At 43.9% G+C, this 276,326-nt stretch overlaps 6 protein-coding genes, 1 non-coding gene and 1 pseudogene across 29 annotated transcripts; 3 read left to right on the top strand and 5 right to left on the bottom strand.

Moving 5' to 3' along the window:
- Positions 1 to 25,866: 25,866 nt before the first annotated feature.
- Positions 25,867 to 31,567, bottom strand: FGF8 (fibroblast growth factor 8). Of its 4 annotated transcripts, none has more exons than XM_067708874.1 (6): positions 31,434 to 31,567; positions 31,303 to 31,339; positions 30,689 to 30,775; positions 30,284 to 30,464; positions 27,005 to 27,111; positions 25,867 to 26,161 (listed from the first exon to the last, which is right to left on the bottom strand). In XM_067708874.1, the coding sequence occupies exons 1-6, from the start codon at positions 31,463 to 31,465 to the stop codon at positions 25,871 to 25,873; spliced, it is 735 nt and encodes a 244-aa protein (XP_067564975.1). In that variant the 5' UTR covers positions 31,466 to 31,567; the 3' UTR covers positions 25,867 to 25,870. The 4 variants fall into 4 exon arrangements, with proteins under 4 accessions (XP_067564975.1, XP_067564976.1, XP_067564977.1 ...); XM_067708875.1 differs by having other exon boundaries at positions 30,284 to 30,431; XM_067708876.1 differs by lacking the exon at positions 30,689 to 30,775.
- A 5,280-nt stretch (positions 31,568 to 36,847) lies between these two features.
- NPM3 (nucleophosmin/nucleoplasmin 3) lies at positions 36,848 to 38,867 on the bottom strand. Its single transcript, XM_067709634.1, has 6 exons — positions 38,708 to 38,867; positions 38,333 to 38,418; positions 37,973 to 38,092; positions 37,782 to 37,875; positions 37,302 to 37,423; positions 36,848 to 37,206 (listed from the first exon to the last, which is right to left on the bottom strand). Exons 1-5 carry the CDS (start codon positions 38,823 to 38,825, stop codon positions 37,311 to 37,313), a joined length of 531 nt encoding a protein of 176 aa, XP_067565735.1. The 5' UTR covers positions 38,826 to 38,867; the 3' UTR covers positions 36,848 to 37,206; positions 37,302 to 37,310.
- A 1,005-nt stretch (positions 38,868 to 39,872) lies between these two features.
- Positions 39,873 to 65,985, bottom strand: OGA (O-GlcNAcase). The gene is made up of 16 exons (XM_067709633.1): positions 65,135 to 65,985; positions 61,727 to 61,778; positions 61,171 to 61,268; positions 59,491 to 59,621; positions 57,704 to 57,875; positions 56,420 to 56,518; positions 54,434 to 54,718; positions 52,621 to 52,779; positions 51,167 to 51,780; positions 50,602 to 50,776; positions 47,125 to 47,210; positions 46,076 to 46,180; positions 45,295 to 45,380; positions 44,821 to 45,013; positions 43,447 to 43,606; positions 39,873 to 42,006 (listed from the first exon to the last, which is right to left on the bottom strand). Exons 1-16 carry the CDS (start codon positions 65,331 to 65,333, stop codon positions 41,870 to 41,872), a joined length of 2,751 nt encoding a protein of 916 aa, XP_067565734.1. The 5' UTR covers positions 65,334 to 65,985; the 3' UTR covers positions 39,873 to 41,869.
- A 3,855-nt stretch (positions 65,986 to 69,840) lies between these two features.
- On the bottom strand, positions 69,841 to 89,227 carry KCNIP2 (potassium voltage-gated channel interacting protein 2). 12 transcript variants are annotated; one of them, XM_067709620.1, is made up of 11 exons: positions 87,247 to 89,227; positions 74,645 to 74,740; positions 73,707 to 73,760; positions 72,943 to 73,067; positions 72,693 to 72,719; positions 72,472 to 72,541; positions 72,233 to 72,303; positions 72,004 to 72,111; positions 71,714 to 71,818; positions 71,517 to 71,579; positions 69,841 to 71,222 (listed from the first exon to the last, which is right to left on the bottom strand). In XM_067709620.1, exons 1-11 carry the CDS (start codon positions 87,317 to 87,319, stop codon positions 71,175 to 71,177), a joined length of 840 nt encoding a protein of 279 aa, XP_067565721.1. In that variant the 5' UTR covers positions 87,320 to 89,227; the 3' UTR covers positions 69,841 to 71,174. The 12 variants fall into 12 exon arrangements, with proteins under 12 accessions (XP_067565721.1, XP_067565724.1, XP_067565732.1 ...); XM_067709623.1 differs by lacking the exon at positions 73,707 to 73,760 and having other exon boundaries at positions 72,943 to 73,063; positions 74,641 to 74,740; XM_067709631.1 differs by lacking the exon at positions 72,693 to 72,719 and having other exon boundaries at positions 73,707 to 73,805.
- Positions 89,228 to 89,365: 138 nt separating this feature from the next.
- ARMH3 (armadillo like helical domain containing 3) lies at positions 89,366 to 262,966 on the bottom strand. 9 transcript variants are annotated; one of them, XM_067709611.1, is made up of 27 exons: positions 246,341 to 246,404; positions 241,143 to 241,193; positions 240,549 to 240,661; positions 237,970 to 238,026; positions 237,714 to 237,860; positions 235,256 to 235,363; positions 231,140 to 231,232; positions 230,342 to 230,416; positions 230,171 to 230,257; positions 225,587 to 225,643; positions 223,632 to 223,675; positions 222,497 to 222,557; positions 220,598 to 220,644; positions 220,003 to 220,078; positions 218,225 to 218,318; positions 212,364 to 212,465; positions 207,838 to 207,896; positions 206,172 to 206,237; positions 204,603 to 204,672; positions 203,512 to 203,572; positions 198,436 to 198,524; positions 176,735 to 176,817; positions 176,076 to 176,202; positions 164,869 to 164,944; positions 119,717 to 119,795; positions 93,182 to 93,298; positions 89,366 to 90,972 (listed from the first exon to the last, which is right to left on the bottom strand). In XM_067709611.1, exons 2-27 carry the CDS (start codon positions 241,177 to 241,179, stop codon positions 90,880 to 90,882), a joined length of 2,118 nt encoding a protein of 705 aa, XP_067565712.1. In that variant the 5' UTR covers positions 241,180 to 241,193; positions 246,341 to 246,404; the 3' UTR covers positions 89,366 to 90,879. The 9 variants fall into 9 exon arrangements, with proteins under 9 accessions (XP_067565712.1, XP_067565715.1, XP_067565714.1 ...); XM_067709614.1 differs by lacking the exons at positions 241,143 to 241,193; positions 246,341 to 246,404 and adding an exon at positions 262,750 to 262,902; XM_067709613.1 differs by lacking the exons at positions 241,143 to 241,193; positions 246,341 to 246,404 and adding an exon at positions 258,264 to 258,404.
- TRNAR-CCU (transfer RNA arginine (anticodon CCU)) lies at positions 256,386 to 256,458 on the top strand. Its single transcript has one exon. It is a non-coding gene; the product is annotated as a tRNA-Arg (tRNA).
- On the top strand, positions 262,960 to 265,706 carry HPS6 (HPS6 biogenesis of lysosomal organelles complex 2 subunit 3). Its single transcript, XM_067709619.1, has one exon. The coding sequence runs from the start codon at positions 263,139 to 263,141 to the stop codon at positions 265,548 to 265,550; it is 2,412 nt and encodes an 803-aa protein (XP_067565720.1). The 5' UTR covers positions 262,960 to 263,138; the 3' UTR covers positions 265,551 to 265,706.
- A 6,924-nt stretch (positions 265,707 to 272,630) lies between these two features.
- Positions 272,631 to 273,080, top strand: LOC137209501 (large ribosomal subunit protein eL32-like; annotated as a pseudogene).
- The last annotated feature ends 3,246 nt before the right edge of the window (positions 273,081 to 276,326 follow it).

Below are 276,326 nucleotides of genomic sequence, written 5' to 3'. Positions count from 1 at the left end.
TGATTTACCCCATAGAAGGTGTCAGAAGAAGAACCTGGAGTCCTGAAGACATTTCAGACAGATCTCTGCTCTTACCTGCTCCCTAAACAAGGGCCTGTGGGGGCTAAACCAGCTCTGGTCCAAACCCTTAATCCAGATCAAAACTTTGCCCCCTGCCAGGGGGCAGCGGACAGGCCATGAGCTCAGGAATCAGTCAATGGGAGTGTGAACATTGTTCCTCCTTCTTACTAGCCATGTAATCTTGAGTACAACTTTGAACTTGGGTTCAACTTTTCTGAACCTCAGCTTCTTCATCTGTAAAAGGGAAATGTCTATCATATCCCTCTGAAGGGATTATTGTGCAGATTCAATGAGATAATAATATATGTAAGAGTTCCAACAGAGCACCTGGCACATGACAGAGGCTTACTCTTAGTGACTGTTACATTTTTGCAGAAAAGCAAAGAGCAAGATGGAAATATCACAGCTTCCAGCACCAGATAAGCCTAGGTTCGAATCCTAACACTGGCTTTGGGCAAATCATTTCACCCACCTTGTAGAGTTATTGTGAGGACTGATTGAAACAGTGTCTATAAATTGCCTGGCATCTAGCCCATGCCCTATAGAAGGTCATTGTTATTATTATTGAACATTTGCAGCTGTGGCTACAGGGTCATTAATTTCCAGGGAGCACCCCTCATCCTCAGGATCAGCCCATTTGTGGTCCAGCCCTTAGCATCCCTGGAAACAGGTGAGGATGGCTGGCTCTCAGTCAGTCCTGATAGGACCTTTCCAAAGGAGTTAACCCAGTCTTCACTTGACATTTCCCGTCTCCTAAATGTCCACCAACCGGGGATGTTGCGCAGAGGCCATAAGATAATAGGAGAGTTAATGTCTCCCAAGACAGAGGGAGCATAGTCACTGCGTGTAAAAACCACCCGGTACAGAAGAGAAGCTGTACAAGAGCTCAGGATTCAAACTCAGATTCAAATCCTGGCTCTACCACGTATTTGCTAACAGCAAGGTCTAGGACAAATGACTCAGCCTTTGTAAAGCCAGTGTCTCATTTGTTATTGGGAATAATGATAATACCAGTATTAAACATAAAGAGCATTTAAAATAGCGTACATAGAAAATATTGATAAATTTCACCTATTGGGCTTCCCTGGTGGCGCAGTGGTTGGGAATCTGCCTGGCAATGCAGGGGACACAGGTTCGAGCCCTGGTCCGGGAGGATCCCACATGCCGCAGAGCAACTGGGCCCGTGCGCCGCAGCTGCTGGGCCTGTGGTCTAGAGCCCACGAGCCACAACTACTGAGCCCACGTGCCACAACTGCTGAAGCCCGCGTGCCTGGAGCCCGTGCTCTACAACAAGAGAAGCCACCGCCTGCGCACTGCAATGAAGAGTAGCCCCCGCTAGCTGCAACTAGAGAAAGCCCGCGCACAGCAACAAAGACCCAACACAGCCAAAAATAAATTAATTCATTAATTAATTAAAAAAAAATTTCACCTATTATCATCACTACCTTCTATTATTGTTACAGCGGCGTTCCAGTATTTTTAAAACAACACAATATGTAGCTCATATTCCCACCTAGACCTTAGGATCACGGAGGGGCAGCACGGTTTTGGAAGAAATTTCCTGTTTTCACTTTACGTACTTTCAGAAGTTTCTTTAGCAAGTACTAACGACTAAGATAACATGGAAAACTTAGCAAAGAGGAGGAGAAATTTTAAAGCTCAAGCTGAGCCCAGCCCCATCAGAAAGTACTAGTCCCGAGCCTCAGAGGACTAGACCATGTGACTGTGGTGCACTTGCACACTAGGATAGTGGAACTAGGAAATCCCGTCTGAGAGAACCAACCAATCAGAAGGCACTCGGGTGAGACCGGTTGTTCTGCCGCTGAGACCACTCTGGGCCCTGAGGAGCCGCATGCCCTGCTTAAAGTCACGCAGAGCCCCTGGTGCCTGCACAGTAAGGCTCTTCCTTGAAGAGGGGCCCAGAAAAGAGTTGAGAAAGTGGGAGGAGAAGGGGGGAGTAGCAGTAGCAGAGCTGTAGAAAGGTTGGGAGGAGAGCAAAGACGGGGAGACGGTGTCAGGGCGGGCCCCAGAAGTAGAATGCCTGTGGGGTGGGCGTGGGGCAAAATGAGAGGGTGTGAAGAAAAGATTGCACAGGTGACTGGTAGTTCTGGAACCTGTGCAGGAGGGTCTCCTACTCTCTCCTCCAGTGTGGGCTTGAAAAGGATCAGGCGTGATTATTGAGAGCTCACTGAATGCTACTTTATATACCTTTAATCCTATGAGGGAGGTTGAGTAATTTGCTCATAATTCCACAGTTATTAATTGATGCAGCCAAATTTCAACCTCAGATCTGACTCCTAGATCCCTGGCTGTCTTCTGCGAGATGAGCCGAAGGGCCTTCCCAGCTCCACATCTGTACATGGGACGCACTGAGAGAAAAGACAAGGGAAGAGGAAAAGGATGGCAGTGGGGGGAGATGAGGGAAGAAGGGAGTAATCAAGATACGGAAAAGAAGGGAAGAGTTTGAGAACAGGAGGGAGATAGGAAAAGCGAAGAAGAGATTGGAAAAGGATAGAGTGTGAGGAGGAAGGGGAAGCGTCAAGGGGGAGCAATAGGAAAGGAGGAATCAGGAGAGGAGAAAAGATGGAAGCATGGTGGAACAGGGGGTTAAGCCAGAGGAAGAGGAAGAGGGATTGGGGGTGGGGTCTTAGAGGAGTCAGAATCACCTGGAGTATAAGCCTCGGAGCTGAAGGAACAAGGGTTGGAGTTTAGTAGGGATTTGTGGTTTGTTTTTTTCTTGCTGCGAAAGTATGGAGTGTGGAGCTGTCAACAGGCTAGTCAGCTCAGCCAGAGTGTCTGATGGAGGGAAGTTGGAACCGAGGTCAGACGCCTTATGGCCTGTACTGTGGTGTCTCTTAGCTGAGGCTGGGTTGCCATGTTCAGCTTACTGGTGTAACAAATGTGTGTGTGCACGTAGCACCCTCTTCTAGAGTCCTCAGCAGTTTGAGCTGAAGTTCTTCTTTTTATTTTTTTTAATATTTATTTCTCTCTTTATTTATTTTGGCTGTGCCGGGTCTTAGTTGCAGCACACAGGATCTTTGTTTTGGCATGAGGGATCTTTAGTTGCAGCATGCGAACTCTTAGTTATGACATGCATGCAGTATCTAGTTCCCTGACCAGGGATCGAACCGGGGCCCCCTGCATTGGAAGCGTGGAGTCCTACCCACTGGACCACCAGGGAAGTCCCTGAGCTGAAGTTCTCTTCCCTTTGTGGGAAACCAAGCTGTGGTTTTTCAGTTTAAAAAAAAAAAAAAAAGTATTTTGTTACTAATGTAATGATTTCACAATGTCTTTATTTTCATTTTTTCTCTAAAGATCTGGACAGATCCTGTGTTTGATCTTAAACACTGTAGACTAGGAAGGGCAGATTTTTCTTTTCCTTCTCGGGTTTTTGCTGAGGCCCTGGGCTTCAGTCTGTAAAAGCAAAGTTATTGGAAGAAGAGGGCATACCAGAAAGGAAAGAGCAATGGAATATAATTCAACAACAAAAAGGAATGAAAGAACTGTTACATGTTATGACATGGATGAACCTTGCAAACACTATGCTAAGTGAAAGAAGCCAGGGACAAAAGACCATATACTGTATGATTCCATTTCTATGAAATGTCAAGCATAGGCAAATTCATAGAGACAAAAAATAGATTAGTGGCTGCCTAGAGGTAGGGGAGGATGTGGGGAATGAGGGAGACTGCTAAAAGGAATGGAATTTCTTTCTGGGGTGATGAAAATGTTCTAAAATTGATTGTGGTGATGGTGCACAACTCCATTTAATTTTAATATATTAAAAACATTGAACTGTACACTTTAAATGGATGGATTGTATGGAATGTGAATTATATCTGAATAAAGCTGTTACCAAAAAGAAAAAGAAAGGAAAGGAAAAGAAAAAGGAGAGAGCAAGGAAATAGAGGTGGAAAGTATTCTATATCTATTGTAGGGGGCATAGAATGGATCAGTCTGGCTGGCATTTAAGGAAGCAGTTAGGAATAAAACTGAGGCCCAATAACAAAGGGCCTAGAACTTCATGTCAAAGAGTTTGCACTTGGTCTTATAGCCCTGAGCTGTCCAATATAGTAGCTACTAGCCATATGTGACTACCGAGCACTTAAAATGCAGCTGTTGCAAATGGAGGTGTGCTGTAGGTATAAAATGCACACCAGATTTTGAAGACTTAGTATGAATGAAAGAATGTAAAGCCTCGTTAGTAATTTTAAATTGATTACATGTTGTAATAATATTTTTGAAATATTGGGTTAAATAAAATACATTATTAATCTTACTTTTTAGAATCATGTTTATTTTACTTTTTAACATGGCTACTAGAAAATTTCAAATTACATATGTGGCTCACATTACATTTCGATCAGACAGCGCTGTTATAGAGAGTGGGAAGCCACTGAGGGTTCTTGAGTCAGAGCAAGGGTTGGCAAATGTTTTCTGTAAGGGGCCAGATGGTAAATATGTTAGGACTTGAGGGCCGTACAGTCTCTGTCACAACTACTCAGTGCTGCCATTGAAGTATAAAAGCAGCTACAGACGATGCGTAAGCAAATGAGCGTAGTTGCATCCCAATACAACTTTATTTATGGATGCTGAAATTTGAATCTCATATAATTTTCACAGGTCATGAAATATTATTCTTATTTTGATTTTTTCCCCAATCATTTAAAAATGTAAAAGCCATTCTTAGCTTGTGGGCCGTACTAAAAACAGGCAGTGAAAGGGATTTGGCCCATGGACGATAGTTTACCCACCTCCGAGTTAGAGTTAAGCTGAAGTCTCTGAAAATCTCTTGCACCCACTGACACCATTGGTGCTCTCCCCACACACAAGCACAGAGTGCTTGGAAAATTCCTTCTCCTTTGCAAGCAGCATGGATTCACATAACATTTGATCTGGAAGGGACGGTAGGGATCATGTCCTCCCACTTTCTCATATTACTTTTGAGGAAACTGAGTCTCAAAGAGGTAAACTCACATAAACAAGGTCACATTGCAGTGAAGAGGTTCCAAATAATGGGAGCTATTGCAAGACTATTAGGCAGCAGCTGGCAAAAAAAGGGAGGGTCTAAGGCCAGAGTGAGTACCTAGGTCCCATTCAGGGACTCTGCATTCTAGCTCATCCATCTATCCACTCATCAATTCTTTCATTCATCACTTATTTCTTGAGACAGTCTGGGTGCCAGGCCCTATGTGAGGCTCTGGGGAACCAGACACAAATTAATTTGGTCACTAACCTTGAGGAACTCATAGTATAGAAAAAAGATATTTTAAGACATATATCCTGGAAGGGTAAGGGTGAGGACCTCTGAGGAGTTATGGCCCAAGCAATGATCAGAAGGCCAAGCGGGACCTAGCCAAGTGAAGGAGAAGGTGGGAAGAGTGTTCTAGGAAAAAGGAACAGCATATGCAAAGACGTGGAGATAACAGTGCACAAAATATTCAGGCAACTGTAAGTAGATCACAGGCGTGGAGCATTAAGTAGGAGATGAAAGTGGGAGGGGTGAGCCTGGAGGTCAGTAGGACCCAGAACATGGAGATCCTCTGTATGAAGTTAAGAAACTTCGTCTTGATCACATTAGGTGGTGAGGAAACACAGAGAAGTTTTAAACAATGAAGTAACACAGTCAGACTGAGTTTTAGAAAAATCACATTGGCAGTTTGCCAGGCAGAGAGGAGAGAAAAATATTCCATGTGGAGGGAACAGCCTGTGCAGGGACTGGAAGAATGCAAGGACCAGTAACATGAGTGATCTGGTGTGACTCAAGCATGCAGTGCATGACAAGGAGTGAGAAGAGATAAGCCTAGGAAAGAAATTGTACAGATGGTGGAAGGTCTTCAGATTCAGGCTGGGGAGTTTGGATCTGATTCTTCAGGTACCAGGAAGAGGTAAGTCTGTCATGGGAATAAGTGGGAAGGTAGAACATGGACTTAAGGTCAAGTTTTCCTAGCTCTGCCATTTATGACTTAAGCCTCAGAGGTATAGCAGAGATAATAAAGCGATGAGCGTTACACAAAATAACGTATAAAAAGTACGTATCACTTTTTAAGAGCCTGACACACAATAAGCACTCAAAATATTAACTCTAAAACCTATATGGGACAGGTCACATCAAAGGGCTCTCAGTTCCCATGTGAAGGAGGAGGCTCTGGAGTGGGATACCCCTGACCTCCTATTTTTTAACTCTGGCTAACTTTCCATTTTTTATGTGGAAAAATCATTGTGGGACCACAAGTACACATCTTAGGAGAGTTCTCTTTAAGAAGCTCAGAGGAATTCATACACCTGCCTCTGGCATTATGCATAGATTTCTCTAAAGCAGAGCACAGAAAGCCAGCAGCTGAATTTGAGAGTGCTGGGCAGTCTCTCCAGGACCTGGTGTCAAACTTTGGGTTTGTATAGTCCTCCCAACCCCGAGTTTCTGTGAATTTCACATTCATTTTAACATCGTCTGTATGTGCAGAATAGTTTATATATCAAACGTGAGAAAGGAAAAATATTTTATGTATATATTTATAAATGCATACAAAAGCTCATCAGATCCCAGTAACTGGTCTTCTCCAGGATAGGTTATGGTGTGCATAGAAACAGAGGTTGGGGGACTTCCCTGGTGGCACAGTGGTGAAGAATCTGCCTGCCAATGCAGGGAACACGGGCTCGAGCCCTGGTCCAGGAAGATCCCACATGCCACAGAGCAACTAATCCCGTGAGCCACAACTACTGAAGCCCGCATGCCTAGAGCTTGTGCTCCACAACAAGAGAAGCCACCGCAATGAGAAGCCCATGCACCGCAACGAAGAGTAGCCCCTGCTCGCTGCAACTAGAGAAAGCCCTCAGGCAGCAACAAAGACCCAACACAGCCAAAAATAAATAAATAATAATAAAATAAATTGGATATTATAATAACGCCCATCCTCTAACAGTGTTCCTATGATGATTTAAATGCAATAATGTTTGTTTAGGAAAAAAAAAAGAAAAGAAAAGAAACAGAGGTTGGAGGGACACTTACTTCCTACTCTTTTGAAATTTTTGAAGAACCATGGATGTGTATTAGCTATTTAAACAAATTAAAATTTAAAAATATAAAAGTATTTCTGCTTTCCTATAACAGAGGTATACCAGATACACTGTTTGTTTAACCTCCAGTTTTACTTTCCAGTGCCTTGTTTAGTCCGAAGTCAGAGCAGTGAATGAGGTGACAGTCTTGGTTTCTATCCCTCACTGCAGGGCTTAGAACATTTCTGTGACCCAGGCCTCCCAGCTGGGGAATGGGGAGAGTGGCACTCGCCACATTTCCCACAGGGGTAGCATTGAGAACTGGCTATCTACTGGTAAAGGATTTCAGGATCTGGGAATGAAAGAGAATAGATTAACACAAAATACTCTTGCTTTTTAACCCCACATAGTTCTAGGGAAATCTAATATAAAGGCTTCAGATCCATTTACACTTGCTGCACTGAAGACGAATGTTAGTGACATTGACAATTGTCATTTTCTTTGTAAACCTACTTGGTGACTGGGAGCTACAGGAATCTTGCTATATGAGCCTGCTCTCTTTGAACAACAAAGTCTCAGTCTGACCTACCTGAAACAGACAGGAAACCTGCCCACCTGAATTACAGGTCTCAGCTGAGAAGCAAGGTTTGGTATCCACACAGTCTACCTGGATAGCATTTGCCTAACTGGGTCCAGTGACTGTGGCTTATCTTTCAATGAGGTTCTCCCTTCCTACCCTCTGTAGTGCCCTCATCCAGGGTGGGATGCACAGAAGGCATTTAACAAAGGATGGCTGAACTAATGGCTGGCTGGCTGCTTGGCTGACTTGGGAGTGCCCTCACTTTACAGACAGGGAAACAGAGGCACACAGAAAGGCACTGCCGTGAATGAGTTCCATTATATAAGGAATCACTGGTTGAGGCAGGAGTCCCAGTTCATCTCTTCTACTCTCTGAACAGAGAATGCTTGGGAAACTCCTGCATTTCCATCTTCAAAGTCAAGGAAATAAGAGAAGCAGTTGTAAAACAAGACCTGAATCTAGACAATCCAAGTAAACGACTCAGCCCCCATTCTTCCCCAGATCTGTTTCCCCATCTGTAAAATAAAATAACGGTATAGGTAGGGTGATCGCTCAGGTGTTCCCTCTACCCTGTACACACAGCCCTATGTACACCAACCACCTTGGACTATCTCTTCCTCCAAGTAGTATTCTTTAGTTCCTTGAGTTTCTCAAGAGTTTCAAGGGGGCGCTGTGAATCTGGTTACCGGGCAGCCAGCAGGCTCTCCCTTCCTCGGAGCTGCCCAGCTGCTCCATCTCCCTGCTGGTAACCAAGCCCTTGTCTGCCTTTCGAGCCACCCAGCCCTTTCTTATTGTTGCTGTCTGTTTCCATTTGCTCCTTTTATTCTCCAGGTTTTCCTTGACTCTGATGTTTTTCCCCCTGCTGCACAACAAGCCCTTCTGATCTCTGTGAAAGGCAAACCCGTGTCATTCTTCCAAATCATCATTGTATGACATGTTTTTATATCAGCCGGACAAAGGAGCTATTTGATCAGGGGGTATGGTGTGTGATTGTAAGAAATTCAGCTAGTCGGTGGCAACCATTGTTCCCCAAGCGGCTCCCTGACCCCATTCTGTTCCAGGAAAAACTCCCTGAGAGTGGCCTCTATTCATGGAGTCACACCAGTCCCCAGCCGCGCTCCAGGAGCGCGCTCAGTTCCTAGCGCTGTCACCGATAGCTGCCCGGGCCACCCTTTAACTCTTTCATCAGCATTAGGTTTCCAACCCCACAGCTGTTATCACGGCCGTGAGCTCAGGGGGTTAGAGATATAGGCATGCTCTCTGCTCTCCCTCTTATCTGGGAGAAATTCAACCTTCCTTTGAAATGGTCATTTGGAAATTACCCGTCTGCTGCTTTCAGCACAGCAGGCCTGGCTAGCACGCCCGGCCCTCCTCGGTTTTCCCCCAAGGACAGCCTCCCCAGGTCTGCCAACTCACAGGCCCTGCTGCTCCGCTCTGGGCCTCCTGGTTTGGAGTCTGGTGGTACCCCATGACTGTTTCTGATGGCCTGAGGTGGGGCCCCCGAGTCTTTGGCAGATTGTTAATTAGCCCCCTAAAGATGAGGAAATACTTCCACACACTAACAAGTATTACTTGCTTGGTCTTCCCTTCCCTCCAGTACACGTGGGGCCCCTATGTGTGTAAGGCTTTGTATTGGGTAGTGTAGGAGAGATAGAACTATATAAAAACTGGCGCTGAGAACTCAACGCATCAGGGAAAACGAGACAAGTAGTCGTGTATCTGCAGAAACATCCATAATATTTTCTCATTATTAACGCTGTGCCATTAAAACAGTGTGAGATATACCCAAACTATCCTGGCCTAACTGGTTGGCACACAGGCTACCCAACTTGTTGGAGTGCTCAAAACCATATACAGTTGGGAGCTATGTACCTTTCAAAAGATCCACACACTTAGCTCCCTAAGTGTGTGGATCTTAGCATTACACATCTGCAGAACAGCACAGAGAACACTGGAAGATTCTGTGAAGCATCTTAAAACCTAATAGCTTTGGGATTTTCCTTATTAGCACTATACAGAGACTAGACATGCAGGAACTCACGCAAAACCAGTGGCTGAGCAAACACTCAAACCTAGAGCCTGTGGTTCATTTCTCCCCTGGTTCATTTTTTTAATTCATTAAGTTCTGCTTTTCTCCAAGAAGCTGGCAGTAGATCAGACTGTTGCCAGTTCTCTCTAACTTCCATCAGGGTGTCACGGAGCTCAAAGCCAATAAATGTGCCAACTCAAGAGTCTAGAATGCTAGTTATAAAGCAGAAACTAACACACCAATGTAAAGCAATCATACTCCAATAAAGATGTTCAAAAATTAATTAATTAATTTTTTTAAAAAGAGTCTAGAATCCTAAATGAGACTCCTTCTCAGCCACATCCCCCATCAGTGTTTCTGTGCCTTGAGCCAATAGAATGGCCTTTCCAGTAAGAGAATCTTAGTCTGGCTCCTCCATTTCAATTCCCCTTTGGCCCCAAGGCAACACCCACAATGTAATAGCTACAATATTAACAGCTATCCGTAGTGACCAAATAATTTGTTTTCCAAAGTACTAATTCAGGTTACAACATAGATGAACCTTGAAAACATTATGCTAAGTGAAAGAAGCCTGACCCAAAAGGCCACATATTATATGAATCCAGATATATGAAATGTCAAGAATAGGTAAATCTCTAGGGATAGAAAGTAGATTAGCAGTTTCCAGGGGCTGGGAGGAGGGAGGGAATGGAGAGTGACCGCTGATGGGTACAAGGTTTCTTTTTAGGGTGATGAAGATGCTCTGGAATTAGATAGTGGTGATAACTGCACGACTTTGCCAATATACTAAAAACCATGGAGTTAAATAGTGGTGATAATTGCACAACTTTGTCAATATACAAAAAAAACACGGAATTGTATGCTTTAAAGGGGGTAAATTTTGTGGCATGTGAATTATACCTCGACAAAAAAGAAAAAAGATGGGGGGAGGGTAATACCACCTAAAAAAGAGAGTTTGTCATCCAAACCAGGATCAAGACACTCTGAGGTATTAATAATTACTCTAGGAAAATATGCATAAGCCAGGATGTATGGTCAGTCCATCTAGAGAAAATGAACTTGATCCCTGTGTGCCACCTCCCTTTACATCTTCCCCAAGGGGCCTAAGAATGGCCTAGAGTCAACTCAGTCCAGGATTCCCGGGCCACAATGGCCCCAAGGACTATGTGAATTCATGTTCTCATTCTTCTTAGCTTTTCTGCTCCTGAATCCCCCAAGCCATTTGAGATTCTGTTTCTTCTTTTATTTATTTATTTATTTATTTATTTATTTATTTATTTATTTATTTTTGACTGCGCTGGGTCTTCGTTCTGTGCGCGGGCTTTCTCTGGTTGTGGTGAGCCGGGGCTACTCTTCGTTGCGGTGCGCGAGCTTCTCATTGTAGTGACTTCTCTTGTTGTGGAGCACGGGCTCTAGGCACACAGGCTTCAGTAATTGTAGCACATGGGCTCAGTAGTTGTGGCTTGCGGGCTCTAGAGTGCAGGCTCAGTAGTTGTGGCGCACGGGCTTAGTTGCTCCGTGGCATGTGGGATCTTCCCGGACCAGGGCTCGAACCCATGTCCCTGCCAATCCCCTGCATTGGCAGGCGATTCTTAACCACTGCGCCATCCGGGAAGCTCTCTGTTTCTTCTTGAATGTCCCTCCTCTTTTGTAATAAGCTTTAAAGGTTTTCTCTACTGTGACATTGGACCTCTTCCTACTCACCCAAGATTCATCCACTCATCAATTCATTCAGTTATCAGACAATTAGATGGTACCCCCTGTGCCAGGTAGTCAGTATAGGGGCCGAGGAACATAGATTAAAAAGTCAAGTTTCCTTCCTTCCAGGAGTTCACTTTCTACTGAGAAGGTTGACATTAAAGTGAAAGGAAGTAGAACCACTTTTGAGATAGAAGAGTGTATCGGGTACAGGGAGGCCCAAAGGAGCGGAGAGTTAACTCTTCCTGAAGCTGGGGGTGTCTAAATGCCCACCACTTGATTCCCCAGAGGGACTAGGAATGGGCCTACTTGTGGCATCCCACACGGGGAAAGCAGCTTTTTCTGCCCTTGGTTTCCTCTCCCGTTTCCCCACTCCCTCGTGGTGCCTGCTCCTCGATGGGCCCTCAGCCCCTGCAGCACACTGGGACACTACCTTCTGCAGCTCTGGAGCCTCTTTCCTGGGAATGACCTAAACTCCAACTCAGATTCCCATTCTCTGGATGTCATCTGGATCTTTCCTAAGTGTACTGTGTTCTTGCCCACTTTTCTGCCCACTCACAAAGGCTTATAAGGTTAAGCCTCTTGACCAAGGTCACACAGCTGGTTAGTAACAAAAGCCAGGCTAGAACCCAGGTTTAGTCCTCGAAGTGAAGTCCTTCTGAGCTTCCAATGAGGGGTTTTATTTTCCTAACAAAGTGCCTGTAACCTGAAGAGAAACCCCAGTCAATCTTAAGTCAGTTTTTTGTTTTGTTTTGTTTTCTATGTTTTTGCTTTAGCCGTCAGCCTAGGCCATTCCAGGGGTGGTCATTAAGTAAGTGATTAGCGACACCCCCCGCTCAGGGGGGCATGTCAAGGTCTCAGCACAAACATCAAGCTGGAACTTCTGATCGCTCACAGCCTGCCTGTGTAACCCCAGTCCCTGTGCCATGCAGCTCAGAACCCACATGCCAATGGTGCTTCTAACTAGGCAGAAAGAGCAATGGGATTTGTTCCCAATTAATACAGAAGAAAAGGTTCACACTGGGAGGAGTCTGAGGCAGAAAATCTGGGAAGTTAAGAGCTTGGGTTTTAAATGCCAACAGATATGGGTTTAAAGTGAAGGAATGCATTCCTTCACTTTTCTGAACCTCAGTTTCTCCAGTTGTAAAATGGGGATAACAACTTATTTAGGGAATAAGATCTTCATGGGGATAACCACTACTGCAGAGTAGTGTTGTGAGGATGAAATGAGGTGAGTCGTGTAAAGAAAGGGCTTACTTAGTACAGTCCCTGGTAGATAGTAAGCACTTAATAAATGGTAGCTATTATTATTATTTTCTAAAACTACTTCTAATCTTCAAAGAATCCAAAACCCTGGAGATTGTTGGTCAAGTCTCCTCAGATGTTTGCAGCCCCCTAATTTGCCTCATAATGGCAAGGTCAAACACTAAGGCATCCAGATTGGACTTCATTCGTGTATTTACCAAAATTTATGAAGCACCTACTATATTCCAAGACTACTGGAGGAATTATAGTTATCAATAAGTGTTCTCAACAGAATAACACGTGAGCCCACAGAGGATTGCCTGGGAGATATCATGGGGAGGGGGCAATTTCAGGTTTTGAAGGGCACATAGGGGTTCATCCAGGTAGTGAGAACAGCACGTGAGAAGACAAATGCATGGGAGAGCATGGAGTACCTGGGAACTGGTCAAAAGATCTGTATCACTAGACTCTCCCACAGAAGTACAAAGAGATAAGTTTGGAAAGTTGTAGGCAGACTTGAATTTTATCCTGTGGGCAAGTGGAAACAGGGAAGATTTTTGAGCACACAGGTGACTTGAAACAATCTTTGGCTTTGTTTAGAAATTTTTGTTTTGGCTGCTCTGTAGTAGGAAGATTGCAGAATGAGCCCCAACATTTTGGGGGCTGGGGAGGGGTCCTGGCCTGCCTCTGCTCTGGCACCCAGGAGAGGGAGAAGTGGGTTTCCTCTCCACTTTTTGCATGTGCTTTCAGCTCATCCAAATGTCACACAGGTTCTGAGGGACTTTCAAAGACTTCAGAATTTTATCTTTAACAAAACAGGGCTGAGGTGAATTCCTCTCAAAGTACTTATTGTCGGTAGTATTCAAAACTGGTATTGATCTTGGAATTCAGACTCCTGAATTTTTTTTTTTAATCCACACTTTAATTAATTAATTTATTTTTGGCTGCGTTGTGTCTTCATTGCGGTGCGCAGGCTTCTCATCGCGGTGGCTTCTCTTGTTGCAGAGTACCAGCTCCAGGCGTGTGGGCTTCAGTAGTTGTGGCACGTGGCCTCAATAGCTGTGGCTTGAGGGCTCAGTAGTTGTGGCTCATGGGCTTTGTTGCTCCATGGCGTGTGGGATCTTCCTGGACCAGGGTTCGAACCCATTTCCTCTGCATTGGCAGGTGGATTCTTAACCACTGCGCCACCAGGGAAGCCCCAGACTCCTGAATTTTACCTGACTCCTGGTTAATCAGCTGTATGACCTTGGGCAAGTTAAGTTTCTATTCCTTAATGCCTCTTCCTTTCAACCAGGGGGGAACTCTTCCCTCCCAGAAATTCCCTAGCACCATGTTGGTACCTGTCTTAGGTAACTTTTTCCATTACATTCTGCTCTGCATTGTTAGTCATTGGCGTGCTTTGCAGATTGGAAAGACTAGAGTCAACAGATCTGGCTTTAAATCCTGGGTCAGCCACTGACCAGCTGTGTGGCTTGGAGACATTATTTAACCTTGCTCAAGTCTAATTTCCTCCTCTGTAAATTTGAAATATTGATACCTAGCACATTGAATCATTAGAAGGTCAGTAGAAAGAATAATTGAAATAAAGTATGTAAACACTGCCTGAAACATTAGGCACTCACTAAAGAATATTTATGTGAACACACTACACACACACACACACACACACACACACACAACAGTGCACTGTGGTCCTGGTATCTAAGCACTTTGCTTAAAACATTTATGAATATAGACTCAATAACAATATCGATATTGCATTCATGCCTCGATTTTCTTATTTTTAAAAGGTAATACTATCTGACTCATCCTCACAGAACAGTTGGAATAAAATTGAAAAGCACACCCATTTTTAATCACCTATTTGATATCTGACCATCATTTGTATATGCAGTTTCTCCTACTAGACTGTAAACTCCCCAGAAACAGGAACAAAATAATTGCTTTCCCTGTGGATGAGAGGTGGAGTTGAGCCTAGGGCCTGGTGCCTGGCAGTGGAAAGAATCCTTTTTAAGCCCCACATTTCACATGGAGCCTGTCCCCATGTTGGGAGGTGCCCCCCTGCCCAGCTCACTACCCATTCTCAGTTGTCACCTTTGCTGACCACACAGGCTCAACGTAGGCATCACAAACGTTGACTTCAAGTTTGTCCTTGAACATGATATCCTTAGTTTCTTAGTCCAAGCCCCAGTCACTAATGGCAGCCAGCAGCCAGACCTTCAGATGCCCAGATGTTGGGGAAGCGAGCAGGGACCAGCGGGGTCTGTCTACCCACGGGGCAGGACCAGTACTTGGTGCTGACCCCAAAGGATAGTCATCTTGGAAGTCCGATCTAGAGAGGCCGCAGGTGAAGGGCAAGGCCACAGCCTCTGACTAAGCTCCTGGCCTTCAACACAGCAAAATGACTCCTCCTCAGAGCCCAAAGCTGCCTGCCACTCGGCAGTACCACACGACGACAGCCCAGCCCCCGGGACCCAGCCCACCACCTTACCTTTTCCCCTTTCCAGGTCGGATCAACTTCAAGGCTCCTCTGAAACGAAACATTCTGCTGGGTTGGGATTCGCTGTCTGCCTTCAGAGCCACACCAGAGCAGCCTAGTAGCTCAGCTAAGAGCCAATCTCAGCCACTTGGAGGCCTGGAGCTGTTCTGGAGGTGGAAGAAAAGATTCCCTGTTGGCTCCCAGAATACTCAAAGTCCTTGGCCCTCTGAAGTTCCTTCTAATCTACGTTTGAACCCTTAGAGGCAGGCAGGGTGGGGGTTGAGCTTGGGATAATCCACTTGGCCCGCTGAGGGCTTCTTCTTCAGGGCTCTGGGCTCCTGGACAGAAGGGGGAGGAATCATTCTAACAACAAGACTAGCATTTATTGAGTGCTTCCTCTGCCCAGCACTGCTCCGAGTACTTTATCTGTGCTACCGTTTTGGGCCTCCACCTGTAAGTAGGCATTATCATGAATCCCATTTTACAAATGAGGAGACTGAGCCCCAGAGCAGTAAAATCACTTTCACAAGGTCACCAGGATCCAAACTGGAGAAATGACCACTCACAGCATTTGCATGGTCACACACGATGGCTTGAGGGGGAAAAAAGAGTTTATTTGGACATTAACTGGGGTTCTCGGGCTCTAATAAGGGATTTGAAGACTTTAGAGCCTGGCAAAGCAGAAGGTGCTTCAGCACTTCAGAGTCCAAAGGCCCCAGGGACATCCTAGGTTAACCACTAACTAGCTCTACCACTTGGGGTAAATTGCTTAACTCCTCTTAGCCTTAGTTTCCCCAACGGTAAAATGGCACTGGTCATACTGACCTTACTGGGCTATTGTGAGGATGAGAAATAACACAGCTCCCTGGCACCTGATGCGTTCTCAGTAAACGGTAACTGAGGTTCTTACTTTTCCCTCCCCTCCCTTGGGTGTCCTGGCAGGCCTGCCACTGACCGACCCAGCGGCCCCTGGAGTAAGTGGAAGCAGCTGGGAGCGGGGCGGGGAGGAGGGGAGGGGGCCGCTTAAGGAACTGCAGACCAGCCCTGAGGGCCTCACAGGGGATATTGGCCCTAGCCACAGGTGCACCAATTACTCTCCCCCTGGAAAGCCTGGGGGTGCACTTCCCCCTCGTTTTCCCACTCGGCTCCGCTGACCCCTGGGTCTGCAGCAGGCGGTGGCAGCTTCCCGGCACCATTGGTCTTCAGGTTTCACAGCCTCCCTGAGGCTCCCGGTGCTTTGCAAGTTTTCCCTCCCTTTCCCGGCCGCTTCCCAGTTAACCTGGGAGCCTCTCTGTGGCAGCTCAGGTTTCATTCCTGGGAGCTTTGTTCCAAATGGAAGTTTCTGGTTGGGATAATCCCTGGGTGTGAGTGGTCATTGCAGGAAGAGATGGGAGCCTCTCTGAGAGGCTGTGGGAACAGGCCTGCTTGTCCAGGTGCTGAGGAGGGAGAGAGCTCGGCACCTTCCCAGCGGGGCCGAGGCGGTGGCCTGAGCCCACCCAGCCCTTCCTCTCTAGAGTCTCCTTGCCACCATCTTGCCCTGGAGGCACAGAGGACCCTGCCGGGCTCAGGCCCCCATCTCCCTCACCACCTGCCCGAGTGGGGATGTTGGGCACGAAGGGTGAACCTGAGGGGGTCCCGACCCCTGAACCACCCACAGCAGGTATCGTTTACATCTGTTCTATGACATACCCCCCTATATATACAGGTTTTCCTCAGGAAATAAGGTTCTGCCGCTAAAAATTTTTTGAAAACAAATAATCTAGGTCAAACCTTTCACCTCCTAGATGACGACACTAAGGTTCAGGAAAGACAAATTACCCTGAGGATTCCACAGCTACTCATTCTCAGCTCCCATCTTCTCTGTGAGGGCTTTTACGATTCAGCCAGTGGAGCACCTGGTGCTAACCCACTGTTGTCCACGCCCCACGGTACGGCGACCACAGGTTTACGCGTCTGCGAACCCCTGTACCTGGGGGTGGCCTGAAGGAGGGGCCGTGCCTTGTCCTCTCGAGCCCCAGCGACTCAATACTCTGTGCACGGGACTGAGCTGGGGCTGAGAGGAGTCAAGCTGAGCTCCATCTGGAGGTTCTCCCACCCAACGGCCTCAGAGCCAGCATGGCCTCAACCCCAAGCCATCTGCCCTCCTCCCCGGACCCCTTTCCTCGCCCAACCCTTGCTCTTCCTCCGTCTCGGCCTTTCCCATACCTCATCAGAGTTGACTGTCTAAAGGCGGCCACCGGCGCTGGAAGGGAAGCTTCGGGAGTCAGGGGTCCATCTCACGTGCTCACGGTTGCCTCCCAACACTTGCTTTAATGCCTGGCTTAGAGGAAGTGCCCAGTGGGTTGGTCATATATCCATGTGAGGCCCTGGGGAAGGGAAGAGGCCGGAGCACAGATAAGAAGTCTTGAGTGTTGATGCTCTGTGTTCTCCGTGTGCCTCTCTCCTTGAATTCTTCCCAACTCCAGACATCTCGGACTTGATTCTCCCCCCAGCTTTCTGCTTTGGGGGTTGGGAGAGGGAGGCAAGGCTGGGTCCGAGGAGCAGGGCGGGAAGGACCTGCACGAGGGCCTCAGGGGTGAGCAGGAAGCCTTGCAGAACAACAGCGTCTCTGCGCCCTCGCTTCTCCCAGGTCTCCGGGGCCCAGGCCTTTGGCTGGCACACCTGCTCCGGTGAGTGGAAGGGAGAGCGAGGTCAGATTTATGTGCTTGAAGGACATGCCCTTTATCTTACTCAGCTTCCTGGCTACCTCGGGCCCAGGAACACAGCCCCCTGAAGATTCGCCCGCCCTCCGGGCTCCTCATGGTGCTGCTTGGATATCATCATGGTACACACCTGGGCTCCCAGAGCCTTAGCTCAACTGGCCCGACCCCTCCCCCAGAGCCCATCCCCACAGCAGACACCATGTATGAGGAACCCTTGCTAGGACACACTGCAGGACCCCTTACACACTCTTTGTGACAACTCTGTAGGGTGGAGCATATTCCCCATTTTGCAGGTAAGGAAATTGAGGCCTGGAGAGGTTCACACAGTCAGGGAGTAGCAGGGCCAGGATTTAACTTACTTCCGTCTGATTCCAAAGCCACAGCTGATTTCTGGCTGCTCCCAGCGCCATTTCTCTGAATTCCTTCTCTGACTTTACTGAGGCCTCGGCGGTGGGGTTGAGGGGTGCCTCATTAGTGTCAGTGGTCAGTGCACGCTCCAGGGGTGTGGGGGGAGTGAGAGGCAGCTCCCTTCCCTTCCTCTCCCTTCCCTTCCCTCTGTCTGCTTTTGATGAAACTGCCCCCACCCGGAGGCCTGCTTCCTGGGCAGGCTCCTGGAGAGCGTCCTCCACCCACACAGGACCCTCCCCTCCCTCACACACCTGTGCACACTTCCGCCTTACCGGGCTCCCCGAGGCAAAAATAACCATTCCAGACACTGCACGCTTAGGCCCTGACTCTCCTCACTCAGCACAAACCTTTAGCCTTTCGGTCACGGCTCACCTTGTCTCCAGCTTTTATCCAGAGCCCCAGCTACCTGTCATGCCTGGCTTAGGAGTGCCCCCAGGAGCCACCTTTCCCTCCCCAGACTGCTAGCACCTCCTCTCAGGAAGCCCCTCTTCTACTCTACCCAGGACCCTCCACCCCGCCAGGGAGGATTGGGCCTGGCTTAATGGAAGTCACTGGAACTTGAACCCAAGGCACAGAAGTCAGCCCCAGCCCTCAGAAGCCTAAGACCCAGCAATACTGACCTGGCTCCCCTATCAGAACTGCGATCAGGCAGACCCTACATGGTGTATTACCCACCATGAATGTTTTATGAGTTTGCTCTTCATTACTGAGGGCTGCAGGAGGCAGGGAGGGGGAGGTGATACAAAAAAGCCCAGGGAGAGGCTGGGCAGGGAGACAAGGTGGGAGGGCATGAAATGGCCCGGTGTAGGTTGTGATGGGACAGGGGGATTTCCCTATGAAGAAAGATTTAGCAAGAGTTGGTCACGTCTGTCCAATTGACATGATTAAATGTCGGTGGCTGGAAACAAGGAGGAGTCCAAGAAGGTAGAGGTTTGAGCCTGGGTGTTTGGGAGCTGTGTGCCTGTGGGCAGACAGAGGGACAGCTGGAATTTGGTGTTGGCCCTGGTTACTCTCACCCTTGAAAGTCACTGGCTGGTTCTCCAGGCAGTTGGCTTGGGTATCAGGGCCCAGTGCCCCAGCTCCTTGGGGGCTCACCATTCTGCTGCTCCCAGGCTCAAGGCCCAGGCGTTTTCTGGTCCTCTGAGCTCAAGGTAGGAGGAGGCTGCAAACAGTGCTGAGTTCTGTGCAGGCTTCTTCTTACTCCCTCAAATCAGTGTCCAGGCCAAACCCTTGTTTGAGCACCTTCAGCCAGGCCCAAGCTACAGCCCATCTGATCCTTCATGACTGGGGGTCTGGCCTTAATCCCCAAGTGCCAAAGCTTGGGACCTCGCTTGGCATAGGTTCATGCCCTGACTCTCCTCCCACCATGTCCTCCTCGACCATACGCAGCCAAGGAAGGGAGGGAAAAGGAACGCAGATCCCCAAACCGATCCAGTGGCCGCAACTTGTTTCACTAACATCTGCCATCTGCATTGTTTCATCTAGCATCTGCCAGCCGGGAGGAGGGAGGAGTACATGAGGGTGAGCCCTAGGGCCTGCGCAGATGGACAGTTAGTCCTTCAGGGTCAGCAAGAGACCCAGATGGGGAAGGGGGGCAATCAGAGGGACCTTACTGGCACAACCTCCTGCAGTAACATGGGACTTGGGGATCCCTCGGAGTTCTTGCCAGCTCCCCATCTGTCTTGCTACCACTTACTCCTCCTCTCTCCAGCTCCTAAGTCCCCTTCACTCTCTCCTGTTAAATCCTCTGGTTGCTATGGAAACCCAGCGGTGGGGAAGGAAGCAGAATTTTGGGAGGTTCTGAGTCGTCCATCCCAACAGGCTCTCTTAGATGCTCCTTTGTCCAGTTTAGGAGACACTTATTACGGCTTGAGAAAAAGGAGGTGAGCTTGTGCCAGATAGCCTTGGACCCTCTTTTAGTAAGACTGTGATGTCCAGGTGGGCTTAGAGGGTCACCCATCCCAGGACCATCCTCAAGTCTCCCTGACCTTCAGACATTTCCTAAATCTTGACCCAAGTCCTGGATGCAGAGAACCCCCAATGCACCTTCTCCATTCAACAGCCTCCACATCTACTCTCATTTTACTAGTTGATTACCAATGTTTACTGAACACCTACGATGTGCCAGGCACTGTTCTGGTCACTGGATATTCATCATAAGCCAAGTCAAAGTCCTTGCTCTCTTGGGAGGAATAGGCCAACCAAAAATGGGTAGATAAATAAAAAACAAGATAATGTCAGATATTAATAAGTGTAAAAAAGAAAAGAGAGCAGAGAATGACAGCAGAGACCTACAAAATGAGCAGTTAGCCCTCCAGCAACCTAAAGGAAAAGCATGTCAAGCAGAGAGAACAGCAGTGCAAAGGCTCTGAAGCATATGGGAGCCCAGCTTGTTTGAGAAGCTGGAAGGAGGTGTGGCCGGGGTGCAGTGGATGAAAGGGAGAGAGGTTAAGCCATACAGTTAGATAGGCAGACAGGGCCCGAGCATGGAGGAGACCTTTCAGGCCATGGAAAAGGAGTTGAATTTAATTCTAGATATGGCAGAAGTAACAAGATCAGATTTATGTTTTGGAAATTCTGGCTACTGAGTGCAGAAAGGATTGTAGAGGGATATGAGAGGAAGAGCAGTTAGGGGGCTGTTGCCATAAGCCAGACAAGAGCTGATGATGCCTTGGAGCAGGGAGGTGGCAGTAGATAAACAGAAGAGTAGATGGACTAGATTTGAGTAGTGTTCCAGAGGTAAAGGCGGCAGGATGAGAGGCAGGGGGAGGCTGAAAGAAGAGTCAAGGAGACCCCCAGGTGAAATCAACAACCCCCTTGTTTGCTGGCTGCATCCTCTTGGCCCTGAGATTGGTCGGGGATAGGAGGGAAGGGAGACAGTTGATGACAGTAAAACTCTACCCAAAGCCCACTTAAAGCTTTGGGCTCAGAAACTGGTGTATTTTTCCTATATCATCAGGACACACATCCTCTTGGTTTTCCTCCTACCTACCTCATGGGCCACAATATTTGCTGGTTCCCCCCCTTCACCCTGACCTCTAATTGTTTGGAGGATACCAAGGCTCAGGCTTGGCTCTCTCCTCTTCTTTGGCTACGCTCACTCCCTAGGAAATCCATTCCATCCCCTGGCTTTAAAAGTTGTGAGTTGAATACTCCCAAATTTATATCTTCACATGAGACCTCTCCCTTGAATTCCAGACTCACATACAACTGCCTACTCAACATCTCCACTTGAATATTTATTTAGTCAGCTCAGACTTAACATGTCCAAAACAAAACTCCTACTCTTCCCCTCAAAATCTGCCCCTTCTAGAATCTTCTCCATCTCAATAAAGGGCCTCTCCATCCTTTCAGTCACTCAGGCTAGAAACTTTGGAAACCCCTAGACTCTTCTTTTTCTCTCACAAACCACACCCAAACCATCAGCACATCCATACTTGCAAAAAATGTCCCAAATTCCAATCTCTTCTCACCACCTCCAATGCCCTATCATTCCTCGCCAAGATTACTGCAAAAACTTCGTAACTAGTCTCCCTTACCCCACTGCTGTCTATTCTCAACAGAGCAGCCAAAGCAATCTTGTTATTAACAAAACTTAATTCAGATCATGTCACTCTAGTGCTTAAAACCCCACAATGGTTTGCTGTCTCATTCAGGCTCAAGGCTAAAGTCTTTTCAATGGCTCTACATGATCTGTCCTCATCACCACTACTTATATGCCTCATCTCAGCTTCCATCATTCTCCCCACCCCACTACACTCATACTACACACACTACACCTGTATCCTGCCTTCACTCTGCTCTAACCACACTGGCCTCCCTCCTCTTCCCCTGATGCTGTAAGCTTGTACTCGCTGGTCCCTCTACCTGGATGGCTCCTCCCCCAGATAGGTGCATGCCTTACCGCCATCAGGTGTCTGCTCCAGCATTAAGTTTTCAGTGAGGCCTTCTATGACCACCCTACTTAAAATCGCTACTACCTTACCCCACCTTCCACACTCATTCCCTCTATTTTTCTCTGTAGTGGTTGCCAGGGTCTGATAAACTATACACTGTTTGTTCTCACCCCACCCACAGCCTCCTGCTACAATTTGAGCTCCATAATGACAGAGTTTTTGTCACTTATTTCCTGCTTTGTCCCCTCTACCCAGAACAGAGCCTGGCACATAATAGGCACTCAATAAATATTGACTGAATAAATGAATTAGAGTAAGACCTGCAGTCCTCAAGAGGCAGCCTGGGTCTGGGAGTTAAGACCTGATCTTTCAAACTAGCTTTCATGCTGGCTGTGGGACTTCTGGGCCTCGGGTTGTCTATCTGTAGATGGTGGAGAACTCCTGGGGTCCTTTGCTACAGCAGCTTTCTAGAAAGATGCTTGGCCATAGCTTCACCTGTTGCCATTCAGCTGAGGGTAGCAGGTAGGGATGGACAGGACCTGGTGGAGTGAGAGGAGAGACCTCTAGTGCATCCTTTCTAGTCAAGGCTTGGGTGGAGTCATCACTGGCTTTGAAATTAAAGGCGAGGTTCTGGCTTGGATTTGGCTGGGCTCTGGCAGCCCTGGGAGAGGGAGGAATGGGTGAAGAGGTCCAGGGCCCCTGCTGAGTGGGGACTAGTAGAGGCCTGGCCACTAGGCCTGGGCTCCTCCCCATGGAGAGTTGTCCCTGTGAGGGCCTCACGGGGACCACTACTGTAAGAAGAGAAGGAGAGGGGACGTGGGGAATCAGGGTGAGGTCAGAACTGGGGAGAAGGGAGGACTGGAGAGGGCCTTCTGCGTGGATCACCTGAGCCCGCACACAGATCCTCAGATCCTCTGGGAGGCCAGGCCTCCACGGACACCTCAGCCGGCCCCCAGGATCCTCACAGCCAGCACCCACTCCTAGACAGAGTGGCAGGCCTTTTGGCTGAGGAAAGCCCTGTCCTCCTCCCTTTTCTGGGCCTTGCAACAGCTCCCTGCTTGTTTTCCCCGAAATAAATGGGCTGAGCATATTGGGCCGGCAATAACCCCTTGAAATCAGTTGTTATCACAGTTAACAACCAGTTTGGCTTCAGTTCAGGCTGTTAACTATCAAACCGCTAAGTGCCGGTAATGATTGATTCTTGGCCAGTTGCAGCTTGAGTGGGCTGTAAAACCCCATTAGCGAGGGCTCTGTGGAGGCAGCAACGCAAAGATAAACAAGGTAGTGGGTGCTCCGGCCCAGCGCAGCCCCACTGCTCTGGGCTCAGCTCCCCAGGGTGCCTGGCTGGGGGTCCTGCTGGGAGTCAACCCCTTCCCAAAGCCTCAGGTCACCTCAAGGACAAGACCACCACCCTCCTGTCCACCTCTACTCCCCCATCAGTCATCTCTCCCTTCTCCATGAGGCAGGTCCGGCTCTCTGGACAACCCACCTCTTCTCTGTCGTCGCAACCGTTGCACAGTTCCACCCCACCACCCTGGAGTACTCAGGCATCCCCAGCCTGTGGGCTTCAGGGTAGCTTTGGCCTAGCCAGTGACCACCCTGGCCCAGCCTGGCCCCACTTTGTGGCCAGGATCACAGGCAGGGAGAGTCTGACATTCCATCCACCCCCCAGACTCCCTCCTACCCTGTGGTTTCCCCTAGGAATTGCTCTCAAACAAATGAAATGTGGGTAATTACTGGGCTGGGGGCTGGACAGGCGGCCGTGCAGATGAAAGCGTTTCCTGGACGGTCTCTTCATTTGCATGGCATCAGAAGCTGCTCAGAAGGTGTGACTTTTCCCACAGTGAGACCCCAGCTCCTTGCACAATAAAGCCAGGCTGCTCACCCAGAATTAATTAAAGGGGGAGGGGAGGGGATGGAGCAGAAGAGGAGGCACTAAGAGCTGGGGGAGCTGGAAGAGAGATGTCTAGAGCCCCCTCCCCACATCCTCCGTATCTATGCACCAGGAGAAACCTATTCTGTCCAGAGCCCTTCACCCCCATAGCAGGCCAGAAGAGGCCCCATGGTACCCCAACCTCTCCAAGGCTTCCCACTGGGCCCTAGGATTCCTGATCCATCTGGATGGCCTGAGCCTGGGATTTGTGGCTGCAACTCTTGGAGGCCCACGTGGTTAGGAAGCCTTGGGTTGCCCTCCACCCAAAGGACCAGAGGCCCAGAAGGAAGAGGTTTCTGGATTCGTCCAGTAACTGTGCTATGGGACCAGCCCAAAGAAGGCAGTGGAAGCAACCAGAATGAGAGCTCAGGTATGATGACTGGGCCAGCTCTGACCTCAGGAGACCTGCTGCCTCTGGGCTTGGGCTCTCTTCCGGGTGGTGTGATGCCAATCTCACCAGTCCACCTCCAAGAACCCACCCCTCCACCCACCACAGGCCAGTCCTCTTGCCCACGCCATGAATGACCTGCTCTACCATTGTCATAGCATGACCTGGTCTTCCTTCATCCATAGCAGTCCTTCTTCACAGGCTATTCCTTCTGACTTACCACCTGCTGCTTCCCCCCCTGGCCAGAGATGAGTTCTGCTCTAGGCCTGTGAGCTTCCCTTCCCGGCCAATGCCAGTTCCACTCCCTCTAGGCTTGGTCTCTCCAAGGTTGGCAGCTTCTCCCTGGACCACAGTCCCCTGGGGTCTTTTGCAGCGCCTGAGCTCAGCACCTTCTGCTCATAGCTTTCTAACCAGATATCCCAAAGTTAACACTTGTTTCATGTCACGACTGTCAACACCAGCCTTGGCAGCCCCCCTCCAACATACCTCCACCTTGGACCCCGGCAGCTGCTCTCTTCTTTCATTTTCTGGAGCCTGGTACTCAGAAAGAACTAGCTCTGGCATCTCTGATCTGTCTCCCACACAGACCGAGGCATACACAGAAAGGCACTTTTTAAAGGACCCACTGAATCCATGATTACAACTCCAGTCCTAGCAAAGTCATCATTTCTGGCCCAGGGGTGGCCTGGGGAAGTGTTAACAATGACTCCTATTAAAAGCCCATGTCTGAGAGGTCCCAGGACCAGCTAAGAGCCTCTTCTTGCTCCTTTCCCTGCTTCTGTCCTCCCAAGAAAACCCCTCCAGCAACAATGATAGGGACGGCCAACAGGTGTGGATCCTTAGGTAGAAGGGAGGCTGCAGTCAGAGCTGCTGCCTGATTTGCTGCATCTCTCAGCCGCCTGCCAGCTGGGGCAGCGCGGGGGGAGGGCGCTGACCCCAGGAGGACTCACTCTCCAACACACATTTTTAATACGTCAGTTAAATAAATATTTCAGTCATTTAATAGCAACTAATACCCAACCACCCTCCACTGACACCCGCCCTTGAAAGATCTGACCTAAAGTTCAGGCTCTTTCCTCTCTGCCCCCACCTGGGGGTGCAATGGAGCCCCTGGCGGCCTAGCAGTCTTACCCTGCAGCTGCTGGGGTCTCAGGAGCGCCTCTGCGGGACTAGAAAAAGCCCCCCACCCCCAAGAAACCCCCGCTGGAATCCCAGTCTAGGCCACTCACTTGGCCTTCCTGAGAGTTAAAAAGTCAGACGCCACAGCCAAGTGGAATACAAAAATAGAGCCTCTCTTTTGTTTAAAAAAACAACAAAAAACCCAACAGCAAACAATTATCAACAACTAGGGCCCAGGGCTCCCCCAGCTCCTCCCCAGCCTTCAGTAGCGCAGACCTCATCCTGCACCAGAGGAAACCTCCGGCGCTGGGAGCGGCGGGGAGGGGCCGGGCAGGGCCTATCGGGGCTCGGGGGCCCAAGTCCTCTGGCTGCCGCGCAGACTGCGCGTGAAGGGCGGGTAGTTGAGGAACTCGAAGCGCAGGCTCTGCTCTGTGGTGTGATGGCCGCGGGGCAGTCGCTTCATGAAGTGGACCTCGCGCTGGTGCTGCCGAGTCTTGGAGCCCTTACGGGGCCGACCCTTGCGCGTGAAGGCCATGTACCAGCCCTCGTACTTGGCGTTCTGCAGGGCCGTGTAGTTGTTCTCCAGCACGATCTCCGTGAACACACAATCCTTGCCTTTGCCGTTGCTCTGCAGGTAGGGGGGGCCAGACACGGTGTCACCGGGCTCTGTTCAGAACCCGCCCCCATCAGAGGCAGAGGGGAGGCGGCCCCAGACAGCAGGTGGGCACCCCAGCAGATGGCAGGGTGGGCAGCCCCACCCCCTGCCCGGGCACCCGCTCTCTAATCCCTGACAACTCACAGCCCACCCGGCAACTTCCTGTCCTCCTGGGTAGCAGTGACACATGGCTGTCTACCGAGGGGCTGGGCCCCAACACAGAGAGGCAGAGAGGGGGCCCAGCCCCTGCCTACCCTGGCCTCCTGCCCACCAGTCTGGCCCAAGCTGCTAGCACCCGTTTCCCCACCTGCCCCCCTCAGCCCCTCAGGATGCCGGCCTGCAGCCCCAGGGCTGCCACCCTATGGGGGAAGGAAGGCCGGTGAGGAGATGCTGAGCCCCAAGCCCCAGAAGCCCAGGAAGCGGGGAGCTCGAGGCTGTAGAGGAGCCGTGACTAATGGGGCCATTTCAGAGCTCCGCCGAGGGGCTGGGCCTGCGGCTTACTGAACATTCCAAATGCTGGTACCATGTAATTGGACATAATAGCAAAGCAATTTGGCGATTTGTTAAAAAGATATATGGAATTTACCAACCACCCCCCCCCCCGCCCCTTCCCTAGCCTGCCTTCTTCCTCCTTTGCTTTTATAGCTTTTCATCTCTCAGCTTCCTCCTCCCTCACCTCCCCCACCATCCAATCATTAGGTAAGCCCAAGGTGGCCCTCTGTCTCTGCCCACCTTGTTGGGATCCTGGAGGAGCTCGGCCAGCCCAGCCTGCTCCCCAGGCCCCAGCCGCCCCCTCCCTTCCTTCTAAGACCTCACCTTGGCAATCAGCTTCCCCTTCTTGTTCATGCAGATGTAGAGGCCTGTCTCAGCTCCTCGGACTCGAACCCGGCTCCCAAAGGTGTCCGTCTCCACAATGAGCTTTGCTGTCAGGGAATGTGGGGGGAGAGTGGTTATGAGCAGCTCCCTGACCCCCAGTTCTCCATGTCCCCATCCCACCTGGCCCTTCCCAGAAGCAACTGCTCCAAGAGCCAGGTACCCAAGGCGTGGGCTCCAGCCACTAACATGCTGTGCAACCCTGGGAAAGTCAAGTCTCCTTTCTGGGCTTCAGACCGTCCCCTTACCTGGGTTTACAGAAGGGGGGTGAATGAGATCATGGCATATGAACTGATTTCTGCAGAGGGGTCTTGGAGCCATCAAACTGAAAAGACCCTCTTTTAAAACCAGACTAATAACTTTTATGTCGAGGCTTCAAGTAAATTTTAATTTGACTAGAATTCTGCTTCTAATCAAAGATCTCTGAGGATTCTTCCAACTCAGAATATTATATGCACATGCCTCACAGATCATTACAAATGTCTGGGGTGCAGTGGTGACCTCCACTCCTGAGGTCAAACATAAAAGCACTCTCTCTTGTTTCTGGTGCCTCGGATTCTAACCCACAGCCTTGGCCACACCACCCTACCCCTGCTCTGCTGAGAAGCTGATAGGGATGAGACAGCTCTCCCTACACCCACAGCCCATGGCCAGCTGCTTTCCCAGAACCAGCTGGGAGGATGCTATCTCTTCCCCACGCTTCCCAGTCACCCCAGTCCCCAGCCCCAGTGTTCAGAAATCAACAACTCAATAATCTTTTCTCTCACCCTCCAGCAGCACTGGGCTTCTCACCCCAGTGACCAAACACTTTCTGTAGGTGAGGAGGAGAGAAAATCAGGTGTGCTTGCCTCTCACTGAGAGCCAGGAGACAGGGAGCTGAATTCTGTGCCTTCTTCCCACTCCCCTCTCCCCTTAGACAGCCAGCTTGCCACAGAAGCCCTGGTCCCTGTCCACTCTCTGCACAACTCCTCCCTTTGAGGCTGTCACCAAGAAGGGAGTGGGGACCGACTTAGCTGTTTGGGATGGGACAGAAGGGGCTGGGTCTCCTGCCCTCCCTACTGCAGCCTTTTCTCTCCTTGAGAAAGAAGTTTGGGTACTCCCAGGTCTGCCTCCCAGCCTGTACTGACAAGGTGGCACCTTCTCTGTCCCTGAAACTAATGGGAGGTGATGGGCACAGGTCAGCAAGGCAGCCCTCACAGCCCAGCCTGTGACTACCTGCCCCCCTTCACAGAAGCACAGAGCTGGGACCCAGTAGCCAAGTCCCCAGTCTGGCTCCAAGTCAGCCAGGGAAATGCAGCTGTCACCTCCCCTCCCACCCACCTCCTCTTGGACCCAGCCAGTCTGCTCATCCCTCTCCTGGTCTGCCTTCCAGGGCAAGGGGCAACTATTTTTAAGGGCCAGGAAGGACACCGACTGGAGAAGATGGGAGGGGATTCCATTCTGAAATTCTGGCCAAACAGGGCAGATAGGGATGGAGCCCTCTGTCCCTTCCTGGGGCCCATAAGGAAGCAACTGGGACTTCTCTGCTGTTCTCCCCCAGATTCTTCCTGTCCTGGCTATACACCCTAAGCCTTTGCTCTTGGGCCCTCCAGCTCCTGCTCACCAGGCAGGGACCAGGGAAACTGGGAAGCCTCCTATAATTGTAAGGAGAGAAGTGGGCATCAGACCTCTGATGTCTGAAGAGGAATTCCCCCATGAGCAGCTTAGCCTCTTCTTCCCTCCCCAAAACCCAAGGATGCTGGACCATTTGTTCCAATGGGAGTAAACCCAGGAGGAGCCAGGCATTCATTCCCTTTCCTTGGAAGCTAAGAAGGGCAGCAAGTAGCCAGTTTGGAGGGACAAAGGGACGGTAGGCTGGCCCTGCCAGCCCAGCGGGGGAGCTCGGCCACCAGGCAGGCCACCCCCAGCCCCACCCCACCGCAGAAAGCCCCCACTCTCCTTCCTGGATGGATCTGGGGAGCTGGGGCTGAACTTTACGGCAGCTTTCCCAACTGGGCTTTTGGAAAGCTTAACATTTTCAAACCTATTCTTCCACCCCAGTGACAGATTTATCCCAGGAAAATTATGTCTCCTTCTCCAGCTTTGAAGGGAAGTCAGCTACGTCGATGCAGAAAAAATGCAGCGAGACATACTCGATCCCCCAAACTGGCTCGAGAAGAGGAGAAAGTATTCAGGAAATGTTAAAAAAGGTGAAAGTAAGAAGAGTTTTAATCGCTCTGCCAGACGCGGGGGTCTCTCCAGAGATTCATAGAGAACAATCTTGAACCTCTTTTTTAACATTTACAGACTTGCAACTCCTTTCAAACTCCACATCTGAAAAAAAGCCTCGTTCTTTTTCTGTTTTATATCATTCTTCATTTTTCTTCTTAGCTCTTAAAACGCCTCACCTTTTTATTACATTTTAATAGAGTCTTCCCCTCTCCTTTCATGCTTGTTTAACTTGGTCGTTATTTAAAGGTTTTTAAACTCACAATAATCGCTCTCTAAAAACAACACCAGCAGCCCAGAGGGCTTGCTTTTCTCTTGGTACATCCAGGACTCTGGAAATTGGCCTTGTTTCAAGGAAGGAATATTGAATGCTTTAGAAATCAATCAGTCCTCAGCCTCTCTACCTCGCAGTAGCTCCCTGTACTCACCACCCCACCGGCAGCCAGGAGCCCCACTCTGACTGACCGCCTGGGTTCCTGGACAAGTGCAGAGGGGAGGGCCCTTTTCCTAGCCTAGTCCCCATGTGTAACTGACCCTTCTGATCAAAGTATTTAAAGGTTCACAGCAACACCCCCCCAAGCTGGGAGAGCTGAAGGGATTTCTCTCCCTTCTCTTTCCCACTCTCCTTTTGTGGGCCCTGGCGACATATCCTCTTTCAAGAACTTCCCTTAAACCTGGGCCCCCTCCCCCTGAACCCTCTGCCTCCACCTGCAGTGGGGAGGGGTATGAAAGGGGGAGGTGGAAAGGGAGATTCCTGGATTCATTCATCTGCTGGGCAGGGAAGGGGCACCTGTGGGCCGAGTACTCCCCGAGGTCCCTTCCCCAACCCTCTCTTCTCCAGCTGACCCCCAAGATACTTTTTCGCCTTAACTCCTTCCCTTCTGAGCTGGGGAGTGTGCAGGCCTCTGGCCAGCGCAGATGTGACTGGTAGGTCCAGTCATAGCAGGGCAGCCTGGGGAAGAGGGGCCCGTTCCACAGGCTACCTTTACCCCACTGCAGCGCAGCTCGCCTTACCAAAGGGGTCCCCGTCTTCTGCCATGGCGTTGATGCGCTTGTTGGCCAGGACCTGCACGTGCTTCCCGCTGGTGCGGCTGTAGAGTTGGTAGGTCCGGATGAGACGGCGGCTGAGCTGATCCGTCACCAGGCTCTGCTCCCTCACATGCTGTGTAAAATTAGGTGAGGACTGAACAGTTACCTTTAGGAAATTGAAAAATACACAACACGCCATTATAATGCTACTCTGCCCAGGGGCCCAAGTGGCCCCCATCACCCGGCACCTCCCTCCACTGCCCCAGGCAGCCGGCTGGGGTCCCCCCAACATACCAGCTCAGGCCACCCGCCCCCCACCCCCACCCAGGAAAGTCGGACAGACCAGTCCTAGCATGGATGAGCCCGGGATGGAGAAGGATCTGGACCCACCTGTTGGGAAACACCCTGGGACTCCCGGCCAGCTCGGAACAGGGAAGCGAGCTCCCTGCCCAGCGCAGGCCCCCCTCCCGGGCCTTCCTAGAAGAGCAGGGCGCTTTTAAGTCGGGAGGCAGCGCTGCCCGACCCCTGACATTTATAAAGACAAATTCACGGAGCAAATGTTGAGACCGCAGAGGACCTAGGCACCTGATCCTTCGGCCAGTCCCGCCGCAAGCCTCCCCAGAGAGCCGCGGAGAGGGTCCCTGAGACAGTCACCGTACCTCTGACAACGAACGCCCCCGGGCCCCGAATGCCTCCATCCTCGGCGGCCGGGTGTGGCTGCCCGCAGAGTTCCCCATCCACCCCCACCTGGCTGGGAGGCGTGGGAGACAGAGCTGGACTCCGAGACCTCGGTTCTAGCCTCGCCACTCGCTGGCTGTGTGACCTTAGGCAGGCGCTACCTCTCTGTTCCTTAGTTCCCTCCTCGGGGTAGTTAGGGGTTGCATTTCTAAGGTGCCTTCCAGCCCGCCGCGCGGCCGCAGGGTCGGTCCTCTTGCCCCTGCCCGACCTTGCCCCCCGGCGTCCCCCGCCGGCTCCGGCCCCCGCCTCCGCGCAGCGCGCCTTACCTGGGCTTGGAGGCAGAGAACCAGCAAGTGCAACAGCCTGTGGGAGACAAAAGCGGGCGGGGAGAGAGGGGCGCAGGGTGAGCGGCGGGCGGGCGGGAGCGCGGCCGGGGGCGCGGGGCGGCGGTACTCACAGGCAGCTCAGCGCCGATCGGGGGCTGCCCATGGCGCGCGGCCGGGGAGCACGCACAGCCCCGGCGGGATCACGCCGGTGCGCGGGAGGCCGCGGACAGACGAGCCGAGGGCGGCGGCGGCGGCGGCGGAGGAAGGCTCGAGGGCGGGAGCCCGGGCGATCCCGACGCGGCTCCTTAGGTCCCAGGGAATGTCGAGCTCGCCGCGCCGCGCCGAGTGCCTCTGCGCCGCAGCCGGAGCCGGTGGCCGCTGGCTGCTGAGGAGCCGGAGCGGGAGGGAGGGTAACGGGCCGGCAGGGGGGGGTGGGTAAGTGGGAAGGGAGGGGGAGGGGAGGGGAGGGTGGCGGCGGGGGGCGCCGCACCGGGCGTGAGGGGGGAGCGCGGGGCGGGCGGCCGGAGCCCGCAGCCCCCGGCTGGGAGCGGGGGCCGGGACCCAGCCCGGGGCGGGGGCGGGGCGGGCCGGGGCGGGGCGGCCGGCGGGTATGGGATTGGGGGTCTGGGCGAGGGGAGGGGTCTGGGGACCGTCTGGGGGGGGCGGCCGGTGTGGGCGCCTCCCCCCAACCCCAGCCTGTCCCCTGGCGCGCTCTTGGGGTCCAGGCGGGCGGGGATGGGGGGCACCTCGGGCTTCCCACCCCGTGGAGTCCCGAGACCCTCGGCTGGAGCTTCCTGGACCGCCGGTGAGCCCGAGTGGGAAGGTGCCCGGTCTCCACCGTGGGACCCTGTCCACTTACGCCTCAGGCTATACGGCGGTTCTCTGAGCCGCCTACTGTGTGCTTCGCTTGGGCCCGCCGCCTGCAAGTGGCTGCTAACACTGGAGTGAACTGCTGTGCGCTCCTCTCTGTCAGTGCATGCTTGCGTCGGGGACCCGACACCCACTCCCATCTTTCGGCTGAGTACCCTGCCTTGCCGGTCTCCCCTGTCTCGCTCAGTCTCCAAGAAGGCCCTGAGATGGAGAAACATCTTCTCCTCCCCTTCCTGCCCCCATTATCACCATCACCCCTGCCCCGTACCCCCCCCCGCCCCCATACACACTAGCCTGAAGCTTGAGAGGAACCACAGCCAACTATGGGAGAGCCCAGAGGTCCCTGGTAAGACGCAGAGTCACTGCCACCACCCTCAACCCCCCCACCAAAGAAGCAGGCAGAGGGCGCAAAAATAACTGCTCTCAGCTGCTTTTCCTGGGGAAGGGACTTAGATCCAGGTTGCCCAGCTTTTTCTCTCAGAGTCCCAATATTTGTGCATTGAACATTTACACACCTACTGTGTACTAGACATGAACTGCTGGCTTTGTGTCAACTGTGGGGGAGGGGGAGTATCAAGAAGGTAAGGAGTCGTCTAAGCCTTTCCCAGCCGCTCGTTTCTTCCCTCCAGGGGCTTTGAGAAACCCTGACCCATGGTGCTTCTTTGAGAGCAGCCTGGGTGGGCAGAGGTGCCCTGGGACAGATACTTCTGAGGAGCAGGTGGAGTCACTGATGCTTTGCCCAGCTGCTGGCCTCACCCAAGACCTCCCCTGCCCTACTGCCCCGGCCATGTCCTTGGGGATTGGGCTGGAGGGGTTGGGGTGGTCCCAGGAAGCCGTTAGGCCAGAGGCAGTAGGCAGCACAGCAAAGTTCTGCCTACCTCCCCTTTCTCTGTGGCCTACCTTTCCTACTCCCAGCCATAACGCTAACACTGAGTGAGGTCTAGATGGGAAAACAGAGTCAGAAGACTTGTCCCAAGATCTCATCCCTCCCCAGAGAAGTAGACTTCCTGAGCCCACCTGTTACCCACCTCCAGGAGTCTGTTCCCTCAACTGGTCCTTGCCTGGCAAGGACCATGTCTTACTAGCTCAGAAGCTGCAGCTCATGGCAGAGAGCTGGGCAGGGGTTGTTCTGCAACTAGTATTCGATGAATGAATAATGGGGAAACTGGCTGAGCATTTAGACCTCAGTGCATGTGGGTCCTCTACGGGGAGGCTTGCTTTCACCACCCTCCCAACAGATAATAATCATAAGCACCACCATTTACTGAGCACTTGTATTTGCTAAGGGCTGGGTTTGCACCATCTTCTCTCAACCCCACTGGGAGGTGGGCCCACTGGGGGAAGACAGGTGCCGTGGGCTCCGGTGCCCACAGCCCAGACCAGCACATTTCCTTCATTTGAGCTCCTCTGTCTTAGAGGTTGCCAGCCACTTGTTGGGTGTCTAACTCCCCAGCTGCACTGCTTCAAGCAGGCAAGATGTTCACCATCTTAACCTCATGCCCTGCACATAGTAGGCCCTTGAAAATGTTTATTTGTATGCATTAAACAATGAGTGGAGAGATGGGGAGCAGAGCATGAGAAGGGCCTTCTCCTCACCAGGGACCCAGCCCTCTGAAAATAGTCTGATGAGAACAGCAGGGAGCAGGACCCAGACAGAGGTCAGGGCATCCAGCCCATCCTTAGTGTGCATAGTCCTGGAGTCACAACCTGAGTCACTCTGGGCACCTGTCCTTCCCCAGACTGGGGTGGAGACAGTCCAACCTGTCTCCACCAACCCTGGTTTGGAGCCCCAGAATGTTTTGAAGGAGCTGGGCTGAACCTCAATGATCTTAATCTACCCTCCTCCCTCTCCCCCAGAGGTGAGCAATCCAGGGCCTAAAAGTGTGGAGGTCAGAGTTTGAGTCCTACACCTTAACCTCCATCAAGGGGCCTGCACAAACCAGAATTCCTTTATATTTGGAGAATCTCCCCCAACTGGACCTTCGTCGATTTTGGGGGATTCTTCTCACCTCCCCAAAAGTCCCTGTCTCTAGAAGGAGGGGGGCAGCAATAAGGACACCTCCGCATCAGGCACCGGGTACTGCCAGGGCACACCCCCGTGAGTGACAGATGCAAATATTCCATCGGGGCCCCAGCAGGCCGCTCTCTCCTCCCTTGCTCTCTTACTCACCTCCCGGCCAGCTCGCTCCTTCCTTTATCTTATCAAAGCCCCGTAATTACAATTGCTATTTTGTTTCCTCGAATCTGCAATCAGAGCTCCCTGGCCCTGATGAGGGAGCGCCTGTCAACCTGATCGCTGAGTGACAGCCGGCCACCTTTCCCGGCTGCCTCCACACTCCGCAAACACAAATACACACACACACACACACAAACACACACACACAGTGTCCATCGCCTCCTGCAAGCACAAACACACACCTCTCGCCAACACAAATAGACCCTCTAAACACACACCTTCAGCCTCTTTCCAAGTGCATCGGTCGCCCCCGCAGCACAACCCCAGGCCCCTCAAATCCACACCAACCGGCCGGGGCCGCCTGGATCGCCGCTCGCTCAAACGCGCGCCTCCTGCGCCCGGCGTTCAAAGCGCCGCAGACCCTCCGCCGACCGTTCAAATGTAAATCGCGGAGGCTGTGTTAAGCACTTTAGGCCCGGGTCTGGGAGTCGTCCCACTTCACCCCCCAAATACAGTCCTGCCCCTCCTCCAAGAGTCTGCAGACCCTGGCGTAAGCCTTCATCCCTCAGCTCTCAGGGGCCAAAGTGAATTGGCAACTCTCCTACTGTGCGCTGAGAGGGCAGAAAGGGGGATCGAGGAGAGGCGGGGGCGGGGAAGGAGAAAAAACAATTCCCAGCTCTGTCCGCCGGGCGCCCCGTCGGGCCGGGAAACTCCTGGACGAAGCAGATGTGGATTGGGCCCCCACCGCGGGCAGGAGAGCGCTCGGCGCCGGCCGGGGCCGCGGGAAAGACCCACCAAGAAACCAGCAAAGGCGTACAATGAGAGATCAGCCGCGTCGCGGGGGGTAAATATTTGGGCGGGGCCACGCACAGGGGGTAGATATGTCTGCTGGGGAGGCTTCCCACGAGGGATGACTCTTCGCTGCACTCAGCCAGGCTACTGCGCCTTCAACCATGCACGTGCCAAGGACTTTGGAGGCTATAGACGAGAGGAAGAAGGGAAGGGTTCTAACAGAAGCCCTTCCAATGCGTGAATGAACGAACGAATGAAGTCGGCCTTAGTCGCCCAGACCACTGGCGGGGCACGTAGGACCCTGCACCGCGGCGTACCCCTAAGAGCCCCTAGAGAGGCGGCGCGGGAAGCCGCACGGCCACAGGCGGTTTCAACCTCGCCCACCAGAGGGCGCCAGCTCCACCTTCCCCTCTACCTCCTGACCCCGTGCCGCGGGTAGGTGAATGGTTCCATTCTGGCTGCCCCCTCCACCCCGGTTCCTGGTGGAAGCACTTCAAGAAAGTCCTGGAGAAGAGAAAGGGGCCTGCGACCCTGATCACCGCAACAGAGAGAGGGATCATCTTCCTTTATCCTCAACTTGAGGAAAAAGCCAGGTTAAAAATCAGACCTGTTTGGTCCTCACCACGGGGAGAAGGGAAACTCCCCCAGGGATGTGTTGAGGAGGGAGTGCTTTTCAGTGTTGTGGGAAACACTCTCCAAAGTTTACCACACCTGCCCCAATACCAGCCTCTTCGGGTTATCTAGGGACCCCTCCCACTTGTTCACTCCTTTGCCCAGAGGCCAGTGTGGGAGAGAGTGGAGGGAGTGGGCCGGGTCCCACCAGGCACTGTTCTCTGTCCCTCCTCAGCATGTCTGGCCCCAGGCTGTCTCATGAGGTAACCCTTTGTTTGTTTGTTTGTTTATGGGGCACGGAGACCACCCCTCCCACCACCCCCCAACCGACACAGCTGCTGAACTGCTGACCTCAGACTTGGTCATATACACACTCATGCTCACACCAGGTACATCCCTTTCTCTTCCTGGCACAGCAGCAGCCAAGCCCTAGAACCACCTTATTTCAGGCACCAGAGACCGCCCCCCCCACACACACACAGACCAGGCAGAGGGCTGGAGGGCAGGAACCCCTTAGCCCAGGAGGCTGAATCCCAGGGGCTCCTCTCTACCCCCATATGCCAGGCCACCCAGGTTCTGGTTTCCCTGTCACCCAATCTGGCCAGCCCCCTCCATCTGGCCCCTGGAATCAGGTTTCTAAGGGCCCAGGCTGGCTCAGAGATGGCCTGCATGCCTGCAAGGAGGAGCAAAGACTGGCCTCTACCCTACCCCTCACAGGCCCTCTCAGGGCTTGAGCCCCCTCATGGGGCTAGGGATGCACATTCCTCGTGCTGCTTAAGCCCCCTTATCTGTCCCCCTGCCCATCAGCCTGAGTGCTGACAGAGGCCCAGACCCCTTGTTTTGATGCTGATAACCTCCTGGGATGGCCCTCCCCCACCTTTAAGGACTGGGAACGAGCTTGGTGTTGGGAGGTCCTCTTCTAGGAAGGCATTTGGGGCCCAGGCCTGGGCTAGTCCCAGGGCCCTGGGAAGAGCAGGATCCCACATTTCCTCACCCTCCCCCAGGCCCAGGGCCACCCTTTGTGCTGCCACAGTGCCACCTGGTGGTCCCTAGGGGAATGCCACCCCAGCAGGGAAAGAAGCCACACAAATGAGCTGCAGAAAAAACTCCACACTTTATTTCAACCTTTATCCAAAAATGTAAAAAAATGTTAAAAATGTGTAGTCCTGAGCTTCAGATGCTGACCTCCAACCTCACAGGCAAGTGGGGAGAGAGGGTCAGGATGGAAGTTCAGAGTTCCTCCCACTCCTGAAGAAAAGGGAAGCTCTGGATGTGGTACAGGATTAGAACACCAGGGCACTATGGAGAATGGGACCCCCTCTCTCCTAGCACCAGACCAAACCCCACCCACCCCACCCCACCACTACCCATCCTCTTCAATGGAAAAGACACAAAATTCTTGAAACTTGTACAGGAACCTGGTGCATGGTGCATGTGGCAGGCAGCTAGCTGACCTGAAGAGAGCAAACAAGGGGTCAGCATCTAGGTCCAAATCTGCTCCTCCTGTCCCCTCCCAGGCCCTGGTGGGCATGCCTCCCACCCAACTCACCAGGGAGGGTTAGAACCTGCCCCCCTGCTTCTTGGCAGGCAGGATGGGGCACAACTCAGCTTCCTCCTCCTCACTGCCCTCTTCTTCGCTCTCTTCCTCAGAAACATCATTGCTTATAGTAACTGGTAGACACACAAGCAGTAAAGGGAGGAAGAGAAGTTAAAGCCATACCCCCTTCATACTACAGGTCATTTATTCATGCCCTGTGGCTCTAAGCTTGTAGGGACCCTGACCTCCCAGAACTTATGGTCTAGGTGGGAAAAACCTCAGATACTAAACTAGATAACAAAGAGCCAAAGGAGTCCACACCACTGGAGCTAAAAAAGCCGAGACAGGTTCCATGAAGAACGGCTTGAGTAGGACAGTAAGTGGAGGGCACAGCATACAGAGTCTGTATAGGAACCGCACTGGGAGATAAGGCTGGGGTGGGGTAGGAGTCCTGATGGACAGTCTACTGGAGGCAAAGGAGAAGACTCTCACCAATCTGGTGCCGCCCAGTGATCCGCACAGGGCCAGAACCTGACTTCAGGCGGAAGGTTACAGGTGGTTGGAGCTGGAAGTCATCCAAACTGAGCTGGGAAGAAGACAAGGATGAAGGTCTGGCCCACCCCATCTTGTGAGAAATCCTGAAGTCCTCAATTCCTATCTCCCAATCCCCCAAGGGAACTCACCATGGGTTGGCAGGACAACTTGAGGTTGGCCACAGGGACTGCGATCTCCTGGTGGTCATGATTCCGGGCCACGACTTCTACCACATTACACTCATCTTTGGCCCCCTCAGTGAGGCAGAGCTGGGAAGGGTACACAGGGCCTCAGAGTCTCCCCAGTGAGGGTGGAGACCACAAACGGAGGCATCTACCCTACGACTTGCCCAGCCTCAGGGGTCCCTGGATCACCTGGCCAGGGGACCCCCATGTGGGGGTTAAGCAGAGGAGGTGACTCCCAGTAAAGCGGGGGAGGGGAAGAGACACGCGGGTAGAGGCCCGCTCAGGTCAACCTATTCCCCGCCACTCCCCTTACCCGCCCCTTACCATGGTCAAAGCCAGCACGTGCTCCGCATCATCCTCTTCCTCTACCTTGAAGGTGAAAGAGCGGGTATGGCCTGAGAGCTCACAGCCTGGAAGAGAGAACAGGGTGAGTGTGCGGGGGCGTTTCTCCGAATCCCGTTCACGTGCAGCCATGGGCTGACCGGCCATTCACACGCCCGCTCCTCAGGAAAACCTGGAGCGCTCGGCCCGGACCCCGCCCAGCACGACTAGGGCAGGGGCCTGGCTACCCCCTTCCGCTCCAACTGCCGCGTGTGAGGCCCCCTCCGCCCCCACCCACGTCCTGCACCCATCTGCTTTCCTGTTCTTCAGCCCTGCCTCTGCCCCCGCACCACCCTCAGCTCCTCCTTTCCTCAATACCGAAGAAAAAACTGTCCATAGTGACCGGGGCAGGGACTCGCAGACCACCGAACCCCCCGGCCCGGGCTCGGCTCTCCTGACTCAGAAAGGCTAAGGCGGCGGCAGCGCCGGCGGCCATGCTGCAAGGGCCGTCTGCGGCTCCGCCCCCGACACGTACAAAGCCGGGGACTCGTTGGGGTTCCGGCCCCGCCTATTAAAGGAGACGCTCGCGAGGCGCCCCCGGTCAGGGGCTCCATCAGCCCAGTCTTGTTCAGGAGCCTCAGACCTGTTGCGTCTGTGAGACCGCAAAGAGAGCAAGTAGCATCACAAAAGCATCAACTTGGGACTAGCGTTAACGTCCTTGCTCACTTCAAGACTTTCTGAGGGCGGTTCCTGCCTCCATTTTCTCTAGTTCTGCACTCTGTCTAGTGTCCCCTCTCCCAATCCAGGGTAAGCTTTCGTTAAAGAAGTATCTGAGAATGGAAACCTTTCCAATTCCCCCAGCAAAGGCGAGATACAGTGCAGCGTTTTTCCTATAAAAGCGAATACGCTCAGATTTGCCTTCCCTTCAAGGGAACCGAGGAGCCTGAAGGAAGACTTTCAGCTCCGGGTACTTTGTATCCCCACCACTCCATCCTCTCCTGGATGTACTCCCTGCTCTTAACAACCCTTCAGCTCACTATCCAGATGGTGGCGTATCTTCACTGAACTTCAGATGCTGGCTGGATGCTGGTGCTTGCTAGCACAGGACGTTAGCTCAAGCGTGGGACTAATTGCTTATCCTGACAGAGGCTGGCTAGTCCAGGAACATCTTTCTTAGACTCCCGCCTCATAATTTGGGCTACGCCCCCAACTTTCACCTTCTGACCAAATTATCAGGCAACTGTGTTCCTTATTCTATTAGGTGGCAGGAACTCACTCAAACTAGCTGCCCTAATTTACCCCCAGGTTATAATTGTGGCAAGAGGGTGGCTTAGCCAAAGCCAGTCTTTTGTTTTGCCTTGAAGAAAACATGGAAAGCAATCTTTTAGTGGAGATGGAAGTGGGAGAGAACTGCCTTCAAGATCCAGTCCCTAACTTGGAACAGCTGTGGAAAGGAGGAACACTTGCTCGGGAATGCAAGGGCAGGAGAAAAGGTAAGAGGCAGAAACAGGAAGGAGGTTTACACAGTACACGACCACACACATTCACTTCAAGTTTTATTTTGCCTCTTGTATGGTCTTCAGATGGTTTTACAGTTCGTTTTCTACAGGAACTGAGCTGTGATCTAAACAATCAATGGAATACCACCCAACCGTAATAAATAGTCGTAACAACAGAAGATAGATAGCATAGCACTGAACAATCCTAGCGGCGTGGACATGTTTCATAGTTAGCTCTGTGACCAGAACACCAGCCAAACTTATTAAAAGCCAAGATAAAGCTGCAGCAAACTTGCTAAAAATCCTGATTCCACAGGATGACGACCATGGAATGAATCCTCCAGATAAAATGCTAGAACTGTCCACTAGTGTACAAAATGTACTTAAAAACCAAATGACATTAAGCCGTTTTAAACAGTATCTTGTAGCGATCTTCCCTTCATCTCAGCCCTTGAAAACGCAAACTTGGTTCCCCTCGTCCAACATACCTTACATATCCTGCTATCAATTGCAGGTTTCTAACCCTGAATGTGAAGAGGCCTCCTTTGTTCATCTCACCCATTCACACTCACAGGCTTTGGTTGAAAGTCACTAAGTACAATGCTTTACAAGACTCTCTTTTCAAAGCCCACACTGATGGAAATCTATGAAAGAAAATATGTTTTAAATTTCCTTCTCCTTGACCCTCCCCGCTCTCAGCTCAAAGTTAAACTGCTGATACAAAACTGCAGGGAAGCAAGATAACAAAATACTGTTAACCATCTATGGAGAAGCCAGCCAGCCATGATTAAAAAAATGAATCCTGCAGAGATTACCTGCTAGCCTCATGCTCAGAACCCTTAAACACACCAAATCTAAATTAAAATACTTGAAAGCTTTCAGAACCTGTGGTTAAAGGAAAGAGAAAAGGGTAACCGTAAGTCATTGGTTAAAGTGTGCTCATTCTTTTAAATTTGATATAAACATGCAAGAACTAAAGACTCTGATTTAATAAAACCAGTAGTAACAGGTCTTGAAATTAAAGGACAACTGACCTGTGCGCAAATGGGATCAATCAGTCCCTGAACCCTACTTGCCAGAAGTCAAAACTAACATTTCACATGCTGACCTGAATTGAGGTTAATTTCCAGAAGTGACGGCACTTTGCAACAGACTGAGTCCCATGAAGTTAGACTCTGGTACCCAAAGTGGTCATGGCCTAGCCCTAGGTGGGAGGCACTTCGAAAATAATAAAACTTCTAAAAAAACAAAGACAAAAGTAAAGAAAATACACTTTCCACTGATTTACATATTCAAAGTGCCATCTTGAATCACACCCTTTCATTTTCAAAAGGAAAATTACAAAAACAGTAAACACAAAGGATAGTCAGGTTACAGCTAGTTTAGTTTATATACAAAATAATTTACAAGTTTGTCACTTTTAGGCTTTTGCCACAAACAACTGCACATTTGTCCCTACAAAGCACAATATGCCTGAACCAATAATGGTCACGAGACAACTGGCCAAGGCTTTACAAAAAGCAGAAAAACCGCCCAAATTGAAATCATTTATTCAGCTTAAACTATGCCATAACCATTCCACTCAGACTCTCCACCCTGAAGCCTCTGAAACCAAATCTTTCTCATCTTTGCCATGTCCCCAAAGAATGAGGTACATTTCATTTAATAAGCCAAGGAGGATGACAAATGATTTTGATTACTCTTAGGTAAGAAATGCAACCACACTGGATGCAGAAAACAGTGCTGACTACATTTATTGAAGACCCCCTCCCTATAAGCCCACGTAAGAGGTCTCAGCACCTAACACAAGACCCAATAAGGAGGCCCACATCTTTCATACAGGATTTACAGCAATACTATCTTTTTCCAACCAGCGAGTAGTCTCTAAGCATGATGAGTGAGTTTTACATAGTCCTCTTTGTTTCCAATCTGAATTAGCCGATCTGTTGCCGCTCCAGAGGCTGAGCTGTATGAAGACCCCAACCACCACCCACCAGGTGAAGTGAAGAGACTTCCCAACAGTTCATAGTGCCAACAAACGTCACAGGCTCCGACCAAGTATAACCACATCCTTTGGAAATCCTTCCATTTTTGCAATTTCAAAACAGCCTAACTTGCTGTAAAATTCCAAAATTCTTTTATCATCAGGTCTCACTTCACAGAAAGCCCCTCGAGAGCCTAGGGGGGAAAAAAAAAATCAAAATATAAATGTCACTTAATTCGTAGAATTATGAATATGAATTGTAATTAATCTCTAATATATTTCAAAAAGATCATAGTACTGGCTTATCTATACCAGCCTCTAAATTTCATACTTTTTAAAATTTATATCAAAAGTCAATATTTATATTCATCAATACTGCAGTGATAACTACCTTAAAGTGATGGATATGTTAACTAGCTTTAATATGGTGATTATTTCACAATGTATTTCAAGTCATCAAATTGTACACCTTAAATATATACAATTCTTAATTGTCAAATATACTTCAAAAATTTTTTTTTTGCATGGTAACACTCTTCCCCAGAAAGAAAATCTTTTGGCACAGAGGTTGTAAGAAACCTCAAGGCAAAGGATACCTCTGTTGAATGTTATAATATATTTATGTAAAGTATCTTTGAGGGACCCACAGGGCAGAGACTATTCCAGCCTATGTCGCAAGCCAATACAACCAGAATGTGTTTTATATGTTAAAGACATGCCTCATACACCTGCATGATTCAGTTCCAAGCACAACAGTGAGAATTATACTTTCATCGAACAGAGCTGTTTAAATTATCCCACAAAGGGGACACCACTGAATCAAATGATATAAAGATGCAACAAAAGTGCATCCTCACACATCAAGAACCCTCTAATTAGTGCTCAACAAGCTGCCCATTTTTGTATTGCCAAAGGCTAAAAAGTTGTTTTTGTTTTTTTTACAACTTTAAAAGGTTGTTTAAAAAAAGAACATGCAAGGCTTCCCTGGTGGCGCAGTGGCTGAGAGTCTGCCTGCCGATGCAGGGGACACGGGTTCGTGCCCCGGTCCGGGAAGATCCCACATGCCGCGGAGCGGCTAGGCCCGTGAGCCATGGCCACTGAGCCTGTGCGTCCGGAGCCTGTGCTCCGCAACGGGAGAGGCCACAACAGTGAGAGGCCCACGTACCGCAAAACAAACAAACAAAAAACATGCAATGGAACACTGTATGTTGCCTTTTTAAAGCCTAGAATACTCAGTATCTGGCCCTTTACAGAAAAAGTTTTCATACCACTAAGGTACAGCAAAGTATTTTTGAAGGTTTAAGTAACAAACTCAAAAAACATCAGCAACTCTGCATTCCTAAATGAAGTCTTCCCGAGGTTCGTTTAATTTTCAACTATCATTTGTAAGTTTCCTAGCAAAATAAACGTACACTTCTCATTTAACTGGGGCTCAAAAATAAGCATTCATAGTGTAAAAGAGCAGTATTTTTCAATGATTAATACACATCCAATTCTTGCAGCACTAATAATTCAGAAGCAAAACCATAAATGGTGGAGAAGGGAATGTAAATTCACTTCTTTCTTTTTATCCTAAAATAGAGTCCTGTCCCCACATAACCCAAATACCAGCAACTCTACAAATATGTACTCACCATTAGCCTTCAGTGAAGACAGGAGGCAAGCCATCATGCTTTTGGCTACACTTGGATCAGTTACTTTTTTGTGAATATCCATCTTTATCAGAGAAGGGAAGTTGGCAAGGAAAGTTTCTGGCAACACTTCCTGCTCTTCATGGAAACTCAACATAATTTTCTGTAAAATTTAGGAAGAATCTCTTGACTTTCAGTAGCTACTCATTATGAATCCATATATCCCAACTACAGAACTCAGTAACAGGAAAAGGAAAGCAATATTCAATAACTCTTCTGGTAATTATAAAATTACCACATGCAGAATTAATTAGCTTATAATTATAGCTGAAGCGTTTTTATTTTTTTAAAAGTTTGTTTAAATGTAATGTGGTATACTGGATTGGATCCTGGAACAGATAAAGGACATTAGTGGAAAAACTGGTAAGTAAGGTGAGGAGTTTATAGCAATGTACCAAAGTTGGTTTCTCAGACTTAGGACAAATGTAGAAAATGGGTGAAGGGTATACTGGAACTCTGTATTATCTTTGTAACTTCTGTACATCTAAAATTATTCTAAGTAAAAAATAAATAATTCAAAATAAAACAATTTTTTAAAAGTTTGTATTGCACAAAAATGTGAATGTATTTAACACTACTGAACTATACACTAAAAAAATATGGTTAAAACAGTAAATTTTATGTTATGTATGCTTTACCACAATTTTTACAAAAAAGTTTATAAGAGACACACTGGTTTTTCTTCATAGGTTCCTATGCTGAGAACTGTCACATATGGAAAAGCAACACATCAACAGCTCAATCACTAGCATGCTGCAGTCATGTCGATGAAATCCCAAGTAAGGGAGCCTACTCCAACCCAGCCTCCTATTACATAGAGACAATGTCACAAATACGAGTCCAAGTATATTCTCTAAAAGTATTCATTGAAAATAAAAATTATCCTCAAGAAGAAACTATTTTTAAAGTTCATTCCTATTAGTTTTTAATTACCATGAGAAATGCATTATTGAGAAAGTAAGTTAGCTTCATTAGCACACAAATGAGAGATTTTTAATTACCTAAACTTGCCCTGAGTACCCAAAGAAGAGACCATAACATCCTTAAGTTTGGTGCTTCAAAACAGAGAGGGAGAAAGAAGGTTCTTTAATTGTCTATGTTGTGCTTTTACTTGAGAAAGTATTACAACAACGCTTCCAAATCAAAAACCGTAGAGAACAGTGGAAAATACCATGCTAATAAGAATAAGCCCTAAGAATTCTTCTCTGTAAGAAATTTAGTAAGCACTGGGATTTTAAGATATATCTGCTTGCTTTTTTAATAAGTATTTTATTTTCTAAAAAACTACCATTGTATAATTCTAAATCTGTGTATTACCTCAGCCTCAGAGAGTTCTTTGTCACCATTTGGTTTGGTATACTTCTCCTGCATGAAGGGAATCCAGGAAATTTTACATTTTTTAATGAAGGGGGTCACATCTACAGTGCCCAGGGCATAACCACATATGCCATCTTCATCTTCTAGGACAAAACAGTAATCCAGGCTGAGGGAAAGCAGCCCTCCTACTAACCTGCTCACAAGAAAAGAGACCAGAGTGAGTTAAGTTACTAACACAAAACATTAGAATTCAGTGATGTAAGGCCCAATATACTCGAATGACAATGCGTGGAAACTACATTCGATGTAAATACAAACTGAAAATATACACATATTAATGCTCAGATTTTATTACAACTAAAGGAGGACTTCTAAAAAACTCTATTTCCAGTCAGCACCTCCCCTCAACCTGATAAACCTGGCTATGAAATGTCTACTCCCAAATCCAACAAATCAGAATACTTCATCACATACTTGTCTCCAATAAGGTCAGGCTGACTTTGAAAAGGTAAACCGACTCCATCGTCATACATTTCTCTGCAAATCTTGTACACGGAAGCCTGAAAATATAATCTAGTTAAGCAACACATCAAGAAAAATGGCAACAGAATTTAACAATATGACTCATAAGTCAGAATGGACTTCTAGAAGAGGGAGTAACAAAACGTTTGGCTTGTCATAAATATCACCTCTGCTTTGTTAAATAGAGATTTATTGAGTCATATTTGTAAAGCTAGTAGAAAACAGCATGGTTATAGTAAACAGTGAGAATTGCTTTGCAGGGGATAGTTTTAGACAGTAAGTAGTAGATTCAAAATCCAGCAAACTATGAGGCTGAGTCTCTCTCAGTTTTCTATACATCCCAAATGTTTAAAACATGTTATTGTCTTTAAGCAGGCATGCTTTTTATTTCTATAGCTGATTATCAAGCAGCCTGTAAGCACTTCACAACTGAAAACTGCAGAAAATATATAGGAGAGAATCAGCTGAGAACAACTGATCATTCAGACATCGTTCAGTAATTCCAACTGTGAATACATTTCATCTGTTTTTTGTTTTTTTTAAAGAACTGACACGAGATGTTGAGTCTAAACTCCTTCAGCTCTTCTTTAAACATCCCATGTTCAATGTTTTAGTTAAACTTTCTCCATCTAAAGTTTTAAGACACAAAACTGATTCTTTTAACCAGGGAGTTCAAAGGAAAGGATTAAGTGTTCACCATAACCATACACCAAGTTGACAGGTAGATGATTACCTCATCTTTAGGAAAGTATGGTCTGATAGTATAAACTTTGGAGGTCGGAGTCAGTGGGGGTGGTTGAAAAAAGAGGTCATTTGCCCCATCAATTGGCAGCAAACGCTGTGGGAAGAAAAAAAAGTGAGATGATCAGTGTTGGGAAGATATTTACTTTTAATGAGTGTGCACTGCAGATTACCAACTTAACATTAACTGGCTACTGCAGGCAGACCTAAAGAAGAGGGGTGTGCTATGCTTTACTAATAAAAACACCTCTTTGCTGGGGGAGGGGAGTGCTTCTGAATAGAAATTACCCAAACTGAGTTACATAGCTTTAGTGACATACTACTGGGGATTTAAATATACAGTAAAAAAAAAATTCTATTCCAATTATGACAAATCTATCTTTTAAACCAATCTTATATAGACCATCTCTCACTAAAAGATGGCAGAACAGACTGTCAGGAGGAGAGGTTTGGTCTGAAGAGGGTTATCTGTCCAGGAGACGCTTTATCCCCAAAGCAATGCGCTTCAGTTTGCTGTGCGCAGCAGAGCACCTGTTGGGGGGAGAAAAGTAGAGCACCTGAAAGTCCATGAACAAATTCCAAAACCAAATAAACTTCATATTTTGTTCAAATTTTCATTCCTGGACTGTTCTTTCAAGTATTACTTATAAAATAATTGGGAAAATACCAAAAGCCCTTTCACTGTTCATTTGCATAATCATTCATCCTTTTTGCTCATGGAGTTTCCACTGGCAGACAAGCATGCGCGCATTGTGCATTGCGGGCGCAGATTAAAATGCTGTGCGACCTGCAAAGAAACAATGTGAAGTGTATACCTAGAGCCGCTGCGCTTCGCAGGCGCGGGGGGGAATTGGCAGCATCTCCTTCAGAAATTACTGCGAAAGAGGAGGAAAATTTGATTTAAAATCCAGCTATGTAACTAATTGAATTTGGGACTAGAAAGCCTTCGGCAGACCAATCCTTCCAGCCATCTGATGCGCAACATAAGGTTTCTCATAAGACAAAGAAAACGTCAATTCAGTTGTGAATTCATATTGATACCTGGAACTCTCCTGCTAGACCACCTCTAAAGGCCCAGGGTTCTTGGTCTCCAATTAAGAACTGTGCTGAAGAATGACTACGACACCCTGTTGAGATCAGATCCAAGCGGAGAACGTTACGAGAAAGGGGATTTCCTGGGGTCTCAAACGTCCAACAAACTAACAAACACTTTGTGGAAACAGCTCTCTAACAATAATCCAGGGTTTCAGGACAAGGCTGTGATAATAATTTTTTTTAATTTGTAATGGAATTTCAATACTGATGTTCCTTCCTCTGATCAATGAATAATCATTCTTCTAGTGAAAGAGTTCTACCCTTTCTTAAATTATTGGAAGGAAAAAGTGTCAAGTTTGTCTGGGTCACACTTATATATTCCCTAGGTACAGCTGTAAAAATCAAGGCAGCTGCTTGCTCTGTAGCAAAATTACAGTAACTTTAAAGTTAAGTGAAGTGAGATTGATGAGACATTTTATTATCACAGCCCATGAAGGAATTAAACTTGTCTGAAGTCACATTTTACATTTTGAGGAAGGGTACAGGGAAGGGAAAAAGGGGGGAAAAGGGGTTAATCTTGTCAGAAAACTAAGGTCAGCAGAATAAGTAAAAGAAATTATTCAGTAAGTTGACAATGAAACACAATGAGTACTTTTTCTTTTTTTTCTGACAAGGACAATCCAAATTCAGACTTGGCTAGTAACAGTATCAGTCTGACAGATTCTGAGAACTAAGGAGAGCCAATTGATGCTCCTAATTTGTCCACAGCTAAAACATACTTTCCTTGAAAGTATGACAGTATCTGGCTCCTCTGATCAACCACTATCATCTTTGCAGTGCACTTAGCTCACACATGGAGTGGCAAGCTTTGAGGCCCAAAAGTCAGCATTTAAGGTCACCACTTAACCAACTCCACAGGCAATAAAGGAAGCTAATAATAAGAGATAATTAAAAGCAAATTATAATTGCCTTCCATAGGCAATAAAGGAAGCTAATAAGATAATTAAAAGATAATTTGGAGGCCAAATCAAAATCACCTGCCTAGTCTTCTGACAAGATAAAGCAGCGCAATATAGTTCTTTTCCAATTGAAGACAGCATTCTACCTCCTGTTCAAGTTAACAGTCTCATCAGTACAATACACAGTGTGCTAGTCAGACAGTCCCAAAGCAAACCAATTTTTTTGTTGACAATTCAGGCCCATTAAGAGATTATATCCAGGGTTGTCATTTTTCAGGGGTAGGGGTACTTAAAAATATATATATATAATGTAATATTTGTAAAATAAATATGAAATAGGGGGTCAAAATTTAGGTTATGAAGAGAACCTGCCCCATTCCATAGCTCAGTGTAAACTTACACTGCAGGAAAAAACTACACGTCTCAAACTTTAAGATGAGCCAATTTCCCCTACCCCCCACTTTGAGACTACAACATAACTAGCACTTCCAACTATTACAATAAAAAGCTGCATGTACGAAGAGCTGTATAAATGAAAACATGGTTAATGCCTCAGTCGCTGCGCAAACGTGACTTCAGTTCATGCCTACTGCCCTTAAATCTACCTGAGCTACCTCACAGAACCTTTTAAGTTAAACTAATTAATCATGACGCGCTGTGAACATCTGCCGCTGTCCATCCAATAGTAGTAGAACTTGTGCTGAGGATTCTCCCATCTGTACACAATGGGGAAGAAGATAATAGAAGTCATTAGTAATCAAAAGTACTGCATAGCCACATTCTTTAAAGGACTGAATGCCAGCTGGACTGGAGACTAGAGGAAAAGAAAGGGTACTAATCAGTAACTCCCTGAAATTACTGTAGAACCATGAAAATACTCTCTTTGTTGTGAGCTGTTGTAAAGCTATGTGGATGCCTAGATGATTATTTAAAGCTTCTAAGATGCTCTGACCTTGAGACTGTACAACAGCTATATACAATCTGGGAAAGCTGCCCCCATAACTGCACAGTACAGAGGTAAAGCCTGAGAGGAAAAAGCAGCAATACTGTATATAATCAAGAATCTTTAGTAATTCTTGAATTAAAAGCTGAGTATCAAATGTTTTAAGCAACACTTTCTCAAACTTAATAATCCAGATTACAGGTTCGAAACTTAAGAACTTCAATCCCTATAAGGGTTAATTTTATCCTCTTGGCCAAAAGCCTGGAAGGCAAATGCCATCATCCAACAATCAATACAGAGGTTTTTCCTAAGCCTAAGGGCAGACGTGTATCATAGAGAAGAGGTATCTTGGAGCCTTTTAACAAGAGGAGGTCAAAATTCTCTTTTACCTGTTGTGCTACATATACAGGAACCCAAAATTCTCTATTTTCTTTTTCCCCAATTCATTTATTCATTTTTTATTTTTGGCCGTGCCTCATGGCTTGCGGGTAGTGCCCGGACTAGAGATCGAGCCCATGCCCCCTGCAATGGAAGCGTGGAATCCTAACCACTGGACAGTCAGGGAATTCCCTCTACTTTCAAATTAACAATGAGAGACTCTATTTTTAGCTGCTAATTAGTTGTATCACAGGAAAAATTTCTTTTTATATTTAAGAGTCCAAAAGTATATATGCAGAAAGTGAGAAATCTCTTTGCTACTACTCCTGAGTTACTCTAAGCTCACCGTGTTTCACACTTCTATTTCACAGCCAAGAGTATGTAACCCATCATAGTATTTGTGACTACTATGAAAACTATGACATGTCAGTTAGCCTTGCTGCCTGCTGTGTGCTATGCATAAGTCCATTAGATATTCCTTATAGCTGGATTGAAAACCTGGAAATGAAATGAGATCCCTGGAGAAACTTGGCCATGCTGGTGCTTTTTACCAAGTTTGAAAATTAAAAAAAATAAAAAATAAAAAAAAAAAATCACTGTTTTCCAAAGAGAAGTCCATTTAATGAAGCAGAGTTTTCAGGGCACTGCAATTTTTATCCCCTGCTAAAACCAATTACTTGGTAGAGACATAAAGAAAAAGCTCTGTGAAATAATACCAAGTAGCACCAGAATAGCCTACCACTAAAGCTCGCATGCGCACAGGGCTGGGAGGATGGCTTCCTCTTTCCAGGCCCCCTTAGGTCATTTCGGCAATTGTTCTGTTAAACACAGCATTGATGTCATCAAGACACAGCAAGCAGCAGAGAGCTTACAGAGTCACAATTCATAGTGTCTCATCTCCAAATCAGATAAAAGTGGTATACATGGTTCCATCCAGGAAGCATTCAGTCAGAGCAAGTTAAAGTCAGTACTTTCTAACACATTTTCAAGATATTTATGCTGAATTAGCCCAAGGGAGAAAAATCAACGTGCTCGGTATATTTACTGAGGCTTGCACCTCAAGTCTGTAACAATGGGTACACCTTTGAAATCTAGGCAAAGAATTTAAACTCCCTATATGTTTTTCTCCCTGTGGGATAATGTCTTTTTTTTTTTTAAGGGACAATGTATCTGAGGAGAAGAGATTACTCCTGGAATACCTACCTAACCACTGTACAAAAGACTTCACCATAGACATTATACTCTTGATATCCCAAACATAGGAGTACATGTCATAAAGGATTGTCCTGTTGGCACAATTGGAGAGCCGAGTGAACATGCCCATCACTAGTCCGCACATCTCTTCAAACTTGGCTGCCCGCGACCGCCATTCTTCAATCTATTGAGGATCAATAAAAACACTCAAAAAATTGAAAGTTTAACAACAATCTAAAACACAGTTTATTAACTAAGCTGTTTATGTTATCAGGTACCTGCAAATTTATACTAAACATTAAAGAATCAATGGGCTTAAACTTTTAAAGACAAACAATAAAAGTTTGTCTCCCCAAACTGACAAATATTCCTAATATAATCAATTTTGACTTTCCTTCATTCTTAGCTACTATAAGGTCAAACTAAGAAACTGTATATATCAGATTCAGCAGAGTCCGTACCTACTTTACAGAACACATTCTAAGATGTGGTCAATTCTCATTTAAGACCTCCCCTGTATCAACAGCATGGGGACCATCCAGGCCAGAGAAACAGGTAAATTAAGCATACTCACTTTTTCAGAGTCTTTTCCTTTACAATTGACACTGACAACACTGCTATTTGCTCGAAGCCACTGGAACTCCCGTAACATCTGCGCTCCTTTGGGTCCATGCTCATAAGGAAGGTAGAATAGGTCAGCAAGTAACTGCAAATCCTCCAGAGTTACTGGTTCTGCAGTGTACAAAGGCTTCTCATTTGGACCAGGCACAAACTGCTCCTTGTTTGTCTGTTCATCAGTCTGCATCGGGGCAATATCACTAATGCAATCTTCCTGCATAGACATCTCTGGAGATTTTGATTCAGCTATGCTCTCTTTATCAGTGTCCATTGGTTTCAATTCCTCTGCCATTTTAGCTTCAACAATTTCAGTTAGTATTTGATTGTCATTCTTGTGGTCTGTCTCTTCCTGTTTTTCCACTACCATGTCCATGGGTTCCTCATCTGGCTGTTTCTTTTCTTCTTCCTTGGTCAGAGCTGTAGGCTCACCACTCAAGGCTGCTCCCTGGCTCATAATGGGCTCCTGGTAAACGGTTGTAACTACAGTTGTGGCATTTAAAGAGGGTGCTGCAACTAGAGGAGTCCCATCTACTACATTTGCTTTAGCCCCACTGTGTGCAACTTGCCTACCTATAAAAACAAATTGCCAGAGATAATCAGAATTAGAAACAGAACAAATTAGATCTAGAGAAATGTTTTCTTCTTACCATATCTCTAACTAAGAGCCTCAATTTGAGATTCCAAATAATTTGAGCCCCAAGAAAGTACAATTTCTCTAAACCACTGGGAGGTGGGGAAGGGAAGAGAGGAGGGGAAACACAGATCATAAACATGCCAACACCTATTACTTTCTTCTCTTTTGAAGCTCTGTATTTAAAAACTACTTCAAAAAAAGATATTTTAAAAACAAATTAGCAGGCTTCCCTAATGGCGCAGTGGTTGAGAATCCGCCTGCCAATGCAGGGGACACGGGTCCGATCCCTGGTCCGGGAAGATTCCACATGCTGCGGAGCAGCTAAAGCCCGTGCGCCACAACTACTGAGCCTGCGCTCTAGAGCCCGTGAGCCACAACTACTGAGCCCGCGTGCCACAACTACTGAAGCCCACGCGCCTAGAGCCCGTGCTCCGCAACAAGAGAAGCCACCGCAATGAGAAGCCCGCGCACTGCAACGAAGAGTAGCCCCCGCTCACCACAACTAGAGGAAGCCCACGCGCAGCAACAGAAACCCAACACAGCCAAAAATAAATAAATAAAATAAATTTATATATATATATATTAAAAAACAAATTAGCATTCCATCAAAATAAAAGCTATTTAAGACCAAAAGTAAAATTAAAAAAACCTTATCCTCTAGATTCCTAAATTTCATTTTGCTTGGCAGGCCTATAAGAAGACACATTACAAATGTCCTTTACTTTATGTCGCAAACAATGTGATCCAACCCCCTTACAAAGAAAGGCCAAACTCACTGCTGTACTGATGAGGTACGCCAAACTCCTGCAACCATTCTGTTAAAGCTAACTTTAGAGCCATCTGTGGACTATAGAGTACATCAGTTTCTATATCTTCATCACTGCCTTCATTTTCTAACTTTATCTGGATCGACACAGTACTGTCTTCACTATCAGCTGCAAAAAAGAGAGAAAGAGCACAAAAACAGTTTTCATTACAAAACACTAATTGTTACAGTAAACCCAGAAAAGCAAAGAACTGGAACAAGAACAAACCTTAAGCATAATATGCAAACACAACCAAGACCCTTCACTGAACCACTTCACCCAGAATAGTCATCTAAATGCATTGCTAAATGTAAAATTCCAATTGAAATATTAAACATTAACTTTAGAATCACTGGACAAGGCAGTCATAAATGTCCACTTATTATCAATTATTGGGAATGCAAGGTTAAAGGCACTATACTTCCCATAAAGAAGATTCCCTACCCTTCAGGGGTTTATAACTTAAAAAGGCAAATAATTATGAAAAAATAATGGGCACATTAATAAATGCATTGAGGGGAGAAGAGAAAATTGATAGAGAGCCCACATATGAGCACAGATAATAAGCATATAAAAGAACCAGGATAGCGGTAGAAAAAATTAAGTCTGAACTCTCTTTGGCTTGGTATTCAAATCCCACTATTCTTAGCTTTCCTTCTTATTTCCCTGCACACAGGCCAGTCTGGCTAATGTCCACGAGTCGTTAACATGCTTCATGCTCTGCCTTAAAAGAGGTAGATACTAACAGCCATGTATACAGAGAGGATTGAGATTATATCCCTAACTCTGTGTTTTTTACTGGGGAGAGGGGGTGACAATGACTGAGTCTTGAAGGGAAGCATTAATTCAATAAACAGAACTGGAAGTAGGGGTACAGAACTGAGAAACAGAACACAACTTTCAACTACATACCACTAAGCACCATAATGTGACATTTCAATACCCCCCAATGGGCCAAAATTCAGGTAACTTGAAATTTTCAGAGTCTAGTATTTTCATCTCTAGCCCACCAACCCTTTAATGCCCTGCAGACTTTACTCATACTTCGACCCAGTGTAAGTAACTCCTCCTCTATGAAATCATTTACCAGCACTTTCGCTTAGCAGAAGTTATCACTGCCTCCTGTGTTCCCCCTAGCACTCTGTAGATAATTATCTCAGCACTTATCATTCTATAGTACAGTTGCCTACCTGCTTTATCTAACACCAGACTAAATTCTTTCAAAGTAGGGACTATTTTAGTCTTTGCATCCTTAGTGTCTGATAAATAGGTGTTTAAATGTTAGTGAATAAACAACTAGTCAGCATTCTCCTACTTGGAACTCAATTAGGAATTTTTCATAAATAAAAATCAGTAAGCCAATGTCTAAAATGAGAAAATGTCTCATAAATGTAAGCTGAACTTAAATTATATATTAAGTAACTCAGAGAATATTTAGCCATCTAAAATACACCATTTAATAAAATCACCTGAAAACACAAATTCAATCAGAATTATTCAAGGGATAACAGGAACACTAAAAGACTACCTTGTCTAATTACTCAGACTTGAAAGGCTAAGACACATTTTAAAAACAAAGAACTGAGGCCAAGAAGTTATTAAGTAACTTGTGCAAAGGCAGTCCAAGCAGCCCTTTTTCTATCATATACAACTCATTCACAGAACTAAACAACACCTTAAAAAAATCCTCTTAAATCTTGATGACAAAAGAATGCATACTTGCCAATGGTTCTACTTAATCCCAACTCTCCTCCCAAAGTCAAGAATTAAGTCATCTACTTACTCATCACTACATCTTTCCTCACTCCATTCATGTTTGACTTGTACCAGGTGGCAAGGGTGTGGATAGCAACATAGTTGGCTTCAAATTCACAATTTGGATTAGTCAAGACTCCTTTTAACCGCGGGATCAGTTCTGTAGATCTTCCTTTGTATGGGCCCAGAAATAGTCTCTTCTGATCATAATCATTAGCATGAATGTTATCCCAGATTACTGGAGCTCTCTTAATAATCTTAGAAACCTCTTCAATGGACTCTACTGGAATTTCTTTAGAAACAACTTTGGGACCTAGAAATAATGACCACCATTTATTAAAAGACTCTCACACAAGACAGTGGCATGGACATATATACACTACCAAACGTAAAATAGATAGCTAGCGGGAAGCAGCCGCATAGCACAGGGGAGATCACCTCGGTGCTTTGTGACCACCTAGAGGGGTGGGTAGGGAGGGAGAGGGAAGAGATATGGGGATATATGTATACATATAGCTGATTCACTTTGTTATAAAGCAGAAACTAACACACCATTGTAAAACAATTATACTCCAATAAAGATGTTTTAATAAATTAATAAATTAAATAAATAAATAAATCCTCAGAGGAAATTTTTTTAAAACAAAAACAACAACAAAAAGATTTTTTAATCTTTTAAACAAAAACAACAACAAAAAAAGCTGAGCCTTAACCAGAACATTTTGTTTTAATTCTCTTTCTTTTACAAAGTACACATTCTTCACTTAGTATTAAAAATATCTTTGAGGTTTTATAAAGCAGAAACTAACACACCATTGTAAAGCAATTATACTCCAATACAGATGTTAAAAAAAAAAACTTTGAGGATTTTTCAGTGAGTCTGAGTATCAGTTACTGGTAAACAATAGATCTGTAGGGATCTGGGCTAACAGGTATTGGTCTCAGCACTAGGAGAATGCTGTATTTTATAAAATGAAAGCTGTAATGCTGGATTGACAGTTAGTAATCGATGAGCTGTATTAGCTTTCATTCTAAGAATTAAGGGCAGAAATCCTCCCAGGGTTTAGGTTAATTAGACTTTGTCTAATTGAGGATATATTATAATGGTAAAAAATGGTTAACATGGAAATTTCTTTCTTACTGATGTATCACTTTGCAGAAAGTTACCCAAACCTTAAATATTCCTACCTTTTAACCACTAATTCTATTTCTGAGAATCTGACCTGAGGAAATGTAGGGCAAGGGGAATAAAGCTGAGTAAAAGGACATATTGCTGTGTTATTTTAAAAAGAAAAATTGTTATGAAATATAACAAAGGAAAATAATTATATGCAGTATATTTTGAAGAACCATGTATGAGAGTCTTTTTTTTTTTTTTTTTTTTTGCGGTACGTGGGGCTCTCACTGTTGTGGCCTCTCCTGTTGCGGAGCACAGGCTCCGGATGCGCAGGCTCAGCGGCCATGGCTCACGGGCCCAGCCGCTCCGGGGCATGTGGTATCTTCCCGGACCAGGGCACGAACCCATGTCCCCTGCATCGGCAGGCAGACTCAACCACTGCGCCACCAGGGAAGCCCAAGGCTCAGCTTTTTAAAAGTATCCAATTAGGGGCTTCCCTGGTGGCACAGTGGTTGAGAATTCACCTGACAAAGCAGGTTTGAGCCCTGATCCGGGAAGATCCCACATGCCGCAGAGCAACTAAGCCCATGCGCCACAACTACTGAGCCTGCGCTCTAGAGCCCGAGAGCCACAACTACTGAAGCCCACGCACCTAGAGCCTGTGCTCCGCAACAACAGAAACCACCGTGAGAAGCCCGCACACTGCAACAAAGTGCAGCCCCCCCCTTGCCGCAATTAGAGAAAGCCCGCGTGCAGCAACCAAGACCCAACATAGCCAAAAATAAAAAATAAAAATAAACTTTAAAAATAAATAAAAGTATCCAATTAACCAGAACAACCAACTCCCAAGGTCCTAGTTAATTAAAAGTTTTACTGTCTAAATCTTTTAAGACTTACCTGTCCACAGCACCTCAATTCCAGGTAGGAGCTTTTCACCCACAGTCCTTAAGTAAGGAGACTGAGACACATTTGGATAACAGAAAGTGCCACAATATTCTGAATGTAGGGGGGAAAATTAATCAGTAAAACAGTCAGGAGTGAAATGGTCATGAGTTTTTGAATAGGGATAAAAATGTCTACCAATTCTAAATTATTTTCATCCAAATGATAAAAGGCCTCCATGTTACGTCCCAAAAGAAGTAAACTCAAGTGGGTAGTTCATTTATGACTCAACTTAAAAAAAAAAAAGAATCAAATCATAAAATCTGATATTCTTCCTCTAGTATTAGGACAGATCAATCCTTATGGTCCTATGGTCACCAGAAATACAAGTTTACTAAAGAAATAATTAGAATTTTTAGCATTTTCTACATAATTCTGAATTGCCTACATTTCTCAGTTACAATAAGAGGCCAAATAGACTGGATTCATAATATCATAATAGAAAGAATGCAATATTAGGCTCCTGGCTATTAGTACTCAACTACAATTGATTATAATTTGCAGTGAATTAAGTAATTACCAAGTATGATCTTATTAAACACTGAGTATTCACATAGTATCAGACCACTGAGATAAGGTTCATGGCTCACAATACTCTTAAGACAGACATATACACAGTTAAATAAATCAGTCTAAAATTTCTTAGAACTTTTTTAACTCTTCCTGAACAAGAAGTCAAAACTAGGGAAGTTTTCTTATAGGCTGAGTTTTGAGAGGCAAAAAAAGAGAAAAAACATTTTCAATGGAAGGAACCAGGGAGAGATGAGAGGGGGAAAAAAAGAAAAAGGGAGAAAAAATTATTAAGCTTTCTATGCTGACTACTGGAAGTTAAGAGCCCAGATGGGAGTGGGAGGAATGAAAAGGGATACAGATATGCAAGGGCAGAAAAAAGGAACAAGTAGGAGGATATGAGAAGTGACTAAGTTAAAAGCAATGTAAATTTGATTTTTTCTAGCTTTCATTTTTATAATACTATCCCCTCCTCTAATCCTGAACATGTAATGTTCATATACTTCTAGTACCAAAAAAAAACATAAAATCTTTTGCCTATTCAGTTGTCATTTATTAATTCCTAAAATCTCTCCAATTTAAAATGTGCAGAAATATCTTCTAGAAAAAGAATTCCTACCTTTATATACCAAAGGGAGAGGGGACAACACAATAAAGCCCATACATGGTCTTTTGAAAGTTATATATTTCAAGAAGACTAGTTAAATATAAAGCTATTATATACAATACCTGTGGGACAGAAGAGGAAAGTTTCTGGCTCTCCTAGGTACTGATAAATTTCATTTGTGATGGAGACCTGGGCATGGGCAAAAGAACTGAATACCTCTTTGTCAGCTGCACACATATTATGGTCAATATCATCAAAAAGCAAGGCAAATGACCTGCATCCAAACTGAGAAACCTAGGAAAAGAAAAAAAAAAAAAATAAGATGCTTTACCAGCTCATCTTACAGAGTAAAAAACACAGGATTTCAAATATTAAAGTATATACTTAATAGTTATACTTAAAAGTCAAATATTTTCCTTAGTAGAATGTTCAATGCCAAGCCACTGCCTTTATATTTTCTATGTTAAACAGCTAGACAGTTTTGGGACCCATTTTTTCATTTGGGTTTGAATGCAATATGCCAGTATGTCTAACAAAGCTTCTATAATGCAGCTTATCCTTCTACCTCCTTCACTGCCAACTATAGAAAACCAAACAGAAAAAAAAAAACAACCCGTGAACAATAAATAAACTCTAAGACATGACAAACCCAAGTCACCTGTTCCAATCAAGATACACTGATGCTAATTAATTTCTTTGCACATTTGCACATAAATCTAGGCCATCAATCAGAAAGACCAACATAGTACAATATGATCAAATAGGTAAATAACCTTTTAAAAGCTTATTCACAGAAATTTAACTACTTTAAATTTTTTTTTTTTTTGGCCGTACCACACGGCTTGTGGGATCTTAGTTCCCCGAAAAGAGACTGAACCTGGCCCCAGCAATGAAAGCACCAAGTCCTAATCCCTGGACCGCCAGGAACCTCCCAAACTACTTTAAATTTTTTACCAGCCATTTTAATGCCACCAATAATATATATATATATATATATATATATATATATATATATTTTTTTTTTTTTTTAAAGGCCGCACTGCGTGGCATGCGGGATTTCTTAGTTCCCTGACCAGGGATCGAACCTGCACCCCGTGCATTGGAAGCACAGAGTTGTCACCATTGGACCGCCAGGGAAATCCAATATAAACTTTTGCTTAAAGAAACATATATAGGGGACATCCCTAGCGGTCCAGTGGTGAAGACTCCGCACTTCCAATGCAGGGGGTGCGGGTTCGATCCCTGGTACGGAACTAAGATCCCGCATACCACATGGCCAAAAAAAAAGAAAAAAGAAACATATATATATTTTAAAAATCAGCACACTTACTTTACCAAAAAACATGTGCAGCTTTTATGTTAAGTAGAATTTAGACTCCAATCAGGTTCACCAACAGCTTACACGTTTACCTAGTTTTTCTTCTCATTTTGGGAAACTAGCCAACCATGTCCAAGCTGAATTACATCTCTTGTCCATATAACTGAGTGAACCCCTATTTCTATAACCTCACTCAGAAATTCAGTCAGGCACCCAACAGAGTTTCTGGAAATGTGACTCTGGACCACTCAGAATTTCCTGGAATCTGAGGTAAGTCTCCACCTCAAGTCTATATTAAGAATCTCTGGGAATGGAGCCCATAGAACCCTTTTAAGCATCACTTCTAAGCACTGTTTTAAGGCAGTTCTTACGCAAACTTAAGTTTGAGACGCAATGGTACCTCCAGTAAAGCTCTTTTGACTCACTTTAGAAAATATTCCTCTTATCAAAAAAGTTAAAGTAAAAAAATTTGTACGGAAACAAAGAAGTACTATGAATTTGGTTTCCTTTTTACATCATAAAAGCAACTCAGAAAACTTCTGGTTTCATGTACTGATTCAGGGAAAAATAATGAAAAAGTAAGGAAATTACCTGGTCCAGTTTGCGTTTCAATGTAGATACTTCCTTGGGGTTAGAAAAGGTAATATCCAATCCAGGTGAGATAGCATAGATGAACTCTATCTCATATTCCCGTGCAGCAGAGATGAGAGTCATAAGTTGCTCTAAAGAATAGAGTCCATGATTTAAGAAAGCACCACAAAAACTAAAAGAGGCTTCACCTTCAAACTGAAGGTTATTTTCTCCAATTTTCAATGAGTCAAGGAAAAAAAAAAGTCCCTTAAATTCTACAAAATTGTCAGGTCCAATGTGACAATACGTAATGGCACAAACCTGATGAGATTTAACATCACCCTGAACTCAATAAAAGCATTGCCATTTCTCAAAAATACTGAATTAAGCATCAATTCTCTTACTGAATACAAAACATTTTTATTTCCTATAGTATTTCAGAGGTATGCTTTTGTTTTTGCTGTCTCTGTACAACTGGAATTCCTAAATAAATACATCTACATATGGCAACTTTATAATTTGGAAAAAAAGAAAAAATGTGTTCTTAAGAACCCGGGTTAAGTGATGGCCTTAACAATCTTGACATCTTTGTAACTACAAGAAAAATATTCATCACAGTTTTAAGTCTCTAAAATGTGAAAGACAATTTTCCTAAGTAAATTGACATTCCATAATGTCATAATTCCATAATTCCTAAGTAAATTGACTATTCCATACCACAGGATATATCTTTAAATAACTTTCAGTGGTATCTCAAAATAGTCATTTGACTATATTTTGATCATATTAAATTTCATTACCAGCATCACCACAAAATAATCAAGTTGAAGACACTTAAGTTATATAGAGTAGTAAACAACAACACTAGATCGAGTTTTAATTGCTCTTCATAATTTAAGAAAACTTTCTGCCTTCAGTGCCTTGACTGGGCTCTGTAACCAGATATCTTGTTAGCTACCATTTAATTCAAGGTATGAAAATGTTCCCCCATTCACTCAAGTCCCCAAAGAAAAGCACCACTTGTCTAATTTACTTCTCTTATTTATGAACTTTATGTAACTAACTCGACATAAGAACACATGTAACAAGGATAGTTCAGGATGGCTTTTCACTTCAGTATAGGCCCAGACTAAGGTGAGGCCCTTCTTCATTTTAAATAAAGACAGGACCAGTAACAGAAATCAAGTGGTCAAGACCAAGCCATACTTGAGCCTGAAGCAAAAGGATCAGTAGTACTAACCCTATCTTTATTTAAAATTTTGGTATTTTGTTCATGGATTTTTTGCATTAGTTCTGGTTTAAAAAATGGATAATAAAGTATTATTTAACTTGATTACTGATTTTTGGAGTCCTTTAAAATTTGCACTGCCGGCAGGCCCCTCACTTGCCTTGCCCTAGGCCTAGCCCTGCTTCAGCACCTCTTTGTCTAATGGCCCACTGTTTAGTCCACTGGCAGAAGTTAAAAAGCACAATTTATGACCACAGAACAGGTGAAGTCAGACTGGCATACCTGTAAATCACACCATGGCTACACATTGTTAGAGTTACTCTTTCAATATGCACTAACACACAGAGTAACCATATAAAAGAAAACTACCTACAAAGTGAAAGTGGAATACTTAATTCTTGTACAACTACATTTAAAATTTAGCTGTTTTCTTCATGTACTCAGAATTTATGGATTAAAAAGAAAAAGATTACCAGCTTCCTCCACTGAATACATCTCTCGCCAAAACATCCTATGTTTGTAGTCATCTTTTGGAGCATACAGATATGTATTTAATTCCCATTTCTGGAGCCTTAAGAGGAGAAAAAATTACATGTATATAAACAGGCAACATGTATAACCTGTAAATCTCACTTTTTTTCCTTTTCTTGGAGCAGCTCCGTCTCTTAAAAAGCTAATATTCTGGGGCAGTAGCTTTTAACTTTTTTGTAATCCAGTGGAGTTGTAAAAAATTAAATATTATAAGGAATGTCAACATATTATAAACAGTCTTAAATAAAAATACAACAGTTCTGAGTAAGACAGATGAGCCCAAAACCTATCCAGCTTTCCCAGGAAAGTTTGAGAACCACCGCCTTAGGTGAAGAAGAGGAAAAAGACCAAGGAAAAGTAACTTCTGCAACTGAGAAATCATCAAACTGCACCTGGCCTATTCAGTGTATTTCCTCAAACAAAAGGAAATGTTAAAAAAAAAAAAAAAAAAAAAGGAAATGTTAATTAAGACTCTCCTTCACATAATAAAAAAATTACCTTCTAAAGAGTTCTTTTCTCTGCTCCATAACCCATGGTCTTCCATAAAATCCTAGATCCAAAGTAAGAATGAAATTATAAGAATGTGATAAACTATCTACTGAGAAAAGCAGGTTACAATACATACAATACCACTTTGTAAAAAATATGTACAATATACAAAGATCTGAAGGATGTTTAGTAAAACATTAAGGTATTTTGGGGTGATATTTTACAGTGATTTTAATTCCCTTTTTGCTTAGGTAAATTTTCTGATTTTTCTACCATGAACACATTATTTATGTGATAAAGTCATCTAAAAATAACTAAACATCATCTCTTTTCACTGCCAAAAAAGACTAAATATATTTAAATCTAACTTTTAAAAAGATTATCTCAATCTTACAGTGGGGAAAGGGGAAGCAAAGTAACCACAAACTGCTAATAATAACAATTACTACCTAGAAGGGGAGTTAAACCACTTTTAGAGGGGGAAGGGGTGAAAACAAGTAAGGTAGGGAAAAAACCAGGGACAGAATTAGAAAAGAATCTGATTCATCTAATTTTATGATGGCTTTTTTTTTTTTTTGGTTCCCAAAATTATAAAAGGGACCCAAAAAATGCCTTAAACTACACTCAACAAATTCAACATTGGAACTGGCCCAAACAGGAAACTCTCAAGCAATCTCAATTCCAGAGCAAATGTATATGAACAACTGAAAATTCAAGAACGTGACTCACTCCAGAGTATCCTAGATGGGGGCAAAGCAATAGTAATGCACACTGCAAGAAACAGAACTGCAGAATGATGACTTAAGTAGTGGTATAAGCACCAAACTGGTATTTTGAGCTGTGGCTTGTGCTAATCACACCTTACAGCTTGCCTAACCTTTATTTTCCACCTGCCTCAGTCTAATCATCTGCAAGAGATAAGGACAACCTCCCAGGAGTATCATAAAAATGGTTCAAATTGTGTTTTGAACACATAATGTTCCTTACATACACACACACACACAGAGTTTAAGAAACTAACTCAAAAACCAAAATTTCTGAACAGTAATAAGCTCCACTCTAGATAGAATGGTTACTCTGCACCACAAAGACAATGACAGGCCAAAGAAAAATTCGTTACATACTAATACATGAAACTGTGGCACTTTCAATCTGGACAATTCAATGGTTACTCTCTTACAGGTGATTTAAAGTATTAGGTAAATTTCACAAGTCTTTATAGCTTTCCTACAACACTCTGCATTATCATTTTTCTCTTAAGTAGTAGGCATTAAACTTTCCTTTAGAGCTGCTTCAACATGAAAAAAAATTTGTTTTTTCAAGTGACTAACACTTTAATCTTCAGGAATCCTAACTTTGCTCTTTCAGAGTAAGGTTCATGGTTTTAGTTAATTGGCACCACAAAGAGGAAGCGGTGCTGTTACACATGAGTTAAAATCAACAAAGGTCTGTCCATAGAACGTGCAACACTATTCACTTCATTAAACTGAACCTAAAATGAACTGGGGGCTTTGGTGATTATGATGTGTCAGTGCAGTTCATACTTGGTTTAAAAAAAAGTCTTAAAAAAAGAAAAGAATTAACACTCAGGGTAGATGTTTTTAGCAAAACTTTTGTTTCACTTTTATATATGTATACATATTATATATGTGTGTGCGTTTGTTGGATTGTGATGTAAAATGTACTTTTTAGATCAAAAAAGTTTGCAGGCCACTGTAGTTAAATTATACTGGCAAATAAAAGCACAAATTAACCTCAAAAATAATAAATAAATAAATAAATAAAATCAACAAAGGTTTGTGAGGGAAAGAAAAGCAAAACAAACACCAAAAAAATATCAGGTGCTCAGTCACCAAGAAAACATACTAGGGAATTGGAAAGAGAAAAAATGACAAATAAGACAATTCTAAGTAAACTAGTTCCCTTTTAATACTATTCTGAAAAACAAACCAACTGATCTAAACCACAACTAACTTTTCTCCATAATTACTGAAGGTGTAATGGACAGGCAAGTTTCCTTAGATTCACTTTAGTCTAGCTCTAAAATTTCTAATCCCCCAGCACTCCTTTCCCACCCTCCACCCCAAGATCTTACATAACAAAGCACAGATTCTAGCTCTATATATACATCAATGGATAAATCAAACAAAGCAATCATGTTTTCATAAACACTGACTCCAGTCAAATACACAGGCAGTTTTCCATTCTGTTTTCCCGAAAATTCTGCAAGACAGTTAACTTTGCTGAATCGTTTCATTCCTTATGGTAGCTGCCAATTAGTCTGTTCTCTCCTACAATCAAACTTTATCTAATATAGCATAACCACCACCCATCTTTCAAATGAATACTCCGTGAGTACCAAAGCTCTCAACCAAGAGGAAAATTCTTCTTTCCTTTTCCACATCTTTCTGTTTTTTCCATAAAGACCAGTATTTTCTACAGTGTTACTCCTATGCACACCACATATAGGGGAGAACTAATAAAGTATACAGCTAAGAAACCCTGGGTCAGCCAAAATACTTCAGAAAGTTCAAATACATGCTGTACTCCAGGAAAGAGCAATAATGAAACTGATTCATGCTTAGCTTAGAATGCACAGCCGAACATTTGTTCATTACATTCATGAACTGTGATACAATCTTCTGGTCATTTTCCCCAACCACCAAAAAAGTCCATCATTCCTTTTAAATGGAAATGGGAAGGAAGTGAGAAGGGAACTTTTACACCTCTTCTGCAGTCACTAAAATTCCGTATCTCAGATACTATTAAAGTCAAAGCTTCATCCCTCAGAGACAAGGCAGAGTGGTTGGCAAAGGGCAATTTTCTAGGCTGCGAATCAATCTTCAAAGGGTGGGGGGTTCGGGACTGGCCAGCAAAAAAACAAACAAAAACACAAGTACAAACAAAAAAACACAAGAACAAACAAAAATTCTAAGCAAAAAGGAATTTGTAAAACTGTAAGACGACAGTGCTTCTCTTCACTCCAGGAATACAACTAGCACACCTGTACGGGTAGTCTTTTTTCTAAAGGGTGGGGACAACAAAACTACACACCTCTCTCCATTTGAACACAAACCACCCTAGAGAACAACATACCAAGGTACAAAGACGTAAAACTCAGAGCCTAAGACTAGGCTCCTTACACCGCTTCCATTGGAGCATGCCTGGCTCCAAGCCCGAGGCGGGTGGGGTCAGGCTTGTTAATAGCCAGGAGGGAATTCGACGCCGTTTCAGAACGCGAAAAAAGACCTGCCCATCCTCTCGCCTCTTCCCTCATTTCAGCAGGGTCAAATTTCAGACCCAAGGGAATAACCCCCTTTTAGAGCCCCCTGCCCCCGCAAAAAGGAAAGAACGTATTACTACTGGGGTGGAGAGGCAGTGAGGACGCTCTTGCCCAGCCCGCGCCACAACGCTCACCTTCCACCACGCCACAGAGGAACCTCCGAGCCCCTCCTGCCGCCCCGGCCCCCACTGCTCCCCCGGCCCCGGCTGGGTTGTCTTCTCCAGGGGCTGGAGCTGCCTGCGGCTCCAACGATGCGCCCGCGGAGGCGGCAGGGTTGGAGTTGAGCTCGCTCTCCCGCTCCTCCAGCGCCGCCTGGCTCTCCTTCTGCACCATCCTCCTGCCCCCGGCCGCCGCCACCTCTGCAGATCTTCCTCGGCCTCCGTCCGTAGGGCCGCCGGCCCGGAGAGCCCCAGAAAGGGCCTCGGCTTTAAGCGCGCGCCCCTCCGCTCTTTCCCCTCCCCCTCTGCCCTTCCCCCTCCCTCTCCGCAGGGACCCTAATGCCCGGATGAGAAGGGCGGCGGCACCAGCGCGAGCCCTTTGTCAGCCGCAGCCTCAGCCTTAGCTGGGGAGCCGGAAGCCTAAGCAGAGAGCGAGGCTGCGACCTCTCGTTCCCTGGAGGCAGATGGCCAAGGCTCCTTTTCTCGTTCTCAGTTAGCTTCTGCTGCCCTTCCGATAATCCTCGTACTCCCGCTGCCTCCTCCCGAAGCTCCTGGATCTCCTCTGCAGCTGCCCCTACCTCCCGCTTCCTGTTTATCCGCAGTGCGCCTGCGCCGGAGACCGGCTCAGACCGGTCCCCTCTACCCGACTCCCCCGCCTTCTTTTGGGCCAGCCTATTGAGCTTCATTCGGTAGGGGGAAGTAGAACAGACAAGCCGCGAAAAGCGGAAGGTAATGAAGGCAGTGAAATGTACCATTTGTATGCTCGCCACCCTCCAGAACGAGCCAGACTCCCTGGAACGGACCATTACCCCACCCGAAGAAGGGGAGAACGGGAGGAGGCTGGGTTGGGGCAATAAGGATGTGGATAGGGCGGGGGTGGGTGAAAAAGAGAGGTGTTTACTCTCTCAATGCGCAGGCGCGGAAATCAAGCCTCTAGTTCTTAAAGAGACAGGAAGAAACTGACCTACTTTCTACTGAGATTCTTCTGACAGGTTGGTTCATTACATCAGCCCGACCCAGGCTCGGTTCTATGAAGACAACACTCCAAGAAGCTCAGCTCACTCCTCTGCCGTGAAACATTTCCCCCTACCTCCAGCTTGGCGCTAACCCCTTTTAAAAATTAAATCATTCCTACATTCCTTCATTCAGCTGACACCTATTGAGCTTGCCCCGTACTGGCCTCTTGGGCCACTATGAGCTCACAGCATGGTGGTGCAGACTAGCGAGTACACACATAATACCCACACGGTGTACCCAAGTGTTGTGGGAGTTCAGAGAAGGGACCGACTTCATCTTCCTTTGGGGAGAGGCAGCGGCCATGGCTTCACTTTCGGGCTGGGTCATAAAGGTTAAATAGGAGTTAGCCAGGTTGAATAGGGGGGAAGAGAAGAGAGCACTTTAGGCAAGTAGAGTACAAATGTAGGAAGGGGCGAAAAGGCCTGGCCTGTTTGGGAATGGGGAGTATGAAGTGTGTGTAAAGGAGAAGTGGGACCCCTTGGGCTTCAGCATAAACATCATTTCCTTGTGGAAGCCTTCCCTGGGCCCTAGATGGGCTTGGGTCCCCTTGCTATATGTTCTCAGGGCTCCCTTTGGTTCTGTCATAATGCACTTGTTGGCTGAGAGATCTGTGGCTACATGTGAGGTATAAATGTGAAATAAGCATCTCAGTCTCATTCTGATTATTAAGACTTAGCATTGTCCATCTTCCACTTGAATCTCATATTAGACTCCTCCAGCGGTAGCCCAACTTGTAGCTCCATGGACTCTTATAGTCCCTCTTCTTTTTAATCATGGAGTGTTAAGATGGGGGTTAGGAGCAAGTATTTTCTTAGGGGACCTCCTGTGATGACAGTTGGGGGCCATAGCAGCTTCACTGGATATTGTGGTCCTTTGGGGGATTTGGGAGCTGTCATTCCAGCTGACCCCAGCCCTCAGTCTCATGACACTCTCCTCTCTGCTTCACACTTTACACTGTGGCAACTTCTAGCAAGTCATCAGCCACAATTTCATCTACTCTCCATAGCCAACACTCTAGGGTCTATGACCCAGGCAAGATGCACCTTCCGTATCTGTACTTCTCAAACTTGAAGGGCAATTCTTGCCACACACTTTCACTCTGTACCACACCTCCACCCGCCCAGCACCTACAACAGGAATCAGAGCCTAGTAGGCCTACGATAAACATTTGAGGAATGAACAAGATAGGGTCCTGCTCTCACAGAGCTTACATACTGCTTGTGGAAACAGTAACAAATTCAGTACACACACAGGAACTCAGTTTGTGATAAGTGCTATGAAGGAAGGAAATCTAGTGATATGATGAAGAGTAACCACAGCAAGGAAGGGTCTTCTTCAGATGGATGAATAAGTAATAATCTAGTTAAGCAATGATAGTGGCTTAGACTAGGAACAGCAATGGAGAGAGATGGTGCACCTTTGATGGCGGAATTAGTGATTTTTTTTTTTTTCCAGCCCCACCACACAGCTTGCAGGATCTTAGTTCCCCAACCAGGGATCCAGGGATTGAACCTGGCCCTGGGCAGTGAAAGCACCGAGTCCTAACCACTGGACCCCCACCCCCAGGGAATTCCCCAGGATTGGTGATGAATTAAAGGGGAGTAGAGGAAGAGTGAGTGAGAGGAAGAAAGGAAGACTCTTACATTTTGACCTGAGCAACTAGGTAGTTGGTTTATTGAGATGGCGAGGACTGGGAAGGCATGAATCAAAGCTCCATTTTGAACATGTTAAGTATGACCATTACAGATCCACATGGATACATCAAACAGGCAATTGGATATATGGGTCTTGGAACTCAGAGGAGAATTCTGGGGATAAAAACTTAGGAGTCGCCTGCATACAGATAGTGTTTAAAGCCATGGGATTGGATGTGATATGGAAAAGAGGCTCAGGTCTCAGCTGTGGGGCCCAATGTTTAATATTCCAGTTGAGAAGGATGAATCATCAAGGGAGGGATGAGAAGGGATGGCCAGAAAGGTAAAAGGAAAACCAGGAGAGTATGAAATACTGGAAGGCAATAAAGAAGAGTGTTTTGAGATGGGGCAGCTAACAACATTCAGAATCCAACCAGTGGCCAGAAAAAAATGATCAGAATGCCAACCTCCTGTTTTTTTCTGATTTCCTAGAAATTCTGGGGTACTTCTCATTTCCTAGAAATTCTCAGCTTCAGACTTCAATTTCCCTTAAGCTTGGATCTACCCTAAAATATAGACTGTCTCCATACCTAACCCAGTTATATACATACACTCACCATGTCCACTTATCCAAATCTTACAGTTATTCATACAATTATGGAATGCCTATTATGTGCCAGGCCCCAGGATAGGATGGGGAGGGGAAAAAAAACCTAGTCTGGGTATTCAAGGAGCCCTCAGGAGCTTAGTGTATCGAAAAAGACAATCACTCAAATAAATATACTTAAATATACAGTTACAAACTGAGAAGTCCCATGAAGGAAAAGTATAGGGCAACATGAGAGCCTGTCACAGTGTCACCTTGTCCGGATTATGCATGACATGCACAGCATCCATCTTTCACACACAAATTTTTACTGTGCCCCAATGCCACCCTGAACAGAGACTTGGGGGATTGCGTCTAGTAGTATCAATCACGTATCAATCCTCGTATAAATTCACCAGGTGACCTTGAGCAAGTCCTCTCCTCTCTTTGGGACTTTTTCTTCTTCTGTAAAATGGAAGGCTGAGAGGTAGACTAGATCACAGGTTCTTAACTTAGGGCCCATGGATGGGCTTCAGGGACACAAAAATATATGGAAAAGTGTGTTGGGTTTTTTTTTTTTTTTCTAGACAGTGGGCCCACAACTTTAATTAGATCCTTCAGAGGGGTTGTGACCCAAAGAAACCCAAGGACCTAAGGAGCAGACAGTTGTGTGATGATGTGAGCAGTGAAACCAGATGACAAAATGATGGACTCTGGAAGTAAGTTTTTGTTTCTTGGACACCCATACCCTTCCCTTGACCTTGTCAACATGTACAGTGTTGGGAGAGAAGGCCTGATCCCCCTCCTATGGATAGTGAAGCTTAATCACCACATAATGGTGCCCTAGAGAAAGGATGAGAGGAACTTACCATTGGCAGCCCCTCTCCAGGAGCAGAACAAAGAAAGGTTCCCACCCCGCACAGGAAGTTTCTATTACCCTTTGTGTCACCTGCTCCACGGTGACCTGCCCTGGGTCCACTTCATCTGCTCCCCCATCATTCTTGGCTGCAGTATAGACACAAATGTACCTCCATACTAGAGGCAAGGTTGGGATGTTTATACAAAGGAACTTTCATTAGAAACTAAAGGGAATTCCCCTCTCAAAAGAAAACACTTTGAAATTAACGAAGATGTCTGTAAATTAGAAATTCTGGATTTGACTTGTAAGAATGTTTAGCCAAAAGACAGCTTGCTTGGCATAGTCTTCAGGACATCAATCACCTTTCTCTTCCTTGTCTCCTCTAAGGATGTGGAAGGGAGATTCGGGGGCCTCTCTGAGGTCCAGTAGGTTTCCAACCCTTCCAGAACCTGTGTCTTGATCTCCTGCCAAGGGTTGGCCATACTATAGGAAAGGAAGCATTTTCTCTGGAATCCAAAAGGCTGTATGAATTACGGGTTGTGAGTTATGTGCGGGGTAGGAGAGACAAAAAGGCAGACAGAGCCTGTGCATAGCCATTGTGTTTTATTGGATCCGGTGTACTTCTTATTTTACAAAAATTACAGAGGAACCAAAAATGCAAAGCAGTCAACAGTGTTCTGATAGGAAAGGGGGCTCCCTGGGGACCCTCCCCTCAGATCACAGCTGACTGGGAGAGTGAGCTAAACGGGACAAGCAGATATATTAAGGGGTGGCGGCACGGCAGGGGTGCTGACAGTGAGGTGGGACCTGGGTCCTAATGTTCCTGCCTTCAAGGTGTGCTCAGGGGCATCTCTGGGTAGATTGAATAGAGCAAGAGGAGACTCTGGGTGGGCAATTAGGAGGCTATGTCGGGGGGCAGGAATAGAGCCTGGGTATATCACAGAGTCTAATAAATGCCCCCACACTGGGTTCAAATCTATGCCCGCCTCCTTCCTTCCTTTTTCTTCTAAGGCATCCACTGTGTTGTCCCTGACTTACTCTGTGCCTCCAAGTCGAGAGGAAATGGCAAATGAAAACTTAAGTTGTAGCCATCAGAGAGGGTAGGCTGAAACTTTGGCAGGTATCAGCCAAGACAGCTCCCACCTATCTTCCCCCCACTGCCACCACCACTACACAAACAGGAAGGGAGGAGAGGAGGGAATGAGCCAAACACCAGGATCCCAGACTCTCCTGGGATACTTGGAAATTTTCTGGGGTATTTCCAAGGAAACAAGGTCTTCTGAAGAGCCTGGAAATTCATATTCTGACAGCTTTGAATGGCAGACCTGTAGAGCTGAAAGCTATAGCCTGGCATGCTCTCACTGATAATCCCCAGGCCCTTCTGTTCTCTAACCCAGCTACCTCCTAGGACCTATGCACTGGCTCAGGCCCAAGATTACTCCCTCTACATTCTTGTCCACCTCCTACAGGGCTCTCAAAGGCCCTGGTCTGAAAGGCCAGTCAGTGCCAATGACAGAACAGCCTTTCTGTTAAGGGGGTCTTAGGGGAAATGGTTATGAGATCAGGGATGGGGGAAGCACCATAGCAGGAGACATTTTGTCTAGCATTGTGGTTTCTCAAGTGGGAGTGGAAGGGGGAGGACCACTCAATTCCTGTAGCAGGGGCACCCTCAGCACTGAGTTTCAGACAGGAAGGGGGAGCTGTTGGGAGTTGGGAACACCCCACAGATACACTCTGCCCACTCTATAGCCCCCTCAGCTCCAGCAATCTGAACCACTGAATCCCCAGGCTCTTGGATTCCTATAGCCCCCAGGGTAGAGCTAGGATGAGGACAGACCTGGGAAGAGAAGGGTGAGGTCCACCTGGACTAGGGCTACAGCATGGTCCCCCCAGGACAACTGACCCCCCTCTCCTGGGGAGCTAGATGACATTGTCAAAGAGCTGCATGGACCTCATGATGTTCTCGTCCTGTAGCCATGGTGGGAGAGAGGCAGATTGGAGAGAAAGAAAAAGAGCTTATCAGAGACAGGGAGAAGGACACTGACTCAGAAATGGGGACATTCAGAGACAGAGAGAGGCAGTGAGGAAGGAGACACCCAGAGAGGTGGCGAAGGGACAGGCCTCCCCAAGTTATGAAGGAAAAAGATTCAGAGGTAGCGGTGAGTTAGGGAAATAGTACTCTGCCCAAAGGAGCCTTCTCTTACATCATTGAATCAGGCCCTGAGTCCAAACCAGGGAAATGTAGAGGGCAGGGCCCTGTACCTTTTGACAAGATTCAATGAATTCCTCAATAGTCACCACGCCATCTTTGTTCCTGTCCATCTTCTGCAAAAAAGTAGTCAGGTAGGGAAAACAGAAGGGATGACAAGAGAGAGGCAGGCAGAACTCGGGTAAGTTCCCTTCTGCGACCTCACCTCCTTCCCTTCACTCTAAAACCCAGCCTACCCAGTCCCAGGCACCTGGAAGAAGCTCTCCACGTGTTCCCTTGGGGCCTCCTCCCGGAGTGCAGGATATGTATACTTGCCCATCATGTCATAGATGGACTTCATGATATCAAGCATTTCCTGTTAGGCCGAGAGAGAAGAGGATCCCTCCTCAGAGCCTCCAGCCTCCAAACTAGAAGGCCTAGAGCCTAGGGCAGACCCCACCCCTTGCTGGTGATGTATATGTGGGTCACATTTCCCTCCTATGGGCCCTTTACACCTCCCCACACACATACAACCCCTCCAGCTGTTCAGTTGCCTTGTACCTCCTTGGTGATGCAGCCATCCTTGTTGAGGTCATACAGGTTGAAAGCCCAGTTCAGCCTGTCATCTGTGGTTCCCCGAAGAATCACTGACAAACCAGCCACAAAGTCCTAGGAAGGAGGCAGGGGAAAATGGGTCTTCTGATACCTTTCACCCAACCCTCTCTCTGGGTCTGGCCTGGCCCTGAAGCCCCAGGAAACATGCTTCCCTGGCCCACAGTCTCCAGCTCACCTCAAAACTGACTGAGCCATCATGGTTGGTGTCAAAGGCATTGAAGAGAAAAGTGGCATATGTGCTGGAGTCTGCAGGATAAGTGTGGATGAGTAAGCTTGGCTTCCAGACAGGAGAGGACTTCCTACCTCCCTACCTCTGTGGGGCTCCTCAAACCCCATTCACTTGGCATTTCCAGCCCTCTCCCCAAGTCAGCCTAGAGATGGACAGCTGCTTCTTCTCAGGACTTGTCCCCTCACCTCCTTGAGGAAAGAACTGGGAATAAATCTGCTTGAAGTTCTCCTCATTGACAATTCCGCTGGGACATTCCTGGGGGTAGCGTAGGGAAGGAAACCAGACTGAAGGAAGAGACAAAACCCCCTTCCACTCACCGCCCCTCACCCCCCAGGTTCCCACCCAACCCTCCCTGTCCAGAGACTCCCAGAGAGAGGGGAAATCTTCGTGTCTCCAGGGGGCTCACCATATAGCTCTTCTCCTGGAGGAAAGACTTCTCCCAAGCGCACAAATAAAAAACACAGAACTGACAGACCAATCTACAGGCTCCGCCCCTTCTCAAACCAGCAGGAACCTAGAAGTTTGGTCTGTGGTGGAAGGGGAGCTGTCCCTTCTCCTCCCCTCCCCTGTCACTCCTCAAAGCCTCCAGGCCAACCTTTCAGAAAAGTCCTGGATAGGCCCTGCCCCTCCCCAGTTTGGTTCTGCTTTGCACTCACGTTTTTGAAACCCCGGTACAGGACCTGTAGCTCTTTGCGCGTGAACTTGGTTTGCTCCTGCAGCTGCTCCAGACCCTCGGGCCGGTGACACACGGTGGACAGTTCAAACTCATCCTCCACGCTGTCTGCGGGGTGGGGGCGGTTGGGGGGGACAGCCGCGCCTCAGGCCTGTCCCCCACGACCCCTCTTCAAAATCACTGAACCATCCATCCCCCCCATATCCGACGCCGGAGACCAGCCTGCCAGTTCCCCGGACCCAGAGCCAAGAAGATGCTGGTCGGCTTCGAGGTATATCAGCGGGCCCAGGCCAAGGCCAAGCCTGGCCCCAGAGCCCGGGGTCTGAGTCAGCGCTGGCCCCTGGGCCCTTGATCCATGGTTGGAGGGGAAGGCCCCCAGCCCAGTCTTTGTCCCAGAAGGCCAGGAGTAGGAAAATTGGGTTGGAGAGGGGGCTTCTGAGGGTTCGAGCTCTGGGCCTCCCCTTACCAACTCAGATCCGCCCGGTCTCACCCTTGCCCCGCCCAGATCCTTCCCTCCAGCCAAGCCCCGCCTATCCCAGCCATGCCCGAGCCATGCCCCGCCCAGCTCCAGCCAAGCCCCCTCCACACCCCACTCCTGCCACAGCACTAGTGTGCCTTAGAGAAGGCCACCACCCCTGGCCCCGTATCAGCCCCGCCCCTGTTCCCAACATCCACTCCCCAGGCAGGTGCCCCCACCCCAGGCTCCCGAAGTCCCCCGCCCCCGCCCCCACCAGGAGAGTAAGTCACCTGGGTCCAGCGGGCGGGGTCTGTGGGGGCGGAGGGAGGCTGGGGCGGCTAATGCTGAAGGGAGCGAACTGTCACCGAGAAAGCGGAGGACCCGGCCAGCTGCACACACCTCGCCCCTCACACTCACAGCAAATCTCACAGACCTGCGTGTTACAGTGCACACACCCCAGCCCCCCACGCGCACAGAGGCACACGTAACGAATGAGCACAGACACACACGAATCGGACCCCGCGCACATCCCCCTGCCCTTTTTCCGAATCGACCCCCATTGTGGGACCCAGCAGAATCAAACACAACGACCTTCTCAAAACCGGGCCTTTATAGCTTGCAAAGATGCAGTATGTATAATCCTGTGAGGTGGGCAAAGCCCAAATGAGGAAACTGAGGCCTACAGACAAAGCGAGGTCACTCAACTGGGGACCAGGCTGGTACTAGGAAACTCAGGTATCCTGGCATCTGGAGGAAGGCGGGCTCCATCATTACACTTGCATCCATCTAGTCAAGGCATTGATGACCTACATCTCAAGGCCCAAAACATGCCCAGGGGCGGGGAGGGCGGCCAGACACTAACCCCAGCTAAGCCACGCACAGACCCTCACAGCCGCCTGGTCCCACCCCTGCCACACTGGTCACGCTCACACAGGCTCAGAGTGGCCTCAGCCTGTCACACTGACCACGCCCAAACACCCAGATCCTGCCCATTTCTTACACCCAGATGGCCCACACACTCAGGCCCCGCCTCCAAACTGACCACGCCCACACATTCCGCTCTGCGCTGCGTAGCTACGCCCCCTCACACTCCTGGTTAGTCAGTGCCCAGCCCACCTCCGCCACATTGGTCACGCCCACACACACTCACGCAGGCAGGCTCCCCTCACACCGGTCACACCCCGACACATACGGGCCCCGCCCCCGGAAGCACAGGAGAGGCACTTGCTTTCACTGACTGAGGGCAGGGCTTGGGGCCCGCAGCAAGGCAGCAGCTTGAGGAACCGCTGCTTCAGCGCTTTTTTAGTGGGCCCTGGAGGGTGGCCTGGGAAGAGAGAAGACCCCAGGAAGGTACATTAACCCCACTGTCCCTCTGTTCCTTGTACCCTCCCCACCATCACAAATCAACCCTGGCTGGGGGCGGGTGTTGGGGGAATATGGGGGGTGGGTAATGGTGAGAGTAGCTGGGGCCGGTTAGGGGAGTCCAGTGGGTTTCACAGGCATGGAAAGTCCACCAAGGTGGCTCCGCACCTTGTATAAAGGGACACAGCTGGGAACAGCGAGGTGGCCGGGGGTGGGGGGAGGAAGTAGCATTGGCCTCAGTCTTTGTTGACCCAGTGTCCTTGGCTCCAGTGCTACAGCTGGACCTCTGAGGGTGATGTCCAACCCGGGGGCTGCCTGCCTCTCTCACACACACACAGTGACAGGTGTGTATACATAGTATGATAAATCAGAGTGATGGATGCCACACAAGGACCGCTTGATACCTAGTACCTCATTCATACCCAGTGGCCTCCCAACACATGCACACACACACACAGACATACACACTTTGACCTAGTACTTCTTAATACAAACATATACAAATGTGACTGACCTGGGAAAAACATGACAGACATACATTAGGAACCATACAGGCCATCTTACAGCACGATCAAACCACACAAGAACACACAATGACCCTGGGACATCACATCACAGTGTGGTCACCATGACATATCAAGGTCACCACACACATGCCCATATCATATTGTGACCTAGGTGCCCATGGCACCCAGATACCTAAGACTGCACCTCACCCACAGAACCTGCATTTGCCCTGGGTACACCCCCACCTTTCTTGCCTATAAACCCTCATTCCAAGGCACCTAGAATCTTCCCGCCAGCAGAACAGAGTTCTCAGAGAACTCATCCACCCTAAAAGTGTGTCCCTTCCCAGTCTTTTCCAGTATGGCTTACTCTTTGAAGGTGAAATGATAGCAAACTTTCAGGCAATGACAGACCTTGGAGATGAGTATTTTGTTGTAATGTGGGACTACCCAGAGCCCACTGATCACAGTTCCCCTCACTTCCTCTTATTTACACATGTGTCCTACGGCTCTAATTGTATCCCAGGGAGACCCTCCAAGTTCCTGTTGTGTGTCTATCTCCTGGCTGCACCCACCTCCAGACTCGAGGGCCAGAGCTCACTGGACCTGGCATACTGACTGAAGCTGGCCTCAGTCCATTCCTGGAGGGGCCCAATTTCCTTTAGTTGTAGATTGGCACCCCAGCTCCCTTGCAGGCCCTGCCTTCCAAGCCGGCTCCACCCTCAGGAAGATGCTGTGCTCCCAGAAGGGAACTGCTTGAAGTCAGCACCTCCTCTCCCTCCCATTTGTCCTCTCTCCCCAGGAGCTATGGAGAGGTGGGAGGGAGGCAGTGAGCTGGGTGAGGGATCGATGGCGGCCTGGCCTCTGGCCCAGGGCTCCATTAGCCTGGACTTTGGTTTCCCGAAGCCGATTGTGCCTGGGGCCTCTGGTGGTGTAGTAGCCTCTGGACTGGGGGTTGGCTCCCCCTGCCTCTCCCAACCTCCCCCTCTTCACACATCCCCCCATCTGGTCCCCTGCCTGCTCCAAGGACTCAGTCTCCTCTTGGCTCCTCTGAAGGTGGGAAGAGAAAGGGGGTGCCTTCAGCAGACAGGATGCCTCCCCCCTTCCCACCAATAGTCTAAAGGGGATGGAAAGTTGGAGCCCGACTGACTTCATCTTTTCAGGACCGGATGAATCCCAGTTCATCTAGGACCAATCCCTGCGACCCACCCCACCCCACCCCAATAAATGCAGCAGAGGATGGAGGGTAGACTAGGAGTTTTCTGCTCTTATGGAATTCTAGAGCAGGCAATTCACGGACCTTCTTCCCTAGCTCCTTTCACATTTTTTCAGTTCTCCCAGGTGTCTACCCTGCAGTCCTCTTATCATGGTTCTTGCCTGTTTTCCTGTAGCCATGCTATGGAGCTGCACAGGTCTCGGCATGAAGAAGAGGGAGAGGCTAAAACTCCCTGGGGAGGCAGAACATGTTCCTCTCTCTACCTCCAGTATCACTCTCCCCACCTGACTTTCGGGTTGGGTGGAGAATTGCCTTCCCACTTCCCACTCTAGACTCTGGAGCCCATTCTGCCCTTAGATCCTGAGAGGACCTGGGAGAGGCAAGGCGGCTTGGGAGGCAGGGTCCCTGATCCGATCCACCCCTCACTGTCCTACCAGATTTGTCTATGAATGTCTCATTCACAGTGATCCCACTCCTGTCCCTCCAGAACCCACCCCATCCCTAACCTTGGGTATGGAGCTGGTATAACATCAGGGAACTCTGGGAATAGCCACACACACAATCAGATGCCCAAAGAGGCTCAGCCACACACTCCATGCCCCTCAGGCACAGTCACATCTGCCATCTCATAAAGCGACACACTCTGTCACTCAGACACAGTAAATCACACCCCTGTCACATACACAGGCTCAAGTAGTCATACGTTTTGTCCTTTCTCACACACATGAACACACAGCCACACCCCCTGTATCTCTCACACACTGAGTCCACACACACCCTGTAACCCACACCTGCAAGGATGGAGGTGTGGTGAGTCACACACATCTTCAGAGCCGTTGTGGGTCCCTGGCTCCAAAAGGGACTCCCCAGAAGTCTGGTGTTATCTCAGGACCCCTGGAACCTCCTTCCTCTATTCCAGATACCCCTGCCTGTCTCCAGACTTTTCCTCATTCCCTCCAGTTTCCCCTTATCCTCAATCCCAGTCCCCCCATGCTGTACCCCCTCATCACCTCCCTGGCTCCTGGCCCTCTCTCACCTCCCTCAGACACCCAATCCCCCAGATTCCCTCCTCGCCTCCCCCAGGTCCACTCCTTGAGTCCCCCTCTTTGCCTCTCCCAGATGTCCTGTTCCCCCAACTCCCCTCCCCCAGATGTCCCATCCCCTCACTAACCTGCTTACCCCTGCAGCCCTCACCCCAGTCATAAAGTCAGAGTAATCTTCTCCCCAACCCTGCGGGCCACTGTCCTTCTACCCAGCGGGCCAGACATGCCCATACACCTGGGTTACCTTCCAAGGAGACAGGCTCAAAGAGGCCAAACTGCTCCAGCACCTTGACAAACAGGGCGAGGACCACAAGCACAGCGACCATCTCCAGCCCTTCCAGGTTCATGGTGGGCCGGGGGCATGGCCCCACAGGCTGAGGCTGGCCCTCCCTTCTCACACTTCCTCCCCCTCAGGCTCCCCAGCCTGAGTAGGACTGCCCGCAGTCTCCCTCCCCCTCTCGCTCCCCGGATCTCCTCCCTCTCCCCCTCCCCCCGCCTCCCCACAGGCCTCCCAGCCACAGCCTCCAAGCCACAGCCTCTTCCTCTTCACGAGGCCACTCCTGCCTATGGATTTGTATCTCCTCCAGAGCTTTTGGTGTGAAGGCTATGGGCCTGGCCAGACCACAGAAGGGGGGCAGTGCCCTGCCTCTGCCCCTGAGACAGCTTCCCTCAGACAGCCTGTGGCTACTCTGTACCAAAGAGAGGGGGCAGAGGGAAGACCTGTGCTTAGAGAGAAGGCAGGGAAGGGCAGGGTGTGTGTGTGTGTGTGAAACTAGGAGCTGCCCATGCATAAGTAATAGATGTGTGAGTCAGAATATGTTATGGGTGTCTGAGTGTTTTCTTGTGTGTATATTCCTGTATGTGTATGGAGAGTATGTGTACCTCCTCTTACGTGTGTCTGTGTGTGTGTTTACACATGATTGTGCACCTGTCTTAGCGGTGTGTGTGGTGTATATGGGTATGTAACCTGGGTGTCTGTGGGGTGTGTGTGTGAGTGTATTGGAGTATTTCTGAGTGTGTATGGGGTGTGAGGTATCTGTATTTTAGCAGGGTTGTGGCATGTGGGTCTGAAGATTGGTAGTATGGATGTGTCATATAATTAGGAGTATGGGTCTATGGTGGTTGTGTAATTGTATCTGCATGAAAGTGTATGAGAATATAAGGGAGGAGAAGGTGGTGACCTCTCCAGTCAGGAGGACACCACCACCATCGATTGCGGTTGTCATGGAGACTGAGAGGCGGGAAGCACTCTCTTCCCACAGGCCACAGGGAAACTGAGGCCCAAGGGAGGGAGGATTAGGTCCAGTAGCCTGGGCAGGAAACAGCCCCTTAGCCCTATCATGACCCTTTGGGGAGGGGACTTATTGCAGCTGCCTTTGGGACCCAGAGAATCAAGCTCCTTGGGAGAGGAGGGATGTGCTCTTCCTTTCCACCTGGCAGGGGCCTCACCCAGGAGCTGCCAAAACCCTCCCTGTTCTTTGGGAATCTTTACTGAGCTGAGGGAGAAACCCAGAGTAGGAGGGAAATCTGAACCTTCCAAGGGAGCCACACAGCCCCGCTGTATTCCTGGAGCCCCTCCCCCGTCTTCCAGTCTCCCTCAAAGTGGTGGTGATGGCGGCGGTGGTGTCTGTAGTGGGGTGGGGAGAGGCTTGCAGAACCAGGGAGCCAGAAGATAAGAGCCTCTGGGTTACTGCCACAGCTGGCTAGGGATTGAGCACTCAGTATGTGCTAGATAATGTGCTATGTGCTTACAGACATTATCACATTGAATTTTCACAATAAGCCTGTGAAGGAGGTACTGTTATCCCCACGTTATGGGTAGGAAAACTAGACAAAAGTAGCTTAAGAAAATCTCCAAGATCAGTAAGTGTCAACCCAGCCTGACTCAGCCTGTGCTCTAAACCACCACGCTACACTGGCTCCTTTCATAGACGGCTTGCTCACACAGGAGGCCCAGTTTAGGGGGATTAACCCAAGGGACCCTTGCCACCTCGTCCAGCTCTGGGATGTGTTTCAGCCTCAATTGTGGGGTGGGGGTGGGGATGGGGGCTAGTCCCTACTGCTTCATTTGAGGTTCACGGATCTGCAGTTCTACATGGCCACCACTGGGGGGTCAGGCATTCATCTCACACCGTATCTTACCCCTTCCCTCTCCACCGACCCTTCCAAAATCCTTGGGAAGGAGGGTATGCCTCCGGCAGGCTTGGTCCTCTGCTTGTCCCCCCTCTCTCCCCCAGGAAGAAGTCAACTCAGGGACTGTTTTTGGCTTCTCACACCTTTGGAGGTTACAGGTTTACAGATGAAATGAGCAAGCATCTCCCTCTCACCGTCCAAAATCCATGCCTGGGATTTAATACCCTTCCCGCACCCTCATCGGCAGATACGTTTTTTTGAGCCAGTTTCGCCTCCTCACTATCCCCCAAACACACCAAACCCAGTGCTATCTCTGTGGCTTTGCTCCTGCTACTCCCTCTGCCTGGAATGAACTCCCTTTTGCTCTCCTATCCTACAGTTCTTACCTGTCCTTTAGAGACAGCTTAAATTCCCTTCCCTTCAGAGCCTCCAGCCCTCAGCAGGCTCCCAGCTACCTGAAATTCTACGGTAGCCCATTGGGCCCTCAAAACTCAGCACCTAAGTCTGTAATGTTATCAGTGGGAACAGTAAAAGGAGGCAGCATAGCATGGTAGGTAACAGTGTGGGCCAGGGTGCCAGACTCCCTGGGTTCAAATCCCAGCTCTGCCCCTTGGAATTAACTGGGAAAGTTCTTAATCTCTCTGTGCCACGGTTTCCTACCTCGTATGGTTGCTAGGCCCTCCTAAATGAACTAATACACGGAAAGCTGTTAGAATAATTCCTAGCACAGAGTAATTGCTTATAATTGTTTACTGCCACTATTAATAATATTATATTCCCCCCTTACATATCTTAGCAATTTACAAAGCATTTCCACAAACACTGTTATTTCCATGTCTTCTCATGACAACCCCATGAGGTAGGCAGAGTGAAAAGTATTGTGCCCATTTCACTGATGAGGTAAATGAGGCCCAGAAAGGTAAAGGAACTTGCTCAAGGTCACCTAGCTAAGAGGAGATGTTGCAAATTTGAACTCAGGTCTTTCTGGATCAGTCCTGTTTCCTCAATTAGATTCCAAGCTCCTAGAGGGCAAAGATGTTAAAAAATTGCACCTATACAAATTGAATGCCAGGCTCTGAGCTGGTGCCTGTGGAACAAAGGTGAACCAAACAGGGTTCTGGCTCTCCTGGGCAGGGAGAGACAGCCCACTGACAGAACTATAAGGTATCTACTCATTCAAAAAATATTTGTTGTGTGCCTACTATATGGTAGGAACTGTTCAAAGCAGGCCATGAAATGAGCTCTAGTCTTCTAACTGGGAGCCCAGGAAAAACCTGGAGAGGGTATTTTTTGAGCTGGTTCTTAAAGGATGGCTAAACTGTCAACAGTCTGCCTTAACAAAGGGACCAACATTTATTGAGCATGTTTTGTGTCCTTGATACTTTACACATGTTATCTAATTTAGTCCTCATAATAGACCTGAGGGGTAGGGTCTATTATTCCTGTGTTTACAGCTGAAATGGTCAGATTGAGTAGCAGTATACCCATTTTGCAGATGAAGGAACTGAAGTTCAGAGAAGTGATTGTCCCAAGATAACACAGATGATAAAGGATAGATGGAGACTTGAACCAGAACCAGTGATCTGCCAGCTCCCTCAGGCTGTCTCTCCAACGTGTGTGGAGGTGTCAAGGAATCCTGAGTGACTGCAGCTTAGTTGGTATTGGGGTAGATATGAGTGATAAGACCAGAAAGGGGCAGATTCCATGGAGCCTTGAATGCCAAGCCAGGCTATTTGATTGGAAAGAGGCAGAACAGCAGCATCTCCTTGCTCTCTGCTGCTGATTCACAGATGGACAGATTGACAACCGTTTAGCCGGTTGCCCTGTCTGCAGATCCTCCTCTTCCTTCTCTCACCCTCACCCTCAACCTTCAGAGACCTTGACCCAGCCTCACAGGACTCAAGGTCCTAAATCAACCAGGCCTCTGGTGAGAGGATCTGATAGAAGTGAAAGAGCAAGTTGTTTTTCAGGCTCTCTCCCCACCCCCCACCCCCACTCAGAGACCTCTCAAGTCTCTGGGCTCTGTGAGAAAGTTGCCCAGGTCTGTCCTCCCCAAGCATCCCTGTGCCACCTTGCTCTTCACCCAGAGGAGTGAAGTCTTAATGAAAATACTTCAGGCATAGTGAAGGCTGAAGGGAAAACTATCTTGAAGCATTAAGTGAGCCCTCCCTTAGATCCCTCAAATCTCACCACGGAGATACACCTATCATTTAGTTATTTACCTCCCGAAGTTCAAACCCAGAGAAATACTGCCTAATGAAGGGGGCCCATAGTATGTAACTGTCCCACTTTCCCGTCTGCCCTTGCTCCCCTAGTGAAGAACCCAACCAGTAAAGACCCTTCTGTCAGCCCTCCAGCCCCACTCCATCCCCAACCAGGCCAGAAGACAGAGCAGCCCCCAGCTGCATCAGGTAATTAATGATCTCCTTAGGCCCTGGGGCTATTTTAGGGCCTGGAAGTCATGCCTGCTATGATTGAGAGCTGGCCCTGCCTGGCTCCAGCCATCTGTCACTTGAGACAGGCCCAAGCAGGGGGCTTGGAGGACACATGCTTCCCAAGAGACATCCAAGCATGGCTTTGGCTCAGCCCCATCTCCTCTCCTTCTGGGAGCACATTGTAAGGAGAGGCCTGCTTATACTCCAGGGGCTCAAGGGGATACTGTGCAGACAGCCAGAGAACTACAGATCCCAGAATGCCACCAGGCTAGGATGTTTTGGTCTCCCCAGGTCAGGTGGGGAGGAGTTGCTGGGTTCTGTGGGCCCTGCCCAGGCAGCTCTAAGGAAACCCAAGTGGAGGTGTGCATAATCTCAGCAGTGCCATGATATGACACCCACAATCCATGTCATAAATTGAACAAATCCCACACCAAGGTACAACCTTATGAAGTCTATACAGCTAACTTAGTGTGACTCAGGAACCCCCAACCCAACTCTAAAGCATAGAACTCCAGGTACATGCAGTCTTAGTGTCACAGAATTCCAGGGATACGTAACCCTAGGGGTGCACAGCCCCAGTGATCACAACCCCATTGAGGCACAAACCCCCTTAATACAGACTCCCAGAGATAGACAAAACGGTGACATACAATCCTTATGCCGCACAAGTCTATCCATCCATCATGCATAAACTCACTAGCTGAGTTCATGTTGGTCCAGTCCCACCTCAGGATTTTTTCCTTCTGCACACTGCCGCTAGTCATCTTAAGATCCCATTAAACTAAGCAATTCAGTAAAGAGCTTTGCCTTTTCCCTGCTCTGCTGCAAGCTTCCTCCCTTCATCCCTGTGAGGGGCCTTGCCCCTTACATCCACCTTGTTGAGGCCCCCACCTCTGCTCTCAGTAAGGAGCCCTGCCCCCTCTTCCACCATTGTGAGGGACGATGATGCCCCTTCTCCTTTCCTCTTTGAAGACCCCTATGTCCTTCACCTTCTCTTTAAGGGACCCTATCCCAAGCTCCACTTCTGTTGGAGTCTTGCCTTTTAAACTCTTTTCTTTGAAGGATCCTGCCCCTTCCATCTCTGTGAGGGGCCCTTTCTCTCCCCACCTCTGTAAGGCTCCTATCCCACTTCGCTTACTTTTTGAGGGGTCCAGCCCTTTCCTCCCTTCCTCATACCTGGCGACAGCGACCCAGTCACCAGCTGGTAGAGGGATCGCGCTGCCTGCCCCAACGGGCTCCGGAACCTGCGGGGGCATCTGTTCATGGTCCTGCGGTGAGCACAGAGGTCAAGCTCCGCCCCCAAGGCCCGGGGCGTTCTGATCTCCGCCCCCAACGGAGTGGGCCCTGCGTGGGCGGCGCGGGAGGGCCGGACCCATAGGACCAGGATCTCAGGCAATAGAGCCTCGGTCCGCTTCCCGTCTTCTCCCGGCCACACGAGGGGAACTCACCCTGGCCTCAGCGCCTGAAGCACCCGCCCCCCAAATTCCCAGACTCGGGCGGGGCGGGGCCGGGGGGGGAGGGGCGGCACGGACTCTCCCTCACAGCCTTCTCTGGGAATATTTTCTGAATTTCCGGTGGGGAAGGGGGCACCCGCGGTTTTTGAAAAATGAGCTGGGGAGGGAATGAACATTATCTTTCATTGCCCCGCTTCATCCCCTCATTCTCTGCCTGTCACACCCCTCCTCTTCCCATTTTGACACAAAGATGCGAAGGGGTTTAGACGACCTAGTTGTCATGGCAACTCCCCACACTTCCATACCTCCTGGACCAATGGGCGCGAGAGTAGGAGGGAAGAGGAGGAACTGACCAGTGTATTGGAGTGACAAAGGGGCTGCAGGGACGTGCCCCTACTGGTCTGTCTTCTGTCTCTGAATATCTTTTTCTTGTAACTGTTTTGTGTCCCTGTGTCCTGGTGCGGCGGGTTCACACTCTCCCCTCCTATGCCGATTGTCAGCCAGATGCATCGAGGAGAAGCCCCCCTACCCACAGTCCTGGCCCTGGACTCATCCCTATCTGGTTATACCCAAAGTAAACCCTTCCAGGACCCACTAACGCCTTTAAACTTCTGACAGAGCCTATGGGGATCCCACTCTTCCGACTGGGATCCCGTATTTTTGGCTGAAAATCCTACATTTACGAGGCGAGAGTCACCCCTGAACTCCATGGAACCTTGCCACTTGATTTGGCAACATCCTCATCTGGAATCAGCTCCGCAAGCATGGCTCCTCTAAAACCACACGGGGGCGCGCCAGTCCGGGAACGATATTTATGGCCGGAGGGACGCAACTCCGGAGATCCCAGGCCGGGACCCGAGCTCAGGACTTGGCCAGCCAGGTCCCAACTCTCTCCTCATCTTCTCCAGTCCTTTCCTTGCTTCCAGTTTGGACAGGACCGCAGCGGATCGCTGCCTTTTCCCACCTCGCCGCACTGCCAATAGGTCCTGCCGGGCCCGGAGGTGCTAGATGCGGGGCGGGGCGGGGTGGGGTTCAGATTGTTTTCTCCTAAAAGTCTCCTCCAGATTTTTTTTTTTTTTTTTTTTTTGCGGTACACGGGCCTCTCACTGTTGTGGCCTCTCCCGTTGCGGAGCACAGGCTTCGGACGCGCAGGCTCAGCGGCCACGGCTCACGGGCGCAGCCGCTCCGCGGCATGTGGGATCTTCCCGGATCGGGGCACGAACCCGTGTCCCCTGCATCGGCAGGCGGACTCTCAACCACTGCGCCACCAGGGAAGCCCCCCAGATTTGTTTTGAGCCTGGGGTGGGAGTGGGTAAGGAAAGAGGCTGAGGCAACCCAGGATGACCTGAGGTATGACTTTAGCGCCCTCTCCCTGTCAGCCTGATAGGCCGGGATGACTGAAGCCAAAGAATACCCCCAGGTCCGATTCCAGGAATCCCGCCTGCACAAGGAAGGAACATTGGGAATTTGGCTAGTCCTGCTGCACTTCCGCCTTGCAAGCACTTCAGCACCGCGGACAACGACTCCCCATCCGGCTTCAGCTCCGGCGTCTCCGAGCACCCACCGCCTTAACACCGGCTTCCCAACCCCATTTATCTCCCGCTGTAAGATAAGCCCTCCTTCGAAAGGAGAGCTCCTGGTAGTCTTATTTCTACTTCCCAAGTCGCGTGTGGAGCTATCTACAGCGAGGATGCTGATGACGTGGAACACGATTCTTGATGCTTGTCAACATTTGAACTTTCTATTTCCCTTGGGGGGCAGGCAGGTGGGAAGTAGTATTTCCCATTTTACAGATGAAAAAAATGAGGCCCAGAGAGCAAAAGTCATACAGAGCTGGTATTCACACTTCTATTCCTGCACCTTCCCGTACAAGGGCTTCCCCACTTCCACCCAATCTCTGATTCAAATAGCCAAGTGGGGAGCAGATGATTCCACTAAAGGGGAGAATCAGTTAAAGCAGGAAGAAAACACTGATTAATGTGGTGCTAATGAGGGCGCTGGGGGCCTTACTACTCTCAAGGATCCTGAGTTGGTGAGAACACAGTCTAAAGCAGAGCTAGTCACCTGGACCTTTGTAATCCATCCAGGCCTGAGGCACATCTAGGGCACATCTGGGGCCTGCCTGAGTGGAAGGGCTCCCCCTTCTGGGAGTCTGGGCATAGGGACGAGAACCTCCCCAGGGTGTGTTAGTCAGGGAGACACTTTTTCAAGGTGTTACAACCTAGTCCTCTCCTCATCCCCAAGTCTTAACCTTACTCTCCTCAAGACAAGGACAAGGATCATGGCCTCCCTTCACCTCCCCAGCTTGTTTCAGACACAGGGCAAACAGTCTCCCTACTCCCATTCTCTGTTGGAGTTCTTGGGCAGGCTGCACAATGAGAGACAGAAACACACGTATATGGAAATGTACACAAGGTGACACAGTCACCCACACAAACACGTGGATCTGCCTACCAAACCCAGGAATATGCACAGGCACAGATGTACTGGTCTCACATACCTCCCCAGTGTGGGAGAGAGAGGATGCCTGAGCAGCAAAGTGGTTTGGGGGGATACTTAGAAGGGGAGGCCACATGGCACCTCCCAGGCCTAGAGCTTCTACCTCTGGGTCTGGAGGGGAGGCTAGAGGGTTTGTTTTCCTCTGGGTTTGGGTGAAGTTCTGGGAGGGTTGTTGGGGGTTGAAGGAGCTTCAGTTGTAAGAATGATCTCTAAATACTTTGTGGGGGGGGTGCTGATCCAGCATTAACCAAAGCCTCCCCACAGGAGCTGGTGACGCTCCTGGAAGCCAGGCTGGGTAGATGGACACCAGAGTCCTTCCTTGGGTCGACCAGGGCTATTTGTGGAAAACATGGGGAAGCAGTGGTGTGCACTAAAGACCCCCTTCTGCCCCAGGAAGCCAGAGAGGCAGCAAGGGTAAGACATGCCATAGACATTCACAGAGCCCCACTGCAGACATCACCACGTGAAAGTACACAATCAGTATCAAACACCAATATAACCCGCACAGTCTCACAATTAAAACATAACACAACCCACTTTAACACATGCTTGTCCCAGGAGGTTCACAGTCATAAAGTCTTACAAAGAGACATACCACCATAAAGTGAAGACCTGACACATACTGGTAGTCACATGCCTCTTCATACAGAAAATCACACACTCAAAGCACAGAGTTGCACACAGAACAGAGATACTTGGTTAAAACAACTTCATTAGTACAATCAGGGTCCTACACAACTTCACTGAAACATCTGACAAGACATACAATTGCACAATCACAGGCAATCACACTCACCCTGGCTGTCACCAAGCCCAGGGCACATGGCAACCAGCTGTGGGAGGCGCACACACATATATACACACAGACACAAAGAATGACAGGCGCTCTCACACGTAACACCTCCCACTATAGACACCCTCCTAGCCTTGTGTCATGCATGCCCACACCTGCTGCCTCTCCCCACCGGCCCACGTGCTCTGCCCCCAACCCTTCCACCACCACCACCACCCCCGCGGGACCCAAGGCTTTGAACCTCAGTGTCCTGCCGCCCAGAACAGCCGGGAGGGTACCTGGGAATGGGTCAGAGTGTGGGTAAGGGCCTGGCAGGGGTTAGAGGGGCTTAAGGGTCTGGGGGGATGGAATCTACCCTCCTTCCCCCGATTCCCAAGCCACTGACTCACCCGTGAGCTGGTCATAGGATCCGTCCAGGTCTCGGGAATCGGACAAACTCTCCTTACGGCCCTGGCCCCGCATGGCCCCCGGCGCCCCCCTCCCGTCCCAACGTGGGCCGTGGGAGGGGGCGCCGGGTGGCTGGGATAGAGAACTCACACGGCGCCCCCTGGCGGCGTAGTGCGCTGCCGGGGGCTGGTGGCTGGAGAGTCAGCGCTTGGGCTAAGAGCCTGCGGACCGCCGCGGTCTAGGGCCCACCTGGGGATCCTGGGGCAGGAGCGGGAGGCTTGGACAGTAGGTGAGCGCAGAGCCGGAGGCAGAGTGGAGCGGAGAAGAGCCCGGAGCTGGAGCCGAGCCGCCTCTCCTCCCGCCCCCTCCCCGCGGCTGTCACCGCCACCTCCCCCCTTTGGCGCTGCCGGGATTGGCTCCCCCTACCCCCGCCCCCTCCTCTTTGCAGTTCGGGGGAGGCACCCGGTGAAAGGGTGAGCTGAGAAGTGCGGGGAGGGAGACGAGCTCTCTGGCAACACTACCCCCTAAACCTGAAGTCCCGGGTCTTGCGGGTGGAGGAGGGAACAGGGCCAGAAAGGCTCCGCTAGGAGGAATCCCCGCCCCCGATTCTCAGCACTCCTTCCCCTACCCTCAGCACTGGCCCGGGTACGTATGAGTCCCCTGTTCGGTCTCCCTGTCAGCCCCTATTTTCTCTGTTGTTCTCCACCCATGTATGAGTCTCTTTGGCCCCCACCAGTGCCCACCCTGCTTGAAGGGGGTTAGGGATGCAAAGGTCAACTCAGCCTCTAACGCAGGCTTATCTCAGGCCAGTGGACTACAATTTTCTCTTCTCTTGGAAGGACCCCTACCCTCACCCACTCCAGGACCCTGTCTCTGGGCCCTATTCACTCTCAAGGTGCCTTCTTCCCTGATCTAATGACCCCCGCTGGCCAACTGGGAAGAAAAAGAAAAGAAAGAGTGAACCAGGTCAGTTTCTCAAGACTTTCTTGTTCTTTTGTTCCTTTTTTTTTTTCTTTCAACTTTCCTGCCCTGCTCTCTTCTGTCACCTGCCCTGTTCTAGATTCCTTCTGTTTTCCAGAAGATTCGGGAAATGATTGAGGGGTCTGGGGATGCAGGCAAGAGTGGGGGAGAAATGCCCTTGTTACGAGGCCCCCTTCCCTTAGACTAGCTCTTTTTTTCTGAAGCTAGCGGCTAGCACAAAACTCACCTACCTCCAGCTCCCAGGAATGGCTACTGAACAACTGAGCCTACTAGTCTGACCTCCCCCACGATCCTTCCTGGGCTCCTAGCCCATGAGCTCCCCAACCACCATGAAGATTAGGGGCGGGGGCAATGTCTGATGTGTTTTGATGGTATGGTGGCAGTGTCCCAGGTAATCCTGCCTGCCCAATGGCTCCTCTGGAGGAGTGACCTGCTGAGACGGAAAGCTTCAGCTAAAGTGACCCCAGCACATTTAATCTCTTCAACTGGATTAATTTACAAGCACTTGATTCAATTAACCCAGGAGGAATTGTGGTAAGAGTTCAGGCATGAGAAGGGGATGAGCAGCCGAAGGAAGGATTATCTTTGGGAGCAATGCCCTACTCCTGGCTTTTCCCTGACTCCAGAGGGTCCTCCACAGACCTGGTATAGACATTGGGGCATGGACAGGGCATAGACGGCTCCTTTTGGGGTTAAATTCTAAGAAAGGATGGGATTCCTATTTGGAGTTCTTAGAATAGGTGTATGTAAATGGGCCAAGAGATGGGCTTTTAAAATGGAGGGCAAGGAGTGCTTTGCTTATTGCCTCATGCCCTGGACCTGCCCTTATTCACTTCATATGAAAGGCTGGCAGGAATCTAGAAGCAGCCCAAATAGGCTGGCTGGCCTCCTTAACACCAAGTTTTGAGGTAAAGGGATTTTCTTCTTCTTCCTTCCTTCCACCCAAAAGGCAAGGGAGGCTACAACTTCTGAACTGAACTGGCTTCCACGAGGACCAGGAGACTGAGAAACAGAGCATATAAGGGGTTCCCTAACCAGATGAGACCAGCACCTCCGAGATTACCTTAACTCTGTCATTGAGAAAGGGGTTCTGGGTAACAGAGATTAAGGGGAAATAGAAAAGACACTAAAAAGACTGTTCCATACAAATCAATTTTTAATAACTTCAAATTGCCACCAGCTTCCAGCTCCTGCTCCTCTGGGGTTTATCTGTGGAAAAACTGTGGAAAACACTAAATGCCCCTGGCTGGACTAGCCATCTAGTGATCAGAGATGACCCTGCCCTTGATACCTTAAGAATCTACAACTATACATGGCAGCACGATGGTGGATTCTCTGGAATTTGCTCAATGTCGGAGTTGGAACTCTGGTTCCCAGGGAGGGCGAGTACCCCAAAAAGATTTGAAGCCAAGTGGAACAGCAGCTGGGGAGGTCCCAGACCTGCTCTCACGGCTGGATTCTGATACTTACTCCCAGATTCTTCCTGTGCTGCTTGCCCCCTACCATCCTGAGGGCTTTAGAAAGTGCTTTAGAAAGGGAGGATCTCAGAGCAGCAGCTATTTCAAAGGCAGCTGTGGGGCAGGAAAGCCTACAGTAGTAGTCCCAAGGAGGCCGTCCAGAGAAGGGACCATAGGCCAACTTCCCAAAGGTCGGCCTCTCCATGATGCTCACCTGGCCTGTTTCAGAGCCTGGCCCCAGCAAGTTCTCTCCCTTCCAGGCACCAGACCACAGCAGGAACAGATTCCTCCCCAGAGGAAATTCTCACGCAGGCTGGATGTAAACAACAGCCGGGTGAGGGGGAGGAACATGTGGAGGGGAGCTCAGCAGACACAAGAAAGGCTCCCAGAGGAGGGGGTAGCTAAGGAGGTGGGGAAGCTGCTGGAAAGGGAACCAGCAAAGTAGGCACCTGAGGGCTCCAGAAAACCTGTCCATGTTTATTTCACACACACACCCTAAAGACAATTTAAACCAGATTGAAAATGAAAAGCTAAGGTGGTGACCCTGTAGTGCTGACGAGTCAATGGGCTGGAAGGCAGGGCAACGCAAACAGGTACTCCCGTTGCCAAGAATCAAATCCACAAAGTGGTGGTCAGACAGCAGAGGAGTCAGCTCTGGATTCAGAAAATAGAAAAAACGTATCCCATTCCTACCCCACCCTAAGCCTGAGCTAAGGGTCAAGTGCAGGTGGGGGCTGGGGACACAGATTTCTGGGCACAAAGGAAGCAGAACTGGCTCCCCCTACATCTGAGAGTTAGTCTGTTTTCAGAAGCCTAGGAGAACCACTGACCCCCCAGGTGTTGGCATCACCCTAAGGCTTACCCAACAGCTCCTGAAAATTAGTCAGTAGCCACAACTTGTAATCTCAATTGGAAATATGAGGGGTTGTTCAGAGAGCCCACCCTGGAAGTCTCCACATTTCTGAAGGTGTCTCCCTGTGCCCACCCATCCTCTCCCCAAATAAGATCATCCTTGGCTTGCCCATCCTGGCCCCTGCTGTCCGAGCTCCACTGAAGTGCGGCCTTCACCGAGAGACCTCGGTATCTGTGTTTTTCTCCAGCTTTGGGAACAGGCCCTCTACCCTCGCCCCCGCCTCCAGCCCAGGAAGCCTCATGGGTAAGGGGCAGTCAGTGGCTGCCCAGGTATGCATGGCAGCCTCAGGAGATAGTGGAGAATTCCTTGAGCAGGACTTCCTGGCTGAGTGTGTGGAAGGCCAGGTTCCTCCGGACGTTGGTGCTAATGGATCGAACCTGGGAAAAGGTGAGGGAAGGTGGTGGGGGGGAGCACAGGCAGAGAGAAAACAGGAGAGAGTCCGTTACAAACAGCAGAGGGCAGTGCCTGAAGCACAAGGCCAAGATGCAGTGCTAGAAGTTTCTCTCTTAGGAAATGAACCCTTAACATCTATCATCCCTGCAGGTAAATGAGCAAACAATTCCGTGATAGTCGGAAGAAAAGAGAGGTTGAGAGACAGGAATCCTAGTGGATGTGAGCAGAGCGTCTGAGCACCTGATGAGGTAGAAACAAGCACAGACAGGGAAGGAGGGCTGAGGTCAGGCCTTTGTCCTTGCCTCGGCCAGGCAGAAGGGGCCCTGATCTGGTCAGTGGTCTAATGGAGGAGGAGAAACTGAGGCCAGAGGACTCATGCTCTGGAGCTACCTCTCTTTGGATGTGTTTTGAGTCTCCTCAATCTCCTTCTGTATTTATCTACTTTTCTCGGTTGGAAAGAACGGTTAGAGATGCAGCCCTTGTCTGTCATTGGATGGCAGGAGTATGATCCAAGGAGGCCAATAGCCAGGATCAGGTCATACAGCCAGTGAGTCCCAGTTGTGAAAGTAGGACCCAGGTTTCTCAACTCCTAGTCCAGCACTCTCCATACCACAAAGATGCCTCCCCACTTGAGAGGGAAGTCTAGCTGTATCCTTGCTATGTACCCACTGCTCATGCTTTCTACCCACAGACCAAGAACCTTGCAGGAAGTCCCGCCTGTGTCAGCAGGAGAAAAGACCTGTGGGAAAGGGGTCAGAAGGCCAAACTCCCTGCTCTGAGTGGGTTCTAAGAGGAATCCAGCAGACTCTGGAAGGAAATTCATTCATGGGAAATAGAAGTGAACATCGAATGAGAGACAAAGCAGGGGAGGAAGGAGAAAAAGAATGTGTATCTGTCTTAGGCCCCAAAGCCCAGGGAGCTTTTCTTCAATTTCTGCTTTGCTATGGGAAACTTAATGAAGTCATCAGGCAGGAAGCAGAGGAACGGGCAGCATGGCAAACAGCAGGCAGCTCAAGCTCATTAGCTCCAAACCTAACCAGACCCTCTTTGCTTCCCTGTGCCAGAGGTACAGATATGAGGAGAAATGAGTAAGGCACAGGCTAGTGCCCAAAAGCCTCAAGAGAGCTGCTTGAACTCTCTCCTCCACAATCCTCTTCATCTCCCAATAACTTGCTGAACACCCCATAAAAATACTGTACTCTGCTATCTTCTTATTACACTAGTGGCTTCCCTGTTCCCAACTAACTCAGTCCAGAGTATATCTGCCTCACCTTGGGGAAACCCAATAATCCCAGGAATGCCATGTCAGGGTCAGAGTTGGGCTGGGTTTAGCACAAGACAGGTGATCTAAAATCTAGCACCTTCATCATGGACTGGGCATGGGTAAGTAAAAGCTGGGCTGATGCAAGTTCTGCCCCAGAAGTGGGAGGTCTGAGGACATGGGAAGTCGGTACACAGGCCTGTGTGCCCTGGTCTCAGCCCCCAGCCAGGATGATCATGCACAACCAGGCAGGTGGAGTGGCAGGAATACAGGGAGACTGGGCTTTTCCTGAGAGCATCTTCTGAGCACAGGACAGGACAGGGACCACCAACAGGGTAAGTCCAGTTCTGTGGAAATGCTGACTGGGAGGTAGAGTAGGAGGCAGAGCAGATGTTCACTGGCTGCAGGTGACCACGGGAGGGGGCTGCAGAAAGCTGAGTGACTGGAAAGTAGGAATGGGGGCAGGGAGTGAAGACTGGAGAACTAGACTGGAAGGGCACTCAGACCAGGAACCAGTTAGGAACTTAGGAAGAAGTGATTACATAAGGAGGAGAAGAATCAATTACTCTCATTAGTTACCCTGAGGACAGGATAAGGAGTAATGAGCCAGAGCTGCCACTGGGAACACACGTCAAACTCCAGGCCCAGCTGGAGCTGTGCAAGGGAGGTCACCATGGCTGCAGAGGAGAGGTGTGCACTGCTGCCTCAGGCCTCTCACCCTTCCCAGCCTGGCACCAGCACTCTGGGGAATATCTTCAGCTCTCACTGCTTGGTCCTTCCTGGACTGCTTTGGGAGATAAGTTGCAAACACAATCCAAGCAGGCCTCTCCAGTCTTATTCCATCAGCCTTTGCCCACCTGCACAGTAGGACCCAGTGGCTGGAAAAGGGCCCTTAAGAGACACAGGCAGAGGTGGAGGCGGGGCACACTCACCAGCTCTTTGAAGAAAGCGGCTTCCTTGTGCTGCTCGGAGTAGCGCTCATACTGGTCCAGGCCATCTTGCAGCTTCAGTGTGAGCGTGTCATAGTTGGCTCGCACTACCTCTAGCACCTGGGGAAGTCAAGGGCCAGGTGGGGCTTAGTCCACACGAATCCTAGGTCATTTGGCCCCCACGCCCCTCCTGCTGCCCTACTGCGTTGGATTCAGTCTGAGACAACACCCCCAAGAGACCTTGCTCACTACTTATTACCCTGAAAAAAGCCTGGCCACGGGGAGTGATTCCTCAGGTTTCTGGGGCCATGTTTTTGTTTTTGTTTTAATTTTTATTGAAATATAGTTGATTTACAATGGTGTGTGTTTCAGGTGTACAGCAAAGTGATTCAGTTATACATATATATAAAAATACATAGGGAATTCCCTGGCGGTCCAGTGTTTAGAACTCCACGCTTTCACTGTCGAGGGCATGGGTTCAAGCCCTGGTTGGGGAATTAAGATCACACAAGCTGTGTGGCATGGCCAAAATATATATATACACACGTACATACATATTCTTTTTTTTACATTCTCTTTCATTATAGGATATTACAAGATATTGAGTATATAGTTCCCTATGCTATATGGTAGGTGGGACCAGTTTCTAATCTCTTCCATCCCCTGCCTTTCCTGACTAGTCCAGCCTGGTCACCAGGGCTGTTTACTGTGGGTATGGTAAAGAAGCATGAGAAGAGGTGACAGAATAGTGAGTGTCGGAGCCCCTCAGTATCCCTGATACTGAAGATGCGTTCTCAGCCATATCCTGCAGCTTTCTCTGGCCAGGCTGTCAGTTGCTGAGTAAGACTTTGCCAATGTCTCCTTCCTTTTCCTTTTCTGGGAACCACATTTCTTCAGTCCTGGGATGCTCCTCAGCACCATCTGCCACTTGTTTTCATCTCCCAATGCCAACTCAGTCTTCTTATCCATTGCCTGGATGGAACTTTTCGGGCATCCTAGCCTTGGAGTGTAGGAGACACTTTCTAAACTAAGCTAGAGCTTATCTCATCCTCTTTTGTTCTAATGAGGGCTCCCTCTCCTACTATGCCTCTGCTTTCTATGGGGGTGGATTCAGACCTCCACTAATTCCAGGAACCTTGGATCTCTGTGGTTCCAGAAGGAAAGGACTACCAAAGCCAGTCCTGATACGACTTCGGCTTAGCAGACCATAAATCAAAGACAAGGACAATCAGTTACATCATGAATATTTAGAGGTGAACTAGCCCAGCTCCCTGCTGCCCACTGTAATGAAAACTATTTTGTATATATCATGTCTATTATTAGCAAGACCAGACTAGTATTTAGAGAGTGTAGTACTATCTTGCCAGCTTGAAGATAATTATATTTGGGTTATACAATGATTAGTTACATCAGAAGATGTAGATCTTCTACATTAAGTTGGAAGAAGTGAGCTGGGTAGAAAGGAGAGACCAGGAGAGTGAATAAATTTTCACTGTGGCAATCTGTGTGAGAGCTATTTTGCAATTTGATCTGACCTGGGAGGGAAGTGTATGACGTTATGGAGAGCTCCCAGCTCAGTTGGGAGTCTTGGGAGGAAGGAGTGTGATGAGGGAGGCTTAGCTCCAACAGAACGTAGGGGTGAAGGGAATAAGCTAGAGTCATCACTGAGCACAGGGACTGAGAATGGATTCCTGAGGGGTACAAAGGTGCCTCTGGGCTGTTCCCTTCACCAGTTCAGTCTTGTGCCAGAGAAGACTTCACCTAGTGGCAAACACTTCTGCCTGCCAAGAATTCCTGAGGAGATAGTAGGGATGGAGAACACAGGCTTGTGTTCCTGAGTTTGGGAGGGACAGCTACGTCAAAGGTCTGGTCCAGATTCAGGCTCTTTTCCTCCAGACACCCCACTCCTCAAGGTCACTTTGCTAAACTATGTCCCACAGACTCTAGCATAGGCTAGCTCCTTTGCTTCTAATTCCATTTGTCAGCTCTGTCGGCAAGAGGACCAATACCCAGCAACGCCAGTCACCCACGAAGTAATCTGGCCCCCTCACGCACGTGGGCTGTGCTAGTGGCTGAAATATCTACGGCCAAGGTCTTGGCTCAGAAGTAAATGGCTCAAGCCCAGAAAAAGGCAAAATTCCAGAAAAAGGCAAGATGGAACCAGCTCCCAGGAATCAGGCAGAATAAAATAATACATGCTTTTCCAATCCCTGAACTCTGGGCAGCTTCAGCAATGGCTATGACCCAGCAACCTGGGCTCAGCCTTTCCTAAGGGGTGTCAGGTGCCAAAAGACAAATACCATGCTAAAGCTAACTCCTGAGAAGAAGAAACAGCACATCAAGAGATGCAATGAGAGCCTCAGGCAAGGCCGCCCTGATCACCTGGGCTTTCTCTCTTCTTGCCAGGGCAGACTGGAAGGTATAAGATATCGCTCAGAACAGGGATTTTTTCTTTCCCAATAAAGTCGGCTTTTCCTGTAAGAGCTTAGTTCAGTTTCTTGCAGGGAGGTAAAAGCAGAGAAGGCCCCTGAGCTATCAGCTCCTTGGAAGGAAACCAGAGGCCTGGCTGGACTTTGTGCATGATCTCAGCTCTCCCCTTGTCCAGACATTGCCCAGGGTCATGTTCTCCTTCCCTGGCCCTTTCTTGTGTTCACCCAGCCCCTGCCATTTCCTGCCCATATCACTTCTCTTAAATTTCCAAGAGAAGAAAACATTCTAAGCTCAGGTCTGGGCCCCAGCCCATTCGGAACTTCAGAGCACTAGGGATACACTCCTCGTCTGGGATCTTCCTTTCTGTAGCTTAAGACTTTAGGAATATGTCCATTTGGGCCTCCCTCACACTCAACACTGGCCTGGGACATGGCAAGGGCAGTAGTTAGGCAGAGGGTAATATCCCAGAACCCTTGTACCTAAAGGCCTCAGGCTTTACCATAATTTGCCGCCTCAATTTCCGACTTCCTGGCAACTTCAAAGGCCCTTCCTAGGCGAACATCCCTCCCTAATCAATCAGGTAACAGTCTACACCCTAGCACAGCCCACCTTCTTTCACCAGTTGTTGGGCTTGTGGGCTTCCTAGAATCTTTCATTTTCTCTGAAAGGACCTCATCTGGCCTCTCACTCTTCCTCTACTTTCCCAAAGCAGCTCCTCCCCAGAACTGGTTATGTGTTTACTGTGTTTAATGTGTTTCTTTTCTCCCAGAAGCAATAAAGGTCTCTCCCTAACCTTGCAATCCCACCAGTCTAAGGACAGCCCTTCAGTGGCATTCTCACAATTAAGTGGCGGTCACGTGCTGGACAGCTTGTAAGGGGAATTCTGATGATAGAGAAGCAAAAAGCCAATTCTCCTTCCTCCATAATCCATATTTATTCTTCCAAATTCAGGATTAGTTAAAGCTAAACAAGAAGCACTGCAGGGACTTCCCTAGTGGCAGTGGTTAAGAATCTACCTGCCAATGCAGGGGACACGGGGTCAATAACCTGATCCGGGAAGATCCCACATGCCGCAGAGCAACTAAGCCCGTGTGCCACAACTACTGAGCCTGTGCTCTAGAGCCCAAAAGCCACAACTACTGAAGCCCATGCGCCCTAGAACCTGTGCTCCTCAACGAGAGAAGCCACCGCAATGAGAAGCCTGTGCACTGCAGCAAAGAGTAGCCCCCGCTCACCACAACTAGAGAAAGCCCACGTGCAGCAATGAAGACCCAATGCAGCCAAAACAAAAAAAAAAGCAATGCAAAGATGTTCTCCAATTAAAGACATTGGTGGGTCACAGTCTGGGTCTAGTTGTGCCTAGGCCCTGAAAAAGAATCTCAACCAACAGCTATTAATTTTCAAAATAACGTAGTTAAGAGAATGGCTCTAGAGCCAGCCTGCCTGGACTCACCCTAGCTCTACCACATACTAGCAGCAGGGTGGAGCTGGGTTAGCCCGTTTCCTCATCTGTAAAACGGGGATAATAATAACGTTCATCATAGAGAAGATTAAATATGGTAATATATATAAAGCGCCAAGTATACCACTTGACACACAAGCAGTACGTAATAACCATAACTGTTATTATTATTATTATTTTAATTTTACACTGGGTTGAGAATCATTTCATAAGTTTATTTTATTTTTTAATTTATTTATTTTTTGTTTATTTTTGGCTGTATTGGGTCTTTGTTGCTGCATGCAGGCTTTCTCTAGTTGTGGCGAGCGGGGGTTACTCTTTGTCGTGGTGCACGGGCTTTTCATTGCAGTAGCTTCTCTTGTTGTGGAGCACGGGCTCTAGGCGCATGAGCTTCAGTAGTTGTGGTGCACAGGCTCAGGAGTTGTGGCTTGTAGGCTCTAGAGCACAGGCTCAGTAGTTGTGGCACATGGGCTTAGTTGCTTTGCAGCATGTGTGATCTTCCCGGACCAGGGCTTGAACCCGTGTCCCCTGCATTGGCAGGCGGATTCTTAACCACGGCGCCATCAGGGAAGCCCTGTTATTATTATTATTCTTTCATTTTAAAATGACTCCATGAATAACTGCTTTTTAGGACCTGAAATTCCAACCCCTGCCATAAATGAGCAACCTTTCCCTTCTCCCACTTTCTGGAAGAGATCTGTCTTCTATAGGCTTCCCAATGAGGGATTTCTGGTGGAGGAAAGAACACCCTGCTTTAGGGTTTGTGCTTTAGCAGGTACAGGCAGGCTGAGTGGCAGGCTCTCTCCTGAAGAAACAAACATGCTATTACTACTGATTGCCTCATTGAAATTGCATCATAGTTAGATTCTCAGCACCCTGAAGGAAGGCACCCAGTTTTACATTACAGATTTTCCACAATGCCTAACACAGCCCTAAGGAACAGTAAACATTCAACATGCTTGTGGACTAATTTATTAACACCCAGGCCCAACCAAAAAGGAAAGGAATCTCTCATCAAGGTTGCACAATAGGGGAGTTCCCTGGTGGTCTAGTAGTTAGGATTCGGCTTTCACTGCTGTGGCCTGGGTTCAGTCCCTGGTCAGGGAACTGAGATCCTGCAAGCTGCACACGGCCTGGGGTTGGGGGGAGTGGGAAAGTCTCATGATAAGATTAGAATTAGACAGTACACCCAGCCAGTGCACGGTTCTCAGCACTCTTTTTTTTTTTTGGCGGTACGCGGGCCTCTCACTGTTGTGGCCTCTCCTGTTGTGGAGCACAGGCTCCGGATGTGCAGGCTCAGTGGCCATGGCTCACAGGCCTAGCCACTTCGCGGCATGTGGGATCTTCCTGGACCGGGGCACGAACCCGTGTCCCCTGCATCGGCAGGCGGACTCTCAACCACTGCGCCACCAGGGAAGCCCTCTCAGCACTCTTATAGGCTTCTAAAGCCCAAGTCCTGTCTTTAAGAAGCTAACAAGCAAATGGGGAATCAAGATAAACCACCATGTAAAGGCATACCCACATATATAAGCATATAAACAGTTGGGCCAGTAGAACTAAGTGTGGTTTGCAGTCCGCTGCATAACTGACCAGTGAATGGGCAGCCTGGCTGAAACAGTATCACATCTCTTAAGACAGGGAAAATTAAGGAATCCAAAGTCTCTTCTCTTTTGCCTACCACCTAATCCTACTCAGCTAATTCAGATTGCAAAATTCTCTCCAGGTGGACATAGCCTAAAAGAGTCATGATGACCAAGAAGACAGTTAACTATCAGGACAAAATACCAGCCATCCAAGAGCTTCAGTTTCAATTCTTGCTCTTTTAAGAGAGTTGAGGGTTGAATCTTTGTAAAGGATCAACGTAAGGCTGGGACTCTGGCCCAAGAATAGAAGGAAAAAATGCGGAAAGGGAAGAGAGATGTTTTAGTGGATTATCTTTAAAAATATATTAAAATGCTCACTATAACATATTGTTTCCAAAATCCACTCAAGACTCTCCTCTAGGACTTCCCTGGTGGCACAGCAGTTAAAAATCCACCTGCCAATACAGGGGACATGGATTGGAGCCCTGGTCTGGGAAGATGCCACATGCCGCGAGCAGTTAAGCCTGTGTACCACAACTACTGAGCCAGCGTGCCTAGAGCCCATGCTCCACAACAAAGAGAAGCCACCGTAATGAGAAGCCCGCACACCACAACGAAGAGTAGCCCTGGCTCGCCACAAATAGAGAAAGCCCGCGCACAGCAACAAAGACCCAACACACCCAAAAATAAATAAATTTATTTAAAAAAATAACCTCTCCTCCAGTAACTGAAAAAGGAGGAAGGAAGGAAGAAAGAGAATGAAGTAAAATGGACAATGCATATGAATAGTTAATTCAAGGGAAGTTTCTCTGAAAAGTATATGAATTTAAAAAAATTTAGTTGGGTAACTCAGGGTATACTGTATATTTTAAAGCAGTTCAGGACTTCCACTTCCATTCATGATGGAGTAACTGAAAACTAGGAAAGAAATACCTCTTTTCATACACTGTATAAAAGGCAGTTCAGGACAGGAATTCTGAGAGAAAGAAAATATAAGGTGAGCATGAAAATCTAAAGGAGACACACTAGAGTTTGGAGACGCAGAGGTGGCTAGCACTTGTGAGGCAGGTTACCAGAAAGAAAAGAGTTAGGCAAAGAACAGAGCTTCAGAAATTTATGTAGGGTCCCACTGAATCTGCTGCTGAATAAGAATCGCACGTATAAGGTAAAATTCAACCAGTTCGAACAAAAAAATGACTAAGGATGTGTAAGCTGAACAATTCCCAGAGCTCACACAGGACTGGGAGGTGTATGAATTTTGACTAAGCAGAATGAAAAGTACCTGTTGAGTATGTATGGCATTCAAAAGAAGCACCAGAACAGTCACACCTTAATTATAGAACTAAACTAGCCCTAGAGTTAAAGGCCGCTATAAACCTACCTTAACAAAGATAAATAGAAATTTCATGGATGAAGGTGGTCAAAAGGTATAAACTTCCAATTATAAGATAAATTAGTACTGGAGATGTCATGTACTACATGCTGTATGGTATGGTGAACACTGCTGTATGGTATATTTGGAAATTATTGAGAGAGAAAATCCCAAGAGTTTTCATCACAAGGAACACCCCATTCCCTGCCGCCTTTGTACCTATAGGAGATGACCAATGTTACTAAAGTTACTGTGGTAAATTTAAACTGTAGCATATGTCAATTATATATCAAGGAACACCCCATTCCCCGCCACCTTTGTACCTACAGGAGATGACTAATGTTAACTAAAGATACTGTGGTAAATTTAAACAGTACTGTATGTCAATTATATCTCAATAACACTGGAAAAAAAGATCACCACATGAAAAGAAGGAGTTTCAAGAGAACATTGGTGTTCCACAAATAATTTGCTTACCTTCCTCAATAAAGTCCAACATTATTTAATAAAGATAACAAAATCCAGCACTTAACTATATAACATTCACAATGCCCAGTATCCAATAAAAAATTATTAGACATGTCTGGGCTTCCCTGGTGGCTCAGTGGTTAAGAATCTGCCAGCCAATGCAGGGGACATGGGTTTGAGCCCTGGTCCGGGAAGATCCCACAGGCCCCGGAGCAACTAGGCCTGTGTGCCACAACTACTGAACCTGCGCTTTAGACCCCGTGTGCCACAACTACTGAGACCATGTGCCACAACTACTGAAGCCTATGCATCTAGAGCCCATGCTCCACAACAAGAGAAGCCACGGCAATGAGAAGCCTGTGCACCACAACGAAGAGTAGCCCCCGCTTGCCACAACCAGAGAAAGCCTGTGCACAGCAACGAAGACCCAATGCATCCAAAAAAAAAAAAAAATCAGACACGTCAAGAAGCAGGAAAATGTAACTCAAAACCAAGGAAACATCAGTGAATAGAAACAGACCCAGAAATGAAAGAGACGATGGAATTAGCAAGGACATTTAAAAAGCTATTATAATTATGTTCAAGTGTTTAAAGACAACCATTAACATAATAAGGAACAAAATGGAAGGTATGAGGCACATCACAATAAAACTGCTGAAAATCAATGTTGAAGACAGAATATTAAAAGCAACTAGAAGAGGGATAAACACATTATGTACAGAGGAGCAAAGATAAAAATTCACAATTCTTGTCAATAACTATACAAGCCAGAAAACAATGGAATGATACGGTGCCAAAAGAAAAAAAACTGTTAGCCCAGAATTCTATATCCAGCAAAAATATCTTTCTGAAATGAGGGTGAAATAAAGACCTTATCAAACAAACAATCTAAGAGAATGTGTTGCCAACAGTCCTGCAACTAGAAGAGATGCTTAAAGAAGATCTTCTGGTAGAAGGACAATTATATTATCTGGATCTATAAATAGGAATAAAAAATACTGGAAATGGTAAATACACAGATAAGTGTAAAAAACTTACATAAATTTGAAAACTAGGAAAAAAGATAATTGACTCTTTAAAGCAAAAAATAATAACAATCTAATGTGAAATTCGTAAGAAACCTAGAAGAAAAATGTCTGACAACAGTAGTACAAAGAACAAGAGGGGGATAAATGGAAACACACTATTGCAAGGTTATTATACATTACATTAAGTCCTGTAACATTTTGAAGGTACACTGTGGTAAGTTAAAGATGCGTATTGTAAAACCTAGAGCAACGACTAAAATAATGAAATTAAGAGGTACAGGGCTTCCCTGGTGGCGCAGTGGTTGAGAGTCCACCTGCCAATGCAGGGGACATGGGTTCGTGCTCTGGTCTGGGAAGATCCCACATGCCGCGGAGCGGCTGGGCCCGTGAGCCATGGCCGCTGAGCCTGCGCATCCGGAGCCTGTGCTCCGCAAAGGGACAGGCAACAACAGTGAGAGGCCTGCATACTGCAAAAAAAAAAAAAAAAAAATTAAGAGGTATAGCTAAGAATATTGGACATAAAATGGAATCATAAAAAATACTCAGAAACCATTTCCTCTAAGATCAGGAACAAGACAAGGTTGTCCACTCTCACCACTACTATTCAATATAGTTTCGGAAGTTCTAGCCACAGAAATCAGAGAAGAAAAAGAAATAAAAGAAATCCAAATCAGAAAAGAAAAAGTAAACTGTCACTGTTTTCAGATGACATGATACTATACATAGAGAACCCTAAAGATGCTACCAGAAAACTACTAGAGCTAATCCGTGAACTTGGTAAAGTAGCAGGATACAAAATTAATGCACAGAAATATCTTGCATTCCTATACACTAATGATGAAAAATGTGAAAATTAAGGAAACACTCCCACTTACCACTGCAACAAAAAAATACCTAGCAATAAACCTACCTAAGGAGACAAAAGACCTGTATGCAGAAAACTGTAAGACACTGATGAAAGAAATTAAAGATGATACAAACAGATGGAGAGATATACCATGTTCTTGGATTGGAAGCAACAACATTGTGAAAATGACTATACTACCCTAAGCAATCTACAGATTCAATGCAATCCCTAACTACCACTGGCATTTTTCACAGAACTAGAACAAAAAGTTTCAAAATTTGTATGGAAACACAAAAGACCCCAAAGAGCCAAAGGAATCTTAAAGAAAAACGGAGCTGGAGGAATCAGGCTCCCAGACTTCAGACTATACTACAAAGCTACAGTAATCAAGACAGTATGGTACTGGCACAAAAACAGAAATATAGATCAATGGAACAGGATAGAAAGCCGAGAGATAACCCCACGCACATATGGTCACCTTATTTTTGATAAAGGAGGCAAGAATATACAAAGGAGAAAAGACAGCTTCTTCAATAAGTGGTGCTGAGAAAACTGGACAGCTACATGTAAAAGAATGAAATTAGACCACTCCCTAACACCATACACAAAAATTAACTCAAAATGGATTTAAGACCTAAATCTAAGGGCAGACACTATAAAACTCTTAGAGGAAAACATAGGCAGACACTCTATGACATAAATCACAGCAAGATCCTTTTTGACCCACCTCCTAGAGAAATGGAAATAAAAACAAAAATAAACAAATGGGTCCTAATGAAACTTAAAAGCTTTTGCACAGTAAAGGAAACCATAAACAAGAGGAAAAGACAACCTTCAGAATGGGAGAAAATATTTGCAAATGAAGCAACTGACAAAGGATTAATCTCCAAAATTTATAAGCAGCACATGCAGCTCAATATCAAAAAAACAAACAATCCAATCCAAAAATGGGCAGAAGACCTAAATAGACATTTCTCCAAAGAAGATATACAGATTGCCAACAAACACATGAAAGGATGCTCAACATCATTAATCATTAGAGAAATGCAAATCAAAACTACAATGAGGTACCACCTCACACCAGTCAGAATGGCCATCATCAAAATATCTACAAACAATAAATGCTGGAGAGGGTGTGGAGAAAAGGGAACCCTCTTGCACTGTTGGTGGGAATGTAAATTGATACTGCCACTATGGAGAACAGTATGGAAGTTCCTTAAAAAACTAAAAATAAACTACCATATGACCCAGCAATCCCACTACTGGGCATATACCCAGAGAAAACTGTAATTCAAAAACACACACACACCCCAATGTTCATTGCAGCAGTACTTACAATAGTCAGGACATGGAAGCAACCTAAATGCCCATGGACAGACGAATGGATAAAGAAGATGTTGTACATATATACAAAGGAATGAAATTGGTCATTTGTAGAGATGTGGATGGATCTAGAGACTGTCATATAGAGTGAAGTAAGTCAGAAAGAGAAAAACAAATATCGTATATTAACATATATATGTGGAACCTAGAAAAATGGTACAGATGAACTGGTTTGCAGGGCAGAAACTGAGACACAGATGTAGAGAACAAATGTATGGACACCAAGGGGGGATAGTGGCGGAGGGGTGGTGGTGGTGGTGGTGTGATGAATTGGGAGATTGGGTTTGACATATATACACTAATATGTATAAAATGGATAACTAATGAGAACCTGATGTATAAAAAATAAAATTAAAGAGAAAAAATAAATTCCTACAAAGAAAATTCCAGGTCCAGATGCCTTAACTGGTGAATTCTATTAATCATTAAGCAAGAACTAACAGTGATTCTTCACAAACTCTTTTTAAAAATAGAGGAAAGGGGCTTCCCTGGTGGCGCAGTGGTTGGGGGTCCGCCTGCCGATGTGGGGGACGAGGGTTCGTGCCCCTGTCCGGGTAGATCCCACATGCCGCAGAGCGGCTGGGCCCATGAGCCATGGCCGCTGAGCCTGTGCTCCGCAACGGGAGAGGCCACAACAGTAAGAGGCCCGCGTACCGCAAAAAAAAAAAAAAAAAAAGAAATATTTATGGATAGATTGAACAAAACAGATGCAAAACAGTATGCTAAAAACTACAAAATATTGGTGAGAAAATTTTAAATATCTAAATAAACAGGTATATTATGATCATGGATTTGAATATAATATTGTTAAAGTGTCAATTCTCCCCCAGGTTGATCTATAGCGTTAATTCAATTCCAATCAAAATCTTAGCAGGCTTGGGACTTCCCTGATGGTCCAATGGTAAAGAATCCACCTTCCAATACAGGGGATGTGGGTTCCATCCCTGGTCAGGGAACTAAGATCCCACATGCCATGGGGCAACTAAGCCCGCGCGCCACAACTACTGAGCTCGCGAGCCTCAACTGGAGAGCCCACGTGCTGCAAACTACAGAGCCCGCACGCCCTGGAGCCTGTGCGCCACAACTAGAGAAGAGAAAACCCACACACCACAACTAGAGAGAAGCCCACACACCGCAGCGAAGAAGCCCACATGCTGAAATGAAAGATCCCGCATGCCGCAACTAAGACCCAACGCAGCCAAAAATAAATAATAAATATTAAATAAAAAGAATCTTAGCAGCCTTTTTTTGGTGTAGAAATGGACAAGCTAGTTTTACACTTTGTATAGAAATGCAAAAGACCTCAAATATTCAAAACAACTTTTAAAAAGAGCAAAATCAGAGGACTTATATTACCTGATTTCAAGATTTACTACAGACCTATAATAAGACAGTGTAGGGCATAAATTTAGACATATATTAGACCAATGGAACAGAACTAATATTTCAGACATAGACCCACATATATATGGTGAATTGATTTTTTTACAACTGTGCCAAGGTATTTCAATAGGGGAAAGAACAGTCTTTTCAACAAATGACAATGGAACAACAGGATATTGCAGGGCAGGGGGTGGGGGGTGAGCAGGAAATGGATGAACATTTACCACTACCAAACATTTTACAAAAAATTAAGTTGACGTGGAGCATAGAACTAAATGTAAAAGAACTATAAAATTTACGGAAGAAAATACAGGTGAAAAATTTCACAACTAGGAGTAAACAAAGATTTACTAAATAAAACACAATAGCAAAAAGTGTTAAAAAATTAATAAATTCATCTTTATGGTATTAAATTAAAGTTGGTCTTCATTAAAATTTCTGGACTGTGAAAACACCATTAATAACTTGCAAACACAAGCAACTGACTAGGAGAAAATATTTGCAATACATATATATGACAAATGACTTGCATCCAGAATATATCAATACAAAAACTCATAAATATTATAATAATCAAATTTTAAAAACAGGCAAATGATCCGCTGCTCAACATCACACAAAATAAATTAACAGTAATTTAAAAAACTATGTATGCAGTATTACTAGAGCACTGCCTACCCACTAGAATGGCTAAAATTAAAAACACTCACAATTCCAAGTGTGACAAAGATATGGAGTAGCTAGAACTCTTATTCATTGTTGGTGGGAATTAAAAATGGTACAACCACTTTTGAAAACAGTATGGCAGTTTCTTTTTTCTTTCTTTTTAAAAACATCTTTATTGAGAGATAATTTACATACCATAAAATTCAATCATTTTAAGTGTACAATTAAATGGTTTTACTATATTCACATAGGGGGCAATTATCACCATGATCTAAGTTTAGAACATTTTCATCAACTTCATAACCATTAGCAGTCATTTCCCAACTTACTCCCCAAACCCAGCTTTAGGTAACCACCAATCTATTTTCTGTCTCTATAGATTTGCTTATTCTGGACATTTTAAATAAATGGAATCACACAACATGTAGTCTTTTGTGACTGGCTTCCTTCATTTTGCATATGTTTTCAAGAAACATCCATGTTAGGGCTTCCCTGGTGGCGCAGTGGTTGAGAGTCCACCTGCTGATGCAGGGGACACGGGTTCGTGCCCCGGTCCAGGAAGATCCCACATGCCGTGGAGCGCCTGGGCCCGTGAGCCATGGCCGCTAAGCCTGCGCGTCCAGAGCCTGTGCTCCGCAACGGGAGAGGCCACAACAGTGAGAGGCCTGCGTACCGCAAAAAAAAAAAAAAAAAGAATCATCCATGTTGTAGCAGGTATCAGTACTTCATTCCTTTTTATGGCTGAAAAATATTCCATTGTATGTATGGATGTATCACATTTTGTTTACCCATTCAGTTGCTGGTTGCTTTGGTTGTTTTAGTTGTTTCTAGTTTTCGGTTATCATGAATAATGCTATTATGAATATTATTTGTATACAAGTCTTTGGGTGGACATATATTTTCATTTCTCTTCGGTAAACAGCTAGAAGTGTCACAATATGGATGAATCTCAAACACAACAGAGTTTATGTGAAATTCTATAAAAGACAAATCTAGGGACTTCCCTGGTGGTCCACTGGTTAGGACTCCATGCTCCCAGTGCAAGGCACCCGGGTTCGATCCCTGGTCGAGGAACTAGATCCTGCATGCATGCCACAACTAAGAAGCCCCCATGCTGCAACTAAGAAGTCTGTGTGCTGCAATGAAGATCCCGCGTGCTGCAACTAAGACCCAGTGCAGCCAAAATAAACAATAAATAAATTTTAAAAAGAAAAGACAAATCTAATCTATAGTGATAGAAATTACATCAGTGGTTGCCTAGGGCTCAGATTTGCAGATAAGACTAACTGTAAAGGAGAACTTTTATGAGTGATGGAAGTAAAATGTTCTGTATCTTTGTGATGCTGATGATTACACAAATATGTTTTATTATATGTTAATTACATCTCAATAAAGTTAAGTAAAAAGTTAAGTCCAGTAAATCATGACTAGACCAAAAAAAAAAAAAAGTAGGCCATGGCAGTAAACTTATGTCTTTTTTGGTCTTACCATTCCATTTTTGGTTGGGGTAAGAATGATTCAGACTGAAATATCAGTATCTATAAGCCAGGAGTTCCTAGTATTTCCACAAGGCCAAAGATTCCCCTCATTGTGCTACTCCTCCCTACCTCTCCATCCCTGGCAATCCTCCCTGACAAATTAAAGGGACTCCAGGTAGCAATCAACAGTGTTTGAAATAATTTTCAGCTGGGCAGTAGCCACATGAGGTTTCTTTAAGTGGGTGTACTGTAGATGGATCTTTGACAAACTCAATCATTTGCCAAGCTCAGGAACTTACAGAGTCCTACCTTTACCAAGGACATCTAATGAAAGTTCCACTTTTGCCTTTTTTATGAAACTGAGGCAGGGGTGAAAGATATGAGACGATCATGGCTCTCCTTGTGGAAACTCACTCCAAATAAGGGTTATCAGCCAACCATTTACGGATTTATAATGAGGTATTTTTTCACTAGGGTACCTACAAACCTAAACCTTCTTAGGTTTATAAAAGGCTGGGGGATGCTGCTACAAGCACGCCAAATACATCAGCTGAGTGAGGTCTACAGGAGGGCACAGAAGCAAAGGTCTAAGCAAGAAATTAGTGATCCTGATTCTTATACTGTGAGGTCCTCAAGGGCATGTATGATGTTTGCATTTTTATATCCCCTCGCTTGGCACAGAGCAGAAACCTCTGTCCTTCTGTACAGAAAAGAAATAATCTGGGGGATGTGAAGCTGGGGCACCCATTCCTTGTCTTGCTGCACGAACCAAGGACACCCAGAAGCAGAGAATTCTTAGACAAAAGCAGGTTCTGAGAACTTCCTTGGGAGGCAAGAATTGATTCTTTTTCAGAACACTTTAGCTCAAAGTGGCTGAAAAAAAGAAAACAAGCCAACAGTACAGGAGCTAAAACGAATAGTAACCTGGTAACAAACTCATAGGCCTCATTTGAGTGAGCATCCTTCCCCTCCACTAGGGGCTTACAGTGACTTTCTATCCAAGATAACGTGAATATCTCTCCAGGGCACAATCATCCGATATAATTGTTTGGAAACAAGGATACAAAAGGTGGACACAAATCTCTTATGATAAAAAAGATGATGCCTTTTAAAAGATAACTGTTTCCTCTATACAGCCAACTTGTATATAATATGCAGAAGATTTTTTTCCCCTTTCTATTTTCCTCTCATATACTTCAGGACCAAACTCAATTTCAGAACCAATTTTTAAAATTAATTTTAAATTTTTAAATTAATTTTAAATTAATTAAATTAAATTAATTTTTAATTAATTAGGCTGCTTTGGGTCTTCATTGCTGCGCACAGGCTTTCTCTAGTTGTGGCGAGCGGGGGCTACTCTTCATTGCAGTGCACGGGCTTCTCATTGCGGTGGCTTCTCTTGTTGTGGAGCACGGGCTCGAGGCGTGCAGGCTTCAGTAGTTGTGGCACATGGGCTCAGTAGTTCGTGGTTCGTGGGCTCTAGAGCGCAGGCTCAGTAGTTGAGCACACAGGCTTAGCTGCTCCACAGCATGAGGGATCTTCCTGGACCAGGGCTCGAACCCGTGTCTACTGCATTGGCAGGTGGATTCTTAATGACTGCGCCACCAGGGAAGTACCTTCAGAACCAATTTAAGTTGGCCAGTTCTCCAGTCCATCCATGTCTTTCAAGCCTGCTACCAAAGGGCTCTTGACTGCCCTGAAATTTATTGATCTGACAGGCTGGCTCTGCCTTTCAGAAAGGCTGACCAGATAATGAAGCTCATAGTGGGTGATTCGTGAAAGGCCATCAGTTGGTTAAAGGAGTGGCGACAATGACTTTCTTTAATTTCCCTGGGTAGTTGCCCCACCTCCCTGACTTGATTTGGTTGAAGCCCTAGAAACCCCCTTGTTTCCAGGGGTGAAGCTTGTGAAGCTTTTCTTTGCACTAATTACAGATCCAACATGCCCAGGCACAAGCAAGGCATGCAATCACACCAAGAGGCAGCCAAGATAATAGCGGTGGGGGAACATGATACACATGTTTACCAAATATTGCATCAGGCCTTCTCCCTCTCTATGGCTTATTGCAGGCTGGACACTCCACCCAGCTGAAACCAAGAGGCAGATCTCTGTCCTCCCTACTTGAGCTTTCTTTTCTTGGAAATATATCACATCTCAGGGAGGGAAACAGAAAACACCGTCTCTCTGACAATCTGATACGGGGTCTCTGCCTCACTGCCAGGCCTCACTTATCTATCCCTCCTTAAGAGACAAAATTCTTTAACAGAAATCCCATTTGTGGGCTATCCACAGTTTCCCTTCTAGCTGGGTGGGTCATTTTTAAGACTGTAACTTCTTTTTAAGCTGGGTCACTGTGAAAGGTCAAAGTGCTGTTATGGTACTTAGCAAAAACATTTCCAATTAACACAGCTTATAACAGAGATAACAGTTTGCATAGTGACACTTCTGGCCTCCAGTGTTACTATCACAGTGGCAAACCATACTCTTCCAAGCACACCTTACAGAGTTTTGAGCTACCTCCTGGGAGAGAGGTTGCAATGGAAATAAAACAAAAGTACACGAACATCTATTTGGAAGGAAGGAGTTGGCTAAAAAAACAAACTAAAGGGACTTCCCCTGGTAGTTCAGTGGTAAAGAATCCGCCTTCCAATGCAGGGGACGTGGGTTCAATCCCTGGTGAGGGAACTAAGATCATGTATGCCACAGAGCAACTAAGCCTGCATGCCACAACTACTGAGCCCACGTGCCTCAACTTGAGAGAGAAAACCCACACGCCACAACTAGAGAGAAGCCCGCGCACCGCAAGGAAAGACCCCGCATGCTGCAACTAAGGCCCAACACAGCCAAATAAATAAATAAACAAACTGAAGAGTGAAGTCCTACCTGTACATCTAGTAACTGGGATAAAGGGTCCTTCTTAGCTTAAACCAAGAAAGCAAGGGCTGCCGTCTCCTATAACCTCTTGAAAAGCTGACTACTGGAGTTCCTACGAGCTCCAAAGCTACTCCTCTCATGCACTGCCAATGAAGCTTCACCGACAATGAAGCCTGACTGAGGAAGACCAGAAAGTTTATGTTATGGGCATTTCAAAATTCATACTTAATTGAAGAAAATGCTGACAGTGGCAGACATGAATAATAAGCTGAGCTCTTCACCAGTGACCTCTGCATTCATCTAGCTTGGCTGTTGGGACATTAATTTTGAATCTTAATTTTCCCTTTATTTTTTTAAACAAAATGGAACTACCACTTTAAAAATAATTAAAATTCAGTGTGCTACTTTTTTGGGTTTGACCCACATAAATATATTATCTTTAAAAGAAATAAGTACATAAGAACTTTTTAAAAATTCGTCATCTTCCTTTGGTGTGTGGAAAAGCTTTATTTCTCATACTGACTTTTCTGACATGCTTGTATGGAATAAAGAGACTTTTCCCTCATTTATAAAGTTATCATACTGTGCCAGGAGCCTCTACTTAGGCATTTCTGCCTAACTGGCAGGCAAACTCTCCAGGTCCCTGTTCAGTACTTTTTTTCCTTAACTGAATGGGCCGTTCCCAAACCAGGACCTTTCCCCACCCCTTAGGAACGAGCCCTGTTATCCCCATTCTGTCTGCTTCTCCCTGCACCTTCCTATCCTGACTTGCCTCTTCCTTCAGGATACTTGACAAACTCCAGTTATCTCAGGTCCTTTGGCCAATGAAAAGCTCAGACTTTGATGTCAGACTGACCTACATTCACACTATGGCTTTACCATTAACAGCTGTGTGATCTTGAACAAATTACTTAAGTCTCTTTAGCATCGTCATCTATAAAATGAGGATAACTGTACCTACCTCAAACAATTGATTAAAGAATTAATTACATAACCTAAGTAAAAGTACCTAGCTCAGAAACTCCTAGTTTTTCCTTTCCTTTTATCTATTTGTGTCCTTTTTTAAATCCAAGATACTTTCTTCCCTATTCAGAGGAGCTAAAATCCAGCTTTCTCCCCTGTCTCTGGTAGTGCAGCCTACCTCTTGGTCCAAGTAAGAGAGTGGACATCCTAGCAGCACATAATCAGCTGACCTTCTTAAGTGGACCTTCTCAAGATGCCCTATGTAACATAAAGTTGATTTCCAAGGTTTATTAGCAGCTTGTAGGAAAATCTCTCTGCCTCTGACTTTGTGTCTTTCTGCTTTGGTGAATCCAGTGAACAAATAACTCATATCAAACTTTTTCCTGCCAAATAGGTCAATTGAAATGTCAGAATCTAAACAAAGACACCAAGAGAGGAAGGGTCAGACAGCCAATGCTTGTGTCACATGCTCGTACTCAGAGTTCCCACAGCAACCATCACTCGGTGTTATAGAGAGGCAGTGCAAAACTACAGGCTGTTGTACAGAAAAAACCACAATGCCAAGTACGGGAAACTGAGTTATGGCTATCGTGAGAGTCTTAAATCTCAGCTCACCAGCATATGTCTCTGCCAAGGCTGCCTTGCATGGTGGCCAAGGCCCTGTTTTAAGATGAGAAAACATCACAGGGGCTCTCAGAATGGGCTGCTCAGAGGACTCGATTGCCCTGGGAGGCAATATAGGTGGCTCCATGGGGAAAGTGACCCACACTCACCTCCTGCTCAGAAAGCCCCACCTCACAGCCCCACCTCACACCCACTTCTCCCAGTCTTCCTCAACAACCAGTGGTATGCTGGAGCTGACTTAACACATGCTTCGCCTGTGAGAGATGATTGTTAAATTTTCAAGCACTGTGAGAGCCACTTGGCTTCACACTGGTAGCCATGGTGGGAGCATTCACCTTTAGCACTACAAATCAGCCCCCTCCAACCACTCACCCCGCTACCAGTTATTAAACATTTACTAGCACCCCAAGGGCCAAGAACTCTAAAGCTGAAGTACCAGGCTCCATTTTCCTCATAAGGCTTGAAGCTTTTAGGATATCTCCCCAAGATCTTTCTGTGCTTCCTCCTACATGTTCACAAGTAACGGGTGCCACCCAGACACCCTAACAATGTTTCACCCCACAAACTAGGGCTCTTCTCTTATTAGCAGTATCTCACTGTTCTCTGGGAAAATAAAGTTAGGTTTCGTTAGGATCTTTAAACACTCAGCAGTTATTTATAGTGGCTATTATCTTAGGATCAGGAGAAAAGCAAAAAGGGTTAGAAAGATGACTAATAGATGAAAATATATACTCAGCTTCCAGTGCAACTTTCACTCAATCAGATGTGAAGCATTTTTTGTTTCCCTAATTGACTTTAACCTACTCCTACAAATGAATGATTCTCTGTTTCATCATAATACTTTCAAAGATACCTCTTATAACATGACATTATACAGGGCCTCCTCTGAAACCAAAATCCAAAGCCTTAGTGAGAGTGGAGACTTGAAGAAATAATGGGAGGCATCTGGTGACACTGTCCTATAGTCCTGTGGCACATGGGGGTGCCAGCAGACCACCTTTGTGATCTTCCCGGAAAATCCCTAAACTTGTATGAAAAATTTTTAGCAAGCCCCTGGGCCACTTGGTTTAAAGGAATACCAGCTTCCAGATAGGTTTGCTCACGCTTAGAAACAGAAAGTAGAATGGTAGTTGCCAGGGGAAAGGTGGAGGGCAGGAAAAGGGGAGTTGTTCAATACACAGAGTTTCAGTTTTTTGTTTTCTTTTTAAATTAATTTATTTTTGGCTGTGTTGGGTCTTTGTTGCTGCATGCAGGCTTTCTCTAGTTGCGGTGAGTGGGGGCTACTCTTTGTTGCGGTGCATGGGCTTCTCATTGCGGTGGCTTCTCTTGTTGCGGAGCACAGGCTCTAGGCGTGCAGGCTTCAGTAGTTGTGACACATGGGCTCAGGAGTTGTGGCTTGGGAGCTCTAGAACATAGGCTCAGTAGTTCTGGTGCATGGGCTTAGTTGCTCCGTGGCATGTGGGATCTTCCCAGTCCAGGGCTCGAACCCATGATAAATTGCACAACAATGTATATATTAACACTACTGTAGTGTACACTTAAGAGTGGTTAAGATGATAAATTTTGTTATATGTTTTTTACCAGGACAAAAAAAGAGAGAGATAGGTTTGCTCAGTAGGTCTAATCATATGCCTAGTAGCATTGAGGCTGGCTCATACTAGGCCTTTGAGATGAATGCTTGTGAACTGAATCAAAGGCAGAACAATTAGGACAGGGATGAGAGTCAGTGCACTAGGGTTTATGGAAGATGTGCTAACAATTTAAATGACTGAATCATATTTCTAAGGCATCCAGCCCCTGGGTGCCCTGGGACCCAAGGACAAGGCATAGAAACTCTGGGACTCTTCTCCACTCTTTCTGTCCTTTTCAGGTCCTGGCTTTGAGTACATTTTACAATCTGTGCCTCTCCATTTATCCAATTCCTACCCTTCTTCTTTCAAGGCCCAACTCACTTCTTCTCTCTTCCACATGGCCTTTCCTGACCACCACAACCTGCAGAGATCTTTCTCCAACAGGAACACACAGATCCTATTGCTAGTACTGGTCGGCTATTGATAATAAATTGCCTTAAGCCATCTTTTGCACTTACTCCATCCTTTGAGAACAAAGGCCCTTTATCATACCTCTGTATCCCTCAAATGCCTGGCTCAATCTAAAGCACAAAGCACTAAATGCTAAAATACTGATAGCTGAATGAAGGCTGAAGAAAGTAAAAGTAAAAGTGTTTTCCAATGGGATATTTCAATGGCACAAAATTGGTCATAAGTATGACTGAAAGCTTAAGGAATCAGGTGCTCAGGGAAGGTTTTGACTTGAATCCTAAATTGCCACTATGTACTCTAGATATTCAGGGCTCTAGAGAATCTTCTGTAAAGTTCTGCTATGAATCCCTCTTTTGCCTACAAGGAAGTTAGAGCTGATATAAATCAATGTCATAGCATTTGCAAACCAAAACAAATAGTGAATAGTCTAAAAGGTGCTTAAGATCTTCAATGGGCATTTTCAAAGGTCTGATGGCTTTGGGGGCAAGGAAAGTATGAGGTACTATTCAAGGCACCTAAGCCAGTGATTCTTTAAAAAGAAATGTGTTGAAGGGGTCAAAGGCTGACTGAGACTTTTTTTTTTTTTTCCGGTACGCGGGCCTCTCACTGCCGTGGCCTCTCCCGTTGCGGAGCACAGGCTCTGGACGCGCAGGCTCAGCGGCCATGGCTCACGGGCCCAGCCGCTCCGCGGCATGTGGGATCCTCCCGGACCGGGGCACGAACCCCGTCCCCTGCATCGGCAGGCGGACTCTCAACCACTGCGCCACCAGGGAAGCCCTGACTGAGACTTTTAAGAAAGATGGGCCCTCTTCAAGGAAAAAAAAAAAAGGACATATGCATAATTTTACACAATTTCAGTGTGCAGTAACTTTCTAAAGCCTATTCTTGGACTTTGGGTTAAAAACCTGTGAGCCAGTATTCCAAAAAATTTCATGACAGATCTGTTGAGTGTAGACTCAATTCTACTAGGATGCAGCCAGTAATAAAAAAGTCTTTTTCCTAATTTGAAAAGCAGGAATAAAGGACAGGGAGTATATAAGAGTTTAGGGTAGGACAGGATAGGGAGGAGAACCCCCTGAAGAGCTCTTCTATTGCAACATACTTATCTGCAGGGAGCATTGCATCATCAAGACAGTATATCCTCAAAGCATCCAAACCCAAGATTTAGTCTGGGGTCTAGAGTTTCTCTTAAATACCTTCCTTCCACATTTATTTAGTACAAACAAAAGGGTCGTTGGGATTTATCTATGAAAATGCCACAGGTTGTGTGACTCAGCTATCCTCGTGAGAGAATAAAAATCAGGGTGCGTATCACTGGTAGGGATAGGGGCATACCAAATGATTCTACCAGCTAGGGACAGATGCTTACCAACAAGCCGTACTGAGAAGAGAAAGGAGCTAAATCTCAGCTGAGGGTGGGCAAGGGGCCTGAAGGACAGTTTTTATAAGATGTACTAAAGACAAGCAAACCCAGTAGGGAATAAACTGGGAGTAGTTTCACAGTTCTTGGAAAAGCAAGTTGTACCTTCTCTATAAACTTTATTCATAAAGATACATGAAATACAAAAAGTGGTCAAAGTGCCCTTACCAAACACCATATACAAAAAATTAATTCAAAATAGGTCAGAGACCTAAATGTAAGAGCTAAAACTATACAACTCTTAGAAGAAAACATAAGGGAAAAGTTTCATGACACTGGATTTAGTAATGACGACACCAGAAGTACAGGCAACCAAAGGACAAACAGGACTGCATCAAAATTGAAAACTTGTTCATCAAGGGACACTGTCAACATAGTAAAAAGGCAACCCACAGAATGGGAGAAAATATTTGCAAATCACATGTCTGATGAAGGATAAATATCTAGAATATATAAAGAATTCCTAAAACTCAACAACAAAAATCCAAACAACCCAATTAAAAAATGGGCAAGGGGCTTGAAGAGACATTTCTCCAAAGAAGATAAACAAATGGCCAGTAAACACATAAAAAGATGCTCAACATTAATAATGATTAGGGAAATAAAAATCAGAACCATAATGAGATACTACTTCACCCCCATTAGGATGGCTATTATCAAAAAAATCAGAAAATGGGCTTCCCTGGTGGCGCAGTGGTTGAGAGTCCGCCTGCCAATGCAGGGGACACGGGTTCCTGCCCTGGTCCGGGAAGATCCCACATGCCGCGGAGCAGCTGGGCCCGTGAGCCATGGCTGCTGAACCTGCGCGTCCGGAGCCTGTGCTCCGCAACGGGAGAGGTCACAGCAGTGAGAGGCCCGCGTACCGCAAAAAAAAAAAAAAATCAGAAACCAACCAGTGTTGACAAGGATGCGGAAAAATTGGAATGTAAAATGGTGCTGCCACTGTGGGAAACACTATGATGGCTTCTCAAAAAATTAAACATAGAATTAACTACCATTTGATCCAGCAGTCCCACCTCTGGGTATATACGCAAAAGAACTGAAAGCAGGGACTCAAAACACCAACGTTCATAGCAGCATTCTTCACAATAGTCAAAAGGTGGAAACAACCCAAATGTCCATCGATGGTTAGAAGGATAAACAAAATGTGCTATACACATACAATGGAATATTATTCAGCTTTGAAAGGAATGAAATTCTGATACATGCTACAACATGGACAAAACTTGAAGACATTTTGCTAAGAGAAATAAACCATATACAAAAGGACAAATATTGTATGATTCCACTTTCTGTGAGACGTCTAGAATAGTCAGGTACATAGAGACAAATAGTAGAATAGTGGTTACCAGGGGCTGGGGGTACAGGAAATGAGGAGTCATTGTTTAATGGGTTTAGGGTTTCAGTATGAAATGATGAAAAAGTTCTGAAGATGGACAGTAGTGATGGTTGCACAACAATGTGAATGCACTTAATGCCACTGAACTATACACTTAAAAACTACTCAAATGGTAAATTTTATGCAGATTTTACCACACACACACAAAAGGAGTCAAAATGAGCAAGCTTCACAATCAACTCCAGACAAATATGACACCTGTGTATACAAAATAAAAATGCACACAGGGGCTTCCCTGGTGGCGCAGTGGTTGAGAGTCCGCCTGCCGATGCAGGGGACACGGGTTCATGCCCTGGTCTGGGAAGATCCCACATGCCGCGGAGCGGCTGGGCCCGTGAGCCATGGCCACTGAGCCTGCGCGTCCGGAGCCTGTGTTCCGCGACGGGAGAGGCCACAACAGTGAGAGGCCTGCGTACCGCAAAAAAAAAAAATGCACGCAGTTTATTACACTAGAAAATGAATGACCATTCAGTCACACTGAGGGTATTAACTGATTAAAAAGCTTTGCCCTCCATGAAGCCAATGAGAAGTAATAAAAAATGTCATCTATCTTCTGGACATCTGAAAAGAAACCCCAGTGTGAAAGACTGGGCTTTGTTTATTAAGCAATAATGGATTTACAAATATCATCTTGAAATGCCTCAAACACACACTAGAATGTGGCTGGGGGTTGCCAGAACTAAACCTCTTGCCAGAAGAAAATGGCAGCCTAGGCAGGCAGATCTAGCAAAGAGCCCTCTCTTGTCTGCTATCTTACTAAGTGCTATAAATCCCAGTTAACGTCTATCCATGGTCTTTAGGCTTTACTTTAGGAGTACTTTAGAATCTAGATGGGGATTAAGTTCCTGATTTTTTCTTTCTACTTAGTTTGCTGCTAACAACTGAGGCCCTATTTTTCTTTTTTTCTTTCTTTTTTTTTTTTTGGCCAAGTGGCATGTGGGATCTTAGTTCTCCCACCAGGGATTGAACTCAAGCCCCCTGAATTGGAAGCGCGGAGTCTAAATCACTGGACCACCAGGCTCTATTGCATCCCAAAGCCAGTTCTTTGAGAAGCTGTGAATACACTTAATATTAGTGACATTAGCATTAATGTTCATAACTGAGGGGAGAGAAGTGCTCCAACACATGTTGGAGATTAACAAGGAGTCAAAATACTTTTAATCTGATATGCTGAGAATAAAACCAAAGTGCACCCTCATGCTGTCATTTATTGCCCTTCAGAGTCAGTTAGGGAAGAGAAGCAACAACTATTTTGAGGGCAGTTTTGAAAAGGGTCCCAGAATAGTTATCACCCTTCCCCCACTACCCAAGTGAAAAGAGTTGTTAAGAGAGGTAATGAATATACAAAAACTCCATGAGAGCAAGGACTACACTTAGATTATTCACCACTGATCCCTACTACCCAGGACCACACTTTGTATACAGCAGGCATGCAATTATTTACTAAGAAAATAAATCTTTGAGAGTGCTATCCCTTCATCATTCTCAAATAGGGCTGTGTACTCTCACTCTGTAGAAGTCGCCTCATCTCTGGCTTGTGGACTCTTACTGAGAGTCACTTTCATCACTTCATTTAACTTTGAAAGAAGTTGGAGAAGGGTGAGGACACGTGCTTGCTAATCATCCTTTTCCAGATTGCCTCATGCGCCAGAATGGATTTTTATTATTGGTCTGTGGCTGCTACTGCTGTAGGAAGATTTCAGCCTGACCTTCCCAAGCTGCTGAGGGATGAATACTGCACGTGGCTGACTGGGAAAATGTGTCTTCCTTTTTTTTTTTTTTTTTTAAAGCTTTTAGGCTAACCAGAGCTCACTGTGGTAAGAAAGTCACCCTTTCTTTCACTATACAAAACTCAAGATGTTGAATTCTTTTGCATAAAAATGATATAATAAAACTGATCTGAACTGGTCCAACAGGAAAAAGGTAGGATCTTGAAGCACCTCACAGAGAGCAGTGGCATCAAAGTCCTATACAGGACTTAGGACTGCTCCATAGGCAGAAGAGGAAAAAAGAAAATGAAAGCCATTTATCAAAGCGGTTTAAATAAGAGGATGGATTCTCACAGCTGGCCTCACAAAAGAGAACAAATATGTCAAGGGGAATAACTGATAGACTAATTGAGTCCTATCCATCTGGCTGAGGAAAGAGCCACTGGTAGGAATACTGAGAAGCTGTCTGTTAGGCAAAAGGCTTGCTTGGTGCCTCATTTGGTGAGCGGAACAGCTTTTAGGAACACTGAACACACAATCACACAACAGCTAGCTGGCTGGCCCTGCCAGCAAGAGGCTCAGTGGCAAAAAAAAGAGAGCGCAGAGCATAGGTGTTTTTTTTTTAATTGGTTTGGAGCCTATATCTGGACTCTCACCTCATGAATACCCAGGCCCTCCAACTTGGGAGTAGGGTGGGAAGGAAGGAAGATTGTGTGAATACATGCCTCATTTTGTGCTTTTAAAAACAAGACTCAAGAGTCTCATTCTGAAACATCAAGTTCAATACCATGCTATGCTAAAGCCCCATTTGTAATTTTATATAATGCAGGGCCGAGTACAGGCATTTTGGGAGAAGAGGAAATCAGGCCAGACTCAAGGAAAACAAACACACAACACTATCTGCATCTCCAACTTGGTCCATATCACAGAAAAACCTGCTCCGAAATAAATGCTCAAGGCAAATTAGAACTCAATTACTAAGGAAAATCTGCCCCAAGGAGGGCTCATGTTTTAAGGAGCCAAACAGCCTCAAATTAAGCTGAACTCAGGGTTTTTCTAATTGGCAGTTTCAACCACTGCTAAGTTTTCATTTCTTATTTTCAAAAGTCAAAATGACTCTCTGCCTAAAATTAAAAGAAGAAATGCCATATCACCCACTCTAAAATAACAATTCACCAAAATTTCACCTACATATCTTCTACATAATTAAGCAAACCCTTCATATGGCACAAAAACAGAAGCCATCATTCTATTTAAAGTACTACCAACAAACCCCTTACTAATTCCTCTTAGCAGCCTAGCTCTTGCCACTCCCATTAGAAGCTCAGTCATAGAATCTCTCTGCCATCAGAGAGGGCTTGATGCTAGCCACAAACTAGGGTCACTATGAGGAAAGTAGTGGCTTACCTGCTCCTCCGACAGTTGGGATATGTGATTCACAGCAGCGTAGGATTCAATTTTGGGGTTAAAGTGGTTGATGATGGCTCTGAAACAAAGAATTAACATTAATATAGCACCAGATGGAATAAGAGGATAAATGAGTTAAAAACAAGTATCGACTACCTTCTGGTTTAGAGTATGAGAGCATGGGAGTAACTGTCAGAGAGTAACTGTCCTCTTAGGAACATGAGGTCACACGGGGTGAACTGATCACTTTAAAATGGGAAGGGCTTAATAATTTATTAGACAGAGAACAGAATCAAGCATCTCTGCTCTGCAAATGAACTAGGGAAAAACCTCACAACCAAACAAAAAACAAAACCAAGCATCCTTTAGACAAGAAACAGGACCCGGGGGCTGTCCACTAGGGGGCCCTGGTGTTTCAGTCAGAAAGAAAAGTAGTAGTTTGCTCTCATCTTACTTGGGAGAACAGGGCATTCAGTAACACATAGGCTAAATACAGTCTCTGAAGAAGCTAAGCTTTATCAAAGCTTACAACCAATCATCATATTTGTTAGTTAATATTTCAAACCAAAATTTTATTTCCAGCCATTCAAACCAAAATCTGAGTGTTTTCAAACACTCCCTCCTCCACCACTCTGTCACATTCAAGGTCACCAAGTCTTATCAAATCTACCTTTTATTTTATTTATTTATTTATTTATTTATTTATTTTGCGGTACGCGCGGGCCTCTCACTGTTGTGGCCTCTCCCGTTGCGGAGCAACAGGCTCCGGACGCACAGGCTCAGCGTCCATGGCTCACGGGCCTAGCCACTCCGCGGCATGTGGGATCTTCCCGGACCGGGGCACGAACCCGTGTCCCCTGCATCAGCAGGCGGACTCTCAACCACTGCGCCACCAGGGAAGCCCCAAATCTACCTTTTAAAAACCTCTGAAATCTGAAATAAATTTTCCTGAAACAAATGTCTTAGTATAGGTCTTTGTCATTTCTTGTCTGGTACAGCAGAAAAAGCACAGGTTTTAGACCAGAGGTTAGCATGGGTCCTTAGTGATATAAAAGTGATTAAAGAAATGTGGAGAACAGACAAATATTTCTAACAGAACAATTTCAAATAACATGTGTAGATACTCTCCTCCTTAGGAGGTGGAGTTTAATTCCCATTCCCACTGAGAGTAGGCTAGACTTATTTCCAAAGAAGAGTAGCGAAAGGTAAAAATAGTATCTTGACAGTAAAGAATCCTGGCGAATACTACCTTAACCAAGCGATGAAGGTGAATATCACCAGCGATGTCATGTGGCTGTCATGTAACGCCTGGTATGATCTGATGAGAAGGGCACTTCGCCTCTGTTATATACTTTCAAAAATCCATAATCTCAGAATCTAATCGTGAGAAAAACATCAGACAAACCCACACTGGGGTACATTCTACAGAATACCTAGCCAGTACTCCTCGAGACTGTTAAGGTCATGAAAAACAAAACTTGAGAAACTGTCACAGACCAGAGACCATTGGGGAGATATGACAACCAAATGCAATGTGATAACTCTGAATTGTATCCTGGAACAGAAAGAGGACATTAATGGATAAACTGGTGAAACCCACATAAAATATGAAGTTTAGTTATTAGCAATGTATCAATGCCCATTTCTTAGTGTTGATAAATGTTCCATGGTAATGTAAGATGGGGGAAACTAGGCTGAGGGGCATACAGAAACTCTGGGTGTTATCTTTACACTTTTTCTATAATTCTAAAATTATTCCAAAATAAACAATTTATTAAAATGTGTATGTCTGGATAGCATAATAGAAATATGTTCTTTTAATATAACTTACTGATAGTAAAGGATTATAAAACCATTTAATCTAATATAAGTATAAACCAGAAACTTCAAAAAAAAAAACCCACTATGGTTTGGAATCCTAGTTTGGCCACTTGTTTTCCTGAACGATTTTGGGAAGCTGTATGTCTCACCAGAGGAAAAAAACGGGAATAATAATATCTACTTTGGCAGTTAGCACAGTATCTAGGAAAGGTGCATTGTAGGCATACAATAAATGTTTGTTGAAAGAATGAACTAAACCTTAAGAGGATTCTTGCAATATTTATATAACAAAGCAATGTCAAATATCTAGCACAATGCCTGGCACAAGCTGGTGCTCAATAAATATTCAATAAATGAACAAATCAAATAGGACAGAAATGGGTCAGGAGCAAGAGGCAAGTTTTGCTAACTTATTTTTCTAGAGGCTAGGACAAAGGGTAGAGATGTTATCTGCAAGTTAAGGTTGTGGGGCTTGGTCTAAATCCCAAATAGCCATTGTGACCAAGTGGGGTGTCAAATATTTTTCTCATTCAGAAGGCAACGTTTGGGGGTATTGGCAAGGATGACAACAGTCCAGGAGCAGAAAAGAAAACCAGGAGGCTAAACCCAATGAGAAGATGGGAGGGCAGGTTTAGGGAACTGAGAATCCCACCAAACCTAGCAGCAGTACTAACTTAGTTAACCCACTGTAGTCTGAGTCATAGGGTCCAGCATGCAAAAGTGATGGGATTGAGAAAAGGAAATACAATATACAAATCAATCTACAATTAGATCTCAGTGATTTTGGAAAACAGAATCTGCATTCTGTAAATACATCTATTTCATGCTTTTGTAGGTTTGTTTTTTCCTAAGGTTTCCTTTAAATTTCTTAGTAAAAAAATGTTTTTGAAAAAAATCCTGACTCGGACTTCCCTGGTGGTGCAGTGGTTAAGAATCTGCCTCCCAATGCAGGGGACACAGGTTCGATCCCTGGTCTGGGAAGATCCCACATGCTGCGGAGCAACTAAGCCCGTACGCCACAACTACTGAGCCTGCGTGCCAAAACTACTAAAGACCACGTGCCTAGAGCCCGTGCTCTGCAACAAGAGAAGCCATTGCAATGAGAAGTCCGTGCACCGCAGCAAAGAATAGCCCCCGCTCACCACAACTAGAGAAAGCCCGTGCTCAGCAACGAAGACCCAATACAGCCAAATACATAAATAAATAAATTAAATTAAATTATATAAAAAACAAATCCTGACTTGACTGAACTAGGATTTTTTTGTTTTGTTTTGGTTTGCCTAGGTTTGGAAAACAGAGAACTCCAAAAAACCCTAATGTCTGTCTGTGTGGGACGGTAGCAGCCACTGGGGCCCAGCTGGCAATCCAGAGAAGCTGGTGAAATTTGGACAACTAAATAATCCCTGGGAATGGAACAGATGGGGATGCTGTAACTCTATTCCCTTTCTATCTGAAGAATTTTCTTGCCAAGAAATAAAGCAAGGAAGCAAGAAAAGAGAGAGAAAGGAAAAAGAAAAAGAGGGAAGAAAGAAAGAGCGGGGCAGGCGCTCAGAGCAAGAAAAGGAGGAGAGAGGGAATGGGGGAGAGAAAGAAAAAAATTGGAAGGTACTATCTTCAAAAAGTACACTTATTGGGACTCCCCTGGTGGTGCAGTGGTTAAGAATCTGCCTGCCAATGCAGGGGACATGGGTTTGAGCCCTGGTCTGGGAAGATCCTACCTGCCACGGAGCAACTAAGCCCGTGCACCACAACTACTGAGCCTGCGCTCTAGAGCCTGCGAGCCACAACTACTGAGCCTGCGTGCCACAACTACTGAAGCGCGCGTGCCCTAGAGGCCATGCTCCACAACAAAAGAAGCCACTGCAATGAGAAGCCCACGCACCACAATGAAGAGCCCCTGCTCACCGCAACTAGAGCATGCCCGTGTGCAGCAACAAAGACCAAACGCAGCCAAAAATAAATAAAGTTAAAAAAAGACTCTATTAAAAGAAAAAAAAAAGTACACTTATTTCCTTCCCTTGTCACCATTATACCTGCCAAGTGTCAGTTGGGTCTGTGGATGCCCTGTGCTTGATACTGCAGGGCATATATGCTAATATTGTTTGGGCAAACTTATCCTGAGGGTATGACAGATTTGCCAGTCTGAGAATTTATATTTGGAATGAAGATAAAATCATCTTCCAACCCGCCCTGTGACATTCTCGTCCCAGAGCTTCAGATCTCAGCAAGTGATGGAAGGTCTCCCACCAGGCAAGTTAAGGGACTGTTTAGAAACCTGAGAGAGGTGGAACACTGTACATCCAGTTAATAATTTCTAATTCAGTACCCACAAAGGACACAGAGTATACGTCCCTGCTTTACTTTTCTTGCTGTTTATTTGGGATTGTTATCTGTAAAATCTGAGTACTAATCTGATCTGAAGATAGCAGGTGCAGGGCACTAGGCCTAAGAGGTAAGACAAATAGACTGACACTGGCTGTTCTCCCTCCATGCTCTTTAGCAGGGTATTTCAGAGAGGGTTTGGAAGCTTCCTATTAAAGTTCTCAGGACTTCATACTGTTGAAATGGAAATATGTTCTGAGACAGCAAAGAGATGACAAAACACCAAAACCAGGCTAAGTCAGCCCACACTGAGTGACACATACCTTTGCAGTGACTGAAATACTTAGTTTCTCCTTCACCAGGAAGTTTGGAGGCTACCAGGGTTCACCTGGGTTGTGATTTCACATTTCCCCACCTGGCCACGGTCCCAGAATTAAACTTATGCCTGACTAGTTCTCAGTAGGAGAAAGATGAAATACCAGATTTATGGATGAAGGAGGAATCTCTCTCTTTTCATTAGGCTTTCCTTCCCACTGATATCACCTTAAAAAAGATTTACTATCATCTCTTCTGACCATCTGGGAGAAGGGGGAGGGGTCTACTAAGAGATTCTAAAGAAGCTCTCTCATTTTCACTGATCAACACCTGACAGGTAGCAACTGTCTAGTGCTAAAGTCTAAAATTTGACGTTCCAGAGAAGAAATAGCAATTTTTTCTCTATCAGAAGATGAATGAAGAGGGGTGGGATAGGGAGGGTGGGAGGGAGATGCAAGAGGGAAGGGATATGGGGATATATGTATACCTATAGCTGATTCACTTTGTTATACAGCAGAAACTAACACACCATTGTAAAGCAATTATACTCCAATAAAGATGTTAAAAACAAAAAAATAAATAAATAAAAAGAAGATGAATGATCAAAGTATGAGTTCAAGTCCCTCCCTACCCATTCCATCCAAAAAGGGCAGGTTCAGAGAAGGTGAATACTGCACGAAGGACACAAGTTCCTTGCCCCTGACTAGCCTTGTAGAAAACGAAGGTCAGTAAGGAAAGAAGGTAACTGAAGAGACGAGGGAGAAATGTCTTGTAGGAGCAGGAAGCTAGGACAGGCTTAATCAGGGCATCCCCACTAGGTTTGTACTGAATTGTTATGGACAATATCTGCCCCCACCCCACCAATTCACATACTGAAGCACTAACCTCTGATGTAATTATATTTGGAGAGAGAGTCTTTATGGAAGTAACTAAGGTTAAATGAGGTCATAAGGGTGGGGCACTGAACCAACAGAATTAGTGTCCTTAAAAGAAGGGATAACAGAGAGCTTGCTTGATCTCTCTCTCTCCACCATGTGAGGACACAGCCAGAAGGCAGCTGTCTGCAAGCCAGGAAGAGAATCCTCACCAGAAACTGACCCTGCTGGATTTTGATCTGGGACTTCTAGCCTCCAGAACTGTGAGAAAATTAATTTCTATTTTTTAAGCTGCCTAGTCTGTGGTATTTTGTTATGGCAGCTGAGAAGACAAATACGTGGATATTCTACTCTCCACAGAGACCCTGGCATTTGGACAAAGCAGACCCCAAGCCAGAGTCAGTCTTAGCAAAGTAGTAGAGTGGATAAAATCAGCTTCTCATGCTGCTGGTGACTTCCTCTCTTTATATCCTTTACATTTCAGGTTATTGTATCCTTCTCTTCTAGAAGAGGATCATTTTGAGGGTCCTATGCCACAAAGTTCCAATCAAATGCCACAAATGTAGCCATATGGGTTATCAGCAGCAGGGTTCGTAGCACCATACATGGCAAAGAAAGAGATGTGCATTTTCTCTTTTATTTTCTTCTTTTTTTTTTTTTTTTTGGCCACACTGCAAAACTTGTGGGATCTTAGTTCCCCGACCAGGGATCAAACCTGGGCCCTCGGCAGTGAGACCAGAGTCCTAACCACTGGACCACCAGAGAATTCCCTGTTTGCATTTTGAGATTGGTTTTTATCTAATATCAGCCCTTCAGGTATTTAAACAAAACCTAGCTTTGCCAAAGGAAAGCTTTCATGCTAAGAAGTATTTTGGAAAAGGGGACTTGAAAGGAGAGGAGGAATAGGGAAGAAGAGGAAGGTGTGAGTGGGCAATGAATGAGAAAACAGCCATTATAAATAGATTAAGGCTTCTCTTTTACAAAGGTGGCAAAACAATTAAGTTGGAAGAGTCTTTTCAAGAAGTGATGCTGGGACAACTGAAAATCTACATGCAAAAGAATGATGTTGAACCACTACCACATACTGTACACAAAAATTAACTCAAAATGGGACTTCCCTGGGCTCCCCTGGTGGCGCAGTGGTTGAGAGTCCGCCTGCCGATGCAGGGGACACAGGTTCATGCCCTGGTCCGGGAAGATCCCACATGCCGCGGAGCGGCTGGGCCTGTGAACCATGGCCGCTGAGCCTGCACGTCCGTAGCCTGTGCTCCGCAACAGGAGAGGCCACAACAGTGAGAGGCCCGTGTACCGCCAAAAAACAAAAAACAATGGGACTTCCCTGGTTGGTCCCATGGTTAAGACTCTGTGCTTCAGATGCAGGGTGCATGGGTTCGATCCCTGGCTGGGGAATTAGGATCCCACATGCCATGTGGTGTGACCAAAAAAAAAAAAAAAACTCAAAATGGAACACAGATTTAATGTAAGATCTAAAAACTATAAAATTTTTAGAAGAACACATGAGAGTAAATCTTCATGAACTTGGATTAGGCAATGATTTCTTAGGATACCAAAAGCACAAGCTGACAAAAGAAAAAGTAGGTCAAGTTTAAAAACTTTTGTGCTGCAAATGATACCATCAAGAAAGTGAAAAGAGGGACTTCCCTGGTGGTTCAGTGGTTAAGAATCTGCCTGCCAATGCAGGGGACACGGGTTCGAGCCCTGGTCCAGGAAGATCCCACATGCCACAGAGCAACTAAGGCCGTGCACCACAACTACTGAGCCCGCGCTCTAGAGCCCTCGAGCCACAACTACTGAAGCCCGCGAGCCGCAACTACTGAAGCCTGCGTGCCTAGAGCCCATGCTCCACAACAAGAAAAGCCACCGCAATGAGAAGCCCACGCACTGCAATGAAGAGTAGTCCTCACTCGCAGCAACTAGAGAAAGCCTGCACGCAGCAACAAAGACCTAACGCAGCCAAAAATAAATAAAGAAATAAATTTAAAAAAAAAGAAAGAAAGTGAAGACAACCCACAGAATGGGAGAAAATATTTGCAAATCATGTATCTGATGAGAAACCCAGTGAGATACCACTTCACATCCACTAAGATAGCAATAACCAAAGGACAGTTAACAACTGTTGGTAAGGACAGGAAGAAATTAGAACACTCGTACACTGCTGGTAGGATTGTAAAATGGTACAGTTACTTTGGAAAGTGGTTTGGCAGTTCCTCAAATGTTAATACACAGAGTTACCCTATGACCCAGAAATTCTACTCCTACATACTTGTCCAAAAGAATGAACCCATTATGTTTACACAAAAACTTGTACACAAATGTTCATAGCAGCATTATTCATAATAGCCAAAAAACAACCCAAATGTCCATTACCTGAAGAATGTGGTAGAGCTACAGGAGAATATTATTCACCCATAAAAAGGAATGAAGTACTGGTAAATGCTACAATATGAATGAACCTTGAAAATATTACGTTACGTAAAAGAAGCCAGACACAAAAGGCCACATATTGTACCATTCCATTTATAGGAAAAGTTCAGAATAGGCAAATTTGTAGAGATAGAAAATAAATTAGGGACTTCCTTAGTGGTCCAGTGGTAAAGAATCTGCCTTCCAATGCAGGGGATGCAGGTTCAATCCCTGGTCAGGGAACTAAGATCCCACATGCCGTGGGGCAACTACTGAGCTCGTGCGCCTCAACTAGAGAGGCTGTGTGCCTCAAACTACAGAGCCCACGTGCTCTGGAACCCGCGAGCCACAACTAGAGAGCCCACGTTCCCTGGAGCCTGCGTGCCACAGCTAGAGAAGAGAAAACCTGCACGTCACAACTAGAGAGAAGCCCACGTGCCGCAACGAAGAGCCTGCGTGCCTCAACAAAGATCCTGCACGTGGCAACTAAGACCCGATGCAGCCAAAAAAAAAAAAAAAAAAAAATGTTGGGGGTAAACTGGTGGGGAAGAAAGAAGGTTCTCCTATTCTCAACACTGTTGACCACTTTTTTTTTTTGAGAGATGGCTGGAGCTGCCCACATTACCCAGAGAGAGCCATCCATCTAAGACTAGGAAGAGGATTTAAAGAAATAAGGCCCAAGGAAAGGGAAAGGAGTCTGGAGGTAGAACTGAGTGGGGAATGGGAATATAATTTCTTAACAAACCTCCAGCTTTCCTCAAACTGGAACTAAATGCTCCATGAAAGCAGGGACCAAATTTATTTTGCTCACCAATATATTCCCAAGCCTTTAGTAAAACTGAATAAATGAAAGTCTAAGAAGGTTTTTTTCCAGTCTTACCACAAGTAAGGAGGTCCATGATCACCAGCTATTCTCCAAAAGTATGAAAATAACAATAAAAATGTTTTATCCCCATCCCAGAAGAAAAAGTGTCTCAGACATGAACAGCTGTCCCCCAATGAAGGAACAAAAGTTGTCACTGAAGACAGTAAAGCTTTCTCTTCCTTTCAAGTCATACCAGGAGGCTAGGGAAAAGCTTTCTGGCATTTCTTATAAAAGTAATCCAATATCTTCTAAAAGTAATCCTGAATTTTTGTTTGTTTATTTGGGGGTAGGGGGTGGAAGAGGAGTGGGGGAGTATGTTATACTCTGGTACTGGATCTCCTAATGCTACTGAACTGGAAAGTCCCAAAAAGGAAAAGGAATAAGAAACAGACAATGTCACAGAAAGGGAAATTGCTAAAGTCAGCCACCATAAGGGATGGCTTTGCACCCAAAGCACCTTTAATGGCAAGAATCTGGGCCACCCTCCAATGCAACTGTCAACTTCTGACTGCTGAAGACAGGGGTCACTTACATAAACTGAAGCAAAATGAAGTGGACAGATGGAACAGCAAGGCTGAGCTACAAACTGGCTGAGGATTTCTTGGTCCATTTTTAACTTATTCTCTCTGACTCATGACTCTGCAAAGCAGCTTTCTTTCCCCCAGTGCTGGGTGGATGCTGGCTGAGACACAGTTAATGCCCAGCTTACCCAGGAAATGCATGGAAATGTTACTAGGCAATGTAGCTTAAGAGAAAATGCGGATTCTTCCTCATATCCAATGTGAATCTAAAGTAAATCCTCCTAAGATGCAATTTCTCACAATCCCAGCTATCTCCCACAGACAGAAGCCTTTAAGGGTCTTTTATAAAACAGCAAATAAATAATAGTTTCATCCAGAAGCTCAGAACATGGCGATTGTTTCCTTACTGAGACATTTGAAGAAAACCGACTGTCTCTAAAAGCTGCTATGTAAATCCTTCAGGCATAAAGGAGAAAAACAGGCAACGGTTGTTTACAGGCAAAGTTTCTATAAGCTCTGATTCCAAGGAAGGAGGAAACAACTGGTATACTCAACATGGTACATACTAGGAAGATTCCTAAAAGTTTCACCCTAAAATTATTCCTATAAGGCTACCAGATTTACATTAAAGAGTCTGATTATGGGTGAATATATGAAGCCTGATAAAAATACATATGGATTTCAAGCCCAGCCTCATAAGAGCTATAGTCCTGTATTCTCAAATACTTGCTTAAACATGTACACCTGGATGTCATGCTTTTGCTTACATGGTTTTCTTCACATGGAATGCTATTTTTCTTTATCACTAAAAAGCCAAAGCCTTATTTTTCCTTTTGGAAAGCCCAGTTAAAGCACCATTGTTTCCCTGAACAACATGATGTATATAATGTAAAAGGCAAGGCCTTAGAGGCATTAGACCTGAGTTAAAATCCTGATTCCCCCATTTCTAGGCTGCATGACCTTGGGCAAGACATCAACCTCTGAGTACCAGAGAGGTATTCTTCATCTGGTTGGGTTTCCTTTCCAAAGCTTTGTTTTGTGTTTTCCTATATAACCATAACTTGCCCTAAAGGAAACTTTCCCCCCTCAAGCATCTTCTCTTTTCCTAGACCCAAAAGAGCAGTCCAGTAATCTACACTACAGAGCATATTCCCAGATATCTGGAATTAAAAACAAGAAAACCAGGGGAATTCCCTGGCGGTCCAATAGTTAGGACTCCGTGCTTCCACTGAAGGACTGCAGGGGATACGGGTTCGAACCCTACTCAAGGAACTAAGATCCCACGTGCAATGCGGCATGGCCAAAAAAAAAAAAGACAAGAAAACCATCATGTTCATAACTGCTTCAACTTGGGAAACCTTCAAACATACAGGTTACAAGACTGGCCTCTGAGAAAGGGTTGAAGGTATAACTGAGTGGTATGTGGGGGTGATTAAAATTGTCTACCTGAGGTTGAGTTATTTAACTTTTATTTATTTTAATGTTTCATAAACTCTTTTCTCTTATAAATTTATTTATTTATTTTTGGCTGCATTGGGTCTTCATTGCTGCACGTGGGCTTTCTCTAGTTACGGCGAGCGGGGGCTACTCTTCATTGCAGTGCGCCGGCTTCTCATTGCAGTGTCTTCTCTTGTTGCGGAGCACAGGCTCTAGGTGCGAGGGCTTCAGTAGTTGTGGCTCGCAGGCTCTAGAGCGCAGGCTCAGTAGTTGTGGTGCACGGGCTTAGTTGCTCTGCGGCATGTAGGATCTTCCTGGACCAGGGCTCTAACCCGTGTCCCCTGCACTGGCAGGCAGATTCTTAACCACTGGCCACCAGAGAAGTCCACGTTATTTAACTTTAAACTAACATTTCTTTTCACCTTCAGAATTGCCTCATATATTCCCATTTCATGCAGTAATAAGCTTCCCTCTTCATGAAGTCAATGAATCTCAGCCCATCCAATTCAACAGCAACCAAAAAAGCAATTTCCCTTGATGCCTTTTAACAGCAGTGTATTACAAGCCTCAGAGACTCTGCTGATTAACATTAAACAAAATGAAACCTCAAATAAGAACACCTTTTAACCTTTTCACTTTGACACTATCTAGTCAGAACTTCAGCAAGTGACCTGTTAGGGTTTTCCTCCAACTTATTCCTTATGTACTAGGTTTTAACCCTTTCAGGCCAATTATCCCCTTCCTTATACTGTTGTTCCTGTGGCCATTCTTTTCAGGACCAGAGACACAAAAATGGACCCTTACTATAGAAGGCACTTTGACAACCATCAGGAAGGATGAGCTACTGGCCAATGCCTCTAGTTGCTTGCTTTATTCAATGATCCAAGTCTGTAAATTGGCCAAGAGAACTTGATTTATTTGTACACATAAATTTATTGATTGAAGGAAATGGAATAGAGAATGCCTCATACTACACCATAGTAAATTAGAGAATGATTTAAGTCAGTATTCCTCTTGATTTCTAGGTGAGAAACACATGTGTCACACTAGGTAACTTACAACTACTGGACAATATTTTTCCAGTATCTGCATTGGACAAATGAAAGTTCACAATTCATTAACTGGAAGGAAAGAGGAAAGAGTTAATGTGTATGAAACATACATGGCCTGAGGGGCAGTGGCCTCATTTTCTGAAGCTGTGCAGGGCTACACATTTTGGCAGTTTGAGCTTTCTACCTTGATGCATGATTTTGCCCAAAGTAGGTTTCTGCCTCATCACCTGCTAGAAATTAAGCAATTGGTTATAGCTAATTTGCTTGAAAACTGAGCTAATTTCTAGTTACTGTGGCCCCAAACCATAGATTTAAGCCAAGTAAGATTCCATGGGCTTTACACTTTGGCTAAATTATCTCTTCCAGCACTGCCATGAGACAGAAACAGAATTCCTTCCTGCTTTAGATACTGGCCTGACATTGTTTCACTGTTTCCATAATCACAATGAATGTAAATGGAGAAGAATGAACCACAGGAGATAAAGGAACCACAGAAGTCAAATGGACCATCTACATTTCCATAAAAGACATCACTTAATCCACGTCCCTTAGAAATGCCTGCTTTTTATCAAAGCTTTCTCTCAATAAATGAACAGAGGCCCCAAAACTTTCCTAGGACAAAACACCTACAAGATTAGCCTACGTCTGCTCAGATCCCATTACTCTGCTACAGATTCCCTTACTCTGTCTCTAGTGGCAGGCCAGCAGTTGCTGGCAGAGTTCCTGGGGCTACAGAATGCAAACCTTTGATAGCCTCTGCAATTAGTAGTTTAGCCCTGGATTTCCTGTCTCCAGAAGCAAGGCCCCTCTACACTCTCAGAAACTAGTGAATATAAAGGAACAAAATGGGCCATGTAAAAATGTCTAATAGATTTTCTGCCCTACTCAGGATACAGGAAAATCCTAATACATACCTGGGAGGACTTCTGGGGCAGTGGAGATAGCTCAAAACCCCAAGAAGTGATCTACTTTTAATTAATCGTGAACATTCCAATCCCCTGAATGTGACCCGAGAACTTTAAAGAAAAAAAACTGACATGTGCCAAAAATTGGAAGTATTTTAATTATACCTCATTCCCATTTGTGCAATTAATCAATTTATTATAAGGCATTTATAACTTTTGAGCGGGGGGGGGCAGGATGGCAAAAAAAATAGTAACTGACTAACTTAGGCTTCTTTTCCTATCACTTCAAAAATAGAAGGAAATTAATTTAATGGATCACATGCTAGACTGGGGAGAGAGGGAAATATTCTGTGGATCCCATACTGGTTAGAGAAAAAGATGCACATAGATTCCAAACTAAATGAGAAGAGCTGTGCATATACATCAGTGGTGGAGAGGGAAGAATGGGGATCTCATGTGGATGAAAACAGAAGAAGGCTGTCAAGATTTCTGAGTTGGTCCAGTGTGGGCCATATAGACACCATGCTAGAAAGGAGTGGTCCTGATGTTCATGTAAAGGAGTGAGAGGATACTGGCCATATGGATCACATACTGGTTTTCAAGTACTCCAAGTAAAGAATGAAATTAAAAGACATGAGAAGGGGTTTATGCTCCATCCCAGGGGGATCTTTTAGAACTCCTCAGAAAAGGCAATCAGCAACTCTGCCAAAGTAATTAAGCAGGCGAACATTTACCATAAAGCCCACATCAGTTAAGTGAACAGAGATGAATCTTATTACAGTGCACTGTCAGCTCTGAGCCTGCAGGTGCTAACCACTGAGATGCAGCGTTACTCGGCCCTGACTGCTCGCCCACCCACTGTGACAGAGAGCTTTGCCTTTCTTGTCAGTTCTGAAAAAGCAGGCTGCTTTCACCTGCTCTGTCCGTGCTCTGTTGCCTTCAGAGAAGCCCTAGCACAAGTGATTTACCCTAAGAAGACTGGGTGTAAATAGTAGGGGCAGGTGGTAGGGCTGGCTAGAGAAAGGAGCCTTGAGAGGTAGAAAGGATGGGTGTCGGAGAAAAAGCAGGGGAGCTGGGTAATAAAGTAAGAAGAATAGGATAGTTTAGTAAATCAAGAAGTAAATGAAGAATAAATAAACTGTTCAATGTTTTGAACCATTCTGCTTAGGTGAAGTTGATGGTATCTCTCACTGGAAACGGGAAAAGTTAAAACTTTGTTGCAATATACTTTCTCCACAGGAAAAGAAATATTACTGAGGAATATTTTTTTTCAATATTAATAGCAGTCTCAATATCAGCATTATTAATGAGTTAGCTCCAAAGCTATTTTTCTCAACAACCTAATCACTATCTATTATTGAACAAAATCCACTGTTTGCTAAAGGAAATGGGTATTTATCAATCATCCTAAGATTTACAAATGGTACCCAATGTACCTTTGGCCCTATTTTTTTCTGCAAAGAATTTATAAGAGTCAAAATAAAAGCCTCAAACTGACTAAATGGCAGCCGACTAAGTCAGAGACCCAGAGAGCGTCTATTCAACAGAAACCCTTACAAGAGGAAGGCTGTAAGAGTCCCTGCGGGGACAAATTTAAAAATCATATACGGAGACAAATTAAAAAATCATATAACACATTAAAAATACTCATCAGAGACCATGTGGTTATCACTCAGAGGAGTAGTTAAGAGTAGACAGGCAAGTAGGTAAGGCCCGTGTGTTTAGAAACCAATGAATCTCTAACTCATTATAGAGAGGAGATCCCAGAGACACTGCTGCGAGACAGACATGACCAACCTATTGAGGAAATGACATGGAATGGGTTTGTGACCAAAATTGATGGAGGTCTCACATCACGTATTTGAGCTCCTCTCTAGGCCTAGAACAAGTGCAAACAAAGAGCTGTGGTAAAAATGATTTACAGCCTTACTTTCTACCATACCTCTTTGTTTGCAACAGGGCCTGCAGTTTCCTTACGTTCAAAGGCAGTGGGAGGTGGGAAAAGGAGAGGAGACTAGATGACTACTACTCAGAACCAAGCAGCGCTGCCCAGGAGAGGACTTAATGGGAGGAAAAATTTGAGGCCTGATTCTTTGACAGCACCTCCAATAATAGCTAGTAAACCAGGGGGTAAGAGCCAGCTCCACACATTCATCATAATAGTGCAACAAGATGAAGGTCTTTGGGGGAGAGTCTATGAAATCCGGAGTAAGAAGATGAAGCCCATGTGGAGGGTGAGGCGGTCAGCTCTGGCAGACTGCCTCTACGGGAGGCTGCGTTTAATTGTTTTATGCTCAAGAAGAAGTTATTAGCTGCTTTCTCTCCAATATACCAGAAATAATGGTAAGCTTTTCTCCTCCTGAAACGGTGATGCTACGAAAAGGATTTAGTTTTAAAGTGATTACAGGACTTTGTTTATCCTGTATGCACCATTTTAGAAAGAGAGAAATTCTATATCTTCTCCCCCTCCCTTACTCTGCAAATTGACTGCTTTCTCACATAGTGAAGGAACACTCTGTCCCTAGAAGAAAGTCCTATGGTATCTGAAGCTAAGGGTTTGATAGCACAGCCCAAGACTCGACAGTTCAGTTTGTCTGGCAAACACCTGAATACCTACTAGGCAATGGGGGAGGTGAATGAAATTTGATCCCAGGTAGCAAGGAACTTACAGATTAGTGGAAGAGACACATACCACAGACAGACAATCTCATTATGATGTTGTAAGGGCTAGACTGACAAAGAGTAGACCAAAGGTACCATGAGCACACAGAGGAGGCGCATTAGCCCAACCTGGGAACTTGGGAAAGGCATTCTAAAGGAGATGGTGCTTGAGCAGAGTATTGAAATATGAGTTAATTTAATCAGGCAAGGAAAGATAAGAACGTCTTGACACATTTTCTTATAGGGATGAAGACTATTACCCAATTTTTACTAAGTCAGGCTAAAGAAACCTTACTAGATAAGTTAAATTAAGGTTAATGCAACTAAAAAAAAAAAATAGCCATCCAAGTTTTCCCAGTAAACCAAAGAGAAAAGTTGTAGCTTCCTTTCCTAGGATCTTGTTTTGAATCTCTTCCAGCTAAGGGGTAGCAGGAAACCTTAGTGAAAGCCATGAGACCTTTGCCTGCGGGGGTCCTGTTTGCATCTTTTTGCTCAGTGCTGACTCAAAGATGCTCATGGCAAGTTCTGTACCTCCTCTCCCCTAAACTAAACATAAACACAAAGCAACTAGCAAAGTTGAAGTCAGGCCTTTCAGTCTCATATGGGAGTGGATGAGGTCTTTCACTCTTATATGGGAGTGGATGGATCTCAGCTGTGCTGTGCCCGCCCTCTACAGTGTGTCAGTCTCCAGCTGGTGATGCAGCTGCTTCACTTAAAGCCAGACTGAAGCCTCTAGACTCTGATCTCCACCAAACCACACTGAAGAGACTAAATGGCTCTGCTTTGCAGCTGCCTGTTAATTGTAACTGTTTCCTTGGTTCCCTTTTGGCTTATAAGACAATATACATTTGGGAAGGTCCTCAGTAGGAAGCACACAAGAGAAACTTTAACCTCACAAAGGGCCTGAAAAAAACACCTTACTGCCAAGAGCAGTAAGGCATCCAAACAGCTATAACATCAGCATGTGAAACACATTCAGAATCACAGATTCCTTCAGCAGGGCCTCTAGCTTACATAAATGACAACAGCCCATCACTCAGCCAATGAGAGGGTTTTTTAAGGAATCCTTAAAATCATCCTTAAAATTCAGTGAATCTGCAAGATAAAAATAGCATTAATTGCCCTGACTTGTTACTTAAAAAAAAGGAAGAAAGACAATATATAATCCTATCAGTAATGCACTTTAAAGTGGCTTTAATTGTCTCAAAGCCCCATTTCAGCTAATTAAAACCTTTGGGCTGTCCTCTTGTTACCCTGGAAGGAATCAGAAGTTAGTAAATTCTACTGTGTTAGGATAAATAGCTCACCTCATCATTGAGAAAGGTGGACTCTGCTAACAATTCCAAAGTGTACTTCCTGGCTATACTAGGTTAACCCAGAAGCTGCTAAGACTGTTGTCTATTAAGATCTGAAGCAGACTTTTGGAAGTACTATGTGTTGGGGGGGCTTCCTACAAGGACTTCTTAGGCATTTCAATATCCACTTCCCTAACTTTTTAGGACCTCAGGTTAGCTGATGATTCTAGAAGACAATGGTAGCAGTATAAAGCCTTGGAACCATTCATTCCAGTCATCTATTCATGCACCCAACAAACATGTATTGTACCATACTGCACTGTGCTAGGGGCAGAGATTCCAGAAGTAAAACAGTCTCTGTCCTTAGAAGCTCACCATCTAGTGACGGACAGACATGTAAACAACTATCCCTCAATGTGATAAGCGCTCTAAGAGAGAAACGTACAAAGTCCTATGGCAATGTACAAAGCGCTATGGCATTCAGCCTCAAAGAATCCAGTAAGCTTTAAAGAAAGGTGACATCTGAGCTAGATTTTGAAGCATTAAATAAGATTTTGCTAGGTGAAAAGAATAGGAAAACATTCTAGGTAAACAGCATGTGCAAGGCACAGAGGTTTGAAATTTGATACTCTGTGGCCATGTCTAATTCAGCCAGATCTTAGGATAGATGGAAGAGTGGTAGTAAATAAGGCTAGAAAGATGTCATTTGAAGAAATTTGGACATTATCCTATCCCTATCAATGATGGGGAATCAAACAAGGTTTAAAATCTGATGATTTTTCTAATGAAATATTTTAGACATAGAAAAGAATGCAGAAAAGAATATACTGAATGTTTGTTTACCCAATATCCAACTTAAGAAAGTGTTACAAATACCTTTCAAACTCTCCATGTACTTCTTCTGGATTGCATATCTGTCTCTTCCCAGAAGTAAACACTCTCCTGATTTTGGCACTTATCATCCCTATACACAGCTTTATTCTTTTACTAAATATGAGTATGTCTCTAAATGGTTTTTGTTTTTAATATGTGCATATTACCTTATATTCTGCAACTTTTTATTCAATATTATATTTGTGAGATTTCTATTGATTTGTGTAGTTCTAATCCATTTTCAGTGTTATATAATATTCCAGTGTGCAAATATATCACAATCCATTCTGTTGCCTGAAATGTAGGTGGTTTCCAATTTTCTTGGTATTACAAACAAGAAACAATACTTAACACATGTTCTTTTTTTTTTTTTTTTGCCGCACTGTGCAGCACGTGGGGTCTTAGTTTCCCAACCAGGAATCGAATCCACGCTCCCTGCACTGGAAGTGCTGAGTGTTAACCACTGGACCTCTAGAGAAGTCCCAACATGTGTTCTTTTTTTTTTTTTTTTAAATAAATTTATTTATTTATTTTTGGCTGTGTTGGGTCTTCGTTTCTGTGCGAGGGCTTTCTCCAGTTGTGGCGAGTGGGGGCCACTCTTCATCGCGGTGTGCGGACCTCTCACTGTCACAGCCTCTCCCGTTGTGGAGCACAAGCTACAGACGCGCAGCCTCAGTAGTTGTGGCTTACGGGCTTAGTTGCTCCACGGCATATGGGATCCTCCCAGACCAGGGCTCGAACCCGCGTCCCCTGCATTGGCAGGCGGATTCTTAACCACTGCGCCACAAGGGAAGCCCCCAACACGTGTTCTTATTTATATATCCTTGTGATCATTTGGGAAAGTTTCTCAAAGATATATACCAAGGAATGAAATTACTGTATTGTAAGGTTTGGGCAACTTGGACTTTACTAGATATTGCCAAACTGCCCTCAAACATGGTACCAACATACTCCCATCAGCAGTGTTTATGACCTGCACTTCTGAAACTCAACTCCAGTGACTGAATAAATGTGAGAGGTTATGAGGCCTTGAATTGAAATGGTAGTTGTAGAAATGGAGACTTTACTTGAGAAATATTGGGTTGGCCAAAAAGTTCGTTCGGGGTAAAGGAGTGAGTTGACTTTAAAGCAACCTTGAGAGTTCTGCTTTAGGCAACTGAACAGACGATGATACCACTGAGATAGTAAACACAGGGGGATATGGTTCTTAAATTGGTATATTCAATAAGGCATATTCTTTGGAATGTCAAGTTTGAAGTACTTGTGGGACCTCTAGGTAGGGTATGAAGTTCAAGAGGCAAGACCATGCTTGTAGTAAAAACTGTAAAACTTGTTCACCTAGGTAGCTACAAAGAATGAGATACTCAGGCTCAAAACAGTTAAGAAAATAAATAAAGAGAGCAGCACATTCTACTAGTTAACACTAGTTTCTCATTCCAGAAAAAAACAAAGTCAGTTATATGCCCCATGATACAAGGTAGGTACCCTCCCCTTAAACTAACTCTATATCTGACTTTCCACCTGTTTAGACTAAAACCTTTGGCCTAAGGTAGAACAAACAGGGATGAAAGATGACAGCTTCATAACACTAGACCTCAAAGAGCTACTACCAAGCTGTGCTTTAAATGTTATTAACAAAGGGGAGATGACCTGACATCCTGTTTGACAACGGAAACAAGCCTTAGCTCCTTTAAGTGTATCCTACTCAGGTACCCTTAAACATTTCTATAATTTGCTGTGTTTTGAACTCCTTGCTCTTCCAGATATTTGGAAAGGTGCTTTTTAAGCAAGAAGGAAGTATTTATTGAGAAAATATGATGAATACTTCTTCATTCTCTACCTAATTTCAAAAAAGTGTGAATAAAAGCTCAGAAAATGGGGTAATAGTTGTGATCCAGCAGTTTCATCCTAGTGGGATATAGGAACAGTTGGGAATCTAAGGTACCACCGGTGTCAGGCCTGTTTTTCAGTGGTAACTGACCTTAGAAAAAATGCAGGGTTAAGAACCCAGAATTATATTCTAATAAAACAATGTGTTGGTCTCTTTATTTTTAGAAAGAAAGTAGAGATATCTAGTGCCCATAGAAACCAGGCTAAAACACCACACTTCAAACCCTAAGGTGAATAAGGAGTCAACTTACTCCTGCCCTATAGTGTGAGGATGGGTGTTAATCAACCTATCATGTCTAATTTTCCAGACCTCTTCTGTTGCCACTAGCCATATGTGGCTACTGACCACTTGAAACGTAGTTAGTGCAACCGAGGAAGTGAATTTTTTTTTTTTTTTTTTTTTTTTTTTTGCGGTACGCGGGCCTCTCACTGCTGTGGCCTCTCCCGTTGCGGAGCACAGGCTCCAGATGCGCAGGCTCAACGGCCATGGCTCACGGTGGGGGGGGGGGGGGGGGTGGTGGATGCGGGATCCTCCCGGACCAGGGCACGAACCCGTGTCCTCTGCATCAGCAGGCGGACTCTCAACCACTGAGCCACCAGGGAAGCCCTGAATTTTTATTTTAATTAATTTAAACTAAAAAAACTAAAGCAGTGTAAAATATTATTCCATTAGATACAACACTGTTTTAGAAGGACTTCATTTCATTTTCATAACTGCATGGCATAAGGTATTGCTGCTCTATTACAGTGTACGTCGGGCATGTGTGTCGTTTCTAGTACTACCCATAAACACATCACCAATCTAGCTGATACCAATGTATTGATTCAGTTCAAATGACTTTCTATGTACAGATTTAACAATGTAGTTTATTTTTAAAATATTTTATGCAGACAGCATGAGTCACAGCAGGGTTTCTTAACCTCAGCACTGCTGACATTTTGGGTTAGATAATCTGTTGTGGGAGGCTCTCCTGGGTTTAGCAGCATCCCTAGTCTCTATTTACTAGATGCTGTAGCACTCCCTCACCCCCAACAAGTCGTGATGACCAAAACATACCAAATGTCCCCTGGGGGGCAAAATCGCATCACTTGGGAAGTACTGAGTTACAGTGATACCTACACACATCAGAATTGGTAATTAGAGTAGAATACTGATCAGCTTTTAATGATAGTCAAATTATGTTTCTAGTTTTAAAATGTAAATATAAACAGATTTTTAAGTTCAAAATGAAGGCATACCAAGGACGCATTATGGAGCAGAGATGCAAATAACAGTACTACTTCAGAACAGCAAAGAAAGACTGGAAGAAGGTATATTGTACGTTTCATAATGAATGGCAACTGCACTTTGCTTCAGCAAGGCGAAACAAAAAGGCTTTTTGTTGTGTAAACAACTTTTCAAGATAATAAATACTACTAACAAATGTCAGCAAATATAAAATAAATACAAAGTTTATTCCTAACATTAAAACATTAAAAATGAATCAACAAAACAGGTTGTCTGAAATCAGAATTAAATGTCCAAAAAAATTTCAATGATTTTTAACAGGATCTGAGCCTGCATCTCTGGCTACTATACCATTTTTTTTTTTAATGGTTATCAGGGTATTTTTTAAAAAATATTTATTTATTTGGCTGCACCGGGTGTTAGTTGCAGCATGCATGTGGGATCTAGGCCCTCTGCTTGGGAGCACAGAGTCTTAACCACTGGACCACCAGGGAAGTCCCTACTATACCATTTTTTTGATGGAGATATGGTAAAAGAAATTATTATTTCAGTTATGGACAGTTTATCAGACAATTATGAGGAAAAAAACCCTACCTTATAAAAAGTGAAAGATCTTCAATTAAACCACTAAACAACTGCCTATAGAATATGACTTTCTAACGATACCAAAAATCAATCAATTCAGGGCTTCCCTGGTGGCACAGTGGTTAAGAATCTGCCTGCCAATGCAAGGGACACGGGTTCAAGTCCTGGCTGGGGAAGATCCCACATGCTATAGAGCAACTAAGCCTGTGTGCCACAACTACTGAGCCTGAGCTCTAGAGCCCGCAAGCCACAACTACTGAGCCCACGTGCCACAACTACTGAAGCCTGTGCACCTAGAGCCCGTGCTCCGCAACAAGAGAAGCCACTGCAATAAGAAGCCCGCGCACCACAATGAAGAATAGCCCTCCGCTCACCACAAATAGCGAAAGCCTGTGCACAGCAACGAACACCCAACACAGCCAAAAATAAATACATAAATAAATTAATTTAAAAATCAATTGATTCAAAATGTTTTAAATTACTTTTCTCTAGATTTTAGATGATACTACGCAATTAATAAATATTTTGGGTACATTTTGTCTCAAGTAACCTCCAAATATGTAGAAAATTTTGTCAATTCACAGCCCAAATCTCTGAACTTGTGGCATATTTTTAAATCTTCTACATCTGTCAATAAGGAATTTGACTAGAATTTTAAAAAAATTACAGCACACAAATGGTGCTCGCGCTATGTTAGGTTGAAAGTCCAGATTTATTGGCATTTTATTTATTTTTATTTTTTTAGCCCTGCCGCGCAGCTGGATCTTAGTTCCCTGAGCAGGGATTGAACCCGGGCCCTCAGCAGTGAAAGCGTGGAGTCCTAACCACTGGACCTCCAGGGAATTCCTTATAGGAATTTTAAAACAAGACTAAAGTTTTCCCCTCCTGCTTCATCCTTCATGGTACATGTTAAAAATATTTGTCCATAGTTTTCTGAAGCAGACTCTGTATCATGGATACAGTTGTTAAAATAATTTAGTACATACCTGCAAAAGCTATGAACATTGCAGGTTTATGGAACAGTTAAGAGAATTAAAAGACAATGAATTTAATGATCCTGAGTTCTTTGCCAATGCTCACTGGTTGAGTTGTGGCGAGGTTTACAAAAGACTATACTGTTAATTTCAACTCAAGATGTTCTTGAAACAAAAGGAATGCCTGTCAAATATTCAATAATAAAAAAGATTTTTAAATTAAAGAGTTAAATTTGAAGCTCCAAGGAAGGGAAAAGCTTATTTTGTGACCTATCTGGCCAGGTATTTATGTTGACATTGAAACTTTTCATAATATCAATGATAATTAACACATTTTTCTAGTATGAATCAAAATATGGAAAATTTTAATTGTAATTGATAGCACTAGCTAACTGCAAAAACTAGAAGAAATTTTTGAAAACATTTTTTCGATATGGATAAAGTTTGAGTTACTTTAACAATTTACGCTGTTTTTTTTTTTTTTTTTTTTTGCGGTACGCAGGCCTCTCACTGTTGTGGCCCCTCCCGTTGCAGAGCACAGGCTCCATACGCGCAGGCTCAGCGGCCATGGCTCCCGGGCCCAGCCGCTCCGCGGCATGTGGGATCTTCCCGGACCAGGGCACAAATCCATGTCCCCTGCATCGGCAGGCGGACTCTCAACCACTGCGCCACCAGGGAAGCCCCTACGCCGTACCTTTTTGAATTTGGTGTTAAAACAAGAGTTTACTGAATTACCTTAACCTGGACAGATGTAGCTCTGAAGTCAAATGAATTCTAAAAACGATGAACCAGTTTTATCAATGAGAATGCAAATATTAAAGAGGAATGACATTTAGGTACGCAATTCAGTTACTGGAAAACTTTTAAGTATGTTTGGAACAACTTGGGTATATAACTCTACTTTTTCAATTGTAAATTTTATGAAATCTAAATATAGATCAAATATTTCCAATGAAAATATATCATCGGAATTGAGCTGTGCTGTAAGTATAAAATAGCCACCTGACTTCAAAGATTTTATAAAATATATTAAGAATATAAAATATCTCAATAATTTTTATATTGATTACATGTTAGAATGATAATATTTTGGGTACATGTGGGTAAATAACATTATTAAAATTAATTTCACCTGTTTGAAAATAAAGTTGTATGTGGCTGATAATATACTTATATTGGACCATGCTGTCTAGAACTTGTTGCAAATGTTTCCCCTCTTACTGGTCCACCTGCTCTTCCCATGGTCTACACTTCAACATAAGAAACAGTACAATGATGGGGCCCTAGTAAGTTAAAAACACTAAAGGTTGAAATACTCTTAAACGTATCTAGTCTTTGGAGAATAAATGCTGTATCTGACTGACTGTTACTGACACTAGCAGGAAGAATTAAAAGTGGTATAGGTGATCTTATTTGCAAAGCAGAAATAGAGACAGAGATGTAGAGAACAAATGTATGGATATCAAGGTGGGGTGGGAGGAATTCGGAGATTGGGATTGACATATGTACACTATTGATACTATGTATAAAATAGACAACTAATGAGAACATACTGTATAGCACAGGGAACTCTACTTAATGCACTGTGGTGACCTAAATGGGAAGGAAATCCAAAAAAGAGGGGATATATGTATATCTATAGCTGATTCATTTTGCTGTACAGTAGAAACCAACACAACATTGTAAAGCAACTACACTCCAATAAAAATTAATTTAAAAAAATAAAATAAAATAAAAAAGTGAACTGAACTTCACCTCTGGAATTTACTACCAAGGGAAAACAATCTTGCTAAACTCACTTATTCTAGTAACTTTTTGTAGAATCCATCAGGTTTTCTACTTAGACAATCATGTTGTCTACAAGTAAAGACAGTTTGTCTCCTTTTTCAATCTAGACACATTCCATTTCTTTTTCTTGCCCTACTGCACTGTCTAGAATCGCCAGCACAATGCTGAATAGAGGTGGGGTAGACATCCCCACTTTGTTCCTGATCTTAGAGGAAAAGCATTCAGTCTTTCACTGTTAAGTACGATAGTTAAAGGTTTTTATAGATGCCCTTTATCGGGTAGAGGAAGCTCTTCTATTCGTATTATGCTGAGATTTTTAAATCAACAGATGTCAAATTTTGCATTTCCCAAATGACTGATAAACAAACAAAAACCCCAAAACAAAACATACTTCCACATGTACACATTATCTCTGGAAGGATATCCAAGATATGGCGCAGGGAGGGGATAGTTCTTGATCTAGGAGAAAGCCCTTGCTTAAAAGGTCAGACAGAAAGAAGAACATCAGTTTTGACTAAAGTCAAAGGCAATCAGACTCTAGTGGGCAAATGTCCTCAACAGACATGTCCAGTTTAGTGCTTAAAGTGGCTTCCTCTCTCCTGGAGTGACTTCCATGACTGCACAGGAGGGAGGGAACACTTCAGAAACTCTCCAGAAGCAAATAATGAGTGATAAGCAGTAGTCCGTCATCTCCTGGAACTTTTCAAAGGAGCTATAGTGGGAGCACAGCTATCTTGGTCACATTCTATCTTGGGTACAACATGATTGTACCCTGGCCTTCAGATGTCCTTCCAAAGTCTTAACTGCAATCACATTTTATCCTATGAAGTCCTGCCATGTGGTACTGCTGATGCAGGTCAGGAGCTAAGGGCACAGGGTTGGTACACAGAAAATACAAAATAAGTAATTATTGACTAATTAAGAGTTAGCCAAGATGGATCTGCATTTCCCAGTTGGATGAAGTGCTGTGCTATGTACAGTCAGTAAACTGCACATTAGATCCCTTTTGGGTGGAAGGGGCATAAAAATATAGGATCAAGGGACTTCCCTGGTGGCACAGTGGTCAGGAATTCACCTGCCAATGCAAGGGACAGGGGTTCGATCCCTGGTCTGGGAAGATCCCACGTGCCACAGCACAACTAAGCCCGTGCGCCACAAGTACTGAGCTTGTGCTCTAGAGCCTGCGAGCCACAACTACTGAGCCCACGTGCCACAACTACTGAAGCCCACGCACCTAGAGCTTGCGCTCTGCAACAAGAGAAGCCCGTGCACCACAACGAAGAGTAGCCCCCGCTCGCCGCAACTAGAGAAAGCCCGTGAGCAGCAACAAAGACCCAACGCAGCCAAAAATAAATAAATTAATTTTCTATATATATATATATATATATATATATATATATATATATATGTAGGATTAAGATATGATACGCTGCTGACATAAACCTTTATCTCACAGTGTTTCATTATCACCTATTTATCCAGGCAAAATTTTTAAATGTCATCTTATAATTTCTTTCCCTGCTAAAACTTGTCATTTTTTTTACAAAGTTAATTACATCTTTTAAATTACTACTTGCTAAACCCTGCAAGTATAGGTGAACATGCTAAGTCAGAATAAGAAAACAATAGGCCACTTGATATGTATATATGAGAAAATCCCATTTCTGATTAAATTAGTTTTAGTTCAACACTGAACAGAATGATTAGAGTTCTGCTCCAATAGCAGCCTTCATCTAGTATATCTGCGTTATTTATCACACTAGGAGAAGGGACAGATTTTTATTACTAGGGATACAAATCAATGTGAGGTTTTAACAGATGGGGTCTTGGTTGGGGGCACAGCAGCCCCTTCAGGTCCAGTGCTAAAAACCATTCAGCTATAAACACTGGAAGACTCAGAGATATTTGCTTGGCAAATCACTCATGGAATCAGCATCTTGCTAAATGTAATCTGCCTGGTCTGGGCCAGAATGAGGGCCACACATCTGCTCAGGGTAGTCAGCAGTTAGCACACTAAGCTGCAGCCACAGAGCTATATTAAGTATTATTGCTGCAAGTAGTGTAATAATACTACCACCATATAATTTTCCCCCACTGGGCTATTTTTAGAGACACTGAATAGATATTGAAGAGTTTGGCATTCAGGGAAGTGCTTCAAGTTGGACATGAGAAACAAGCACTATACACACAGTTCAGATCACTGGAGACATGGGGGAGGGGAAGGAAAAAGGCACAGCAGCTTTCAGCAGTGATTTGGCATTAGTGGTTTACCTATCCCTGGGTCCCTGACATTCTGCAAACCTGCCTCACAAATCCATAGTGTGATGAAGCTTTTTGTTCCAGTCCAAATGTGGAGAGGTAAAGAAGTTGTCTCTGAGGTTAGCTCTGGGACAGAAATACCCTGGGCTCTATTCTGGGTCTTATAACAATTCAGTCATGGAAGAGCCCAGACAGAACAAATAAACAAAGCTTTAAAACAAAAACTAAATCCACAGAACTCCAATTAATGGGATTCAATCCATAAATTGGGGAAATGATTCGTTTGTCTTTGTCTGATGGCTATCAACAAGGTCCCAAAGCTCCTTAACTGTGATTTTCTTCTTAAAATAACCCTTATATCAGTATACAGGTTTATATAATGCTGACACCTAAAGAAATCCACTGCAACTCACCCTTCCATCTCTGCTTCCACTCAAAAACAAACAAACAAAAAAACCCTTGGAATTTGGATGCAACATGAAGAAAATCCAAATTCTAGCTCCTGTTACTCAAATCAGTTTCAAAAAGTTGCCACATATAAACTACGGTAGTGATACTCAAAAGTTTAATGTCTTACCCTTCCCTGTGAAGATCTAATTTTTAAATTAAGGTACAATTTGCATACAGTAAAATTTACCCTTTTAGTGTACAGTCTGTAAGTTTTGAAAAATGCATAGTCATGTAATCAACATCACAATCAAGATACAGAACAGTTTCATCACCCAAAAATTTCCCCCATACCCCTCCTCCCAACCCCAGCCCCTGGCTGATCTAAATTCTGTCCCTATAATTTTTCCATTTCCAGACTATCATATACATCAAACCATACACTATATAGCCTTTTGAGTCCAGATTTTTTCATACTGTGTAATGCAAGTGAATTCATCCATGTTGCTGCATGTATCAGTGATTCATTCCTTTTTATTGCTGAGTAGTGTTTCATTATATGGGTGTACCACAGTTTGTTTATTCACTCATCAGTTGAGGGTCATTTGGGTTGTTTCCAGTTTTGAGAGAATGTATGGATAATGCCACTATAAACATTTATTCAAGCCAGGTTTCCATTTCACTTGGGTAAATTACTAGGAGTGGACTACTTTTGAAAATATCTGTCTGATTCTATTTATGCTATTTCTATACAGCAGATATGCATTTTCCCAATGGAATAGCTGTGATTCTAGTTCTGTGATGCTTCTCTTCCTGGTCCATCAACATCATTTCTCTGCCTCCTGCATATAGGAAACATCTCCAAATCAGCATCACTTACAAACTTCATTATCATTCTGTTTACTTTCAGCCCTAGATTATTAATAAAAATGTTAAATATTCCTGACTTCCTCATCAGCACCCTGCAGCATCTTAGGAAACAACGCTCCTTCCTAAGCCACACACACACACAATTTAACTTTACATTTGTTTAATAACATATGTTGCATCAGTAGTCTCTCCTCTATATTCTTTTTTTTTTTTTGGCGGTATGAGGCCTCTCACTGTTGTGGCCTCTCCCGTTGCGGAGCACAGGCTACGGACATGCTGGACGTGCAGGCTCAGCGGCCATGGCTCATGGGCCCAGCCGCTCCGCGGCATGTGGCATCTTCCCGGACCGGGGCACGAACTCGTCTCCCCAGCATCGGCAGGTGGACTCTCAACCACTGCGCCACCAGGGAAGCCCTCTCCTCTATATTCTTAATCAGTTTTTAATTGAGCCAAGAATCTTCAGTATATTACCTTTAATAACTACAGAAAAACCAAACAGAGCTTTTCCCAACTTATTCCTAGTGTACTCTCTGCAAATCACAGATACAGACAAGGACCAACAGAAGCACTCTCAGAAAATTTGAGGTGTTACTCCCTAACACCAGCCTAAAAGCAACTCTGGGCATTGTTCCTCCTAAAACAGTGTCCTGTCCTAAAAGCAGTGTTTCAAATAAATGCTGTATTAATTAAACTAGAAGAGAAAAAAAAGTCAGCATAATTAACATATGAAGCAACAGTATGGCCTAATTAATCACCATGAAGAGCAACTGAACAAAATACTATGCATTTTTATGGAGCAATTTAATCTGGCAAGTAATTAATCACAGAAACACTAAGCAAAACAAATGGATTTCCTTTTAAGGAAGTCACATTTATCATCTGCAATGTATCCCAAACTCTAATTTGTTATCCCAACTCAAAATTGTCCAGTAGACAATGAATTGTCAGGTTTAGTAGAACACTGATTTCTTGTAAACACAAACACAAAAAAAAAACCCAAAAAAGAACACTGAGCTTTTCAAATCAAGTTATAGTCCCTGAGCACCCAAAGAGCTGAGGGTAATGAGGCAGAGGTACATGGCAATAGGCATGGAGATCTTAACCTCAAAAGTTTTCAATTGAGGTCAGTTTAGTCAAAACCATAGATAATTGCTAAATGACTCATGAAAAGAAAACGCTTAGCATTACAAGTGACACTTACAGGTCACAGATATTACCAAAGCCCCAAAGGAAGGACCTTCAATAGCTGCCAACAGAAGGAAACAGTGCTTTTGATCCTCAGAAGGGTGGGGGGCATATTAATGCAGTGAAATTTAAGTCAAAGAAATCTCCTTTACTCCTTCTCTCCTCTCGTTCTTTTTTTTGTTTGTTTGTTTGTTTAAACAATCAGGGCCTTATTTCTTTTTAAAAAAAAGTTATTTATTTAATTCATTTATTTTTGGCTGTGTTGGGTCTTCGTTGCTGCGCGTGGGCTTTTATCTAGTTGCAGCTAACAGGGGCTACTCTTCACGTGGTGCGTGGGCTTCCCATTGCAGTGTCTTCTGCAAGACAAGGGGTTCAGTAGTTGTGGCTCGTGGGCTCAATAGTTGTGGCTCGCAGGCTCTAGAGTGCAGGCTCAGTAGCTGTGGCGCACGGGCTTAGTTGCTCCATGGCATGTGGGATCTTCCCGGACCAGGGCTTGAACCTATGTCTCCTGCATTGGCCAGCAGATTCTTAACCACTGCACCACCAGGGAAGTCCCCATATTTTTAAAATAGGAAATTAGTTCAGATTAAATGGGCAAAAGGAACAGATTTTAATTCATCGCTATCTGAATTCCATCTAGTAAATTACCGCATAAGAAAGATGAGATACACTCAAAACCCTGGTAAGAAATCTTCCGCCCCCTTCTACTCAGAATGAGCTCCAACTACAGATGGCTACTCCTGCTGCCTTTTCAGAGGTGTCACCAAGATGAATGCAGGAGAGGAGAGACCAATGAGAACCAACTATCTCTAGAGCTTCCTTGAGATTGAGAATTTTCATCATATGAAAATAGTGTCAAATAAGAGAGAAATTAATGTCCTTTGGTGTATAGGGTAGTGAAAATGCATTAGTGCACCCTGTGTTTGACATCCCACTCACATGTTACTGGTTTTACAAGAAATTATATAGAAACCAATTAGAACAAAAAACTTCATTAAACCTCTTAGAACAGGAGCCTGCTTTGCTAGAGCATGCACAATATCTAGGCTCCAGGGAAACATGTGTAATCAAGGTAAAATTAAACAAAACCTACATAAAAAGAACAGCAAGAGACAGTTTAAGAAGAAAATCTTTCCTCCGTGTTAGAAACTCCTAAAGTCTGATCACTGAGTACATAATTCTGCTTATTATTGTTTTCTACTATAAATACTATATTTATAATTAGGCTGGTATCACAGTAAAATTCAGACACAATTCATTTAACAATTAATCTACTGGAGCTAAAAATTCTTATCATGTCATTAATTGCCTGCTTAAAACGTTGCCTCAGTTTCAGTTTTAGATTATCACACACCTTCTTTAAGAACCCAGGGGAAATGCAACACACAGGCAAAGCTTGTTTAGGGGAGAAATAGCAGGCAGCAGTGAGTTTCACACTTTTCTCTCCCTATGGACCCCAGGCTCAGAAGAGCCTTTACTGTGACCACCAAGCTTACCAATTAAAAGAGAAAACGGTAAAGAGCATCTTCTTTCTCAGTAAAGCTCTCTCACCCACCCTCACTCCAAACTGCCTTTTAAATCTTCTTTACCTGTATGTTCTCTTTAATTTCTCAATTTAAGAAGTAATTCTTGCTATAATCTTTTTCCTCCCTCCCTCCTTTCCTCCCCCCGCCTTTTTTTTTAAAATTTCAATTGGTAAACCCCTCTGCTGGGGGAGTAGGAGGATAGAGGAAGATTTGAACCACTCCATGAAGGTTGTTGTCCCTGACTTGTCTATAAAAGGATTTATTTTTCTAGCCTGGCCCTGGCTGATGATTCCCCCACCCACAGCTTTTTCTTCACAAATTTATTCTTTACAAAGAGCTTTGCGGTTGATTCTTAAGAAAAATTTTCAGTCTTCAAGGCCATTTTACATAAGAGCAGCAAGTCAAAACCCAGAAAGAGGAGAGATTATTCCCAAATCACCCCCAAATCAGTAGCAGAGTTGGGATTATATCAAAGCATCTGGACAAAAATTTAGAAAGAGTATTTATCAAATATGCCGATGATACAAAGCTACAAAGGAAAACCAATACATAGAATGACATAATCAGGACTCAACTAGATTGATGGGTTGTAATGAATAAAGATACATTTAATAAGGATAAAGAGTTTCATTTAGGTTCGTTTAAAAGAAAAAATCAACTAGATATGTTCAGGAGATTCACCAAAACAGTAATAGTAGCTATCTCTGAATGGTGAGATTTTACTTTACTTTGTTCTTTGCTCTTTTCTGCATTGTTTAAAAAATTTCTACAATAAGCAAGTAGCATTAAAACAAACTAACCAGCACCACAAAGCAAAACAGCACTACCAACCGAACAATTACAGGATGGAGGAGAGTTAATTTGACTGCAGGTCACCTTAAGCAGATTTGAAAGTTTTAGTGGGACCTAAGCTTGTTATGAACCAACAATGAAATTCAGCTGCTGAAAAATTAATGCAACTGGAGGCTGCAAATGAAATAGGTTCACATCCTGGGTGCTAAGAGTCTCTCTACAATCTAAGCTACTAAGATCACATCTGGATCCAGTTCTAGGTGTCATCTGATCCAATAAACATTTACTGAATGCTTATTTGGTACAAGGCACACGCTAACACCACACTTTAGGAGGTAAATTGAGAAAATAAAATGTATCTAAAGGACAATCACAGTACCCCAGAGATTTAGAAACCATGTCATATGAAGAACAATTGAGGGATGTTTTGCCTACAGAAGGGCAGTAGTATAAATGTTAGCCCTCTGAAGAAGTCAACATAGAAGACAGAGTAAAGGGACTTCCCTGGTGGCTCAGTCATTAAGAATAAGCTTGCCAATGCAGGGGACATGGGTTCGATCCCTGGTCCCCGAAGATCCCACATGCCGTGGAGTAACTAAGCCCGTGAGCCACAACTACTGAGCCTGTGCTCTAGAGACCGTGAGCCACAACTACTGAGCCCACGTGCCACAACTACTGAAGCCTGCGTGCCTAGAGCCCATGCTCTGCAACAAGAGAAGCCCACGCAATGAGAAGCCTGCGCACCGCAACAAAGAGTTCGGCTCACTGCAACTAGAGAAAGCCCGCGTGCAGCAACGAAGACCCAGCACAGCCAAAAATAAATAAATAAGTAAATTTTTTAAAAAAGAGTAAATTTTTTGGTGTTGCATCTGAAGGTAGAAATATTAATAGGTTCAGGTTATAAAAAGGAAGAATCGACATGAGGAAGAGATTCTCATCATTTAAAAAACTGAATAGGGACTTCCCTGGTGGTCCAGTGGGTAAGACTCCATGCTCCCAGTGCAGGGCGCCCGGGTTAGATCCCTGGTCAGGGAACTAGATCCCACATGCATGCTGCAACTAAGAGTTCGCATGCTGCAACTAAGGGTCCACATGCTGCAACTAAAGATCCTGCATGCCACAACAAAACATGCTGCAATGAAGACCCCACGTGCCGCAACTAAGACCCAGGCAGCTAAAATAAATAAATTAATTACTTTAAAAACTGAATAGCTATAGCCTAAAGTATTAAGCACTATTTCACTAAGTCTTCAAGCAGAGGCTGGATATTACCCCAACAAATGAGATTTATGCTTTGGGAAGGAGACTGGGGTAGATGGACTCTTAAATTCTTTCAGCTTTTAAGGTTCTGTGACCCAGCACTGCTAACCTGCAAGATCAAAGTCAAATAGATAAGAGAAAGGTATGCAATCTTAGCCATTCTGGTATAATCTGAGAATTTAGAATGATTAAGCTCCTATGGCCAAGAACACTTCTCTTTTTGTTCACAATAATCCAAAGAAACCTAAAGTTTCACCTGCTGAACAGATGCCTGTTTGGGTTTGCTGATAGGATAATATATTGCTACCCAATAGTAATGGCTTCTTCATCCCATCAGCAGATTAACAGTCTACAGTTCAACATGGTTAGAGTACCTGAGTTATATGAACAGAGTTCCACTCTGACTTTTGGAAAAGGTAAATGAAGAAGGAAAAATAAGGTATAAGATGAACTGCCCACAGTTTTAAAAGACTACTTTTTAAAGTATCTTAGATATGGGATGGAAAAGGGAAAGGAATTAGGGACCTAAACTATGCCTACTGATCCCATTTGTGGCTAGGCTTTATATAAGTTACAATTAGAAGCCAGCATTTTGTGAACTAAGCCATGATTAAATATCTACATTTCCTAGCAAGAATTCCTTTTGGAAAACAACAGCAACAACCTTTTCTCAGGTGAAAACAAAATGTTTGTTTTTTTTTCTTTCCTTGGAATCAATAATAATTAGGGAGCAGCCCATCCCTAAAGGACCAGGGTCAGTTGCACCGGCAAAAGCAGGCCATCTCCAGAGAGCCAGAGGATGGAGAGAGCTGTCTGGGAAAGGGCAAAAGCCCAGGAATGATAGGCTTTGGACTGCTGTAGACTCTAGCCCCTTCCCACCCTTATGACCCCATTTTATAATGAGTCAGTTGGAAACACCTTTCTTCCTGGCCTGCTAAAATAGAGCAGCTATTCTAGGTCACCCTGACTGCCCCTCTGGTTCTCAACTCCTAGTATTTAGAAAGAGTTATAAAAATAAGGAAGCAGTGACAGAAAGAGAAGAATAAAGAAATGCTCCTAAAACCACAGGCTTTTAAAGAAAGAAGCCCAAATCGATCTCACACAAACATACCACACTTCCTCTCATTCATTCTCTTTCTCTCTCTCAATGTGTTTCTTCTCAGGTTTTTGATGCCTATTTACAGAAACTGGAAATAGCATATGGTAAGTCCTGCTGATTAAAAGACTAGCAGAATGAAGAATATACATCAGATGGCTCATCTCAGATACCCATAAAAAAGTTAATGCTAGGTTTAAAATCTAAGCTAATTTACCACACCATATTACCTATAAAATTATAGGTAGGAAATCCAATGAATAACCAATGGGACAGATACAAACCAAAGGTCTTTGCTATGTAAATACATATTTACGAAACAGAGATATGTTGTGAGACTATGTACCTAAAGAAAGAGGAGAGAATTCGCTCTCCTGCCACATGGGGGCCATTCACTCACACACCTGGGACCGAGGGCTAGAACATTCTGGAGCAAACTGCCAATCATACATTTCTCCTCCAGCGTTCTTAGCAATTTTATCGGCAACTGTCTGCTGAGAAGAAAGCCCTTCCAACTTACCTCAAGACCCTGTACTCTCAATGACCTTAGTCACCAGAAAGCAGCTACTCCATTATCACTGGCTCAGTCACAAAGGCAGTCCCTCAAAGCCACCTCCAAAAGGCTCAAGTAAGTACTTGGCATAATTCATTAAGAAAGAGAAAAATATCAGTGTAATTAACAAGCAAAAAGACTGTCTAAGCATTTGCCAAAACAACATTCAAAATAAGGTCATCAGATCTTATTTGCAAAGCAGAAACAGAGACACAGACGTAGAGAACAAATGTATGGATACCAAGGGAGAAAAGGGTGGGGATGGAGGAATTGGGAGACTGGGATTGACACATATACATTATTCATACTATATATAAAATAGACAACTGATGCGAACATACTGTATAGCACAGGGAACTCGACCTAATGCACTGTGGTAACCTAAATGGGAGGGAAATCCAAAAGGGAGGGGATATCTGTATGTGCATGGCTGATTCATTCTGTTGTTCAGTGGAGGCTAACACAACACTGTAACGCAACCATACTCCAATAAAAATTAATTAAAAAATAAAATAAATAAAACAGAGTTGGCATTAAAAAACAAAAACAAACAAACAAAAACAAAATAAGGTCATCAGATACATATAAGATCTCTCCCAACTAACTCACAATTAAGAGGTTCCTCAAGCTGGCTGTCACATTCCTATGGAACACTAGCCTTTACAAAGGGTGAGGCCCCACACCTAGAAGGCCTTAACTGATACTCTCAGAGCGTGCACCTGGAACCCACCGAGGAGCTCCTTCTATTTCATATTCCAGTAGCTGGATTCAGGACAGAGGGCTGGGCTCAAAGTTGAATAAGGGAAGAATTTCACATATTTCCTGAGAAAGGATGCATTAGAAACAGGACCCTAATTTTGTCTACTTTTTCATATCTGGAGCTAGGACTAGGTGATAGTGGGGGAAAAGTCTATATTTAGAGTTTAGATACATACATTTCCTTTGTGAGAGATTTTCTCACAAGTAGATATTAGACACAGCATTCTAGAACCTGCTGTATTGTTTGGTGAACTAATAGCCCACAGCTATTTCTTTTTCTATACTCAAAATGTGAGCAATCAGAGCTTACTGGCTTTTACTGCCTACATGTTGAGCTTTATAACTAAGAGTACAGGTACACAAGTAATAGGACTAATTGGTGAACAGTTGTTTTGGAGGTATATAATTTCTGAGAGGACACAGTACTTTGATACTGTGCACAAAAGAGTTCTTAGGTGCGTCATTTTATGTCGGGAGTCAGTGTTGGTTTGTGGAAGAAATTCTTGTCCTGTGCCATATCTTTTACAACTAATTTTCTCCCAAGCAAGGTAGGAGCTGCTGATCGTGGCCTGTTTTTATTGGCTCAGATAAGGGACTGTCTATGGAGTATGACTCCTAGGAGAAAATTATACAACATATGTTCTCCGACCAAATTTCTTTCTATTGTTGGTTTCTAATTTCATTCTACTGTGGTCAAAGAATATACCTTGTATTATTTCTATCATTTAAAACTTATTGAGGTTTGTTTTATGGAAGAGCAAACTAAGCTTAATGCAAGCAGAAGGAAGAAAATTTTAAAAAAACAAGAGTGGAAATAATGAAATAGAAAAAAGAAAAAAGAGAAAAATCGATGAAACCAAAAGGTGATTCTTTGAAAAGATCAACAAAATTGACAAATTTTTAGCTAGACTAACAAAGAAAAAAGAGGAAATTCAGATTACTAGAATTAGATATAAAGGAGAGAACATTACTACTGTCCTTACAGAATAAAAAAAGTAACATTATGAACAACTGTACGCCAATAAACTAGACAACTTAGACAAAATGGACAAATTCCTAGGAAGACACAAATTACCAAAACTGACTCAAGAAGAAACAGACAATCTGAACAGACCTATAAGAAACAAAGAGAATGAATTACAATCTCAAAAAAACTACCTGTGAAAAAAAGCCCAGGCCCTGGTGGCTTCACTGATTAACTGTACCAAAGATTTAAAGAAGAATTAATACTGATCTTTCACAAAGTCTTCCAAAAAAACAAAAGAGAAGGGACCACTTCCCCAACTCATTCTGTGAGGCCAGCATTACCTTGATATCAAAACCAAAGACATCACCTGATAACTGGCAGTTGAGTGAGTGGGTGCATAGGGATCGCTGGGTGGTGGGGACTCATTGCCAGACCTGATTCTCCTGGTGTGCATTTCTCCGCTCCGGGCCACAGACCACGGATCACAGACCAGGGACCCAGCAACACTTTTTTCTGAACATCCCTGGGTGAGGTAAGACTGCTGGGGAGGGGCCAGATTCCTCCCTCACCAATGCACCTCCTGGCCCACGTGGGGACGGTTCCAGGCACCGGAATTAGCTTCCAAGGTTCCAAGGTTCACCGCAGGCTGGCATCGGCCAGAGCGAGCATGCTGAGAAAGTTTCACCATCATCTTCGGTTAATATCACAACCTTTGTGCATGCGTGAATAAAGTTTCCTTCCCCCCCCCAAATAAAAAACCCAAAGACATCACAAGATAACTACAGAGAAATATCTCTTATGAATATGGACACAAAAATTCTTCAGCAAAATATTAGCAATCTGAGTCTAGCAACATATAAAAAGAATTATAAACCATAACTAAGTGAGATTTATCCTAGGAATGCAAGATTGGTTGGTTTAACACCTGAAACTCAATTAATGTAATATAACCATATCAATAGAATAAGCGAAAACCACATGATCGACTCAATAGATGCAGAAAAAGTAGTTGACAAAACCCAACACCCTTTCAATGTTAAAAAAAAAAAAAGGCAAGAAACCAGAAATAGAAGGGAACTTCCTTAGCCTAATAAAGAGCATCTACCAAAAAAAACAAACCACAGCTGTTTTTAATAAAGTATTAGAAAGAAAATTTTAAAACACCTATAATCTCTCTAACCAGAGATAAGAACACATTGGTTAGTTTCCTTTCATATTCTTTTTTTTTTTTTTTTTCCATTTTCATGGCTTTCGGGATCTTAGTTCCCCGACCAGGGATTGAACCAGTGCCCCCTGCAGTGGAAGCTCAGAGTCTTAACCAATGGACCACCAGGGAAATCCCCTCATATTCATTTTGAGGACATTCTCTTTTACTACAATTATAACAAGATGGCAGCTGCTCACCTGAAAATAATAAAGCCAGTTTCATGATCAAACATCTCAAAGGGCTAGAAGTGATGGAAAACATAAACTCTCCATTCAAACTATTTTCCCATCAATGATGCCAAGACGCAGACTAACAGCCTAAGTTTCAGTGTTCCCCTAATGTCAGCCTGTAATAATATCATTTTGATCTCTGGTCCCTTTTAAGTCCACATGAGGTGGGGCCAAAGGAACTGAGCAAATTTGAATATGTTAGGTACTCGCTTGTCTAGAATGAGGTTCTGTGCAGATCATCAGAACCGAGGCTGGTAAGACCCCCAGCTATGCACATTCAGGATGGCAATTTTTTAAAAAAGATAATAATAATGAACATTTACATAGCATTGACTATGTGCCAGGCACTATTCTAAGTGCTTTTCATATATTGTCATTTAATCATCTCAACAATGACACAGGTTCCATTATTATCCTCACTTTACAGATGAGGAAACTCAAGCAAAAAGTAGTTAAATAACTTATTCAAAGTAAGCAGTAGAGCTCAGACTTAAACTCAGACAACCTAACTCTAGAGTCCCTGCTCTTAAACAAGCAGAAGAATGAGCAAACCTAAAAACCAAAAGGAATGAAGAGATGCAGAAAAAAACGTGGAGTCTCCATTTCTATACCTTATCAGTTAAGTTCCAAATTCAGCCTGATTCAAATTAAGAATTCAGAGTCGTGGTTATCTCAAAAAGAACAAAGTGGGTGCTGGGAAAACTGGATATCCATATGCAAAAAAATGAAGTTGGACTCTTACCGTACACCATGTAAAAAACTTCACTCAAAATGGATCAAAGACCTAAATGTAAAAGCTAAAACTATAAAACTCTTCGAGCAACATAGGGGAAAAGCTTCATGACTTGCACTGGCAACGATTTCTTGGATATGACAACAAAAACACAGACAGCAAAAGAAAAAAATAGGTAAGCTGGACTTCATCAAAATTAAAAAGTTTTATGCATCAAAGGACACTATCAATAGAATGAAAAGGCAACCCATGGAAAGGGAGAAAATATTGGCAAACCATATATCTGATAAGAGATTGATATCCAGAATACATAAAGAATTACTAAAACTCAACAACAACACAACCCAATTTAAAAATCCTCAAAGGACTTGAATAGACACTTCTCCAAGGAAGATACCAAATGGCCAATAAGCACATGAAAAGATACTCAAAACCACTAGTTATCAGGGGAATGAAAATCAAAAATCACAATGAGATATACTTCACACCCAAAGGGACGGTTATGATTGAGAAGAAACAGAAAATAACAAATGCTGGCGAGGCTATGGAGAAATTCGAACCTTTGTGTATCACTGATGGGAATGTAAAATGGTGTGGCTGCTGTGGAAAAAGGTATAATGATTCCTCAAAATATGAAAAATAGAATTACTATATGATCCAGCAATCCTACTTCTGAGTATATACCCTAAAGAAATGAAAGCAGGTTCTCAAATATTTCTACACCCATGTTCACAGCAGCATTATTCATAGTAGTCAAAAGGTGGAGGATGCAAGTGTCCATCGATGGATAAAGAAAATGTAGTATATATATATGACGGAAGACTGAATTTGGTCTTTAAAAAAAGGAAGGAAATTCTGATACATGCCATGACATGGAAGAACCTTGTGGATGTTAGGCCAAGTAAAAAACCCAGTCACAAAAGGACAAATAGTGTATAATTCCTCTCATATGAAGTTCCTAGAGTAGACACAGAAAGTAGAATGGTGATTTCCAGGGGTTGGGAAGAGGAGGGAATGAGGAATTACTGTTTAATGAGTACAGAGTTTCAGTTGGGGAAGATAAAGAAGTTCTGGAGATGGTTGGCGGTGATGATGGTGGTTGCACAACAATGTGAATGTACTTAATGCCACAGAACTGTAGACTTTAAAAATGGTTAAAATGGTAAATTTTATGTTACATATATTTTCCCACAATTTTTTTTTAAAAAGCAAAATGGAGAAAGACCCCAAGGGAATTTCAGGTTGAGGTAAGGAGGGGTTTTATATGCTAAAGTCACAGCAGCCCCAACAAAAAAAATCTTAATATTTCATTATAAATATCTGAATCTCCTAAACCAAGACTTCTTTACTGCACTGCAGTTCACAAGCTTAGATACAACCTAATGCAAAACCTCACTTTGCAGCATAAACCAAGTTAGGGCAAAAGAGATGATTAACCACATGGGATTCAGTGTTTGGTTTTTCATTTCTAGCTGTAGTCTTAAGAGATTAGGGAACAGCAACTATTAGAATAATATGTAATGTTCCCAGGCATTGGGGAAATGATATTATAGCAGCCTCATTTTGGTGCTTTGTTTTAATCTGCATAATGCTTTTCATTCTCTGTAATGGGAGATCTGCAGGGTCTGATTAACAGAAGAAAGGTCATTACTGATAAATTCTGACCCCGGGGATAATCTGAGCCTGCCTGCCACTTTAGAGCAGACAACTGGACTAGAAGATTATGTTCGTGTACTCCTTGCTACTCAAGAGCCATCTGCCCAATGCCTCTGCTTCTATCATTAGTCACTTTAGTCCATATTTACTTTTCACTAGAGGAAGTTGCATCTTTCAGCTGAAATGCTTGGCATCAAACTGCTCCCCCTCTCAACTCGTCAGTATCCATTCTGATAAGAGAGCTGTGACTAAGAGGCAAATTTTGTAGCCCAAACAGGTGCATGGGCAAAGGGATTTGGGGAGATTTTGCCTGGATGAGACCTTCTATGCCCTTCCCAACTCTAACTCTGTGGCCATCAACAGTGGCCTTGATTACTGCCTGAGGGTTTTCCGTACCCCCGACCCTGTGACAGTCAGAATTCTATACACAGCCCACTCCAAAGGGTGTTATTCTCAATGAACCCCCGTATCAGAGGGTGCTGAGAGATTTTCTTGTTCCTGAGAGCCCCCAGCAGAGTGTACATTTAAAGCATTCCTTTTTTTTTTTTTTTTTTTGAGGGAGTATTTTTTAGGATGAAGGAAAATAGCTACATAAGCACATAAGCAGGAGGGAGGAGACAAGAGGCAATCTCACTGGGGAACAATTAAGAGACTTACAAAGAAATGCACTAAATTCTCATTCCAAACCCCAGGCTTGTCACTAACCCCAGCAGTACCTAAAAAGTCATTCTCAAAGACAAACTAAACTTTAGCTTAATGCATTCCAAATAAAAGGAAAAATTAATATATTAACTATAGAGTAATATCATAGATCAAACTTTATCCACCTTAAGAAAATTACAGATCAGGAGAAAAACCTATTTGCAGTCATTCAGCCACTATTTCTGTGAGCAACAAGAGAACAGGATTGTGAACTTGGTGCTAATAAAATGCTCATTAAGTGAAAAGCAATAAGATGTTAACGTGAAGAGATTCATTAAGGGCTTCAAATTACTTACCTTGAAAGTTCTTTGGTTAGATGAAGGTCAGATTTTAGTCTAACATTTTTCTTTTTCTCTTTTGACTAATTAGGTTAATGGTCAGCAGACATCTTCCCTAAAGTACAGGAACTCACTGGGGTAGCCTGCTAAGTGGTGACAGGAAATATTTAGCATAGAAGTCTCCAAGCAAAACTAAATGTTTTCCTTCCAGCCCTGCACATAGCCCCTCAGGGTATTTTTCCTTTGGGGATCAGTAGATATGTGAAGGCAGCTGAAGTAACAATTATACCAAGTGGAATTTTAAAGGTGGAGCAATACTATTTTATTTTTCTTGTGGCAAAGCAATGGAACAACGCTCTGATACGGAGGAACAAACATAGGGCCCTGTATGTTAATGACATCAGGTGTTTCAGTAAAAATAGCAGTTTCTAAGCAGCTGCATTTTAAGAATCTCTCTGAAGGATCAAGCAGGAAGAGAGAGACAAATTGTTTAAACACAAATAACTTTGACAGTTAAAGAACTAGCATGACTAAGCCACTAAAGACAAGTAAAAAGCAAACACTGACACTTGAGCAAATTTAGGCCTCCAAGCAAGTAGAAGTACTTTTAATTTTCACTGTCACAATCTAAACTCCAAAAAAGAGAAAGGTCTGCAGGCTTTCTGCTGCTTTTCACTGTTGGTGAGATACTGTTAGGGTTGCCATTGCATGCACTGCGTTCCAGAAGATCCCAAAGACATAACTTGTAGCTGTCATCAACTGGCAAACCAGTCTCCGAGGCCCTCCCAGCTGTTAGGTATCTGAAAATTTCACACGCAACCCAATCCCTTGCCGTGATTATCAAAGAATATACATACTACAGGAGAGGTGGCTAAGAGTTTGTTCACTCTGCCTTAGAAATCTTTTCCAGGGGGTTTCCCTGGTGGTCCAGTGGTTAAGATTCTGCACTTCCACTGAAGGGGTTTGATCCCTGGTTGGGGAAGTTCCGCATGCCGTGAAGTGCAGCCAAATTTAAAAGGAAGGAAGGAAGGACGGAAGGGAGGGAGGGAGTTAGGAAGGAAGGGAGAAAGAGAAAGAAAGAAGGAAGGAAGGGAGGGAGGGAGGAAAGGAAGGAAGGAAGGAAGGAAGGAAGGAAGGAAGGAAGGAAGGAAGAAAGAAAGAAAAGAAAAAAGAAAATCCTTTCCAGGTGTAGGATCAACAAAAGACAGAAAGAAATCCTTTCCAGGTGTGGGATCAATACAACCTTTACAAACAACATAAGTAAATGTTGCATACCATCACAACTTTACTACTAAGCCTTTATACACTCTGTCGTTGATAATCAATTTGGTGGCCAGAAGTTAAATATCCCATAGTATCCCTGGGAGACCCACAGGTCTAATTTTCAGAAGTTAAATATCCCATAGTATCCCTGGGAGACCCACAGGTCCAATTTTCTGACAGTCTCTTGTTTTCTAAACCACCCAAAGTTAACAGTGTCATGGATGTACAACACAAGGCTCTTAAGAAGCAAAGCTAAGGAGCATAAGGCAGCACTCATTACCATTGGCTCAGTGGAATGCTGACTTCTTAGTCATACCACTTATTTGCCCTCAGCTAAGAGAATACTAACTTGGAGAAAAGAATACTCCTTGGAACACCCTTATTCAAAGCAACACAGCCTACCTACAAAGAAAAGCAAAACATCTTTTACGGGTAACATTTTAACATTTAGAGAAGGGATAAATGAAGACATACTTAGGAAACATTCTAAGGAAGGCTCAGAATGCTAAACCAGAAAAATGGTATGGCATTTCCTCAAAATATTAAACATAAGATTACCATACAATCTATCAATTCCACTTCTGCGTATATTCGCAAAAGAAGTGAAAGCAGGAACTGAACAGATATTTGTACACCCATGTACAAATAACCAAAACCACAACAACCAAAAGGTGGAAGCAATCCACTTGGGGTTTCATCAGTGATGAATGGATAAACAAAATGTGGCATATACATAAAATGGAATATTAGGGCTTCCCTGGTGGCGCAGTGGTTAAGAATCCGCCTGCCAATGCAGGAGACACGGGTTCGAGCCCTGGTCCGGGAAGATCCCACATGCCACGAAGCAACTAAGCCCGTGCGCCACAACTACTGAGCCTGCGCTCTAGAGCCCACAAGCCACAATTACTGAGCCCGTGTGCCACAACTACTGAAGCCGGCGTGCCTAGAGCCCGTGCTCCACAACAAGAGAAGCCACCACAATGAGAAGCCCACGCGCCGCAACAGAGTAGCCCCCACTCGCCGCAACTAGAGAAAGCCCATGCGCAGCAACAAAGACCCAATGCAGCCATAAATGAATGAATGAATGAATGAATAAATAAATAAACAGTAATATTACTCAGCCTAAAAAGGAAGGAAATTCTGACACATGCTACAACAGGGATGGACTGTACAGACATTACGCTAAATGAAATCACCAGTATTTTATAGTTTACTAAATACTTTAATATATGTTACATTATATGTAATTCTCACAACCACTTCCCTGTAAAACAATTGATATCATCATGACCTCCATTTTATAGATGGTGGAAAGAGGTCCAGAGATGCTAAATAACTTGCTCAAGATCACATATTAAGTGGTAGAGATAAAAATTAAAAACCCAGTTTCTCTAACTCAAATTTCCATGCCCATGCCCCTTTCAATACCTCATACTGAGTTTTCTGTTTACCTCCATAGTAGCCTTTGATGTAACACTATAGAAGGAGGCGTTACTATATAAAAGAAAGAGCCCTGGACTTGTGAATTAGAAGACCTATGATTAATTCTCAGCTTTGCCACACAACAATTGTGGGATTTCTGCAATTCAAATATCCTTAAGACTCAGTTTCCTCATTGGTAAAAAGTATATTTTTTTAAAGTTTATAATGCATGCTATAGAGTTTGACGACTGAAGAAGACAGCAGTTTAAGAAAGAGCAGCAACAAGTTTAGCACTTATTAAGTGAAAATAAATGTTAAAAAGGAAAAAAGTAAACTTTTGCAGGCTCAGCATCACCAGTATTTCCCCCTGATCTGGCTTTAGGGTGATAAGTGATATTCTAACACATCTTTCCAGTAACCTCTTGAAAAAACTGACTGGATCTTTGATACTTTTTACATATACTCCAAGTCTAATTCATTAGCAACAGTGAGGATGATATAATTACTCGCTGCAGCAAGTTCATCAAAGAAGTTTGAGGAATGAAAATGGAGGTATAGGTAGGCCTGATAGAGACCTAAAAAGAGAAGGAAGAGGTCATGGTTATCTGCTCAAAGCTCAGGCCAGTCGTTTCTGGGCTATTGAGAAAAGGGACAAAAAAAAGAAAAAAGAAAAAGGACAGGCCAATAGCTTAAATCAGCTGTTTGATGGCCCTTGGGAAGACTGATAGCAGTCAAGCCAGAAGCCACTGAAAGGAAAAGCAACAAAGTAGGAGATAAAGAAAGCATAAAGGATTGTGATCAAGGAAACAGGCCCCAGATGAAAAGGAACTGCCTGGAAAGCCTAAGTAAATACATGAATAAATAAACACAACATAAACTATACCCATATGCACTTCATACTGTAGCCCGGAATCTAGTGTTTCTTTCAAACACTCACATTTGTCATACTGCCCTTGGGTCACAAAGGGATATTTGGGAGAAAGCAGTTTGTAATTCCTGAATCCTACAGAAAATCACATTTATCATAAGGCCTTACTACAGTATCTGGCTTATTTGCTCGATGCAGTTATGTATTTAGTTGTGAGATTTATAAAACCGTGTTTACTACAAAATGTCTCGCGTCAGGTAAGGCAGATCAACCTTCAATACCTTCAATACAATCTTGTTAGCACATCTCACCCCCATGCTCCCTCATCCCAGCCCTCCCAACACACACATTTCACACTTTTTCTTTTGTTCCCAGATTTGCCAACACTAGTACATCACTGCAGGGACAGGACATTTTACCTTAAAAAAAAAAAAAAAAGGGCAAGGAAAAGAAAGATATAGAAATAAACACAATCCCAGCTCTGTCACAAATTAGAATCTATACCAAGTTGTAAATGTGCATTACTATTACTGGAAATGTCTGGCAAGGCTTACATCTGGAGCTAAATCAAGTTTCCCCATCTGTTGGGTTTGCCTCTTCTACTCAATGTTAATTTTTCAACTGTTTGCAAGAGCAATATAATAACTGTTGAGAAAATGAAAAATAATAGGCACAAAGGGAGCAAGGCATGAAAGAAAAGTCAGCTTTAGGTTTCATAATACTGAAGGCACATTCTCTCCATTTACAAACAGCTCACTCCTGTGAGTGTGTGCTACTTCCTCAAAACCCTAAACCAACTCCATGTCTGACTCAATTTTATCCAATACATACAGCACTCTATAATTGCCTTGCTGTTTCATAAGAAACCTGAAATGACTTAGCCCCATGAGCTCCATTTGGCTCTGTTTACCACAAACAGAAATAGCCATGTAAAGCAAAACGTCAAAGTTCCAGATCCCCATGAGTCATTCATTCAACTCTTGGAGAATGACAGAAAAAATTGCCACAGAACAGCTTTCAGATGACCTATACACAGAAAACACTTTGGCAACAAAGATGCTGAACCGGGCTTGCAACCATCTCTTGGTAAGAAAATTCAAAGAGCAAACACTGTGAGTTATTTCAATATGACAAAATGAAAGGTACATGCATTCCTGCTTTTCTTGATCAAATACGACAATTTCTTCCACTCCTACAGACATCAGGGCTTAAAATAGTGGTGCTGTTCAACACACTCCACTTAGAAAGGTACAGTAAACCTCAGGATGAGCCAAGGAACTCTGAAAGAGATAAATCCTCATTCCTCACCTGATATTAACCAACGCGTGGGTCACCTTGCTAGCTGCTTCTTTCCACTGGCCTGCATTGGTAGAAAGCCTCAGGACTGTAAAAAAGGAAAGAACAAAGATGTGTTAGACCCCTGGTATAAAACACAAATATGAGGAATGAAGACACATCACAGAATATCACTATTAGAATAACCAAACGGAGCCTGGGCCAATCTTCTATTTAAGACATCTTCATCTAGGGAAAAAAGTAAGGGCTTATTCTCAACTATCTTTACCGCAAACTTTTTCCTCTTTTTTTCACTTTCTATCAAAATATTCTACTCCTCCTCTGCCTTGGGCTCCCCTCTCTCCACTCCCTGCTAGTTTTTGCATTCATTTAAAATCTACACTGGGGTGTGATGGGTCACCTGATTGCCACATTTATCATTTCCCTAATGGCTGGGGCTGATTTAGTGGAACTGGCCAGCTGAGCAAGTGACCCCTCCTGCTCCACATACAGTATGTCTTTCTCCTGAAGGTCTAAGCTGGGTCAAACAGGACAAATAACCTTGCAAGATAGAAGATGGTCATGTTTCAATCAAGGAGTAACCTGTTTTAGCTCCTCTGACTTAACTGTGTGACCTGCAACATGAATCAACAGGAATATTCTTCCCTTCTCTGACCAAAGTCTCTTTTCCACCCTTACTCACAGGAGAAGGAATGATGGAAATACAGATCATCATATCCTCTATCAGCTATGAGCTTCATGGTCACACATTACAGTACCTACACTATTTTGGAAAAGAGACAAACCAACACAAGTGCTCCTTGCAAGAGCAAGCATATGGTGGGCACTCCAAGCATATGTTTTTAACGAGTGAATAACTAATATGAGCTAAACATGTAGCGAGTTTACTATGTGCCAGAAATTGGACAAAGGTTATATGCAATACAGCATACATATGAGACTCAGAGGAGACAAATAATTAATTGATCAAGTTCATTCACAGAGTTGTAGGTAATGGAGCTAGAATTTAAACCTAGAGGGAATGGTTCTACAGCCTGTACTTACACAGTGAATGGTTAAGAGTGTGAACTCTGAAGCCAACTGTCGGAGTCCCAGTCTAGCCCCTGCCACTTACTAGAGAATAATACCAATACTTACATGAAAGGATAATCATGAAAATCAAATAAGTTACATATAAAGCCTTACATCAGTGCATGGCACATAGTAAATGTTATATAAGTATTAGCTATTATGAATTTAAATAGACTTGTCTTCCAAACAAATAAAAGAATGTACCTGAGACTTTCTCAAAGGTTGGAAGTCACAGCCTAAGTAACATTAAGAAATGTGTAATCAATCTGCATAGGAACTTTACACCTGAGTACCATCACTACCTACTCCTGACCAGTATTCCTCTAGCAAGAAGAGTAGTAGCAGCAGCTTTACTAGAGGGAGGGCCTGTAAGTGTAATAGGGAAAGAAAGTTCATCTGGCTGCTCTGCATCTATTCTAGCAATACTTCATTTTTATAAATTCATGCAATTTCATGAAAGAGAAGATGGAAGCCTTAATAAAACATTATCAGAGAGCTGCTTTTCTAATTTACAAGATTTAGTGAAGGGCAACTTGGTATAGTTTCAAGTTAGAGCTCTACAGTCTGAACTCAGGTTTCACCTAGTGTTTGTGCAAATTTATTTGCGTAATGAACAAAATTGTTTCAAGCAGGTCAGATGTATTTTTTTCAACTCAACTGCAAAAACTGTTTAGATGCATCTGTTTTTCACTAGACCCTCCACTAAATCATAAATTCTCTGATGGTGAGGACCTAACACTTACGGAATTGAGCTGAATTTTACTCTCCTTACCTCAGAGAGGTATTTAACTCTGTCCATGTATTATTTCTCTGTTAACATCCTGTCACTTCTGTTCTTAGTGAACATGCACCCAGACCTCATCACTGCATTTCCCTTGGAAATGCCATAGGCTTTTACATTCTTTTCTAAGTTACCAAATTTAAACACAAAATTATCTCAAAATGCCCTAAATGCCTCAAGCTAAGGTTATCATTTATGTAGTAAATTATGGTACACAAAAATAGCATACCATGTGGCCATTAAAGAAAGAGAGTTAAGTAATAGCAAAAACTGGAAACTGTAATTTCCATGAAAAGAAGGAATGGTTAAATAAACTCCATCCATACTATGCAAAAAATGAGAGAGAGAGGGAGAGAGAGAAAGAGACCTAAGAAAACTACAAAAAAATAGGAAAATGTTCTGACGGTTTAAAAAAACACGAAATAGGAAAACATAATTACAACTGTGTAAAACTATGCATACAAGTAAACTAATATACAACTATGAAAACAGTGGTCATACTAGAAAGGAGAGATTGTAAAAATGTTTTTTACCTTGCTTTTTCTTTTCTAATTATCTTTTTTTTTTAATGAAAAAAACAGCTCAAAATATGGTATCATTTATGGTTCAGGGCAGCTTGTGTCAAGGTCCTTCCTATTCAGTGGATATCACTGCAATAAATTAATGCCATAGGAATATTAAATGTGTGCCTTTATCAAAAAAGTCTCAGTGAGCCTTCCTCTTCTAGCCATGATAGAATATCAAGACATAATTAACCTTCCTACCTCAAACAATAGAAAACTGAACAAAATATATGAAACAAGAGTTTTCAGACACTGGACAACAAGTATATAGAACTGTGATCCCTGAAGAAGGAAAACAAACAAGGTGAACCCTACGATTACCCCAGCTTACTATGTGAAAAAGTTTCTAGCCTACAGGGCAGGGAGGAGGAACTTAAACAGAATCCAGAAGTCGTGCCAAGCCAAAGACATAGAGATAAGCGACTGGGCAGGCCAAGGCACCTAGAATTTGTGGGGTAGAGTACTGTAGAGGAGGGAGTTTGACAGGGAACTATGGAAGTTTGTAGAGGGGTCCTCTTCCATCTTTTGCTGAGCACCGATCTTCACACAGGGAAGAGGAAACTACCCAAAGCTGGCGGTGAAGAACCACTGGAAAAGAGAAGAAATTGTGGCGCTCATAGAAGGCTCCACAAATAAAATAATTTGCATTTCTACCAGCAAGAGTGGAAAAACCTACTAATACATGGGTTATCAGGTAGAGTCTGCAGATGGGTACTGCATTAGTAATGGGGCCAAATTAGTCCATAATAAAAGTTGCTCTCAACCTGCCCTAACAACCCTTAAAAGCAAACCCTAAAAGGATGAAACTGATTCCACACAACATAACTGCATCCCAGAACAAAGTCCAACATTATATAAAAAAACGTAAGAAAATCAAGTACTTACAACATTAACATTACAATGTTATAAATCCAATTTAAAAATTACCAGCATTCAAAGAAGCAATAAAAAATATGACCCATAAGCAGGAGAAAAATCAGTCAATAGAAACAGATCTAGACATGAAGAGAGATGATGGAATTAGCAGAAAAGGACATTAGAACAGCTATTGTAAATATGCTCCATATGCTCAGGAAGATTGAGGAAAATATAAACATGATGAGGAAAGAAATGAACATATTAAAGAAAGAAGTCTAAATAGAACTTCTAGGGAAGAAAATGCTTTATGAAACAAAAAAATACACTAGGATGAAATGAATTGAGATTAATGACATTAACAGCACATTAGAAAAAACACAGAAGAAGAGATCAGTGAATTTGAAGACTGAGGAATAGAAACTATCTAAAATGAAAGACAGGGACTTCCCTGGTGGCACAGTGGTTAAGAATACACCTGCCGGGCTTCCCTGGTGGCGCAGTGGTTGAGAGTCCGCCTGCTGATGCAGGGGACACGGGCTCGTGCCCCGGTCCGGGAAGATCCCACAAGCCGTGGAGCAGCTAGGCCCGTGAGCCATGGCCACTGGGCCTGCGCGTCCGGAGCCTGTGCTCCGCAACGGGAGAGGCCACAACAGTGAGAGGACACAGATTCAACCCCTGGTCCAGGAAGATCCCACATGCTGCAGAGCAACTAAGCCCACGAGCCACAACTACTGAGTCCGTGCGCCACAACTACTGAAGCCCATGTGCCTAGAGCCAGTGTCCTGCAACAAGAGAAGCCACCACAATGAGAAGCCTGCGCACTGCGACGAAGAGTAGCCCCCGCTCACTGCAACTAGAGAAAGCCCGTGCGAAGACTCAATGAAGACCCAATGCAGCCAAAAATAAATAGTATAAATACATAAAATAAAATGAAAGAGAGAGAAAAGACCAAAAAAAAAATGGAAAGAAAGGAAAAAATACCCACAGAGCTTTAGTGACCTCTGGGACACTGTCAAGAGGTCTAACATATATATAATTGAAGTTCCAAAACAAGAGAAGAGGAGAGAGGACAGAAAAATATCTGAAGAAATTAACAGCCAAAACTTTTCCACATTTGATGAAAACCAGAAATCCACAGATCCAAGAAGCTCAAGAGACTCCAGGAAAAATAAAGAAAACCATGTTAAGGCACATGATAAACTACTGAAAATCAGCAATAAAGAGAAAATGTTAAAAGCATGGAGAGAAAAAAGATATATACAGAGAAATGAAGCTAAGAATGACAGTAGACTTCTCATCAGGAATTATGCAAGCCAGAAAACAACAAAATGACATTTTTTTAAGTATTGAAAGAAAAATTCTATATTCAGCAAAAATGTCTCTAAAAACTGAAGATGAGACTCCACTTCCAGTGTGGCAGAGTAAGCCTACTTCAGCCTCTCTCTCCTGCTGATTACAGTTAAAAATCCTGTATAAAATATAAAAAGTATTACCTGAGGGCTCTGAAAATTAAACAAAAGCAGACAGATTATAGAGGGGAGTCAAAACTTGGAGAAACACCCACAAAAGTGGGTTTCCAGGGTTTCTTTTTTCCTATTTTTCTTTTGCAGGTTTGCCTCAAGATCCAAACAGTCACAGAGATGCATGATAGAGGAGTTGGGTGGATGGCTAAAACTTCAATAGAAACCTCATCTTTCTGTAGACAGAAACCAGGAAAAGGGGCTTCTGCTACCCAGAGAACATAGAGGGAATCCTGGACAGACCAGGAGAAAGTGTTCCTCTAATTCCACATATGAAAATTAGGCTCATGGGAGCTGACCAAGCATGGAACAAATACAAAGTAGCAAAGCAAACCCTTTAAAAACTAAACTGCTATTTGAACTACAGTCCAGTCTCCTGAGTGGTGAGTACGTGGACCAGATCCAAAGTAGCACAGAAACGGCTTTGAAAACTGAACTGATATTGGAACCACTACGTACAGAAAGTGAGAAAGAACCTGTGGTCTAACTGGATTGATTGCCTACTAATACCAAAAAAAAAAAAACCCTCCAGATTATAACTGAATCCTGAGTCTACACAACATAAGAAAAATGTCCAGGATGTAATCCAAAATTACTCAACTTATAAGGAACCAGGACATACAAAGAACCAGGATATACAATAAAACAAGAAAATGTAACAAATTCTCAAGAGAAAAGACAAACAGATGCCTGATGTGACACAGATGTTAAAATTATCAAAGAGTTTTAGAGGAACTATTACAAACATGCTCCATTAGAAAAAGGCAAACATTCCTGAATGAATGAATGGTAAGGTAGAACTTCTCAGGAGAGAAATTGAAACTATAAAAAGGAACCAATTAAAACATTTAGAAGTAAAACATATATTATGTAAAATAAATTCTCTAGATGGACTTAATAGCAGAATGGATTGACACAGAAATCAGTAAACCTAAAGACAGAACAGTAGAAATTATTAAACATGAAGAACAGGAAAAAATGGGGGGAAAAACAGGGCCTCAGAGACCTGTGTAACAGTATCAGAAAGTCTAACATTTGTGTTATTGTAGTCCAAGAAGAAAGGGAGAGAGAAATTAAGGGCAGAAAACAATTTGCAAAAGAGAATGGCTGGGGCTTCCCTGGTGGCACAGTGGTTAAGAATCCGCCTGCCAATGCAGGGGACACGGGTTCAAGCCCTGGCCCAGGAAGATCCCACATGCCGCAGAGCAACTAAACCCATGCGCCGCAACTACTGAACCTGCACTCTAGAGCCCGTGAACCATAACTACTGAACCCGCGTGCCACAACCACTGAAGCCTGCGCGCCTAGAGCCCATGCTCCGCAACAAGAGAAGCCACGACAGTGAGAAGCCCGCACACTGCAACGAAGAGCAGCCCCCACTTGCCGCAACTAGAGAAAGCCTGCACACAGCAACAAAGACCCAATGCAGCCAAAAATAGATAAATAAATATTTTTTAAAAAGAATGGCTGAGGGCTTCCCTGGTGGCGCAGTGGTTGAGAGTCCGCCTGCCGATGCAGGGGACGCGGGTTCGTGCCCCAGTCTGGGAGGATCCCACATGCTGCGGAGCGGCTGGGCCCGTGGGCCATGGCCACTGAGCCTGCGCGTCCGGAGCCTGTGCTCCGCAACGGGAGAGGCCACAGCGGTGAGAGGCCCGCGTACTGCAAAAAAAAGAATGGCTGAAAACTCCCAAATTTGGTGAGATTCAAGATCCTCAGGAAACCCCAAACAGGATAAACACAAAGAAAAACCAGGCCAAAACATATCATAATCAAACTTTTGAAAGCCAAAGATAAGGAAAAGTAATTTAAAAGAAGCGGGAGAAAAACAACATATTACAAATAAGGGAACATGATTCAAATGAACACAGATTTATCATCAGAAACCATACAGGCCAAAAAAAGGGGAATAACATCTTCAAAGTACTTAAAGGTAAGAACTATAACTCTATATCCAGCAAAAATACCCTTCAGGAATGAAAGAAAACAAACAACAACAAAAAATCTTGTCACCAGAAGCCCAAAAAAATGCTACAGAAAATTCTTAAAGACTGTGAGAAATGATATTAGAAAGGAATTTGGATCTTCAGGAATAAAAAGAGCAACAGAAATGGAAAACATACAGGCAAATATAAAAAATATATTTTTCCCTCTGAAGTTCTTTAGAATTTGGATGATTGTCACAAGTGAAAGTTATAGCATTGTCTGGTGGAGTTTTCGATGTAGATGTAATACATATGACAACTATAATATCAAAGTAAGTGTGGGGGGCTGGTGATTAGAGAACCCTATATAGTAGCAAAGCTTGTATATTTTACTGAAGTGGTACAACACTAACTCTAAAGTTGGCTGCATTTAGTGACTTTCTTCCAAAGAACAGAGCACGGAACAGGAGGAAAAAAGCAATCCTGCAGAGGAGAAACTTTGCAAACACTTCCTTAACCAAGTGATCAAGATTAACATCACCAGTGATTAAGTCATCTTAATAACATATACACTTGATGTGGAAAAGGCCACTCTGACACTGTGGCATTCCTTCTCCGAACGCATAACCCTAGTCCAACCATGAGTAAGTCATCAGACAAACCCAAACTGAAGAAGGTTCTCCTCAAAACTGTCAAGGCCATGAAAAATGAGCAAACACTAAGAAACTGTCAGATAAAAAGAGACTAAGCAGACATCACGAGTAAATGTAGCAATGGATGAGATCCTGGAATACAAAAGGAACATTAGAGGAATTAGCAGAATCCAAATAAAGTCTAGAGTTTAGTATATTTCTTTTTATTGCAGTAAAAAATACCAATCATAAAATTTACCACCTTAACCTATTTCTAAATGTACAGTTCAATGATGTAAAGTATATGTACACTGCTGTGAAACAGATCTCCAGAACCTTTTTGTCTTGCAGAACTGAAGCTCTGTACCTATTAAACAACTCCCTTTGCACCCTCTCCACCACCCCTGGTAACCACCATTCTGTATCCATAAATGTGACTACTTTAGATACTTCATATAGGTGGAAACCTTTTGTGACTGGCTTATTTCACTTAGCATAGTATACTCAACATTCATCCACATTGTAGCATGTAACAGGATTTCTTTCTTTCTTTTTTTTTTTTTTTTTTTTTTTTGCGGTACGCGGGCCTATCACTGTTGTGGCCTCTCCTGTTACGGAGCACAGTCTCCGGACGCGCAGGCTCAGCAGCCATGGCCCACGGGCCCAGCCACTGCGCGGCATGTGGGATCTTCCCGGAGCAGGGCACGAACCCGTGTCCCCTGCATCGGCAGACGGACTCTCAACCATGCGCCACCTGGGAAGCCCAGGATTTCTTTCTTTTTAAAGGCTGCATAGCAACCCATTATATGTATATATCACATTTTATTTATCCATTCATCTGCTGATGGACATTTCGGTTGCTCCCATCTTTTGACAATTGTGAATAGTGCTGCTATAAACACGGGTATGCAAATTTTTTTTTTAATGGGCAAAAATCTAACAAATCCTTCACCAAAGATATATGGATGGCAAATAAGAATAGGAAAAGATGCTCAACACCATTATTCATCAGGAAAATGCAAATTAAAACCATAATGAGATATCGCTACACACCTGTAAGAAGCCAAAAAAAAAAAAAAATGCCGGCTAGGATATGGAGTGACTACAACTCTTGCATACTGTTTTAAGTAATGTAAAACAGTACATCCACTTTGGAAAACAGTTTGGCGGTTTCTTATAAAGTTCAACGTACACTTACATAATACCCAAAAATCCCATTCATAGTATGTAATCAAGTGAAATGCAAACTTGTGTTCACATAAAACTGTGTACAAAAATGTTTACAGGGGCTTTATTTACAATCACTAAAAACTGGAAACCTCCCAAATGTCCTTCCACTGATAAATGGATAAACCAAGCTGGCATATTCCCACAATGGAATATTATTCCATAATAAAAAGGAGTGAACTACTGATACATGCATCAACATGGATAACTTCAAACAAATTACGATGTATAAGAAGCCAGGCCTGGTGGCGCAGTGGTTAAGAATCCGCCTGCGAATGCAGTGGACACGGGTCCGAGCCCTGGTCCGGGAAGATCCCACATGACGCGGAGCAACTAAGCCCGTGCGCCACAACTACTGAAGCCAGTGCACCACAACTACTGAAGCCTGCGCACCCTAGAGCCTGTGCTCCACAACAAGAGAAGCCACAGCAATGAGAAGCCCACGCACTGCAACAAAGAGCAGCCCCCGCTCACCACAACTAGAGAAAGCCCGCGCGCAGCAACAAAGACCCAAAGCAAATAAAAGTAAAATAATTAATTAATTAATTAATTAAAAAAAAATGAAGTCAGACTCAAAAGACGGTATGATTTCCTCTATATATTTTTTTAGAAAAGGCAAAACCATGCGGACATGGAACAGATCAGTGATTGCTAGGGACTGGGGTGAGTGGAAGAGTTGACCTCACAAGAGCACAAGAGAAGTTTTTGAGATAGTGAAATCCTTCTATATCTTGATTTTCTGTGATAATTACACTTCCATATGCATTTGTTGAAACTCAGAATTGTACATTTAGGGTGAATTTTACCATATATGTAAATTATACCCCAAAAAACTTGACTTAAAACAAATTTTTTTTCCACCGGAAGTTTCCTCATACTTTATACAAAATGGAGAGCACTGAAACATGCCACCTCCTACTATTTGTTGTGTTTCATTTAGTGAAATTCTCACTTTCCTATTTGTACTTTCTTGGTTACCATTTTAATTTCGTTAGCAGATTTGAGCATTCCCAGATGTCCTCTCTTATATTATTGCTGTGGCTACAAGGGTTTATCTCATTTGTGTATATGGCACAATTTAGCAGGTAAGTCAGACGTCTATAAAATATCTCCCCCACTCCAACTCTCTTTCCTTTCCTCACTGAAAGACATCTTTATTCATCTATTAATGGGTGCTAAAGCCTCTGGGGTAGCTCTTCACCCCTGGAAAATCCTACATTCTTGAAAACAAGGACATTGGTAAAACCAGGTACATGCAAACCACACCAGGGTACTCTGAGCACCTTTTGCCAATGGGAAGTTTGCCAGAGGGTTCTCATGGAAGACTTCCTAGCTCCTAAAAAAAAGAGACGTGTGTCTTGATATGACAATGGGAACTTAATATTCTGAGGGGAGCTGACCTGATGCTAAAGCTATTACACTGAGAATAAGAGAGCAGGGAAATAGAAAAAATTCTGTCCTCCTAGGCAATCCTTTTCCACAGTTTGCTTCTACTCTTTCTCCAGGTATTTGCTCCAAATCCCCTCTACCTTTCTCATGATACAGGAGTCGCAAGCAAAATATGAACTTTTCACGAATAGACCTAATGAAAGGGATAAAGTAATAATCGACAGTGACAGAAAGCAGGTCACTGGTTGTCCAGGGATGGGGGGTGAGGGACAGAGGTGGTAAAAGGGACATAAAGGGACACAAGGAAATTTTAGGGAGAGGATGGATATGTACATTATCTTGACTGTAATGACAGCTTCATGTACATATACATATGCTAAAACTTATTAAAAATTGTATACTTTAAAAGAATGCAGTTTGGGACTTCCCTGGCGGTCCAGTGGTTAAGACTCTGCGCTTCCACTGCAGGGGGCGCGGGTTCCATCCCTGGTTAGGGAACTAAGATCCCGTAGGAGGCTGCGTGGCGCGGCCAAAAAATAAATAAATTTTTTTTAAAAAACGGTGCAGTTTATTATATATCAATTACATCCCAATAAAGCTAATAAGTTGGAGGTTTTTAATAGACCACTTTATTGAGTGGCTTTCTGTTTCTGGGCACTATAAACACCTTTCAAACTTAGGTAGGTTTGAGTAGCCTCTTCACTCAAACTTACAGGGATACATGACCTCTTTCAGAAGTAAGTTATACTCATTATGGCTACAGAGTAAATTTTCAGTGAGCCAATTACCAAAAGGTTTGCAAGAAAGATTTTTATCTAATGCCCACTTCCTCTTGTGAGTTATGCTAAAAATACCTAGGTACATTGAAACTCCTTAAAACCCTGTACCTTCTCAAATCACACAATGTTCCCTTGGGATCCAAGCTCTTTTGTTTGCTGCTGTCAACTCCCACCCACTCTCATTCCGATCTCACTGGTATTCACTAAATCCACAAGCCTCCCTATTCTCTCTCTTTCACAAACATCAAGAAAGGGCTTACAGGGATGTTAACCAGCTTTCTACTGAGATGAATTCTGAGTTCCTGAAGGCAAAGAAGTCCACATATACTTTCTTATTGCCTGAGAAAAGGAGACTACACAGTTCTGTGCCAAGCAAGGGCACCAAGCAACTAGAGGAGAATCTTATGTAGTCTTTTCCTCTCATATACCAAAAATCACAGCTGATGGGGAGAGAGGAATAAAAAGAAGACAGCTTACCCATGGAGTAGAGGTTGTCAAAGCTCTGGTGCATGCGGATAATCTCATAGTAGAGTTCATCATAACTACTGGGGGTGGGCAGGAATGTATCGCCATATGTGATAAACATATTAAATAGGTTCACAATCTAAAAAAGAAGCAAAAGCCCATAAACAGGTATCATACTATGAAGACCAGAAGAGTATTATCAGTAGTGTGCTATAGCCAGCTCTTATTGTCCTGCAAGAGTTAATTGTTAAATTTTCAGAAATTTTGTGAGCTGGTTATTAAAGTCATTATTAAAGATTAACTTATATAAACTTGCAATTCAATAAATTATATTAAAATCAAGTTATAAGTACTCAAAACTCACCACTTCCTAATTATTTTCTACTTTTTAGTATTATCAATGCTCTTGAAATTAATTTACACCTCTTGTATCTGTTTGGTGGGAATATCATATAATGGTGTGTTACCATTATCTCATGAAAGACCCCAGGTTCTCCAAAGACATAGGTGAAAGTGGGGAGCACCAGTATAGAGATTCTGATCCAAAGGGAAAATAAAGGCCTGGTTTTCCCTATGACTTAATCCCTAGAATACCAGCTCCTGTCTCAAACCAGCCCACTTCTGCCTTAGGGTACAGCTCATAAAAATAAATATATTTTTTTGCTACTCACCATAAGGGCTAAGGTAAAAATGTTGTGTTTGGCCAGAAGTACGGTCTCATTTGACATAAGGAACTTCAGCAAATTTATCAAGGCTTAAAAAAGAAAAAAAAGAAAAAAAGAGAAGGAAAGGCATCAATAAGGTAATCAAAGCATAATCAATAAAGTTATTAAATGAAAGCAATGAAAGTAAACTAGTTCTACAGAAATCCAAAGAGGGCTAGAATGAGTACATCACAGCTACTAAGGACTTTTTAAAAGCAGGCAAAGTAGGTGTATTTGAAGAAAGCACTGACCTTCCCAAGCACATGTCTGCTCATCTGCCCACAGGTTTTTAAAAATCTACTTTTTGCCACTTCGTAAACAGCAATTGAGGTCAGAAATTTGATTATAAAATGGACATTTTAGTGTTCCAAATTTATTCCTGCATGGTGATTTCCACATCATATTTGCTCAGTTTACTGAGTGTCCCCTTCTCACCCTAGGATGCTAGCATCCCAAGTCACTAAGTTTTAGTTATGTAACTGTTTCAAACATCACTGCTAAGAAGAAAATGTTTTAATTCTAACTGGTCAACAGATGTGCCAGATATACTGTAGAACCTACTGCTTCAGCTCTGTATAAGAATGGAGCTCATGGACCAGAGGGCAGACACCAGAAGCAAGAAGAACTACAATCCTGCGGCCTGTGGAACAAAACCACATTCACAGAAAGACAGACAAGATGAAAAGGCAGAGGGCTATGTACCAGATGAAGGAACAAGATAAACCCCAGAAAAACAACTAAATGAGTGGAGATAGGAAACCTTCCAGAAAAAGAACTAAGAATAATGATAGTGAAGATGATCCAGGACCTTGGAAAGAGAATGGAGGCAAAGACAGAGAAGATGCAAGAAATGTTCAACAAAGACCTAGAAGAATTAAAGAAGAAACACCTAGAAGAATTAAAGAACAAACAAACAGAGATGAACAATATGATAACTGAAATGAAAAATACACTAGAAGGAATCAATAGCAGAATAACTGAGGCAGAAGAACAGATAAGTGACCTGGAAGACAGAATGGTGGAATTCACTGCTGCAGAACAGAATAAAGAAAAAAGAATGAAAAGAAATGAAGACAGCCTAAGAGACCTCTGGGATAACATTAAATGCAACAACATTCACATTATAGGGGTCCCAGAAGGAGAAGAGAGAGAGAAAGGACCTGAGAAAATATTTGAAGAGATTATAGTCGAAAACTTCCCTAACACGGGAAAGGAAATAGCCACCCAAGTCCAGGAAGCACAGAGAGTCCCAGGCAGGATAAACTCAAGGAGAAACACACTGAGACACATAGTAATCAAACTGACAAAAATTAAAGACAAAGAAAAATTACTGAAAGCAACAAGGGAAAAACGACCAATGTCATACAAGGGAACTCCCATAAGGTTAACAGCTGATTTCTCAGCAGAAATTCTACAAGCCAGAAGGGAGTGGCATGATATATTTAAAGTGATGAAAGGGAAGAACCTACAACCAAGAGTACTCTACCCGGCAAGGATCTCATTAAGATTCAATGGAGAAATCAAAAGTTTTACAGACAAGCAAAAGCTAGGAATTCAGCACCACAAAACCAGCTCTACAACAAATGCTAAAGGAACTTCTCTAAGTGGGAAACACAAGAGACGAAAAGGACCTACAAAAACAAACCCATAACAATTAAGAAAATGGTCTTAGGAACATACGTATCGATAATTGCCTTAAACGTGAATGGATTAAATGCTCCAACCAAAACACAGAGGCTCGCTGAATGGATACAAAAACAAGACACATATATAAGCTGTCTACAAGAGACCCACTTCAGACCTAGGGACACATAGAATGAAAGTGAGAGGATGGAAAAAGATATTCCATGCAAATGGAAATCAGAAGAAAGCTGGAGTAGCAATACTCATATCAGATAAAATAGACTTTAAAATAAAGAATGTTACAAGAGACAAGGAAGGATACTACATAATGATCAAGGGATCAATCCAAGAAGAAGATATAACAATTATAAATATATATGCACCCAACATAGGAGCACCTTAATACATAAGGCAACTGCTAACAGCTATAAAAGAGGAAATCGACAGTAACACAATAATAGTGGGGGACTTTAACACCTTATTTACACCAATGGACAGATCATCCAGACAGAAAATTAATAAGGAAACACAAGCTGTAAATGACACAAGAGACCAGATTAACTTAATTGATATTTATAGGACATTCCATACAAAAACAGCAGATTACACTTTCTTCTCAAGTGCACATGGAACATTCTCCAGGATAGATCACATCTTGGGTCACAAATCAAGCCTCAGTAAATTTAAGAATATTGAAATCATATCAAACATCTTTTCTGACTACAACGCTAGATTAGAAATCAATTACAGGGGGGAAAAAAAGCATAAAAAACACAAACACATGGAGGCTAAACAATACGTTACTAAATAACCAAGAGATCACTGAAAAAAATCAAAGAGAAAATCAAAAAATACCTAGAGACAAATGACAACAAAAACACGATGATCCAAAACCTATGGGATGCAGCAAAAGCAGTTCTAAGAGGGAAATTTATAGCAATACAATTCTACCTCAAGAAATAAGAAAAGTCTCAAATAAACAATCTAAACTTACACCTAAAGGGACTAGAGAAAGAAGAACAAACAAAACCCAAAGTTAACAGAAGGAAAGAAATCATAAAGATCAGAGCAGAAATAAATGAAATAGAAACAAAGAAAACAATAACAAAGATCAATAAAACTAAAAGCTGGTTCTTTGAGAAGATAAAAAAAAACTGATAAACCATTAGCCAGACTCATCAAGAAAAAGAGGGAGAGGACTCATCAAGAAAAAGAGGGAGAGGACTCAAATCAATAAAATTAGAAATGGGGCTTCCCTGGTGGCGCAGTGGTTGAGAGTCCGCCTGCTGATGCAGGGGACACGGGTTTGTGCCCTGGTCCCGGAAGATCCCACATGCTGCAGAGCGGCTGGGCCCGTGAGCCATGGCCGCTGAGCCTGCGCGTCTGGAGCCTGTGCTCCGCAACAGGAGAGGCCACAACAGTGAGAGGTCCGTGTATCGCAAAAAAAAATAAAATAAAAAATAAATAAAATTAGAAATGAAAAAGGAGAAGCTACAACAGACACCGCAGAAATACAAAGCATCCTAAGCGACTACTACAAGCAACTCTGTGCCAATAAAATGGACAACCTGGAAGAAATGGACAAATTTTTAGAAAGGTATAAGCTTCCAAGACTGAACCAGGAAGAAACAGAAAACATGAACAGACCAATCACAAGTAATGAAATTGGAAACTGTAATTTAAAATCTTCCAATAAACAAAAGTCCAGGACCAGATGGCTTCACAGGTGAATTCTATCAAATATTTAGAGAAGAGCTAACACCCATCCTTCTCAAACTCTTCCGAAAAACTGCAGAGGAAGGAACACTCCCAAACTCATTCTATGAGGCCACCATCACCCTGATACCAAAACCAGACCGAGATACTACAAAAAAAAGAAAATTACAGACCAATATCACTGAAGAATATAGATGCAAAAATCCTCAGCAAAATACTAGCAAACAGAATCCAACAACACATTAAAAGGATCATATACCATGATCAAGTGGGATTTATCCCAGGGATGCAAGGATTCGTCAATATATGCAAATCAATCAATGTGATACACCATATTAACAAACTGAAGAAGAAAAACCATATGATCATCTCAATAGATTCAGAAAAAGCTTTTAACAAAATTCAACACTGATTTATGATAAAAACTCTCCAGAAAGTGGACATAGAGGGAAACTACCTCAACATAATAAAGGCCATATATGACAAACCCGTAGCAAACATCATTCTCAATGGTGAAAAACTGAAAACATTTCCTCTAAAATCAGGAACAAGACAAGGGTGCCCACTCTCACCACTATTATTCAACATAGTTTTGGAAGATCTAGCCACTGCAATCAAAGAAGAAAAAGAAATAAAAGGAATACAAATTGGAAAAGAAGAAGTAAAAGTGTCACTGTTTGCAGATGACATGATACTATACATAGAGAAATCTAAAGAGGCCACCAGAAAACTACTAGAGCTAATCAATGAATTTGGTAAAGTTGCAGGATACAAAATTAATGCACAGAAATCTCTTGCATTCCTATACACTAATGATGAAGAATCTGAAAGAGAAATTAAGGAAACACTCCCGTTTACCACTGCAATAAAAAGAATAAAATACCTAGGAATAAAAAAAAAAAAGAATGGAGCTCATGAAGGGAAAAAAAGCCCTTAACTGTACTAAATATTTAAACAAAAGCACAGCTTGCTCTGTCCTCTCTCGACTGTGACAACGTTTACTGAAAAGGTCCCCTTTTTGCCTTGTAATCTTTAATGAGGGGAGACAGTGCTAAAACCCAAGCGATCTCAGTCATGAGACTGACTGCCAAGTCCCTAGGTTAACAGTGCAGCCTAAAGACAGTTTTGCAAATAAACATTAAGCATAAAATAATTTATCAGTTGCCTTATACTCTCTCAACTAAGACTATAAAATAAATTCTGCTTCTCTGCCCATCATGACTACTGCCCCTGTACCTATTTCCCCTGTTTGATGGGGAACTATAAAGAAGGGGTTCAGCAGCTACAAGTATTTGATGTTCCTTTTGTCTTCTCCCCCTCAACCCTTCCTACTTCCACAGACACACAAAAAAAGGCTTGACCTCTCCTTTTCTAAGACCATATCTGCTTCTTTGCCAGCAAAGAAGTCCATTCTCCCATGCTGTCTGAGCTTTGTGTGAAGTTTACTACTCTTAGAAAAGAGATATGAGCTTTGATTTGAAACAGCAGGGAATGATGAGTAGAAGTAAGTCTCTCCAGACACTTGCTGCCTGCCACACAACACCCCTCACTCTCAATCCTCTAAAAGCACAGGTACAGTAAAGAAACAGCAGGCAAAAGTACAATAGCTTGTCTATATTCTGTTTCTAAAGCCTGGACCTTCCCTTCAAATACCAAAAAAAAAAAAAAGAAGGCTTGCTAGGGATGAAGGAGATAGGTATCCTCATTTATGAACTCTTCACCCTGACTCAAGTTCTCTGAGGTTTCATAATGGAAAGGCAAATGATAGGCAGCTGGCCCTTTTGATGTTGTCTGTTAACAAGTGATCTATTGGACTGGACCCCAGAAAAGCTCCATGGGAGCCCATTCTGGATCACACAACCTGCTTAGCTCCTACTAGGAGCCCAGAAAATGAAGGGGACTGGCTAAAATCCATATAAAAATGACTAACCCAAGGGAATTCCCTGGTGGAGTGGTTAGGACTCAGCGCTTTCACTGCCATGGCCTGGGTTCACTCTCTGGTCGGGGAACTAAGATCCTGCAAGCCAGGCAGCACGGCAGCAGGGGGGAAAAAAAAACAAGCACTCACCCAGCCCAAACCTCTCTCCTTAATGAGTAGGGGCTGCCCAGTCCACCCCCTAACCCCAGAGCTTAGAAAAGCCCTATTAATGGATAAATCACCTGACAATAAACTCCTTAAACTCACCAGAGACAAGAGAAAAGGATGGGTAACACACGTGGCACTCTACAAAACATAATGGCTAGATAGAGACAAAGCTGCTTTTGCACATATCCAATCAAGGAGGGCTTTTGTCCCAGGCACACACAGCACAAAGATGCAGCCTCAGAAGTGGTTATGTGGTAATTAAGGGGTAGAAAACCTGGAGAAAAGGAAGTGAGAGCAATGATTTATTGCTCCTCTGCTAGACTACAGCTAGTCTTGATCTCTGGGATTCAGAGTCAGGGATGACAACGTGATAAATATGAGGGGAGGAAGAGCAATTCTGGCACAGGCCAAGAGGTGGCCTGTGTCCCAATTGCCACAGATGTCAGCAGAGCCAAACAGTATTGAGAAGGAGAGTCCAGCACTTCAATACTCTTGAGAGTCAGTGTCAGGGGAAACATGCATTCTGCCCCTGATAATTCAGGTCAGAACCCCTACCCTCTTAAAAAAGCCAGGGTTTTCTTACCTGGAAGTTATCATTCTCTAGAGGGAATTTAATAGGCAGCTAAAATGAACAAAGCAACCTTAAAATTGGCTCCCACAAGCCTCTGACATCAGGGACCACGATTCCTCTTCAAGAAGGAATGTCCCAAATATCTCATAAAATAATGCTTTTTTCCTTCAACATCTGACTTTGCACTCATTCTATCAACTACTCAGTGTTCTATACACATCACTACACACACATTGTCTTCTATCCTCTGACCCGACGTGAAGGGAGTTCAAAGTCTGTGAGGCTTTGACATAGCTGATTTTAGACTTTTAGAGCTAGAAAGGACCTTAGAGGTCATTTAATCCAACTCCCTCACTTTTTGGATTCGAAAACAACCCCCCACCACCATGCCAACTAGTTAGTGACTAGGCAGGGACTAGATCCTGGTCTCCTGGTTAGTGTGCTTTCTACCATTCCATTAACATAAGATTAAACAAATAAAGGTGCTAGATGCAGTCAAATGTTAAAGGGAAGGAAGCTTACGTATAAATGGTGTGCTTAGACTTCCTGACTATACTGTTACCAACACTTCTCTAGACTGGTTTATATAACTTTCTCCACCTACTGGCTGCTCCAAGGTTATTTTCATGTATTTGATCCCCTCCTTTTCTTGGTCTTCAACTACTTATTAGAGTAAAGATGTTTAACACCTCATTATTACCTTTCTTCTACTCACTCTCAACACTAAAACACACCCAGTAGCTTTTCTCAGCATAAACTGCCTCAGCAGGCCCTCTACATCAGCTCTTATCTCCCTCCTTTAAATCTCACCTTTCACACACCTCTATCTCCCTTTCTGTTTCTGCTTCCTCTCTAGTATCTTTAAAAAATAATAATAAATGTCAACTAAAACTGTTCCTATTTCCCTCACTCAGGGTTGCCTCCTTCAAAATAATGTACTGAAGATGGAATATGATCAGATCTGGACTTCAAATGGAGACAAGATCTCCCTTCTTTATGCAAAATCAGAACTGAAACAAACAAACAAAAAACATGAGTATAAACAATTAATATCCAGGCTTATTCATAAGCTATTATGGTATAGTGCTATGAACAAGGTTTAACTGCAGGCCAGAGAATAGCCTTGGGCCAGGGGCAGGTTCAAGGACAGCAGAGATCTGGTACTCGGTGCCAACACACAAGTAGCACAGAGCTCATGTTGGCTGACTCCTGGCTCACCACTCTCCACACACACACATTTTTAGAAAACTGCCCTTGATCCACTTGTCCACTTGGTGCCATCTGGGCACATAACCAACCAAACTGTCACAGAAGTAACAGTACATAGAGGGAAGAGTTAAGATAACTACAAAAGATAAGGGGTTGGTTGTATAAACGTAGTATTGTTAATTAGTCATATGTCTATAAGAGTTTGGTATCAAGTACAATACATGTTGTAGTCATTGTGAAGATAAGAGGGGCAGGGTATGCTTTTTTTTTCTTTTTAATTTAACCCTTCGGTTTACCATGTTTCTAATTTTTAAATAATAGTTTTAAAAGGAAGCAGGGGAGAAGGGACTAACACAAGCTCTTCCTCACCAAAGACATGATCCTTAGTCTGAGAGATTTCCAAAGAAAAAGGGCCTATGTTATAGAAACCCATTACTGTGTAAACAGTTTTGCCCATTAGGTGAGCAATGGCTACTCATCCACAAAACAGAATGGCACAGGGACTTCCCTGGTGGTGCAGTGGTTAAGAATCTGCCTGCCAATGCAGGGAACACGGATTCGAGCCCTGGTCCGGGAAGATCCCACATGCCGCGGAGCAACTAAGCCCGTGCGCCACAACTACTGAGCCTGCACTCTGGAGCCCTCGAGCCACAACTACTGAACCCGTGCACCACAACTACTGAAGCCCACGTGCCTAGAGCCCGTGCTCAGCAACAAGAGAAGCCACCGCAATGAGCAGCCTATACACCGCAACAAAGAGTAGTCCCTGTCCGCCACAACTAGAGAAAGCCCACACGCAGCAACAAAGACCCAATGCAGCCAAAAATGAATTAATTAATTAATTAAAAAAAAAAAAACAGAATGGCACAGCTTACTGCAGAATCTTTTCAGATGACAAGCTTGGTGGTTGAGACCTTCCAGGTCTTAACAGACAATTCTCATTGGCCCCCATCCTTCATAGTCCCAGGAGTAGGCTGTCCCAAAACACCAATGCCAGATAGATATATCATATAGAGAAATGCATCACATCTTTCTGCTGAATGACAACAACTACAAGTCAATAACTGTGTCAGAAGCTCACACAAAGTACAGCGGTCCCTCGGTATCCACAGCGGGGATGGGGGGATGGGAAGGGGGATAGGGGGATGGGGCGTGGAGATTGTTTCCAGGACCCTCCACAGATACCAAACTCCATAGATGCTCAAGTCCTTTATATAAAATGATGTAGGCTTCCCTGGTGGCACAGTGGTTGAGAGTCCGCCTGCCGATGTAGGGGACACGAGTTCGTGTCCCGGTCCGGGAGGATCCCACATGCCACGGAGCAGCTGGGCCCGTGAGCCATGGCCGCTGAGCCTGCGCGTCCGGAGCCTGTGCTCCGCAACGGGAGAGGCCACAACAGTGAGAGGTCCACGTATCGCAAAAAAATAAATAAATAAATAAAATGATGTAGTATTTGCAGTGTAACCTACACACATCTTCCTGTATAATTTAAATCATCTCTATAGATTACTTATAATATCTAATATAATGTAAATGCTATGTAAATAGTTGCCAGCATGCAGCAAATTCAAGTTTTGCTTTTTGGAACTTTCTGAAATTTTCTTTTCAAATATTTTTGATCCATGGTTGGTTGAATCTGTGGATGCAGATATGGAGAGACAACTGTATCTCAAACCTTCCTCTTTTCTACTGTGCTCCACCTGACACCTTAAAAAGAGACACTTAACTACAGAAATCACCTCCCCCAAACTGTATTCTCATCTCTTTTCAAAGGGAGAAACACAAAAGTCATAAATGGCAAGGGAGGTAACATTTATTAGGTGTCTGCTACATGCTAGGCATCATGTAAAGCACTTAAAGTACATCACTCTCACTGAATCCTATTAATTATCCAATGAAGTAGGTATTAGTGGTCCCAATTAACAGATAACCAAACTGAAATTCAGAAAGATTAAATAAGTTACCCAAAGCCACATACTAGTTGATTACATTAAGGGCAACATACCAAGAAGAAGGTCCATGAACTCCCCCTGCTGAGGTCTATGAAACTGTACTGGTTCCTCCTAAACTTCAATTAAAAAAAACTCTTGTTGGGACTTCCCTGGTGGAGCAGTGGTAAGGAATCCACCTTACAATGCAGGGGACTCGGGTTCAATCCCTGATCAGGGAACTACGATCCCACATGCCGCAGGGGCAACTAAGCCCGCACGCCACAACTACTGAGCTGGCGCACCACAACTACAGAGCCCACTCGCCCTGGAGCCCTCGCGTCACAGCTAGAGAAGGAAAAACCCGCACGCCACAACTAGAGAAAAGCCCATGCGTTGCAACGAAAAGATCCCGCATGCCTCAACGAAGATCTGACGTGCCTCAACGAAGATCTGACGTGCCACAGCTAAGACCTGACGGAGCCATAAATAATAAGTAAATAAATAATAAATCTTTAAAAACAAACATTTGTAGAGTGTGCGGGAGCAAGCTATCTAGGGCCAATACCTATATTTACCACCCAAAACCATAACTTTAGTCAGAACTCCACTTAATCAGCCCCTCACACATCCAAGTGACCAAAAGAAAAATCATGTAAGTTCAAGTCCATCTCTCTTGTAAGCGTCTCAGGATTTCACTCCACTGACCTAAGACACTTTAACCTGCACATTCTCAAAAACAAGAGGTTGAAAGCAAGGACTCAAGTATTCGTGCATCAGTATTCATAACAGCATTATTCACAATAGCCAAAAGGTGGAAGCAATACAAGAATCGTTGACACATGAATAGATAAACAAAATGTGGTATATACATACATTCGAATATTATTCAGCCTGAAAAAGGAAATTCTGACACATGCTACTACATGGATGAAACATGAAGACATTATGCTAAGTGAAAAATGTCAGTCACAAAAGGACAAATACTGTATAATTCGATTTATATGCAGAGCCTAGAGAAATCAAATTCATAGAGACAGGAAGTAGATTGGTGGTTGCCAGGGGTGTGGAGAGGGGGGAAGGCAGACTTATTGTTTAATGGATACAGTTTCAGTTTAAGAAAATTTTTAAAATTGTGGAGGTGGAAGGTAGAGATGGTTGCACAGCAATGTGAATATACTTAATGCCAATGAACTGTACACTTAAAATGGTAAATTTTATGTATGTTTTACCAATTAACTAACAAGAGGCCAATGTTTTTCTTTCCACAGACACTAGCATGAGCCCTGCAAACACTCCATCCCAACTTTCTGTAACCTCAGTGTAACTGATGAGCTGAAATCTACATCATGGTACACAATACTGAGTATAGGGCTAAACATACAAAGGTGTTTCCTTTTTGATGGGGAAGAGAAAAGGATCCAAATATACTCAATCAACAGAGAGCCACAGATCTTGAGCAGGAATGCAAATTGAAAATGCACACTGGACAGCCTTCAAGACAATACTATGGCAGTCCTCAGAATAATAATCAGTTTATAATCAAAGCTAACAATGTACCGAAGTACAGTTGACTCTTGAACAACATGGGTTTGAACTGCATGGGTCCACTTATATTTGGATTTTTAAAAATAAATGTGTACTATGGTACTTCATGATCCGTGGTTGGTGAATCCACAGATGTGAGACCGTGGATAGGGAGGGCAGACTGTTAAAGTTATAGGTGGATTTTTGACAGGGCTGGAGGGAGTAGTGGGCGGTGTTAGCACCCCAAACCTTCAACTTGTTTAAGGGTCAACTATACTAAAAATATTCTAGGGAATCCTTAGGGATCCTGGGTTTGCCTCCTAATCTTTTCTATTTCTACTAAATGAGGATCCAGAGACCTGGCTCCAAATACTCTTAACCTGCACTGAGTGAAAAACAGAGAAGTTGTGTCAGTGAAACATTTGAAGTATTACATTACACATTCAATAAGTTTAAGCTGTAGGGAAGTGGGTGCTCCATACACACTTGTTTCTTCATTGGAAAGTCTTTTCCACCAGGCACTTTGAAATTTTAGTGTCTGGGTTTGCTTTCAGGAACTACAAATTGGCTGCAACTGCTGCCTCTTTTTTTCCCCTAATTAATTAATTTATTTATTTATGGCTGCATTGGGTCTTCGTTGTTGGGTCTTAGTTGCTGCACACAGGCTTTCTCGACTTGCGGCGAGCAGGGTACCCCCTCTCAACCGCTACTCTTCGTTGCGGTGCGCGGGCTTCTCATTGCAGTGGCTTCTCTTGTTGCAGAGCTTGGGCTCTAGGCGCACAGGCCTCAGAAGTTGTGGCACGCAGGCTCAGCAGTTGTGGCTCACGGGCTCTAGAGCACAGGCTCAATAGTTGTGGTGCATGGGCTTAGTTCCTCTGCGGCGTGTGGGATCTTCCTGGACCTGGGCTCAAATCCGTGTCCCCTGCATTGGCAGGCAGATTCTCAACCACTGTGCCACCAGGGAAGTCCCCAGCTGTCTTTTGACTCTGTACTAGAGGCAAGTGTCAGGCTCTTACTTAGCTCTGGCGCTAGTTTCTTTCCTTGGAGAATCTTGTGCATCAAATATGGCAGCAGTGTACAGACGTTCTGACTTTTCTGTATGCAGACTCAAGTGGAATAAAGCAGAGTGTGCAGGTTCTGGGAAGCTGCGCCAGGAATGAGTACCTTGATGGTTCCCTGAGTCCCAAGTGAATTCCCAGAGGCAAAAGCAGCCAATCTGTTTCTCAAATGAGAAGAGCTCAGTACCACCCACCTGAGAATCCTGCTGTCTTACACTGGGCCCTCTCACTCCACAAGGAACCTTGTTCACAGAACTGTTCCTAGCATTAATGTACCCCACACAATGAGGACTTTCCCAGACTTTTTCCTATCCTGCTTTGAATTCAAGGGGAGGAAAAGAAGGTAGCAAGTAGTAAGCAGCAAACCATGTTGCCGTGTAGGAGAGTGGAATGAATAATGGATATGGGAACTTCTCCAGAACTAAAACCTGTCCCAGACATTGAAGTAAACCAGGTGCAGAGAGGAACAAGCCAACCACAGGAAGATACAATTAAGTGGTAGCTCAGCGCCTGTCTCAGAGAAGCAGAGGGGAGGTTTAATTACAAAACCAAGTGAATGACATTTAAATAAGATTAAAAACAGGAAGGAGACACAGAGCCTCCAGCAGGGAACAAATAAATGTCTCCAAAGAATCGGGTCAGAGAGAGCTGTCTGTTTGAACAGCTTTTACATGCTATGAAGAGAAAGAGATAGAAAGCAAAGACAGGACTCAACTAGGCCCTATTTTGTGGCCTGGCATGGAGCTAGGATGAGATGCCACAGATCCCAGGTCAAAACCCGATCATTAGGGGATATGGATAATTTCACAGTGACTGACAGAAGAGAAATATTTAGCTCCTCACTTGCTTAGGAGAGAGGTAGAAGAACTCAAATGACAGGCTAGAAATAGCACTAGTGTAACAAGTCAATGCCTCCAAAACCCCAGAGGCACTATAAACTCTAGCCAATTCTAGCATCTCTGGACAAAATCACCAATTACTCAGGGACATTGCCAGCAATCAGCAGGCTCATTGTCGGTCAGCCAAGTGGCACAGGAAAGACTCAGAAACCAACACTTACCAGCAGAATAATTTAAAAATACACTAGGTGGCTTCTCAGAATACAGGCAACTGTCTGGCTGCAAACCCAAGCACCTCACTGAAACAGAGACCAATGAATCAAACAAGAAAATGAAATGGCTTTGGCTGTATGCTATGAGCCTCTCCAGGTGAACAGAGCACAAAAGTTAGTATACCCAGTGGGAGGTTTCTGGGAAGGTGGCAAAGCATGAAACACCAGGAATCTCTCTTCCCACCTAGGCAATAACTGCACTGGCAGAATCTGTCTGATGTAACTATTTTAGAACTCTGACCTCTGATGAAGGTTTGCAACTTCCAGAGGAAAACTTGGATGGTAAATTTGGTTCATTTTGGTCAATTTCAACTCTTAGTACATTAGCAGCTACCTATCACCCAATCCCAGGCCTGTGGTAAGCAGCTGTGCACCTGTTTCTGAAGCAGCTTGCACACAGCTTACAGGAGATAGGGTGGGCAAAAAGGGCCCTGTCTTCCAAATACTGGGGATCTGTGCTATGATCACTGATTGCTGCTTCTAATCACAGAGGTGCAGACAAAGAGGTGGGCAGCCATTTTTGTTGCACCTCCCCTCATTGTTGCAAGCCCTTCCCCCTCCTGATAAGTGACTTCCAGATTTAAGGGGCTAGTGCCCCTTTTTCCCCACCTTCATTTTTTGCTTTTCCCCTTTCAGGAGCCAGACATTAAAAACTAGAATATTCGACACAAATGAACCTATCTAAGAAACAGAAACAGACTCACAGACCTAGAGAACAGATTTGTGGTTGCCAAGGCGGGGGCGGAGGGAGTAAGGGAGGGACAGATTGGGAGTTTGGGGTTAGCAGATGCAAACTATGATATATAGAATGGATAAACAACAAGGTCCTACTGTATAGCACAGGGAACTATATTCGATATCCTGTGATAAACCATAATGGAAAAAAATATACATATGTATAACTGAATCACTTTGCTGTACAGCAGAAACTAACACAACATTGTAAATCAACTATACCTCAATTTTAAAAAAAAAGGTAAATACTAGGATAATATAAACATTAACCAAGAAGGCATTCAGAAGTAAAAAAAACTAGGACATTCAGAAACAACTGCATATTCAGGGAAAATTAGAGAGTGACTGCACATGCCCAAGAAAAGGCTCAGAAGAGACCTAAGAAAACATTAAGTTTACACCTCAGGCTGATCCTCAGCACAGAGACAGCCTACAATTGAAAACAAAACAACAGGGAATTCGCTGGTGGTCCAGTGGTTAGGACTCCGCGCTTTCACTGCCAAGGGCTTGGGTTCAATCCCTGGTCAGGAAACTAAGATCCCACAAGCCGCGCAGTGCAGCAAAAAATAATTATAATAACAAAAAAATAGCTAAATCTGCAGGAAGGGGGAGAATCTGATTTCTTGAACCTTGAGGACATTATAAGTAAAATAAGCCAGTCACAAAAAGGCAAATACTGTATGATTCCACTTACATGGATTACTTAGAGTAGTCAAAATCATAAAGACAGAATAGTTTCAGTTTTACAAGATGAAAAGATTTATGGGGAACGATGGTGGTGATGGCTGCATTACAGTGTGAATGTATTTAATACCATTGAACATACACTTATAAACGGTTAAGATGGTAAATTTTATGTTATGTGTATTTTAGCACAATAATAAGTTAGTACGTCAACAAACTGCACTGTCTAAAGGCTCCACACCCCTTGAGATGAACTGGAAAAAAGAACAAATCCTTTCTTTAAATGGAAGTTAGGTTCTGTCTTACCATTTTCCTTGCTGTTAAAGTGTATCTGCTAAAAGAGAAAATAAAATTCTCAACTATCTCCAATTCCCCCTTTACTTGGGGACACTGCAATCCTTAGAATTACCACCCACCCTCTTTACCATGAAAATGAGTTTTTATGTGAAAGTTCCCATATGGAACTTAGACTCAGAAATGCAAGATCCCATACACCTCATTCCTGTGCAGCTGCCTCTAACGAAGCATGCTCAGAAGCTACTGGCTTCTTCTAGGGCCCTATACCACCTGCTTATTTTTTCCAACATTGCCCAATTGAAAGGTAGTCAAAAATCACCCTTGAAGAAATCCAGTAGTCAATGAGACCATGTCTCAGTGGAGCCATCTGATGTAGAACCAAGAACTTTAATTTCTTGGTTAAACCAAGAAAGTGGTTTTAGGGAAAACCACTAACAGACTTGTCCTGCTCACTTGAGATCCAGGGAACGATACCTTATGAAACCAAATGATACTTTCCTATACAACCAGTACAGACAGAGCAACAAAAGTACAACTATTCTTTCCTCTGCCTCTTTCAGTTGACAAGATGCTAATGGGCCTATGAGAGGTGACATTTCTCTGGATAGGAAGTGCCTTCATGTGCAGAGAAAAGAACAGAGATTTCTCACTCTTTTAAGGGGCTTTTAGGTGGGAATCTTTTTCTCCCTCTAACAAGCTAAACTTGTTGGAAATTCTTATCTTTTGCTTTTGCCAAGTTTCTAAGAGAAAGATTCAAAATAGTATAAATTTTGGATTTAGCCAAATGTGATGATTTGAAGGAAAAAATGGTTTCCTGGCATTCTTTTTCAATCCTGGGGCTTTGTACGCTGCTATACAGAATCTTTATAACAAAATTATGAAAAGAGAGAAATACCTTCTAATGACCCTATATTAGAACATTCTAATTTTGAGAGGAACTGATTATCCACAGAAGAAAGAAGTCTCCATGTTTTTGCACATGGAAGCTAGAGCAGTCTTAATTAGGCACACCAAGCCTAGAATACATCTTGTAACATATTCCCCCAAATCAGAGAAAATTTGGGGGAAATAGGAAGAACAATTTAAAAAGCAATTTTAAGAACAAAATAGCAATAACAGCTGCCAAAATTCCTCTTCCCATATACTCTGTTTACTGCCATGTTCTTTCCCACCTGGATACCCTCTTCAAAACTAAAAGAAACAATATTATAGAGTTATATAAGATATCACCATTGGAGGAAGCTGGATGAAGGGTACAAGAACTCTCTGTACTATTTTTGCAACTTCCTGTGAGTCTATAATTATATCAAAATAAAAAGTTTAAAAAAGTAACTAAACTAAAAGAAGCAGACAATTAAAAACTCAAAGGATAGTCTCCCCAAATCAGGAGGGGTTGGCAATCTGTCAAAGCTATACCTATTCAAGAACTGCCAAAGAAATCTACAGCTCAGGTTAGTCTTTCTCTTGATAATTTTCAATCCTGTATAAAAACAACTACAGTATAACAAGCTCCCAATGAAAGGTTCTCAATTCCCAGTCTCAAGGTGTACCTAACCATGAAATCATAGGCTTCTGTCAGTGATGAGAGTGCCAGCTGGATCCAGAAAGTTGTGACACCCTCTGGGTTTTCTATTTTTCCCAGTAGGTATCTGAAAGGTCAGGCCATGTACAGTTTCTCTCTTTTTCACAAAGCTGTGAATGCTTTGGATGCTGTTTAGCACAGTAAAGCTGAACAGATTGTTTTGGGGGCTTTGGGGGCCCCTCTTTCTGCAGGGAGGCAAATGTTGCCTAGTGGTCTGCTTCTGAGCTTAGGAGTCAGAAACTCGAAGTTCTAATCATGACTCTGTTTAGTGTCTTGTTCCATGATCCTTAGCAAGTCACTTATCCTTCTATACATTCTCCAACAAATGGTGATAAAAATAATGACTTATCACCCAGGGATGCAGCAGAGGGAAAGGGTAAGGACTGTGAGCCATAGATAAATTGTCAAATATAAAACGCCAATATAAACCTGCCTTTAAATCAACCCATGTTTTCAGACTGTGGAAAGCTACACTATTTAAATGCAGGCTGCCTCCCCAATGCCCCTTCTGCCTGCAGTGGAAGTAAAATAAGCTGACTCCATGAAGTTCTGTTCAAGTATTTCCCTCTCTAACAACTACATGCTTCCCTCTAAACATTCTGCTCATTGCTTGGTTAATGGCTTAGAAACCATCTAAGTTTCCATTTTCACTTGGTTAAAAGCAATCCATCTATCTGTAGGTAAGGAAGAAAGAGACAAAGGAAAGAGAAATTATCACTGCTCCCTTTTACAACAACAACTCAAATAAAAAGGTGGGAAGGGGCTTCCCTGGTGGCGCAGTGGTTGAGAGTCCACCTGCCAGTGCAGGGTACATGGGTTCGTGCCCCAGTCCGGGAAGATCCCACATGCTTCAGAGCGGCTGGGCCCGTGAGCCATGGCCGCTGGGCCTGCATGTCCGGAGCCTGTGCTCCGCAACGGGAGAGGCCACAACAGTGAGAGGCCCGCGTACCGCAAAAAAAAAAAAAAACCCACAAAAGGTGGGAAGAAGTGAGAGAGTAGCACTGACATATACACACTACCAAATGTAAGATAGATAGCTAGTGGGAAGCAGCTGCATAGCACAGGGAGATCAGCTCTGTGCTTTGTGACCACCTAGAGGGGTGAAATAGGGAGGGTGGGAGGGAGATGCAAGGGGAGGAGATATGGGGATATATGTATACATAGAGCTGATTCACTTCGTTATACAGCAGAAACTGACATAACATTGTAAAGCAATTATACTCCAATAAAGATGTTAAAAAGAAAGAAAAAGATACATGACAACAAATATCCTAATTTTTTTTTGAGGTCCAAACACAACATTGTGCTGCTTTAAGAGAATGCTGATTCATCATTAATGGAAATTCTACATACCCATGCATCCATTCATTTATTCATTCAAATGTCTTCTGAGCCCCTATTACAAGCCAAGTAGTGTGCTAGGAATAAAACAATGATTAAAACACAGGCCCTGCCCTCCAGGAATTTTTTTTAAGAGGAAAGATAGATATTTAAGCAAATCATTGTACAGACATATGCAAACCTAGCAAAACAATGTGATATGCTCAAATAGAAGCCCAAAGTTCTGCAGGAATGTATAGGAAACACACATAGTGTGTTTGTTTCCTGTGTAGGAAACAAAACATAGTGACTAACAAGGTCTTTAGCCTCCAGAAGTTGAGAGAAAATACTAAGCTAAAGTTCCCAGGAGGAATGCAGCACAGTCAGTAAATAAAGAAAAACTATTTAACCAAGTACTAAGATGTTCTGTGAAAACAGAATTGGGAGGCCATGGAACCTAAAATTAAGACAGGATTCTTAACATGGGAACATGGATGGGCTTCAGAAGAAGGTCCATGAACTCTCTGAAATTATATGCAAAATATGTATGTGCAAATGGACATTTTTCTGGATGCAAAGATCATATCTTTCATTATATTCTCCAAGGTAAAGAACTATTTCACTAGGATCTTACCCTAAAACTCAGTTATCTGACTCAACTCTCCTGTCTTATCAGAGGAGAGTTTTAAAACCTAACCTTTTACTCAAAATAGGAGATCTGGGTAGCCTAGAGGTCAGAGAAGAGCTTTTGAACTTCCCTTAACTTGGTGGAAAATAGTGACTGCTGAAAATAGGGCAATGAGAAAGGCAAGACTTCTTCCTTTCTATATTCAAGTTGAGGTTAGTCTAAATATATTTCTGCACGTACTCAGATACCATGGTGACAGGCATCATATAAATAGACAGTGGCAGCAGGGAGTAGGTCACGGATTATATCTATAAAACCAACATATCAGGCAGGATTAAACCCCCAACTAATACAGCTGGCTCCTCCTCATCCATAAAACCAAGCCTGAGAATTCCATATGGGAATTTGGAGGGGGACCTCTGGCTACCTCCCCAATAACAAAGAGCTACTGTAGTCAAACAGTATAAGAATAAAAATCACCACTCAAAGTGCAGTGAGACTAAACGCCCCCATTCCAAATAACAAAAGGCATCTGCACCCCAGTCCACTGCTTCCTAGACACCCTAGGTCTCCCGTGTGTCTTATCTAACAACACATGCCCTACCAGTTTTATTTATAAGTATAATTCAACTAATGTTTGCAGCACATGTATGGGCAAGCATCTGTACGCATAAGCATATTTGCCATGATGAGTTTCACACACCTCCCTCAAATCCATAAGTCTAGAAGGCAAAGAAAGAGTGAAAACACGGGCAAGCCAACATATGAGGGGCAGTACCAGCCAAGGAGTGGGTGGGTCCTCCACAGCCACATTTATATTCACTGACTGCAATATTATACATTACTATAGGCTCTGATGCATCAGATGTAGCCTAGTATTTTGCAGCTTTCCTTAACACCTGCTGCTCTGCATCTCACTGTATATACTCCATGTATGAACACAGGGAGACAGGTTCCAGGAGGGCTCACCCAGTCTACGTAGGAAAAGGAGCTAACCTCACTTGGCAAAGAACTCTAGTACAAATGCCTATGCCTTAGGAAAAAGCAGCCATCCAACTCTCATCAATGACACTCATATACACCTCTTCTCAAAGTATCAAGGGCCTTAGAATGCCAATCAGTCAGTCTTGAGGTGGCAAATAATTTTTTTTTAAGTCTTTACTGAATTTGTTACAATGTTGCTTCTGTTTTTTTTTTAATGTTTTAGGTTTTGTTTTTTTTTATGTTTTGGTTTTTTGGCTCGGAGGCATGTGGGATCTTAGCTCCCCAACCAGGGATCGAACCCGCACTCCCTTCATTGGAAGGCAAAGTCGTAACCACTGGACTGCCAGGGAAGTCCCAAGATAGCAAATAATTATACACAGAGCTGAACACGACATAAAGTACTCAAAGAAATAAAGTCAACTGACCAACGTAGGATAAAGAATGGTCTCTTGCCTCATAGTTTTCTAGCTAGGTTAGTGAATGCTAAGATCCAGAAAAGATAAATATAAAAGACACTTTTTTATCTCTTTAAAAGATAATTGCCTCTTTAAATAAAAATGACAGAAATGTATCTTGGGGTTCATGACATATGTAAAAGTAAAATGTATGACAACAATAGCACAAAGGACAGAATGCAAGGTGGTGGTAGGAGAATAATGGAAAGCCCTGGGCCCCAGGGAGACAGACCAGAGTGAATGGGAGAATGCAATGGAAAAGGCAACGACAGGACAATGAGGAAGAGGACAACAGATGAAGAGGATAGGAGAAAAGTCAGAGAGATCCCAGGGGCCAGAGACAGGGTGGCTAGCATAGAAAGAAAAGAAAATAGAATTAAATAGAAAATAAAACCAGAAGAGGATCAAAGGCAGGCAGAAATAATAACTACCACCAACTCTTTAGTACAATGCATAACTTCATCCCAGTTATAGACATAAACCATTTGTACTTGCTATAAGTCCTACAATTATACCAATATCCAGAGATTTGCATCATTTTTGTTTTCTCTTTAATCCTAAATTTTTAGAACCTAATAATCATACAACTATCCATAGACAACCAAATAGTCCTTAATATTAAAAAGCACTGTTCTGACCTAAGAAATTCTACTAACTTTAGTCATTTCAATCTCTTTTGATCTCTCTTTAGCTCTTCTGACATTCCCTCAATTTCAAACTCTCACATAATCATACTCTTCTCCTAAAATATCAAAATGCCACTATTGCCACTTACTGTTATTCTCCTACTCCCCCTTCACCACCATAGGCAGTAACTGCAAAAAATTTGCTAATCCATTAATTAAAGATCTCTACTTTACATTATGAAGGACTAAATTTAGAAAGCCAAATTGGGTTGGGAGGAAACCATGTGTCACAACAAGTGAGATGAATTCCATGGGAGGGTGTGGGGTTACTGACCCATTTCTCATAAAGCCTCTGACACTAACACACCCTTGTCTGCTCAGAATACAGAGAAGCTCTCCCAAGGGTGGGGCAACAATTTACCACTATAATCATCTGGAGAAGACTTTATTGTACCATCAGGTCACAAAAGCCACAGGACCTATCAGCAAGCAAATGCCTCAGGAAAAATGTCTCCTCTGCTTTTCTGAAACCTCCAATTTAGTTGCACAAAAGAAATGGGTAGCAAGCCAGCATTAATTGTACCCTTAGAGAAGAGCCACTTCCCTCCTACAGGGGTGGAGTGACTTTACTGAGCTACCAAATGGATACAAAGACAAAAGTAAACACTAATTTGCTGTTTTTGTCTCTGGCACAGGAGGAGTGGTAAAATTGACACTGTCTGTAAACAGTAATAATGCCAGATATAACACAAAGAACAGGATTCCCCCCATCTCTCCACCCCCTCCCCACCTCCTCTCCCTAAGACATTCCTCCTGAGATTACTCATCCTGAGGAAACACACAGAAGCCTCCCTATAGTCCATATGCTGCTACCAAATGGAACCAAGGGAGAATCCAAGTTTGTACTGACTCCCCATTGGAAGAATCAATGGAACTCAAATATTTGTTTCTACCAGCTGACAAAAATTACAGGGAGGAGAAGGAACAAGACAGAAAGTATGAAATAATGGTATGTGACATGGCCAGGTTTGAATCAGAACAAGGCTGAAATGACAAAAAGAAGAGTTGAAAATAGAAGCATCCTAAACAAACTAAAAAGTTTTTTAAAAAAATTCAGCTTGTGCCCAGGCCTAGGGGTTCATAAAAGATATAGGAAGGGGCTTCCCTGGTGGTGCAGTGGTTAGGAATCCACCTGCCAATGCAGGGGACACGGGTTTGAGCCCTGGTCTGGGAAGATCCCACATGCTTCAGAGCAACTAAGCCCGTGCGCCACAACTACTGAGCCTGCGCTCTAGGGCCCATGAGCCACAACTACTGAGCCCGCATGCCACAACTACAGAAGCCCACGCGCCTAGAGCCTGTGATCTGCAACAAGAGAAGCCACTGCAATGAGAAGCCCGCTCGCCGCAACTAGAGAAAGCCCATGTGCAATGACGAAGACCCAGTGCAGCCACAAATAAATAAATAAATTTGTTAAAAAAAAAAAAAAGATATAGGAAAAGAGGATGAATTCAAAAGAGAAAGTTACCTGACCAGAGCTCCCGCCAGGTATAATGCAGGCGTACTCTACACTTCTTCTGATAGCAAAGTAGTTTATGTACTACCTGAATGCAGCGCCTGTAAGAGAAAAAGAGAAAAACTGGAATAAGCCTAAAAATATGGTGCAACTCACCACAGATACCCTTTCTTTAATGAGGCAGCTTTTGCTAAGGCCACAAAAGACACTGGATATGAATCTGTACACATGGGAAAGAAATGAACTTCTACCTGCAGCTTTCTGGTAGATAAATCCCCCCTGCCCAAAAAGGGAACCCTCTTACACTGTTGGTGGGAATGTAAATTGATACAGCCACTATGGAGAACAGTATGGAGGTTCCTTAAAAAACTAAAAATAGGGCTTCCCTGGTGGCGCAGTGGTTGAGAGTCCGCCTGCCGATGCAGGGAACATGGGTTCGTGCCCTGGTCTGGGAAGATCCCACATGCCGCGGAGAGGCTGGGCCCATGAGCCATGGCCACTGAGCCTGCGCATCCGGAGCCTGTGCTCCGCAACGGGAGAGGCCACAACAGCGAGAGGCCCGCGTACAGCAAAAAAAAAAAAAACAACTAAAAATAGAACTACCATATGACATAGCAATCCCACTACTGGGCATATACCCTGAGAAAACCATAATTCAAAAAAGAGTCATGCACCACAATGTTCACTGCAGCTCTATTTACAATAGCCAGGACATGGAGGCAACCTAAGTGTCCATCAACAGATGAATGGATAAAGAAGATGTGGCACATATATACAATGGAATATTACTCAGCCAGAAAAAGAAACGAAATTGAGTTATTTGTAGTGAGGTGGATGGACCCTAGAGTTTGTCATACAGAGTGAAGTAAGTCAGAAAGAGAAAAACAAATACCGTATGCTAACACATATATATGGAATCTAAAAAAAAAAAAAAAAAACTGGTTCTGATGAACCTAGGGGCAGGACAGGAATAAAGACACAGACGTAGAGAATGGATGTGAGGACGTGGGAAGGGGGAAGGGTAAGCTGGGACGAAGTGAGAGAGCGGCATGGACATATACACACTACCAAATGTAAAACAGATAGCTAGTGGGAAGCAGCCGCATAGCACAAGGAGATCAGCTCGGTGCTTTGTGACCACCTAGAGGGGTGGGATAGGGAGGATGGGAGGGAGACATAAGAGGGAAGACATATGGAGATACATGTATATGTATAGCTGATTCACTTTGTTATAAAGCAGAAACCATACATCATTGTAAAGCAATTATACTCCAATAAAGGTGTTAAAAAAAAAAATCCCCCCTCCCCATCCCACACACACTGCTTGTGCTAATTCCCCCTATCACTAGGAAAAGGGAGCTATAACCACATATAGGTCAATATTCAATTAGGCACTACTGATACCATTCCCTTATATGTCTTTCCTGAGAGGAAGGATGCACCACTAGACCAAAATTAGACTACTCCATTCGAAATTGCAGACATAGGATGCAAAAACATAAAATTAAAGACCTTAAGTCTTTAGATCTATTTAAATTTGTTTTTAATATAAATTAAATTTTAAATAAAATGTAAATTTTATTTACATTAAAAGTTAAATTAAAAATTCAGTTCTGGGGACTTCCCTGGTGGTCCAGTGGTCAAGACTCCACGCTTCCAATGCAGGTGGCCTGGGTTCAATCCCTGGTCAGGGAACTAGATCCCACATGCTGCAACTAAAAGATCCCACATGCCGCAACTAAAGATCCCGCATGCTGCAACGAAGATCCCACATGTGGCAACTAAGACCCAGCACAGCCAAATAAATAAATAATTTAAAATATATATTTAAATATATATATATATATATATATATAAAATATATATATACTGGCTGAATGACTCTAAGCTGACTGCTTAGGGTGTTTCTTTTATGCATGTAGTGGTTTCCTATTTCAACACAAGACAGTTCCATTTTAACCTGAAATCTTCTTGTGGGGTCCACTGAAGTCTCTACCCACAGAGAATCCCTGATTAGAAGGAGTCCAAGTTTTCCATGTAAGAGTAACTTAAAGGAGAGTTTACTCTCCCCAGAGACTATTTCCCCTAACTCCCAAATCCTGGGCCAGCAGTGGGAGTGGCGGCAAGAATCACAGAGTAGACATCCAGAAGAAGAAATTCATTTGTTGGGTTTTCCTACCTCTTACTGCTCCAGGCAAGACTTTTCTCTCTTTTTTTTTGTATAAGCACCTCCCCCCATTATTACTTTACCTACAGCATTCATACACAGATATGAGACTATTTCGTTTCTGACACAGATTCTGACTTGAGTATTAAGTGTTTCCATGCTCCATATTTCTTCATATTTCACCAGGAAGATTATACACTTATCTGAAATGGTAGAAATTCATTTTGCTTTCAATTTCTCATTGCGCTGTATGTTGCTGAAAAGCAGTACATAATGAGAAGTGAGAGCAGCAAGCTGGCCTGATGCCCAGCTCGGAGCAGATAAGTTCACCTAAAAAGGACTTGATGCTCCAAATGTCAAAAACTGGAAAGAAGACTGGAAGTTGGGGGAGGGAGATATGGAAATATGCCCATGGGTAGTAATGAAGAAAGTGAATTCAGCCTGAGGGTAGGAACTTCTGCCCAGGCTCTGTCAGCTTGTTATCTTCTCCATCTTCCCTAACCTCAGGACATTCAATTAGGAAGCAGGTGGAAAAAGAACTGAGAAAGCAAGGCAAAACAAAAAAAGGCAGGAACTACTGGGGAGAGGGAGTTAAAATATTTAGTGTAGATCAGGTTCACTGGCTGAGATGTGAGGGTTTGGGTGGACAGTGACATACCATAACTCTAAGTACTGAATACACAGTCTTATCATGCCATCCTCATCTTCAACTGTTACACCCATCATCCACTTAAATCAGGTAACATTTTTTCTACTCTCTTATCCTTCCTCCATGTACCCTACACTCTAATCCTCCTGAATTACATTCTATTCTCCAAACATGCCACACTTTCAAGTCTCCAAGCTTTTGAACATGCTGGTCCCCTGCTTGGGATGTCCCTCCCCCACTCCTCTGCATAGAAAACTCCTATTGTTTCTTCATGACTCAGGTCAAACACAGCCCCCTTTGATGCCCCAGTGAGCATTAGTCACCCTGTACAAATCTTTCCTTTGTCATTTATCATAGTAGTAGTTAAGAAAGAGTACAGCCTCTGGGGTCAGACAGACTTGAGTTTGAATCTTGGTGATGCAACTCAACTAGGTAGGTAACTGTGGTAGCCGGCCTGCAAGATGGCCCCCAATGGTCCCCACCTCCTGGCATTCACAACCTTATGGAGTCTCCTCCCACATTGTATTAGGCTTGGTCTGTATGACCAACAGAAATGGCATGTCATTTGAGATTAAGTTATAAAAGGCATTATAGCTTCCATCCTGGGCTCTCACTCTTCTCTTTCTCTCTTGGATTACTTGCTTTGAAGAAAGCCAGCTGCCATGTCAAGCAACCCTATGGAGAGGCCCACATGGCAAGGAACTGAGATTTACCAACAACCATGTAAGTGAGCTTGGAAGCAATTCTCCAGCCCCAGTACAGCCCAGTAGAGCCCCAGTAAAGCTAACACACTAACTGCAGCCTCTGCCAAACCCTATGCCCAAACTACGCAGCTAAGCTGCTAGGATTTCTGAGCCACAAAAACTATGAGGTAGTAAATGTTTGTTTTAAACCCCTATGTTTTGAAGTAGTTTGTTACATAGCAATAGATAATACACCTGAGAAGGGGTGGGAACAGCTTAGGATTTACTGTAAGAAACTTTGGGTTCAAGTCCAGGCAATGGTGCTTACTAACAGAACAACCCAACCTCCAGAGCCTCAGTTTCCTTGCCTGGAAAATGAGAAAACTAAGACTATAATAATATACTACAACATAAAGAGCATATCCTACAACTAGAACATTAGATAAACAAGCTAAAAATATAATCTGTAGCAAAACAAATCTGATCCCTGAGGTACTGATGTTCAGCGATCCTATCTAAAACAAGCAGAAAACTCATCTGGTAAGTGTTATAAAAAAAAAAAAAAGCAGCTTTTCATGGTCTTTGAGTTGAAATAAAGGATCAGACTAACTTTTTTTTTTTTTTCAGACTAACTTTTAAACACCCAAAAGATATGGAAAAATGCAAACCACAACCTACTTACCTAAAAGTAAAATTTGTATCATTATTTCATATCTAGGAAACCAAAAATATGTAGCCTACAAACAGTCTAAAAAGCTGGAGATCTACTCTAGTCAGAGTAAAATCTTTCATATCTCCCTAGATCCCAGGCCTAGCATTGGAATGAGGTACACTAAGCTTGCTGTGCACCAAACTTCCTCTTACTCAAAAAAGTGGAGGTACTAATTCTGTTGTCAGATTGAATTCAGATGCATTTTAAGGAATAAAGATAATACATATATTTGAGATCACACTAACATGGCACAGCTGTTAGGCACTGATGATAAGAAGAATGCTGAAATACCAAAGAAGAGAGAAAGCCTAAAGGCTTAAACTTTATTAAAATATGAAGATTTTCAGTCATCTCTAGTTATACTGGTTGTAAAGAATTGTGACAGACAATCAGATCTCCTCAGGAGGCAGGAATCTCCCAGCCTGGCCACTATATAGATAATCTGCCTAGCTAGCAGAGTTCTGACTATGTGGCTAGTACAATGTAGGCTAAGAATGAACCAAAAGATCTATCCCTCTGGCCTTTCCATATCTTTTAAATACTGCTGACTCCTTTGATGCCAAAGCCCAGGGATGACTAAGTGGTCTGCTAGTATTCCATATCCTTGGATACAGGAGTCAGCTATGATCACTGCTTCAACGCATCAGCCCTGTTCTTCATGCAGTGTGCCTAAAAGTGATAATGAAGATACATAGTTTGTACTTTTCCCCCCTTCTGGAAAAATGTATAAAACAGGCCATAAAACACTCCCTGACACTTCTCCGCACATAAATGTGCTTTTCCTGAAGTGTACATAAAAATTTTGTGACTATTAAACTTCCCATCACTCCATTCTATAAAACAGATTTGCACACATTAAATGAACCACGGTACTTACACATAGAGATCCATAGGAAACTCCTTCATCATGTGTGTTACAATAAACTCTACCATCAGGTCTGAATGGGAAAAAGAGAAAAATTACATCAATCAGAATGAAATGCATTGCTTGCCTTTGGGCTGGGAAAAAAACCTTCTCAGTGCACTTTATTTTATATAAGGCACTTTTTGCAACACTTTCACCACCTGCCACTTGTAAGGTAAAAAGAAAATTAGCTCTCTCCTACTTCCAGAAGGATACTTTGACCTGCCAATAAACTCAGATACAAGGGAGATTTCATTGTACAGATACTTCATACCATGACACTAATGCAAAATGCCAGAAGGAAATCACATTCTGAGAACCAAGTGATGAGGCAAGCAGAGAAAAAAACTATGGATCACATCCGTGTAACCAGACTCAAACTCTAAAGCTATGTCAGTCTATCTCGTCTTCCTATCACACTCAGTTTGACAGGTATTGACTGAAATGGTCTGAGGAGCTTTGGGTCAATAGAGGCTTAATATTATATAGCCTTAATTATTGTTTCTAAAATCAAGTAGATTTAGGAGGTAGGGCTGAATACCCAGGTGAAATGGAATTAAGAGTTCAGATCATTTACCTGAGGAAAATGTAGAATTCTGGGCAGATTAAATTACCTACAATACAGCCCCTTAGCTGTCAGCTCTGTCAGCCTCCTCTCAGCTTAATTTACTCAGAGGAAGTTTTATATGTCTGAACCTTGAACTTCAAGCCTCCTGGCCAGCTGACACACAATTTGGACCAAGAAAGGGAGGGAAGAATTTGAAATCTTGATCAAGTGTAAGACAGTTTACAAATTTAAATCATGTATCAAGGTTAAACTGAGACATTTGTCTCCCTACAAAGATCTTTTTCTTTGAACAAGAGCACCCTTTAATTGAGCATTATACTCCTTGGGATTGCTTTACCAAACTCAACAAGAAACATGGTTTCTTAGGCCAGGGAAGAAACATAACCAGTAACTTCTTCTCTGAGGAGGAAGCGCACATCAACCAGGATCTATCCCTCATCTTAATCATGAAAACCTATCGCTGGCCCAGAAACATGCCAATTTTGATGATACTCACCCAGTACTGCACATACCAAAGGACGGCAGGGAAGGTTCTTGTCTGCTGCCTTCTTCCTGTGTCTCATAGGCTTCACATAAAAAAGAAATGAAACTAGTAGACATCTGAACTAACATCCAATGGCTTACCATCATGTTTTTCATGCAAATAAAATCACTACTGGGGGCTTCCCTGGTGGTGCAGTGGTTAAGAATCTGCCTGCCAATGCAGGGGACACGGGTTCAAGCCCTGGTCCGGGAAGATCCCACATGCCGCGGAGCTACTAAGCCCGTGCACCACAACTACTGAGCCTGCGCTCTAGAGCCCGTGAGCCACAACTACTGAGCCTGTGTGCCACAACTACTGAAGCCCGCGTGCCTAGAGCCCGTGCTCCGCAACAAGAGAGGGCACCACAGTGAGAAGCCCGCACACCGCAACAAAGAGTAGCCCCCGCTCACCGCAACTAGAGAAAGCCCGTGCGCAGCAACGAAGACCCAGCACAGCCAATAAATAAATAAAAAGAAATTTATTTTTCAAAAAAGAAAATGTGACTGTGTAAAGGCAGCAACAGTAGCAGTTTAAAAAAAATAGTTTTTTTTTTAAAGAAAGTTTTAATATAAACCTCAATGTGATATTTCTGAACATACCTCCAAGTTTTAGGAAATTCCCTGATCCTTCATACTCTTATTTCCCCCACCTCTCAGATGAATAAATCAAAGCAGGATCTAGCATCAACCAATCAAAGATCGTACTACATTTTGAAAGCAAAAGGCTTAGGCCCATCTCCTTGTTGAAATCTACATTACTGATACATTCTATCTCGTATATACTTGTATAAAAGTATATCTCTAGTCAAGATATACTTTTGAGGGGTTTTTTTGTTTGTTTTTAAATTTATTTATTTTACTTATTTACTTTTGGCTGCGTTGGGTCTTCGCTGCTGTGTGCGGGCTTCCTCTACTTGCTGCAAGCAGGGGCTACCCTTCGTTGAGGTACGCATGCTTCTCATTGGGGTGGCTTCTCTTGTTGTGGAGCATGGGCTCTAGGCACGCAGGCTTCATTAGTTGTGGCACACGAGCTCAGCAGTTGTGACGCACAGGCTTAGTTGCTCCGTGGCATGTGGGATCTTCCCGGACCAGGGATCAAACCCATGTCTCGTGCACTGGCAGGCGGATTCTTAACCACTGTGCCACCAGGGAAGTCCCTTTTTGTTTTTTGTTTGTTTGTTTGTTTGTTTTTGGCCACGTTGGGTGGCATGTGGGATCTTAGTTCCCCGACCAGGGATCAAACCCATGCCCCCTGCAGAGGAACTGCAGAGTCTTAACCACTGGACTGCCAGGGAAGTCCCCTGATACATTCTAATATTACTGCCATGGGTATATGATTATGGATCTTTCCACCCTCTCTTGAGCAGGTAACACCTCCATGACACACACAAAAAATCCCAACAACCAGTATGGGTCTTCTGAACAGCAGTTAAGCAAGAGCCCTTTAGCATAAATTTCCACCCACACTTGTTCTAGTAGGATCAATTTTGTGTTGGCAGAAAAATTCCTCTAAGAAAAAACAAGAAGCAAAAGTCACACTTACCATTCTATGTAAGTTTACTCGAAAATTCATGTTGTCATCATGCAAAAATGCATTGGCATACTGATCCTAATAAAAATAAAAACAGATTAAAAGTAAGGAATGAGTGCTATACTTAAGACACTCAGTTTATAATCTGTCTATAATCTATCATCTTAAAGCCCAAGGATTTGTAGGACTTAAAGAACTCCTTTCAAGGACCAGTTAGAGAGTAATGGGATGAGCCTAGAGCCTTTATGTCAAGCCCCACTTAAGCCATGAGATTTCACTTGGGTGTAATTTCCCAGTGTGTCTCTAACTGGCCAAAAGTCTCTAAGCAAATTACGAACAATAAAAATTAAGGCACAGGCACTTGAGGCAAATGCTGAGAGGCATGTGTTTTCCTATTCTCTCTTCCTTCCCATCTGCCCAAGGAGCCTGCTCTGTTTGTGACAGCTTGAAGGTTTTCATAGGGATTGCAGGATACATGTGCAGGCCCCACACGAGGATCTACGATTAAGAAGAAAGGTCTGCACTCCGCCGGGAACGGGCTTGGCATAGCAAGAGAAAGCTGCTTACACAGGCAACATGGCAGTAGGTAAGACCCCGTCTCTCCCTGGCTTTGCTGAAGACTGATACAAAATCAAAAACCTCTCACCATGAATCAGTAATAAACATCCCTTGGCCCTTTCCCAACATCTCTTCTGAAGATCTGATGTGCCTACAGACTCCAATTCCTAGGAACTGTTACCATTTGTGAAAAACAACTCCTTTGAAGATTTTCTTAGAAAGATTTTTGAAAAGCAATTACACCAGTTCCACTGCTAATAAGCAGCTCTTCTATAACCAGCTACCCCTAACCTGGTGAAAAGCAGGTCATCTTTTCACCAAGAACATAAAAATGGAAAGACTGAGAGAGATCTCTGTTCCACATGGACCACGCCTTAATTGTTTTTCTTAGGAGAGAAAAGATCAGAGTAAGGAGTAAGTGAAGGAAGAGTCTGAAACTACAAATTTAGCTCTAAATTGACTCAATTTCTGCCATACCTGTGTTGCCACCAAGATCTAGGGTGAGTTCAGGCCTAATTAATCCAACCAAAAGTGTCTCCTTACAAAGCCCAAGCATCTCTTCTTTTTTCCCCTCGGGTTCTTGTTCTTCATCAAACTGCAATCAGCCCACTTGACTCAGTTTCCAATGCCCCTCTTCGGCTTTTGTCTCCACCTGTCCCCACAGAAACCTGAGCTCCTTTTTTCATTTTGCTAAATGCAAAAGACCCAACATGAACAGTTTCAAAAGGGCAGGACTGTTTTCTCTGAAGAGGTATAACTCTCTTCAGAGTTTCAAACTCTGAAGAACTAGAATCTTAAAAAAATAAAATAAAAAAAGAACTAGAATATTCCAGTTATAGCAGTTATCACATCACAATTCATTATTAGGTCATGCAGTAAATACTGAGCCTACTATGTGCCAGATGCTAAGAATACACTGGTGAAGAAGACAAAGTACCTCCTATTGCTTACATTCTAGTGGTGCTTACATTCTAGTGGAGGAGATAATACAAAGTGGGAAGATTTTCTCTCCTAAACTTTGGGACTCTAAAAGTCAGGGGACAGGAACTTGGAAGAAGCGCAGAAAGAGACAGCACTTTGTTAAGAGATTCGCTAATACCAGAAGGCTCGTGAGACCTACCTCTGCAATACACGTAAGGATAATCAGACAGAGTTTGCCGCTGTGAAGCCGGTGCTCATCTGAAAAGAAAAAATAAACCCTTCTCTCTAAATCATCCCGACCATGTTTCTATAGAGAATAAAGATGTGTATCATCAAAAAGAACATTCACACTTTCTCTCCCCACAAAATTCATGAATGAAAATCAAGGTTCTACTAGAGTAATCCTTGCTTTTCTTCTAGGCAAAAGAATTCCCCCATAAGATTTTTTTCCTAAGTATTCTGGTAGTCTGATGGATAGCTAACCATCTTCCTGAGAACCATCCAATTATTGTAATGGTCACTAATACCATGGCCCAAGTCAGGGCTATGCCCTTTGTTTCCATATCAGCCCTTTGCTTCTGAATAATCAGACCTATTCCCTTTCCCACCCCTCCTCATCCACTAGCTAAAAGTACCACCACCTTTACCCATCTACCACAAAATCTAGAAAAGTTTTATAACTGTTCATAGCAAACTGGCTATGAATCAGAAAGAAATTAACTGGAGACTAGGGTCAAGCTCATGCTTCTCCTTGCACTGTGAACACTACTTATGCCCATAAGCTGATCATTTTTCTTCCTGCCAAAGCTATTCACTCTAAAATATTTATTTAGTACCTACTATGTGGCAGGCACTGTGCTAGGCAATAGAGACATAGCACTGAACTAAACAAAGGTCTGTGGTCTCCCAGAACTCACATTCTTGTTATTAAAAAAGAAGGCAGGGTTACCCTGGTGGTGCAGTGGTTGAGAGTCCGCCTGCCAATGCAGGGGACACGGGTTCGTGCCCCGGTCCGGGGGGATCCCACATGCCGCGGAGCGGCTGGGCTCGTGAGCCATGGCCCCTGAGCCTGACCGTCCAGAGCCTGTGCTCCGCAACAGGAGAGGCCACAACAGTGAGAGGCCCGCGTACAGCAAAAAAAAAAAAAAAAAAAAGAAGGCAACCTCAGTAACAGGGCTCTAAGCCCAAACAAATGACCCAGAAAGAGCTACTCCATCACTGCCAATTACCAGAACCATCAAAACTTCTTTACTTTCCAGGATCTTTGTGGGTGAAGGGGTGAAATGGAGGTAAAAAGAGGGTCATTGGGACTCCCTGGTGGTCCAGTGGTTAAGAATCCACCTTCCAATGCAGAGGACTGGGGTTTGATCCCTGGTCAGGGAACTAAGATCCCACATGCCACAGGGCAACTAAGCCCATGAGTGGCAACTACTAAGCCCGCACTCCACAACTAGAGAGCCCATGCACCACAACTAGAGAGAAGCCCGCGTGCCGACACAAATATCTCACATGCCACAACTAAGACCTGACAAAGCCAGATAAATAAAGAAATAAATATTTTTAAAAAAGAAAAAAAGGTCATACCAGCATATCCAAACCAGAAAAATGGCTTATGATGTTTCAAATTAGCTTTGACGGGACCCAGACTAAAGTTCATTCTGGAGAGATCTATTAACGGATTACAGTGCTGTAGAAGTTAGCTAACAGTACACACCCTGACATTAACCTGTTACTTCCTCAAAGATGGAATCTATCAACTAAAACCTGACAATCAGAAGGCATAATGAGGGTGTGGTCAAAGAAATACATTTGCTTCTCCCCAGTGATAGGCAGTGCAAAAGAGTAATGATGATGCTCCTACCTGACATTCCCAGTAGCTTACAGCAGAGCCCCTAGGCCAGAAGAGAAATGCCTTTGCCTGCAAAATTAGATTCATAAGACTCTTCTACCTATTCCTGGCCAGAGTTTCTCTGGCACTATCCTCCCCTTCCCCTTAAGCTGATAAGCAACTCTTGTAGAAAAGCCTGCAGCTATCTCTCCACTTAAAAGAAATTGTTACTGAAAACAAAAATAAGGCATATTTCATTATAAACATTTTTTTAATTCAGAAAAGTACAAAAAAAGAACAATAAAAACCAAGTTTAATCACACCACCGGGAATTCCCTGGTGGCACAGTGGTTAAGAATCCACCTGCCAATGCAGGGGACATGGGTTCGAGCCCTGGTCCGGGAAGATCCCACATGCCACGGAGCAACTAAGCCCGTGCACCACAACTACTGAGCCTGCACTGTAGAACCTGCGAGCCACAACTACTGAAGCCTGCACACCTAGAGCCCGTGCTCCACAACAAGAGAAGCCACCACAATGAGAAGCCCGTGCACACCACAATGAAAAGCAGCCCCTGCTTGCCACAACTACAGAAAAGCCCATGTGTAGCAATGAAGACCCAACACAGTCAAAAATAAATTAAAAATTTATTTAAAAAAAACAAAACTCTGCAACAGTCTTCAATATCAGGGTTGAAACTGTTGGATAAATAAACTATTTATTAAAAATGAAAAAATAAAAATAAAATAAATAAAATAAAATGCTAGTGTAGTTTAAAAGCTATTGGTTATGGGCTTCCCTGGTGGCACAGTGGTTAAGAATCTGCCTTCCACTGCAGGGGACACGGGTTCAAGCCCTGGTCGGGGAAGATCCCACATGCCTCGGAGCAACTAAGCCCATGTGCCACAACTACTGAGCCTGAGCTCTAGAGCCTGTGAGCCACAACTACTGAGCCCATATGCCACAACTACTGAAGCCTGTGCGCCTAGAGCCCATGCTCCACAACAAGACAAGCCACTGCAATGAGAAGCCCACGCACCGCAACATAGAGTAGCCCCGCTCACTGCAACTAGAGAAAGCCGGCGCACAGCAACGAAGACCCAACACAGCCAAAAATAAAAAATAAATAAATAAATAAATTTATTTATTTAAAAGAAAAAAAACAACTATCGGTTATGGAAAACATTCTGGGGACAATTGGGAAAAACTAAATATGGACTATTACATGATATTAGAGAATTACTGTTGGGAATTCCCTGGTGGGCCAGTGGTTAGGACTCAGTGTTTTCACTGCGGTGGCCCAGGTTCAATCCTTGGTCGGGGAACTAAGATCCCGCAAGACGTGTGGCACGGCCAAAAAAAAAGAACTATTGTTGATTTTCTTAGCCTTAATGATGGATATCTAGGAAAATGTCTTTAATTTTGAGATACATGCCAAAGTACTTCTGGTGTGAAGGTAGAATGACGTCTGCAACTTACTTTAAAATTATTCAGCCAAAATAAGAATAACACAGAAATTTAGAGATAAACCAAATATGGCAAAATGTTAATGGGTATATGACTGATCACTGTATGACCCTTTCAGCTTCTCTGTTTACTGGAGTTTTTTCATTTACAAAATTGGAGGAAAAATGCTACCTCAGTGTCAGCATGAAATAAAAGGCTCATTTCCAGAGAAACTTAAAACGGGGATATATTCCACTTATATGAGGTAGTCAAATCCAAAGAAATAGAAAGCAGAATGGTGGTTGCCAGGGATTGGGAAAAGGGGAGAATGTGAAGAATAGGGAATAAGTTTTTAATGGGTACAGTTTTAGTTTCACAAGATGAAGAGTTCTAAAGATGGATGGTAGTAATGGTTGCATAACAATGGGATCGTACTTAGTGCCACTTAAAAATAGTTAAAATGGTAAATTTTACTACAATAAAAAATATAATAGAGATAAATAAATAAAAATTGTAAACATATAAATCTGGTATAAAGAAAAAACTAGGTTTAAAAAAAAAAACCCTGAGATGTATATACTGGACAGAATTTGCTGGGCTTCCTCCCAATCCCTTCTTCTAGCCCAACTATTCCACTACCCTACCACCGATTAGAAGATCATAGAGGGTTTCCCTGGTGGCGCAGTGGTTGAGAGTCTGCCTGCCGACTCAGGGGACACGGGTTCGTGCCCCGGTCCGGGAGGATCCCACATGCTGCGGAGCGGCTGGGCCCGTGAGCCATGGCCACTGGGCCTGTGCGTCTGAAGCCTGTGCTCCGCAGCGGGAGAGGCCACAACAGTGAGAGGCCCACGTACAGCAAAAAAAAAAAAAAATCATAGAAAAATCATCAACAGAGGAAGAACAGGACACTAGACAGAATAAACTCAAACTTTTCTAATACCTATTTCTCTCCCACTTCCATTCTGCATTTCAGGGATGAGTACTGACACTCCTGTTTTAAGTGTTAAAGAGCACAGTCCCTCTGAATCGCACCTCTTCCTACCGTACTCTGTACAATAGTCCTAATTCTCACTATGAGCTGATGTTTTCAGTTCTTGTCCTCAAAAGGGAATTCCCTGAAACATGCTAATCCCCTCACTTCCCACACACAAGAGTCTGCATCTACTTATCAAAATCTGCTAAGAAGACTTGCTAGTTTTTGTAGAGATCAATTTTTTTCCTGTTCTACTTTGGAGCACTCCCCCTCCAGCTCCAGGTTTCCCCAACACCATCTAATTGTCATCTGGCAATAAGAAATCACTGTTTGCCAGTAATCAGGACCATCACCTTGCACAGGAGGTCCCAATGGTAAATCTTGTCAAAGCTTCAAAGTATTAATGCTGCTCCTTGCTCTAGCTAAGCAGCTACCTGCCACCTCCTGCTTCCTAAGTCCCCAAAGTAGCATGCCTTACCTTTGGTGTCCTGCATGACAATCGAGCTATACTTTAAGAAGGTTATCAGTAGATTACTGGTCTGTACATCTGCATCCAGTGGGAGTTCCACAGAACTTATAACTGGAATAAAACAGATGAAATGCATTTAGCCTATAACATATTCCATCTAACACTTCTACCTATACAGACAGCCAACTTGCCAGCAGGCAAGGAAATCACGAAATAATCTTTTTACACAACAGAGGAAAGACCAAGTGCTTATCATAAAACCTTTATCTAGTCTTCCTAGGCCTCTACAGCCCTTCCTACCCCCAAGATTAAGCCCAATGCCCTTCTCTCCTACCTAAGAATGTCAGTCTCCAGAACAGTGCTTTTCTCCCAACATCCTAAGAAGAGTTTTTTTTTTTTTTTTTTTTTTTTGCGGTACGCGGGCCTCTCACTGTTGTGGCCTCTCCCGTTGCGGAGCACAGGCTCCGGACGCTCAGGCTCAGCGGCCATGGCTCACGGGTCCAGCCGCTCCACGGCATGTGGGATCTTCCCAGACCGGGACACAAACCCGTGTCCCCTGCATCGACAGGCAGACTCTTAACCACTGCGCCACCAGGGAAGCCCTAAGAAGGGTATTTTGATTCCACTTTCTAGCCCCAAGTAATCCAAAAGGGTTCAAGGCCCTTCTTAAAAGCAATTTAATTTGTACCTAAGTGAAAGAGCTGTACTGAATATAAATGAGCCTTGCTTTGATGAGTCTACCGCTTAAAATAAATGACAATTCATTCCTAATATGGAGAAATATTGCTCAATTTTGAGAATAAGGTTTTAGGCTGGAAATACCCAAGATGGAAAGGAAAAAAAGTTAAGGCAGAACTACATTCAAATACTATTTTTTTTTTTTTTTTTTTTGCAGTACGTGGGCCTCTCGCTGTTGTGGCCTCTCCCATTGCGGAGCACAGGCTCCGGACACGCAGGCTCAGCGGCCATGGCTCACAGGCCCAGCCGCTTCACAGCATGTGGGATATTCCCGGACGGAGGCACGAACCCATGTCCCCTGCATTGGCAGGCGGACTCTCAACCACTGCACCACCAGGGAAGCCCTCAAATACTATTTTTTAATCCCTTCCCCACCTGAAAGGTAACCTGAAAAGGAATACCAGACTAAAGATAGGTGGACATTACTGATTGGGACAGAGTTTTATATAACTAGCTGCTTGATGTTTCCAAGAGAAACTACCCCTGCTCACATTCTCTGTGTCACAGTCCCAATGAACAGTAAGGGACCAGACTAGGGCTGACAAAGGACAGCCCTAATATAGATTTCCCAAGTTTCTAATACTTTACACGAGACTCAGACATCTTGTTAAGTACTTTTACACTGTCTAAGACATAATATATAAGCAAAAGGAAGCTCGTGATAGCCCAGACAAACTAGAGAATCTATAGCTTTCTGTTGTATTTTCACCTACGAAGACTCAGCTGAGTTTGGGATATTATTCATAATATGTATTCATAACGATAATGAATCCCTCTGGAGTTATTACGATGTATGCAGAGAACATTTATTAACAATGGGAAACATTTGCATATTATGGATCCAAAATACATAGCAAGCACAGCAAAAAGCCTTACGAGAAGCAATTAACATGCCTAACCCTTGGCTGTTTTCCCACAGTTCAGCCCCCAAGAACTAATAAAAGACAAATATATTTTTATGTTGAAATACTAAAAGGTCTTAATTCATGTTATGGGTTAATGACCTGAGACTGTCATTTCAATCTACAGCCTATTCTGAAGCTCAGAGCCCATAATCATTCCTTTGTTCAATACAAAGAGGCATGTAACTGGTTAGTGGGACTTTTTTCCCCACTCAAACACAGTAATAACTAAAAAACTGCCTTATATATGTAGAAATATAGAAGTATATGTATTTTTAGTTTACCGGAAAGTCCTCTCATGCCAAGGCTGAGCAGTCAAATGTCAAGTCTGAACTGGAAACAAATGTTACAGCTAAACTGCTGGCTTTTAAAAAATAATGGCTCCAAAAAAAAAAAAAAAAATGGCTCCAGTGACATACCTTTAAATATAACTAGGCTATTGAGCACCAGTTATATTAAAAACCAATGAAAAACCAAAACTTGAAAACAGGGTTATAATACTTAGACTCGAACAGAAGGAAATGAGTTAGGAGAGAAGAAAAAGAACAAAATAGAAGAGATAGAATAAAATCCCTCACAAATTAAAATCTCCTTCCTAAGGAAGAGTTTATTCCTTGATCTTTGGCTTCATAATTCTTCCCAGCAGCCTTTGTCAAGGGAGACAGTCACTTGAAAGTGGGCTGACTCCAATCTTCCCACTAGAAAAAATAAAAGCTCACTGGTTGTAAGTAAGCACAAATCCTGCCATTGCATAATCAAGTGTGTGGGTGGAAGTGTTCCCAATGAACAGTTTGAAAGGCATTTCTCTGAAGCATCCAAACCCCAACATTGCATGGAACTCAGATACACACACACACACATACACGCACGCACGCACACACGCACCTACATACACGCCTTTTGATATCCATGGTAACCAGGCAGGCTTCATCGTTAAAGAGAAAGATCAGTATTTCCATTGGAATATTTGGTGACCTGAATAAGCAGAGACAAGTAGGCAATCCTGCTACATGTTCCTTCTCATTAAGATACAGGTGTGCCCCGCTTTTCGAAAGCTCATTTTTACATAAGCCACTTTGCCTTTACGAAAAACCTACATTAGTATCTGTTTTCGCTAATGGAAAGAATCCAAAGAGAATTTCCACTTTTAAGAAAAAAGGCGGGACTTCCCTGGTGGCGCAGTAGTTAAGAATCTGCCTGCCAATGCAGGGGACATGGGTTCGAGCCCTGGTCCGGAAAGATCCCACATGCCGCGGAGCAACTAAGCCCACGAGCCACACCTACTGAAGCCCACACGCCTAGAACCCGTGCTCCACAGCAAGAGAAGCCACTGCAATGAGAAGCCTGCACACCGCAACGAAGAGTAGCCCCCACTCACCGCAACTAGAGAAAGCCCGTGGGCAGCAGCGAAGACCCAACGCAGCCAAAAATAAATTTATAAAAAAAAAAGAAAGAAACAAAGAAAAAAGGTGAAGTGGGGAGGGGCAGAATAGGGTTAGGGAATTAAGAGGTACATACTACTATAGAAACTAAATAAGCTACAAGGATATATCACAGGGATTACAGCCTACATTTTATAATAACTATAAATAGAGTATAATCTTTAAAAATTGTGAACCACTATTTGTATACCTGAAACTTACATAATATTGTAAATCAACTATACTACAATTTTTTAATTAATTAATTAATTTTAAAAAAAACAGACAAGAGAGGGAATACCCTGGCAGTCCAGCAGTGAGGACTCTGAGCTTTCACTGCAGAAGGCCCAGGTTCAATCTCTGGTCGGGGAACTGAGATCCCACAAGCCGCCTGGCCAAAAAAAAAAAAAAAAAAAAGAAAAAACAGACAAGTGATAACAAGTATTGGTGAGGATGTGGAAAAAAACGAACCCTTGTGCACTGTTGATTGGTGTAACCACTGAGGACAACTGTATGAAGGTTCCTCGAAAAATTAAAAACAGAACCACCATATGATCCAGCAATCCCACTTCTAGGTATATATACAAAAGAAATGAAAACAGGATATCAAAGAGATATTTTCACTCCCGTGTTCATTACAGCATTATTCACAGTAGCCAAGATATGGAAACAGCTTAAGTGTTCATCTACAGATAAATGGATAAAGAAGATATCATATATATATATATATATATATACACACAAAGGAATATTATTCAGTCACAAGGAAGAAGGAAATTCTGCCATTTGCAGCAACATGGATGGACTGGAGAATATTATTCTTAGTGAAATAAGTCAGAAAGAGAAAGACAAATACTGTACTGAATCACTTACATGTGGAATCCAGAAAAAACTGTCAAACTTATAGAAGCAGAGAGTAGAATAGTGGTTGCCAGGGGCTAGGGGTGGGGGAAATATAAAAAGGTTGGTAAAAGGGTACAAAATTTCAGTTGTAAGATTAATAAAATCTGAAGATCTAATGTAAAATACAGGGACTATGTTGATAACACCATGTTGTATTTGAAATCTGCTAAGAGAGTAGAACGTAAATGTTCTCACCTCCTCCAAAAAATAAAAAGATAAATATGTGAGGTAATGAATGTGTTAATTAAATAGATGGGGGGAATTCTCTCACAATGTATATGCATATCAAATCACCTCAATAAAACTGAAAAAAAATTTAAAGAAAGTATACATGTTCCATTTTTTTTTCCTCACATTTAGACGATGAAAAGTAGAAAAAAAAAATCCTACCACCTACTAACAACTAGAAATGAATGTAACAAGAGACAAGAGTTGGGGGCGGGGGGGAGAAAGAAAGAAAAAAGGCAAAAAATGAAAGTCGTGTTCAGCGTTTGTTTTAGAGCAAGTTGTAACAGAGGCAGCGAGCATCCCAGGCAGTTGAGAGTGGCACCACCAAATTCCTTCCCCAGGAGCTACACGCAGCATCTAAGTATCAAGCCGCCACAGCTTTAAACTGTGAGCATCTGTGCTTTTTCTAGATTTCCTTTGTAAACCTGTTAGCAAGATGTGTCCTCAGGTAATTGCTTCTTTGCTTTACGCCTTTTCGGCTTACAGAAGGTTTCATGTGAGAGCTCTACTTTCAGACAGCAGGGGAAACCTGTATTTTGGAATTTGACTTTCAATTCTAAACAGATCCAATTTGCTGCCATAGACTTGAATATCAGTGGCACCCCCCAGTCATGCTTTTATACCAATAATGCTTGTACTATCTTGAAATGCTAATGCCACAGGTGTTATATGAAACTTTGAAGAAGAAAAAGCAGATCAAAGACAGTCATGTCATACAGACAGGAGGGAGGCACAAAGAAAGGATCAAAGTTAGATTTCCTGTACTTCTTTACCCAAAATGAGGTCAACATTTGAGGCAAAACATCAAATATTAATGAAGATTATTTTTAGGTTAAGTTATTCCATCAAACACACCCAGCTGACAATAGAACCAATTCAGGCTGACACAAAGTTTATCAGGCAAAATTCATTATTTCTTTTCTGTTACCCTTTTCTTAAGTGCCAGTGGTAAGTGGAGATTTTTTTGTTATTTTTTTAGGGAGGGAAGTCTTAAACACCCAGCAAACTCCCAATTATTATGCACTTGTCATTTTTTAACTGGGTGTACCTGGCAGACACATAACAGTGAGCAAATCCCAGGTTCACTTTCTCATCCATTTATTCAACAAATATTTACTAAGCAGTGACCATGCAGGCACTATGCTGGGCAATTAGTGGTAAACAAAACAGGCATGGTCCCAGCCCTGATCCATGTTGTGGTTTTTAGTCTCAACTCTCACTAACCTTAGGCAAACCTCTTATTTCTCTGGCCTCAATTCTCTCATTTGTCAAATGATAACAAGAGATAATATTACTATTTTACATTTATTTTAGCGAGATATTCATAAAACATCTCATCTGAGCCTCACAAGTACCCTGACAGTTTGGCAGGACGGACATCACTGACCTCTGAGCTCCCTTTTAAATCTAGCATTCCATGATTCTACAGCCATTCCCTGAGGAGGACAAGCTGGAGTTATATAGCTTCTTTACAGAAAAAAGCATTTGACTCTCTTTTCCAGACTTTTCTTTGGAGCTTCATGAATCCTGAAGGACAGTTCTTCAGATAATTTCTTAAGCAAAAGAATTAACAATTGTGCTTTTTGTTAAAAAAAACAAAAAAACCAAAAGAACTATGCTCACCCCTGAAGTTTCAAGATCATATTCGTCAAGAAAACAAAGGAGATGGTGGACTTACCATCAGAGGAGGGCGGCGTGGTCCCCAGTGGTGTGGCTGGGGTTGCTGGAGCAGGGCCGACGGGGGTTGTCACCAAGCCCATTTCTGGATGACTCTGAACGAGAGCACAGATAAGGGTAAGAAAGAGAAAATCCAGTTCTGGGTATCCTCTGCTTATCCTTTCTGGTATTCCTGGCCTCATAATTAGACAGAAAGCTCACTGAGGAGGGACTGCTTCTACATTTAGTTCCTATGAGTACCTGATTACTGTTGATGCTTGCTAAACTCTAATGAGAAGCTCTGCAGGCTAGTTTTCTTTAAGCAACTAAGTTCCCATTACATAAGTTTTTCTGCAGAACCACATGAATAAAAAACTGGGATAGGGGCTTCCCTGGTGGCACAGTGGTTGAGAGTCCGCCTGCTCATGCAGGGGATAAGGGTTGGTGCCCCGGTCTGGAGCCTGTGCTCTGCAACAGGAGAGGCCGCAACAGTGAGAGGCCCATGTAAAAAACAAAACAAAACAAAAAAACACAGAATTATTCCACACACACACAAAAGGGAACTTGCTGTCCTATTTGAACCTATCTGAGAAGGGACTATTCTTATCAGATCAACCTAAAACATATCTACAGACTGTTCTAATGACCACATAGTTGACTAATAAATGCAGGTGAGCCAAGGAGATAACAGGTACTATAAAAAGAGCTATGCAGAGGGCAGCCTTCCCATTTCACAACAAACAAGAGCGTGTGGGGCTGGGAGGCAGAGACATGGGTGAGACATCCACTGGGGACCAAAACAGATAACTCCTCTTTCCCTTACCTTCCTTAGCCATCCCTGCCACATCAGCTCTTGAAAATTGGGCTGAGTGGTGGCTACTCCCTTCTCTTCCCCAACAACTTTACCAGATTTTACCCATCTCACTTCTTCCTTTAAAATCAGTTACAGAATTCAAAAAGCAGACAAGGAACACCCTGAGAATAGTGGGTAAAGTCTCATGTTATCAGTCATGAAAAATGATAAGTCCCTCTTAGCCAGACCCTCAAACCAGCACACTGCTTTTTGACCTTATTTTTTTTGTTACTGAAACTCAGTGGATCCCATACACATCTGCCCTTTGAGAAAAAAGCATAAGCAAACTTTCCTGTAAAAGAAACCTTCATACATATTTTAAACAGTCTGGCTTTAAAATAAAAACACTTTATCAATTTTTTAAGACAGCTTTCATGAGCATCACTCAAGTTTTCAACCTATTTAAGTTCCCTTCTGTACCAACTACCGAGGCTATCCCTTAGGCAAGTGATCCAGCACTCAGGATTCTATGACTTTCTGCTTTCAATATTTGTAAACTTTTTTTCTTTTTTTTGGTTAACAGCTAACCTTACGCTGCATAAGATATTTTGTACTCTTCTTCTTTGGACATGGGTAAGATAATAAGATAAGTGACGTGGCCTATTTTATCTCCGGTTGTAATTCCACAGAGGTTTAGAAAGCAGAAAGCCTGTTATAAAAATCCATATGGGCAGATAATACCAAGGGATTTCCGGTGAGCAAAATGCAGTAATCTCATCTCATTTGTTTAGCTGAATCAGTAAACTGGTCAAGACCATTAACTTTGCATGTTATCAGATCCATTTCAGCACCAGATGGAAACATACATATTTGAGGAGAGCATGAAGCAAAGGCAACTGAGGCAACTCTTTATAACTACCACTCACCAATGCAAAGTAGGGTTTACACGGCACAGCCATGTATGAAATTCAGGGAGAAAAAGAATTGAAGTTTTTAACTTAACCAACCTGGGCTAACACTGTGATAAAGTTCCGATTTAAATGAACAGCTTCGTAAAGTGCCAGAAGGATGGCCTCGTTGGTTCTAAAGAAAAAGAGAACAAATTGGAGAGTCTCTTATAATGAAGAAGTTAAAAGAGTATAACCCTCAAGGTAAGATTTCACTCCAGCTCCTCACTATAAATCCCTTTGAGTTTCTAATGCTCCCTTTATTTCCTTTTGGGGCTTATGTAAAGGGTATACAGTCAGAGCTTTAACTTTAATTCCTTAGAACTAGTTCTTATCTACTTCATTCACTATTTCCCCCTCTCGCTCTTCCACCCCAATCCAGTTAAGTCTTTAACTGGCTCAGACACCAAGCCCTCTTTCATTTCATTCCAGAGACAGCTGGGAACCGTTTTTCAGCTTCTTGGGGTTCGTTACATGTGACTGAAGCAGAGTTTTCTAAGGTTCCATTATTGTTTAAAACTCAAGAAACAGTTGATAAATCACCAAAAAAGTTTGAATCTATAAAAGATTAGCAGAAGTAACGTTTCACACTTTCATATCCAGTGAGAGCCCACACTAATGTTCAAGTCACCGCACAAGGACGTCAGCCACTTACTGCACTGAGATTTTCTCATGGGCATCTGCTATGAACATGCTGCCCACCTGTGGAAGAAAAGGGGAATTGCAGAGTTATATCAGGGAAACGTGAGAGGTGCTCTGTGCCTACAAGCCTTTAATCAGTCAAAAAACAAGCTGCTTGGAACCCTGCCCCACCAGTCACACACAACAAAACCAGTTCACTTTGAAGATCTTAAAATAATCATAAGTAATAAATGAAACAATGAGAGCTCCCCTAACTTGTCTTTACTTAAAGGGACTTTAAAAAGCAAAAAAACAATCCCACTACTTTTGTCCAGCTCTCCTTTTTAATGCATAAGTTTAGTAACCACTGACAACAAGTAAACGGCAACCTAAACATCCTCATCACTTTGCATCTGCCCTTGAATTTGCTTATTTGAAGTCAGGAACTAACTCACAAAGAACAAGGAAAGCAGGCTGTTCATCCAACACAGAGCCATCTTTGGAGGAATATCCGGGTTTCAGACCAGAACTGTCTAAATGAAACCTACCGTCCATCTTTTACATCATAAAACCTTTTGTTTGTGACCTAGCTAGGGCAGTTGAATAAGTAAATGGAGTAGATTGCCTCCAATATGTGTGATATCAGAGGCACTGAGATAGATGCCCATCCATCTAAGAATACCTTTTCCACCTACTTATTGATGCCCAAAACCATGCAGCTGGAGCTTCATTTATTTGGTAGAAAACCTTTTCTTCTTGGCTAGAAGGCAAAGGTCCCTGGGAGCAATATAATTATATCTAATTCATCTAATCAAACACCAATACAGCACTCACACTGCTCTGACATCTGAGGGATTATCCATTTGTGCTTCAGAGTTAAAGAGTTTATCAAGTCCTTTCCTTGACAGTAGGCTCTGAGAACAAAGAAGGCATAGATATTGTGGGGGAAAAGTTGCCTTTTGGGGGACAAGATGGGGGGACTGCTGTTTCTTGCAATGAACTCAAAATCTGTCTTGCTCTAGGGCTGATTACTTGAATACTAATGCCCAAGAAGACAGACTTTCTGAATCTAAGTTCCAAGACTCCTAGATTTATATCTTAAAAATCAGTCCCAGATTATCTGGCCTAAAATGCCTATCGTGCTAAGGTTGAGATACCTTGCTCAGGAGTCTTGCAAACTGAACCAATAACTTTCCTAAACTATGGACCTCTCAGCCCAGACCTTAAGCCTTTAGATGAGTGGCTCAGATCACTGCACCAATCCCTCGAATCCAGGACCAACTACAAGAGATGAAGGGGCCACTGCAGACAGCCAAGGATCACTCAGGGTTGGACTTGGATCTAAATCCTCCTATTCTGTGTTCCATAGCATCAGTCCTCAAACAGAGCCAACTCTTTAGGAAGCAAAAGTCTGGCTTAATATGAACGCTTTTTTTGTTTTTGTTGTCTTTAAAAAATTGAATTGATTAATTGGAAAAAAAAAAAATTCTAACCCTGGTGGTCCAGTGATTAAGACTCCATGCTCCCAATGCAGGGGGCCCGGGTTCAATCCCTGGTCAGGAAACTAGAGCCTGCATGCCACAACTAAGACCCAGGGCAGCCAAATAAACAAATATTAGAAAAAAAAATAAAAATAAACTTCTGGGGCTTCCCTGGTGGCGCAGTGGTTGAGAGTCCGCCTGCCGATGTAGGGGACACGGGTTCGTGCCCCGGTCCGGGAAGATCCCACATGCCACGGAGCAGCTGGGCCCGTGAGCCATGGCCGCTAAGCCTGTGCATCCGGAGCCTGTGCTCCACAACGGGAGAGGCCACAAGAGTGAGAGGCCCACGTACCGCAAAAAATAAAATAAAATAAACTTCTGAGTCTAAATTTGTCTACCCCTGCAGATCTCATATATTTCTGAGCAGGAGAGAAAAAACAAGTAGGACTTACCATATTTGTTAAAGCAGAGAAAAAACCGCCTTGGTGTTCTTCTTCCTTGTCTTTATACTGCCTGAACAAAAATAACTAAATTCAACTTTAGTATTATTTATCACGTGTCTTTGTCCTTGGCATACCAAGTGGTAATCAGAGCAGCTCACTCGCAGAATTCACTGACTCCAAAAAACAAAAGCGTTATGACAACCCAGCCACTGCAGTTTCCCCTGCAAGCTAAGAGGCACCCATCTGCTCTTGAGGTAGCGTGTACCAAAATGCCCAGCTACTTCGGGAGAGTCTTAGAAAGCAAGCTGCAAAAGTGTGAAACTGCTCTAACATATGGCTGATCCAGTTATTTCCCAAACAGACTATTACTTGAAAAGTGTGACAGTAAAATTAAGGCTGTAACAGTGAAAATCTTGTTTGTTTTTGAAGGAAAAGGAGGGAAATCTGTGAGCTAAACTATTTGTGGAGATGGGACAGATTTGAAATCCCAATACCCAATCGTGTATAAGCAAAGTCTGGAAAGGAGTAAGAAAGATCCTGCCTGGTCCTTGCCAGGATTAGATACACTTCTGGTTTCCATTCACTGAATACCAAATCCTTCCCCATCCCCAGCAAGAGGGAAAGCAAGCATCAATGAAAAGAGCCCCCAGAACAGACAGGGACTCTAGGAAGCTGCAGTTGATTACTGATGAAAAAGAAGTATCTGTCAAACTAGAACTAATTCAGTGCTTTCTTTTCTTTTTTTTAAGCATACAAAAAGCAGTGTTTCACAACCTTTTTTACATAGAAAACGGTATTTATATGATACATTGGGCTAAATGGAAGAGCCTGCTTATGGCTGGAAAACTAGTTAAAATGCTCTGCAATAAAATACCAAAGGTTGCATAAGAATGTTTGAATGTAAGAGTTGCTTAAACAAAAGATGGACACTAACATGGTGGCTACTTCTCCCCAGTGTTAAAAACAACTGCTGATAAAGCCATCAAGCCCAGCTAGAACAAATGTATCTGCCAGCAGCTGTACCTCTAAATACTCTTCTAGGATAGGTAAGAGACGTTCACCCAAGAACTCTTAACAAACCTGTTTCCTACTCAACCAATTCAAACGAAAATTAGACCCTTCCCTTCTGGAAAGGTGGACTTACCTGTTATACTCAGATAAAGCTTGAGCAATCACAAGCCCCATTCCCTAGAGAGAAAAAAAAGATAGCACAGGTGAAATAAGGGGCTGTTGGTGATACTATGACTAGACCACAGAAAACACTAATTACAGTGCCATGGTCCAAGCCCAAGAAGTTCTACCTGAAAGTAGGCAACAAGGACAGGAATTCTGAGAGACATTGTCAAAGGATCAAAAGGAACTTCTTTGGAAAGATTTTTCTGATCTAATTATCTTACTTAAGGGTTCCAGATACAATTAAAATAGAGTAACAAGGGATGAAACAGACCAGCTCAGACCACTGACAATTTCACTGGGATAATTTTCACCTCAAAAGAAAAGAGTGAGTTAGAATCTTCAAACAAAAAGCTCTCGAATGTCTCTAAGACAACCCATAATAAAAGTGACGAGTCCCACATTAAATGAAGGTGCAGGGACTTCCCTGGTGGCGCAGTGGTTAAGAATCCGCCTGCCAATGCGGGCGACATGGGTTCGAGCCCTGGTCCAAGAAGATCCCACATGTCGCAGAGCAACTAAGCCCATGCGCCACAACTACTGAGCCTGTGCTCTAGAGCCCATGAGCCCCAACTACTGAAGCCCGCACACCTAGAGCCCATGCTCCGCAACAAGACAAGCCACCACAATGAGAAGCCTGCACACCGCAACGAAGAGTAGCCCCAGCTCGCCACAGTTAGAGAAAGGCTGGGTGCAGCAACGAAAACCCAACGCAGCCAAAAGTAAAATTAAATAATTAATTTAAAAAAAAAATGAAGAACCTGTCATTGCTTCCCCAACATTGATTAAAAAAAAAAAAAAAAGAATCCGTCTGCCAATGCAGGGGACACGGGTTCGAGCCCTGGTCCCGGAAGATCCCACATGCCGCGGAGCAACTAAGCCCGTGCGCCACAACTACTGAGCCTGTGTTCTGGAGCCCGCGAGCCACAACTACTGAACCTGCATGCCACAACTACTGAAGCCTGCATGCCTAGAGCCCGTGCTCCACAACAAGAGAAACCACCGCAATGAGAAGCCCGCGCAACAACGAAGAGCAGCCCCTGCTCACGGCAACTAGAGAAGGCCCGTGCGCAGCAACGAAGACCCAATGCAGCCTACAATAAATAAATAAATAAATTTATTTTTAAAAACAAAGACAAGCTACTCTCAGGCCACAGGAAAACAGGAATGTAATGGGAAGAAGCATCCAATAAATATCAATTTATTAACTTTCCCCCTAGAAACTGCTAAGCGTATCACAAAGATCAATTAAGGCCACAAGGATGAATCATGTGTGCTTTTTTTTCAGAAGAGAAATTAGAAGAATGAAGAGGGCAAGATGGAAAGAGAATAAAGCCAGACACCTGGTCATCTTCTTCCTCCCTATATTCAGAGATCAGATGTTATTTCCCAAACCTCCACGGATATACGTAGCAGATATATATCGTCCTCCATGTTTCAGCTTCACCAAGGCAGGCTATAAATATAATCTGGATGGTTCTACAAGAAGAAATCTCTCAACATTGAGTCATCTAAGCTTTTCTTTTTTTTAATTTCAGCTTTATTGAGGTATAAGTGACACACAAAATTGTAAGATATTTAAAGTGTACATCATGGTGATTTGATATACCATCTAAATCTTATTCTTGGAAATGTAACTTCTTGACTCTGTAGGATAATCAACCTCAGCACACTACAACATGAAATATAACTGACCATTTCATCATGACTAGCAAGCAAATATCCCCTCACACCTTCCTTCCATGATGAGAAAATAGAAAACAGTAAGACAGTAGCACTGATACTCTAAAAAGAAATACCTATTCCCTCTTTATAGCCAGATGAAATTAACACACTAGCTCTCTACTCTCTGTTCTAAATATCTACTAAAAGTAAGGCCACCAAAGGCAAGTAATTAAAACAATACACAAGGATCCAGATACTCACATTGAGCGTGGCTTCATCATCCACAATAGACAGCTTCACAATATAAGGATTCACAGACTATTAAACAAGAGAAGAGACTCCAGGTGAGTGTGACCTAGTTAAGAACCCATTAGCTATTTAACAAAGTGTTCACAAAAATGCTTCCGTAAGGTGCTCTCTCTAGAGTGATGCTCCTAATACCTATGCCCAACTATCTTGCCAGGTGACTTCCTCCATTTCCAGTAAATCTCTCAGTGTGCATGGGCATTCACCAAGCATGCACAGATACACACACACACACACACACACACTTCTGTTCTACCCACATTTTCCTCTAGACTGAATCAGCTCAGGCCTATGTCTGCCACTTCTCCCATCTTTCCCTCTTATTTGTTTCTAAGAAGTAAGTGAACGCTCCACAACACTCACTTTGTCCTATCTTGCCAATAATTTACTGAGTCTATAGGGACAGCTGTCTTTTGGGGTGCATAAAAGCTCCCTTGCCATAAGGCACAAATTTATAAGTTGCTAACTTACACTCATCCCAAAGGCTCCCTAACCATTCCACAAACTATATCCAAGGACTGATTCACCCACCCGTAAAACAAAGCCACCTTGGGGGTGGAAAGTGGCAGCTGCTTAACAGCCAGAGAGGCCATTTATAGATCCAATACCCAAATAACACTGCAGGGGAACTGAAAAAAAAGATGTAATTACCCAAACTACAATCTGGTCAGGACACTGGGATTTAATGATTGTCCCATCACTTAAAATATTGGAAGATTTCTTGAGTTTTTCCAGATTCAATCTCAGCTGGGCAGCATATGGAAATATATATATATTTAAACTCATTAAGCAACTGGGCCATCTCCTACCAGTGGGATGAGAACCAATGACGTGCTCACCTTGAAAACAACCCCTGCGTAGTATGTGAGGAAAGACCTACTACAGATCAGGCACCAATTCTAACCCAGGGGAAGCTAGAAACAATAGTTCTCAGATTGGCAGTTCTTACAGCAACCAAGAAAACATTACTGAGAAGCTTGGAAACCCAACTGAAAGGTTAACCCCCCCCCACCCCACAGACTTTATTAATCAAGTTTCTGAGGGCATCTTTCGAATGCTAACTGGGAATAGAGAAAGAGAAGCTTTGTTTTTTTAACAGCCCAAATGTTTACAAGGTTTTCTACAATACAATTCAAGGAGGTAAAACTCAGTCCATTCGTTACTTGATCTGACAGAGGAAGGCTCTCAATACTTCTTCCTATAACTTAACAGTCAAATCCTGCTGACGCTACAGACTTCAGACAACGTCCAAAGCAAGTGGATCCTTGGAACTGAAAATCAGCAGTAGGCTGACCTTGAGATGCCATCAAATGAAAACAACAGTAGAAAGAACAGGCCACTGTCTCTTGGCACAATTTTTGAAAAGTCCTAGTTATCACCTTCCCAAAAGTAGACTGTCTTAAGTAATAATAAGGACCATCTGATTACCAAGAACAGCCTATGCATTAGCAACAGTTGAGGAAAAGGCAAGGTGGCTAAAATCAAGGATTTGAGTTCTAGATCCTCGACTTATTGTGACAAGTTAGGCACGTTAATAAACCTAAGCTCCATTTTCTCATCTGTAAAATGGGGAAAAATGTTTTCTTCCTTGGGGTTGCTATGAGACTTAAATCAAGTAAAATCCTTAGCACAGTATCTGGCATATGATAAGGGCTCGATTATTGGTAGCTATATTTTTTTTCCTTTGACATTTTTATCACAGTCAAAGGAAGATCTGTAGGGAAAAAAGAGAGAAAGAAAAAGAGAAGGAACAACTTACAACCAGACATAATAAACAATTTTGTAATTTCTGGGAAACATCATGTTCAGGGCAGCAGTTGGGGGCTGGGTCACTTCATCTCAGAAGACCTGGCCAACCCAGAAGGCCAAGATCTTAATGCTGTGAAAATTTCTATTCTGTCAGACACTGATTTTCCTTAACACTATATACCTGTTGTGGTCATGTTTTAAAACTCAAGGCAATCTACTTTTCATCAGCAAGACAGGATTACACACTCAGTCAGCCTTCACAGAATCACTCTAATAGGGTCCAGCCTTTACTTGATCTAAACCATACTTAACAAATTTCATTGCTCTTCCCTAGACCTTTTTTTTTTTTTGGCCTCCTCTATCTCTTGAGATGAAATTACTAAAATGGAATGCATTATTTGAAGTGAGCAAGAACTACTTCCATTCCTTAAGTCCAACACCTAATCTCTCTTCTCTGTGTTTAGCTGGACACCAAGCCTCTCTGGTGCTCTCTGCACCTTTCTGGAAAGGTTACAACTTACCCCACTGGTCATGGGATCGATTGTGGTGGTAACTAGAATGTTGTTCCCCCTAGCACACCCTCTTGTATTTTGCATAAAACTTCACCAGCTTTTGGTTTTGCTATGTTCATCTGGAATTCCTCATGCTCCTATCAAAAACCTTCCTGCTCCATGGTCACCAGGTTTCCTTAATGGTTTCTGGTGATTGACTTATATCAAAAGCTGCAAAGCCCAGATAAATTATGCCTACCAGCTTGCCCTCACCTACTGTATTAATTCTTCTGGGGTTTCTGACAGACTAGAGATGCATACCCCACTCAAGAAATATGATTTTCTCCAGTTCCTTGGCCATGTCCAATTTTTCAGGCTGACATTTCAGAAAGTCTTACTGGGCTGAACTAGGGCTCAGTTCACATTTAGAGAAGCCAAGCCATTGCCTCAGAGTGGCCTACATCCAGCAGAATGTTCCAAAAATATTCATTACTGATGATGGCTCTTTCCTTTCACACATAACTCGCTTTAACTACCTTCAGCATTTTTCCTCAGCTATTTTTCCTGCTGTTGTAATAAGGCCCCAGAGGCTATTACACATGACAGAGATCAAAATGGCTACCATGCCTGCCCTTCCAGAGCACCAGCAAAACAGGTGTTGGTGATAAATTACTTATTTATTAGTAGCTCTGTACACCATTTGTCAGTTCCTCCAAGACAATGAAAGCGATCAACTCCTGGGATTTATAACACGTTAACATTGCTCCACATATTCCAGTCCCTCTTTAAGTATTCCTTTCTCACAGCCAGCCTTTCTTTCATATCCCTATTTATAAGAATAAGCTCCATATTTTATGTTACCCATCACTTTTGACCTGGCTAGTAATCATATCAAAAATCACTAAGTGAAGATCCAGAAGCTCAAAAATGAAAACATTCCCTCCAGCTGGCCCATTTCTCATAGTATTGCTACTTATTAAATGAAGAAAGTCAAGTTGCCTCAATGCAGCTCCTGACTTCTGGGTTCAGTAAAGTACTCCTAGTGTCCAGGACCCAGTGCCAAGTGCTCCCTATTCCTACAAAGCAATCCCCAGTGAGGTCCCTGGTCTTCCCTAAGTGGCCCCCTTCTTTTTCTGTGTATTCTACCTTTTGAGGGGAATCAAGTAGATGCACCAATCCAAGTATAAATCTCTGAGTTCACCTCTTTATCTCAAAACCTATAAATCTATCCCTGACTAATTCAGAGGCAAAAAGAACTCCAGAATTAATATGGATAAGGCTCTGTCTTCAACTCCCATCAAAATCAGAAAGAGCCCCCAAACCAACAGTTGATATTTATACAAGTGGATTGATTGCATTGCAGAAATCCAATATATAAGTCCAATATTTCAAAATAGATGCATTAGGTCAGTGGTTCCCAATCCTGGCTGATCATCACGTTCAAAAGGAGATATTAAAAAAAAAAGAAAGATATCTAGGTCTCACCCCCTAAGAGATTCTGATTTGGTGTGTAAAGAGTAAGGCCCAGGGACTTTCCTGACGGTCCAGTGGTTAAGACTCTGTGCTTCCACTGCAGGGGGCATGGGTTCGACCCCTGGTCAGGGACCTAAGATCCCACATGCCACACAGCACAGACAAATAAGTAAATAAATAAATAATATAAAGAGTAAGGCCCAGAAATATCTTCTTTTTAAAAAGTAACTACTGAGGGACTTGCTTGGTGGCGCAGTGGCTGGCTGCCTGCCTGCCAATGCAGGGGACACGAGTTCGATCCCTAGTCCGGGAAGATCCCACATGCCGCGGAGCAACTAAGCCCACAAGCCACGACTACTGAAGCCCGCGAGCCACAACTACTGAAGCCTGCACACCTAGAGCCCATGCTCCACAGCAAGAGAAGCCACCGCAACAAAGAGTAGCCCCTGCACACCGCAACTAGAAAAGCCTGCACGCCACAATGAAGATCCCGTGTGCCGTAACTAAGACATGACGCAGCCAAATAAATAAATAAATATTTTTTAAAAGATAACTAGGTGATTCTAATGACAAGCTGGGTTTGGGAACCATTACATTAAGAGAGATTTACTCACTTTTTTAGAAGTTACACCACAGGATTCCTTTAAACAGCTATATCCTCTACCGCAGGCATCTAACATAGGACTTCTAGAATTGGTTTATCAAAATTAATCTATAAACCATTTACCAAGAACATGTCTTCTACATTAAGCAAAATCCTCTAGGAGTGGCCACATTTAGGAAGATTGTAGAAAGGTAACAGCTCTCCATTAAGGGACCCACTTACCTCATATTTTCTGTAGTTCACCAGCAAAGCCAAGAGGACTACGGCATCATACCCATGTTCCCTACGACTTGGCGGGTGGGAGAGTATCTGTAACCAGAACCAGAAATGGTGAGAGTGCTTGAGGAGGTGGTTTACCCAAAAAAGAAAGAGGTGACAAGGGAACTGACCTACCTGTAAAATTGCTTCAAATATGCTGTTGATCATTACATACTCCAGGATAGTGTTCTGGCTGATGTTATCTGTCACCTGAATATAATAAAAGGCTATTTAAAGTCTATACTAAGACACTCTGATATCTCATGTATATCTCCTCACCTAGTATCTAAGAGAAACAGAAATATTAAAACATTCTACTAGATACTTAGCAGATCTTAAAGTACTCCCAAAGCCACCTGAGCCTGAATAGACAAGACACTAGAAGGGTAAGAAATTAGCAAATTAAAACTTCCTAAATCTTTGAACTTCTCCTTGTTTCTCTCATACCCTCACAAAAGCATTTGCCTAACAGTTTCTTGGGTTTCATTCCCCAGATGCACAGGAAGAACTTCATGATCCAGAAGTCTTCAAGCAGTGGCAGGGAAAGGAAACCACCTGAAGTAAATGAATAATACCCTACCCTCCTCCCACTAGAAGGTACAGGCCAGCTTCCAGCTATAAAATCAAAGTCAGAACAAATAAAAATATTCAGAATCACAAAAACTGTTTCCAAATGAGACCTGATGAAGGGCAAAATCTAACAATCCAGACTGGTACAGGTTAAAAATGTCAGCAGTTGCTCCAAAGAGCAACTTCTAGGAAGTGAAAACCCATACAAATAACTTCCTTCTACACAAACACAACAGAGTGATGTAATGGCCCAGTAGAGATTTTTTTTCTCTTTTCCTTTCTAACTTTGGGCTCAAGAATTCAAATTTGCCCCTGCTGTCAATTTACACCCTTGACAAAGAAACATATAGGTAAGTTACTTACAGTCACTAAGCAGAGGAGAAGTTTCAGACATAAGCTCTTTAGACTTTCAGAACCTTCTGCACAAAGCAATGAATCCAAACTCTCCATCAAGTTCTGAGAAAGAGAACCATTAAGTATTAAACCATATCAAAGAACATCTCCACCATGTCTTTGTCAAACTCAGGGTTACGTTATGTAGGGTAATGTGAATAAAATAAAATGAAGCAACCATATCATTCCCTTAGGCCTAGGCCTTGCAAGACTAGACATAAAAAAGGAAGACTTCTAACTAAGTCTAGCTATTTTGGGAAAAATGCCTTAGAACAACCATACAGAAAAATAAAGAATTTACTATTCCAGTAAATGAATGTTTGCAGCCTATCACCCTCATATAAACCTTCAGATTAGAATGAAATTTTTTAAAAGATTAATAACAGTTAAATAATATACAAATTAAAAACAATAAATAATAAACTAAATAAAATTAAATTCTATTAAACAAATTTTAAATAATAAATTAAACAAATGATTAAGTTAAAGGTTAATAATAATGGTTAAACAGCTAGATATGTTTCACTATTTGATAAGAAAGCATATCACTTGATGCAGGCACACTGAACAAACAACAGAGAGATAACATCACTACTAGCTGTTCACTGGCCATATGCACTATCCAACAAAGCTAGCTCATATCCATCCTGGTCGCTTCTACTAGACAATGTGATTAGAGTTTAACACTTGTACTAACAACCAACTGTTTTATCCATTGTAGTCAAAAGATGAAACCTTTAGATACTACAAGGAAGAAAAAAAGAAATATTTTACATTAAATAAAAGAGGAAAATGAATGGAGAATAAGGAGTTAGCGGGACATCCCTGGTGGTTCAGTGGTAAAGAATCCACCTTACAATGCAGGGGACGCTGGTTCGATCCCTGGTCAGGGAACTAATACCCCACGTGCCATGGGGCAACTAAGCCTGCACGCCACAACTACTGAGCTCTCGCACCTCAGTGAGAGAGCCCGCGTGCCGCAAACTACAGAGCCCACGCGCTCTGGAGCCTGCGCGCCACAACTAGAGAGAGAAAACCCGCAGGCCACAACTAGAGAGAAGCCTGTGCACCGCAATGAAAGATCCCACATGCTTCAACGAAGATCCCGTATGCTGCAACTGAGACCCAACACAGCCAAAAATAAATTAAATAAATAAATAAATAATAAATAAATCTTAAAAAAAAAGGATTTAGCGTGCTGGAAGGTCAAGTGAAGGTTCAAAATAAGCTACTTCAGGTCAATTCAACAAATATGTAGTAAGAGTCTACTATACGCTAAATATTGTGCTTTCAAAGAAAATAAGAAAAAAATAAGACAATGACCCTTGCTCTCAAGGTGTTTTTAGTCTAACAGGAGAGAAAAACAAATAAACAGTTTAATGGTTACTATGACAGTAATATATATGGAGGAAGGGAATTAGCTCAGAAGTTACCTATTCCAGGACTCCTCAGGGACAGGCTGTATTTTGAAAAATCAGTAGGAATTAATTAAAACTTGAGGAGGAAAGGAATTCTAGACAGGCATTAGCATGATCAAAGACACATGAAGAATGAAATGGCCCTTGGACATGCAGTTTGTTATTATAGAAGTATAAAGAGTGAGGCACAGTGATGAGAGATGCGATTTGAGAAATAAATAGAAAGAAGATCATAAAAGTTTTATACAGCTAATGAGGGAGCTTGGTCTTTATCCTTTTAGTGATAGGAAACTAATGAAGGGTTTTAAGCAAGAAAGATTTGAGTGTTAAGTTACATCACTCTGCTGTCAGCGTGGATGACAGATTTAAAGATGGTAAGGCTGGAGAGAGGGAGACAAAAGAAGACTAACCTATCAATTTTCTGAGGAGGGTTGCCATGTCTTATTTACCTCTGTATGCCCGATGCCTGGCACAGAGGAGCATAACAAATGTTTGTCAAAAGAATGAAGGCATCACTGCAATAGTTCAGGGATAATGGGGACTTTGGCAGTAGAGGAAAAATAGAAAAAAACAGATATGAGAAGTATGAGCTGAGGTAAAATTAGCTGAACATGGTGATAGTCTGGATATGAAAGATGAGGGATAGAAAAGAGTCAAGGGTGACTCTCAGGTCTTTGGCTTGGGGAACTGGGAAGACAGGTATCCCCATTCTGACACAGAATGAATGAGGAAGAACAGAAGTATAGAAAACAATGAGTTCCATTTTGGATATGCCAAACAAGAGGTACTTAGGTATGTGTAAGTGGGTATATTCAGCAAGTGCTTAAAGAGAACAGGTCTGAGACTCAGGAGGAATTAAGGCTAAAGATAGAGACTTAGTAATCAGCAGTATATAGACAGTAGTGAAAACTGTAAGAATGAAAAAGATATTAGGGATTTTACTATATATATATATATATATATATATATATATATATATATATATATATATATATATATAGACTGTAAAAGGTTAGAATTAAAAACTAACTCCAGGGCTTCCCTGGTGGCGCAATGGTTGAGAATCTGCCTGCTAATGCAGGGGACACGGGTTCGAGCCCTGGTCTGGGAGGATCTCACATGCCGCGGAGCAACTAGGCCTGTGAGCCACAACTACTGAGCCTGCGCATCTGGAGCCTGTGCTCCGCAACAAGAGAGGCTGTGAGAGTGAGAGGCCCGCGCACCACGATGAAGACTGGCCCCCGCTTGCCACAACTAGAGAAAGCCCTCACACAGAAACGAAGACCCAACACAGCAAAAATAAATTAATAAAATTAATAAACTCCTACCCCCAACATCTTTTAAAAAAAAAAAAAAAGGAACTGACTCCAGGTACTAAATCTTTGTGTATTCCTAATTGCATATTCGTAACGTTTTTATTTTAATAAATTTATTTATTTTATTTATTTATTTGTGGCTGCGTTGGGTCTTCATTGCTGCACATGGGCTTTCTCTAGTTGCAGTGAGTGGGGGCTACTCTTCATTGCAGTGCATGGGCTTCTCATTGCAGTGGTTTCTCTTGTTGTGGAGCACAAGCTCTAGGCATGCAGGCTTCAGTAGTTGTGGCTCACAGGCTCTAGAGCGCAGGCTCAGTAGTTGTGGTGCACAGGCTTAGCTGCTCCGCGGCATGTGGGATCTTCCTGGACCAGGGACCGAACCCGTGTCCCCTGCGTTGGCAGGCAGATTCTTAACCACTGCGCCACCAGGGAAGTCCCACATATTTGTAACTTTTAAAAAATAAACTAATCACTATAAGGATTCTTTGGCATACAGATTTCTTTATTTTAAATGTAGTGAATGAGAGAAGACAGGTTCTTCAAAGTTCATATTATGAACAACATTCGTTCAAGATAGTGACAAATACTGCAAATCAGATATTTGATAAGGCACTTGTATCCAAAATATATAAAGAACTCTTACAACTCAACAATAAAAAGACAAATAATTCAATGTACAAACAGGCAAAGGATTTGAATAGACATTTCATACACACACACACACACACACATACACATACCCACATTGCTGGGGAAAATGTAAAATGGTACTGCCACTTTGGAAAACAGTTTGGAATTTCCTCAAAATGTAAACATAGAATTACCGTATGAGGGACTTCCCTGGTGGTGCAGTGGTTCAGAATCTGCCCACCAATGCAGGGCAGACGGGTTCAAGCCCTACTCCAGGAAGATCCCACAGGCCGCGGAGCAACTAAGCCCATGTGCCACAACTACTGAGCCTGTGCTCTAGAGCCCACAAGCCACAACTACTGAAGCCCGTGTGCCCTACAGCCCACACGCTGCAACTACTGAGCCCATGAGCTGCAACTACTGAGCCCATGTGCTGCAACTACTGAAGCCTGCATGCCTAGAACCCAAGCTCCACAACAAGAGAAGCCACCACAATGAGAAGCCTGCGCGCCGCAACAGAGTAGCCCCCGCTGGCCGCAACTAGAGAAAGCCAGCGCACAGCAACAAAAACCCAATGCAGCCAAAAATAAATTTAAAAGAATAAAAATTCAATCATCTATGTCTGAGTCCAAATCTTCTAGTGCATCTAACTGTCTGCAGATGATCCATGAACAGCTGTCAGAAGCAGACATCCACAGGCACATCTACAGCTTATGTCTCACCTTCATGCACAGCTCCGCCTTGTCAAAGCCCATCAGCATGTTGATAATGTCAAACCCAGAGGTAGACTTATTTTTTTGATGGACTCCTCGAATGAGTGCACACAAGGTCTGCAGAGATGAGAGAAAGAATTCTTTCTAGAAAGGAAGTCTCAAAATGCAAAGGGCATTGGATCAGTAGCTTCACACTGCAACCTCAGAACCTTCTCCTTACACAGCTGACATTCAACTGCTCTATTCTCTGAGCTCCAAAACACAGTCTGGGTCTTAATATGTGCAAAATCCAGAAATGAAAAGAGGAACAGCAACTGAAACTGTTGTCATCCTCTTTTTTTTATTTTCTGGCCATCCACTTTTTAAAAATTACACTGCAGACAAAGACTGGAAGGTGATATTCAAAAATAAGAAACAGGGGGCTTCCCTGGCGGTGCAGTGGTTGCGAGTCCGCCTGCCGATGCAGGGGACACGGGTTTGTGCCCCGGTACGGGAAGATCCCACATGCCGCGGAATGGCTGGGCCCGTGAGCCATGGCCGCTGAGCCTGCATGTCCAGAGCCTGTGCTCCGCAATGGGAGAGGCCACAGCAGTGAGAGGCCCGCGTACCGCAAAAAAATAAAAATAAAAAACAGTTCTTGAGTTTGAATCATGGGATTGGTGGAGCTTTCCTTTATTTAACATTAGTTTTAGAATTTACATAATAGTTTACCATTTTTAATAACTATAGAGGTCCCTATATGATAACAACCAATCAACTCAAATCTTAAAAATTCATTACAATCCCCATCCACTACTTACTAGCTGTGTGAGCCTGGACAAATTAGTTAACTTTTCAGTGCCTTATTTTTCTCAGCTATAAAATGGGAATGATAATAGCATTAACTTCATAGGGATGTTGTGATGGCTATGTGAATTAATACTGTAAGGCACTTAGAATACTCCCTGGAACTTTGTTAAAGTTCCTGGAATAGTGCCTGGAACTTAACTTTGTTACAGCTCAATAAATATCAGGTATTATAATAAATGTACTATATTTTTATGGGTCACCAAGTGGCTTAATGTCAATTTATTTTCACTGGACTAAAATCAGTTTATAATTCATGCCCCCACAGTAAGCCACTATAATTACAGGAAGTACAATTTCCAACTTTCATTTCAACTTTCAATTAATGAGTCACTACAACTGTGATGCTCGAAATGTAGAATTTACTGTCCAAGGGTTAACAAAGCTACAGGATAAACATGGTCCTTCTCTCTGGGGCATCAACTCAAGAGGTAATTTCTACATTTTACAGATGAGAAAACTGGGGCTCACAAAGTGATCTGTCCAACTTGTAAGTTAGAAACTTAAACCCAATCTACCAAAAGTTCCAACAAAATCCTTTATGCTGTCATCAGTTCTTCATATTCTAAGCTTGTCAATCACTACCCTAAATACTCAGCCCAATCTAGGCTACACTGGAGCTACTAGACTATAAACTCTAGAAATTTTGCCCATCATTCATTCAAAAAAATTTACTTCTAGAATGCTATTTGCCAGGCACTGTTCTACACACTAGGAACAAAGTATTGAATAATACTGTCTTTGCCCTCAAGAAGCCTATAATGTATCCCACCAGCTCAATGCTTAGCACGTAACAGTAATTCAAGAAATAATGAATGTAGTTCAAGAATAATGAATATTCCTCACGATCATGCCACTTAGCATTAAGAATAGTGATTCTTAGGGCTTCCCTGGTGGCGCAGTGGTTGAGAGTCCGCCTGCCGATGCAGGGGACACGGGTTCATGCCCCGGTCCGGGAAGATCCCACATGCTGCGGAGCGGCTAGGCCTATGAGCCATGGCCGCGGAGGCTGCGCGTCCGGAGCCTGCGCTCCGCAACAGGAGAGGCCACAACAGTGAGAGGCCCGCGTACCGCAAAAAAAAAAAAAAAAAAAAGAATAATGATTCTTAATGTTTTTAGAGTTGCAGACCTTTTTGAGAATCTGACAAAAGCCCTCTCTCCAAAAAAAATGTTCATATACACATAACGTACATTTACACATAAAATATTACATGTAACTTCAGGGAGTCAAGGACCTTCTGAAACCTCACATTAAGAAAATACTGTTTATTTAATTAAGAAAGTCTTCTGATTTTTGCTGTAGACTAATCAACCTTGCCAGAGTTTCCTCTCTCTCTCTTCCTGTCCTCAAGTAATAATAAAAATTCTGTCAAACAATCCTCCTTGGCATTAGATCAAATTATAAAATGGACAAGATAACTACTATAGGCGTCAATTTGTTTAACCAGGAAGATGGCTAAACAAACATGGCATAGATGTTTGATTACTTAAAGAAATAAAGAAAAAACAAAGAAAGCAAGCCTCAAACCTAAGGGCAATTTTAGGTTCCTCAAGTTCCAATAGATGTATTACAATTTCTTTCTCCTATTAACAAGACTTCCCCAGTCTCCCAGCCTTGTACCTGCAATGCATTGACCACTCGAATTGGATGCTCCTCTCCCAGAGCCTGGATGCAGTGTTGAAATAAGCAATTAATATTTTCCTTGATCTTCATTAACTCCTCACCATCAAGAGATTCCAGCTTGCCTTCTAGGTACTCTAAATTCACCTAACGAGGAAACAATAAGGGCCTGAGTGCATTTTTACTGCAGCACCTAGAACACATGTGAAGGCAATCTCAGTTACCAGGAAAATCCACAGGTGCCACCAAGTCTTACCTTCATAAGGAAGAGCTCCTCCCAAAATCGAGGACTGCACTTACTAGGGTCCTCTGTCTGAAACCGGAAGATAAGTATATTCAATACCCCCAGCTAACACCAAAGCATTAAGAACACATTTGAAAGGGTCACTACACATAATCAACCTTACCTTTCACAATTAACTTTGAAAATGCTTGGTCATTCCAAACAGCTATAATGGGGAACAAGTTTTTTGGGTTCTTTTCCCAAATGGAAGACATTGTGCATGGATATATATTCCCTGCACCAAAAGTTAAATGGCTCAAAGAACCTCCCTCAAATCTTTCTCTTCTTAGCAAGAAAAGAACCTAGCCATCTGAGTCAGTTAGTCATATTATGATATATCCCCATTGTATTTGTATGGTACTCAGTTTTCAAAGCCCATTCACATACATGAAATACAATGGCCCAGTGAGCCAGGTAGGGTAGATATTATCATTATCCTCCTTTTAGGAAATAGAGTCCACAAGACTTACACAAGTGCAGGAGCCAGAACCCAGATCATCTAAGTAATACTGCCATGATTTTTACAACATCCTGCTTCTACTTGCCCTCCCGTATGCATTTAGTCCTCTGTACAGAGCCTGTAATATTCTCTTTTCTTACTTCAAATTGGTCCATAATTAGCAAAATTACGGTGCTAAAATCCAAATTTTCTTAGCAATAATCTTCAAACAGAAATTCTAGGAAGTTAGAGGCTTCTGGTTAGTGAGTGAAATAAGAAAAAGAGAACCCTTACTTCACAGGAAAGCTAATGACATAAAACCAGTATGTCAATTGCCTGCTATCACCTTACCTTAAATTGACCTTTTAAAATTACTACCAAGAACTAATGTCTTCATTAGATAAGAACTTCTGATCAAATAAGAAGATATTATCCTAGGAATCTCCTCTGGCTTTTTAATTGAGAATGACATAAAGAAGCAACATTTCTGGCCTTCTAATAAGGTTCTCATTTAGTGAATTCTTTCTATCCCTTTCTCTCAAGTCCTGCTCCCCAAGAGGGGCCACACATTGACCCTCACACTTCTGTAATATCATTTTGTTGTTTATATATGAAACAGGGAATTCATGGAGCTGGCATTTCCCATGCTCAAAGCTCTCTCAAGCAGGAGTCATATGTATACCAAGCTTATTACTTAACATAGAAAGAGCCCTAATAGGATCCTAATAACCGCTCATTTTCTCTGTATAGCCACCTATACTGCCCTGGGCAATTCTGTATTAACTGTCGGCATGTCAAACTTTGTCTCTAAGACTTGCCAAGAATTAGATGTTTTACTTGATCAAGTTATTTATCCAAGGCCATGTGGCAAAACTGAACAAGTAAGAACTCTGGAGTCAGACACTAGGGTTCAAATCACAGCTCCTTCACTTTCTAGCTGTGACTGCCAGTTTTCTCATTATCATGCTCTTTTACATGGCACATGTAAAAACATAGCCTTCTTGCAGCATTCTTGTCAGAATTAGAGCTAATGTATTTGGTGATGCATTTAGAACAATGTCAGGCACATAGTAGGAACTCAAGAATCTCCCTCAAATTCTTCTCTTCTTAGCGAGAAGTGAACCTAGCCATCTGAATCAATTAGTCATATTATGATGCATCCCCATTGTATTTGTATGTTGCTCAGTTTTCAAAGCCCATCCACATACATGAAATACAATGGCCCAGTGAGCCAGGTAGGGTAAATATTATCATTATCCTCCTTCTAGGAAAGAGAGTCCACAAGATTTACACAAGATATGGTTAACTCCTTTTACAAGTATTACATGTTTTGAATGTTTACATGTACTACTAATGACCAGGATTTCAGAAGTCAAGTACATCTGCAGGGTTTCTAATCACTCTAACCTTCCCTGATAGGGTACATTTTACAACACAGGCTTGGACCATGGTCAATAAGCAGTTCTGAAGACCCAAAGAAATCCCCTAATCTAATTGCTAATAATTCCTCAGTCTTCTCATAGAATTGGAAGATGAGATAGTCTAACTAGGCAATTGTTCTGTCCACTAACAACTTGAGATGGAACATAATAGTGCATCTTTTTAAAATATCTGAATTAGATAGAATTCTAGAGTCAAAAGGAAATTCAAGGGACATCTAGGATAGAAAGGTCCTTATGTCAAATCATAAGGGGACTTCCCTGACGGGCCGGTGGTTAAGACTCCACGTTTCAACTGCAGGGGGCACAGGTTCAATCCTTGGCCAGGGAACTTAAGATCCCACATGCCACGAGGCACAGCCAAAAAAAAAAAAAAAAAAATCATAAGGAAGAAAAGTCTTATAGATATCAGAAGTTTCCTGAGCCTTCCTCCCTCCTTTCAATTGTTTTACCCAGCTCAAGGCAACAGTCTATAAGAACAACATAATAACAATCTATATTAATTAACACATGATCATAATTTCTACCATGAGAGAGCTCACCCTCACCCTTGTTCTCTCTCTTTCTCCCTCTGAAGAACTAGAAGGTAGCAGGCAGAGGTGAGGTTATTTCTCATTTTGGAACAAGAAACTAAGGAGTCAACCTGTGCCCAATGTCAGGGCTCCAGGCCTTACCATGAAGATCTCATCATACATCAGCACCACTTTTTCCTTCAGTGGTTTTTTGTAGGCTGAAGATTTCCTGAGCAAACCCCCTCGTTTCTCTACCTGTGCCATGGTTAGAGAATCTGTGAAAAGAAAGCCACAGTTAGTGCTAGAAATGCTCTCTAAGATGTTGGAGAATCTACTGAAATACCTCTCAATGGGAAATTTTTTAGGAAGAAGAAATGATAAACAACCATGCTATAGGTTTTGTGCATCTGTCCAACGCCCCCTTCTCTAACCAGGTAATTTCAAGGTTTAAATCATTACTTGGCTTACAGCACAACACATTTTACATCCTTAAAACATGCCAGTGGACAAGACTTAAAGAAGATGCAAAACCAAGCAGGAAAGTGTAACTAGCTCCATCTGTAATAAGTCTGGCCACATATCTGACGCTGATGGAAGGAAGGCTGCAAAGCACACGCTGCCCACAGACTGATGATGAAGTTAAATTTCAAGTATTGATCGAGCTTAGGACCATTAAGACAGGAAGTGTGCTGCAGACTGACGAGCTCCATTGATTTCCCCAAAGTAAGCAGGTCCTCCTCACTGCAAAGTACTTGCCCTTCACTGCCTCATAAATCACACTGCACTTGACCATCTTCAGAAATTCCTCTGGAAAGAGACCCAAGGCAGAAAACAGCAGTTAAAAGACCAAAAGTTAAATTTAATTTCAAAATAACCAAAAATAACAATATATTCCTTTCAAGTTTCTATTTTTAATATTTATTTATTTGGCTCCACTGCGTGTTAGTTGCAGCACACAGATCTTCATTGCAGCATGCGGGCTCTTTTAGTTGTGGCATGCATGCGGGATCTAGTTCCCTGACCAGGGATGGAACCCGGGCCCCTTGCATTGGGAGCTCACAGTCTAAACCACTGGACCACCAGGGAAGTCCCTCAAATTTAATTATACATATATTTGTAACACTGTACTGCAGATCAAACTTCAGAGTATTTTTTTAATTCTATATAAAAGCAGTTCCATGAACCATGCTCAAATTTTCCCATCTTGCTTCAAGGAATTCTCAATTTTTTTCAAATGAGAACTTGAAACCCCACAGGTCTCCATGTGGATTTACACATATTCTCTCACTTCCCAGATTCTTTCTATTGTTGACAAAATTCCTCTCTTTCTCTTAAATCCTAGGCTCTAGTTGTGAAACTTAATCTCACCCAGTAGCAAGTATGGATGGTAGTGAGGAGACGGATTTCACTTCCAGACAAATCCAACACAGCAAAAAATTAATTTTGTTCAATGATGTTTGGAAAATATATACTACCTTGCAAATCAAAATTTTGTTTAAGGAAGAGATGCATCCAATAGCATAAAAGACTGTATCTCAAACATCATCTATCTCTAATACATATAGCCAAAAAGGAGATTCACTTTTGAGCACTAAAAGCACAGAAAATTTCAACTGGATGTTAAGCATCCTTAGCACAGAGACTATATCTTACACTTTCTCCATAAGCACGTGGCTCATGGTAAATGCTCAGAGTATGCTTATCACTGACTGATTCTACATGGTGGAGACCTGAGAAGTCCTAGGTCTGACCTAAAATTTTAGTTAGATCTGTCTCTATCAAAGCCTCACTAAGCCCTCAAATTCCTTTACGATCCAGAGAAAACTGAAGGAAAAAATAACAACAAAAAAAGAGAAGATTCTTTCAGGCAATTTATACTATATTGATCATGGCTTTGCCTTAAAGCATGAAATACAGCCTCCATTCAAAACATTCTTGTGTCTTTTAAATAGGTTGTCAAGAGGAAGATGTCCTTATCGGGGGAAAATAAATTGGAAATCAAGAGGATCCTATTAAAATAAATCAAAAGCAATGCAATTCTAAGCTTAGTGGATACAGACCTTTCATGTGCTCAGCTTCAACCAGTTGATTAACAAGAATAGTGGGAACCACAAGTCCCTGGATGTTAAAAGCAAATGTTTACAAACATCTCCCTCTGAGGATTTATAATTAAGTTACTGCTAATCAATGTCCAGCCCAAATCTAATAAACTCACTTTCTCTATTTCAGAATCAATACTTTCTAATAAGCAAAAGGGAATAGGAGAGGCAGGAAAAACAATTTCAACCCGAAGTACCAAATTTCCTAAGAAATTAAATTGTTTTCATCACTCTCCTTCCATTTGGAACAGGGGGAAATTCAACCAAGGGCCTCAACACATTACTCTCCGTCATCATCACAGGCACCTGGAATTTACCACCCAAGCTGTCTGAAGTGTGACTGGAAACTGACAACATAAAGTCTCCTCCTTCTGCCAGCACTTCTACCCATTAAGCACAGCAAAGAAGGGTGTTTCTAGGGTAATAGATTGGAAGAAGTGTAGAACTCTTACAAAAGTCTTTCTGGGGTCTCAGAAATTAAGCTTGTGCTTCCAAATTTGAAAGTAAAATATCTGACTGGTAAAGCAGTAAACTGGAATACATCAGTAATGTGAGTGTAATCTGTTTATATCCTCCCAGTGTTTCTTTCCTCTTTCACAATCCTCCCCTGCTGTAGAGAGAACAAGTACCATCTGAGGAGCAGCAAGACCTAATGGAACAAACAACCGGCAGAACTGAGACTAGAACACAGCTCTCCCAACCAACTAGATGACACTGAGTAAATCATTGTGCTTCTCAGTTTCCTCACAAGTAAAACTAGGGGACTGGACTAGACATATCATCTAATGATTCTCTTAGCATCCCTGAAATACCACAAACACATAGGAAACACCTAAATATTATAAAGCACTAGTTTAGGCACTAAGGTGTTACAAAGAGGAAACTACAGACCGGATCCTCTAGGAGCTCACAATCTATTAGCGGAGACAGGCACAGAATAACCCACAGCACAAGGCAAATCATGAGAAATAGAGTAAAAGTACAAAGAAAATGCTATGGGACTACAAGGAAGAGAAAAAAGCATTCTATGAGTACGCTATGACCTCTGTTGATCTAGGCTTTTAAATCCTTCTAGCGAAGAAGTAAACACAGCAAAGCCACGGCAATCCCACAGAAATGTCATCTTAGACATTAACACAGTTTCTCAGAAATAAGACATACAGTAGACAAAGTATAAAAAAGAATTAGGCAACTTTTCAATACTACTTTCACCTACCACCAAACTTAGGAATGGCTTCAAATCCCCCAAACTCAATGGTAAATCAATGAAGTCTTTCATTCCTAAACCTCAGGGACTGCTGGTCCCATGACCTGCAGCACAACTTCTCTCTGAAAGACCAAAGTCATACAACTTTTTAAGAACTATATCTTAAAGCAATCCAGCCACACACTTCTTAAATGCACATCAGTTCACATCCCTACAGGATAAAATAATCAAATATCAAAAACCTAAAGCCAAACACTTCCAATGGCTTACAAGCAAGGAATGCTAGTTACACTTAACTAATTATTCATTTATTTTACTGTCTTCTTGAGCACAACACATGCCAACTCTAGTATCAGAAAATTAATCTAATAGAAATTCACTCTGATTTCCAGAGTTACCAGTTAATCTATCAAAAGTCTTGGTATTGTATCTATGTGAGATGATGGAGGTTAACTAAATCTGTTGAGGTAATCATTTCCCCAAATACATAAATCAAACCATTATGCTGTATACCTTAAATATATACAGTAATGTCTGTCAACTATTTCTCAATAAAACTGGAAAAAAATCTAAAAAAAAAGTCTTTGGTTTTAGTCCCAATTCTTATACACTTATTCTATAACCTTAAGTTTCCTTTCCCTTCCTGGCTTGAATTTGCCAATCTGTAAAAAGAAGCCATGCCAAGGATGTGCAGAAAAGGGAACCCTTGTACACTGCTGGTAGGAATGTAAATTGGTACAGCCACTATGGAAAACAGTATGGAGGTTCCCCAAATATTAAAAATAAAACTACCAGGGCTTCCCTGGTGGCACAGTGGTTAAGAATCCGCCTGCCAATGCAGGGGACAGGCACTTGAGCCCTGGTCCGGGAAGATCCCACATGCCACGGAGCAACTAAGCCCATGCACCACAACTACTGAGCCTGCGCTCCAGAGCCCACGTGCCACAACTACTGAAGCCCATGAGCCTAGAGCCCATGCTCTGCAACAAGAGAAGCCACTGCAATGAGAAGCCCATGCACTGCAATGAAGAGTAGCCCCCCGCTCACCACAACTAGAGAAAGCCTGTGCACAGCAACAAAGACCCAATGCAGCCAAAAATAAATAAGTAAAATAAATTTATTGAAAAAAAAATTATATGTGGAATCTAAAAAAAGTCAAACACATAGAAATGGAGTAGATTAGATTGGTGGTTGCCAGGGGATGGGGGATGGGGCAAATCGAGAGATGTTGGTCAAAGGGTACAAACTTCCAGTTATAAGACGAATAAGTTCTGGGGATCTAACATACAACCCAGTGACTATAGTTAACAATACTGTATTGTATATCTGAAAGTTGCTATGATTAAATCTTAAATGTTCTCACCACAAAAAACGAAAAAAAGTGACTATGTGAGGGAATGGATGTGTTAACTAACTTCATCATGGTAATCATTTCACAATATATATGTGTATCAAATCATCGTATTGCATATCTTAAAATTATACAATGTTATATGTAAATTATATTTCGATAAATGGGGGGAGGGCATGGAACAGTTCTCTGTAGGCTTTCAATGCAATGGTCTGGAGTTCTAGGCTCATAGTTGTAATGGACTATTAGCAAGTATCACCCTCACACTTCACTGTCCAGGGACGCTCCAAAACACTAGTGTAGGTAGATGCTAAGGTAAACAACCCAAAACATTTCAACCAGTATATAAGAAAAGAAAAAGGAGAAGAGAAAGAAAAGAAGAAGGGGAAAGAAGGAAAATTAATAAAAATAAATGTGCCCATCATCTAGGAAGAAAAAAACATGCACAGATCAGGTGTTCATTCAACAAACATTGATCACCTAAGCATTAGGGATACAGCAGTGAACAAGCAGACAAGATCCCTGCTCTCAGAGTTTTCATTCTAGTAGAGGAAGAAAGACAAGTTAAGTTGAGACAATGATAAGTATCTTGAAGACAAATTGTCTAGGGGTACTACAACAGATTGCAGATTAAAGGCCTCTATGGGAAGTGATATGTGGACTGAGATCAGAATAACAGAAAGAAAACAGCCATGTGAAAATCTTGGGAAAAGTGTTCAGACAGAGGCAATGGCAAGTGCAAAGGCTCCAAGATTTGAACACACTTGGCATGTTCAAGAAACAGAAATGCCGGAGTGCCTATAGTACAAACATTCCCTTTTTGAAAGGTTTTTGTAAAACTTATTCAAGTGGGGCTTCCCTGGTGGCGCAGTGGTTAAGAATCCACCTGCCAAGGCAGGGTTCGAGCCCTAGTCCGGGAAGATCCCACATGCCGTGGAGCAACTAAGCCCTTGCGCCACAACTACTGAGACTGTGCTCTAGAGCCTGCAAGCCACAACTACTGAGCCTGCGTGCCACAACTACTGAAGCCCGCATGCCTAGAGCCCATGCTCCGCAACAAGAGAAGCCACCACAACGAAGAGCAGCCCCAGCTTGCCACAACTAGAGAAAGCCTGTGCACAGCAACAAAGATCCAACGCAGGAAGGAAGGAAGGGAGGGAGGGAGGGAGGAAGGAAGGGAGGGAGGGAGGGAGGGAGGAAGGAAGGGAGGGAGGGAGTACAAACTAATGATTTCATTTATGTGAAACTCAAAAAGGCAAAATTAGTCTACGGTGACAGACATCCGAATAGTGGTTACCCTGGGTGGGGAGATGAGTGGGAAGGAGCACAAGGAAGCCTTCTGAGGTGCCAGAAACGTGGTTTATCTTGACCTGAGTGGAAGTCACACAAATATGTACATGTGTAAAAGAATTATCAAGTCATACACTTCACATTATGTACACTGTTCCTCAACCTAAAATAATGCATGTGCTCATATACGTATATGAAAATTTAACAATACCCATGCAGAACACTAGAACAAAGGCTAATAGGGACCCCACCTTGCACACATAGGACACTCATCTAAAATAACCACCAAAGAGTTAACACTTATTTCGTACTTGCTACATACCAAGCACTGTTCCAAGCACTTTATATACATTAATTCATTTCATCCTCACAACAAACCTATGATCCAGGAACTTTACAATAAGAAAACTAAAGCATGAAGTGGTTAAAAAACAAAAATTTAAAAATTTGCCAGGATAAGTGAAAGTAGGGACTCAAACCCAGACAGCCTGATGTTTGAGTTCAGCCTTTAACCACTGTACTATACTGAGGAGGAATGAGCAGAAGTAGAGTAACCTACACATAAACAAAGCTGAGCATCTGCAAAGAAACCGAAGAGGTTCCAGGTAAGTGAGGAGGAAACGTATATGCTCACTGACCTTAATGAACAAACTCTGGAATGTCCAGATATCTTGAGTTTCATCACTAGTTTGCCGGTAGGTAGATGTGCCACAGTAGGAAGTAAAAGATAACTGTCTGATACATGCATATGTATATAAATATTGATAACGGTAAAGTGAAAAAGAGACAAATTAATGAAATAGTAGAAAACTTCGGAAAAACTAGAGAGGAATCTGAGTTTCTATTCAAGTTGACAGATGTATTCAATATGGTAAACAGAAAACAAATTTTAACAAGGCCGAAATACACTGATATCCACTACAGGATTTAATTGATACTATTTTAACTGAGCTAAGTCAGTGCTCTGAGGATAATTCTCCACCAAAACTTCATTATGAATGGAAAGATATTGTAAAAAATGCTTTACCCCTGCAGAGCCGTGATCACATGTTTCAGAATCTCCTGGCATGCCTCCTGGAAAGGTAGACTCCTAAGCCCCCCTCCCCACTACTGAAACAGATTTTTCAAGATAAGGATTAGAGGTCTACATTTTTTTTTTTTTTTTTTTTTTGCGGTACGCGGGCCTCTCACTGTTGTGGCCTCTCCAGCTGCGGAGCACAGGCTCCAGACGCGCAGGCTCAGCAGCCACGGCTCACGGGCCCAGCCGCTCCGCGGCATGTGGGATCCCCCCGGACCGGGGCACAAACCCACGTCCCCTGCGTCGGCAGGTGGACTCCCAACCACCGCCCCACCAGGGAAGCCCAGAGGTCTACATTTTTAATAATCACTCCAGTCAGTGGTTCTCAACTGGGGCAATTCTGCCTCCCAGGGGACATTTGTCAATGCCTGGAGATATTTTTGGTTGTCACAACTGGGAGGGAAGGTACTACTAGCATCTACTGGGTAGAGGCCAGGGATGCTGCTAAACATCCTAAAGTATACAGAACAGTTAACACAACAAAGAATTATATGGCCCAATGAGTCAATAATGCCGAGGTTGAAAAACCCTGCCCCAAATAATTCTGATGCTCACTAAAGTTTGAGAAGTACTCATCTGAGCCTTAAATCAGGCCTTCAAAAGAAAGGAGCATCTGGACAGAAGATGATTTTGAGACGATGAATAAAACTTCTGCCATCTCTAGAAAAGGCACTGGAGCAATCCTTACCTACTTCCAGCTCATTCCCCCCATATTAACTCACCAACGCATCCCCTTTCCTTAGGATCTTAGCCGCAGTTTGCCCATCTGTGAAGGATCACTACAAAACACACTGACTATAGTAATCCACAATGCCTAGTGAAGGAGATGAAAACCCTGTCTGCCCAAGAGATGTGGCTGAGTCAGATATTACCATTCCACTGTCTGACAATAAGCCATTCACCCAACACACAAGAGGGGGCAATATGTTTATAAAGCCAGAAATAGCCTCCTCCAAGACTCTCCTAAAAAGAGTTCCCTAGTTCCTCTAGATGCGAGGGTTTTTTTTAAATCTTTAGGCAAAAGTTATCTGCTCCGTATGTTCTTCTGCAAGGCATCCCACACTCTCAAGGTAAACACTAGCACTATAATGCAAGGCATTTCTACCTCCAAATACCAACACTTCGTTTCTCAAACTAGCTCCTAACATGCCTCTTCCTTTCTGAAGGCCCCAAGGATTTAGCTCACTTGCTGCATTCACATACTGCTGTTCCACATGATTCCCTGCCATACCTTCTCTCAGTAGCATGGTACACAGGTTCCCTCAATTGCACCCTATAGATTGGCTCTAAAACCAGCCTATAACTCCTTTCTATTTTAATGTATTTTTACTGCTAGTCACTCCAAGTCTTTCATACCTCCAAAATGAAAATAAAGTGAGGCCTGCATTCTTGAAGCCACCTCTCTAAATTCCCTTCATAGAGAGCTCCAGGACAGGCCACCACTCTTCTGTTCTTTTACAGTTTTTTTTATCGAATTTTGTTTTATTTATTTTTTTATACAGCAGGTTCTTATTAGTTATCCATTTTATACAAATTAGTGTATACATGTCAATCCCAATTGCCCAATTCATCCCACCCCCACCCCACCACTTTTCCCCATTGGTGTCCATACGTTTGTTCTCTACATCTGTGTCTACTTCTGCCTGGCAAACTGGTTCATCTGTACCATTTTTCTAGGTTCCACATATATGCGTTAATATACAATATTTGTTTTTCTCTTTCTGACTTACTTCACTCTGTATGACAGTCTCTAGATCCATCCACGTCTCCACAAATGACAGAATTTCGTTCCTTTTTATGGCTGAGTTAATATTCCATTGTATATATGTACCACATCTTCTTTATCCATTCATCTGTCAATGGGCATTTAGGTTGCTTCCATGACTTGGCTATTGTAAATAGTGCTGCAATGAACATTGGGGTGCATGTGTCTTTTTGAATTATAACTTTCTCTGGGTATATGCCCAGTAGTGGGATTGCTGGGTCATATGGTAATTCTATTTTTAGTATTTTAAGGAACCTCCATAATGTTCTCCATAGTGGCTGTATCAATTTACATTCCCACCAACAGTGCAAGAGGGTTCCCTTTTCTCCACACCCTCTCCAGCATTTATTGTTTGTAGATTTTCTGATGATGCCCATTCTAACTGGTGTGAGGTGATAACTCATTGCAGTTTTGATTTGCATTTCTCTAATAATTAGTGATGTTGAGCAGCTTTTCATGTGCTTCCTGGCCATCTGTATGTCTTCTTTGCAGAAATGTCTATTTAGGTCTTCTGACCATTTTTTTGATTGGGTTGTTTGTTCTTTTAATATTGAGCTGCATGAGCTGTTCATATATTTTGGAGATTAATCCTTTGTCCGTTGATTCATTTGCAAATATTTTGTCCCATTCTGAGGGTTGTCTTTTCGTCTTGTTTGTAGTTTCCTTTGCTTTGCAAAAGCTTTTAAGGTTCATTAGGTCCCATTTATTTATTTTTGTTTTTATTTCCCTTACTCTAGGAGGTGGATCAAAAAAGACCTTGCTGTGATTTATCTCAAAGAGTGTTCTTCCTATGTTTTCCTCTAAGAGTTTTATAGTGTACAGTCTTACATTTAGGTCTCTAATCCATTTTGAGTTTATTTTTGTGTATGGTGTTAGGGAGTGTTCTAATTGCATTCTTTTACATGTAGCTGTCCAGTTTTCCCAGCACCACTTATTGAAGAGACTGTCTTTTCTCTACATTATATCCTTGCCTCCTTTGTCATAGGTTAGTTGAGCATAGATGCGTGGGTTTATCTCTGGGCTTTCTATCCTGTTCCATTGATCTATATTTCTGTTTTGGTGCCAGGACCATATTGTCTTGATTACTGTAGCTTTGTAGTGTAGTCTGAAGTCAGGGAGTCTGATTCCTCCAGCTCCATTTTTTTCGCTCAAGACTGCTTTGGCTATTCGGAGTCTTTTGTGTCTCCATACAAATTTTAAGATTTGTTGTTCTAGTTCGGTAAAAAAATGCCATTGGTAATTTGATAGGGATTGCATTGAATCTGTAGATTGCTTTGGGTAGTACAGTCATTTTCACAATATTGATTTCCCAATCCAAGAACGTGGTATATCTCTCCATCTGTAGGTATCATCTTTAATTTCTTTCATCATTGTCTTATAGTTTTCTGCACATAGGTCTTTTGTCTCCCTAGGTAGGTTTATTCCTAGGTATTTTGTTCTTTTTGTTGCGATGGTAAATGGGAGTGTTTACTTCTCTTTCAGATTTTTCATCATTAGTGTATAGGAATGTAAGAGATTTCTGTGCATTAATTTTGTATCCTGCAACTTTACCAAATTCATTGATTAGCTCTAGTAGTTTTCTGGTGGCCTCTTTAGGATTCGCTAGGTAGTATCATGTCATCTGCAAACAGTGACAGTTTTACTTCTTCTTTTCCAATTTGTATTCCTTTTATTTATTTTTCTTCTCCCATTGTCGTGGCTAGGACTTCCAAAACTATGTTGAATAATAGTGGTGAGAGTGGACATCCTTGTCTTGTTCCTGATCTTAGAGGAAATGTTTTCAGTTTTTCACCATTGAGAATGATGTTTGCTGTGGGTCTGTCGTATATGGCCTTTATTATGTTGAGGTAGGTTCCCTCTATGCCTACTTTCTGGAGAGTTTTTATCATAAACGGGTGTTCAATTTTGTCAAAAGCTTTTTCTGCATCTATTGAGATGATCATATGGTTTTCCTTCTTCAATTTGTTAATATGGTGTATCACATTGATTGATTTGCGTATACTGAAGAATCCTTGCATCCCTGGGATAAATCCCACTTGATCAGGGTGTATGATCCTTTTAATGTGTTGTTGGATTCTGTTTGCTAACATTTTGTTGAGGATTTCTGCATCTATATTCATCAGTGACACTGGTCTATAATTTTCTTTTTTTGTAGTATCTTTGTCTGGTTTTGGTATCAGGGTAATGGTGGCCTCACAGAATGAGTTTGGGAGTGTTCCTTCCTCTGCAATGTTTTGGAAGAGTTTGAGAAGGATGGGTGTTAGCTCTTCTCTAAATGTTTGAAAGAATTCACCTGTGAAGCCATCTGCTCCTAAACTTTTGTTTGTTGGAAGATTTTAAATCATAGTTTCAATTTCATTACTTGTGATTGGTCTGTTCATATTTTGTTTCTTCTTGGTTCAGTCTTGGAAGGTTAAACCTTTCTAAGAATTTGTCCATTTCTTCCAGGTTGTACATTTTATTGGCACAGAGTTGCTTGTAGTAGTCTCTCAAGATGCTTTGTATTTCTGCAGTGTCTGTTGAAACTTCCCCTTTTTCATTTCTAAATTTATTGATTTGAGTCCTCTCCCTCTTTTTCTTCATGGGTCTGGCTAAAGGTTTATCAATTTTGTTTATCTTCTCAAAGAACTAGCTTTTAGTTTTATTGATCTTTGCTATTGTTTTCTTTGTTTCTATTTCATTTATTTCTGCTCTGATCTTCATGATTTCTTCTACTAACTTTGGGTTTTGTTTGTTTTTCTTTCTCTAGTTCCTTTAGGTGTAAGGTTAAATTGTTTATTTGAGATTTTTCTTGTTTCTTGAGGTAGGCTTGTATTGCTATAAATTTCCCTCTTAGAACTGCTTTTGCTGCATCCCATAGGTCTTGGATCATCGTGTTTTCGTTGTAATTTGTCTCTAGGTATTTTTTGATTTTCTCTTTGATTTCTTCAGTGATCTCTTGGTTATTTAGTAACGTATTGTTTAGCCTCCATGTTTGTGTTTTTCACTTTTTTTTCCCTGTAATTGAATTCTAATCTCATAGCGTTGTGGTCAGAAAAGATGCTTGCTATGATTTCAATTTTCTTAAATTTACTGAGCCTTGATTTGTGACCCAAGATGTGACCTATCCTGGAGAATGTTCCACTTACAATTGAGAAGAAAGTGTAATCTGCTGTTTTTGGATGGAGTGTCTTATAAATATCAATTAAATCTATCTGCTCTATTGTGTCATTTAAAGCTTGTGTTTCATTATTAATTTTCTGTTTGGATGATCTGTCCATTGGTGTAAGTGAGGTGTCAAAGTCCCCACTATTATTGTGTTACTGTCGATTTCCTCTTTTATAGCTGTTAGCAGTTGCCTTATGTATTGAGGTGCTCCTATGTTGGGTGCATATATATTTATAATTGTTGTATCTTCCTCTTGGATTGATCCCTTGATCATTATGTAGTGTCCTTCCTTGTCTTGTGTAACATTCTTTATTTTAAAGTCTATTTTATCTGATATGAGTATTGCTATTCCAGCTTTCTTTCGATTTCCATTTGCATGGAATATCTTTTTCCATCCCCTCACTTTCAGTCTGTGTGTGTCCCTAGGTCTGAAGTGGGTCTTTGTAGACAGCATATATATGGGTCTTGTTTTTGTATCCATTCAGTGAGCCTGTGTCTTTTGGTTGGAGCATTTAATCCATTCACGTTTAAGGCAATTATCAATATGTATGTTCCTATGACCATTTTCTTAATTACTATGGGTTTGTTTTTGTAGGTGCTTTTCTTCTCTTGTGTTTCCCACTTAGAGAAGTTCCTTTAGCATTTGTGGTAGAGCTGGTTTGGTGGTGCTGAATTCTCTTAGCTTTTGCTTATCTGTAATGTTTTTGATTTCTCCATCAAATCTGAATGAGATCCTTGCCGGGTAGAGTAATCTTGGGTGTAAGTTCTTCCCTTTCATAAGTTTAAATACATCATGCCACTCCCTTCTGGCTTGTAGAGTTTCTGCTGAGAAATCAGCTATTAACCTTATGGGAGCTCCCTTGTATGTTACTTATCATTTTTCCCTTGTTGCTTTCGATAATTTTTCTTTGTCTTTAATTTTTGTCAAATTGATTACTATGTGTCTCAGCGTGTTTCTCCTTGGGTCTATCCTGCACTTCCTGAACTTGGATGGCTATTTCCTTTACCACGTTAGGGAAGTTTTTGACTATAATCTCTTCAAATACTTTCTCCAGTTCTTTCTCTCTCTCTTCTCCTTCTGGGACCCCTATAATGCAAATGTTGTTGCATTTAATGTTGTCCCAGAGGTTTCTTAGGTTGTCTTCATTTCTTTTCATTCTTTTTCCTTTATTCTGTTCCATGGCAGTGAATTCCACCATTCTGTCTTCCAGGTCACTTATCCGTTTTTTTGCCTCAGTTATTCTACTATTGTTTCCTTCTAGTGTATTTTTCATTTCAGTTATTGTATTGTTCATCTCTGTTTGTTTGTTCTGTAATTCTTCTGGGTGTTTCCTATTTAATTCTTCTAGTTCTTTGTTAAACATTTCTTGCATCTTCTCTATCTTTGCCTCCATTCTTTTTCCGAGGTCCTGGATCATCTTCACTATCATTATTGTGAATTCTTTTTCAGGAAGCTTGCCTATCTCCACTTCATTTAGTTGTTTTTCTGGGGTTTTATCTTGTTCCTTTATCTGGTACAAAGTCCTCTGTCTTTTCATTTTGGCTATCTTTCTGTGAATGTGGTTTTCCTTCCACAGGCTCCAGAACTGTCCACCCTTTTGTTCTATCATTTCTGTTTTTTTTAATTACTGGGGATGGAATTCATCACTCATTCCTCCAAATCTTTCAGAGCACAGCCTCCCACTCAAGGTGGTATATAATAATAAATAACACTACTGAGTAGTCACTATGTACTTGGCACTATTCTAAGTGATTTAAATATGCTGTACTTAATCCTCACAATAAACAAATGAAGTAGGTACTAATACCATAATTTTACAATGAGGATGTTACTTTGCCCAAAGTAACGGATTTTAAGTGGTACAGCCACTAAATCTTTCTGTCTGGTAGCCCTTCTCCCTATGAGAATATCTTGTTAGTGCAAAAAAAGCAGGTGCTAACTAGTAGAACATTCAAAATCCAGATTCAGTTAAAATTCTATGGAAACTCCAAACTGATATCCATAATATCAACATTCCCACTTGATCCAAGAAAAGTCAGTCAACTCAGGACATCATCTGACAAGCATCATCCCTATTTTCTAGATGCTAGGATAGAACCAGCCTGATTCAGTAATAAGCACATGTGCCACTATGGGGCAGTGTCTATATCTTGTGTGTGCTCTGAACAGCGCTCACCTCAGAGTGAGTATTTGGGCTACACTTGAAAGTGGAATTAACTCAGGGACTTTCCCAAGACTAAACAGCAAGTGGCAAAACCAGGACTTCTGCAGTCTCTACTCTGGATATCAGCCATAGTCTGTACCTACTAGAAGTGAACTAGCTTCACAGAAGAGAATTCAGTCTGGTCCCATCAGAATCTACTGAGTCTGCCAACTTTCACAAACTAATAATACAGATGAAGAGGTTTAAATAAACATGACCACCTCAGGTTCCCTTTCAAATGATTTTACACAAGAAGGAATGCACTTGCACCTTCAGAAGGAGGAACCAACTTCAAATTGACAGGATTTCAGGAAACTCTGATTGAAAATCACATTTTTCTGACATCTCCCAGAATGAGAATTCATTGTAAGATCCTCTTCTCAATGAGCAGCAGCCTCTTATAAATTAATACTATCTCCTGCTCATGCCCTGAACTTCCTCAAGCAGCAACACATCACTCATATCTTCTTCATTTCCTTTCCTGTTGACCCATACAAGCCTCATGAATACCACCTAAGTATAAAATGAAAATTATAAGACAGACTCCCATAATCTTCTTAAAGAAAGCCCAAAAGGTAACTTCGACCTGGCAAAGTAAACTGATTTCCTGCTAGCTTAACTAACATTTATTGAGCGCTTATAATAACACAGGCATTGTATAAGGGGAAAAGGGATGCAAAATTATTGAGGTATATGGTCCCTGCCTTGAGAAGCTCACTATTAAGTGGAAGAAGGGCATATTCTAATATTTCCTTATAAAGAAATAAAATAAACATTATTTTCCCAGGATTTTTTTTCAAATATGTCCTCACTTACTCCAAGCTATTGCCAAGATATCAAGCTCACCAGGCCTCCTTACTTCCAGCTGCCTAGTAACATCTCCATGTGCATATCCCATGACAACTTGATCTCAGCATACCAGACTAGCTCCCCTATACCTCCTTCTATAGCCACCCAAACCTTAAAAAAATCTGCTCTAGGGCTTCCCTGGTGGCGCAATGGTTGAGAGTCCGCCTGCCGATGCAGGGGACACAGGTTTGTGCCCCGGTCCGGGAAGATCCCCCATGCCGCGGAGCAGCTAGGCCCGTGGGCCATGGCTGCTGAGCCTGCGCATCCGGAGCCTGTGCTCCGCAACGGGAGAGACCACAACAGTGAGAGGCCCACATACCGCAAAAAAAAATCTGCTCTACTTTTACTAATCCATATCCTGGTCAATGAAATTCCCATTTACCCAATTTCTCAAATTAGAAAACTTAGCCCACTGTCTCTCCCCAGTCACTAAATCATATTACAGCTATCTTAGAAATATTTCTAAAATCCATTCCCCTCCTCTTCATTCCCACGGCCACATTTTATTCAGACTCTCAGTCAACTGCAACAACTCTAATTAGTCTCACTGCCTCATTTCTCATTACCTTAATCTGCACTTGTCACTCCCTAACATTAAAACGCTCCAATACCTCCCTACTCTCTTTTCAGTCTCACCTGGCAATTTCCCCACCACACATCCTGTTTTGGACAAATTTCTGACACTTAAACATCATGTTATTTTTTTTTCCTCACACTTTCACCATGCCTTTACTCATGCTGTTGTCTCCATCTGGAATGCCTTTCTTTACTTGTGCAACCTCCTACCCATCTTCCAACACCCAACTCAAGTATCTCCTCCCTACAAACATTTCCCTGACTTTCCAGGCAATGGTAATATTTCCTTCACACCATATAAATTCCTTTTAATGGATATGTAACACACAACACTACAATTTTCATGTGAATATGTCTCTCTGATGTTCTTGAAGAAAGATATTCATATTTCTAACCCCAGTGCCAGTTACATAATAAGTGCTCAATAGGGACTTCCCCAGTGGTCCAGTGGGTAAGACTCTGCACTCCTAATGCATGGGGCCTGGGTTCGATCCCTGGTTGGGGAACTAGATCCCGCATGCATGCCGCAACTAAGAGTCCGCATGCCACAACTAAAAAGTCCGCATGCTGCAACTAAAAGATGCCACATAGGTTAAGAATCCACCTGCCAATGCAGGGGACACTGGTTCAAGCCCTGGTCCAGGAAGATCCCACATCCCATGGAGCAACTAAGCCCATGCGCCATAACTACTGAAGCTGCGCTCTAGAGCCCATGAGCCACAACTACTGAAACCGTGTGCCACAACTACTGAACCCGTGTGCCACAACTACTGAAGCCCGTGTGCCCAGAGCCTGTGCTCCGCAACAAGAGAAGCCACCGTAATGAGAAGCCTGCGCGCTGCAACGAAGAGTAGCCCGCGCTCGCCGCAACTAAAGAAAAGCCTGCGCGCAGCAATGAAGACCCAATGCAGCTATAAATTAATTAAAAATAAAAAATTAAAATGAAAGATGCCACATGCCGCAACGAAGATCCCACATGCCGCAACTAAGACCCGGTGCAGCCAAAAATGCATTAAAAAGAAAACTTAACAAGTGCTCAATAAATGTGTGTTTAATAAATTGTGTGCCCTCATATATCCTGGATCAATTTGTTATTTTGTTATTTTCCCAAAATTTTATGGATTCTTGAACTTGGCTCTATGTAAAAGTCCAACTTTCATAACACTGCTTTGAGTTTTCAAGAGGTTTTATTATTATTATTCAAATGTCGAACAAGTGTAGGAATTATAATGCCTAAACATCCAATGAAAATACGTTAAAGGCTCCCCTATTCATTAAGGAACGAATGAGAGTCCCCCTTCACAATCCTAACTAGAAGGATCCACCTTTCTCTAGACTGATTGATCTGATATCCGGAAAAGCCCTCACATAGGAACTACTATGCACACAAGACCAACTGAAGGTACACCCAAAATAATTCCAATTAACTTGTGCTAAATTAAGAGCAGGGACACAAATCCTATTTGCCCTGGTTTACAAAGTCAGAGAGAGTACAGAATAGCAAAGAAACAGCTCTCACTGAACTCAAAACTTTTTCCGGAGAGGAAGAATTGGTGAGGGTCGGATGATCCACATTTATTCGGGCCTGCCCAAGTTTCTACTTCCCCATGTCGAAAGGCAGCACTCCTCAGTTTCTGATAGTTCTTCCCCAGGGAACCAGTTTTTATCTCCTGTTTCTTCCCTACACTTGCCTGGAAACAGGTTCGTTTCCCAGGTTCACACAGAGTAACCAGAGAAAACACGGTAGCTTCAATGATTGTGTGTAAAGGGCGGGCTGAAGCCCGGCGATCAGAGACTGTAAAGAGGAGACGGGGACCTTCCGGGACGCCTGATGACTTCGGGCAGACAGGGCTTCCTCTAGCCCTTCTCCGAGGTCTTGCCCCACGCCCTCACCCCAGAAACAGGCTGGGAAGAAGGCCACTCGGGTGGGAAACACCTGGGAGGAAAGCTTTCAACGTAGCCTGAGGGGTCGGAGTCAGCCTCTTGCTGGGTCAAAGGTCGGCGCCTCGGCTGCCAGGAGGGCCCAGCAGGGACCCGGAGCGAGAGGCGTGTGACCGGCACTGGAGGGTTAGAGGGACCGGCAGCTGGAGTAGCGAGCCGCTTCTCTCTCCGCTCCGCCGCCCGCAGCCTCTGCGCTCCTCGGCAGCTGCCCTCCCTCCCTCTCCCCGCATAACCCCTGTCGTGCCCTAGCGAGCGCAGGCCCCGCCTCCAGGGCCGCCTCAGGGCCAAGGCCTAGTATGGCAGTACCCGCAGAGGTTGGCCAGGTTCGGAGACCGGCCCGGGCCGGCGCTGCTTACCGAGCGCCGCTTACCCTGCCTCCTCCTCCACCACCCGCGCCGCTCCCGGACCGGCTCGCTCCCGTCGCCACCGACGCCGCAGCTGCTCCGGGCTCACAGACGCGCTCCCGACCTCCCCAGACCCTTCCCCCGGCCCGCCGTGCCCCGCAGGATCCTAAAGCCTGCCGCGTGATGCGTTCGCCCGCGCCGACTGCCTGAGGCTGGCTCGGACCACGATTCCCAGCAACCATCACAAAGACTACGACTCCCAAAATGCACCACGAGAAAGAAATTAGCAAAAGAAACATGTATCGAGAGTCTACTGGATGCAAGTTGAATTAGCAGTTTCTTTAAATATGACAGACCCTGAAATCGGCAATTCCACTTCCAGGAGTAAATACATCCTCTAAAAACACTGGCAAAGTTTGGAAAGATATATGTTCCAAGCTCTTTATTGCAACTCTGTAAGTGAAAGATTGGAGACAAACTCATTCAATCAACATATATGTAATTGTGTGCCTGCTATGTACAAAGCACCGTGTAAATCTGTGTCAACTTGGCAAGTTACCTCTCTGAGTCTCAGTTTTCTCACACGCAAAATGGAAGATTAAAAAAAGACATGCAGAAAATAAAATTAAAAAAAAAAAAGAATCTGGAAAAAAAAACCAAAAAAAAAGACATGCCGGGCAGTGTGTGCGTGTGTGTATGTGTCTCCTTATAATGACTTTATAAAGTTGGTACCTCACAGATAACAAAAAAAAAAAAAAAGGTTTTGAGTGATTAAACAGCTTGCTTAATGTTCTAGAGTTAGTAAGAGGTGAAGGAAAGTTTAAACCCAGATCTATCAGGAAAGAGGTCTTAATAGCCCAAAAGCCCAGGTAACTTTTAATTTTTCTTGTCTGTTTACACAGTGGCATAAAACATGATTAGTGGTAAAAAGTTGTACCCTAATAGGATATAAAAAAAGAGTGAGAAGTGGTAATACGAAGGCATCTTGAGGTGAACCCCAAGAACTATTGTTCCTGAACATGAGTTAGAAGCCTCCTGTACAGCTGAAAGAACCCCTTCCATACCTGACTTCCTTTTAGCATATCTTTGTTGAGCACCTACTGAATACCCAATTCTGGGAGTAGTAAAAAGAAAAACAGTTACAATTCTGAGATTATATTGTAAGAAAGTGATAGACAGATGATAGATAGAAAAATAGATATACAATTAAATGTTTTAAATATCAAACAGTGAATTATCGAAGGTAAGCTTAGAAAAGCTCAAGCTGTAAATGCCCTGAAAATTCAGAGAATGGAAAATTCCCTGTCAATCTTCAGAGGCTTTTTGGGGGAAGATGAAGATGAAATTAAGTCTTAGAGGAGAGAAGAAAAGGAAAGGTGAAAGTGTGAAGGTGAAGAAACACAATACACTGGTGGGAATTGAATTAAATACAGATTCAGCAGAGGGTAAGTTTATAAGTCCACAGACTGAGTAGGTAAGAGCGCAACCTCTGGGATACTGTGGAAATGAATCCCAGGCTGGCTACCTACTAGATGTATGACTTTGGACAATTAAATGAGCTCTCTAAGCCTTAGTTTCCTATCTGGAAAATGGGGATAATAAAATGCCTATGTTATATTGGTTTGGTTATCCAGCACTGAGCCCTTCCCCTCCTTTTCTGGGGGCCTTTTCTTTTGGGTAGAGTCTTTTTTTTTTTTTTTTTTTTGGTACGCGGGCCTCTCACTGTTGTGGCCTCTCCCATTGAGGAGCACAGGCTCCAGACGCGCAGGCTCAGCGGCCATGGCTCACGGGCCCAGCCGCTCCACGGCATGGGGGATCTTCCCGGACCCGGGCACGAACCCGTGTACCTTGCATCGGCAGGCGGATTCTCAACCACTGCGCCACCAGGGAAGCCCCTTTGGGTAGAGTCTTGATGGAAAACCAGGCCCTGGGCAACCAAGATAAGTGAGCTCATGTGACCTGGGCTTGGCCACTAGGTGCAACCTCCAAGGGCTTCAGCTCTTGATCAAGAGATGCAGAGATGAAAAGATGGTCAGAACTCATTCATAACAGGTGCTGTCCACAAATGCAGTGACCAAGTCATGCAGCACCAGGGGCTGTGGTGTCCTGGCTGTATGGTTCCTGCAGAAAAATAGTTGTGCTTCCTATTTCCTGGTCTTCAGAGAGTTTGGGTTCCTGCACATTTTCTAAGCCTGTTCTTCCTGTCTCCTGCAGATTCTGTGACCCTCCCCACACCAATGTTCTTCTAGTAAATTTCATTTTTTTTCCATATTTCTGTAACTATTCTATAACTCTTAAAAGGTTCCTAAGTGATATCACACACACAAACATGTGCCTACTCAAGCTTACTCATTCTTTCACCAAACATCTATTGAAGTCTTTCTTTGTGCCAGGCTCTACTCTAAAAGTGAGGATACAACATAATGTACAACACGATAAGTATAATTAACACTGCTGTAAATCCTAAGGGTTCTCATCAGAAGGAAAACAGATTTTTTTTTCTATTTCTTTAATTTTGTATCAATATGAGATGATGGATATTCACTAAATTCATTGTGGTAATATGTAAGTCAAATCATTGTGCTGTACACCTTAAACTTATACAATGCTGTACATCAATCATGTCTCAATAAAACGGGAAGAAAAAATTTAAAATACAGTGGCATATACATACATGCATGCTTTTGTAACCATCAGAAATATGCACGTGTGTATCCATCAGAAATATGGCTAAAGGGACTTCCCTGGTGGCACAGTGGTTAAGAATCCACCTGCCAATGCAGGGGACGTGGGTTCGAGCCCTGGTCTGGGAAGATCCCACATGCCACGGAGCAACTAAGCCCGTGCACCACAACTACTGCGCCTGCGCTCTAGAGCCCGCGAGCCACAACTACTGAAGCCCGTGTGCCTTGAGCCCGTACTCCACAACAAGAGAAGTCACCGCAATGAGAAGCCCGTGCACCACAATGAAGATTAGCCCCTGCTCGCCGCAACTAGAGAAGGCCCGTGCACAGCAATGAAGACCCAATGCAGCCAAAAATAAATAAATAAACTTAAAAAAAAGAAATATGGCTAAAAATACTCAAAAAATATGTAGTGTTACACAATACTGTAAATCAATACTTCAATTTTTTAAATGTAGTGTTTTGAAGTGAGGCTATAACAATGAAGGAAATCCCATGGCAACTAGGAACAGCTGGAAGAGGAGCAAATTTGGGGAGGAAGATGATGTTTAGGACATGTTGAGACTGAAATGTCTATGAGACATCCAGGCAGAAATATTTAGTAGACATTTGGATACCTTCATTGGAACTCAGCAGAGATCTCTGGAGTGTAGATAAATATTTTGGAGCCATTGTCCTAGTGGTAACGGTTCAAGCCATGAGCAGGGAATAAATGGCCTAGGAAGAGGGCTAAAAAAATATTAATAATATGGGGAGGAAAAAAGATAAAAGGGCCCCAAATGGAATTTAAAACCAGTATTTAAAGGATGGTGGAGAAAGAGGAACCAATGGCAATAAAAGTTCTGAAGACAGCACTATTTAAAAAAGAGGAGAATTAGAGGAGAAAGATGCTGTGGAAACTACAGGAGAGACTTTCAATAAGGAAGTTGTCAAATGTCTCAAAAGAGAAAAGGAAATTAAAATGCCTTGAAGACTTCAGGAAAATCTACTTCGGGTAAGTATTGGTTTGAGAAATGAATGGAAGGAGAGAAAGTAGAGGCAACAAATACTAGATCTTTGCAAGAAACTTGACTGTGAAATGAAAGGGAGAGGGAGTGATAGGAGTAAAGGTTGGGGGAGATGAGAATGAAAGAGTGACTTCCAGGACAGGACAGACTGGGGAGTATTTCTATGCCGAGAGCAAGAGGACAGAATGAGGATGATGAAACAGAAACAGATGCTTCTCAGGGAAGTTGCGTGGAAAGGGAGGGAGGGGCAAGCTAATGAAGGAGGGACTGGAGGAGGAGAGAGGAATACCACAGCACCTGAGAAGGTTAATCTGGGGTGGAAAGGACTCCTGCATATCAATTTGTAGGTGCTAAAGAGATTACACACAGACTCAGTGCCATTAAAGTATGTGTTCATTTTGTTTTCTAGCAAAATGTTAGTTTGGGTGACCTGTTGATACAGTGGTTTGGTGCATTGACCCTGGACCCAGATTGCCTGTGGTTGAAATCCCACCTGTATCTCTACTGCTTAACAGCTGTGTGATCTTGGTCAGTTTACTTTATCTCTCTGTACTTCATTTTCCTTATCTTTAAAAGGCGGGGTGGGGTGGGGGAGTCACACAGTAAGGGCTATGGAAGTACTAGCCATTATTATTTTTTCCACTAGTTTGTCATCTCCCTGAAGTTGAGGTTTTCTCTTTTGTTCAGGGTTGTCTACTCAGAGCCTAGCACTTAGTAGGTGCTCAATAAAAATTTCATGAATAAACTGGGATGAGAGAGCGAGGCGTGGAGGGAAGGGAAGACTTGGTAGTTGGATGCTGGGCGGGCTGGAAGCCAGATACCTTAGTCATACTCTGTGCCGCTCCGCGGTTTCCTGGGGCCTGAAGCAGCGGGCCTACATCCCGTCTCTGAGAGCTTCCCCAGGACTCGCGAGGTCGGAGCGCTGAGACGATGGTGTGCTCCGCGGCTCCACCCCCGCGAGGCTCCTGCGGCCCCGCCCCTGGTGGGCGGTGTTGTGCCGGCAGGGAGTATACCGGCTCCAGTCGCGAGCTAGCCGTGAGGGGCGGGGCCGGGCTGGGCGGGGCCGACTCAGCCCGGCTTTCGCTCACCTCATCAAAGAAGGGCGGAAGTCTCAACCCCAGTCTTGACCTCCCTTGGGAACCCGGCACCGAGAGCCGGGCCTCGCCCCACGGGGCGGCGGGCCTGGGCGTGCACTGGCGCGGGCGGCACCATGAAGCGTGCGGGAACTCTGCGCCTGCTCTCGGACCTGAACAACTTCAGCGGCGCGGCCCGGCTCCGGGAGTTGTTGGCCGGGGACCCAGCCGTCCGAGTTCGCTGCAGCCCGGACGGCCGCCACCTGCTGCTGCTGCGACCTCCGGGGGCACCGGGCCCGCAACTGCTGGTCGCGGTGCGTGGACCCGGCGCGGAACTGGAACGTGCCTGGCCAGCTGGCCAGCCCTCACCGCTAGACGCCTTCTTCCTACCGTGGCCGTCACGACCGGCGCTAGTCCTAGTGTGGGAGAGTGGCCTAGCCGAGGTGTGGGGCACGGGGGTGGGGCCCGGCTGGCGGCTGCTGCAGAGCACCGAGCTGTGTACTGGCGGTGGAGCCCGTGTGGTGGCCGTGGCGGCGCCCCGAGGCCGCCTGGTGTGGTGCGAGGAGCGTCAGGCCGGCGCTGAGGGCCGCGAAGGGCCTCCCGCAGTGGCTTTCAGCCACTGTGTGTGCGTCCGGACCCTGGAGCCCAGCGGGGAGGCCGGCACCAACCTGGGCCGTACACACATCCTGCTGCACAACTGCCCCCGTTTCGGGCTGTTGACCTCCCGCAAGGACCTGTTCCTGGTGCCCACTGCCACCACCTGGCCTGGCGTGGGCCACATTCTGCTCATCTGGAGCCCAAGCAAGGGCAAGGTGGTGGTGGCTGCCCCATGTCTTGGCCTCTCCCACAGTAAGAGCCTGAATCCTGGAGGAGGGGACCCGTGGGACTTCAGGACCCTGCTCCGAGGCCTTCCTGGGCTGCTGTCCCCCAGGCAGCCATTAACTGTACACACCTGGGCCCCAACTCCCCAGGGCCTGCTGTGGCTTGACTTCAGGGGCACTGTGAGCCTGGTGCAGCCCCACGGTGGTACCCGGGCTGTTGGCACCCTTCAGGAGGCACCTGCCAGCCTGGCAGGGTCTGCAGCACTGGGCGCATTTCATGGCACTCTGGCCTGTGTGCTGGGCTCCACATTGGAACTGCTGGACATGGGCAGTGGGCAGCTGCTAGAAAGGAAGGTCCTAAGTACAGATCGAGTACATCTGCTGGAACCCCCAGCCCCTGGCATGGAAAATGAGGAAGAGCTGGAGACCCGAGGGGGTCTTCGTTTGCTTTCAGCCGTGGGTCTGTTTCGAGTAGGCTGGGAAGCCCCACAAGGCCTTGAGCTGCCTTCAGCTGAAGATCTGGTGTTTGAGGAGGCCTGCGAGTACTACCAGCGGCGGAGCCTGCGGGGTGCCCGGCTCACCCCAGAGGAACTGAGACACAACAGCACATTCCGGGCACCTCAGGCCCTGGCTTCCATCCTCCAGGGCCACGTGTCCCCATCAACACTATTGACCACACTGAGGGCCGAGCTTCGGGATTACCGGGGCTTAGAGCAGCTTAAAGCCCAGCTGGTGGCGGGGGATGAGGAGGAGGCTGGCTGGACTGAGCTGGCAGAGCACGAAGTGGCACGGCTGCTGAGGACTGAGTTGATGGGAGACCAGCTGGCCCAGCTCAACACCGTTTTCCAAGCCCTCCCTACAGCGGCCTGGGGTGCCATCCTCAGGGCCCTGCAGCTCCAGCCAGATGGGAATGGCAGGCTGAGGTCCCAAGCTCCCCCTGACGTGTGGAAGAAGGTACTGGGTGTTACAACAGGTGGAAAGGAGCCACCCAGTGGGATACTGCCCCTCTTTGAACTCCTGTGCCGATGCCTCTGCCGGCTGGAGCCACGATGGCTGCCACCCTTTGTGGAGCTGGCACAGCAGCAGGGCGGGCCTGGCTGGGGATCAGGGGGCCCAGGGCTGCCCCTCTATCGCCGAGCCCTGGAAGTACTAGGTGAGGAGGGGACTAGGCCTGAAGCACTGGAGCTAGACCTGCTCTTGGGCAGTGGGCGGCCCAAAGCTGTGCTCCAAGCTGTGGGGCAGCTGGTGCAAAAGGAAGAGTGGGAGCGGGCTCTAGAGGCTGGCTTGGCCCTCAGCTCCTCCAGCCCCCTGCTTCGAAGTGAGATCTTCAAACTGCTGTTGGCCGAATTTGCCCGGCACCGCCGGCTTGATGCTCACCTCCCCCTCCTTTGCCGCCTGTGCCCACCAGACCTAGCTCCAACTGAGCTCCTGCTTCTACTGCGGACACACCTCCCAGATGAGTTGGAGCCCCCCGCCCCATTCCCTGAGCCTGGGGCAGAGCCCCCTCTCACTGTGGGCTTGCTCAGAGCCCTGCTGGAGCAGACTGGGACTCAAGGACGACCCTCTGGCCCAGTTCTAAGCCAATATGAGGACATTCTATGGGACCCAGGCACTCCACCCCCTACCCCACCTCGGGGACCTATGTCAGCCCTCCAGGCATCAGACCACCCAGGCCTGGAGGCATGGGCACCATCTGGACAGGGCCTTTGTGTGACTGACACAGGCTGAAAATTGTTTCTAGGACACAGTGATCAGGGAAAGGTGTCTAGGAGTTGGAGGGGGCCAGAGTGGGGACCTGTGTGTCCAATACTCACAATACTCTTCTGGAGCAATTTGTATATATATATATGTGTGTGTGCGTATAATAAATATGTTTGGTCTTTATCCTCAGGTTTCTGTCTTGGCGCAAAGCTCCTAAAACACTTGGAATTTCCTGAGTGATAGAAATATCTTTGTTATAACGTATGGACACCAAGGGGGGAAACTGGCGGGGGGGTAGGGGTCGGGGAGATGAATTGGGAGATTGGGATTGACACATATACACTAATATGTATAAAATAGATAACTAATAACCTGCTGTATAAAATAAAATTCAAAAAAAAAGAAAAACTACATTGCTGGTAGTAGTAATGGTGCTAACCACAGGAGATTCTGGATTTTAAATTTCAAAGTGATAGCTTTAGATTTTATGAGAGTAATAAACAGGAATAGATCCAATGGTTAATTGATGTGCCTTGATTTAGACAAACCTAATAGATTAAAATCCAAGCATACCTCAAAGATAAATTAAGGTCAAATAACTTACACTGCAAATAAATTTACAGTAGAAGCCATTTAAACAGCAAATCCTCACTACATTTTAAATATGATCTGATTCCTATTTTGGGAACATATTTATTAGATAAATTAAGGTGTGCTTTATCATAAAAATGAACACAGATGCAGGGGGAGAGAAAAAGCTAAAAAAAATTACCAGAAAATTTCAGATTTAAACTGGAGATTTAGTTAATATTATATCCAAATATTTTTTAAGTTTTGAATTGTTACTTCCCAAAGGTCAAAGTTTTCATTTTCAACAGAAAAAAGTTGCCTACAAGAAATATTAAAACAAATTAAATAGGGAAACTCTTTGAGGTGGTGGGACTTATTCCAGCTCCCTATGCTTTGTGTTGGAAAAATAAATAAAATTTAACAGTCCATGAGCTTGCTGTATAAAAATAAAATTAAATTAAATTTAAAAAAAAAGAAATGTCTTTGTTATAACAAGCCCCTTTAGACCAAACCTGCATTTACACTAATGAGGTAACTTAAAAGTGGGGACCCCTAGCGTCAGGATGGGGCTGGTCACCAGAAAGACCCGAGTGATGAAAGGGTTGGAACTTTCAGCTCCATCCTCAACCTCCTGGGAGGGGAGTGGGGCTAGAGACAGCTCTACAAAAGCTCCTGAACAGGGAAATTTGATGAGCTTCTGGCTTGGTGAACACATTAAGGTGCTGATGCACCCAGAGAGGGCATGGAAGCCCCATGCACACCCCTCACACCATGCCTTGCCCTATGCGTCTCTTCCATCTGACTGTTGTATCCTTTAATAAACTGGTAAACATAAGTATTTCCCTGGGTTCTGTTAGCCATTCTAGCAAATTATCAAACCAATTTATAGCATGGGAACTCCCAATTTATAGCCAGCTGATCAGAAGTACCAGTGACTTGTGACTGGCATTTGAAGTGAGGGCAGTCTTGTGGGATTGAGCCCTTAACCTGTGGGATCTGTGCTAACTCAAGGTAGTTAGTATCAGAATTGAGTTGACTTGCAGGACACCCAATTGATGTCCACAGAAAATTGATGGTTGGTGTTGGAAAACACTCCAGAAATGCATACACGGTTGGTGTGTTTTTCAATAGCCGAGGGCCTCATAGAGTTGGTTATAGAGGGAGTGGTTAAATCTGAATCTGTTGGCTAAAGTGACCACTTCCAATAATGAAAATAATTTACATTTATGAGCATTTAAAGTATACCAGTCACTCTGTTAGTCTTTAAATAGTCCCTCTTTTAATGTTTCTAATAGCCCCATCCTGAAAGTACTAATATTATCTCCATTTTACGGGTGAGGAAACAGAGATTTAGAAAGATTACTTGACCAAGGTCAGTCAGCTAGAAAGTAGTAGCTCTAAGATTTGAATCACTTCACTGTACAGCCCAATAGCTACTACCGGCTTGGGCTTGAAGCACTTCTCATTCCTGGCTCAATGCTAGCTTCTCTAGCCTGTTGTGAGGAGGGGGATCTGCAGAGGTACACACTTCCTTTCCCCAAGACTCTTCTGTTCCTGAGTAGGAACTGTGCTGGCCCTGAGCCCATGCTTGTCTCCCCCAGGATTTCTGGAGCAGCCACTGGATAAGGGGAAGATTTACCACAGACAGGAGAGCTACCTGCAGAGCCCTCTGGCTTGGTAACAAGAGTCACTGGAGGAGGGTTGCTTGGAGGCTAACTCCCAAAACTAAGAAAAAAGAGCGTCTCCAGAACATACTTCTGTTCATCTGGATTTAGTCAGCAGGACCACCTTTGAAGAGGCCTAGGCCCTCTGCCCACTTCTACCCAAGTGACCCCTCAGGCTGGTTCTGGGCTTAGGGTAGGACTCTGGATGCTGCTCCTCAGCATCACCCTGGGCCCCCAGGTATCCCTTGTCCAAGGCTTGGGCCCAAGGTAAGGACTACCTCTTAGCTTTGCCCTCAGCTAGGACCTGCAGCTTGGGTTCTGCTCAGCCTCATCCCGGACTTAAGGTGGCCCTTTAGGCTCATATGGGACTAGGGACAGTTCCTCAGTCTCGAGGAAGGGGGCAGCACCTCAGGCTTATACAGGGCTTGTGTTACTCCTCGGCCTCATGAAAGTCCAAGGATGGTACCTTGACCTCATCCAGAATTTGGATGGCTGTTGTCCTGGCCCTTAAGCCAGGTTGTCTACCAATATCAGGAGTCAAGCTACTGACTCTTAAGCTTCTGCTCCTCCCAGAGGCCCAGAACTAGGGACAGGTCATCCCTTGGCCTCTACCTCAGCCCTGGTTTGGGTGGGGTTCATCCTCCTCTTTAGTCTGGAGGCTGGGCCCATTATGGCCCCTCTGTGGGAAGCTGGGGATGGACAAAAGCAGGAATCTGTTTCCTGTTCATGATCCTGCTGAATCATGGTTGTTGTTTTTTGGGTTTTCTTTTTTGGCCACTCCGGGTGGCTTGTGGGATCTTAATTCCCTGACCAGGGATCAAACCCGCGCCCCCTGCATTGGAAGCGCAGAGTCCCAATCACTGGACAGCCAAGGAAGTTCCTCATTGTTGTTTCTTCTCAGCCTGAGATTGGCTTGGGCCTCTTTCTGTGCTTGGAGGGAAAAGAATTGTACTCAGTGGGTCTCTGGGGCATGGGCAAAAGAAGGGGGCCAGGTTTTTCCTTGGACTTGTTTGGCTCAAGGAATTTCCTCAGGGCCACCCACAAGTAGGGGAGCCACCCAGCCTGGCAGCTCTGAGGAGAGCAGGTGAGCTTAGATGGGAACTTTCACCTGCTGTTACAGACTTGGTGCTTGATTGCTCTTGTCCTTGCTCATGCTCCAGCTCCAGTGAGGAGGGTAAAGTGACCCCCAACCATGTCTCAGGACTTTGGAGAACAGCTCGGGGATATAGATATCATTGTGTGACTGGGTTCTGGTGGAGTGTGTGAGAGGAACATCAGAGAGCTGGCCCAGTGTGGTCTTCCTGAGTCAGAGGGCTCCAAGTAGGTGAGTGGAGATCCCAAGTCTGAGGTCTTTGGTTGGCAGGGAGTATTCTAGGATCAGAAAGTAGAGAGGGTCCCTAGACAGGATGTTGGGACCTGGGGATATGGGAGATCTGGGAGCTCTGAGGTCCTTGATCTTGGGTGCCTGGGTAAAGGGCGAAGTTCTGGGGCTGAAGGTTTTGAGCAGTGGACAAGATCCCAGGTCCAAAGTCCCTGGGCAGGAGGTGGTAGAAAGGCCTGAGTTCCCTGGGTAGGTGCATTTCCACAGGTATGCCTCATCTTTGGAGCATGCTACTCTCAAGTTCACTTGGTAGTAGTCTCTGGAAAGCTTGAAGGTGAAGCTAAGCTACACAAGACCAGAATGCAGCCTGGGCAAAGGAGAGGAAGCAAATCCTGAGGCTCCTCTACCTGCCTATATGGCCATGGAGCCCAATCCTCCCTTTTTCATCTCCCTACTGCCCACCCATATTCCCTTCCCTCACCAGGAGATTCACTGTTTAGACGCAGACCACGGTTTCCATGCCACCCAATGACTGGAACACAAGACTACAGCAACCCAGGACTTCCCTGGTGGCGCAGTAGTTAAGAATCCTCCTGCCAATGCAGTGGACACGGGTTCGAGCCCTGGTCCAGGAAGATCCCACATGCCGCGGAGCAACTAAGCCCACGAGCCATAACTACTAAGCCCGCGCGCCTAAAGCCTGTGCTCCGCAACGAGAGAAGCCACCGCAAAGAGAAGCCCGCGCACCTCAAAGAAATGTAGCCCCCACTCTCCGCAACTAGAGAAAGCCCGCGTACAGCAACGAAGACCCAACACAGACAAAAATAATTAAAAAAAAAAAAAAAAGACTACAGCAACCCAAGTCTTCCCCAACCCGCAAAGGCCAGAGATCAAAGCCCACCCCTTTCTCCTGTAGGAAACTGGTGGCCAGAGTGGGCTGTATCCAAACCACTCTGCTTTCCCCCCATACCCTGACCCAGCCATCAAGGGAACTTGTCCTTAGGAAGTGTTCCACACTGTACAAATGTACCAGAACTTGGTTCACACTTCCCCTTGGTGGTCAGGGAAAGAGAGGAAGTTGGAGAGTGGGGAGGGTGCAGCTCTAGACCCCCAGCTCCAGAGGGAGCCCCCTCAGGCTGGAATGCCTGGCACCCTTACTGCCCTGGAAGAAAGGAAGAAAAATCCTCAGAGTGGCTCCCCAGGGCCCCACTCAATCTCTTCTTAGGCACAGGCTCCCCCTGGTGGTTACTGTCATCACCGCCAGCTCCACCATTACCCTTAAACAAGCACACACTTGCCCATTTCTTGACTAAGACTGAAGAAGCCTTTGAAGGTGGTAAATTAAGGTTCTCTGAGGGCAAGAGAGGAGGAGAGGAAGAGGTCAGGGTAGAACTCAGGGAGCAAATCAAGGGGAGGCAAAGTGACCCTGGTCTTGTACTAGGACAGTATCACCCAGAAGAAAGAGGGACCTGAGCTGCCAGGATGCTTCCTCTCCAGGGTTGGAACTCTGCCCTAGCTACCAGACTGATCTGGATAATTTGAGCCAACTGAGGAGGAAGTTGAGGGCACAGCAGAGATTTCTGGGAAGGCACAGTGAGGTCATATTTTACATGAATTTGAAATATAGGAATAAGATGCTGGGCTTTATTCAAAATCAATAGTCTCACTTTATGCACAAAATGTGAAATGAAGGTGAATCTTCCTAAATATAAAACTTTTTGAGAATCACAATTTCAAGGCTAATGGACTGTGTGAATTATAAACTGCTTACACTATTACTGCATGCGTCCCCATTTCTGCTGGTAAACAAAAATTCAGGTGGGGAGGGAGGCTGAATCAGGCTGTGAGGTCAGGGCTGAGTGACCAGGGTCACTCACCAGTTGTAGGTAGAAGTCTTAGAGTGGTTTCTCTACTTCCCAGAGGGAGAGCCCGGGCCTGGCTCCAAAGGTCACTACACAGGAGCAAGAACAAAGGTGAGGAAAGACAGAGGCAGAGAGATGAGTAAGAGGATGAGGTTGGACCAGGAGAAGAGAGGAGACAGACAGATGGGAATGGGAAGAGGGACCTGGGGGAGGCAGGGAAATGCTCTCACTCTGGAGAGCAGAGGACGCTCTCAAGTGTGATTGCTGGAGGATGGAGGACAGAGCAGAGCAGAGGTCCCTTGGGGCCTCTCACCAGAATTATAGCCAGAGCGTAGAGCCAGTGGGACAGCTCATCTAGATTTGGTCTCCTAGAGCTTTCCATTATCTGAGAAAAGAAGGAAAAAGGAAGGAACTGTGAAGAGCTGAGGAAGGGGGAGGGGGGGTGGCCTGCACCAAGAATGAGGTCAGTCCACCTCATTTGGGCCTCGCTGAGCTAAAGGTTCTGGAGGGGCAGACTGTCCAGGTCTTTCATAGGTGTCAAGTCCTCAGGCTTTGGCAGCCACTCAGATTCCAAGGTGACATGCAGTCTTATCAAAGTCTCTATTATTCTTGTTTTGTACCAGGGAGAAGTGGGCATTGTCCCACCCTTAACCACCCCACAGAGGCTCTAGGAGGAGCCTAGAGCCCCAGAACTGGGGGGCAGAGCCTCCCCAGCATAGAGCCCTTCCCACAGAGCCGTGATGCTGGATGTGGGAAGGCTACAGTGGGGGAAGGAAAGGGAAGGCTGATTGGAGGCATAGAGGCAGAGGGAACCCAAGCATAGCCAGGTCAGTGTCCTGGGCCAAGGCAGGGGGGACACTTACGTGGATATCACTGGAGAGTTATCCAGAGGGGAAACCAAGTGACTGCTCATCACTGACTAGATTGGTTCATTGTTCTCATAGCCCTTTGGGGATAGTGGAGGGTCAGTATGGGCAAGAGGTGATTCATGGGAAGCCTAGGAGAGGGAGGATGGACACATCAGTGACCCACTTCCTCCCTCCACCAACTGGTCAGGCCCTAGTGAGTTCCCCAGCAAGTAGGTCTCCCCTGTAAATGTTGGGGAAGAAAACATAAGGTGGGCTTTATGGGGTATAAGGGAATGGCTGCTTCAAAAGAGAGGAATGGAATGGCTCCAGAGTAGAAAGTTTGGAAGTGGATGGCCAAGAGGGATCAAACCAGAGAAGAAGAGTCAGAAAAACAGAGTGGGGAACTCTGGTTGGATTTCCTAAACCTTTGTAGTTTCTCCAATAAAAGATATAGTTTCTCCTTGTAGACAGCAGCACCTTCCCAGCTGGTCCCAGATCTCGCTACTGAGACCCTGAAGAGGTGTGTTTTTTGTTTTAATGACAAACTTAACTGGACCTGGGAGTAGGCTCTTGATTCTCTGTCAGTTTTGTTAGCCTTGTCCATCATCCCCTTAATTATATCAGTCAGACCCTTAACTCAAAGAGGGCTCATTTGCTTGGCATGAGGGAAAGCCAGGAGGAGAATCTGTGGTTAACCCATTTCTTCCCCTATGAATAGTTTTTTGGAAGCAGAGTTCCAAGGGGTCATGTATGTGGGAACGGCTGAGGAGCCATCAAGAAAACAAGAGGGAGCTCTTCTCAGCACTGCCTGTGGAGGTGGCAGCCATCTCCTACTAGGCGTCATGGCCACCCTCAGACCCCTCACAAAGCCCAAGATTATCAGAAAGAGGACCAAGAAGTTCATCTGGCACCAGTCAGACTGATACGTCAAAATTAAGCAGAACTGGCGGAAACCCAGAGGCATTGACAGTAGAGTGCACAGGAGATTCAACGGCCAGATCTTGATGCCCAACATAGGTTATGGGGGCAACAAGAAAACAAAGCACATGCTGCCCAGCGGCTTTGGGAAGTTCCTGGTCCACAAGGTCAAGGAGCTTGAAGTGCTGCTGACGTGCAACAAATCTTACTATGATGAGATTGCTCACAACGTCTCCTCCAAGAACCACAAAGCCATTGTGGAGAGAGCAGCCCAGCTGGCCATCAGAGTCAACAATCCCAATGCCAGGCTGTGCAGCGAAGAAAATGAACAGACAGCTCATGCACACATTTTGTTTGTGTTAATAAGACCATAAAACTCAGCAAAAAAAAAAAAAGAGGGAGCAGTTGTCAGTCCGTCAACTCTGCCCTGCCTCTCCCATCACTGTGCCCAGCTTCAATTCCCCATCACAATCCTGTCAAGCTCTGGTCATCTCTTTTTCCTCACATCTCTCACATCCATCTCTCAAAGTAATGGATTCTCAGCTTATGTGTATTGACCACTCAGTGGACAAACCCACTGGCTTATGTGTATTGACCACTCAGTGGACAAACCCACTGAGTCCATCAATACACTGAAATTCTTAACAGGTTGAATTCAACAAATCTTCTGTATTATAAACTCTGTTGATATCCCAATATCCTCCACTTGGGTATTCACATCTGGGTGGGGTGGTGGAAATGGAGTGGTAGTACAAAAGAAGGATCTGGAGCTGGGGGGTACCCATCCCATATGTGCCACAATGTCTGCACCCTCTTATCCACTCTTTCTGGAATACCATGGAGAGACTGTGGGTCCCCTACTGGTGTTCCAACTTTCTCTAACCCCAAATCCATGCAACTAATTCTAGGAAAGGGGGGATTAGGAGTTGGCCCTACTGGGACTTCTTTGGTGACTCTCCTAAAAAATCATTCCATAAAGGGGCTATTCCTGCATGAGGCTGAGGAAATACAGAGGTGAGAAAAGCCAACTGGGAGGTGCTCAAATGTAGCCATACAGAGAGGTAAAGGGGAACATGAATGGTTGTCCTGGTTCGTGTCTTCAGGCCAGATCTAAGTGGAGAGGCTGGCTGCCCTTTCATTCCATGGACCAGGGTTGGCAGAAGTTTCCCAGGTTTCTGAAATTTTCAAACCTTCCTCAGACTTCGGGCCTCCTTCCACATAGTGACCAACTGTAAAAGCTTTGAAAGGAAAAGGTACCATGCAATTGTCTTTAGGGAGATCTTAACGGGGGGGGCGGGGCAAAGAGGTGTGAGGAGAACTGGTGCCTCACTCAGCATCCAGTCTAGAGGCGTGAGGACCCCCAGAGATTGAATGGGTAGGAAGCAGCCTGAGGCTCTTGCAGTTTGTAGAAAAAAGAAAGGAGGCATGAGGTAGTACCAGCTGCAAGGCTTCTACGGCTCCCAGTTCAGGAAGAGAATCCCCAGAGTGGGAAAGAAAAGAACCCAGCTGAATGGGTAGGTCCTGGCAAGTAAGGAAGAAACAGGGATCGGGGAGCTAGCTTGGTTTGGCAAAAAGACCCTTATGGGGGCTTAACCCTGATGGCTTCCCCAGCATATTAAGACCACCCTCGGGAACAGTCCTACTTTGTTGATGATCATATAGGGGTTCATTTTCAAAAATGTATTTAACACTGAGATCAGCTCATTAACATCTGGGAGCTGGAGAAAGAAAAAGGGGGAGGGCAAAGACTAAGGCCATGTGTCTGGCTTGCCTCACTGGCCTCATGGAGGCGGAAACTCCCCCTTGGTACCCTTCCAAATCCTCACACGACAGACACAACACCCTCCCATTGTTCTATAGAGAACAGTGGTCTGGATTCTGCCAATGCTGACCCTTCCCCGCCACCAACATTTGTGTGCCTGTCTCAATTTAAAGGCTCTTGGGGACTAGGCTGGGAATCAAATTCTCCATCATAAAGGGGCTTCTTTGGGAATTCACTGGCGGTCCAGTGGTTAGGACTCTGTGCTTTCACTGCTGAGGGCGCAGGTTCTATCCCTGGTCAGGGAAATACGATCCCACAAGCTGCACAGGGCGTGGCCAAAAAAAAAAAGAGGGCTTCTTTAAGTAGGGACAGATTTCTCCTCTCAGAGTCAATGACTCCCCAAGAGTGGGCTTAGGTTTCCTCCATCCAATTGGAGGCACATGTAGTGGGCTGAATCATGGCCCCCAAGTGATATGTCCACCCAGAACCACAAAATATGACCTGATTTTGAATCAGCGTCCTTGCAGAGTTAATCAAGGTAAGGATCTCAAAAAGAGGTCATCCTGGACTAGGGTGGGTCCTAAATCCAAGAATGAGTATCCTTATAAGACAGAAAAGGAGACAACACAGAGACACAGAAGGAGAAGGTCATGTGAAGACAGAGCAGAGATTGGAGTGATGGGTCTACAAGCCAAGGAATGCCAAGGATTGCTGCTAGCTCCCAGAAGCTAGGAAAGAGGCATGGGATGGATTCTCCTCAGAGCCTCCAGAACAAACCAACCTTGTGGGCACCTTAGTTTTGAACTTCTGACCTCCAGAACTGTGAGAGAATAAATTTCTGTTGTTTAAAGCCACAAAGTTTGTGATAATTTGTTACTGCAGCCCTAGAAAGCTAATATACACCCCAAGAATGAGGTGGGGTCTCCCTCATCAGGTCTCCCTAAGGACGGGGTATATATCTTGGGTGGAGGCTATCTTTTCTGGGTCAAACTCAGGGTAGCAGTAAAGAGCTAAAGGTCTCGGGAGGGCCCCTCACCAAGCTAAGGCTGAGGTTGGGCCTTAGGCCATGAACTTGCACTTGCTGGTAGAGCTCCCTGCACTTGCCCAGGGTGCTATAAGGCTGCTGCCAGGGTCTGGAGCTCTGACCCCTCTTCCTAGAGAGCTGAGAGGCAAGGTCCCCATTGCTTGGCAATACCTTCTTCAACGCTGCTTTGGTTGCTAGGAGAGGAGCCAAGAGCAACAAACAGGACCCAGGCTCTGGTGTTGATAGTGGGAAGAGGACCTGGCTTTGACCTTAGCCTGGGAAGAAACTGCTCTGCCAGGCCACGCCTTGGATAACTTCCACCCACCCCTCCCCAACACACACACACACACACACACACACACACACACACACACACACGCACACACTGGAAGAGCATTTCACACCTCAGAGTACCTCCCTGGACTTCCCTGGTGGCGCAGTGGTTAAGAATACGCCTGCCAATGCAGGGGACATGGGTTCGATCCCTGGTCCGGGAAGATCCCACATGCCGCGGAGCAACTAAGCCCTTGTGCCACAACTACTGAGCCTGTGCTCTAGAGCCTGAGAGCCAGAACTACTGAGCCCATACGCCGCGACTACTGAAGCCCGTGTGCCTAGAGCCAGTTCTTCGCAACAAGAGAAGCCACTTCAGTGAGAGGCCCACGCACCACAACGAAGAGTAGCCCTTGCTCGCCGCAACTAGAGAAAGCCCACGTGCAGCCAAAAATTAAAGAAAAAAAAGTAACTCCCTGTCATCTACTTCATCTGATCCTCCTACCCTCTGAAGCCCACAGAGCAGCAGTTATGATGCCCATATTACAGAGAAAACTAAGC

Source organism: Pseudorca crassidens, chromosome 16 (assembly GCF_039906515.1).
Source record: "Pseudorca crassidens isolate mPseCra1 chromosome 16, mPseCra1.hap1, whole genome shotgun sequence".
In the NCBI taxonomy this organism is placed as follows: domain Eukaryota; kingdom Metazoa; phylum Chordata; class Mammalia; order Artiodactyla; family Delphinidae; genus Pseudorca; species Pseudorca crassidens.
This window is presented reverse-complemented; position numbering and strand designations above follow the sequence as displayed.

Coding starts and splice junctions, on each gene's coding strand:
- HPS6 (XM_067709619.1), top strand. CDS start 263,139: ATGAAGCGTGCGGGAACTCTGCGCCTGCTCTCGGACCTGAACAACTTC.
- KCNIP2 (XM_067709631.1), bottom strand. CDS start 87,319: ATGCGGGGCCAGGGCCGTAAGGAGAGTTTGTCCGATTCCCGAGACCTG. Junction 72,542..72,942: donor TGTACCGGGGTTTCAAAAAC/GTGAGTGCAAAG, acceptor CGCTACCCCCAG/GAATGTCCCAGCGGAATTGT. Junction 71,223..71,516: donor TCATTGAATCTTGTCAAAAG/GTACAGGGCCCT, acceptor CCATGGCTACAG/GACGAGAACATCATGAGGTC.
- OGA (XM_067709633.1), bottom strand. CDS start 65,333: ATGGTGCAGAAGGAGAGCCAGGCGGCGCTGGAGGAGCGGGAGAGCGAG. Junction 56,519..57,703: donor TTTCCTCTTCTGTCCCACAG/GTATTGTATATA, acceptor CCCTACATTCAG/AATATTGTGGCACTTTCTGT. Junction 51,781..52,620: donor CGTACCTCATCAGTACAGCA/GTGAGTTTGGCC, acceptor TTGTTTTTATAG/GTAGGCAAGTTGCACACAGT.
- FGF8 (XM_067708874.1), bottom strand. CDS start 31,465: ATGGGCAGCCCCCGATCGGCGCTGAGCTGCCT. Junction 30,776..31,302: donor TTCTCTGCCTCCAAGCCCAG/GTAAGGCGCGCT, acceptor CTGCTCTTCTAG/GAAGGCCCGGGAGGGGGGCC. Junction 27,112..30,283: donor AGAAGACGGGGACCCCTTTG/GTAAGGCGAGCT, acceptor ATTCCCTGACAG/CAAAGCTCATTGTGGAGACG.
- NPM3 (XM_067709634.1), bottom strand. CDS start 38,825: ATGGCCGCCGGCGCTGCCGCCGCCTTAGCCTTTCTGAGTCAGGAGAGC. Junction 38,419..38,707: donor TATGGACAGTTTTTTCTTCG/GTATTGAGGAAA, acceptor TCTCTCTTCCAG/GCTGTGAGCTCTCAGGCCAT. Junction 37,424..37,781: donor CACTGGGCGGCACCAGATTG/GTGAGAGTCTTC, acceptor TGTGTCTACCAG/TTACTATAAGCAATGATGTT.
- ARMH3 (XM_067709611.1), bottom strand. CDS start 241,179: ATGGTCAAGTGCAGTGTGATTTATGAGGCAGTGAAGG. Junction 225,644..230,170: donor TGAACTACAGAAAATATGAG/GTAAGTGGGTCC, acceptor CTTGTTTAATAG/TCTGTGAATCCTTATATTGT. Junction 207,897..212,363: donor TGTCATGCAGGACACCAAAG/GTAAGGCATGCT, acceptor TTTTCTTTTCAG/ATGAGCACCGGCTTCACAGC.